At 41.7% G+C, this 284617-nt stretch overlaps 2 protein-coding genes across 6 annotated transcripts; both read right to left on the bottom strand.

Annotated features, from left to right (window-relative positions):
• Positions 1-62788: 62788 nt before the first annotated feature.
• SATB2 (SATB homeobox 2) lies at positions 62789-191391 on the bottom strand. Of its 5 annotated transcripts, XM_027725718.2 has the most exons (11): positions 190660-191391; positions 189960-190178; positions 170080-170256; positions 133584-133710; positions 131341-131464; positions 126396-126498; positions 113596-114068; positions 102185-102397; positions 97482-97637; positions 85483-85680; positions 62789-63891 (listed from the first exon to the last, which is right to left on the bottom strand). In XM_027725718.2, exons 2-11 carry the CDS (start codon positions 190126-190128, stop codon positions 63436-63438), a joined length of 2196 nt encoding a protein of 731 aa, XP_027581519.2. In that variant the 5' UTR covers positions 190129-190178; positions 190660-191391; the 3' UTR covers positions 62789-63435. The 5 variants fall into 5 exon arrangements, with proteins under 5 accessions (XP_027581519.2, XP_027581521.2, XP_039234785.1 ...); XM_027725720.2 differs by lacking the exon at positions 190660-191391 and having other exon boundaries at positions 189960-190282; XM_039378851.1 differs by lacking the exons at positions 189960-190178; positions 190660-191391 and adding an exon at positions 189852-189868.
• LOC120322741 (collagen alpha-2(I) chain-like) lies at positions 190754-195877 on the bottom strand. Its single transcript, XM_039378846.1, has 5 exons — positions 194911-195877; positions 194735-194837; positions 192857-193477; positions 191820-192119; positions 190754-190997 (listed from the first exon to the last, which is right to left on the bottom strand). Exons 1-5 carry the CDS (start codon positions 195875-195877, stop codon positions 190754-190756), a joined length of 2235 nt encoding a protein of 744 aa, XP_039234780.1.
• Positions 195878-284617: the final 88740 nt, after the last annotated feature.

Here is a 284617-nt window from a genome sequence, read left to right as displayed (position 1 = left end):
TCCAGTCATTTAATCACTTAATCAGAGCTAAACCCACACCAGTGACCCAGGACAGGAAAGAAGGGCAGGGGTAAGATTCTGCCAACAGATTCTTAATGAGTAGCTAAATATGACCTCATTCCTTTCAAAGTCTCCTTTACCACCAAATTTTGTATGCTTTGGAATGACAATCCCACCTCAAAGAAGAGGTGTTATATTCATTGCTTTTTAAGGATCACATCAGACTTTTGAAAGTAAAATATCTCCAATATAATCCTATCAGATCTCCACTGAAACCCAAATCTAACATAATTACTTCCCTACAAACCTTGTAGCAAGACACTCCGGGGACTGTTTATACACATCAGTGTTGGCTGTCCTTTACCACCAGCGATAATCCTTGAGCTGTGCTCATATGAAATGTTATAAAAGGCACAGCAAAGTTACCTATCCTCTGTCTCTGCTGACCTCACCACCTGTACAAAAGGCACTGTCCCAGTGAACACAACAGCAAACAAAGGAAAGATATGAAGCTGACTGAGTAGCTTAGGAGGGAAATTAAAAATGTTATTTGTAACCCGTAACAAGCTCATAGCAACCAGATGACATACTAATTTACTGGCTGCTTTACATTGTGCAGTCCCCAAAACTAGTGTAAACAGTGCATCGCAGGAATGATACTTGGCTATGCATTTTCTCACCAAACAGTTCTGAGTTACAAATGTAGAGGTTGGTTTGGTTTGTTTTTTTAAATTACATTCCCCGAAGAAATACCAGCAATAATGAAACAAGAAAAAAAAAATTGCCATTTCCCAACTTTTAGTAGACCCAAAGGTTGGCTAAAACATTTGATTTGGCACCTATGCCCCAATGCCACCTGACTTCTTCAGTTTTCCCCCCTGCCCCAACTTCCTTTATACCTTTTCAATCATGCAGCACCTTCCTCTTGAAAGCTGGGGACCCCATGAAGCCAGAATTGATGCCACTATCATCCACTCCATATTCAAAGACACTTCCAGCTTTACGTTTATTTGTTACCACTACATTTTATGCTAAATATCCTTCTTCCAGAATTCACTTACTTATTAGACTTTGGGAAAAGCATCGCAGAGAGTTGGTGTCACTTTGTTTAAACTTACAGATCATAACATTGCAGAGGCTTTGCTACTTTGCAGTTCAAGAGAGAAGGTTTCCCAATTTCCACAGTTTTCTGAAAATAAAATACCTGAATCTGTTTTAAGCACTGAATTTTCCTCAAGTCCCCAGAAACAAACTAAATACTTGCTTCCCATCTTACACTTAAGTGCCTTCACACAGATGCATGGATCACATTCCCCCTCTATCTGCTTAGTCACTCCATACAAAGCTGTCTTTCAACCTTCTGGAGAGAGTCCTCCCTCTCCAAACATCACTGCAATTCTCACCACCGCTGAGAGACAGAGAAGCAGCAGATTCATGTCCATCAATTTGGACACATTCACTGCAGTGCTGAATAGAGCAGAGTTGTTGCCTCGTAGAGACTTGCACTGGCTAGTTCTCATGCCCTGTCCACTACACAGCCTCCCCAAGTTCGCTCTCCGTACTTCATCAGCAGCAGCTTCTTCCATCATCTGACCATCTCCCAAAATACATCCAGCTTTTCCATTTCCAAGCTGACAACCTTTGGACCCTCTTGTTCTCTCTCTCAGCTCTTCATGCTAGGCCTCCCTTTGCCATCTGCAGAACTCCAGCTCTCACACACAGACCCTTCTCCTCCTCCAGGCACCTGTGTGAGCCATAGGAGGACTTCAGATCTATTTTTTAACAGAGAGCATTTGGGGGCTTGCCTTTTACAACCAAAAGCCAGCCTCCTGGCAGAAAAGAGAGCTTGAATTAGACAGGAGAAAGAACATCTTTTTTAAAAGCCCTGTTTTGGTGTCATCTTGCTATAGCTCTCATCATCAATAAACCTCTCAGGCTTCTCAAAACACAGCTCTGGGCTGCCTTGAAACAAGAAATAAGTACATCCTTGTTTTCACACAGCTGCAGCAAGCCCACAACAACCACATACGAACAGCAGCAATGCCCAGGAGCCTGCAAACCTGTTGGCAGAGAGCAGCAAGCCAGCCCTGCTTCTACCAGGTCTCCTCATACTTCTGACTACGTTACTCAAAGGCCAAATAAATTTTAAGTTTAAAATATCCAGGTTTTGTTGAGCCATTTCTTGGTTTTGAGAGGAACTGGTAAAAAATAGACTTATCTACAGTAGTTTGCTGAGGAATTTAAATTACATCCGGCCCTTAGACAAGTTCAGCCATTAAGAGATCTCTACACTTCCTTGTCTGTGTGTATCAGGAAGAGAAAAGCCGAGAGGACAGGCACTATGTAGGAACTCTCTGAACCTGTGTTTTCCCAGTGAGCCTCAAAGGCGTTCCCCCATCCCAGCAGGGTAATGGTAGATAGCTTGAAAATAAATAGAATAAACCTACACGTACACCTCCTCTACCCAGCATACAAAACCCTGGAACACCGCAACGGAAGAAGGAGCTCTGACTCTGGCAGAGATCAAACCAGACATCTCGTGCACAGCTTCTCTGGTTCATACATGGTTTCATCTCTTCCATGGACATACAGAAGAAGGGCTGCGAGGAGGCAGCACAAAACCCAGCTTGCATCTACTCTACACAAGACTCAAGCCTCTTACTACATGCAATGAAGCACTTTGATGTCCAAATCACTACGCTCGTTTTTCTGCAAAAGGACTCCTTTTCACATCACACGTGTAAAGCTGTTATCATACAGTTTCTCCTCCAATACAGTGCAGCATTCCAGGTTCTCCAACCTCATCCAGAGCACAAAAAACTCAGTAGTTCTCCTCTCTTTCCCAAAGAGCCACTACTGGCATCCAGGATATACAACGAAAGAATAAACAAATAAATAAAATACACAAACAAACAAACCAAAATAGAAGGCATTTCCCGACTAAGGCAAAAGGTCTTACCTCAGGAAGAAAAACGTGCATTACTACGCTGTGCTCCAAACAGGCTGTTCCTCCCCTGCCTAACTCCCATCAGGCTCCAGGCAGCCCATTAGCAGCCAATTTAAAAGCTCACAGGTGTTAACATGATAAGTAGCAGATATGTTGCATATCTTGATGTGGCAAAACCCTGCAGTGAGGATATGGTTCCCTTCACACAGAGGAGGTGAAATGCTTTCCTCAAAGTAAGTTTAATAAAACATCTTCCTAGCTCAAAAATCTTTATTTTTCTTGTGCAAACTTTTGGAAATTTGAAACCACTTGTAGTTTGTTTGCATTCTCCCCCTCAGCTGATCAGTATCTTCTGGGCATTTCTGTACTTGACCTTTATTTTCCCTAAGTTGTCACTTACCAGCCATGCAGCTTGATATAATTGTGTTCTCACCGATCTTCCTTTCCACCCCCCCCATATATACAGCACGAGTGCTGGTTATGCAGAGTGGGGTGGGGAAAACGTTTGCTTTTGCTTCATATTGAAATTTACCTTCTCTAATAATGCCAGATGATGGATGCAAGTCAGAGACAAAACCTAATATAAACGTTAATTTCTACCTTGATCACCTTTGCCTGGACAAAGCTGCACTCTTCAAAGAAAAGAGGGATTTTGCTTAAAAAGTTATTCCACCTGCTTTGGTTTCCCAGGCTGGTGCTGTGAATTTGAATTGCTGAAAAGATGTGGGAAGAATATGCTTCGTGAAACAAGGTATGATAACAAGGAAAATAAACTGCTGGGTTACAAATGCAAGTGGTGTTGACAGTTGGTGTAATAAAGCCTTTCTCAAAACTTCTATTGCCTTGTTCTGGCTGCACAGGGCAGGACAAATGAAGAATGCACAGAGAGGCTTTTGGCCTTTAACTTTCACCCAGGAAGTGTTGGATTGTGCTAGTGAAGGCTTTGGGCTAAGCTGTGTCCCAGGGCTTCTCCGCAGGATAGGCTGGGAGGAATAATGATTCAGCAGGCCCAATTTTAAATGTGGTTTGCATTGTCATTTCCAGGCAAATCACTCACCTCTTTTGAGCTCAAATCCAGGCTGCAGATGTATTTTGTGCCTCAGAAAAGAATATCTAGCAGCATATTTTCTGGCCTTTACCTAGTTCTCAGGGTGAGATGGCAGGGGAACAGCCCCCAGCACATCCTCCTCAACATCCTGGGAGCATCTCAGAGGTGGAAGGAGAGACCTAACCCAATGAGGTTCACTGAACAACAGCCAGATTTCATATGGGTTATTGCATCCTCTACCTATCCCATCTACCCATAAAATGAACTCTGGTTTAGTAGCAGCATAAGCCCAGACCCAAATGTTTTAGATCACCCATATGGAAATAGAGTAATAATGCCCTCACTTTTTACTTTTGCATTCACACAAGCATTTTTCACCAGGAGCTCTCAAAAGTCAGTGGGTCCCCTTGTGTATATTCCATAGAAACAGCCCTGCTCTTATTACCCCAGAAACTGTGTACAATTGTTTCTTATGTAGTACAGAGTAGTTTCAGCTACACAGTTCACAAATTTGACAAATCACGATATGAAAACAGATAGGAAAGGTGAAACCTCTTGCCCAAGATCAATGATGATACAAAACCAGTCCCATTCTCACACCCAACTGCTCTTTGCTGGATCACACTCTCTTGCGCTGCTTTAGTTGCTCCTGACAGTTTTAAAGAAGCCTCATTGAACTAGAAAATGATAATTCCATTGGGCCCTTCACATTAATATTAGCAGACCTTATGGCCTTTTGAAATAGTTTTGTTTGCTTCTTAGGTTTAAAACCAGCAGAAGTGGATCTTCAAAGGTGAAACCCACTGCTGTCAAGAGATATGGGTATGTTTGCCATTAGAGGACTACTTCTTTCACATTGTCTTATAACATTAGTAGACTCACAAAATTACTTGCTCCCTCAGACATCTCTACGTCTTTACCCTTTTTGTTTAGATCTTGGTGTCAACACTTAGGGCTTAATCAGATTCTGAAATTGAGGAACACAGTTTCCCAGTCTGCTACTTCAGTTCAGTTCAACTTGTCACAGGGGGTGAGAAAGGCCAGAACCTCATTTTCCACATCACAGCACCATGTTGAGCCACACAATACGCACAAGACCTGAACTGAATTACGCTGTATCCTGCATCTATTTTTATCAGAGTGCAGTGTGACATCCCCCTTGATGCCAGGTAGTTGTTATTTGAATTCATACCGATGAGCAATAGTTTGAAAAGCATAATAGCAAATTATTCATATAACAGAAATTGACCAAAGGGACTAACAGACAAAAATGCAACAAAATTCTAGAACAGTGGGCATGGAAGACTTCTTGAACTGAAGCATCTGAGCCGGATCTGCAGAACTGGAGCCCAAAATAAAAAAATCTACTGTGAGCCTCCCAGGATAGTTAGCAGTCCACCCAATACAGCAGGATGGTTGGGTCAGGCTCACATGCTGTTGAATCACTCTCTGTTGCACACAGAGGATGGATGCCTATTTTCCCTGAGGTCCACAGCTGCCACAGCTCTCCCACAGCTCTGAGTGCCCATCTCAGAGGCAGGGCAGTTCCTGCTGGGAGAAGAAACATAACTTTTTCCTTGCCAGACCAGCCTCTTCCTGAAATGGTCTGAGACCTTTTTATCTGCCTTTGTGGCAGAAGGACACAGCTGCAGGTCCAAGAGCTAAACTGGAAAAGCTGTCAGATTCCTCAGTGTCCTTGCTCTCCTGGTCACAACCTGGCTGAGCAAGGAGAGCCCCCCATGGGTGCTGATGGACCATGGGCCAGGCTGAGGCCAGACAAAGCAACTTGCCTTTCTCTCCAGGCACTTAAGCAGCAAGAGGCAAATGCAAGTGGGAATCCACATTTTGTTTGGTAAAAGATTATAAAAACCCTCCTCAAAATCAAGGCAAGAACTATTGGAAGATGACTGTCATGTTGCGAGTGTGTGCGTGTCCCAACCCCAGCAGAGGAAATATGGGGGGGAAAAGGCTGAAATATGTTTTATTTTAAGGGATCCCAAATGAATCTTTCAGTTTGTCACATGGGCTGCCAGTCTCTCCAGGCTGCCTGTGTTCCCAGGCCAGAGTGAACAGACTTCCAGGGGCTATGGACAGAGGCAGAGAAAGAGCCACTTGCAACCTCATTCCCCAAAACCTTGGCAAAAAATGCAAGGGTCTGAAGAGGAGGCCAGTCATGCAGGTTGCCAGCAACAGATCTGTCTACCAGTAAGGCTCATTCCTTCCAAGAACAGGCAAAAATTATGAAATCCCACAAACTGTTTAGGATCTGTCTAATCAGCCTGTACCAATGAAAAAAAAAGATATTGTGCTGGGTTATTTTTCACCAAATGTAGCTGCGTGATACTGATAATCAGATGGTGGGATGGTCATTATTAGCATGGGCACTTATTTCTGTGGTATTACACAGGAAATACAGTACTGACTAGTAGGACAAGTGCTGGAGACTGTCCCACAGAGTGTTGTACACCTGGGGTGCTAACACATGAATACTTCAGCAGTAGGATAACACCAATTCCTGCAGAGAGAATGTGGGCAGAGATCCCATAAGTTAAGCTTGAAGAAGAGCTGATTAGGGATGCCAAGTTTTGTCCGTGTGTAAATTTACAGTTGGTGGCATTTCCACTGTAAGTGCCATTGTCAAGATTTTAGGATTTGATTGCAAAAAAAAAAAAAAAAGCATTTGACTGAAACTTGCCATTCAACTTCTCATCATCAGAGTAAAATACCATACTGTACCAAGAATGAAAAGAGAGAGAGAGAGAGAGAGAGAAAACAACAACATTTAGCAGGTTTTAAAATTATGCAGATATTTTTAATGGCTTTGGAGTATTCAGACACTCACTCATATGTCAGAAAACAGATTTGATTTATAGGAATGACATTTGGCAGAGCAATTAATCCATACTATGTTCTAATCATGTTTGGTATAGGGAGAGGAAAAAAAAAGTCAAACTTAGGTTTAAAGCTGATTGTGCCAGGAATTATTTTCAAAGAAGGCTCATAAGGGTTTTCAGTAAGCCCAAGGACAAAATCTGGGTTTTTATGCCTTCCCCACTCCAACACCCAACACAAGAATGAAACTGCATCCGATTTGCTAGTTGAAACTCAATAATTAAATCTTCTTGCCTCTACTGGTGGTGAAATGGGAACATGGGCCTCTGGTTTCTATGCAGATAGACCCTCCTTCCCACATTATTCCTCAGCCCCAATAAGACTGTCTAACAGGAATCTTGAAAGGAAAACTATGGACAGTTCATCAAAAAATGTCAAGGTTTCATGCAGCAGAACAGAAATTTGTCTTTGCATGAGTGCTCTTTGGTCTGATTTGTCCTTTCCAGAATGAAACTTTCATTGGTCTCTGTTACGTCCATTTCAGAAACATTTCTTGAGACAGAAAGTTCCAGCTCCCCACCTGGCACTGCTTATTTCTGCATTGGCAGAGCATTTACACTTGGCTATGGGGGCTCTTGTGCCACTGACAGCAGTGCTACTGCTCAGACACCTGCGGCAACTTCCATTAGAGCACAGCCCCAGCCCAAGGGGTGCCCACTATGCAGCTTCCCTCCTGGGTGCAGAGTGGCACCTTCTTGTCTGAGGGCCTGGGACCCTGTGCCTCCAAAAGGGCAGGTCTGCTGAGACCCAGCAGTTTCACCAGGGAGGGCAGGGCTGGATGGCCTCACGTGTCCAGCAGCTGTCCTGCTTCCTTGAGGTGTACCCGTGGCTGCTCCTGTCCTCCTCGAGCTGTGCTGGTTTTATGTAAGCACAAGCCTCTGTTTCTTTTATTCCCATTTGAATCCCTGATGTTGAATTCTGCAGAGAGGAAAAACCACCCTGTGTTTCACATCCAGCGTGACAGACACGACCATTAAGAAAAGCTTCTCTGACAAATCCATTATGGAATACAAGAGCAAGCACTACATGGTAGTTTTCACTTACGGACTTCACAGAAGCTAAGAGTTATTTCATGCAGTAACTGCACCATGTCTAACACAGAACTAGTGCCAGTTTGCTGGAAGAAGTCTTTTTTAAAGCCTATTCTGTTTCAGATCTATCAGAATTAAATCTAACAGCTTTTCCACAACATATCACCACTGTATCTGTATTTGAGCTGGTACCAGGGACTGCTCTCCACCTGTGGTTGGGCATTCACCAACAAACAAACAAACAAAAATTGAACACGTCAATTGATTTTCCTGTTGCTGGTTTTTTTTTAATTATAATTTTTAAAACCAGACTTTCTCCCTTCACTAACTCTACTAACTCTCCTTCACACCCCATCTCCAGAAACTCCTTAATTTATTCACAGATGAAAACATATTCCTCTATACTCCTTCCAGAATAGCTTTAAAAATCTGAGGTTACACTTTTAAGACAAATATATAATTATTTTAGCATAATGGTTTTAACACCTGCTACGAAGATTGCAAAACCATGCCCATTCTACCTATAACTCAGTTTTTCTGACACCCATAACTCAGAAAAATTTGCCTCTGGGTTTAATATCTTCCATATTCTTTTCTGTCTGAAGATGTATCATTAAATATTATTACTACAGGAGGTATGTTTGGGCAATATCTTTCAGACGTACTTGAATTAAAGGGAAAAAGAAGAAAAATTCTGACCAGATGCACTATTTTTGGAAGATGAGTACAAAAAACCAGCTGGCCTGAGCTAGCTTCTACAGAAAATTATACTTCTTAAAAAGAGTGAGGTGGGAGAGGAAAGTTCAAAAGACCTTGCTTGAGGTGTGCCTTTTGGGCCTGATGTAAGAGCCACTGATTCTGTCTCTTGCAGACAAACAAGGATTGACTTCTTTGCAGGTTTGTGCCAGCACACACACACACATATGAGCTTCCCCACTGCCATACCTGAGCAACTCTTACACTTTGCTTTGATTAACCTGCCCTCAAAACCCTCCTGTGCTGCCTCATGCCTGAGAGAGAGGTAAGGTGGCGTTGGGCAGGTGCTGACATTTGCTCCTCAGTCCTTTCAGGCTCTGCCCCACTCCAGCTGGGGGGCAAGAGCATCCACATAAGTGCCCCAAGGCTACTAGCCTTGGGCCACCAGCCAGCCTGGAGTGGAGCTGCTGCCTCCACAGAGTAGAGACCAATAGTTGCGTCCAGTCTTTCTATTGCCTTTCTGTTAGAAAAATTCCTGCCTCTTCAGATGTTGCTCTCCAAGTGTCAAGGGCAGTCCTGCATTCTCTTTGCCCCCTTCTCAGCAGCCGGACTTTGTTCAAGCACTGACTTTGAGCTCAGCATGTGCTGTGAGCTGCTTTCACTATGTGAAGTCAGCTGGAGGATGGGTTACCAAAAGCATGAATTCACAGGTGACTTTTAGCATAAATAGTCTGACACAAAAAAACCCCACTATATCAAATTATGAAATAACAACTAAATGTAGCATTTCAAGTCCCCTGCCTTTTCCAGAGGAGAATCTCAGGCTGTTACACTCCCACACAAGTTACTCAGATAAAATTGGAACAGATAAAGATCCCAAACCAAGCAATATTTCATGTGCAATCATGAGGCCTAATCTGCTGCTCACCTGAGTCAAAAGACACCTATTTGTTTCCCTAGGCCACAGTAAGCATGCTTTTGCCTGAACATGGGGTCTGATTTACATATTTTCACGTATAACCTGATATTTTACCATGAAAACTTTCCATTATACTTGCCTGAAGGTTTATCACCTAGATTTACTACTAATCAGTGCTTTTTCCCTGAACTGACAGTGTCTGAGGAGTCATTATTTCTCATACAAGTACACAAAACTGGTAAGTGTTTTAGGTTTGATGTTACAACTGCTCACTGTCACCTTGGTATCTGCTGCTGACAGTTATTCCCTCCACAAACTCTTTGTCAGAGTGCTTACGTTCTTGCTGGAAGGCTTTCAAGTTCTCTTTGAGAGCTGAAATCCACATCACACGCAGGCATACAGGCATGCACACACACTATTTTAAATATCGTAACAAATGATACCATAAGCCTTTCCAAAGCATCTTAAAGAGCTCTTCTCTTTCATAGGATAACATACGTAGATTTTTCTGAGGATGCTTTACACATTGTTTTTCAGGTGGTTGTTTTCTTGTTGGTATGAGTTTTGGGGGGGTTTTGTGGTTTCGGGGGTTTTTTTTGTTTATTTGGGGGGGGTTGTTTGTTTGTTTTTGATTTTAATAATAGGAAATAGGTGTTTCCTCAGTGCCTGAATTTTGAAATCTGGAGTGTGGGTTCTTCAGTAGATGTGGCAGCATGTGGGTATTCTCTCCTGTTTTTAGAACTCAAGTTGCTATAACAACCCACGGCATCTGTTCAACCCATTACCTAAGCGGCCTTTTTTTCTTGCTTGCTTTTTTTTTTTTCTTTTTTTTCCTTTTGGGTCTCCTATTCTTCTGAAGTCAAATGCTTTGCTTTGATTTTTATTTAAGGAGCTAGCTTATGCTCCAATGTGTATATGCAGAATGAGCTGAAAGAAGCCAAAATCTGTGCTGTAAAGATCACAACTTTTGGAGAGTATCTGGCTGAGTGGGATGAGTTCAGGGCTGGGCCCTGTTCCCGCTGAAGTGAAGATACATCAGTTCCTGCTGTGAGCCTGAAATTCACTGCTACATCTCATGAGAGTGGGGGCTACTCTCTTGAGTGACAGACAAGTGATGGACACTACCAGGGAGCCACTGACGGAGCAAGAGCCGACAGATGAACAATATGTATAGCTGGCTCAGTATAATTATTATGTTTCCTCTTTATCAACTGCTTTCTTCTCTTCCGGAGAAAATCTTGATTTTTATTGAAACGTATTTTTTCCAGATTGATTGGGGGGGGGGGCAAGAAAGAAAAAGAAAAAAAAAGAGATATTTTTTTAATTCATACCAGAGCAGCAGTGCCGTATCGGTACTGGGGTTTGGGTATCCCACCTCCTCTGTGGGTTAGCTGCCCATATTTCATGCTTCATCATAGAGCGCTGCCTGTGAAAAAGAGGAGCTTGTCACTCCTAGAGTCCCTGGCTGCAGTTCATTGAGGAAGGTGTAGACCAATTACAGTCCTACGCATGGAAGAGAATGGGAACATAGCTACAATTCCCAAGAGGAAGACAGACACTGGCTTCAATGGGAATATATCTGATTTAGGATGAAACATTTTGTCTGTGAGTTTTTAAAAATGCTTGGGATTTTCTATCCATATAAATCACTTTCATTAAAAGTTTTCCACAAAAAAAAAAAAAAAAAAGGCTTTTCACAAAAGCATTTGCATTTTCTCATCAGTCCAGCTCCAAAATGCTGCTACTGTCAATCAACAGATAAGCAACTTTGGGCATTCACAGGTCTGCCCAGCCCCCATACTCACAGCTTGTTAGAAATTGGGAAAGGAGATGGCATTTCTTAGGGGCTTCAATGTCTTATGTTGAGTGTCTTAGGAGTGAAGGAGCAGTGTTCACAATAATCTGCTGAGCAACTGATTCTCCCATATGTAGTTCCACATACAGGTAGCTTCTAAATGACCTGAGGTATAAGCCGCCTTGTGCTGCCCCAAACACACCTCTGACTTTGTTTCCAAATAAAGGCACAGCCAAGTTACATGCTGAGAGCTATAGACAAGGAGACAAAGCTTGTGGGGAGGATTTGCAAGCTTTTGGCTGCTACATGACCTCTGCAGGAAGGTGGCACAGGGATGCCAAAATCCTTGTCATCTCATGCAGCTGTCCCTGTCTACAAGGAAGCTCTTCAGCAAAAGCGGATCATACAGTTAGTGAGAGGCTCAGTGTGCTGGAGTGATGGAGAGCTAGAGAGCCTTGATCACTCCCCGCCCCTTGTACACCACATATTGAAGGCAAGAGCTCACAGGGACTTGTAGGCTCAGCAGCAAGCGGGATTGAGCCACACAGGGAGAAGATGGTGGCTTTTGGATCAGAAGAAGCAGTCCTGTGGGGCAGGAGATGACTCAGGGCCATCCCAGGGACTGGGAGCATGGAAAGCCTCCAGAGAGCTCTGTCATGACAGTCTTGCCTTTCATCTGTCCTACCATTAAATCCAACCCTAATCTTCACTTGCACCCAGTTACAAAGCAATATCCATATCTCCTAAGGAAAGCCAGACACAGGCAAGGTGTCTTCACCTCACATAAGGACTTTCAGAGCTAACTGTAAGTACCCCAGCGCCATGAACTCCCATGAGGGCCAAGGAACCTGGTTTCCAATTTGTCTTAGGAATCATGAGATAATATTCTCTGAAATCACACCTTTCTCCTTCAAAGCTTCTGTGTATATTTGGTAACTTGTACATATGTCATTTCTGTACGACAGCCACAGCTCCCACCTGGAGTTTTGCAACATTGTCCACATGTTACCTTTCCTGCAGGATATAAATGTGTTACTGATACTATTTTTGCACTACAGAGAGAAAAATGAGAAAAAAAAAGCAAAAGCAGAAGGAATGAAGTTGCATGCCAACTACCAAACTGGGGCTCACCTTGAGCTGTAGAAAAGAGACAAAGAGGAGCCACCTTGCCTCTTTATCTTGAAAACATGTAGGGATAGGGTCTCTTTTTGAGTACAGGGATGAACACCATTTTGAGCTCCACAGAAATGCTGTTGCTGGTCAGGCTCCTGAGGAAACATGTCTGAACTGCCACACCTCTCATTCAGCAGGTAGCACTGGCCTCTGAGGCTCAGCAGCCTTGGTGCTGTGGCACTTGGGCCAGCCCAGGGAGAGGTGCCCTGCAAGGCTGAGGCACTACTGAGGTGGGAGCATGAAAACCAGCTCAGGAACAGGCACTGAGAGAGGACCTTCATTCCTCAACAGTCGTCCACAGCCTTGGCACTGGCAGTGCCCCTTGGTTCTTTCCCATAGTTTGAAGGTAAAAACCATGTGAGCATCCTCACTGTGATTCCAGCAGAATTTCCATAGAAGTGGTTGGAAAGAAGTGGAGAAGCACACAAGCAATTGTAACTATTTTAGAGATCATGTAACCCAAAGTGAAAGCAGAAAGTTCGTCCCCAGGGAAGATTTCAGTGTTCAGGCAGGAGCCAGTTAAGAATTTATACAGGGCCAGCTCCAGATCAAGAGCCAACGAGTGACTGCAGATGAATTTATCCTGCAAATACTTCCTAGTGACACCAGGTTTCACAGCACAGCACATGGATCCTCACCCTTGGAAACACCCATGCACATGTATTCCTGAGCAGAACAACAAAACTGAGCTAAAAATTAAAATAATTTCCAACATGCATATGTTTGATTCTACTCTATAGGAAAATTGCTCCCTTTTAATCTCCTTCAGTCTTACCAGGGATTGCAATAAATCAACATAGGTTATCTTTGCTGTGCTAGTTTACATCAGCTGAGGACCTGGTGTTCAGTATAAAAGACACGTGACAAACCATTTCACTGTTCCCAAAGACTGATTATTGGAAAGGCAGAAATCTCAAGATCAGTCTAGTGGAAAACACAGAAACACATAAATTTGACTTGCACTAGGGTAACCAAAAGATAACATCTGAATATTTTAAATGGACAAATTTATTTTTATTCTACTTTACCAAGAGCTTTTCTTACTGATTTGGGCAGGAAAGAGGCCATGTGGGCATGTGCTCATTCATCAACTTTCTCTAAATCCCAGGACTAATAGACTACTGCTATTATGAAGCATGAGCAGGAGATAATATAGCTAGATTCAGACTTTATTGTAACTTAATGCTCCAATCACAGAAACACTACCAGACCCAGAGCCTTCATTCCCGAGTGTACATTATAAACAAATAAAATAAAGGTTTGTTTCATTGTAGTCATGGTAGTTTTGTTCATAAATGAATAAAGTTCCTTATGAAAAGTTAACTAAACAGTGTTTTGAAATCTCACTTTTTAAGCTTTATTTCAAACTTTAATACTAGATTTTCATCCTTATTCTGCCAGAGTTTGAATCCAGACAGGTCTACCAATCTTCTTGTCATATCTATGCATTGATACGTAGAAATCATAGATCTAAAATAACAGATCTCTACCTGTTACTGTGCTGAACTAAAATCCTGATGACAAATATCCTGATCAGTATGGCTGTTCTCTAAATTAGGACCCAGAACTGGGTCCCAAATTTGCTGGGTTTCTCTCACTGGGGGAGGTCACACTGGCTGCAGGAGAAGGTATTCCACACTGATGATCAGACAAAATTACAAATCCCTCTGAATATCTTGAGTGTTTGGTACTTTGGTACCAATGCTGCTCCTTGCAGTACGGTTCGGTGGAATTAAAATCTGGACTCTTTCCTATGTGTAATCAGTACTGACCACTTGTTAAGTAATTTTTCTTCAACACAGCAAGGTGAAAATAAAGAGGTTGCCTGTGGTCCTTGGGCAGGTTGTGACCAAATACAGACTAAGAGATGTCTAAAAGTACTTCCATTAGGCAGCATTTCCACCTGTACTACTAACACTGTTCAAAATGGAAAGCAATTCTCTTCCTGGCACCGTTTCAGAAGATTTAAAATGCATCATTCTAATTACTGCCTGACAAATAATCCCAGAATGCTAGCTGGGAAGTTTGCAGATATATTATCATCACACTGGTATATTGAACTTTTTATGATGTCTAATATCTCTAGGTTATAAATGAGTGAAAGCATCCTTTGCCACTGGCAGAGTACAGCCCTCTAGCACACAAACTGAAGGTTCAAACATTAGTGTGACACAGCTATAAACCCAAGGTCATTTTGTGGTAAAACAGCCTAGAAGAGTTGCCAAATCTGTCTTTGGACTAATCTTGATCATTTTGGACAGTGATTCCATTCAGTGCCTCCAGAAATTCATGAAATTCCTCCACATTACATTAACTCTTTGCAGTTCTGTTTTTGTTACAGAGTGACTGCCTAATCTCAGGAAGAGTTTCCTTTATCAAGTCCACACATAGATCTTTATCTCTTTCTAGAAGCAGAGCTCAATTCAAACTTCTTCAAAGGTCTGAGTAATTCATTCTTTTCCCCTTCCCCAGGTTTCTGGCAGCAGCTGGGACCTCCAGGTTCCAAAATACCAACAGGAACTTTGTCCTCTTCACACACTTTTCATTCAGGCTAGCAATGTGGACTGATTTAATGGTATTCAATTAATTTAAGCTCCCCTTTCTCTCTCTTTTTTTTTTTTCCTTCTCAGAAATAACTATTTGACATAAACATCTTTGTTTGGCATATCACTAGATCTGCTGCTAATTATAATGCTGAACCCAGATGCTTGGTGGAGGAAATTAATCTACGTCCTGCGTAGTTTGTTGGGCTTGTTTTAGTAGGTTTGCCAAATTTTTAGTGAAACCCTCATATGACTTTTATTATCTGGAGATAGATATTAAAGGGCCAAATACTGTTCTTATTCTCACTGGTATAAACCTAAACAGCTCCATGGAGGGAAATAAAAATAGTTACATTACTATGGATTTACATGACGTTACTCTAGATTTACAGTACTGTAAATCCTCAATAGTGAAACCAGGAAGCTAAACCACAAATACTCCATCATCTAAACCTGGGCTCTTCTCTTAGTTAAAAAGCACAGTTTTAAGCCTAAGAAAAATGACAGTATTCATAATTTATTTTGCTAAATTGGCATACAAAAATCACATTTTTTTTTTTTGGCAAGTTGGCCTACAGAAAACACCTGTGGAATAATTGGCATCAAAATTACTCTGTTCGGAAAAGCAAAAATGTTTCATTATGAAACAGTTCAAGCTATGAGCTGCTGCAGGAGCCAAAGAACTTCATTTGCCTGCTTGTATCAGCTGAGTTTCCCACAAAATCCTGTAACACATCACCAGCTGCTGGTGGAAGCTTTTTGTGAAGACAGGGCAACCCCAGGGTTAGCTCCGGCCTTGGACACGTGGTCTAAAGACCTGAAGTCTCAGGGGGCACCAAGAGCTCACTTGAGCCCAAGGGAAGCTCATACTGACCCAAAGGAAAATATCTCAGTTCCACTAGAAAAAAAAAGTCCAACCATAGAAGAAACACATTTCAGCTGCAGAAAATCTGGCTATTTCTCTGTAGAAAACACTGGGGTTTAATAATCTCCCTTTTCTTCTCCCCCCCATTTTCACAATATAATATTTGCAAAAATGTGAGCCATCTCCTTAAGTGGTATTTCCCACACAGAAAACAAACATAATCTTTTGGCTCTAAGCTTTAAGCTAAATAAAAACAAACAAACAAACAGAACCCCCCCCACAACCTTTAAACCAACCCCCCCCCCAAAACAGAGGCAAATGTATGTTGTGAAAATATATTTTCCATCAGAAACAAGACTGACAGAAAGTTTCCCACCCTGCTCGCAGACAAAACTGAGTAAGCCAGAAGAGCTTCCCTGTGTGCCAGCTGATACTTGAAGAATAGTATCATTTAAGCAGTACAGACCTAAAGACAGGAAATTTCCTAGAGAAAAAATAAAACCCCTGCTCAGAGATGATAACCTGTGGTACAAGGAATGGCTGTTAACACCAGCTGGTCATCGTTTGTGGGAAATGCCATAGACCTCAAATGGGGTGATGATTTTAGAAAGAAAATAGATATTTAAAAAGTAATAATATAACTTTTTAATTTAAATAGATTATTTGGTTTCATCTATGGCATTTACTGTGCACAGTTAATTGTAGTTACCCCGTTGGAAAGTAACATTTCAGAGAAGCACCAGGTCCTATGATTAGGAGTGTGAAAAAGGCTGCTGTTATCAGAAGGGGCAGCAAGACCCCCATCAGTAAGACACGATTTCCCATTTCATGAAACAGGCCAAGGAGCCCAACTCACAAGTTAAGAGATCCTCAGGGATCCATGTAGATCAAAGTAATTTGCAGGAGCCTGAGGCTAGCTGTACAAACTGAGCAAAGTCCAGTTCTCAGCCTGACAGTAATTGAATGGGACAGATTTTAGGCAAAACAAGTTCCTGCTTTGTGCAGTACTTGGAAGGCCTCCATGGTTTGCTCCTACACAGGTACAGTGAGCAGCAGCAGAGCAAGTTCCCTGTTGAGCAGATCCTCTTTTATTGCAGATTCGAAGACACTGGCACCAGCAAGTAACATTGAACATTTATTGTCTCTCTTACATCCTTTTGCTCTGATATTCTCCATGGAGCTGTTTGCCACATGAGTTTGTTCTGCATTTTGCCCAGACTACACAGGTTTAATTTTCAAGTGTCTTTTCCAAGCCAAGAGGGGCAGAAGTAATTTGCTACATTAGCAGGCTAAGTATCTTTCCATGCCGTGGCAAATGGTTATCCTTTTTGACAGACGTGTCTGGAGCAGTGGAGGGTATGTTCACCTTTGATGTGGGTTCGGAGAGCTCCAGTGCTTTGTGTATTCTTTTGGGCTAAAGCAAACGTGAAATAATTTGCCTTTCTGCAGCATGGTTTCAACTCAAGCTAGAATTTGGCGAAGCAAAACGATGCTAATAAATCAAGTGTGAAGGAAATCCGAATATTCGTGATTTGCATGGCAATATCTTCTACACTCCTTTGGACACTGGAGTAAAAATGGGACCTTAGACTCCCATTATTTTGCTAGAAGCCCAGCTACGTGTCACAGCTCCCCCCTCAGCACTAACCCAGAAACCAGAGTTCAACTTTGTTTTCCAGAGGCAGGCCTCCAACTAACACCTCAGGCTGCTGCTGCTGACAAGACAAACCTTTCTCCCTGCACAGGGATCTGAGGGACAGAGGTTCTGACCATAACACCTCTGAGAACAGTGGTAAGAGCACAGAAGCCCCAGACTATTCCACTGTACATCCCATACACTCACGAATGGAGTTAGGGAATAGAGGATGCAGTTCACAAAACAATCCAATTACCAGTCTAAACGAAAGAGTTAGTTCAAAAACCAATCCGGTTATGAGTCTAAAGAGCTGGAGACAGCACTATTTCTCCCTTTTAAACTGCAACTGGGTTTCTAGGGTCCCAGAAGTCACAGCAGAGATGTGGTTGCCATACATTTAAGAGACTGACTTCAGGTGGGCAACCTGCTCTGACAGATTTTGCCTTAGCACACCAAACTGTACTTGCTAACGCTTCACATCAGAAAGCAGGTGCACACATATATGCACAAGCAGCAAACTAGGACTCCAAGCCGTGATCCAGTTGGAGCTCAATCCAAGCAAGCATGGGACATTGCCAGGGTTCGAACATGAGGCTTGGCTCCAGAAAGGATGGGAACCACTAGACGACACACTCTTTGGCACAGGTAGAGCCCAACCCCAGAGATCTGGAAGGCAATCAAGCACAGGCAAGCCACTGCAGCCAGCATTCAATACAGCTTCACACAAGCGTCCTCCTGTAACCTTCCATCTTTACAATCATTTGCACAGTGAAATGGCGGCAGCAAACTGCGATATAAAGAAGAGCAATACTTTCAGAAATCTGCACTGTAGAATAATTCTTTGCACAGCTAAAGGTTGTCCAGTTATTCTTGTGATATGCTTCTGACTGTCATTCAGTCCACAATGAATGCTATCAGTGTAGTAAGCTAATAGAACTGAAATGTTAGCTAAGATTATTGATAGCGTCCTGTATCTAGTCCGTTATAATCTCTCTGTAGAGATTGTGGAGTTCATAATGGCTAGCAATAAAATATTTTTTTCACAAAGAAGGCAGGCAAACAGTGCACAGATATTTTGCTTAAAAGTATGCAATGGCCTAAAAATTATAAATATACAGTGCTTGTTCCATCTAAAATGGCATTATTGTTTCATAAAGAGTACATTGCGCTGTCCTTTTAGTTATAAATTCTGGTTTTTTCAAGGACAATCTAATACAAAGTCATTTAAATTGCTGGCATTTATGTCTCTAATAAACTATACCCTGATAATCAGGGACAATAAAGGATTATTTTTTTCTCTTAAATTATCATCACAGAGCAGCCGTAAAAGTACAAAATCCACAGAACAATGTTTGTCCAGTCCTAATGACAAACACGGGGCTTCATCCTTCTGGCCTGAGCAAAACCCAATAGATCGGGCCCCTGAATGAGAAGACTAAAACGGTTGTTCCCCACAAATATTTACTCATACTTGCTCCTTCCTCAAAACAGATGCCAAGCTCTTGCTGCCTCTTCACTTTCAAGAGTATCTGCCTCTTTATTTTAACTCTTCTGGTGCTCTGTGTGAGCAGAAACGCCCAGATTGTACCCACTGTCACGTTCACACCAGGAAGGGACTGGGAGAAGAGCTGCTGCTTCTGTTTTACAAGGGAGTTTTGGGTGTGGGCATGTACATACACAAAGTGGCTCTTTTACTTCCTCTTGAAGACAGATTTTATTGACTTAATTATTATGCCTTCATTTTACTTAGGGTGGACAGAAACACCCTGTTTAGACTCTTATACAGAAATCCAGCAACAGTGGGAGAACTATGGTTCCTTGTGCTAATATGATGAGAACACAAGGATGGCCTCACAGGGTAAACCTGTGCCCCAGCCAGACCTAGGATCCTTCTCCAAACATTAAATGCCACAAATTCTGCATCAGCCTGATGAAAACTTACTTGTAGGATTTGCTTTGTTCACCTCATTTCCCTTTACCCTGAATGCCAGTCATGAACACTGTTCTCCCCACACCTCTATAAGCTTCTCCTTTCTCCCTTTTTTTGGATGCCCTTTTCCCCTTCCCTTTCTGTTGACTAAATTTAAGCTACAGGGTAAATTTATGAGAAGAGAAAAATACATCATGGGCTAAAATGAAGCCAGGACAGGTCTGACAGAAAATAAGGGTCTTCCTTGCCTTGGACCGGGCACATATTCCTGCTAATATGGAGGGAATGGCATTGCTGGCAGGGTATCTGTGGGGAGCACAGATGAGCTCCCAGAGACAGAGACAGCCTGACTCTGCTACCAGATTCTCCTGGCCTTTCCCTTTTTTAAAGGGCAGGAAAAAGAGAGGGCTGTGTACAAGCAGTATAAATAAGTCCGAATAGAGACATAATTAGACTGTCTTTGCAACAATACAAAGAACAGCAAAAACACAAGCCTTTAGTAATAAATGACATTTTTGGTCTTGAACAGATTATAAGTGCTATGGAACTGAAAGTCAACATTTTCCTTCCATTCACTAGCTCACATTTCTCTTACAATGGAGCCCCTTTTAATAGCTAATCACAGTCACCACATTGAAGGAAGGGAACAAGCAGACTGGCCCACAAGTCTTCAGCTCTGTGAGGCAGCAGCTGCAAGCAAGATTTCAGGGAGAGAGTGAACCCAGTCGAGGCACATCAGGACCACCGGGGACAGCTGCAGTCCTGGGTACTTTTGCTACTAAACTCTTTCCAGAGCCAAGCACTCTGAGATCCACAGCCATCTATGAAGCCAATAGCTAAATCCTCTTTCACTGCAGTTTTTGTTACTAATGATTTTGTTGTTTCTCCACAGCAATGCCAACAAGCATTAATTCTGCTTCCTCTTTGTATCCTTTGGTGCTGATATTTCTCTTCTCAGTTGTGATTTTCTCTGGCACCCAGAAAAGTATGCCAAGCTTAGCTTCACAGGCTACATGCAGTCATTTATACCAGTGCAAAGAAGATGAAAATCATTTCAGGATCAGGATAGCATTCTCTACCTGCTTGCTGCACTGCAGGCAACCAAACCTCTTCAACCAGATGCACTGCAATGGCGATTCCAGCCTCAGGCCTTTAAAGGCTGCAGCTCTGCTCTGTCCCACTCCCTTGCCAATGGGAGTGTCTATAAAGTTCTCAGCAAGACACATTTATTGAAACTTCGAGTGAACCAAGGATTCATTAAATGCCCTGTCAGATGTAAAATACATTTTGCATGGTCCTGGAAAGGAAATTTCTGCAATAAGGCTAAAAGGAGTCACTGCCAAATATTTCAGAGAAATAATGTTTATAGATTGAGACTGATTCCCTCCTCTCTGATGGAGCTATAGCCATGCAGAGTCAGTGTAACCAAAGCAGAATCGGGTCCTGGCTAATTTTAAACTGCTGCATTGCTGAACCTCTAACTAGGTGGGGCAAGTGGGTGGAAAAGCTATTAGTAGCAAACAGATAATTTTGGCTACCTGGAAGCTTGAAACTCAGGAAAGAGAAAAGACATCAAGCACAACCAATCACCTTAAATGGGTCAGGATTTAGGAATGCAAAAGCTTGTCATATCCTTTTAATTATAAGGGTGAGTTTAAGAATAAAAGACACAATTACAGCTGAAAAAACAGCTCACTTAAAGACCAAGGGAATAGTTATACATCCTTCTAAAAGAAACATTTATAAGGTGGAATACATAAATAAAATACCATTAGGAACTCGGGAATAATTCTTTTAAAACTTCTGACCCATAAAGCAATCCCTTCCTAAGAAGGTACTCTAGGTTTGAAGAGTCACTTTGTGATTTTAGAAAGGCTGTGTGTTGCAGCAGAATTGTTCTCCAGTCAAGTGAAAGAACAAAACCAATCCCTAAAGTTCCCCAAGTCATCCTGTCCATAGCATCTCTCCATAGGTCTTCAGAGATAGATTAAACAACATGGCACAATAATATCAGGCCCATAATATCCACTAATATTAGGCCCATTGTTTAGCCTTCACCTTTCCAAGTTCTGGATCCCGTTTCTGCTCACTCTGGTATCAATAGATATTAACAAAAAGCCCCTTCTCCTCAACTTTACTCCCTTGTTTCCTGGGTCACCCAGGCAGATACAATGCACCAGGGTAACATGGGAGTCACAAGCCCTTCCACTACGAACTACAGCTTTGGGTCTTCAATGTGGTTCTGAAGTTTCTTTTAAATCTCAGAATTTTGTAATTTTAAAGTCCGGCCTCAAGGGGGAGATGCCAGAGTTAAGGATCCTCATTGATCAGCATGTGCACATTGAAATAGTCTTAAAATTCTGGTCGTTTCAAATTGCATTGCCAAGATAATCCTTCTACAATTTCCCTTAGCCTTTGAGCTGTGCTTCCAGTGACAACTCACACTGACCTCCTGCCAGCTGGAACCTGACCACTGCTTCTGAAATACAAATTCATATCAGTGAGTTTGTCCCAGTCAGTTCTACAAGCCAAGCCTGAAACCCATCCCTGTCAATAGGAGCCCAGGACTGATCCTATTGGCTGGATCAGATTTTTGCATCAAGCATACATTCATTATAGGAATGCCAAATGTGTTGCAGGATGGTATCCTTGGTTTCCATTAATTTGCAGTACACAGCTTTCTAGACTCACCTAAAGTAGTAATCTTCTGCTCAGTTTTCCAGTTTGGATAAAAATACATCTTTTTGTGTCCTGTTCTCAGCAGCATGGACATCAACCCAAACCTGTCTCAGTTAAATTGACCTAAATTCTCAGCTTCTCCTTGCATCTGGTTCCCCATGGCACATTTAGCTTTCTCATCAGGGTAAACCTGATGCCATGCCCTTCATGTCATGTATCACAGAGGGCAACATATTTACAATGTTTACAAAACATAAAATATTTACTGTATTTATTTAACCAGGGTGTTCACAGACTCTGCATTTCTAATGACAGATTTGGCACGACCAGGCTGCTTTAAGGAGCCTGAGATAATATGGAAGAGCCTTGGCTCAAGCTGAGGTAAAAAAACCTACAAATAGTTTTTGGATAAATTCACCAAAGTAGGATGCATTAGGTCAGCAATACGCTGATAATATTAATGCAAGTAATTTTGTAACTGAATGTGAGGAGTACAGACACTTACAGTTTCTGGGCATTCAGGAAGGCAGACGTGCAGGTGATTAACTGAAGTGCATCAGTGGATAACAAGTAAAGCCTTACACATATTCAGGACCTCTGCATCATGAGAGTACATTCAAGACTCAAAGTAGACACTGGTGGGTCAATCAGCAAAGTATCTCAGAACTCATGGCACTTAGGTGATGCTCAGGGACAGAAAATTCTGAGTAGAAGCTGAGTTTAGTTCAAGCCCGACATCATCATTTATCAGAAGCTGGACTTTGTCCTGTTCATTTACTATGGCAAAGACATGCACCTTCCCTTCAAACTATGGCCACACAGAAAGACCAGCTTTCAAATGTCCTTTCCAAGAGAAAAGAGGGTTCCTTTCAAGCATCATAAGGTTATGGGCAAATGCATTGATTCCTCTATATTTCTTTGAAGTTCCTTTCCCTTAGATGTAAATCTGTCCATGACTCATTCTTACTCAGCTTTTCTCAGGTTTCCATAAGCAAATACTTGAAGCATTTGTATATTTGTGCTCTGAACCTAGTCTGACTTGCCTAGGTTTAGCGTCATATAATAAGCTCAGTATTGCATCTAGCTCTGGCCTAACACTCAGATTTGCTGGGGAGGAGATTGGCAGGTAAATCAGGGAGTTAATATTCTGGTGCTTTTCCAGCAGCCCCCTGCAGAACAGGCAGGCTTTCTCTAAACAAAACCAGAAGGGAAGCAGTTCTTGCTGCTGGCAGCAAGACACCACTTGAGGTGTCCTCCTCCTGCAGACAGTGATGGTGGGGAGCTGTGCCCCAGCAAGGAAAGGCCAGCACTGGTGGGAAGGTGGCATCTGCCCAGCCAGTCCCATGCTGCTCCCAGCCAGCCCGTGCAGTCACACTCTGCATCCATGGCAAACTCCCATGTGTGCTGCAACTCTTGGTGCCCAATGCACATGGTGAGGACTGGTAATGCAGCTGAGTGAAGCCTCAGTACAGTATCACATGTCCATTCAAGCTCTCCACAGATATTAAAGGGACAGATGGAATAAGTGACTGGGTTCTAAGTGGTCCAGCTCCTACTGGCTCAAACTGGAACTTGAAGATAACATGTACAGACAATAAAACCTCTAAAGGAGGTTCACAAAGCAACAGATAATTTGGTTGAACAAAGCTAAATTATAAGACATTTGCAAAGCCCTAAGCTCACCTAAAGGCACAAAGAACTCAAGAAAGTATCAAAAAAGTTATACAAGGAAAGAGAGAGAATAAAATAAATTCCCCTAATGTACCACAAATATCAACCACCACACACTACCTACAAACCATATGTTTTGCCCATCTGTTCTGTTATCTTCAACTAAATTTATAGTATTTGGGCTATCGGAAGAATTGTCAAGCCTGAGCTGGGCAGGATTATAAAACCTAGGTGTTATTACACTTTAAAATACATTTTCCCCTCCCCCTACCACACCAGGCACAAGATTATATATTTCTCTTGCAGCCTTCTGGCTCTGGTTCTACAGAGGATGCTCTCAGCTTGTTCTCAGCTACAGTAAGTGGTAGAGCATCCCAGCCCCCAACAAAAGAATAGTTCCTCTACCTTTCTGGTTTTGTTCTCTTCTCCATCCCTCTCTGTAGGTAGGTCAAAGAGAGAGTGCCAAGGCTGAGGCTGCAGAGCTGCTTCCTTTGGTGCTTTGAACCACTGAATCCCACGTAAGTCAGCAAGGGCCAGCTCTCCAGGGTAGTGCTCTAGAAACAGCACTTAAATTCTCCAGCTGCTGAGACCGAGTTACAAATTTGAACCATCAGGGGTTGCATATCAGGGCTGTGATAGTGGCAATGCGGGCAAAGGACTGGGGCAGGAGAGCAATCATTTGCTTAAAAAACATGGATAGTGGAGGTCTCCTTGGGAAGGAAACAATGAGGTCCCACAAGTGATCCCTTTCCATCTGTCCAGCTGCATCATAAGCCATAGAGCACTGTGCTCTTAACACAGAGCCTCCTTCTACAGAATGCCACTGAGGAAGCCAAGAGCTTTTAAGTTGGTCTAAGAAAAAGCACTTTTAAACACAGCCCAAATGGCTCAGTCTACCCCTTCACTGCTAATCCTACAGTCAGTCATTTAGGAAGAGCTCAGCATACTTGATATTTAAGATCCTTTAAAACAGAGCCTTGGTCTTGGCAGGGGGAGGGGGCTGCATTTCTAAGAGGTGTTCTCCATTGCATGTTTCCATCTGTGGAATGTTAACTCTCTTCTGCATGTGCAGCAACAGTGCTTTTCAGAGAGTGTACGCACAGAGGGAAACTGCTTGGAAAAACCCAACCATGACTGTCAAGTCAAATAACAGCCATTAATGCTGAACCCACCCCTCTTTGTGCATAAGACTCTCCAGTTTGTGCATTGCCAGCAGTAGCTGGCTGTCTCTCAGCACCTCCTTCCTGAAAGCAATGTAACTGACACAGCTCTAGAAGCCTCCTAGGAAGTCCATAACTAAGTACAGTGGGGAAGATTCCAGTTAGTTTTTTCACTTGCAAAGGATTACGGTAAATGTAACGATTTTCCGCACAGAAGGTCTTTAAAGAGTGTGCAGAATTCCAATAGGTGTCTCATTAATGCCAAGTCGTGGAGCAAATGGTGCTGCACTCCTGCTGTCTGGTCCACCTGCCCGTTGCCAAGTGGTTGTCTCCAGTGTTGCTTCAACCTGCCGACTGCCAGGTGATGGTCTCCTGCTGCCCCGACTCCTGCTGGGGAACCAGTGCTGCCCTCAGGATGTTCTCTCATTTGCTTAAAGAGCTGATGTCTGGAAGGTGCTAAAGCTCAGTGTCGATCCCTGGGAGAGTCCAGCTCCCCTTTTGCCCTTAAACGGAGTGTACAGAGGACGTGCTGGCAGAGCACCACCTCCCTTCTGGTTTCCAGGATGGATGGCAGATTGCGATGCAATTTTCCTCCCAGTCCCTCTGTATTCGTGACTTCACCTGTCGTAATCAGCAGTCATTTCCAAGCCTGTCACTGTCACAGAAGAGGCAGATGAGTTCAGAAACGAGTGAGAGGTGCCGTTTCATTCTTACAAATGTTGCTGCACAAAACAGGATTGCGGTATCAATTCAAACTGCACAAAGTTGGTTGGTTTTTTTCTTTTGATTTATTTTTGTTGTTGGTTTTTGACAGATCTTTTCAGTAAAGGGAAGGACTTGCACCATGGACTCCCATGTACTAGAAAGGAGGGGCAGGCTACAGAGTCCCCTTCCCTTTCTGTTTTCTAATATACAAGCAAGTCTAGCCAGGTGCAGCATCAAGCACCCCAGAGCGCCCTGGAGAGGGGTAATCAGGACAAGCAGGCAGTGTGGGAGCAAACCCCACTTCTAGGCAGTAATTTTCCTGGCTTTTACTACAAATAGAGTTGTGCTCACTGCTAAAAAATTAAATTTTACAATAAACAGGAGAACCCTTATGATGTTCTGCTCTTGATGAAAAAATGTTTATGTTTTTCTATCCCTTTCAGAAAAATCACCTAGGTTTAAAAGAAAAAAAAAAAAAGGAAACACTCTTTCAAAATATTCTGTCCTTTTTCTTTAGACATTAGGAAAAAATACATCAATCCATAAATCTGAGTTTGTAAATTTGAATTGTCACTGCAGAAAAAGAGTTTATTTTTACTTTACAAATGCCCCAAACTGAAATGCTTTCAAAAGTGCAAAGCAGGTTTTTTGATAAAGGTATAGCTACGTGGATATAATACAAAACATTCCAACACTTATAGCCAAAACTATTCATTTGATTTGGTCCAAAGTAATAGTTGCCTTTGATTGCTTCAAAATTGCATTTGGGGCAAATGAAACTGATTAGGTAAAAATAATCAATTTTTTTAGCCAAGTTGTTTGTCTTTTCATAGCTTTGAATTCAATACTGCATTCAGTGCTGTGTTGCAAACATACTAAGTTTACAAAAGCTGGTCCATTCTTCAAATCTTGCTAAAATCTTGTTAGCAGGGCTGAGTCCTTTTTCCCTAGACATATGCCCTGTAATAACTGTAAATATGAGTCCAAACTCCGTCCCTCATAATATCTATATATGGCTGATGAAAGGCAATCACATGGGCAACATAAGAGATTCCTGAGAAAGGAAGAACTCCACTCATCTTGATCCAGGGAAGAGGGCAGAGGGTTACCAAAATCTTCAGTTTTGTAAAGTAAAGAAATCCAACCTAGAACTGACAAATGTGAATCCAGGAGTCCTCTGCAATGCCATTTGGACAGAGTCACTTTTAGAGTAGGACAGGCCATGGAAACCAGACATGTTTGAAGGAAATCAAAACTTTATTCCAAAGTTAATCCCGGATTTCAGAAGTTCTTTTGTATATATGACATGAAAGAGATCATTGTACAGGATAAGTAAAGATAAAATCTTGCACAAGGGCACAAAAGCAGGCCTTGCCACACCAGGATTTAGAAGGAGGGCTATGCTACGTTAATTCACCTGCATGTCCAGGAGTGCACACACATCCAGGTGAGCTGCACTCCTGCAGGTGAGATCGCTCCCTCAGTCACTACCTTCACCCAAAATCTGCTCCATCTCACCACTACTGCTCCTAAGTAATGCAACGTGCTGCTGATGTCGCAAGGCAGGACAGTTGGTCTGTGATCAACCAGCCAGCCAGAAAGAACAACACCACTGGGGATGTACAGTTTTGCCTTTTCCCACATTGAATGGGGCATTAACTCCAAAGTCTATGATCCTTTAAATCTTTAACAATAATTAATAGGAGAACGATGACTAATATTTGTGTTTGCCCTTAAACCTGCTCTTGGGAGAGAAAATAAAAGCTCAAAGAAAGTGACATTTTGTGCAAGCAAAGTCAACAATATTAGTTATTCCTGAATTAGTTTGTCTTAACTCTAGTGTTAATGCTTTACTTGGCCTTGTGCTCCCAAGTGGATTGCATTTAGCACTTCAGTTCTTACAGCATGAAATATTTCACTTAATAGATCTCCCTGTGCTAACTAGAGCAACCTGAGGGCTGCAGCAATGTCTGACAGTTGCCATGGGCTACTGCAGCCCTAAGAAACTGTCACAGCCCAAGGAAAATCAGCTCACACTGTCCAGTCCTGGATCCCAAGCCTTGTGATTGTGACCTCCACAGTGCCCTCAGAGCTGGGGAATCCTCTGTGAGGAATCAACATACCAAGTGGGCTGACGCTTTCCTAGCCCAGAGGAAGATTCACATTATCATCTCTAAGTATTGGCTTCAACATTGTCCACAGTGAGTCAATATTTCACTTCAGAAGGTTTGTTTTCTTCAGATATATTTGTATGATAGATTTTCTGTTTTTGTCCATCAAGACTGATGTATGCTTCTACTCTAAAAAGTGAATTTACAGTAAGAGTGTGTATGTTCATACCGTCTCCAGTGTGCCACCTCAGGGAAAACTGTAAAAAATTAGAAAGCCATTCTTTTACACCAACCAGAGGTCTGATAGGCAAAGCAAGGTTTCTTCCACTCTGTATGTAAAAGCTCTACCAAGAGAGGCTGCACAAATAGAGAGTTCAGAGACTAAACCAAGAAAAGACAAACTCTCCAGTTTTTCCTGTGCCAGCTTTAAACAATCCACAGAAAGAGAAGTGTTAAAGGTGTCAATTTTTTTCCTAAGCTTTCACTGCAGACGCACACAAGGCCATTTTGAGACTGCCATGCTCACCGGATCCTGACGTGGTGTTTTGTATTCCAGTGTGCTAAGCCAGGTCAGCAAATCCCTACTACTGCTCACTCTGGAGCCAGGTAAGGCAGGCAGTGGGATTTTCCCATATCCAACTGCTAAGGGCTCTGCAGCAACAGCACAAACATAGCAAAACAAGGGGAGCCTGGGCCAGAAAACGTGGAGCCAGCAATTCATTCCACGCTCCCTCTGTCCCCTGTTCAGGCAAACTTGCTACCACGTTCAAGAGCTGGATGAGCCACAGGATCCAGAAAATGGCCAGATTACTAGCTCTGAATTCCAGCCCATGTTTCAAAGATCTCTATTTTGTTTGGAATTTTGAAGTCCACAAATGTCTTGTTATTTTTGCCTTGTTTTAGACATCACTTTATGCCAGACTGTCATTTAAAAAATATTTAAATTAATGTAGGAAAAGAAAATGTTAATTAGATTTTGTCTGACCATTTCAGATACCAATCAATAATGAAGCAAAACTGAGATGGAAAATGAATGTCCCTTGTTTCAGGACAACTCATTGCAAGGGCCTGATACAAAAGCCACTAGACTAAATGGCAGTTCATGGATTAGGTTCTTAACAAGTTTCAGATGATCAGTCATTTCCATCAGTCATTTCTAGAGATGGGAATGAACTTCAAAGGGTTTGATGCTGAACTGAACTTCCAAAGCTTTCTATCTGAACATCCTGGGACTTGTAGGTATGTTTCCAATCATCTGCAGATGCAGCCTGCAATGAAAGGAAACAGAACTCTGAAGGTTCTGTATTTTGCAGACAGAGAGGTCAAAAAAAGTGTTTTGTTTGCAGGAGATGGTCAGTTCATTCTCCCACTGATTCTTATCAAACACTCACACAAGGCAGCTGTGAACCACAAAAACAGGAGCCAAACTACTGGAATTTAATAGCTCATTCTCCAAAAAGTATTGGCTTATAAACATACACTGTGTTCTCATTCAGTGCTAATTTACTTTAACAATAAACTTATTGTGACTTGTGTTCCCACTTCAAAGAGAGTTTTTATGTGGCAAATGGGAGGGGCATAAGTGGGAGTTTTCCTCTGGTGAATAAAACAAAGATACAGTAAGGTGAAGAAAAAAGCTCAGTAATTATCCTCCATAGGGTGTAAGGCTATATAATAGCAGTGCCTCAAATTATTTGCAGACGTGTCCACATTTGAGAGAAATAAAATCTCTCAGAGGATAACACACCTGTGCCATGGGTAATTGCCCTCACTTGCAAATTAGAACTGCCCAACAGATGTTTATTCCACCCCACACAGACAGCAGGAACGGTAGGAAAGGCTTTGCCTCTTTGCAGAAGTGGAAAATTATTAAGCCCACCATAAACTGGTACAAATTAGCTTTGCCTGCACCTCCTCCTACAGTGCCTGCTTCAGCACAGAGAGCTGATCATCCCTTGACAGGATAAGCCCAGATGTTAGCTACCTCAGAGGCTGCCTGGGAGGTGGGAACGACTCAGAGGGAACAAGAAAGGAAACCTGCATCTATGGGAGGGTGCCAATAGCCAGGGACACGCAGGGAGAACAGATATGAGGTGCACAGGGAAGAGGCAGGCAGGTGCAAGAGGGCTCCAGCATTCCTGCAGGACTCCATCAAGTCCCTCACAGAATCCTGGCAGCAAAGCTGCTCAGTGATTGCTGAGGGATGACCAGCCCAGCCCATCAGAACAACTGATGGACCCATCAGCCTGAGTTTATGACAAACTGGCACTTGGGCATTTTTGAACCGTTGTCCAGGGTTTTCCAGCATGGTTTACAACCCATCCCAGAATGTCTGGCTGGGCTAGCCCTGCCACAGCCCTGCAAGACTCCATCACACTGAGGGATGGATCCCTAAAGGCACCGGGGCCTCACTCCCATGGATTTAGCTCAAAAACCCCAATGTGAATGTCTGTGAGGAGCTGGCTCTAGCATCAACCCTTTCTGTTATTACGTCTTTAGCAAAAGCATATTCCTTTCCTTTCTCTTCCTAAGCAGTCCCAGATTCCGTTCACGGCACTACTTGATTTAATTCAAGTACCCCTTGAGTACAATGACTCCCCAACATTATCAAAGACTCTGCTCTGGAAGAGCAACCCAACAGGAGAGCTGTTTGCAGGACGGTGGAAAGGACAAGGTCAGCCTGACTTCCACCCTGTATGCCACAGCTGCCTGGAAAAATGCTGACTAAAACAGTTTTTCTTGAAAAAGATCAATATCCTTTTGTTCAAACCAAAATGTTTGGGGAAACATGTCAATTATGATAAAACTGTAATGGGGAAAATAGTCCAAACATTCTATTGCAATCATATCATATAGTTAATGCTACAGTAAATATTTACTTTGACCCTTCCTAGCCATGTGTTCAATATTTAATATAACTATTACATTTAACATTAAATCTAATAGAACAATTTCTAGGGAAATAATCAACATTTTCCTGAATTTGCTTCACATGAGATGCTGAGATTTTCATTTTTCACTTTGATTACGAGGGAATTTTAATTTTTAAACACTTGGACTTCTTGCCAGCCAGGAACTTTGGCTCCTCACCACCAACAGTCCAAGGTCAGAGTAGTTCACTAGAATTGCTGGTACACCTCCAGGCTCTTGCTCCTGCAGGAGTGGCTGGGAGGTAGAGCACCAAACAGGTTATCACAGGACAAAGCTGGCTGCTTCAGCATGGAGGTGACACGCTCAGCGCACCAGAAGTAAACAGTCAAAGACAGCAGCGCTGGCCAGAGCCTATTCTCAGAATACCTTTCCCAAATGGTCTGCCAAATGGCCTCTCATCATATATAGGCATGGAGACTTGTGTTTGACCACCTCAATTTTTTCCTCTTTTGTCCCAGTTTGTCAGTCTGTCCCTGAAGATATCACAATTTCCTTCTAACTGCTGAACAACCAGTGATCTCCAACTTGCATGTGTAACATACATTTACATATTATTAAACACAACTCCATTTTACCCAAGAAAACTCCATTTTAAGACCAAGAAAAGGTCTTAAAATTTTTTTCACAGTTGCAATCTACATTTCTTAAGTATGGCATTCATTTAAGTGTATCCCTAGCTATATAAAGTATAACAACTATATATACAGACATCTCCGTTGCCATCATTTAGCCCAGCAAAATACTTCTGGGATTTTATATCTGTTTCTTTCCTTAATGGTGGACCTGTAAAGGTGTTTGATCAGAGGCACTCAAAACATGTTTAGAGTAAACACTTGAAGAGTAGTCATTAAAGCCAGCCACATTTTCTTTCTACAGAGCCCATCATGCTTTTTTCCTCTTCCTTGCCTTCCAGTTGACTTCAAGCACTTAATTTTCTGAAATTCCAAGTGCATTTTCCTCCATCATTCAAACCCACACACACTGCCTGGTATAACCAGCCTCATTTTTCATCAGATATGCTCTAACTGATCCTGCTTTGCACATGGAGGTTGGACTAGATGGTCTTGAGGGCCCTTCCAGCCTCCACTGACTCCCATCACAACAAAACCAAACAAACGTGGGAGAAAAATTTGAACAATAAAATATAGCTGTTCCTGAAGGAAATAACAGTTCTTACTTCATTCACAACCTGCTACAGAACCTTTTTCAGAATACCTCCCTATACTTCATACAGTCAAAAACCGCTGCATATCTATCAGCTGGATGCATCTGGGGAACCTTGCCAAAATACTTAACAGGAATCTTGCAGTATTTGTCAAGCATCTTACAGCATCACCTGTGAGTCAGGTAAATCTGGGAGAATTGTAACTTGCATTTGTTTAAACCACACTCTGGTAAGCCATCCCAGTTACTGGAGCGGGGTGTGTGTGCTTAAAACAGAAGCACAGTCCACTTGAAAAACCAGAAATTGGAAGGCATTTGAGGGGCTTTTACTCTGAAGTCTCACAATTCTTAGGATTATTTGGTATGCCTGAGTTTACCAATAGCTGAGCTTGATGATATTGATATTATCAACTGAGAATATTTTTGAACATCATAATATAAAAAAACAAGCTTCGCCTCAGAACTGTAATTTTTGTGAATTGCTTGCAGTACACATTATAAAATCCTTCAACTGGGTTAGGAAACCAAAGACTCAAAATGGGCTGAAGAAGATGTAGGTAGTTTCCTGGGGTTTGCAGGATAATTTGAGCAGCTTCTTTTCTCTCTTCTCTCACTTCACCAAAGGACTGTGACTATGCCAAGACCCCACAAATTTAATATCATAATGGATATTCCTGGCCAAACTGCATATATACAATGGTTTGAGGAACACCAAATCTGCTTTGGCATGGTAAAGGCTAACAACTTCCAGATTTTTCCAAATGCTACTTTTTTTGTCTCTACTGACATTTTATTTGGGGGAGGAATGAAAATGATGCCTTTTGGTTTACCTGTCTTACTGTGCAAACACCCCCATGCTACCACAGACACTTTTGAAAACAAGTCACCCACGAGCAGTATAGATGCCTTCCTCAGCATCCCTATCACTTGACAGTTTATCAAGAGAATTTGTCTGCAGTGCTCTACACTGACCACGAAAAGATATTGCACCTTATTTTCCTTTCCATCTGCGCTTCCTACTAATCATGACAATCTACAAGGAAGTAAAGCTTAACGCTTATAATGCATCTTGCCTGACAGCTCTGTTGCTTGAATACAGTCTGTACTTATTACCTGGTCGCAGCCAGTCCACTCTCCCTGCTGGCACACAGCCTGTCACTCTGCTCTGCTCCCTGCCAGCACCCATGGGCAGTGATGACTGCAGCCATGAGGTGCAATGGCAGGGATTTGAGGCACTGAGTTACCACAGATGGTAGAAGGAGCACCTTAGGGTGCAACTCAGGTGCTGACACGGCTTCACCCAGCACTCACTGGGTGAATGGAGCTGCACTGCGCTTGGGCTTTTTCTTGTTCTTGTTCACCCCACAAAACAGCGCTTACTTTTGTTTTCCCCCGGGAAGGTGCATGCCACTGTTTGTGTAAGATGGGACAAAGGCTTTTGCACGCTGGCCCAACATGGTTATGAACTCCACACATCTGTTGTTACTGGTGCTCTATGGCTTTGACCTTATGGTTATACCTGTGCCATTGCAGTGAGCTGGCCTGAGCACAGGAGCAGAAAGAGTTCCTTAATATGGCAAATGAAAAAGGGAAGACTAAAAGGAGATGCTACTGATACTTCTACCAGCTCTCTGGACTGAAGATAGCAGAGCAAGCCATCAAGGGGCTTTGCACAGTTTGCAAGAGCTTCTCTCTAGGAGCTCCAGTGCAGAGGGCTCAGTTTTCCAAAAGAAAAAAAAAAGGACAGGCAATGGCTGTATTCAGGTTAACCTGCTGCTGTCTGTGCTCCCACATGCTACCACTGTGTTAAGGGTCCTAAAACGCTACTGATGATGAGGGTTTGTACATCTATGCTCTTTCCTTCATCTGCAGCATAGAAACACCCTAAGATGTCCTGCACCTCAGTTTATCGGTAAATATAACCTATTTGTAATAATTCTTCCCTGCACTTTACTTACAACTGAAAGATGCTGAGATAGCAGAAAATGGAGGAGGGGGTGGATAGTAGTACAGCAGTGACATGTTCTACACCTGACTCAGGAGCTCCAGAGTAAAGGTATGAACCACCACTGATTGACAGAATAGCTTATATGTTCAAACCTAATGATTTAGAGTTAAAAAAAAAAAAAAGAGGGAGAGAGAAAATAGAACAATCCGACTTATAGAACAACCCTATTTTCTTGCACGTTTTCCACTTCTACAGAAAGCTTTATCTAGCATTAATGTCAGCGATAGGGGAAACAGGTGTTCTTTCTAGGAAAGGCCCAGCAGCAAAGGCAAATTGTGCCTCTGACATTTAAATGACATGCCGTCTGTAGGAGAAGAGATGAGAGCTATCAGATGAACATTTATCTGCTGCATTTTTAAACTCTGGCACACTGCATCAGAAGACACCTCAGCCTACCTGGGCTGTTGTGTCAAGTACGCGGCCTCCTAGTTAATGAGTTACTTAATAGCTCATAAAGTATCCCCTAGGCTCCCCTCAAACTGTAACCATTCCCATGCAGCAAACCAAGCATTGATCACACACTTAGAGGCATTTTCCATATCAGATGTCAGAAAGCAGAAGAAAGGCAGTGCTAAGACCCAGTAAATTCCTTATACTTTTTGTTGAGGGGTTAGAAAATGGGCATTTGTTCACATGGTAGGGGACAGGCCCTTCCAGACTGCTATTTCATTTGGTCACTAAAATGTGGAGAGACAATTAAACTGTGTGATCAGCCCATAACACTTCAGCCTAAGCTTTATATCAGGATCCTAATACTGAGCTAAATCAAGACAGAGTTTCTATTGTCCTGGACATTGGGCACAGCCATTGGTGACTCGCACAGACCACAGCAGGAGGCGAGTGTGGCAGAAGCAAAGCTTGGTTTCCTTGGGATCAAAGGGTACAATCCATTGGCACAATAACCCCAGCTAAAGTGTCTGGATGGACTTTGAAATATGCCAGAAAACGTGAAAGTTTGCAAATTAACTTTTATGTTCCATCCCATTCGGCTTGTGTAGAGTGCATTAAATGCTACCACGGAGTGTGTGCAAGAGGGTACTGAACAGAGGACATTTAATGTTAACAGTGGTACTTACAGGGTCACTGGCAATAACAAGTGGTTATCTAAGTGACTGACAACCCAAGCCTCTAGCTCAAAGGTTGCTATTTCCTTTGTATTTGTGCTATTTCCTTTGTATTTGTGCTATTTCCTTTGTATTTGTCCTGCTACTAATACATGTGTTTCTTGCATCATACACAAATCCTTGTTAAGAAATCTATTAAGATCAGAGCATCTGATCAATAGTAGAATATAGTGCAGTTATAAACTATAAAAAAAAGTGAATAAGAATTTGAAACTATCTAGCATGTGCTCTTAGAGGACCCTAAAGGGTTTTATTTCAGAAGAGGTCTGGTCTAAATGAATATTCCACATGTAGTGACTTAGGGATATGCAATGCATGGCTAAGCTAGTATACCAAATAATGAATGCAATCTTAGCAGAAATCATAGTGCTTATTGGAAGAAAGTTTTTCCAGACAACTGTGATTTCAACAGTTACATTAGATTTATAAAATACTTCAAGAGTCAACTGTTCCTCACAGTGCATCCTTGCTACACTTCATAGGCTCAACACTGCATGCAAAGCTTACACCACACGAGCAAGGAGCTTATATGTAAACATATGTTCTCTGAACACATGCACTATACCTGTGCTTGCGGGCACAGTTTGCTGTATTCAATGTTCCTTAACTTTCTGAGAATCCGTGGGCTGTTTTAACAAGAGAATGAAATACCTTTTTCAGTAATAATCTCTCTTTGCCCACAGCCTTCTGGAGAATTTTGTTGATATTTTTTGATTAATTTTTCTGCCAAGTCATAAAATGCACACAATTAAAGCAGTATTGAGAGAGCTTTGGTCTTCTTCCTTTACTTCCACAGAAACAAGCTTCATTGACCCAAAACCATTCAAAGCAGTATCACTTCACCCGTGTAAGTATGCATGGCTGTGCTGCTGGAGTTGCACAGAAGGCCTCCAGGGCTAGGCATTTCAGCATGATGCCAGCAATGACATCATCCCTCAGTGATCCCTTGGAAGAACCTCATAAGTTTGGATTGGGCTGAGCAGATCTGGACAAGTGCTGGTGTGTGGTCAGGCAGAGCTTTCCAAGAGCAAGCCAGAGTACTGTCCCACCGTCGGCTCACAGAGTACAGTGTCCCACGCCCCTGCAAATGTGGCCCTGGAGCCTGAGTGCACCCACTTGGAGAAGAACGTGGCTCTGGTACAGCCCCCAGGAGCCACTTTTTGCTTCCTATGCAGGAGGTAGAGGATTGTTTTAACAGTCACATTTGTAAGTTCCTTTTACTCTTGTGTTGACAAGGATTGCCCGGAGGGAACTGGTTACTTACTGACCTCTGATCCCACACCTATAACCCCGGCCAAGCTGTGGCTGTGCAGGTCCATGGGAGGCCCCATTCCCAGTCCTGCGTGGCTGCAGAGTGAAAGGGATAACTAAGCTGCAGGAGGTCTGCAGAACCTCACTGTGCAGGGGAGCATTTGCCAAGGAAAGAAACAGGTTGACTTTAAAAGCATCGTGATGTATTTAACCAAGCTGACAGAACAGGAAGAAAGAACAAGAAAACAAACTCAAGGCAATTTACATTTTATCTGGAAATTATTAATATTTGAGACAATAAAGACTGAATACTATTTGCATAGAATCCCTCCTCAGAGCCAAACCACACTTTAAAGGACTTCATCTTGAAAGAGCACTGCCCAATTGAAACAGAAGTAGTACCATGACTAGAGGGTTTTGGTGCCAAAAGATGTCAGATTGAACACGAAACAGAATTTTCATTCTTTTGTGTCCTCCATAAATATTAACAACTTGACACCCTATAATGAAAGCAAAAAGCACTTAAGCACGGGCAGAAAAACCAAACTAGCCAACCATTCTTCTTTTAGGATTACAATTGGAAATTAGTTGTAGAGGTCAGAGTTTTCCAGCACCACTGTAGGTTGCTATTAACTCCATGGATATTGAGTGCACAAGAGGAGAATTTGGCCTTGAGTGGGACAAGAGGCTTGCAAACTCCATGAAACAGCCATCCCATCCTTCCAGCCCTTTGCTGGATGGAACCAGCTGCCAAATCCTTGTCAACCAAGTGGTCTCAGCCCACACTCATGCCCAGGAAGCAGAGAAGTGCAGCACAGGGCTACAGCACCTCGCTGGCTGCTGAGGAACCCTCCCAAACTGACCGAACACCCACTGTGGTCAACAGGCACAGCATCACCCCCTTGCATCCACTGGATATACTGACAGGGAGTGAGTCTCACAACAAAAAAACTTCAGTGTCTGGGAAAGAAGTGACAGGGAGAGCTCCTCTTAAAAATCGAACAAACATAAAATAAATTTCAGAAACCAAAGTGAGAATTAAAGGGGCAATGATGCATCAGGCAATAAGAATACTCCCCAACCAATCACAGATATTTCAACTTTTCACTCTTTCAGGTTTTTCAAGTCTCCAGAGAGCCTTTTGAAAGCCTGCCCCGCTTACCACTTGCTGTGTTCGGGGCAGGAGCAAGCCAACCTCACTGAAGGCTCTGGACACCAAAACTAATAACAGCATTGCTCAAGGAAAGCTCCTTTTTGATAGTGAGGGTATTCATGAATGCTTTACCTTCAAAGTCGAGTTGCAGGGACTGGGGCCTGCCTAAGCTCCAAGTTGTAATGTTTCCACATCCTCCAGTATAAGAGGAAGGCACTGCAAAGTCTGTAACTTAAACAGCTTCTTCATGATTTATTACTGTGTGGAACAGGGTAGCCTTAGGTACATTTCTGAGTCTCAAACTGTATGTTAGAAAGACAGTCTCAACCTTGAAGAAACACAGAAGACAAAGAATCCTGTTGTTTCAAGCATGAAATGGAGTCTGTTTAAAGTCTCGGGAACCCAGCAAGCAGCTCTGCGGGGAGATATTTCTGCAGAGAGTTCCCTAAAAATTATCTGGGATACCAGTTACTGCCATTGTCCCGGTTCTTTCTTTAGCATAACTTTGGAAACACTGACTTCGCCCATAAAACACCTCCTGTACAAATCTCAGACCCTCCTGAAGGGAACCCAGCCCCACCTGGAAAGTCCTACCATCTCCTACTGAGACAAATTGTATTTTCATGCTGCAGTAAATACAAACTGTGGGCGTACTTCCCTCAAGGAAGGGTTACAGCTCTGCAGTGTTCCTAATCTCTAAATTGTTTGGGAAATTTCATTTGACTTTGCTGATAGATCAGGAATGTATTTTGCAGAATCATTTACTGATTGCCCATTTCATTCCTTTTGAAGTATTTCCAGAAAGGTAAGGAAAGGACAGGGACATTTTCTATATTGTCATTCCCACACATGCAACCATTACAATATTTGGCTTTAGGTGTTGTTCAAATATCCTCTCCAAGGAAAGATTACTCTCGCTCTCTGCCTCTTTCTGCCCACCACTGCCTTTCCTACTCCCCAGGCAGCTGCAGAACATGCAGGAGCAGCTGCTGTAGGAGCACACAGGGGAACCATCACCTCTGGCAGAGGTAACTCACACCAATGCTTCTAGAAAGGGCCACAAGCCAACTCTTACACCACCACCTTTTAAAAACTCCTGCCACAAAGATGCTCTGAGTTCCCTCTGTTGCCTGTACAACATAATTCCAGTGTTTGACCAATTCCAGAAAAGGCTTCACCAGGTCAACCTACACTTAAGAGCATTTTGATGAGGTTGTGCAGGTACTTTACTGCCCAGTCAACTACATGTTTAGGTTAGGAGCTTCTACCTTTAAACACGGCCACTGGATCCCAGTAGCCCATCCTATGCAGCAGATGCTAGTACCCTTCCCAGGGCTCAGGATGATTTCATATAGCTTTTATGCAAAAGTAAACAAGAGCAATATAAACACATTTATATAAGAGACAAATGTATGTTTTTAAATTAGTTCATTTCACAAACACAGGCTATTGAACAGCCCCATCTGCACAGGGGGAAGGCAACAACAGCCAGGTGCATGCGTAGGAGAAAGGAAGGATGAAGCAAGGAGGAAAAAACAGGAACAAGAGCTGAGTGCAATGTGAGTATGTACAGAGGAGGAAAGAAGACAGACCCTCTTAACATGGCTCAGCTACAGATGGGTCTGACCTGTGTCACTACCGCTAAATCTAGTGTGAAGTGGAAAGGCAATTCCGGTGCTGTGGGTTTGGATCCTCCAACCCCACCACCACCAAACTCCACTCCTCAAGGGCTTTCTGCAAGCTGCTGGGCCTGTAGCCTTGAATGCTGCAAGTCTGGCATTCACCTGAGTCTGTGTGGGATTGTTAAATCTGCTGTTTGCTTAGGTGCAGACACTAAGGCACAGACTGGTCGAGCACTCCCTTGGAAAACCTACGGCATTACATACCCAAATATTTGAAATTTAATGGGCATTGGTCACTTAAGTACCATGAGGCTCATCTCAAGAGCTTATGCCCAATTTCTATGCATCTCCACCCTTACTCATGTACTTAAAATGACTAAATAACAGTGGGTTGCATTATGAGTGTCACTGAAAATGACATGTTAAATATGCTTCCCTTGAACTGGCCTTAGTCAGTCCCAGCTTTTTACCAGAGAAAAGTTGAGTAAATCAAATTTTTTAAAAATTACAAAACCTTTAAAACAGATATAGTCAGATTATTCTGTTAAAGTTTTTGACACGTATTAAAACCACCATATTAAAAAGAAAATCACAGTTTTGCTAATTTAATTTAAACCAGCCGTGAAAACAAAGGATTAAACTCTAGTGCAGTTAATGATTCCAATAAAAAAATCCCTAGCTGTTTACATGTTTTAAACAAAGACTTTTCCTGGGCCTTTTTCGCTGTCCATACAATATGTTGTTAAGTTAACACTTAATAACACCAGTTTAATATATAACAGAGGGAAGGTGTACTGCAGCCTCATTTGCTCTACTTAGCAAGTTCTATTAAATTCTGTTTTTCTCCCTTAGAAGATTGTAAATATACCAACGTTCACCTTTGAGAATGAAAGTCTAAAGTGCAACTTAATATGGCCAAATTGCTTGACAAGTAATTTGTGACCCTCAATTTGAAACCACATTAAAAATACCTATTCTGCTAAATGGGAGATCTGAGGCCAATGGGAGCATGAAGGAGACGAGCATGTTAGTTGCACACTTCCCCTCTCTCCACAAATCTGTGAACCTCGCTGTGTGAACCCACACAATATTGCTGACCATGAAGAAACACTACCTGCGAGCCCTGGCTTTCAGGTAAATATTGCTGTGCTGGCTGGCACTTTGGGGAATTTGTCTCTGGACAGCTAGTGGTTATGTCTGGCGGTGTTACAAAATTTCTGCACCAAGAAGCACTTCCTCTGACGCTCTGAAACTGCTGTGAGTTCCTAAGGGCTACAGCACACAGATGCCAGACAATGGGCAACTCTAGCATGGACGAACATAGTAACAAATTCCTCCTTTTCCACGTGGGAAGTGGACAACAGAAAACTCCAAAACAGAGTTTGAAGCACGGATTTTGGAAAAGATCTGTAAAGGAGACCACAGCTCAGGCTTCTGGGGACTACAAGAACCCTCAACACAGAAGGGAGGGACTTGCCTTGGTAACAGAACTGTCTTAGTTAAATAGTAGTCCAAAGGTCTGTGCAGGGACCAGGCACCCAGTGGGGGTTCTTACAGAGTGACTTGGGGGTATGTGTGCTGGAGAGGGCAGGGGCACATCCATCATCCACACAGCCACATAGGCCACATCAGCAAGTCAGATATGGGGTTGTAGATGGGACCTCACCAAACTTTCCATTGTTTGTCACTGTCCTCTTAAACATCATCTCAGGCTGTGTTGACTTCTCACGTCCACTCCCCAGACCAGGAAGGCCGAGGGGCTGAATACTGCCAGACCTGCATTGAGGGCTGCAGTGCTGCAGGTAGAGGCTGCGTCCTCCAGCCACTGTGCTTGCCCAGAAATATCACTGCAGTCCATTGGGACCCCCCTGCAAGTGGAGCTGCATCCCTGGCTCAGTGCAAGATGTTTGCTAGAGAAACTTGAGAGCAGCTATGAATTCAGGTTCACAGCTTTGCAGGGGTCTGCAGGGGGAAGAGTAGTTTATGCTTTAGTACAGCCTAACTATTCGTTCTCCTGGCGACTCACTGATGTATTCAGTCCTCAAGATTTAAAGCCTGCGTTGCAGGAATAGGAAAACCAAATCCCCAAAGAAACAAGTGTAGGAGTAGAAAATACACTCTGACTAGGACTTCAGCAGAGATATGGTTCTCTTGTCAATAGTTGGTAAAACACCCTCAAAAATATGAAAGAATTATAAGCAAAGTTACAAATACATCTAGGTTTGAGTAGCAATAAGAAGGCAGAAGTCCTGCTAGTGCATTTCTGACAGCACTGACTGACACTCAGTCTTTGGTTTTGTGGGGGTCTTTTTGGAGGGTGGTGGTGATGCATATTAGCTCCTTTGCTGGAGCCCAAACTCATTCAAAGGACTTTTTATTGCAAAGTACTTAGTGTCTCAAAGTCTTACCTGAACCACCATAGAACACAGGCACCCTCAGTCACGAAGTTTCAGGTCCAGCTCTAACATGTATACATTTTTACCAGTTGTTCAAGGTATAATGTAATTAATTATAGCAATTCAGCAGCAATTGAGCATGCATTTTTATACAGTATTATAATAAACACAAATGAAGAGATAATTTCTAGACACATCTTTTCTTTCTAAACCACACTTATTTGTGATACATTCTAAGTGAGGTGAATTGATACAGCTGCAACATTACCAGAGCTCTCCTGCCTCTTACTGAGATTTAGAGAGAAGAACCTGAAACTTCCCTGTGTTGGGAAGGGCATGGAAAGCCTCTGTGCCCTTTACTTCAAGGTAAATGCAAAGCAGAATCTACAGCTACCCCAAACAGAGAAATACAGAACATTTCTGGGTCTGATTATCCACCATCAAGTTGCACCTGGCAAAGATGGTGAATGCCTGAATTGTGCAATTCAGTTTAGGGTAGATACCCAAGATCACTGGGGACCTAAAGTGGTGCTGCCACACCAGCAGGGTGCTCTGCCCAGGCTAATTAATTGGTGTAGAAAGCACTAAGCTCAGCTGCTGTCCCACTCACAGCTTGCTCCAGCTTGCTGCTCCACGCATCTGTTCAAATGCCAGGCCCCCAGCTTGCCTGCAGGTCATCTGAACTGTAACTAGCACACACAAAGTAAAGCACAGAAAAGCCAAGCTTTTCATGACAACTGCAAGTTGTCCCTTCAGAGGGTTATACTGGTTTTGGCTGGGATAGGGTTAATTTTCTTCATCGTAGCTTTAGCATGCTATGTTTGAGACTTGTGATGAAAACACTGTTTCACTGCACCCATGACATCCCTGGTTACTCACTCCTCCTAAATACAGGCCTGCTGCAGATGAGCTGTCCCAGCTAGAACATCTCGAAGGATTTGTTTGCCTGAGAGATTCCCTTGTGTCCTCTGGTGAGGTTTAATCATTCCTCCCCTTTGTAGGAGCTACCAGTAGAAGTCACCTCCACTTCCCCATATGTGCAGCACATACACTGTGATCCAGCTCTCTAGAAACGATTGCACACAGCATATAATTTAACAGGGATGCCATGGATTTAATAAGACTGATTACACACAATTACAGAAGACATCCAACTGTAATATTGATATGGGGTGGATCACAGGGCTGAAAATTTGCAGAGACATTTCATAATCAATTGGCATCTAACATTACAACTTGCTGGCCTATAGAATCTCTGTCAAATGCATAATTGTGAGCTTTAATTAAAGGACTACCCACAGCTTTGTGAAGAGCTAAATACCAAGAGCCTGCGACAACTGAAAAGAGATGATGTCTGTCACGTTCTTATTACTCTCAGATATGCTACCAGCAGTGGTCACGTGCTAATTACAGGTCTCTTGCAGCAGCACACTGGGCAGTTTTCCAGACTGATATCTCCACTGCAATCAGAATCAAACTGCAGCTTATCAGACTCTGACTGTTAACTTTGTCCCTGCCGGAGATGTTTCAACACCTCACCCTTGGTTCTTGGGAATTATAATATTTTATATGTCAGGCACTTAACTTCTATAATGGGTAAATTGATGAAGTTGTTGATCCTTCTAGAGGTTCGTGTTGAGGCACCACACCCAGAGCAAAACTTACCTTGTATAGGTTAGATTAGAGAACCCACTTTGGGCATGGAAAGAGTTTGTGGCGAAGGGTCTGAAAGGCAGCAAAAGCTGGTACACCTGCAGAGTCTGGATACTGGATCATTTCCCATGTAGGTGGAAAACAAAGGAATCTCTTCTTTAGCCCTGAGCTCTGTCCCCTTCTTGGTTGACAGTCCCATGAAAGAGCTCATTGCCAGCCACAGCATTAACTACTTGAAATACACACCTTGCTTGTATATTATTTGTCCCAACTAATTTGTTCTTCTGCAGTTATTCCCTGTTCCATTGCCTAGGTACCCACTAAGGTCATGTAAGAAAAGGAAGGTAGATATTTATCCTATAAGAGTTTAGTGGATTTTTCCCTACCTCTCTGCTAATTCTTCTCTCCATATGTTCCCAAGGCTGGAAATGCTCTGTTATGCCTAGGCTCTGTCCCTGATCTGTTCAGTCACCTCTGCTGTTCAACCCTGCCAATTAATTACCAGTTGCATTACAGGATGAATGACAAGGAGGGATTTCTTAGGCTTGTGCTGGGGTAAACACGGACTGCAGTACACCACTCGCTGGTAAGCAGCCCACAAAACACCCAATAGCAGCACAAGGGCATTGGACAAGGCACACAATTTGAGCTGAGCCCGGCTCAGGGGTAGCCAAAACACACTTCATGCCACAGCACCTTCAGGTTGGTGGCCAGCTGCAACAGCCCTGGATTGTGTTTCCCTTTCCTTAATTCTAAGGTGGCAGCACTGCTGGCACTGGGTACAAAAAGGTCTTTCTGTGACAACAGAAAGCTTGCTGCATTTTGCAAGTTAGCTTGATGTCACACAAGGGAATGTGCAAAAGTCCCTTGTAATGGCTGCTGAGCCTTCAGAACTTACACAAAGTAAAGGTTTTCAGGCTGCTTATTGCTCTCTGATACCCCAAAATATGTCTGGCTTTTGCTAACAGTCATAACTTACATTTAGAGAGGTGTTGGCACTTACTGTATTATTTCATATAAGCTTCAGGTGCTGTTTGCTGTGGACTCAGAAGGGGTGTCTGAAAACATTTTTGTTCAGCTGCCTTTCCAGATAGCAGAAATCCTAAATTTTCTGCATTTGGCACTGCACAATGTGTCAAAGAGACTGAATCCTAATGTACAAAGCAATGATTATACATTTATTTACCAGTGGAAATTACATATTAACAGCTGTTAATACACAAATATAGCTGAATAGCTAATCCTGAAGCTTCTCTATGTTTCCTTGATTTTCAGCTTGGTCCACAAAACCCTGCATCTTCACAAGCTGCTTCAGAAAGGATCCACAAGAGATTCTCTCAGAAAAACAAAAACATGTCAAATTTCAGTCAGGATCCACAGCTCTCCAGAAGAAAAAAAGAGAAAAGCCATTGCTCCACATTAATAAAGAAGAGTGTCGAGTCTGTGTAATCAGGGTTCATATCATATATTACTATGCTAAACCTACTGTCTATAATATAGATTTATTGAGAGCCTGTAGTTCTGGCCACTGCATGTTTGCAGATACATGGGTTTAGAATTTAAGCATTTATAGAAAAAGATTAATCTCCCTTTGGAGCTAAAAAATTAATATAAGCAAAAGTCTTTCATATCAGAAATCCTTCACGTGTTTATTATTATGTGAATGCTCCAGAATATTTTCTAGTAGAAATACTTCGCACGGTTAGAAAGTTCCAATGTATTTGTTGAGTTTAAAAAAAAAAAAAAAAAATCAAGTTAAGATTGTAAGGCTGGTGATGCAGTCATACCCCTGAATATAACCTGAGACTCAGACAAACCAGTAGTGGGAGGACCATTTATACTTAGTGACTAGGTTGTCAGCATGAAAACCACAAGTGGGTTGTAAGTGTAGGGTTGACTGTCTTTGGCTTTTTTATATTTGCTGATTCAGCTCTGACAATCAAGGGGTGGTGTTGTTCAATTCAACTAAGCAGACTAGTTCAACTGATTTCATTTTTATTTCAGTTTTGTTTGCCTTATCTCAATCCATTTGGCTGACACCTAGGCCTGGCAAGAAGCACTGGCATTTTCTTTAGAGATTCTCTTCTCCAAATATGATCTTTCTTGTCTTCACCACCCTTGAAACCAGACACGCACAAAAACAGACACATGCGAAAAAAAGACTCCAACTACGTCCATTAAAAGTTAAAAATGCTCTGTATGCCACACAAAGCCAGGACTAAAGACACTTGGTCCACAGGAGGGACTCGTATGCTAGGGTAAATTACCAAATGCACTGTCAAATGGATCAATAATTTGGGGGTTTGTTTTGGAAGTTTTTTAAAGTGTTCATTAAATGCCAAAACACTTTACACCATGTTTTCCTTCAAGCCTGGCTATATATCACATGTTGACCTTGCCCACAGTTACTGATCACTATCAATCAGAAACAGCTTCCCTCTTCCTATTCCTCTTCCTTAAGGAACCCTTGCTCTTAAGCAGTTTTGGTGCCATTTTCAGAGAGCCAGTTCAAAAAACTAAGGACTAGAATTTTTTTTTTTTTTCAAGGTCTAATGCTATGTTGAAAGTTTATAAGCCGTCAAAAGTGACATCACTTTTCTAACATATATTCTTATGCATAAGTGGTGGGAATTTCAAAGCACATTCAGCATGGGTCTTTTTTATTTTCTGATTGAATCAATAGTCAAAGGTTTATTGACCTTAATGGGACCTGAATTTGGCAAGTACTGTGAAAGCCTCACTCAAAAGTAAAGCAATTAAGGAGTTCGATAAAACCAGCAATCCTGGATTTCAGGATTAAAAGCAACACAGGACTCTTCATGTTGTCCTTCTTTCCCCATTCATGGCCAGCATCAGCTGGTCTTCTCAGACAGTGTGCACCTCTGCACAGCAAACAGATACAGTCAGGGGCTACAGAAGTCAGATTGCCTGCCTGAGCCCTCCTGCTTTCCAAAGGCTCTCTCACCTTCCTACACAGTATGAAAAAATAATAATAATAAGGCACTGTTTTGATAGAGACAAAATGGTTGTTCAAATATTTCTGCTAATTTCACAAAGACCCACGATAATGTTTCACATATGGCTCCATGCCTTTTAATAACAGAAATTGAACACACATTTCAAGATACAAGTTTTGTTGATATGCTGCTGATAGTCCAGAGTAACTGTTTGCCTTGTGGTTTTAATTATTCTAAAGACAGCCCAGGGATCATTTACCCAGAGCTAATGGGTTTACGGGCTCTTTAAGAAGCATGATAAGCCCACAGATGTGGCAGGGAATGGCATGGGGGTCAGAGCTACCATGGGGGCCTATACTCTGGAGGATGAGAAGGTCGTAGGGGAGGGTTTATCCAGCAGCCTCAGGCCTCTTAATTATCACATGGCCGTTAGGATAGCTGTGTTCTATGTAAACATCCCTGTTTTCTCTGGAGAGGACTCTGATCTTGAGAGCACAGTCCACAGCCTCAAGAGCCAGTTCCTGGCTTTGCAGCAGCATACCCAAGGATAGGGCTGGACCACTCATGCCAAAAAGCAGGCCCTGAGGTCAATTTCCCTGTTCCTTCCCAAAGAGTCTGGCATTTATCCACAGCAGTCACCCTCATCTGTGCTTGCCGGTCTCCCATACAGCCAAAGTACATCAGGAGACCGGAGCTGTTCTGCTGTCCTCATGCAAGTGCCTACCTTGCCAGCACCTCATGCCAGTCCTGGGCCAGTTTGAGCTGGAGTGGAAGCCGAGCAGCTCGAAAAGGACAGGCTGCAACTAGTTACACCAGCTAAAATGAAAAATTTTGGCTGCATAAAGAGTTTTGGTTGCCATTAAGTTCCGCACCAACAAGGCACAGTGTTCTCACCATCTTGGTCATCAACTGCATTAGGGCATACAGGGAAAAGGATCTGTAGCTCACAGGGAACATGCCTGAGCCTCTCCACAGAAGGAGGACCACCTCTCCCATGGCTGCAACTTGCTAGTTGCTGTGCTTTTACCTGGGTAGCAAATTTAGAGGGTTTGAAAGTGCATCAGGGTATTTTAGGCACAACTCTCACTTAACACTGATCTAGCACAAAGTCACTGGTGCTATTCCTGGATCACATCAGCAAAAGGTGGGTAGGAATTTGGCCCCTTCTATAAAAAGTTGTGTTACATGATGTTAAGCATAATGTCTTTTAGAACACAACCTGTTAATCATTCTAGACAATGACTTGTATTTTAGGGATTAAACATAACAAACAAACTCATTGTATAAACTCTGGAAACATCTTGCAGGCAAAAGATTATATTATCCAGAATATGGAAAGTCCAGACACAGAATGCAGGAAGCCCTAGGAGGTAGAACCCAAGAGTATCTTAGGATTCATTGTTAACAGTAGATGTAAAGTGCCTGAAAATGCAACAGGTTGATTCCCCCTGAACTGAGAGAAAGTAGGAGGCCAGCAGCTTCACAGACACCAACACAACCACTCCTGTCAGGGGTAGAAGAACAGCCAGACGTGCCAGCTGCAAAGAAACCTTTGCAGTTCATGTGGATCTTAAGAAAGGGATCGGGCCTGCCACATTATAAGTTTCTCCTTCTTTGCAAGAGACCCTATCAATTTTGCAGAGGTTTTCAGCCCATTATCACATTACAGGTAGACAGTTGTCATAAAGCATTAGATCTAAGCAAGGCTGACAGCATAACTGCAGGCTAGCTCCGGGCTTGGCAGTCTGTGCAGCACCTGCAGGCGCAGGACCAGAGTGTGCTCCATCAAGAGACAGGCTGGCATAATCTGCTGTGAATCACTTTGAATTGCTGCCCTTAACTGACAGTGCAGTCAAGACCTGGCCCCTATGTAGACAAAACTCTAAGTACTACTACACACATACTCTTGCCAGAAACCTGTTTGCCATCAGGTGAGCAATGGCTAGAGACCCACTTTTTTCACCAGAGCAAGAGCTGTGTTTCACTCTGCTCCTTCATTACTGCAGGCTCATCATCATCATCATCACAAGAATAAGCAAGAACAGTGTTTCTCCTGAGAATTGTCTGGGGTTTGTGGAGGAAGTGGGGAGTGGGGGTTGAGCCTTCAACATGCTGCTATCCTGGGGAAAGGGAGAAGACACACATACTTCAGATAAGACCAGACTTTGGAGAGATGCACAACCAGTATGAGAGTGCTATGTGACAAGGTTCTTGGGGTCAGATGGGAACTTCCTCTCTCTCTAGCATCCCAATGCATCATTCAGGTTTCTTGGCATCTTTTCTTATAGACCACGTAGGGGAAAACACATCCAGATGATATAGACAGCAGAAGACAGAATTTAGGATTGTCATCCTTGCACTCCACCATAAGCCTATTCCTGCTCCCTACGAGCCAGCAAGCATTTGCTAGAGATTTAAATAGGCAGGTGCTGAAACTTCCTTGGCCAGGTGAGGAGGATTCCTCTTTTATTACTGCTGTCTCAAGTCACCTCCTAAATAAACTCTCATCTCCTTATGTCCCAGTTTAGGCTGTAAGCTGGACACCTCCTTTGACTTCAAGGTTTGTTGTTCTTATTGATGTCAGAATTTTAATGGACTTTTAAACCCAAATTCTTATTTATGCTGTCCTGGAAGCATAAAAACACTGAAATTGAAAGTGCTTAAATGCCGAAGTCTCCATGCTGCCAATAGAGGATGTAGAGAGACCAGAAAACAAAAGGGGATTCAGGCCTTAGAGGCCTCTTAGCAGTCCCATTTTTTAAATTAAAGTTCCAAAAACATTTGCTGAAAAGATTAGGGGGCAACATTGAGAACATGTTTGGGGGGACATTCTGGTTGTTGAGCCGAGTCTCTTCTCTGCCACAGATGCAGTTGTTTGCTTCCTGGTGAAAAGCCAGCTGAAAGAAAAGCCATGAAGAGATCACATGGCTGAAGGATCAGTTTCTATGACCAGACAAACCCTTTCCTTATTATTTTAAAGTCTGCAGGGCCCAGACTACAGTACCCAACAAGACCAGCAGCAGCTTGCTCAGAGCTGCGTGGTCTACTCAGGGCTGCATCCTGCACAGGCTCTGCCTCCCTCAGCATCCACAGGGACCAGTCCCATCTCCTTGGCGTTTGTTTAACCCCACATGTTCATTTCAAGGGCTGATTTGTAAGAGGGACCACCAGCAACAAACATCAGATCTGGTTTAGGACTTGGTTTGAAGGCATTTAGATAGAAGAATAATTGCACAGGGATGTGGTTTACTCTGGAGAAATAAAGGCTGTGTTTAAATGTCTGAAATTCCTGGTGACTCTAATAATTGCAACCTCTGCCTCAATAAAATGCACAAATAATGTTATTGAAACATTTCCAATCAAAAGGTATTATTTTTGGTTTAAAACAGATGCAGAAGTCAGTATTTAAAAGGAAGACGTCTGGGCGGGCTCACCTCTATTTCAGGGGAAGAGAAAACTACTGGAACGTTGGTTTAGTCTCTCTTTCTCTGTTTTTATAGCCTTCTTATTACAACATTATAGCCTCCATACAGTTCCTCTGTAGCTTTTTCTTACCAACCAGAGAGTAGCTCTACTGTCTTGCACTGAAGAGGTTTCTTTACGTGAAGGTACATTTCTTTACATTAAGGTTTCTTTACATTAAGGTACATTTCAGAGCTTGACCTGGTAAGCCATCACATCCTTGAAGCACTAGCTGAGCATTCTCAGTACAACACAGCCCAACAGCAGTGCTCCAAGCCTGGCTGTTGTGCCAGTCTAGCAGGCACCAACTGAATGTAGGACCTTAAGAGCCCCCTGCCAATTTTGACTTGGACAATCGCAGAGCTACATAACAATGGCTTGTACAATCAAGATTTTATTTTCAGTGGCATCTTGACACTTCAAGATGCATCCAGGCACCTACAAATAAGTCACTGAAGGTATAAGGCTGGTAAAGTGCCCACCTGCAACTTTAAGTGCTTAAATATCAAGCGCCTGTGTTTCTTCTGAAAAGAGACCTCAGGATCCCCAGCACTCTTGGAATTTTGCCTTGAGCTCTCTGCTGACCTGCATTGCTCACATGAACAAAGTCAGATGCATCTCTCAGAAGCTGGCAGAAATTGGGCCAGTGTTTCATGATTCATGTGCCTATAGGATTAGCTATAATTAGCATCTTCAAGTAAGACAATAACCGTATCATGCTATTGCACTCCATGGATGCAGTATCAGCACATATGGAAGACATTTATTACTATAAATATTCGGGCACTTGATAGTTATCCAAAAATATAAAATCAGGTTAATCATTCTATCCTACAATCCCTGGCAAGAGATTTGAACTCAGGTTTTTCTGGCTCAGCTTAAGGTTTTACATATATGATCACTTCTGCCAGCTGGCAGCACTAAAATCTTCGGCTGAAATCGTCCTCCAGCAGCCAAATCTATCTGCACAGTAACATTACAGAGCTTAGCTTTTTGCATGCCATACACTACCTAAACATATCTTGCTGTTGCATAGAGCTATGAAAGTTTATGTAGGACAGAAGAATTACTTTTCTTTTCGGAGTTAATCATTAACATCTCTCAGGGAAAATAAACAACTGAGGCTATTGTCTTATTTCCAAAGGTTGCCCTGGGGCAAATGAAATACTAAACTAATTTGCCCCATAATACAAGGGTAGCTGTACTGTCCCTCCATCCATACATGTAAAATTGTTTCCAAAAATAAGCTAGAGGAGGAAAACTCTGAAGAATGCATAGCTACCCATCAGAGCAAAGGCATGGGAGAATAAACAAATTTCCCTTTTAAAAAAACACTCAGCAACAGCAGCATCAGTGGTTATTTGACTTCCAGTAACACAGCATGCCACCTGTGGATTCATCAAGTCTCCCACAAATGCAATAAAATTCAGTGGCCATTTTACAATCTATTAGGTGTCATAAAAGCTACAAGACCCACGTATTCCTCTCCAGTCCTGCTCTTCAAGAGAAACTGCTGGGGTTTCGGTGCACTTGGGTCCGTGATTTGCAAAGTTACAGAAAACACAGGCCCACCCTCAGTACCCAGACCTGTCTGAGCCCACCTGCACCACCGCCCATGTGTATAAAATCAAGACAGTTCTCAGATACCAAATATCCAGAGGCCTGGCTATGGCTCATGAGCCCAGAGCACACAGGTCTGGGGTCAGGACAGCTACTTTCACAGGACACAGAGTTAGAGCCAAAATAAGGCACTGATGGATCAGTGCCAGCCCAGCACAGAGGCACCCCTGCAGAGAGCTTCTTGAACTGGGAGGCTGGCACAGAGCCAACAGGACCCACACACAGCTAAAGCTGCCAGCAGGAGCCAAGCTGGCTCTTTGCAGAGGCTCTGTGACACATCTGTGCCCTATCCTTCAGCGCGTCCCAGAGTGGACGTACTACCTAGATTATTGCGTCACCCATCAGCTCCTGGCCAACTGACAGGCACCAGAAAAGCTGTTGGGATCGTATTACAAAAGATTACAAAAAGCAAATGACAACTAGCAGCTGAACACAGAGATGCTGGTGTCTCTCTAAGATGGGGATTCCTCCCAGTCACATATAGCTGCTCAAGTGTTTGCCTTTAAAACAATTTTTGTTCTTAATGAGTGGTGTCAACCTAATGCCCCTGAAGAACAAAACTTTCCTGTACCACCACAGTAACAAGATGCCAAGTAGATAAAACACCTCCTCTTTGAGCCATGTGCAAGAAGGTTGAAACAGGTAAAACACATACAAACTTTTTGCAGTACATAACATAGGACCTTATGTTCTCTCCCTTCACTGGGAAACCTCAAGTAACTCAAATAATCTGTTCAAAAAGTTTCAAGTTTCTCTTTCCCAGCCTTCATCTACTTTAGAGCTTAGGGACTTACCACCAGTATCTCACATGCTTGCTCAGGAAGCACCCAGGCTCCTCCTCTTTACCCTGTCTGCTTCCAGGATTTTCCTCTTCTGTAGCCATTCCTGCTCCTCCATTAGAGGGCTGTAGATAGCCCACGCTCCCCTGCTTGCTGTGCCAGGTCAGCACATACCCACAGCCTGCAGAGTTCCTTGCCCACCTCTTTCTCTTGCCTTGCGTGACTGTCCCCCACAGCCCTTCACCACCTGCTAATTAGAGGTGAGCCGCCTCACCCCCTGGCAGCAAGGCAGTGGCTGAGCCAGCCAAGCCCCCTCACAAGCACACCTGGGGGCATTTAAGTAAGTGGCCCCATCCCACACACCCACCTGGGTCAGGTCCTAGAGCTGAGTAAAGCCCAACCTAGCTGATGGCTGCTGCTCTAAAACACCTCCACCTCACAGTTCCAGTAATGTGCCTCTCCCTGCACACCACTGTGCTTTGGGCAGCAGGGACAAAATAACCAGGGCAGCACATAGCAAGTGTCTTCGCTCAGTTTGGAAGACTGGATCACCAGATGGATATTGCAGTGATTGATATATTCATTTACACCGTCATATGTGTAGTATATACTACATTTTACCCCATATATGTGTTTGCCAGATAATGCATTCTATTTATCCATAGATCCTTAGCTCACATTGCATCATAAAAAAAAGGAAAAATTTGCAGAGGGTGAATGCCTGTTAATCATAAGCTAAAGGGGAAAGGAAAAATTTTAAGTGATATATAAAGGGAGGAAGTGACTCAGTGGGTGGGAGGGAGGGGACAAGCATTCCAGACAGATGGGACATGAATAACTTTTTCTCTCTTCTCTCCCAAGTCCTGCAGGAACTGCTGTGTTGAAATAGTCAGTCATTAACTATTTGATGAGGTTTTAAAATCTGAACTGAATTCTCTGGATGTAACCAACTATTATTACAGGGTCTGCATCGTAGCAATGCAAGTGTTGGAGCCCTTTGACAAGCCATAGTGGTGAGGGCAGGACTGAGCACTCTGTAGGAAAAGCCACTAAATGGCGTCAGCTGTTCAGCTCTGCACAGCCCCAGTAATGCTGAGGGAATCAGAGCAGTAGTGATTAGTGAGTTTGCAGACCAACTGTGACCAAGCAACAGGGCTTCCATCCGCACAGCCAGCAAAAAAGCTGATATGCAGGCTCTGCTGGCATCGCTCATCCTGCAGGAGAGTCGGGCCCTTGTACACACTGGGTGAAGGTCACACTGCAGAAAATTACTGTGGCCCTCCCAAAATCCCCTGGCTTTTGCTGTCCTCTTGAATGCAGTCCCTGGGGCAAATTCTTCCACTTAACAGCATCCACCTTTTCAGAGGGCTGGGGTACAGGCAAAAATGCCCTTTTCGTGCCAGTTCAAGAGCAGGATTCATGAGTGCTAATAAGTTCCCCTGGTGCCCATGGGAAACCTCTCCTACTCAGTCCACCTTCTGCTTCACAAACAGGCTCTGAGAAAACCTGAATGAAGCATTTCCCTTCCTGGATGCCAAAGGCTAATTGACCAGCATGAGACCTGCTGAACTTGGTGGAACCAGGGTGGATATAATCACTCAAGAGAGCCAATAACCAATTAACTGAATGGCTTCAGCAGTTTCAAGGTTTGCCTATTCATTCAAGAGAAAATCAAAGATCAATTTCCTAATAAGCTTTGTAATATCTGCTATTCCTTCTCATTATTATTATTAGTATTGCAGCAGTGTTTTGTGCATATAATGAAAGAGTAAGATGAGTTGGGAGGGCCTGAGTGGTAGGAAAGGAGTGGGCAAAGTGTGAAGCCAAAAACCCATATATACATACACACAAATATATAAACCAGGAATGCTGTACAAGCCTTCCATAGCACAGACCAAGCCTTCCATGGCGCAGGTCATGATTGGATTCTGACCACGAAGTAAGTGCCTACTCCTGCTGATCACTTTTACGATTCATCAGAGTTTTTGCCATAAGGAAAAGCAAAAAACTTGATTACAGTCACCAAGTTCCAGTGTTGTGGCTTAGCCTGGCCTTCCCAGCACTGCCACGTTGGCCAGTTGCTGACAGTGGGCAGAAACCAGTGGGAGCCAGTTGGCAATTGCATGGCAGCCCAGAGCCCAGCTGCTCCTGGCCTTGCTGTGGTGACAGCATGTGGCAGGCAGGTCACAAGCACACACTTTCTTCTGCCACTGAGGACACAGACCTCTGGCAGAGGGCTGGGGCAGGTAATACCTTCATCTGCCACCGTTCCATCCACCAGAGCCCCAAGAGAGGTGCTCCTCAAAACCCATCATTGCTTTGCCCTGCAGTTCCTCTATGTGTTTTGCTTTTGAAATTGCAGGTTCCTGCTCTCTCTGCAGCTGAAATGATGTGCCCTTTGTCAGTAAGCCTCCAGCACTCCTTGCAGTCTTCTCTCTTGCAGTAAGGCAAGAAACAGCAGTGCAACGTACAAATTCCTCCCTGCCTCCCAATCTCTCCTTTTCTCCTCCCCTGAAATCAGGAACCCTTAGAGATAATGATCTCACCCATGAAGATACAAACAGCATCGTCTATATTTTTCAGCATCTCCCTCATATCACGTGTTACCAGGCAGCCTTCTGATGAGAGTGCAGGTTTCCCTTTCTGGTGCTTGGCTCCGTGTGGCCTTGGCAAAGTCCCCTCCACAACAGCAGAGCAAGACTGCTTTCATTTCTCTCGTGCATTTTAGCTGAGAGTGTTTTACTAGAATGCACAACAAGCAAAACATTGCAAAAGAAGTCTCTAAAGGAGAAACTGAGAACTCAGAGGAAGGGGAAGATGCTGAAGCCCTTTTCTAGAGGAGCTATAGCTGAATAATTGTCCAAGACAGACTGGCTTGTTGACTTTCTCACAGCAAAAGGCATGGGGCTGTTTAATTGATTTTAGCCTGTAACTAAACATATACTTCTTTCAATATAATGAACAACAGTGCTACAATACTGCTCTCCTAATGTAAATTGATCCATTACAGATGAGTGTTTAGATCAATGTGTGATGTCCTGATTGGAAATAAAACTGTTTGCTCAAGATCGCTATAAAGACAATGGGCACTGATAGATGATATTTATGTGACAAGGAATGGCTCTTAAAAAGGAGATTGCCAAGACCACGTCCATCAATTATGAAACCAGCATTCACCCAGCAGCAACACAAGCATTTTTAAAGACAACAAGAAAGAGGAAAAGATCCCAGTTACCTCTCTCAGCCCCACAGTCCTACTCACTTTCCAGTATGGAAGCTCCTTAGCTCCAGGCTCACTGGTGTGTGGGACAGAACTGCCTGGGCAGGGCACCCAGTGCCCGTGGTCGTGGAGGGCTGAGTGATGCTGTTTATCTGCCCTCATTATACTGGAGCTCATTTCCTGCACAGAGCAGCTGGCTTCCACTGGGAAAGTATACCAAGGTCTGTGTTCTGAATGCTCATGTTTTGCCATCTCCCCCTATTTAGAAAGAAGCTAATGGCTCCAGCTACTTTCCCTGTCCATTGTGACCAATATGTGCGCCTCTTTTGCTGGTAGGTGTTTGCTGTGGTCTTTCATTACCTCACTTGCATGGGACATTTGTGTTTTCTCCCCTGTGTACCAAGGGGGTTGCTGGAGTATGGGCTTGCCTGGACTGTGTCCCAGCCATTCATTACTGGGGCAGCTGCAAGCACTTCCCTTTCTACTGGGGCTGAGCGTCACCTTCAAAGGGCACTGCCAGTGCCCACCAGGGTGCTTGGTGGGATGGGACTGTGCCTGCACCATGGCATGGAGCCTGGCAGCCTCCTGCCATGGTGATCCCCGGCTCCACAGGCAGGAAATCTGGGCAGGATGGACCCAAGCCCCCCCTGGTACCCTGCATGGCAGGCGCTGGGTAGCCCAGCACCCAGCCCTCCCCGGGCACTGGCACCACTAAAATGGCCACCGAAGGGGGTAAAATGGCCACCCCAGGCACCACCATAACACCTCAGCATGAGCTTTCCCGAGCAGCTGCTGCTGCCCAGGGGGCAGCGCTGGGAGCACCAGGCGTGCCTGGCACTGTGGAACCAGGCAGCCACAGATGTCCATGCTGGGACAGAGCTGAGCTGGCTCGGCACAGGGACACCCAGCTCGCAGGGGGTGCAGTGGCTGTCTGTGAATAAATTGGGTGGTGGGTGGCCAGAGGTCAGGAAGGGACGCTGGGTGGGGGAGATTTAATGAAAGGACAATGTTGACACAGAACAAATGATGCTAAATGGCTTGTGAAAATAGATCCATTAAGGGAATGATATTCTGCAACAGCCTTTAAATACAAATAGAAGAGACAAATAGCCTTTAAATACAAACAGAGGGGACTTGGTCGGTTTGAGAAACCGATGGCTGGGCCCTGTGGTGAAGGACTGCATTTGCAGGTCATGTCCTGCTCCACTTTCCTTGCAAGAGTGCCCTTCATGTTCATGAGACCCATCTGCTGCATTTTGTCCTCCTGAGGGCTAATACATTCCAAACACTTCTCTGGTCATCTCTGACGATAAATAGCTGAGACTGTGATGAGTCTCAGCATATACTTTCATCACACAGTAAAGATGCACTGAGGCTGTGCAGCAGGGAACATGTTGTTAAGGCAAGAAAGAGTGGTTCTCTCCTCTCAAAGCCAAGGGTGTGTGCTCCTACTGACCTGGTCTAACTTGGGATATGGAGGGGCCACCTCTCAAGTGTATTTGTAAGGAAGGTGTTAGGGGACATCATGGTGGTTGTTGCTACTCAGGTACCACTGCTCATGCTCATGTATTCAATCATTTCAACCCAGGAGCAGATATATCAAGGCCGTGACAGAGGAGCTCTGTTGCTCTCAGCATCATTCTGGCTCATGCAAGGTTCAGTGGTGTCCTTCCAGCAGCCTCTTTCTCCCTTTTTCATCCTTCTAAAGAAAAGCACGGTATCAAAGTAGGACAGAGGAGCTGCAGTCTCTCCACCACTGTGGACAAAATGGCTCAGCTGACTTTTGGGTGTTTGAGGAGGGTTCAGCATAACCTCCAACACTGTTTCATGCTACCTTAATAGCCCTGCAGTGCACAGAGAACTGTGATATGAAACAGATGAGAACTGCAACAGAAAATAGCTTTTCTGTGAGTGGTTGTCCTTTGGGGTAGTGCCAGCATTTAACTTTGTACTTCACAGTCCTATCGTGTCATGAAGCACATCCATTTAAACATGAGATATAGAGACATGCAGCACATGGGTTAAGAAACAGGCAGGCACAGCCTGCTGACAACACCTCAATGAGGTTGAGACTAGTGTCTGTCTCTGGAGGGGTCCACATGGGTGTCATTATCTTTCTATCCTAGAAGGGTTGTGGTCCATATATGCGCACTTTGTGTTTGGCTGGCACTTTCTACCATGAAAGAAGTCAGTCACTCAGAAAGCCCCAGGTTGAAAGTTGTGCCCAGAGTCACTCAGTGAGGAGACATTGGCACATCTAGTCTGGTGCTGCAACAAAAGCAGGTCTGGAAACTTCCACATGCCTACAGCATGGGCCCTCCAAGCCACCTGCCATGGTCTTCCACAGGTGCACCCATTCCTCATGGTAGTTCAGTTCAGGTTTATTCTCACTGGCTATTGCTCATTTCACCAAAGCTTTTGCCAGCAAATGACTTGAGACCAGCAAAGGTCTCAGCCAGGTAGGTTCCTAGGAGGATGCACACCAGGCACTGGCAGCACCAGAAGGCATGAAGCACATTGCCTTCTTCTGTTATAACAGTGACAGATACCATCTGCGAACATTCCAGGTTCACAAGCAGCAAATAGCCTCTTTCTGTCATTATACTGATGGACTCTCGAAAGGAGTACAAGAGGGAACTCTGTCACTAGCCAAAGTAGATTTTTCCTTGAAACAGCCTCAGCTGAACACTAAGACCTCAATTCAAGAAAATTCATTTGATCATAACAGCTACTTCTAATTAAAAAAAATTTCCTTAATTACCTGGAACTTTCACTCAGATGAGAAAAGCCTAAGAAAAGACAAAATCAGGAAGGGAAAGCCAAATTCCCCTTAGAATATGGTACAGATTTAGTAGGGAGAGAAACCACCATTCAAACAAACTACTGAGGGCAACAGTGATTTTCCAGCTCCTGAGGTCTTCAAATCAAGACCAGATCCCTTCCAAAGGGTAAACTACACCACTCCTCTTAGGAGGAACCAGCTGTAGCTCCTGAAACACTATCATGGGACAGAAGGGATGGTTTTCTTGAGCAAGTGCTGCCTTGCAGACAGAGCCAGCAGTTGCAGGGCTGGATGGCGAATGGTGTGCCAGGTATGTGTGGGACCCCTGGCAGGGTCGAGCTGCTCAGCAGCAGGAAAGCCTTCCACACAGCCAAACTTTCTGGGGAACAGCAGCCACAAGTCACCAGCTCAGCAGGTGAGCCTCACTTTGTCTCCCACCACCTTTATTCCCTCTGGCTATAGCAAACCACACCTGCCAGTCGAGCAAGACCAGCATTTGGCCATCAACAACCAAAAATTTTAGAAGGAGGGGAAAACCTGCAGAAATCTGCACTTGAACTGCTGCTGTCTCTCTCTCACCACTATCATCGTTTCGCCTGAGGTAGGGCTGACTCACCCTCAGCACGCTCCCCAGCTGGCAAAGCTCCCCACTGCCTGCACCACAGCCCACAGGTTTCCTGCCATCACAGAGAGATGGGGCTTTCACACTCCTGAGCTGTCTGTGTGTGAGCAAAAATGAAAGGGGTCTTGGCAGGGATGCCAGAGCCACCTCTTTCCACCCTTGCTTCTGTGAACTTTTCCAAAGGTTTCAAGGGAGGCCTGCATTTGCTGTTCCCTGTTGGCTTTGTCATATTGCCTGCTCCTCAAGTCTCAGGCTGCCAGTGTCTCTCCCCTGGATGACTTGGCTTGTGTTATTTTGTGTTAAAACCAGTATGTTTTTTTAATGGTTATAAATAAGTTAAAAGTGCATCTTTAATTAATCACTGCACTTTATATTGTAAGTAGAGATTTTTTGTAATTACTCGTTTATGATTTTAAGATGCCATTTGCTCACTGTCAAATGTATCCAGCCTTTATCCCTCCATGTTTAACGGGTTCAGGATAGAAATAAAATTTCATCAGTGAGGATTCTAATCCCTTTAGTCTAAAACAAATAATTGGTTACTAAGTAAATGGGAAGAGATTGATGGATACTTTTATCAAAGCAATAATGAACTTGAGGCAATAGTCAATATGTTCATAATCTTAAAACATTTTAAACTAATCTTAACATGTTTATTTTTCACTCACACAGGTTTGAAATTGGAAATACATATGTCTGGATGACTAAAACATGAACAACAAATAGGAGCAGCAGCATGTAAAGTATAGAGAAGTAGAAGCATTAATAGAAATATTTCTGCTTTAGCAGCTATTAAATGTTGGGGGTTTTTTACGGTTTGGAAGAAGAACCCATATGTTTATAGGATTTTTACCCCCCAATTAAAATATGTGTGTGTGTGTGTGTCTTTTTTTAAATCTTATTTAGCTTCACACACACAGAGTGCATGTATAAAATTCTCTACCAGTGAAGTTGAGAGCTGCTTCTCCTTTTGTTTCTTGCCCTACTGGCAGGCAGAAAGGACACCCTGTGCAACACCATCAGCACCTCCACAGCATCTGCCTGGAGTGCAGGTGTGGTTTTGAAGGCCAGTTCATGCCCTCTGTCACCTCCCACGCCCATGAAGACCAGTGGACCCCCAGGCTGACCGGCCTGCCTCGTGCATCAGAACTGTGCCCACCGGTCAGAGCAGAGGCAGCACCACAGCCAGGCACCAGATGTGCCCGTGCCAGCTGACTGTCCCCATGGAAGGGGCACAGGCAGCCCAGGACCCTCTCAGAGGTGAGCATAGGGAGAGCAGTTGTGCATCCCAGCAAACAGCACTCGACTAAATGCTGTTGTGCACAGCTTCCAGGTGCCCTGAGCAGACAGAAAGATGCTTGGTTTTATGTGGTCTCAAATCAAATACAAGTGGCAAGCAGGTGGCTGGGTACCCAAAGATGTGGTTATTCCCCCCTCTTCCTTATTTTTTTCTCAAGAGAGCACATAGATATTTTATATAGGATATAAATAAGCCACAAAAAAGGGAGGAACTATTGCATTGGAACTATAGAAAAAATAATAAATGCTTTTAAAAATTGCTCTACCTCAATTCCTAGACAACTCAAGTCTGATGTGCAGTATATGATTTGTCTGCTAGGATTGAATCCAGACACTTACCACTTTGTTAGCTTAAGAATTTTGAGCAATTTTTTCCATTTATCTGTATTCTCCCCAAAAACATTTCACACATTTCTCAGATACATCAATCCTTCCGGCATTCCTCTACACACTCAGTAGGATGCCCTGCTATAAATATAATAAAGCCTTTTATTATGTCCATTAACCATGGACATGTGTGCTCCAAAAGTTTCCTGACACGCAGTCATTTGTGGCTTTTTAATTATAAACAGAAAAAAAATCTACGAGCAAAAGAAGACAGCAGACTGGAAGTGGATCTTTGTGTGTGTGTTTTGAGTATATTCTCCTAAGGGCTGATGGCACCCACACCCTCCTCCTGATCCCATCACAGACTCCCTATGTGTGCACATACATGTACACAGAAAGCCAGTAACACAACAGATCAGTCCTGGGGGGTACAGATTTGTCAGCTGTGCTGACCCCAGGGGCCTTATGCAGGTTTTCAAACCCCAATAACACCGGTCAATAAACTCTTATTTCAACAGGCAAATACGCCCCCTCCATTTTGCAGACCTTGCTCCCCTTGAACTCGGCAGAAAAGAAAAAAGGCCCAGTAAATTACTTGACAAATTAAGTCATATTTATTGAATGCGTTTTATTTCAACAACCAAAAAATTCTAACAGCCTAACAATGCACATAAGTTAAAAATTAATTATCACTTAGTGATAACGAAGATAAAGTTGATTTACATGGAAAAAAGAACATTTACAATATGTTAATCCTTATTCACATTGTTGATACCGCAATAAAACACAATTTGTTTTTTTTATTTTTTATTTCACAAAAAAGGCGGAAAATTGTGCTTTGTTAAGAGGCACTACAAGAAAATTTTCTTTCTCCAAATAGATATTATATGATGGATATTGAATAAATAGACATATATGCATTGTAATTCGCAAAGTTCTGGCAAGACCACAGGCTAAAATGCCCACAGATTCACTTAGAACCACTGCAAAATTGGCAGTGAAATTAAAAATAAAAAGGCAAGACTCAGCATTGAAAAAATACCTAATAAAATTTTTGGTTGAAGTGTAAAAGATACCAAATGTTGATGCCATCATCAGATGAACAACCTTACTTAGCTTGGCAAAATTCAGTTTCCTTTCAAATGCATGGAGTGATTTCAGCTACAGGATAAGAAGACAGTTTTGAAAGCGTAGCTCTGAGAGAAACATAAAGCAGCAACCACTGAAATTCTGATTAAAGCTGCAGCATACTACAGAACTAAAGGATGAAGAGCAAAAGGGGCATTAAGTAAGCAACCCACCATAATTTGCAAAGGTATATGAAATTTATGCAGAGATACTCATGTTTCAAACATTAGCTCTGAAAAAATCTCATAAAAACTCCAGAGGTTACTGAGCAGCTAGAATTAGCTTGTATTGCAACGTCTTCTCCCTGTATATTGTCTGTTCTGAGTAAATATCTACACGTAGAGGTTTGTTTTTCGTTTTTAACTCCTACCTTTTATACCTTTCAAATATATAAATAGTATTAACAGTTATATTACATTGCCTGGTGTAGTAAACAGAAAGTAACTTTCAAAGGTATATTGCATGAGGTCTTTGTCAAGGTTACGTGAAAAGCCCATGTGAAAAAAAAAGGAAGAAAAAAGCCAGAAGCCTCGTTTGTAGTGTTACGGCTGCAGTTTGAACAGGCGTCTGAAATCAATCCAGCTGCAAGGTGAGGTCTCTGTCTCGGAAATCATTGCACAGAAGTGAAAAGTAAATGCTACTTGGTGTCTCTTTCGACATGATGCCTCAGAGCGGGTGGATGCTATAGTAGATTGCAGCTTTAGTGCTCACGCCACTGGAGAGTCAGTCAGTGTTAGCTCTGCTTTATGTAACGTGGCTGCTACCGGGTCACCGCGGGACCCTCGGCCCGGGAGGTGGGCGGGGGGGTGTGCAGGGCCTGGCGGGAGGCTGGGAAGTGCCCGTGCCTCGGGAGGCTGGGAAGTGCCCGTGCCGTGGGGAGGTGGGACCTGCGGCTGAAAACACTTCATTTCACTGGCACAAAACACGTGACAGAGAGGAAGCCCAGCTAAAACAGAAACACGGGGGAGGCTGGCGAGGAGGGCGAATGGGGTGTCAGCAACAGGGTGTCAGCGCTGTAAACCCTCGGTCTGTCTGCAATTTACCTGGACAGGATTCTCAGGATTGTGGCATTTTGTGTCGCAATGCAACTTAACGTGTGTGTTTTTCACTTCAGTATAAACAAAAAGCATTGACAAGAAGGAAGCTTATAAATTTCAAGATCTGAAACAGAGAACAGGTAAATAAAATCCGCTGTAAAATGTGGTTGATAGTATGAATTCCATACATGAAATCTCAACACATTTATCTCTTTTCTCTTTCTATAAAGACTTTGTTAACGGACAAGTCTTCTATGCACTGAATTTCAGTTTCAGCTATTCTGAATCCCATGAAAACTCATCTGTTCACTACAGAAAGGACTATCTGGAGAGTGGAACATGCTGTATCCTTTTAAGTGTGCATTGTGTTCAAAGTACTTTTAACTTACTAGTTTTCTTTTTAAGGTGCCCTGATTTGTTTTTCCATTTTCTCTCTTTTTTTTCCTCTTTTCTTTTTTTGGCAGTGTTGATTTACGTCTTTAAATACCTCAAAAATTACCCATCAAGTTGCCAGATAGGAAGCCATATAATAATGAAAAAAAAAATCAGGGATAAACATAGAAAATAAATAGGAATTCAAAAATAGTCACCACACCCTGAGAGCAGGCGGCAGTTTATCAAAAAGCCAAAGCAACTCATTGTGAAGTGGTTTTAATACATAAACAAGTCTCATCTTTAAAGAACTCATTTCACAGTCTATACTTTTAGGTTGTAAAGTTCCGTCCCATGCAATTTTAATATATATATATTTTATGTAAATATATATATACACACACAAAGTTGTAAATTTTCCTTCATTAATTTCATAGGACTTTTTCTTCCCATTTACTTGCTAGATGTCCCTTTCATAAGTGCAAGATTGATGAAGGCATAATCCTATGTGACTACAACAATTGCTTCAGTCAAATGTAGGAAGTGTAACACTCGAGTGTCTGTGTCAAGGCAATGTCTGATCGGGCAATGCTGAATTCATTCGGTTTGCACATGGATCATGCGCAACGGAAACAAACAAACAAAAGGTAAAAAGAGAAAAAAAAATCAAAAATAAACCCAGAAAATCCTTGGATCAATGTATTGCTTTCTGCGCCCCTGTCTCACATTATCTCTGGTCGATGTCCGCTGGAGCCGCCTTGCTTTTGTCGGGGTTCTCCTCCTCAGGCTCTACTTTGTACATTTCCTCAGAGCCTTCCTCGCTGTCGTTCTCCTCTGACTCTGTCAGCAGCTCCTCATCCTTGTACTCTGCCACGTCAACCACTGTTCCCAAATGCTCTTTTAGCTTCCCGTGGTGCTTTACGTGGTAACGTTGGTTCTGGAAGAATTTGATGATGGTGTGTTTGGGGAGATCCAGCTGAGCAGAGAGGGTGTGGATGGCTTCCTGATCAGGGTAGAGACCCACGTCATGAATAAAGCTTTGAAGGATACCTAGAGCTTCCAAGGAGATCTTGGTGCGGGATCTTGGCTTTTTGGCACAACTGTCCTCGGCAGGTGGAGGAGGAGCCTCTTCTCTAGGTGGGGAATTCTCCTTTGCAGGCTGGGACTGCTGTCTGTGCAGCACCTATAAGATCAAACAGACACAGACTTCACGTACATGCTGACCCCCTTGGTGCTCGAGATAAGGACACTTGTACAGGCCTTTACACAGGGTCTATTTTGTTTTGGTGAGGAAAAGCACAATTAATATCCTTTCTCCACTACCTTTCTACCTTTGAAGACAGCTGCACCGGTAACTATAGACTGAAAGGAGAAAGCAATATAAAAGGCAAAAGATATCAAATAAATATAAAGCCACAAAATAAGTAAGAAATACAAAATGCAAGTAATAAAAAGAAATATAAAATAGCCAGAATAAAAGTTAAGTCAAAAGGTGTTACAGTCTCATGGTCAGGATGACTGGCCAGTTGTCCCATCTCAGACAAGTCATTCTCCTGCTTTGTTCCTCTTCTCCCCCTCCTTGATTCCTCTTGTCTTTTTAGGCTAGAAACTCTCATCATTTCTTCAAAATGCCAAGTACCACAAAGGCCTAGACATACATGGGATTGTCAGGTGCTACTTTATCATGAATAATGATTTGGCATTAAAATCCATCACAGCTGCTTTATGGAAAAAAAAATAATGGAAGTGCAGAGATTTGTTAACATTTCCCATCTATGAAGAGTGACAGCATAGTAGCTTCACATAGGTGGCTTTAATGTGTCTCCTGAACAGATTTCTCTGTATTACATCTGTAGCAATTTCACCAGTTGAGGAGTTCTGAGTTCAAATAATTATAGCCCTCCATTCTGAGAAACCCTCTGGGCAAACACGCTTTGCAGTCTTGTAACAGATTTTCACCAGCAGTATCTCCTTTTCGGCAAGTTTAAAGAAAGCATATGTAGCTCTTAATCTTCCTAACAGCCACTTAAAATGACTAAAAAGGTCCTTGTGCAGCCCTTATTCCAAGGAAAAAAAATACCTGCTCTGAATTGTGCAAAACACAGAGGAGTTCCACATGCTTTCTTTAAAACCAAATCTATACAAGAGAGATTAACGGAAAAAATCCCCTACAGGATTGAGGGCTGGATTTGCCCAGAGGTTTTTTCAGATGCGGGGAAATAATTATTAGAACTCAACACTCAGAGCTAACAAAATCAATATGGATAACTATTTTCTTCCACAAATAAGAGGGAATTCTGGCTCTTCAACCAAGAAGAAAATGTCTTTGCTGCAAAGTGTACCATCCAGAAAATCAACCCTACATTAAAGCTCTCTAAAGGGAAAAAATAAGGATAAACAATGGAAACGTGCTGAGAACTTGCACTGAATTTTACACACGTACTGAGCCACCAGTAAAATGCTACACTAGTCAAGTTATTACTGCAAGTGGGAAGTCCGCTGTGGAATATCAGCCCGTTATGCAAATAAATAAAAAGGCTCTATGGCAAAGAGCCCCTGATTAATTTCCTTCATCAAACGTTGGTGCCACAGTAATTTGTAACATCAGCGACCTCCAGGCATGGCTTCTGAAGAGCAGCTCGCAGTCCCCAGCCACTGCCCACCGCACATGTGGCCAGGGAGCTGAGCCTGGAGGAGAGGCTGTGACAGCCTGGCCAGGGCACTGCCCTTCCCCTGCTGCACCTGGTGGCACTCGGCCAGCCCTGGGGGGCTGCAGCTCCACCGAGCACAGAGGCAGGACACAGCACCACGTCCCTCATTGGTGCCTCAATGAGCAGCTAAGAGCAGGTGTCCCACTGGTGACAGGCAGAGCTTGCCACACTGCGGGCAAGAGCCGCTCGTGGGCAGAAACACTGCAAACCTGTTTCAGTGCCAATACATACATTTTCCTCCCAAGCACGTAAATGCTCAGGGTGTCGTAGAAATGGGGCTAACCAAGGAGCAGGGGAAAGGAGAAACTCAAATGGAAATGACAGATAATCTGGTTTATGTTTTATTACATCTCTTGTAATAAAAGAGCATAATGTTCCAATGCATGGAATCACTCAGCTGGCTCTTGGAGGATTTCTTTTTTGTCTATGGATTGTTTTCAAAGAGAAGGACTGACGTTCCCAAATAGAGAGGTTACAGACAAGGGTGAGATCCATACCTACGTCAGCAGGGAGCACTGAAAGCAGCGCAGCCAGGATTGCTGACACTAGCCAAGGACCCAGCCTCATAAATTTGTCACACAGACCCTACCTACTTATCTCCCCTGTAGTGCCTTCTGGCCCTGGCTCCTGACACTGTAAGACCCAGAGCAGCCAAAATCAAAAGGATTTAGCACTACAAATAAACTGCCAGGGAACTTACAGACAGCGTCACACAAAAAGCTGCAAAGGAGCATTGCTAATCAGAAGCTGGATTCAAGTAGCAGTAACAGAGATAGAAACACATCCAGAAAGGGTGAGAATTACTCAGTTCGTTCTTGTTGGACTTGGAAGGGGGCTTTTTTCTCTTTTCAGTTGACAAATAGCATGAGAAACAATCCAGCTTGAAAAATGTTACAAGACTTCCAATCAAATATAATGATGAAAAAATCCAACAATACAGGATCAGCAGCAGTAAAATGTTTAATTTGAAGGAGATGAAGAGATGCCTACAGCATCTATAAAGCAATCAACCAAAGAGAGGGCTGAGAGCGGGAGGAAAAGAATTATTTCAATTAACCCTTCCTTTTCTGGAGTGACCTCTCTACCCTCTCCAGAAGAGAAAACACGTAACCCAGGGGTTATCAGTGCAAAATATTAGAAAAAGGTTGGATTTTATTTCGCTTACTGTTATCCTAAGTAATGAAAAAGCCTAAAGATGCTCGATGTTCTTGTAACAGATAAATCTCATTATTTTGCTAGCTTCTGGGGGCTTTGCTCTGGATTGCCAGTGGCATTAACAAAGGATTTCAGCCACGCTACATTTTTCAGTGACACAAGTTTACCCATATACAGAGAGGTGGATAAATGCACAGAATTTCCTTCAGGTTTAGGCTGTGGTCAGTTTTGCAATTCCTTCTGACAATATGGACTATTTAACACAAAAGAGAATGCTTTTCTATGCAAACCAGATCAACTGCTGGGGCACACAGTACAATATGAAATCTAAATTACCTTTTTGTTAAATATTTGTTTTAAACTACATTTGTAAAGCATGCTGATCAGTTTGGGTGATTTGCTTACTTCATGTCTGGTTCTGCACGTCACAGCCTCACTGAGGAAATGGACCATTTTTGGCAGTTCCAGATTTTCAGATCTTGGGTCATTATTAAGCTCTTAAACCCACGGGTAAAATTTCAACTGGCTTCACGCACTGCTGTGCACACCCTGCCGTAACACCTTGGTGTTAGGGTTGGTGCTGCTCTGAAGAAGGAACCATCACTGATCTTCTGTGACAAAGTACAGGGTGCAGCGCATTTTCCAGTGCAGGTAAACCCCCAACAGTGGTCTGACCTACCACCATGTATATGCTGGGCTTCTGAGAGAAGGGACAAAAACAATGGCCATGCTCAGCTTTCCTTTTCCCAGGAAAGGAAATCCCCCATGCCCTTCCCCACCTCTCCCCAGCCACAAGTGGGGCAGCCTCCTCCTCCTCCACATCCACTACCATCTGGAGCTGACTTCCCTTCCCCATCTACTTTCAAATCAAATGTGAAGATACAGATTTCCTTCCATGCCCACAGGACTTATTTTTTCCACCCCTTCAACAGATTTGATTTTTAAACTCTATAGGTGCGTCTGCCAACTCAGCATTTCAGAACAGAGCAGCTTTGGAAGATGCTGCTTCATGAAGGTTCATTCAGGTAGACTTTCACCTCACACACAAACCCATTTTTTTCTAACAAATTAACCTGTCCTGGTAAAAAACTTGTAAGAAAATGACTGTGATGGAAGTTGACTTTAAATGATAAAGTGACTGGTCTTAGATCGCACTGCACTGAAATATGATTTGAAGGCCACAATGAAAACCAGCTGGAAGCCATGTGTAAAATATAATAGTACATGCCTACAGGGAAGGAAGTGAGATATTGAATGATTAAATTTAGGAGAGTATATAATGTAGTGTATCATTACGGGAGTGATCAGGATTATTTGTAATAAGCTAAGGGTTTGTGGTCTATCTAAAATCCAAAGCCAAGAATTATTTGGGGGAAGAGATCGCTGAACTGTTTTACACGAATCCATTCCCCATGTCTCAAGGATGCTTCTGCAGGAGAAACCTGACTTCAGCGTTCCCACAGAAAAGAGAGGTGAGCAAACCCAAACTGAAAGATGAATGTCATGCAATTGCAGTCTGTGTCTGTACTGCATTTAATTTTGGCTGGATTCACTATGCCACTGATGTTTGTTTCCATTTCCACCCACTTTCTGGCTAGAACTAGACATGTAAAATTGGTGAGTTGCTAAGGGGAGCCAAGCAGGATATGCTTGAGCGGGGTACGCACACGCACTCGGGCAACAACAGCAGCAAGGCACCAGCTGGCAACACTCACTCCACGACAGGCCACCTTCCATTGCCTGAGCAGCCTTTGCAGCACATCGGAATCAGGAACTGCATTTCTATGGGAAAAACCCTCGCTCTTCTGTTTCGTAGTGTGGTTCTGCCCCTCCTTTTGCAGATAGGATTACTCATGTGAGCTCCTTTCTGCTAGGATTTGCTGAGATGATGAGCTGCCCCCTTACTAAGAGAACCACCAAAAATGTCACTCTTGAAACACTGCATTTGCAACAGAGACTGCCCTTGTTGAACAGACACCACCTTCCTCTGTGCACAGAGTGAGCACCAACAGGTACCTCAAGTGGCATGTGTTGGCCAATATAAATTTTCATAACCCAAACCCACAAGGAGCAAAGTTGAATGGATTTGCCTTCTCTTTGCCAGAGGAAGTTTAAATAGGATGTTGGAAAAGATTTCTTCACTGAAAGGGTTGTCAAGCACTGGAACAGGCTACCAAGGGAAGTGGTGGAGTCACCATGCCTGGAGGCATTTAAAAGATGTATAGATGTGGCACTTAGGGACCTGGTTTAGTGGTGGGCTTGGCAGTGCTGGGTTAATGGTTGGACTCGATCTTAAAGGTCTTTGCCAAGTGAAATGGTTCTATGAATCTATTCTGCATGGTGCGAAGGGGTCTTGCCTTTTAGCTTTCCTTCACGTTTACGCTGCTCTCATAGCCAGCCATAACACTGTATCACGCCAAGGATTTTTATGCCAAAGATGGCAAATTTTTAGCCTGCTTAAGGAGCCCCAAATAAAAGCCAGAGAGAACATGCACATGTTACAAACGTAGGTCCAGTACTTGCACTTGGTACACCCAACACCAGTCCTCTATTACATCCCTTAAAGCATTCACAGCTAGTCAGCGGGAGTCGCCACCAATTTGACTCCACACAAAAACAAGTCACTACATACGTCATGTAAAGGAGCCTGTTGGAAAAGTTCATTCCGAAAAGACAGCTGAAGTCAAAGGGAGGGTGGAGGACAGGCCTAAACAAGGTGTTCAGCTGCACTTTACTGAGCAACATGTGACTTCTGCAAGCCGAGAGCCCACAGGCAGTGCCTAGCTATCATGTTAGGAGTTTACTTAAGAGATAAACTTTATCACCTTGCAACAAAATCTTATACCTAGAAGGAGGCACTGTCCTTCTTAGCAGATCTTACAGGAATAATCTGGAGAAGATAATCCATTCAAATAAACAGCCTTACACTCCTTAGCCATGGTCTCACTTTCTTCACATATAGAAATGTGCAAGAAGAGAACAGAGCAAGCTGCTACCATAAACAGGCTTGCACCCTGACAGCCTCCCAGGCCAGGGCTCACAGGGGTAAGAACATTAATTAGACACAATCACTGTGCCAAGACTCTTTATAGGTTTTTAGGAATGTCTGTCCAAGAAACTGTAGCAGAAGTTACAATTTGCACCTGTGTTCATTTCTTTCCTATTCAAAATGTGGCTCTTAGACTACTCTTTTTTTTTGTCCCCTTGCAAAAATACATTCATTTGGGTAAACACTGCAGTACTAGTTGCAGTTCCAAAGGAAGTATTTTCTCTGGACTCATTCTCAGAGTGATTTCACACCTTGACACCATAAAGCTGTGTTAAAGACTGTGGTTTAGTTTCCTTGCTTTTCTTGGATTATACAGTATCCTAAGGTCAAAACTCAGGGAAATCCAAAACTGTTATTAAAAAAGAAAAAGTATCTATGAAGTGATGACAAATTGCAGACTACAGGTGTTAGATTACATTTTGACTCCAGGCAGGTTTAATATACTTTAGTTTCCTTTTACAATTGCCCTTAGCAGGTACTGTTATCGGTAAGGGATTTAAAAAAATATATGGTACTCAATAAAAGAAGACCGTGTCAAAAGAAATCAATATGAGCGTGCAAAATGGTAGGAAGTCTGACATGGATAAATATGTTCACTTTCATCTAACTTCAATCTGAGCTTCTTTTAATTTTGTAGCTCAAATGCTGGTGCACATCTTGTGCATTTTCCAATGCACCTTAGTAATTGCTTCACAAGAGTAAACACCCTTATTAGAGATAATTATAATATATGTCTGTGATATGATGTGCCCCGTCTCGTGCAAGCCAGACCAAACCAGCCAATCAGAACCGGTGGCTACAACAGCTTTTAAGCCAGCAGCCCTGGGTCCCATTCAGCTGCAAAGACAAAGCAGTCACACAGTAAAAAAATCCTCCAAATATTCAGGCCTTTCCTATCAGCCTTCATCTGCTCCTGACCACCACTGGAGCCAGAATATTGGATCAGACAAGCCATGTGTCCTAATCTCTCAGCTCTGAGGTACAAGTCACTCTCTGAGCCACACAAAAGGGGACTGAGAGAGAACTCTGAAGAGAGAAATGTGTCCCATGAGGAACCTGAAGTCAAAGGCAAGTTTGGTTTTGAGGCCGGAATGCACGCTGGTTGAAGTAATACATTTCAACATCTTTGGAGCACACTTGCCACATGCTTCCCTTTGCTTTACGGTGGTTGCCTTGCTTAAGGGCAGGAAACAGGCAGTGATCTGAAAGCATGGCAAGACACTGAACAAACACTCAACCTCTGAAATAGTAGCCCCATCCTGCAGTTCTTGTCTAGAACAAAACTGTCAGAAATGGTCAAAAAGGTGACAAAAAAGACAACAAGAATTAAAAAAAATCAAAACAACCAAACAAAAAACAAAAAAACACCCCCAAATCAACAAAACTTTCAGTTGTACATTGCTTTTGCCATCCCATGCAAAGTGATAAGTATAAGCAAAACACAATTAATCTTGACTTGAAGGCAGGGGGAAGGTGTCTCCCCCCCTCCCTGGCACACACTGCTCCCATTAATGCTAACAGGAGCTTAGCATGCATCAAAGAGCAAATACACCACAAAACATTTTTAAGAGCTATCATCACTGAAGATAAAATATAAATTACAGCCTGATTACACTGCGCTGCAAAGAGGCCACATGTGCAGCATAGCTCGCAATGACAACTGCAGATGACCAGATAACTTTGGGACAGGTCTAAGGTTACTGTAAAACATCTGTGCAGTGGAATCTTTCCTTGTCTTTGCTTTCCTTTCAAGAAGCTGTGGCACTGCTGTCTGCACAGTTTGAAGAATGTTTACAAATCAGCTTGACAAAGAGAAAAAAAATTTCTGCCATCACTTGACCACAATCATGATCTTATTCTTCAGTAATGCGTGGTTTATTTCCCTTTCCTGATCTCTGTTAATAGACAGCACGTGCCTGCACAATAGCCACTATTTTGTCTGTATAATGTTAAAAAAATAAATCACAAAACTCTGACAATGCAGAACAGTGTCCCGGTGTTTCCTGGGGTAACTGCTCCCCCTCGAATGCTAACTCAACTCTTCCCACAAAAGCACAGGCACAACTTTCATTGCTGTGCAAGTGCCTGAGAACTAGCTGATTTTATGGGGCAGCATAAATGAGCTCATGCTGACGAGCATTCATGTATTAGCTCTGAATTTCCCATCTTGGGCTGGTTTAAGCCAGATCCTTAGGTTTACTGCAGAGTAACTGTGGCCAGCAGTGGGCATCTCTCGAATACCTGGCTGCAGCCTGGGAGGGTTGTCAACAACTAGTCTTCAGCCCACAGGTGGAGCTGGCACATACCTACTGTGTAAATACACAACAGGCCAGATTCATTCCGGCTTCTGCTGGCACAAACCAGGGTGCTGGTGACAGAGCAGCCGATGCAGTCAGGAAGTGTTGCACAATGTCACTGCAGACTCTCTCCTGAAGGCATCGGTGATGGATGGCTCCATTGTCTGGGGATGGGGCACAGCCAGCACAGCTGGCACGGGGGCCAGTTTGCTGCATCCCTGGCAGGCAGGCAGGACTCTGCCGCCCTTGAAGAAGCCAAGCAAGCCTCTCTTGCTTGTAACCTGCGGTGGCAAGGCAGCCTTCCCCACGAGGGAAAAAACGACAGCCCTTCTGCATGGTGATGCTAACTGCAGTCCCACTCAAGTGGGGCTTTCAGCATCTGTGTATGCACTGAGGGCCACAAACCTTCTAGTTAAAATTTACCTTCTTCAAAACAAGACCATGAGCTTTGTGGGCCTCTGACTTTTCTCTTCAGTGCTTTCTCTCACAGCCCTAGCAAGGCTCTCCAGGGTGCTATGGCATGCAGGCTCTGCTTAGCAGTTCCCAAATAGAGCCTGAACTTGGTTGTGGCTGGATGGAGGGTTTGTCAAAGATTTCAGGTCGATTCTGAGTTTCCCCATTCCAACTCTGTTATTCCTAATGAGGAGCTGGCAGAATACCACAAGAACTAAGGAAGCAACAAAAGGCTTTTTTATTTGCTTTTCTGCAGACAAAATACTTCTGGTATCCTCTACACTTTTTTGTTTAATTAACACTACACATGTTCTCTGTTTCTTTTGCAAATCAGAAGAGTATTTGTGGGCAGTGTGAGCAAGATCTTCCCTGACAAGCCCCAACCTAGAGGTCAAGCTCTAAACCCCTAACTATGGTGGCACAAATGGCGCCACTATAATCATGTTGTTTTCCCGTTACTCAGACCAGGAGTAGGCACTGCATTATTTCAGGAAGAATATGTTTGGATTAGACACTGGATTCTGGTGGGGGGTAATTATTTGTCCCATCAAACTGTTTTAGGTCCCTACAGTTGGCTATTTGGGGTTTCAGGAATACCCAACTGTACTGCTAATTTTTACAATGGGAGCAGTTAGAAGTCAGGAGAACCTGACTGTTATGGTTAGTGAAAATAGCAGATTTGTGCTGATAAAACACTACTCAGCATGTTTTATGGCTTTCAAGATGTAACCACCAATGCACTTAATAACAGGACTTGTGCAAACTATACTGTGTGAATCAAACACATAAAAGTATAAATATTCCCTTTTTTAGAAAGCAAGTCTTAAAAAGTGCATTATAATCAACTACCATGGTAAAAGCAAAATATCCAGCATTACCACACATGCAACTGGCATAATGTGCTTTATTATACCCTTAGCTAGAAGCTGGGTAAATAAAAATCGAATGACCAAAGTACAGTCTCCTGCACAGATTAGGTCACTGAAGACAAGATGCCGTAGAGAATTAGATCTGAAATCCTTTATCTTCCTGATTAAGCTCTAGAAAAGGTGGCCATGTCCAGAAGAGAGAGGACGAAGCTAGACTGGCCTCTCACTCTCACGCTGTTGAGCTCCATGTCTCACTACTCTGATCTGTATCTATTTTACAGATTCTGGATACTGGAAGAAAATGGCTTTATGGAAAGTAAACAGCATGTGCAGTTTATACTCAGAGGTTTTTGTTCATTTTTAATAAAATGGTTTAATATATGGCTAGTGAGGCAGCATTAGGACAAAGCAGAAGATGACACTGTTATGGCCCTGGGATCCATCCCTGGCTTTGCTGCTGGCTGCTGTGGGGAGCTCTGTGGACTGCTCAGCCCATGGCTGGCTACACACACATAATTGCTGGAGAAAAGCTCACTCTTAACACTAGCCTGCAACTACTGTAGGTCTGTGTGCAAGAAGCCTCAGGGTTTTGCTAGAAATGCAAAACACCATTCTTTGTTTCCGTAAGATTAGGATTGTGTGGCATTTTTCAGTCAAAAACGTCAACTGAGTGACATCAAAGTATTGCCTAAGTGAAGTCTATCTACTTTGCCAAGCTGTTTGCCTGGGGTGGCAGGGGGGTGGTGGTGAATATTCTGACAAAGTTCAAGCAGTTGTTTAGGCATTTTTCATGAAACAGCATATTCTGGTTGCTTTTATTCAGAGCAACTTTTGCTCTTCAAATTCTTCCTGTTTTCCTTCAAAGCATTATGTTGCTTGTTGCTCTAAACTGCCACAAACCTTTATTTTTTTTTAATTTGAGCTGCAAATAATAATTTAGAAAGGACCAACATATTTTTTCTTTCAGTATTTCAGAAATGTCAGCAACCCCTTAAACTCAGCTCCAGCATTTCTATAGCTCTAGGCTGTACCACCCAAGGAGCAGCAACTCATAGCCATCTCTCTACCCACCTACCTCCTTCACCGTTGTATTTACAAAGGGTTGTACTGATGGAAGCTCTGAAAGCATGAAATGTAATGTGGTTTATAAAACAAGATAGATGTGAATCTTTTCTATCTCAAAATCCAATAAAGCTTATGATTTTTATTGCATGTGGGAGTCCTTTGGTCAATGTAATACTGATTAGCAGCTTGGCCAGTAAGTCTGATAAAACCAGAAAGTACTTTCGAATATATTCTGGCCAGAGACACCTGGGAGTGAAGCATATGTGTTGCCGCTGATGGCCCCAGGCTTACATACATACCTTGGGATTTCTTCCTTGGTTCTGTTCTGTCTCGACATGGTTTTGTTCTATTCCCTCCAGAAAGAACTACTCCAAGACTCTCTTACCCTCAAATCTTCACAGAAAGGGGGCATCATGTTAAAGCTATTCCCCCTCATCTTTCCAGCATGCATGAAGCCAAAAAATTTACAACCCGATTCAGCCAGGGCTCTGGGTTGGACTTTAATGGATCCCAAACAGAGTAATGCAGCATTCTTACTCCTGATCCAATTTGAACAAGGAAACATCAGGAATAACATTACTCCAAGTCAGCAATGCTTCCCTGGTGCTAATCAGGCCATTAAAAAGGCATAAGCAGTTTGTGTGATGCAAAGGGACAAAGAGAACCACAGAAATGAATCAAAACCAGGGAAAAATTAGAGATTAAAAGTAATAATACTCCTTTCAGCAAACCACAGTCTGAATGCATGATAAGTGGCTAAAAGACATAATCACTGCAAGATCTAGAGACAAAAAAATGTCTCCTGACTGCATGAAATGTAAATTAAACTCGCCCTGGTACAGAAGCATTTCCTTCACAGAGCAGTTACTCACTTACTGGGTTTGCCGTTGGGAAATCCAGAGCTGGTGCTGCAAACGAGAGCTGCAACAGCTCACCCTCCCTGATCTCACCTATGGAAAACACACATGCTCAAAGTCAACAGCTGGAGGGAAAGGAAGAGAAACCCAAATGCAGCACACTTGTTAGAAGAGATTTCCATGGAGGTTCCCTCCCCAGATAAGCAGATGGCTTTCAGTTAGTCAGGGTTAGGGACTGCCCATGTGGTTTCCTGCCTGCTTGCCTTTTTAGCTTATCTAGACCTCATCAAGATATTCAGTCCAAAAAAATTAGAATGGCTAAGTACAGGAATTAGGGAAACTAAATAGAAATGAGCCCTGGTCTGCCCTTGTGCAGAGGAGTAGGGGAATCTGTGCCTATGGGTGGGATGGAGGCAGCAGTGTCGACCCTTCTGCCAGGGCAGCCACGTTGGGCTGTGGCACATCACATCTGCAAAGGCTGGGTCAGGTCTCCTTAATGCCACAGTGCCTTCTCCAGGCACCAAAGCCATGCCTAACTCCATCCAACACACTCTAGGCAACAGCCCATCTGCTTTGAAAATCTCCCCTGATGTCAGTTTACAACCCTGCCTGCTTTATCCGTGGTGCTGGTGCCCGCCAGCAGCCCAGCTCTGTGGCATATTCCCAGCCCCACTGGCAGCCCAGCGTACGGCTACAAGATTTGAAAGCTCTGGGCAGACACTGGCTTCTGCAATGCTGTGCATGGGAGCAAAGCAAAAATCCACCAGGAACGTATGCACAAGCCGCCATATGGAAAGGGCATTCTCAAATTAAACCCTGAAACCCAGATGAGATCTGAGCGAAGGACAGTTTCACTTAAAGGAAATGTCTGAGGTCAACCAGCAATTAACTGAAAGGTTCTGATTGAATACGCTATTGACTGCGCTCACATCAGACAGCTTCCTGTTTATTATACCTTATGGGCTGTCTAGGTGCCAAGACATTAAGCTGTCAATAATCTATTAATACTAAACAGCTCCTCCCTCCTTACTCCCCCCATGCAAATACTCTTAGGCTAAGAAACTGCACTAAAAAGATGGAAATTTTTGAAGTGAGATGGAAATGAGCTTTTTAGGGTATTTCTTTGCTTGCTTCCAGCTGCAAGTACAGCAACATTCTTAAACAATATAACACGCAGCCTATAACTACATGGAAAAAATTGTGTTAAAAAAAAAATCAGCCATGATTGAGACCATATCCTGAAATCTGGCTTTCTTTTCCAAGCCATCTTTAAACAGTCTAAGTTAAATTTAATTAACAATTTACAACAAGGAGAGAGAAGTTATTTAAAGAGAGGCCTACAGGTCCTTAACATTCAGTGTCTGGGAAACAGTTGTATATAAAAAAAAAGTTTTAATGAATTTAATAGAGAAAAGCACTTTAATTAAATGCTGTCAAAGAGGATTGTATTAATGACTGCACACAAAGGAATTTAAAGCAAGCCAAGTATATTTAGCAAATAGGAAGTAGGCTTTCAGAGGCTGCAACTATTTATGTTTCTGCCATTGCAATGCATCTAGGAGATCGCGTTGCCAATTGAAAGCAGTTATGTTATTAGATATGATTTTATTTATTATGGATTATTAAAATTTCAAATGCTGCAGGGAATACATTTATTTCACTTCTAAAATGAAAGAACAAAGATATTTCCTGCTTGTTCGGTAAGAGGAAAAATAGAAGAGGAAATAAATAATAAATAATAATAATAACTTAGCACTTAACTAGTGAAGCGCTGTCCAGACAGATCTTTTTATGGGGCTCGTTGAGTCCTGGAATTTTAGTGTGTCTCTTTCTTTCTGCTACAACTGGATGGATTCGCAGTTGCTACCCAGCTTCCCTCAACAGAGCATGGAAAGAGGAGGCAGCTCTTACTCCTTGAGGATACAAGGGACTTCTGTGATACTCTGCATGTTTCAACTCTAAAAACTACCAAAATCTCACAAAAAGAAATCTTGGTTGCCAAGCGTTTTGCAAGCAAGATTGAGAACACCCAGGTTTTCCAGATCTAGCCATGAGACTTAGCCACAGAACTCTCTTAAAAGCCCAGAACAATTTTAGGTCTGCATTAAGCCTTTTTGCAGAATGTGCTCACCTTCTTCAATATCCATATGATAGGACTTGTACCAGGAAGGAAGGAGGCTCTTCACAACTCTCTCTGCTCACGTGCCTTGGATTCAAGTGTGGCACATTAAATGAGCATGGCCTAATAAGTGCATAATGTAGAGGTCCAAACCATAAATTTGAGAAAAAGCAACTAGAAAATTCAAGGGTGTCAACATTGTCTTGTACTACGATGGCACAAATAGCATAAAACTAAATTTAGCCCCAACTGGAAACCAAGGAATGTTTTTTGACACAAAGTTAATGAGATGGCTGGGTCTGTAATATCCAGGATGCGTTCTGTGATTTACCACATCCTTTTTGCCATATGCAACGCTAAGTGGTTAATAATGATTTTAGATGTTTCAAAGTTCTGAATGTTCCACCAGGGGCACCTTAGGCATGCTTGTATTCCTTGGTTTCTGAACACCAAGTCTTTTTTAAGTTAGGGACCACAATGGGAGTTAGTCCCAAATTATTGGGTTTAAAATGTTTTTGTTTGTACTGAAGATTTTCACCTTCTAATTTAAAACATGAAGAAGTGAGTAGAAATGGGGAAAAAAATCATTGGAAAAGAGGCACAAGGGGATACCTACTTCCTTTCACAATGTGAGTAGCATTGTAAATGGCGAAGTTCAATTTTCTAAATACATTATCTGATTTTTGTTTAAGACTTTAATAAAAGTCATGTGTGATGTGTGTTGAGAATGTAGCCTTTGTTGTTCCACAGCTAGGGATCTTGCAAACAGCTTCGCTTTGTCTGTGCCAAGATATTTTGGAATATTCTTTGAAACACTGTAAGCATAGATGACTGTGAGAAAAAATATGTGCTACTGTACTTCTGGATACTTGATGCGTGAGAATAGTGCATACACACAAAAACACTTCCCCTTTCAATCTGCAGTGCCTGTAGAAGTCCATACAAACATGGAAAAACATGCTAATCCTGAAAAAAACCCCATATCCCCACACATGTTACAGTCTCTGAGTATTTCCAGCTATTCGAGGGGGGGGGGGAAGAAAAAATAGAAAAAAAAGGAAAAGAAAAGAAAAAATAAAAAAGAGCAAAAAAGGAAACTGCACACCAAAGAATCTCAAAAAACAAAGACTGGCTCTGGGCAAGGAGACTGACCATCTACATCCTGCTTTGTCATAGCCTAACTCCCAGCACTGCCCAGAAGCTGCACCATTTCCTTGGGGGACACTGTGCAACATGGGAGGAAGAACAGCACACTTGGTCTCATAGATCTTTAGGGGAAAAACAGTGCAATGTGCTCTGGTAGCACAATACACAATGGTTTTCCTCCCCATGTAATTTTTACAATTGTCTGTCTGCAGAGAAAGGCCAGCTGCAATGATCCAGGGCTCTGACTTTATCCTAAGATTTCTGTAAGGAGCCTGAGAATAAAATGCTGCATACAACCAATAGCCTATAAACATTTACACATCTCTAAAGCCTGATATTATAATTTATGAACAAGTGTGAGGGACACAGAGTATTTAGGGAGCATTAAAATGAAATTAAAAAGAGCAATATTTTTAACTGCAAAAATTCTCAAGCATAAATGGAACTCATCTAGTGGTGTTTCAGTCTTCAAGGTTTGCCTGCTGCTGGCAAGCTTCAAAGGTTATGTGAATTTAAAGAGCTTTATTTAGTGATCTTGCTCTAGATGTTTGCTCATCCTCAACCTACTATGACTTCTTACAACACTGGCAGCTTAGCATTTACAACAGGGCCAGGGCTGTAAGAAATGTGGGCTAAATCTGGTCAAATTGTGTGTGAAAGGCAAAAGGGTGAGACAACAGGGGCCAGAGCTACAGTGATGTCATTTGCTAAAATGACAACTTGTCAGAGCAACACCAACACAAACCACCACCCTGCTGCTTATTGCCAAGTCTTCACAGGGCTAAATCTACACATTCAGATTTTAAGAGAAGTTTCTGCCTGGAGCATCCTGCCATGAGAGCCACAGCAGCCCAAACAGAGCTGCTCTGGGGCAGCCTCACACAAGATGTAGCCTCAGAGACATCTTTGTTGTAAGAAGCTGCAGAAGAAAAACATCAGCCATGCTCGCAGGGCTCCCTCACTTCAGTCCCACCTCATCCCTGCCCTGTCCTCACTTGATCCTGGATCAAAGGAAATCTGTCCAGGAGCAGGTGGCACTGAGGTGGCCTCACAGTTTCAGGAGTCTGAACAAATACAGAAAGGGTATTCTACTCTGAAAAGACTAAACTTGCCACGACAGAAAAACCCAAAACTATGCAGTTTACTCGATCTCCCATTTCTAGGGTTAAATGGAACAATACTAAGCCTAAACTAATTTCAGAACAGAAGTAATTTGGTTTTAATTGCAAGTACACTCCCCACTATCATTCAAGGGGAATAGCAGGCCTAATGCTAAAAAAAATCAGCAGCACTTTTCAGCCACATTAGATATCCACACTAAACAGAAACAGCTGAGATGGCACAGTCACAGGTTTGGCTATAGCAGTCACAGCTCAGTGGCTTTCCACTGCAATTGTGGTAGCTATCAATCAGCAGAAGATCTATTGGACACCTCAGAGTCAAATGTAAGGGGTTCATTGTCTGAGATGTGCTTCTATTTCCTTTGTCAAACTTGTGCAAGGCTCCTGAGCTACTGTGATGCATCAGAAAAATGGTGTGTACTAAAAGGATGGAAAACCAGAGCACACAGACACAGCTTGTGTTTCAAAATGCAGCTTCTCTGACTACAGGGCACAGGTACTGGAGCAACATGAGAAAGCAGCTCAGAAGCAGAAGCTTTCTGAGGATTTTGCCTGTACTACTTGCTTTGAAGAGAGTCCCTTACTGTCACCCAAAAGCAGTCACACACACAATAGAGATAAATGCAGAGTAAGTGGCATTTGTAATACATATTGCCTTAAGCTTTCATGCTGCACAGAAATAGCAGTTTCATAGTTTGAGATTTTTTTCAGTGGTTTTTCAAGTTTAGACTGAAAGGAGATACCGAACTTGACTGTTATTATCTAATTTTAATAAGAGAGAATGAAACTCCAGATAACATAGCAACTAGGAAGACAGATATTCTCCACTTACAAAATTCATAGACCTCGTTCTGACATGCATTTCCCTCTGTAGTTCTAAATCAAAGAAAAAAAAATACTCCAGCTGCAGCCCTCTCAAACCAAAGCACTGAGATTTTGAGTGGAATGAATAAATCTGCAATACAAATCTCTCTTAAAGTCCATCTGGGTTTGCTGAGTACAAATTGTCTCACCAGTCTTGACCATCCCTGTTTGAGCGGACACCACACTCAGCCACGGATTAAGGAGCTCAGAAAGTCAAAAAGAAGTGGATATCCATCTACAATCTGTCTGTTGGGTGCAAAGAAATGATCAAAAAGCAAAACTATCAGGGTGTAGCCATTAAGAATGAATCACAGGGCACACCATCCCCACAAAAAATTGCCTCAATAAAACAGTAAGCACCACCGTCAGAGAGCTAGCATAGTTTGGGAAAGTAATTTTTGCCCAGTCTCACAGACAACTCAGTCCTAATTTCCAGTATGCAAAATCCTCAGCTGTAACTCACACAAACATGGCAAAACCTCACTCTGCACATCATCCTATAGATCATTAAGCACATCGTGTACCCCTATGGAATAACACAGTTTTGCTTCACTCATCATCTATGATTTCCTAAATATTATTAATTAATATTATTTTTTAAGAAAAGAAAATTTAAGTCTCACTGTTTTTTCCATCTGCGTGCTATGCATTGTGTGACCCATGAACTCCAAGACATTGTTTAGAATCAGATATTTCATTAGAAAGCACTACTGTGGTGTTCATTCCCCTTTTATTACTTCTAGAAAGAGAATATGAAATTAGTTTCATTGGACTGCCATCGCCACTTGCCTTGACCCATTTTTATGAGGGCTCCATGTTCTGCTCTTTTGTATTTCATTGTCATTTCTAAAATACTTGTTTCCTTCCATCTTTCACAAAATGACAAAATTAGTATTTAATTTACTTCTGTGGTATGTTATTTTCTGCATATTTAAAGAGAGACCACAATGTTTGCAGTGAACTCCAATACAAAAGAGCTTTCCTAGAGCTTTCTACTGTGCCTTCTTTTATTTACTAATGTTCCCCTATGATTTATGATCTGAACTATTATAAATTGCCAGATTTGTCTAAATCAAAGCTTCTGACAAAAAAAAAGGGTGGGTGAAGGGATGTTATTTTAAAAAAGTGACAAAAGTAACAGTGTATCAGAAAGCAACATTTGATTGATCTTAAAACAATATGTAGCTACCAGCTTCAGCAGACCTATCTGTCAACTCATGCAGGAAATGCAAGGTGAGGTTTCCCTGTTCTCTGAAAAGTAGGTACTTTGCTGCAGTGGTGGCTCATTACTCCAAAGAACTGGCTTATACACCCCGACACTCCAGAGACAACTGTCTGATTCATACTCTTCCCAACGGAGTCAGGTTTCTCTGCCCCAGCAATTAACAATGAATTAGCACTACATTAAAGTGCCAGGCAAGATGGTTACTCTCTGGAGTGGTCACCTTGGACACAGCAGACGAATAGTGGGAGAAGGAGAGAAAATAGATTTACTGTGTCCCAGCATGTCTGTAACAAACACGGAATCCCTGGTTGGCAACGGGAAGCAGCTGTAGGCACTTGTCAGCATTAACACCCCAGAAAGGTCCAATGCCAGCAAACAGCCCAGGATTGGTGGGATTTAGCAAGGGATAGAAAGTAAGACAGGGTACCCTCACCTCCGCAGAGCAGGGAGCTAAACACAGAAGCAGAGGACTGCTTGCTGCAAAGAGAGTACTTTGCACACAGTTATAAGCCAGGCCAAGCCAGATCAAAGGTCCAGCCAGGATCCCACACCTGGTGGTGAGGGAAGAGGATAAGAACAGGGCAAAAATACAGTAATGCTTTCCAGCGTGCCCTCCCACTCTCCAGGAAATTGTGGCTCAGGCACTCCATAAATGAGAGGTGGTGTCCTTGTGGTAGCCCAGCTAGCACAACCTCACAGGTCTTCTCCTTGGTCCTACCGCAGCACTTTGCAGTTACACCGCATTGAAACGGAGGGAGAGCCACTCAGCACACCTGAATTTCCTTAAAGACCAAGTGAGAGACTGTGGTGAGCTCAGCCTGCATGCACAGCAACATGTAGGTGTAGCATGAATGCTCTGCAACCAGCATGTGAAGGAAAATCCACACTCTGACACATCCATATGGTCCCGCCCAGTGCTGCCAGAGAACACAGCCATGTCACAGAGCTCCACAGGGCTCACATTTTATGACTCCTCAGCACAATAACAAATAAATCAAGTGTGCAGGCAGGAATTTCTTGTGCACTAAGCTTCCATTGTAGACGTTTTGCATTTTAGAAACAGGAAAATAATTGATTAAATGGATTAATATATGGCTGATGGGAAAAATCCAATGGAAGAGAGAAAAAATAAAAATGTTTCTTTTTTAAAACCCTGAACTTAAAGCTAAACAGTGAGGTGCAGGCTAGTAATACCAAACAGAGGGCAAGAACCTCTCACACAAAAAACAGCTATCCCTTAAACATCAAGAGCCAACTTGCATGCAGCTGATTTTCTAGAGCACTACAACAACTGCCCCACTGTGCACACCCCGCCTTTAGAGGACAGAAACCACACTGGGCCTTGGGGTGATTCCCTCACTGAACTGTCCTTAACCCTGTAATCAGCAAGTGAACTACACAAAACCCATCACAATGAAATCTTCACCATTTCCAAGAAGCCATACCAAGGAAAAGGCTGAAATTTATCCATTATCTTTTGCCTAGTCATGTCTCTTGTGATGATAGCAAGGATCTTCTTCCAAGTCTGACAGAGGGACACGCCCAGAATGTCTGAGTCCAGAGAGGGCTCACAGTGGCAGGGAGCTCTGTCAGCAGTGTGGGGCAGCTCGTTTTCAGGCTTTCCCAGTCTCACAGCTGCAGGAGCAGGAGGCTCAAGCACCAGACAGAAGTTACCGTACGCAAGTCAAATCCATCAGAGCAAAGAGAAAGATGGGGTGGACAGAGAGAGAGCAGAGGTAAGAGCATCCTGCCTGCTTCAGTGCTACAGTACTGCACCTGCTGTTATCCACAGTGCTGCTGTTGTCTCTTCTTCAAAGGACTGTTGTTTTGACATCAAGGTTGCAGGTAAGGGCTCAACTTACAGCACACTTTTCACTAGCAAAGCCTGCAAAGCAAAGTAGGTCGGTGACTGCAGCTCTTGGATGTTTCCACCTGCTGCTAGAGCGTAGCCAGGCACTGAGGCAGACATTCTGCACCCGCCACTGCTTTGAGAAGGAAATGAGGGTTGCTTTCCCACTTGACTCTACAGGGGGAATTTCAGATAGGCAGAATGTAATTACTTGGCCTGGACTTCGGCCAGGAGCGGGGCCCAAGACCCCTACCCTTATGCAAAGTGTCACAAAATCTCCAGTGACTGCAAGTGCGAGGACCTCAGCTTTACATCTCTGGCCGCTGTCATTGATTCTTCATGGCTAATTACCTAATAGTGACCCTTGCAGCAAAGCCAAAAAAACAAACCTTGCTGCTTGAAACAATTCAAGTCCCAGAGACCGAAAACTACGCAAAAAAATTGCTTGATGCTGGGTATCTTTTGAGTAGGGAGCAGGTGGGCAGCAAGCCTCCTGTGCCTGGCACTGCTAGTGTGTCACTCAGAAACCTACGGGGGTTTTTGGATGGGCAAGCATAACTTTAAAATGCAGCACCCCCAAAACACAAGCCTACTGTATCAACTGCCTACCAGGGTCTCCAGAGTTTTGTTGTATGTAGTTGCCAGCTGGTTCCATTTATTTTTCTTCATTTTTCATATTTTGACTGTAATAAAAAATTAATCCATGGCTTTGTAACTTGCTGACAAATACAAATGCACAGCATTCCAACACAGTGTAACATGTCACTCACAAGAGCTGACCTGCTCGATGCAGAAAAGTGATGTGCAGAAGGTTTTAGAAAGTAGGCTAATCATCAAGGTCACCCACGAGAGCCCAGGGAAACTTTTTCTTCTAACTTCCCTTAGAGGATATTCCCACTTGCTGTGAGCATCAGAACTGAGCTAATATGTTCAAATCTACGCAGGTCTAGTTGTCTTCCCACCTTAGTTCGGCTCTTTACCCTTTTGTAGCTCCTTACCTCCAAGATCCCACAAACATTTTGCAACGTTAATTACCTAGAACGCTTCCCCTACTTTATAGCTCTGAGAATCCAAACCCCAGGACACAGATTTTTTTCTTCCAGGCAAAGACCAAAAGGAAAGCAAGGAGGAAGTTGTTAGCAGAAGAGACAAAGCACTAACTAGGCAATAATTAATCTGAGTGAGACCTACATGTTTCAGGTGGGGCAGGACAACAGGACAGAAAAACCTCTTGCCTTGAAAAAGAGGTGACTAGATGGCTGGCAGCAGTGATAGCAGCAGCAGCACATGAGCAACAACAAAGAATAGAGGCTCAATGCCAAGGTTCACAGCAAGAGTAGTGAAGCAGTGCAATCCACCATCAAACAACACTGAGGAGAGTGAAGGTGGGAGGAGGAACTGAGATGATCAGAGAAGAGCAGTACGGATGATACTCAGAGTGGTCACACAATGGGATCAGGTGAATGGGACCAAGCATCAGTGGCAATTCAAAGTGGAAGGTCTGATGTGGGAGGTGTCACCTCAGCTTTTTAGACTGAAAAAAAACATCTCCTGAGCCTCCCTTGACCATCTGCAGATGTTTGGTTTTGTAGCATGTGTTACTAGCTATTAGGAATACACATAAGACTGATTTTCTCTTCTGACTGAAGCTGGAACTGCAAAGACGAGAAGTCTTGCAGTATTTTCATTTTATTTTCTCTATGCATATTTGTATCTATTTATTTCTCATTCTATTAACACTTGAGACAAAGATAGGACAAGGGTGTACCAACCAAAAATTCATACTAGTCACAAATATTGTATAGAGGAGCACAACGATCCTAAGAAGGCTGTGAAATGAAGGCCCATTTCCCACAAAATGCTCACCATGGTCATTTTGGAAGTACTTTTAAGTTTCAGTCAATACATAAAAAGCACTTCTCCATGTTACACTCTTCAAACCCCCTGTGTTACCTCCCACACAGACACCCTGAGGAGGCAGTTGTTGCTCTGACCTGCACGGGCTCAGGAGTGAGCTGGACAACATGCTGCATACGCTCGCTGTGGTGATGTCTGGATTCTTCCTCATAGATCACATCCCTCTCGTGTTGGGGGAGGTTCAGGAAGCGGCGAATGGTGCAGAGGTTCTCCCAAAGGGTGCGGTTTTCCGGACTTGGGTTTTCTTTCCAGCGAAGCAGCTCACACAGCCAGCCCTGCAATGGTAGGGTCAGCGCAGTCAATTCACTGAACACCAAGGAACCAGGTGTGAGTGGAAGGTCAGCTACATTCTACCACTCTGTGGTGCAAGTTTTACTGGTCTCATCTCACACACAGAATCCCCCCCCCAGTCCTCAGCTGCCCTTTGGTCTTGACAAATCCTTGACATATTCTATTTCCTGCAGGTTGGAGAAACTGAAACAAGTAGCAGTGCTTAGCAGGAGCCAGGCAGCACAGCATCTTGTGCCCATTGTATTCACACCATGTTTAAAATGCTCGGATATAAATATTTTTCCTATAGAAACCAGAGTTGAAACATTTGGTTTCAGAGCCCCTTTATTCCTTCATTTAAGCAAGAGAAAAGGAGATATATCTCCTGAGACTTGCTAACAGCCCTCAATGCAACCTGCAGCTGCAGAACCAGAAATTCAACCACTACAGAAAATGTTTAGTAGAAGATACTATCAAGTAAAGACTTCTGATTTGCTGTCACTGTTGCATTGCCTACCCCAGCTCTGAACCCCACTGAAATTTGAAAGCTTTAAATAATCAAATCTTAGAGAAGACATAGCCTCACAGAAAGGGAATCCTCTGATATTTAGCACAAAAGCAGCAAACAGAGTCCTGCAGAAGTTACTAGAGAAATGAAGATACTAGGCAGAGGTAATTCTAAACCCAACTACAGATCATCATAATAGCAGATTTTAATCCTGCTCAATTGTTTTAAGGTTAGTTTGAAATGCCCTTAAAACGTTCCTGCTGTGCGTAAGGAGCTGTAGGACCTCTCCACAGGGACTGACTGCTCAGACCCCTGAGGGGAAAGCACCAGTGCTCCAGGAAGAAGAAACCACCCTGAATGCCAAAGGCAAGGAGACAGCCCAATGGCAAGAGCTGTTCAGGTGAGAGCAGCGGTGACCCGGTGTCTCCAGAAGCTTACCCAGGGCTGGTGGCTGCTGCTGCACCTGCCCAGAGTGGGGGCACAGCCAGCCTGTCCTGCCTGCCAGCAGCCAGCCCACTTGGGGCTGGAGACAGTGACTTCCCTCCTGTGCCTGTGCAGGAGATGTGATGCAAACGACAGAAGATGAGAAGATAATGCTGAGGATGCTGTCAACGCGCCTTACTGACTCCTGTCAAAATATTTTACCTAGTAGCTTTATAACCCATCATTTTCGAGCTACAGCTCAGCATATTGACACCATTTTGACAGGCACCTTACAGTACCTACAAGATAGCTTGATCAATGTTAAAAATGTTTGGTACAGGAAGTAGCCAAAACTGTGTTTTTCTGAACAGCGACCGGAGCAAGCTGAACAGCCAGGTTCATTACCAGCCCACGGGGGGGCTTTTTGGTATTGCTTTTTTGTGTAACAACTTGTAAGCCATTGAAAACTTCTACCGTGCACTCTAAACCCCGCGTATAATATCATAAGCCCTTGTTTGTCTTACTCTCCACTGTGTCTTCTGCCTTCACCCCCCCAAAAAAGGCAAGATTTGATTATCTCCGCTGCATCAGCCAAGACAGCAACACCAGCTGTTCTCATTGTGCAGCCTCTTCCTCACGGCCTACATGTTAATAACCTGATCATTCCATTTTCTCCTTCAACTGCCGGCTGCAGCACAGCGAAGAGACAAAAACCCAGGCCCATCTGCAGCAGCTGTAGGCACTGAACTGTGAAGCCACCAGGGATTTATAAACTAATCTGTAACACAACACTGCCTTGTTTTTACAAGTGAGAGGCCACATTTGTGCAGACCTGATCTTTTCTTGCAATAAACTAGGAGGGCTGGGGGGGGGGCAAGGATGAAAACAAGATATCTAGTCATTTACTTAGGGAAAGAAAACCTGTATTATATTTTCAAAGTGTTTTGATTGGTATTTGGGCAATCTTTTGGCCAGGTGAAGTCTGCATTTTAATGTGGTATGACCATAACCCCTACCCTCAGTTCTTCTCTGTCCCCTTCCACTGCTCAAAAATCCATCAAAAACTTTCTCTCTTTTAGAGAAAAGATGGGAACAAAATCTCCCAACTCCACAGTGGTTTCTCAGGGGTTCCTCCATACAAAGGAAATGATTGTTGAAATGGAAAATAAACCATCTGTGGAAAAAAATAAGCTCCCGTTTCTCCCTGTTTTCAGTGAGCTGAATAAGTCTCCAACTGAATTCTTTCAAATGTCTCAAGCAGGTATGTTTAACATCTCCTGGGGGATGCTGCAGCATGAAGACCCATTGTGTAACAGAAAATACACACCAAACCCTGCACCTGGTGGAGCTGGAGCGAATGCCAGGCAGGCCCTGGGGAAGGACAGCTCCTGGGGCTCCCCGAGGGCTGCAAGGCACTGCACAGTGCCTGGCTCTGGCAGAGCCCAGGGACGGCTCAGCAGGGCCACCTCCCCTTCCCGAGGCTGGACCGGGTAGCCCGATGGCAACTGCTGCACTTTGATTTATCTGTCCCGTTATAATCAGCACTCATTACAATCACTTAGAGCAACACTACAGGCCTCATTATGGACTAGGCACTCTCTGCCATTAGTCTTTAAGAAGGATAGCGCTCAATTTGCCTGGCAACATTTGAGGTCCTGACCTTGGAGCTATTAGGGAAAAGATTAGACCGCAGTGTGACCATGTGTGCAGACATGAGCAAACCAAATTAATTTCTGGCAAAGGGAGGCACCAGGCAAAGACCCCGCCATCCTGAGGACACCTGAGAACTTCTCCATTCCCCAAAGGAGATAAGCTAATGGCACGTTTAAAGGAGCCTGGTTCTGAAGGTGAAGCACATCCGTGGTATTTAGAGAGATATTAATCCAGTTTCCCCACAAAGTATTTGCTTGGCTGATCAGATTAAGGGATCTAGCCTTCAACAGCACACCCCCACCACAGCAGGCCCCAAGAAATCTGTGATACTTCACAGCCTCAGACATATTGCACCATGTGTACCCAGCTGCTACAATAATTAGCTTATGAATGTATCAGCTGGTTCTGTGATTTTTATAAATAATAACTAACCTACAGAGCAGAAAGATTTCCATGAGCCTAATATTAGCAAGAAATTGCAAGGTGCACCTAACTGAATTGTCATTGTGCTAAATGCCCTGTCTTCTCTCACGTTGTGTGGGACTGGATCTCCCCCAACACCCATTTATAAATATTTATTTTTGCACCAGCGGCGGCGATGTATTTGTGGCAGCTTTCTTCACAACAGCCATTATTCGCTCACCCCCGCACATACACACGCGTACCCGCTGCGTGCATGCGTACACTTATCTGCATCAAATCTGGCCTTTCACTGCTCTTTTTCTACCCTTCCCTTTCTTTATTCGGGCACTCATTCAAGACCCTATCTATCCATCTATGGGGCTGTTTATTAGGCAATAGCTTTGACTAATAAGTGAGAAAACACAGCGCCGCAGCTTACTCGCACGTTCCTTATGATTGCAAGTAACCGCCTTCCCCATGCACAGATGAAAAGTCTGCATGGGCTTTTTTTAATTATTTATTTAAATAATCTTAGCACGCCATCCAAGAAAGTTTTGCAGTACCAGGCAAAAAAAAAAAAAAAAAAAGTGTAAATGTCAAATAAAACAGTGACAGATGACAGTATTCTCTATTGAATAGCACCGTTTCTTCGTGCATGTTCAATGAGAACTCATGAATTATTAATACACAAAATCTCCTTTTACTGTTAAAAATCTCAACTTGGGGTTTTTTGGTTACAATTTTTTTATTTTCTTTTATTTATTTCTTTGGGGTCTGTGTATGTTACACAGAGCTTTCCAGGAGAATTATTTCATTTAAGAAATGCTAACATACAGAAGTTCTTGGCGCTACAGCCATTCACAGTGAATTTTCATCTATAGCTACATTTATTGGCATGAAGAATGAAAAGTGAAGGAGACACTATCTCACCACCTTTTCCCCCACTCATCCACAGTATCTGACTCACTGCATTACAAGTAAATACAACTTCTGTGAACGTATTCTGAAAATCTAAGAAATAACACACCCTTCCTCAGACCCATAATATGCCGTGGTTTTGATCCTGCCTCCCCTGCACATCACAGGTCTTGCTCCACCGCACAAACAGCCCCCTTGGCTGTCACAGCATTACCAGGAGAGTTTGATACACACTGGTGTCAATATGGGTGGCAGAATCCAGCCCTTAATGTCAGCTTCTAAGGTTCTCAAATGGGAATGTCTTCCATTAAAAATAAGAGGAGAAAAACCAGCACAATTAAAGGATGCTTTTGGCTCTACATTCAGGCACACCCAGTGCTTGTGGTTACAAGGAATTCTGCTCAGAAATTCCTTCATTTCACCCCAAAACTTCTAGAGGCATCGAGAATGCAGCCCAATTTAGCTCATTAAAGAGAGCTGCAGAGAAGTGCTGGCCTCTATTTTTGTTGTTCTCATGAGACAAGATAAACATTTTCTAAGCATTTTATTTGATAAAACAAATAATATCATATTAATGTCCTATTTTTAACCTCTCTCTCTGTCTTCTAATCAAATACATTTCCACATAGCTAAGCAAACAACAACAAAAATCTGCAGGAAGCCAGTCATTCACATTGTGCTTTTATGCTGTTAAAGAAACAGCATGCTTACTACACCAAAGCATGAGCCTTGGCGCACTCAAACCCCCCCGAGGACAGCTAGCTGGTGCAGCAACCCTGAACCATATTCTCTGCCACTTATTCCTGAGCCCTTTCTAGCAGCTTGACTCTTTCACTTCAGCTAGGCTTACTCTGGAGCAGGGGAGGCTGCTCCGGCAGCCGGAGGTACCAGGCTTCTATAAGGTCAGTTTTTCCAGCACTCAGTGAAGGTATGCACAAATATACCGGCCCCAAAAACTGCCTCCTGCAGATCTGCTGACCTGCAGTCTGCCAAGGACCACATTTCTGATTAAGGACAAGAAGGCACATGGGAAGGGTTGAGGCTCACAGCTGTGCTGGGGTGCAGGCCAGTGCTTGAGCTTTGAGCAGCATCTCTGCCAAAAGCCACCGCAGGAGGCGGCAGTTGGGTGTCCACAGTGAGTTAGTCACAGGCAGCCGTTCTGCTTTGAGCATGGATAACACTGCAGCTAAACTGACCTTGTGCTTCCCTGCATTTACATTAAAATTAATAGCACTATTAATAATAGTAATAATACAGTTAGTTTTCTGTGTTGACATTTTCTAGGGTCTCCAGTGAAAGCATGAGTAGGCAAATGAAGAGTTTTTAGTAAGAGTGATTCAGGAATAAATCTCAAAAATAAATGTAAAAGGCCATTTCCTCACCCACATCATCAGTGCAGAAAATGTCAACATATGTGACAAAAGGAAAAAAAGCAGCAATGATTGACGCAAGTCTTGAAAGATTAGTAAAGTAATGCTGCATTCCCTAGAGAAGTCTCCCTTTCTACATGGGATCACAGGAGTCCTCTGGACAAACTTCCTCAGCCTCTCTTCCCTCTGCTCAGTTTGGGACTCTGCAGTGCAAAATGAGCCAGATAATATTCAGCTCTTGTTTCTCAGTCGCCAAACTCTCTTTCCATGAATCCAATAAGTGTCTATTAAAATAAATAAACCCCCTAATGATTCAAGATAACCTAATCAAGAAAGCTGGAATGGATAAAAGACTAACTGTAATGGAGAGTTCTGTCATGGCTTCAATGAATTCTTGATGAGGGCCGGGGGAGGGGGACTGAACCTGAGAAGCTTTACTTGGAGCATTTTGATACAGTTCAAGGTTAATCACTCAATAGCCTGGATTTTTGAAACACTTGGTACTTTTCCTCCCCCAAAAATTCAAGGCAAAACGCGAAGCTCTTTCATGAGGGCCAGTTTCTCACTAGCTTTATAAAACATGAATATACCAAAGAAAAGAATGAGATACATGAGCCCTGGTGTACCTTAGATTCATGGGAACACCAAGTTTGCTTACAGCTCTTGGCCTCAGAGGGAAGGATGCTGTGCACTGAGGGTATTTCCAGCATGCCAAGTTCAAACTAGCTTCTCCCCACGCTAGAGAGGAAGTGTGGGTTTGTGGTTAGGGCAAGCATCCCACCATCAGCTCCCAGGTCTGCCAAGGACTTCCTGAGCAAAGCCCCAGATCCACAACTGTCCCTTATTCACTCAGCTGCAGAGGCAAATGCACTGCTGCAGATGCTGTCACAAAATCACAGAATAGTTTAGATTGGAAGACACCTTTAAAGGTCTCTCGTCCAACCCCTCTTCAATAAGCAGGGACATTTCCAATAGATGAGGCTGCTCAGAGCCCCGTCCAACTTGACCTTTAATGTTTCAAGGGATGGGGCATCTGCCCTCTCTGTGGGCTGCCTGTTCCAGTGTTTCACCAACAGTGTTTCTTCCTTATATCTTGTCTGAATCTACCCTATTTTAGTTTAAAACCATTACCTCTTGCCCTATCACAAGAGGCCCTGCTAAAAAGTTTGTTCCCATCTTTCTTATAAGCCCTATTTTAAAGTACTGAAAGACTGCAATGAGGTCTCCCTGGAGCCTGCTCTTCTCCAGGATGAATAGCCCTAATTCTCTCTTCCTGTCTTCACAGGAAAGGTGCTCCAGCCCTCTGATCATTTTTGTGGGCCTCTTCTGGACCCACTCCATCAGGTCCATAAGTGTTGGGGACCCCAGAGCTGGATGCAGTACTCCAGGTGGGGTCTCACTACAGTGAAGCAGAGGGTCAGAATCACCTCCCTCGACCTGCTGCCCATGCTGCTGCTTTTGATGCAGCTCAGGATAGAGTTGGCCTTTTGGGCTGTGAGCACACTTTCATCACTTTTGTCCAGCTTTTCATCCACCAGCACCCCCAAGTCCTTCTTAGCATGGTTGCTCTCAATCCCTTCATCCCACAGCCTGAGCTGACAGTGGGGGTGGCCCTGACTCAGATACTAGACCCTTCACTTGGCCTTGTTGAACCTCATGAGGTTCACAGGAGCCCAATTCTCAAGCTTGTCATGGATGAGAGTCACACTGTGACTTCATATAGAAGTCTGTACAGGAGAAGCTCAAGTCTAAAGGTACTTCAAAGAAATTCCAAGTTCAGTCAAGGAGAGGAATGTCTTTCTGTATTTCCTCAATATGTAACAAGAACATCAAAATATCAGCACAACAGATATGTCCCAGCTGTAGAGATTCACAGCATCATAAAGGCAGTGAGATGCTACAGCAGTAAGAAGTGCCCTATACACACACACTAGGTACACTACACATCTTCATCACCAGCTGCTTTTTCTAGCTGCTATTCATCATCACTAGAAGCTAATTAGTTTAAGGGCACAGAAAATACCCATTATAACCTAGAAAAAGGAGAGAAGGCATCCCATCACATCAAATGAATACAAGGGAATCTAAGTTGGGAAGGAAGGAGAGGGAAGGATGAAATGAAGGGTTTCTAGAGTTAACACTTCTTCCAAGTGACGCTGCTCATTCCTCTCACAGTACCTGCACTTTCTTCTTGTAGGACTGGTGGGAGGTAAGGGCATGGGAAGGTGGCTATGGTGCTGAGTCCCATCTAGCATGGGGCCCTACTGTGGGCTAACACCCTCCTAGGCCAGAGAAGTGGCTCCCAGGTAATCCTGGCAATGAGGCAGGGATCTCAGCATGAAAAGGCGAGGAACTGTCACAGCGGTTTCCATCCATAGGCCTAGGTTTCTCTTTACCTGAAGGGCCTCAAATGAAGGGCTTTTCTACTCCCAGCTTCCAACCCTCAGTCAAGTTTATTCTGTGTTTGCCCACATTTAAACAGGGCAAAGATACAAACCAGAGACTGAGCTTTGCCAGCTTAATGTTTTTTCAAATGTTGCTCCATAGGGTCTCTCTTGCTTTACTGGGGTATAACTAGAACAAATTCCAGTCCCTTGCGAAAAATTTCAGTTTCAAGGCTATAGTTTTTGTTTCACCGGACTGGTGAAGGTTCCATTTGCCCTGCCCAGGGTAGATACCCAGCAGCATGCACCCCACTTCCCCATGATGCCCCAGCCTGATTAAGAAGAGTCTCTTGCCGTGGTAGAACTGTGGGGAGTTTGGTCTCCACGTTCATACCAGCTCTTCCCTCACTCAGACTGTCAACAAGCACTCCAGCCAGCTGTGCCCACTATTTATTTTGATAGTGACTGTTTATTACGAACAGAACTACATTCCTAAACTCATTTTGCACATACTAAGAAACAAAGGTCTGCTGAGCAAAACACAGTCTCTGATGTAGCCTCTCACTAGCAGAAGTCAAAGGGGTGATGCTGCTGCACAGTATTACAGAAGGGCTGGCACATGGTCATGGGGGAAATGGTTTTCCTGAGGTTGTGCTATCGAGCAGTTGCAGAGCCGAATGCAGAAGCCAGCTTTGACAACCAACAGTCCAAATGTGCAGCAATTCAAGTCTCTGACTGTCCCACTGAACAGCTCTGCAGACACACAGGCCACCCAAACCTCTCTGAAATGGCACACCAAAAACCCATCTTCTTGTGAATTAAATATAACCAGGAGAGCCCAAAGTGTAGACTGGAAACCAAATCCTGTTGTTCCGGCCACACTCAGAAACACTCCCAATGTGCTGATACAGGTTCCAGGTTTAGCCACTAAAAGGACAAAGGGCACAAGTAGGCAGCAACCCCAGAGAAGCATGCTGTCCAGCGAGTACCTCCTAACAGCTGGCAACTATAATAGCAGGACAGCTTTGGAGGTTGTCCTGTGGCACTGAGCTCTCAGCTCCTGCTGGTTTCAAGAATACAAAGGGATGCACATCACTTCACAAACAAGGCTAAAAATGTCTACATGTAAGTTGTAAGGAATAAAATGCATATTAAGGTAAATATGTGATGATTGAATAAGTCAACGTCTAAAATAAATGGCTTGAAATCTTTATGAAGGTGGATTCCCTTAAAGAATTCTCCCTGTACTACCTTGGTACCTCCATGAGGCCCTGACATGTTGACTTGCGAGCTCTGTGATTTGCAACCTCGGTTTGTAGAAGCTGCCCTTCTCTTTAGTTGCTAGACTGAGACTCCACCATGACTTAAGAATGAAGATGGTTGCTTGTTAAATTAGAGGTCAATTAACTCCACCAGTAGATGATGCCACTTGCAATAACTGCTCTCAGTGGGTACCACTCTTCCTGTATGGAGACAGAAGACGAAATGAGGCCTCCATTGCCTCTGGATGTTCTCTGGGGTACATGACATACAGCCCTGTATATAAAATGTCAAAACAGCCCTGCTGGAGCCTCACTGCCTGCTAAAACTGTGAAGATCTCACAGCACCGTGGATTGTTGTTGACAGAACAGCAGCGCCCAACATAACACATGCCTTGTTAGCAAACTGGAAGCCTCTCAGTAGTCTGGGGTGAGGGAATAATAGAGGAAGCCAATGCAACACAAGCCAGGCCTGTGGAGAATAGCAAGTGAACGAACCTTGGCGGAGAGTCCAAGCAAAGCCTCAGACTCGCTCTTTTTTTCCCTCTCTTTCAAACTTTCTCTTCTGCAAACATGGGCAGTTTTCAATGAGTGCTTCCCACCATGTAACGCAGCTGCTGAAATCAGCAGCATCTTCACCAGCAGTAGTCATGACTGGCACAACTGGACTGTGCAAACACTGGGAACAACCAACTGCTATTTTTCAGACAAGCTAGACCTAAAGAGACATGCTGACCATGACACCATGGCTCTGCCCTACACAAGCAGATGAGTCCTTGCTTTTGGCATTTCTGTGGGCCACAGAGCACCCTATTCTGCAGCAGGGACACCAAGCCACCCAGAGAAGACACATAGGTGGGCTTTGGGGCAGGGGGAGGCCCCACACCACCATGGTTCTTGGCTATGGCTTCCCTTCCCTGCCTTCCAGTGCCCCCATAAACCACTTTCATGCTCCAGCAGAGTGCTATGACATCTCAGCATGGCAAATGCTGGGTCATCCCAGGGAGCCAGTATTGCTTTGGCAGGGCTGTGAAACAAAAGAAACATCAGCCCCAAAAACACTTCTTTATTTGCTGCTGCTGAAGAAACAAAACCTTTATGTGCAGTAACTTTGCTTTAAACAATAACATTTGTGGATCCTGTTCTTAACCTTTTGCATCTGGTGTTCAAAATCTGCCCTGTTCTTTTTCCATGTGAAAGACTACGGATCTTATTTTTGTTTTGGCGCTGGTGTGCAATGCTGCCAGAGAAGTGCACTCAAGCTGGCACAGACCAAAGCTGGTGAGCCACCCAAATTATTGTTGGGTGGTTCAGTCCCTCTCTATTTCAAGAAGCCTCTGGGTATAATGACAGGAAGCTTGCAGGCAATTTTAAGCCAAACCTCAGAGAGGCTGGGATTCGGTCTGTGTTAAACACTCCTTATTAAAAGCTGTCCAGTCCGGATTCTGGGTGGAACTTTGATATCTGCATGGAGTAAAGAATAAGGGGCACGTTTGCAAAATCAATTGTGCAGTTTTTATATTTACTGCACGTTTACCACATATGTCATTTATTACACAGTGGAAAACCGTTAAATGCACAGTAGTTGTGCCAAGTGGCATTATGCTTTTAACAGCTTTATTCGTTTAACAGCTCCAGTTCTCATTATATTTTGCCATGTGGTACATGAGATTTTTATGCATTTAACAGTTTAAGAGGGTTCCATGGTATTTTCCTTTTATGTATTTCATACTGAGCCCAGGATTTGGTTGGAGGGTACAGGGATTGTAACCCCTGTACCCTGACAAGAGAAAGCAAAAGGCAAAGAAAATTAATGATTAAATGAGGAAAGAAAAATTAATCAGATCTCCATGTGTCAGGGCACAAATACCTGTAACAAGGACAAAGCTCCACCACGTGCTTTGATAGCCCTTGATGCTTTGTTTATAAGCCCTTCAACCACTTATTTTATATCTACTTTAATGACTTACAATGTTGTTTTCCTGCACAGAGGAAAAGAATGTATCTTTCAGAGTGCATGCACCTAGATACTTCTATCCCACTCTCTCATTGTCATATACACATTTGTGCATTTCTGTGTGCATATTGATGCCCTCTCCTCAACTGAGTAATTTCATCCAGGATCAGAAGCAGCTCTTTTCACTGAGTAAACAATTCCTTCCAACAATCTCCAATCCACTTGCTGCCCTTCAAAAAAATCTGTCTGCCCGCCTTTCCATAAAATCCCTTCTGGTACATTATATTTTTTTAAAGAGTTGGATGAAATTTTTAAATTAATGGATTCTCTTCAAGAATTTCACCCAGACCTAGGTTTGCCCGCATGTATTTTTTACACCCAAGGTAGAAATTAATCCAGGAGAACTTACTGCAGTGTCTCCTCATGCCTTTTCGTAAAAATGATTGGATCTGATGTGAATTATTCACATGGCAATACTGTATGCAGCACATACAACATGCAAAAAAGGAAACACCTGCCTAATATGCCATTTCCCATTGCCTTCCCTCAGTTAATAACTTGAGAAAACAATTTCATTACCCACCAAATGAGTAGGATACCAGCATTTTAAAAGTTCCTTGTCCTACTAGCAGAGGTGTAAGTTATATACCACACATGGGAAAAGACATACATGTTTGTACCAAAAGGGAGAAAAAGCTCAGTTGTGAGCTGACCCTTCCCTCAGCCTCTTTTAAAAGGGAAAAGGAAACCACTTAAGCAGGCAAAAGCCAAACACGACAGGTTCCCCAGAGATGAAGATTATTATTATTGTAGGAACAGATGTAATTTTATTGGTGGGAGGAGGAGGTGGGCCTAGTCCCAACCCCAGAGTTTGCTTTAAAAACAAAACCCCAAAAAGCCCCGCGACAATGAAATCCTCTATACCACTCACCTGACTTTTATTGGCAGCCACTTTGGCAAACAGAGCTTGAGATACCTTGGCCCTTTTCATCTCCTGTTGGATCTCGTCATAAATGGCAGCTGTGATGTTGACGTTGGCACTGTCCGCCTTAATGGGGAGGTCTGTTGTTGGTGTCGAGGTTTTGGCCTACCAAGAGACCATGAAAATAATAATTAAAAAAGTGCTGCTTTCAGCCCAGCCATCTGTGCAGAAATTATCAAAGGATTTCAGTCAGCTGATGCCAAACTGCATTAGCTACAGAGGGACACTTCCTGTCCATTATTCTAATCAGGTTAATTGTGATTGGAAATAATTGCAGTGCATTCCTATAGGAAATGCAAGGCCCTGTCAACTCTCCCCCTCTCCCTCTCCCAGCGTGTTTATTGAGCAGCTCAACAACAGGATAGGTAGCCAGGGCACTCGGCTGCAGGCAGTCGCTGAAGTTGGCTTTGCCAGTGAGCTACTGCGGCCCAGCCGCCAGGCTCTACCTTCTCCCCCCTCTCTAAAAGTGGCCTACACCTTGGAGGAAGAGCCAATTCTCCCAGAAAAAATGAGTAAATGGGTAGAGGTCTCTAAATAATAAATTATTACTCAATTTAATGCACTCCCTCAAGTCTCCCTCATCCTTTATTAAAACTATATGTATGTCACTTGAGTATGTATGGTTTCCCAGCCTTATCATCATTATGCTAGCCAGACAGTCACCTAATTTCACCTAGGAAATCAGTGAAAATGAAAAAAAAATCATTTCATAAAGCTGGGCTTTGGCATGCCTTTGATGTGCTGCCCTCATTCTCCTAAACTCATATTGAGATTTTGCGTATTCCGCTGCACTCCTTTTAATTGAATGATTTCCCATCAGCTTCTGTGACAAATGAAGGACAATAACGGACACTGCCAGAACTTTCCCTGGGCTGGACTACCCCTGCAAGGCTTCTATCAACACAGTTCAGCAGACTGCTACAAGACATTGATTTTAAAGCCCCTCGGCAGTGGGGGTCCCCAGAATGCACTGGCAGGTGAGGCAGCGAGGGCAGCGCGATGCTCACTGAGAGCTCCTGGCACCAGCAGCCCCATGGAGACAGATCTCATTTGCTTTCCTGAGCTCAAAGAGGAGAGATACCAGGGCTGATCACTGTACCCCTTACGCATTTTAAAGGAAACGTGATTTACTGATGTAAAATCTCTGTTTTCTCCTGAGATGTAAAGGTCTTAAGAAACAACACAACCTATGTGGCAAAGCTCACACTTCCCATTAGATCCAACCCACACGTACACCCTGGTGACACTCATATTTGGGCCCATTATGAACATTTTCACCTGGTTCCTGTTTCTTTGTCACAGTTGAAGCCTACTAGAGTACATCCAATGTTCATTTTTAACTAAGCAGACATGCCCAAATACTGGGAAGGTTAACTAGGAAAAACCAAACCTTCTGAACTTCTCTTTCTGTTTTATTGTCCTCCAAATCTTCCTCTCCCTAACATCTTTTTTTACCAAAGGCCACATAAATAATAGAGCCAAAATTCAATCAAGGCAACAAGCTAGACTAATCATTCCTCCTTACTGCTTCCAGATAAAGCTTTAACGAACCTGTATCTTCTCCCTGTCCTACTCCCCAGGCTCAGTAGGCACTGCTCTGGGCTTGTTCCCTGCCTGTCGTAGGCAGGGCACACGTAGAAAGGGCGTAAGAACTTCCTGCTCCTGCTAAGTCCACCCCCCTGTGTTCGGGCAGGGGCAGCTGGGGCAGCCCACCGGTGCCCGGGGAGCCCAGAGCTAAACTCAGTGCCATCCACAGGCCATAAGCACATGCCGGATACAGACCAATGGATGGACTGACAGGGACACCACACTCTGAAATTCAATGTTTACAGATACATGAGAGTTAGGGCAATTGTGGGAAACATAAGAAAACAACAAAGGGATCATGGGAAGGAAGAGGACTGTCCAAGTCTGTCAGGACTCATTTAATGGAGCTTTGTTGGGTATAAAAAAATCCTTCCCAGGCGCTGGAGCCTTTGGCTAGCGCAGCAGCCGAGGTCACCACGGCCTCAAAGGCCATTACAGAGGTCTGAGATCCTGAGAAGAACAAAATTAGCATGTAAAAGAAAGATTTAAAATATAGCTCCATCTTGCATGGGTCTCCTAAGCTTCTAGCTCCACATCTGAAAAACACGATCTCCCTGCACACCCTGAAAGCTGCACCGTTTTTTATTTAACCACTGAAGTAGGCAGGGCAAGTACCAAACCAAAGTATCACAGTCACTAAAATAAAGTATTTTATGTTAGAGGTCTAGATTCAAAATTGGCCTTGATATTAATAAGGAGTTTGTCACTATTGAAACATCTTGTTGCAAACAGCTGGGGAAAAAGAAAGAGAAGTGTTTGCAGCCACAGCACCAGAGCACCGAAATTCAGCCCTCAGTGCTGGTGTTCCACATGGACACAACAACCCCTAACAGCTTGGAGCCTCTTCCCCATGGCACTCGTACCCATTTGCTGGATCAATCTGCTGTTCTCACCTTGAGGCAGGTCCTGAGCCAGGGACATCCCATGAGGGTGGCCTGGGGCTGGCTCAGAGTCAGGGAGAGCTGAGCCAGGTTACTCTGTGTGCCCTTACACCTTCTGCATGACTTCCCCAGTACCAGCACTTCCACAGGTATCTGCCATTGCTCTCCTCCTACCCAGCACACTCAATCCCAAAAGCACTGCTGCAGGAGATCAGTATCTATGGAAACCATGTTTCCAAATGCCATTCCATCACCTTCTCCAGCTCCCTAACACAGTTCCTGAAAGGATGGTACTGCTCCAGGGTAGCTTCCTGGGGAGGTGACGCTGCCGGGAATCGCTGTGCTGCCGGCGAGGATGGCATTTGTACCACAGAACTAATATCGGGCATATGGGGAAGCACAGTAGCCGTGCTGCCTGCCCGGGATCTGGGAAGCAGCCTCATTTGCAGAGGTGTCCAAATTGTCAAAACAGCACCTGTGCTGATGGGTGCTGGCCCTCTGAGGGGTGGGGAAATGTTATCCAGCGGGCACAAGGCGATCATTGGGTACGCAAACCTTTGTGTGTTGCTTCTGCTGATTAAAAACCTCACAATATTCTGTGGGATTCTTCAAGCCGAAATAAGGCAAGGGTGGGCTGTTTTATACATCTAGAGTATGGTTTCTTGCAAAACTTAGCTCTTACAAATGCAGGCAAGATTTCCATTATTTTAAATTACATTCTAGCTGTACCTACAGCATGAGAAAATGGCATATTTCAACACAAGGATGAGATGGGGCAACAGAACCAATTTTTTATTCTCACTGGATTGCATCTAAACGCTGAATTTTGTTTCAGTACTTGATTCTAGTTGCAAAACCTATTGCGATAAATATAAGTAAGCTAATTCTTAATTGAATAAACACATGCAGAAAATGGGTACATTATTTAAATAATAAAATAGTTCCCTGTATATTTTTATTTTCACTTAAAGGTAATTAAAAAAGATAAGGAGCATGCAATGAGTTTCCCATGTAATAAAAATTCAGTGTCAAATTTGGGTTGGCAGGATACACTTGCTTTCAGTGAGAACAGTTCTTTACATCATGTACTGATGATGTACTACTGATGGTGGTGAAGTGCACGCAAATGCCTGGGTTAAAATGAACAAGTTCAACAGTTTCTACAGAATCAACACATCTTTCTTAGGGATGATCAATTTGCATGTGAAACCTGGCTCTCTCCACATTGCTTACTTCTAGCAGCTGTGGCTACAGAATTCAAGCCCTCAGTGATACTATTTATAAGGGTTATACGGGCCCATTTACTAAAGAACAGAGAAGTGCTAGAACTGACCCGTCATGTCTGCACTGTTAGAAAGTTCAAACTCAAGTTAGGCAAAATGTCATGACAGGGATTAATCATCACCCTTGTGCAACCACTCTCACTTTCCAGAGTATATGTCTGGGACCACAAGCAGCCTGGTACAAGGGGGGATGACTATTACAGCGTTGTATGTGGATGCTCTTTCTTAGTGCAAAGGAATAACCTACCCAGGGAAGAGTGGGCGGCAACAGCACGTTAATAAACATGTGCAATGAGATGACAGCTGCTTTGGAGCTCTAAAGCATCATCTTCCTTGCCAGCACCCTGCCCATCTCCACTTTCTGTACTTCAAATAATTACTCATGAAAACCTCTAACTCAAAGACTGTGACTTCCTATGCAGAATACGGAGCGCTCTGATTTCTAACAATTTCTATCTAATCCACTATCGACCTCTGTTCCCTACACAGTTTTTATTGCAACATACATGAATCCCTCCACAAGCCCAGAAATTTTCTATATATTCTGAAAAATGTAAAAGACACGGGTAAAAAGCTACATACACTGTTTTTCTATAATATATTCTATAATAGCCATTTAATGGACATATATCAAGAGCCTGTATGTAATGCTCATATGTACTCTTTCAGGCATTAATGTTACATACTCTTTTGCATTTATGGCATTGATTAAAGTTTGAATGATTATCACAGTCTCTTGCTGCAATCCACTAAATGTCTCTTAACAGCCACTCCAAAACCTTACAAAAATTTTCCACAACTCATCTGGGCGAGGGGAATGACAGACAGGGGAAGGGTGGAGAGAAACTCCTTCCCTGGAGTAATCCACACAACAAACAGGTAACAAGGGATTGCATCTTACCTGGGGGGTTCTGGAGGAGCTTGGGCTGCTGGCAGCTGAAGACACCATGCTCACATTTGGGTTCATACTTCTCTCTCTCTCATCCTGATAGATACGATCCCGCTCCGAGTCAGGTAAGTTGAGGAAATTCTGCATTGCCCTCAAGTTTACCAGAAGGGACTGGGAAGCTGTCCTAGGGTCTTCTTCTTTACGCAGGATCTCTGACAACAAGCCCTGTTTTAAAAAAAAAAAAAAAAAAAAGCCAGTCATGTGTTGGTGGGTTTCTTTGGTTTTTTTTAAAATTTGTTTAGTGTAACCAGCTGGGTTGCAATACTGAGAACCTACATCAGAATCTCATGGGCTCTCCCTGAGGGGATATTTTGTAGGAAAATGTTTGTCTTCTGGGGGCTGAGGTTTATTTTGGGACTGTCCTATTCTGGCACTGTAATAAGCTTCTGAGTATGGAGATGCTGGATAAGAAGGTAGGTGCATTGGGTAGAAGAAATTGCAGTTATCACCAGGTGCTTGCTGCAAATATTTTAGGAGCTGTTAGATATCTCTCTTTTTACTTGAAGCTGGGAACACTTGGCAATCCTGTTCATCTTTGACAAATCTGCCAAGGTTGGTAAATTTAGTTTCGACATTTAAACAGTACAGGAGGTTTATAAAGAAAAACGTTCGGCTGGGTTTTGATGTTACAGTCCGTTCATTTCTGTTTGGACAGTCATTTCTGAAAGGAGAAAAATGGAGCAATAATAAAACCTTAGAATCTAACTTTAGGGATTTAACCCATTCTTTCATTCCTCATTTTAAAATACCACAGGCTTCACACTGCAATCATGAATGAACATATTAATCTAGTTTTTACAAAAGCCATTACACAACATTTCCAAAAAATAAGGAGAAAAAAAAAAAGAGTTGGAGAGATGAAAATATCATTAAATGAGGCTTAAATATAATGATAGGATTAAATTTATGCATAACTGTATGCACTCAACAGTCCCACAGATTACCTAGACATTAAAGGCACGGCACACAAGTCTGAATCAGAAAGTATCAGAAAGGGCCTACAGAAAGTAGGGGGGGACAGAGTGTGTGCCACCAGCTTCCCCCAGGCACCCCCTCGTGTCAGGCTATTCTGTCAATATGTTTCCCGAGCAATCCCACACCCTTCCTGGTTCCCTCCTGTCACAACCCAAAGGCTGTCTGCACCACAGCTCCCAGGAATGCCGGCCACAGAAGCCCTGTGAAATGCCAGTGAGAGCTTGGAGGGCTCACCCTGCCCTGCTGCTGGGAGAGGAGCAGCGTTCAGCAGCCGTGTGCACAGGGACCCCGCAGTACCCCGGACACGACTTCGCTGTCGCTGTTGACATGAGCATTTTGCAGTTACTTTACAGCCTCAACCAAGGCAAGCTGCCTCGCAAGTAAAGTCAAGGCTTACTCCTCTCTTGTAAGAAAAATGTTGCTAGAAAACAACCATGCACTCAGAGCCCTGTAACATTAGTTTATTTTCTTAGTTTATTTTCTTCCATGTCAGAGAGTCTCCTCCAAAAACCCTTATTAAAACACTTTCACTGCAGTTAGCCCATTAAACAAATGCCAACATGTTTAGTATATATTGATCTTATTTACCAGGCTTCCTGACAAAACCATCTGACCAGCAAATGATATATCTGTATCTGCATTTATCTGTTTTCTGCTATTAAACACCTACACTAAAATACATACATGAAAGCTCTACCTCAGCAGCGTTTACACCAGCAGTGCTCAAAACAAGCTCCATACACAACTTGAAGATAGGCTGCACACAGCTCCATTTTTTCAGCTCCTAATCTACATAATCAAGCTAAGACACTCCCAATTACATTCTTCTGCAATTATCAGAGTGGGCACCAGAAGGACTGGAGCTGGGAACAGAACCATGGTGAGCTCCATTCAGAAATGGGATGGGAGAGAGAAGCTGGCTGTTAAAAAAGGTCTGCACTGGGAAAAAGTCTGAAGAAATTGCAGTGCTGGGCTGCTCTCTGGTATTCTGTGTGACCTCAACACAACTGCATGTTCATACTTGGCTTCTTCCTCAGGGTTTACCAGCCCTCAGAAAAGCTAAGGACATTTTGAAAACCTTTCTAGCATTTGACAGGCTTACAGGCTGAGGGAAATTAAGCAAAATAAGGACATACAGGAGATTGAAGCCACGACCTGCATGATTCCAAGATCGATACAGCAAGTCCCTATTAAAATTTTCCCTTAAAGGCATTGAAAAGTTCTCCAAATGGAGTAAATAAATGAAACATCGGTCCAACCAATTCTCTAAATTCCTAATTCCCTGTGTCTTTTAAAGGATATATATCTTTTTTTTTTTTTAAGATAATATCAACTTCAAAAAATCATGAGTTCAGGTTGAAAGAAAGGGTCCTGAAAGTTACTGGAGCTGACTCTAAGACAGCTTTTTCTCCCTCCCATCTTAGCCTGGCTAAATTTATGGTCCAATTTCAAAAATGGAGAGCAGAAACATATGTGAAAGCATGCCAGCAATTACTTTTCTGTGCAGTCATTGACTCTGTATGTAAATCAGAGGCTCACAGGTACAAGAGGCTTGGTCATGGCACTAAGAGGTATCTCACTGCCTGAGACACCAACTCTTATGCTTGAAGGCTCTGATTCATCACCAGAAACATCTTATCATGGAGTTCACTTGGTGCCTGTGCCTCTTGCTTCTATGAGGGTCTCATCTTGACCTGCTACAAGGATGTAGCAACATTTTGCAGTGCTGCTGTTCAACCAGCAGGCTGAGGGAGCCTCATGTCCTAATGCAGGCACCTGCTCCAGGGACAGGGACTCGCTGCTCGCTCCAGTTCCCCATGCCCTGCTCGCTATGCCCTGCTCCAGGCAGGAAAACCTGCTTGCAAAGAGGGTTTTTCTGCAGCTCCTCTAAGTGCTTTGGCAGCTTAGGAACCATGTAAACAGCAGGAGAGCTAATAAGAAAACTGAATCACAGGGGAAAAATCTCATGTCCTCCTGCAACTGGAGAAAAACAACGCCAGTAAACAGAAGCAGCTAGATAGCTAAGTGATAGGGTAGGACGATAAAATAAAGTATCTTGAGAGCCATAACGTTTACAATAATATAATTCTGAGCTACTGAAGTATATGCAAACTAACCAGTGAGCAACATTATAAAAAATAAAGTGATATTAAATAATCTGTTCAGCCTTTTTGTCACCTGCAACAAATTAGGCTTTCAATATGCAAAACATCTTCCTTCCAGAAAAACAAATGATCATGATTTCATTTAATTGTAATTTAATGAGGCATAATGTATTTTTTAAAGTGATATACTCCAGGTGTGTGGTGAGGAAACTGGCCCAGCCAGACAAACTCTACTGTTTCTATTTTTGAGAAAACCCTAAAGCCAGCCAGAGACTGTTTTCATTTCTGCAAATTATGTTTCTGCTGGAGGGGGTGAGGGAGGGAAACCCGCAGCATTCATACATTTGTTATAAAATTCCATTGGCTAAATTAGCTCATTCTGACTTACTTACATCTTGCATATTAAAAAATAAAAATAAAAAATTGGCAGTTTGCAGCGTAACCAACTCTGCAAACCTAAAAGAAGATCTTCAGGGACTAGAAAGTCTCAATATGATTTTAAATAGCCAAACAGATCTTCTACACCGAACACAGCTCCCAGGATACATTTTAGGACATGTAGCTTGATAATATCTTTGCTTTTCCACTCCTCTGAATCATTTTTAAACAGGCTGCTGAAGAGGCAACTGATGAAGCTTAATGTTCACACAGGCTGTGCTTGCAAACGAGGTGTGTGCTCACCCCGAGACAAGGGCTCTGCACAGTCTGGTTTACCCTTGGAACTTGCACAATTTTTAAAATTACACACTGGATCCATAATTGACTTTAAGAAAATAATACCTGTGGTGGAGAAAGAAGCACATGTCCAATCAAAATAAAAAAGTTACTGAATCTATTTAAGGTAGGAGTAATTTTGACAGTGTTTTTTCAAACTAGCTGAAATGTAGTCCCTTCAAGACAGCAAAGTCACAGTCATGGGGGTTTGCTTTGCATTAATTCTATGAAACCCCATTTGTGAACTTCTTTTATTTTTATTAACTACAGGATTTCCAGGACAAACAACCCACACCTCATTAGTAAAAAAAAAAAAAAAAAAAAATTAAGCAAATTCTGAAAGATGATGCAGTACAACATAGAGAGAATGTTATTCAAACTAACTCCGACATCCAGTGGACCAACTGACCAGCCCTTGAGGCAAACAAAGGCTTGACCAAAGCCCACAGAAGGTGAGTGAAGCCTTTCTGCCCTTCTCCCAAAGCGCTCCTGCTCAGGCCTGGAAAGGGTGTAAACGAGATCTCAGGGGGGCAGCAGACTGCACTACCAGAGACTGAACACAGGACAATTTTGCAACCAGAACTTTTGAAAAGCAATCTGGATGGAGGCGAGGCAGTGATGCTGGAGTGCAGCCCAGACACCAGTGTCATGGGGACAGAGGAGGATGAGGGCCATCAGGCAGCAGGAGACTCCCAAGCACGGCCAAGATCTCACACACATCATGTCCAACAACTTGGATAGGAGCTGTGCTCCCTCTTGTACAGACCTAAGCCATTTGACTACAAAAGCAGGCACTGGGGTTAAAGAGGTTCAGAACAGACTATGGACAACCAAAACACTGGCCAAGACAAAAACTTAAATAAACCCAGCTAATGCGCTAAACCTCAGTTTTTATGTTCTGTATAAGGAGATTATATATACGAAGGACTAAAAAAGCATAAACACTTTTTTCAGACTTTTGGTTTGTTTGTGCCTCTCCATACTTCAGCTATGGCCAAAAGCAACAGAGAAAATGCTGAAATACTAGAAAAATGTTGTTTCTGTAGTACTTAAAGTTCCAAGTATTTCCAAGTACTGTACTTGTAACTGACAGTCTCAATAGAAAAGCTATTCTGCTTTCTATCCGGGATAGATGCTACTCTGAGCAGGATCAGAAAATGTAGGGATTTATTCAAATTCAACATCTGAATCTTAAAGGTCAGTAATGTCAAACTGTCAGGACACAAACCCCCTCAGCACACAAGGCCTATTTCCAGCATGGAAGGAACCACTCAGGGAATCCTTTGGTGGCTACTCATTGCTACTGAACTACACTGTACCTTCAGCATACAACAGCAAACTTGATTTTGCCCAGCTAAAACGACCACTTATATTTACAGTTGTCTGCTACTTGCAACTGGAAGCTGGAGGCAGCAGGTCAGCCCAGGAAGCTCTACAGCAGAAACACCAACTTCTCATAACCCTTCAAGGAATAAAGCACCTGCTGTGTTTTTCTCACATCAAGAAAGGCTTTTACCATGACATCTCTTTGACTCTCTGCATTTACTCCAGGTCCCACCTTCAATATTGTCCCAGGTCCCAGCTTCAATATCTGGGCTGAACAAGATACATTTAACAACCCTGAAAATACTTCTCTTTGCCTTTAAGTATACAGCATTCAACAAGAAGCTCTATATGAAGTACTTCAGTAGGCTTTTTAGGACTCAAGCTCATTTTCAAATGCTCACTGCTTTGTTTCCATTCCCTTGCATCTCTTTCTAATTCCAACTAGGATATGAAGCAGAAGTGCTGGAAGTCTCTCAGAAATGCTTATCCTGGCAATGTGTCCAGTCCAATTTTGCTGAGCAAAATTGCTTTAGATAATCAGTGGAAATTTTCAAGTGGTTAGCCAAACCAAGCACCTTCATATCCATTCTGTCACAGTTTCCATCAGGCAAAACTGTGTTTATACCCTGTTCCCTGACCAACTCTTCTGTCTCAATGGGTAAAATGTGTGGTGCCACATTTGTGTCAGTTCATATGAACTTCAGAACTTAAAAGACTCTGACTGACTCCACAAATGGGAGACCAGCAGTCTCCCAGTACCCTTCAGTGTAGCTGAACACATCATATCAGTCCTTCATTTAGAAGAAATCTCCTGATCTCTAGATTCACTGCCTACAGCCTGAGTATGAGCCTTGTTCTTAAACTCATTTAACTAATGCTAAAATACATACATCTCAGGAGAGAGCTGCTTAGGCACAAAGCATTTAGAGCCTGATTTGAATAAAACTTATACAGGGTGCAACAATGACAATTTGATTTTTATTATTAAAAATGAAGTGTTTAAATCCTCAAAGAAAACGCCTTTATTGCATTAGTTTAATAAAGCCTCTTTTTTATTATGGTATCTCTTTTTATGAGGGAAGACAGGATGTGCATGTGGAGCTGAATAGGGATGCATGGGGAAAAGGAGGCAGAGAAAGACCGACCAACTGCAGCCACAAAGTGCCACCGTTTATATGACACACATGTCAGACCTTTATACTGAAATATGCTGGAAAATGAGCAAAGACACACAGCTCGTGCACACTCTGTATATCCGTGCCTTTGCTTCCAAGGCTCAGGACTCCTGTGCATCAGCTGAGCAGGCAGCAGCCCTCTCCTACAAGCACACATTCTGAAAGCCTGACTCACATGCTACTTAAGATTTTTCATTCAGCCTATTGAATACAATTAAGTTAATTGAAACTGAAATTTTGGGCAGTGCAAAACCCACTGTTGGAACAAATATCCCATGTACCAAAAATCTGCAATTTATTAAATTAAGCACTTCCCTTAGAGACTGCCTTCTTTCCTGTGAGTACAACAGAACACTGCTTGTGCCACATTACACCCAAGAATAAAACAAGCAGGAAGCATGAAAGGGTTTCATGCAGTAAGAGAGAGTTCTCTACGAGGGTAAAAACCAACAAAAAATTCCCTCCCAAAACCAAACCAGAAGCCTTGCTAATTGAAAATCTGTGCACAATGGGGCAGACACCATAGCGATGAATGCAGCATGACTGTCTCACTAGATACCAGGCAGAGAATTAAAGCTGCTTGTGTTCCTCTCGTGTGAGTTAAAGAGAAAATTATTTGCAAAAGGAATTCTGTCCAGGATTTGGCTCACAAGCAAATAGAGGTGGAAGAGTTAACTATTTCAACAAACCATATTTCTGATCTTAATGCCTCTTAGAGAACTCTTTTCTGAACCCACTTCAGTTTGGGGAATTTTGCCAAAGAAAGCAGAATTAGACATAAATGAGGAGTCACCGCCCACCTCCCTCCTTGCCTGCCTCCATAGCCTTTATTTGGAGCTTCCTTACTAGCCACATTCCTGCTCTGAGAGTCCTCAACCCTTCTTTAGGTGACTGCTGACACCTTTGCATGCCACAGAAGTGTTATTTCCCTCTTTCTTATTGCAGAATCCTGGACTTGCTTGCAGTTGCACCAGAAGTTGGGGCCTCATCCAGCATCAATCCTATGTTTCCCTATGCTTCAACTCACTTCTGCAGCCAAGGGGCAACCAAATCCCTTGAAAAAGAAGGATCAGTTTAGTTCATTTCTTCATAAATTTCACTACCTCTGAGGCTGGTGGAGTTTTCTCCTCCGTGGGCTGTTACTTCCTTTAATCCAAAAAGACGCAGTTGGCACCAGCTGAGCTGGGTAAGCGCTGCTTTCCCATCTGTGGGCTGGGAAGCCAATGCTCTCACACAGAGCTACTCAGGGCAGCAGGAAGGGAGCAGTGCTCTTTGGGAAGAAAGTTACAAGCAGCCTGAACATGCCGGGTGTTTTTACCCAGCTCTCTTTGTATCTGGCACCACAATGGTTTCATTTACAACGCCTCAGGTTCAGGGATATTTTCAGTTTTGGAGGCTGTTCAGGGAAACAAGCACTGGCCACTCGCCCAAACATTTTACTGGTTTTGGCTATTATGTCAAAACATTGGCAAAAAAGGATACTTAAAAAAAAAAGAGGAAGATATAAACAGAAATACTCCTTCAGTCTATAGGGCTTGCAGTCCACTGGGCACTCCCAAGGAGGGAAGTGCCCATTGATCCAGTGATTGAGACTGTCTGGACTCTTACAAAGAGCCTCATAAACTGTCCTGACTGCAACTCCATGAGCCTGCAGCAAAGAGGGATGCTGAACAAATGGAGAGAGGAGGAAGAGTATGTTAATTTTCCTTATGCAGAACAGGATTCAAATGACCTATTTTTCAGCTTGGATTTTTGAAAAGCACAGATCACTTCAGCAACTCCAGATTTGCTAAAAAAACTTTTCAGAGGAGTACAAGGTAAATCCAAGAGAGCATTTTCATGCATTTCCTTTAAAATACTTTTCTTAGTCCTATTTTTTCTGTAACCACCCCTACCTAACCATTTATCAAAACACTACAACCTGTAATAAGTAAGCTCTGGTTCTTACAAATTTTTGTTTGCAATCTGAATGCTGTATTAGTAGACATCATACTGCAAGAGGGATATAGTACAAGGACACTGCCCTGCAGAGAGCCTAAGAGGGTGTTATTCCAACAGACACCATTCTTATCATCGCTGAGCAGGTTGTAGGCAACACCACCTCAGACAAACATGGTAGTGTGCACCACCATTTCAAATATTTTGAAGGTTGTGCAGGAATTTCTTACTCATTGGAAAGTGTCATTAAAACCACCTTCAATAACTATATTGTCTCTGTGGGTGTGCTTCTACCTGTCCCCTATGCTAAATAAATAGGCATTTAGATTCCACAGTAGCATGAGTCAAAATTACGACACTGAATCTCTAAAGATAAAATAAGAAGAGGCAGAGATTAGCCCTGGACACTTACTAAAAATCAGGTGTATACACTTTGAGGGTCCTTCACACCCAGTTTCAAATAAATAGGAAAATGTTCACTTTGGAACTTTCTGTTTGAAAGAAACCCTCTTCATGGCTAACACGGCCTGGGCCAGCTCCTAGTCAAGCACCCCATGCAGCTCTCCTGTGCACACAGCAGGTACTAAACTGCCTGATGTTCAGTCCCCATCTCAGAGTGGGACCTCAGTGGGAGCACTGTGCCCCAGGAAATGCACAGAACTTGTCACAGAGCCTGAAGAGCTTTGTTTCCTTGTGTGCAGAGCACCTGGCCACAGGTATAAGCTGATATGTGGTGTAGTCTTCAGTTATATATTTCCATCTTGAAGAGAAAGATTCGGATGTTTCACGAACCATACAATTGGCTCTCTCTTTCTTCTGATCCTCCTCACGTTCTCCTTCCCACACACACGTGCATACATACAAGTGTCAGCCATTTGTTCCGATGGATTTAGCCTAGTTTGGATCAAAGCGTCCTCTACTTCATTTAACAGATTTGCTCAGATGGAAGGTCTCAGGGGAGAAATAATGTTAGTAAGAGGGGGCTTTTCAGCATTGAGTATGTAGGTCATTGGACTTTAAAATAAATTAGAGAATAGTTTATCTATTAAACAAGCCTCACAGTACATATTTCATGAAGCTATACTTAATTATAGGCTAATGTGCACCACAGAGCTACCACGAAGAGAGATTAAGCAGTGGCCCATAATGTGGTGATTAATACAATTATTAGCTGGCTGGCATACAGCATCTATTATTTGGTACCATCACGAGAAACAACAGACCTCCAGTTCCTAATGCTGGCACTTCTGTGAAATGCAACAAACCCAAACATTTCCAGGGAGAAACACACACCTCCCTGTACCTCGCAGGCAGCAGGAGGGATGCAGGAAGGTGAGAGCAGACTTGAACTTCCACTTCAAGTGCATTTTACAGAGTTTGCTTCTCCACCATGGATGCGTGGGAATATCCCACACCTTCTATGCTGCAGTGCAACACTGATTGTCTGAGCACCTCTTCTTAATACCCTGAACAGCCCCTGATGTGAGGGGAGCTTGTTCTGAGTTGGAATTAAAAACTGTGGACAAGGAAACATAAGCTAGTATGTTTCTTGCTACAGTGGTGGCTGCTAAGGACATGATGAACTCACTGTATGTAAGATCATTGGTCTTCTATATTAAAGCCCTGTAGACTAACGAAACACAGTTGTGAGATGAGCAAATCTTTTATGATGCTGTAAGACTTGCCTACTCTGGAATCAGTGTCGTGAACCGTTCAGTACATCATATTACTTACGACTGAGGGCTAAGAAGCAGGTAATTTCTTTCTTGTTGGGGAATGAGCTTTTGGTTTAATAGCAGACTTGGGCATTACCAACCTGGCTCTCCCAGTCTGAGTGAAGGAGAGCTTCATGTTCAGTGACAGTGGCAAAACCCTCAACGGCAATGTTACTGTTGACCTCTCACTCAAGTTCAGAATATGTCATTCTGTCAATACCATCTACCTTGATTATACCAGGCTTTATATACAATGGGTTATGATCCCAGAGGGATGAAAAGCTTTTCCAAATTAAAAGCAGCATTTTAAAGAGGAAATACTCATACATTCCTATGTAGTTTTCATTTGATATCCTCAAGGCTAACCCCAGAACTCAAAGTCACGTTGATTGGAAGTGAATGTTTTTTCTGACTGCAGCCATCTTATGAATTTAATGGAAGAAGGGAAGTCATAAAATGTGCTCCATACTTTAATTAGTTCCCTCATAACATGGCATTTCCAAAATGGCAGTGCCAAAGAAAATCATTAATCTAGCAGAACAGACAAAGGCACTGTATGGGGCAAGGGACAGACCTCCAAGAGACACACACACAACACTTTTTTTTTCTTGCTGGTAATTCTTACCTCAAAGAACAACTCCAACTAAACAAAAGAAATTTGTACCAACATTAAATATTAAGCCACTTTCCATTTCTTAAGCCTTGCTACAGAGTATCACAACTGAGAGATCATGTGTTGTATGCCTTGAACAGCAGCAGGATAAATGTAAATGGCCTGTCTTTCTGAACACACACCCTGGGTACTCCAGATGCCAGGCTTAAGCTCATGTTATCATGCAATCACTTCAGCATCTGCATTTCACTAGGCAAGTGAGAAAACCTGTGTCAGATGCATGGAAGCAAACACAATCCGCTACAAATGGCAGATACCTTTCCCAGCAGTCAGTCTTTAGGCCTGTGCACACTTGCCTTACACGCTTCTTACGGGAGCAGCCTCTGGCACTAGTTGTGGCATCAGTTGTACCACAGGAAGGAATCGAGGAAGTGACAGAAGCCCAAAGACACCTCTGACTCTCAGAGTCTCTTGTTACCTCTTCCTGACCATCAGGTAGGGGCAGATGTGGAAGTTTATAACCGCAGAGAGGAACTCGGGGAAGAACTCACATGAGCGGAATGACTGCTAGAGAACAAAGCTCAGGTAACAGCACAGGAGTGGCCAAACGCAAACAAACAGCTGTTCCAGGAAGAAACAGCCTTGTTCGATACCGACAAAGAGACTGGGGGAAAAAAAGGAGAGTGGTTTGATCTGTTTCTACGGCACAACCCCTGCCTTGATCTGCAACAACCATACAGCCCCACAAGAGCCACAATTTTGCCCCTTCAGCACTTCTTGGTTATAGAATAGAAATTGATACCTGTGTGCGGTTGAATGCTACTCTTGCAAAGACAGCTTGAGACACACTGGCTCTCTTCAGCTCATCTCTGACTTGCTGGTAAATATCTGGAGAGACTTCCACCGATGAATTTGATGGCTCTGGTTTGACAGCTCTAGGGATGGGCGGATGATTCAAGAACTGCTGGTTGATAGCCTGTGGGTGCTGGTGAGCCAACAGCCGGCTGACAGCAATCTGTTGGTTTATCAGATGGGCCATTGCTATCTGCTGCCTCACCAGTTGTGGACTGAGCTGAGGAGACAGGAGCCCAGGATTTATCATTGTTTGCATCGTTGGCACTTGGTTTCGTATTGGAGTACTGTGGTGAATTTGGCCATGAGGAGACTGTTCGTTAGTTTTTCCCAAAGTTGCCAGCTGGTTGATATTTGGTAAGTGCATGGGACGTTGACCAAGAACACAATAGTCTGAAAGGTTTTCTCTTTCCACTCTTTCCACTGTTAAAAGAGAAAAATTTGCTTGCTGTCATTTCAGTTTGCACTTAGGGCAAGGATTATTGCAGGTGACTACACAACAGCACCTGCTTTACTTTGTAAGTCTACACTTGCATAGAAGTTTCACAGAAACATAAGCAAAAGCAACACAAAGTAAAAGTCACAACATTAATTAACATTCTTTTGGACTTCTCAGGCTTCATCCACTCCTCAGGAAGCCTCCTTTTAAATCAGTAGCAGGTATCCTCTCCAGCCTCATTTCCTAAAGAAGCAAGCTTGGACGCTTCCACGGATACTGTCACTAACATTTGAATCTGTCACAGAAAATTGAGTAACTTTTAAAAGTGATCAATGTTTCAGAATCACTGGCATCTAGGTAAAGGAAAGAAACTCAAATTAGCATCCACTCACACAAACCCCATGGAAACTGGACCATTCCCTGAGCAGACCATGGAACAGCTTCTCATTATAAACTCTGCAACTATTATCTTTTCCAACAAAAACTTGACGTTGCACTGTGTGTGGATAAAGCTATCTGGTAGCCTCAGTTCACCCAGGTGCACTACATCAGACTCATGTTGATTAGGTGAAAGCATATTACAAAACCATGCAATTCACACATGAGAAATATCTAAAGCAATGGTTCCTAGAGCCAAAGCTTCATCACTGTGAGTCTGTCCAGAAACCTTAAAGCACCTCTGCATGAATGCCCACTTAAGAGGAAGTGGCTTCACTCTCTTCAAAAAAACTTTGTTTAGCACAACAGAGACCTGCGATCCCTAAGTGGCACAATGATAAAAAAAATGAAACAGTACACACAAAATGCATATACTGTAATTTTATATACTGATATGTATTGTCTCTGCTAAATGTGTTATGTCCACAATATCACAGTATCTTTTCATGTTACTGCAAAACTAAATGCGCATATTACAAACACAAATTTCCTCTAGAAGTACTATTTTTGTAAAGTACATAACTCCTACTTAGAAAATTTTAAGTAATCAGAAGTCATTTTACAGTTGGTTGCAGATTCCATGAGCCTTACTGCATGCAATTGGATAGGCACTTACATATTGATATGATATAAAAGTGTTCAGGGATGTATATCATACAACTAGAAAACAGCTACCTCATCTCTGTATTGCTCTCAGCAAATAATAAGATAGGATTTTCTTCCATAAATGCCATAATACTATTATGACTTGTGTAATTATTAACAACTGTACCAAGCTTTGAACCCTTTTAAAAAACTTAATCTATATAAAGCTTTGAAGCTTTACACAGGTAATACTGAGAACAACAGTTTACTGATGACTTGCTCTGTTTCCTTCTAAATAGAAAGACAGCTCTTTTCACGATCCAGAGTTAATCTGAGACAGAGAGGGAGTAATGCCTTGAACACACACAAACACACAGTTACTATCTTTAGAACTGTCACTCCGGAACATCACAAGTACTGAATTTTACAACTAGGTGAATTATGCCCAGGATTTCCTTGTAAGAAATTTTAGCTCACTCGTCTCATTCTGTTAAAGGAAAACCCCATAACATCTTTAATCTTCTATAAAATAATTGCTTTTAAAAAACTTCTAAAATAAAAATTAATTTGCAAGAAAACTATTAATTCAATTTTTTCACAAAAGCCAATGCTTCAAGCTGACTAAATTTCTAAGTGCGTGTTTACTTGTGCAGTGTATTTCAACTATGAAATGCAATGCAATACGTGTGATACACAAACACTATAGTCAGCAAATGACTATTTTGCTGTGTTACTCACAGGCTGTCAGATACATAATGCAGTATTTCAGTTTGCTGAAAATACTGAAAATCCCTATTCAGAAACTGCTCCTCTCGATATTCTGTAGGCATCCCTGCAATCAGGTACAGAAAGCTCTACACCTCTAGTCTCTGGCATCAGGAACAGACATGAACTCAATGTCAAGTATGAAATACAAGCAGTGCTAATTCCTGGGATCGTCATTGACCCGGCGTCGATACAGAGATGTCACGTGTGGGCAGGGGAGTGGGGAAGAGGGCTGCTTTTTCACAGCCCCACACCACGTTCTGTGACATGGACAACTCAGAACCCACATGGCCATACTATTGCCTCCTCAGCCTGTAGTAAGCCTGCACCTGAGTAATGCCATTACATACACACAGTTGCCAGCAAAACCAAATGTAACTATTCCAAAGGTGTACTTGGCAGGTGTAAGTACAATAAAGATGTTGCTCAGTGTACATGAAATAGTTGGAGCACCATGCTATATCACTTACACCTCTAGAAATCTAGAGTCCTTCCGCTAGGAGTTTTAGAAGAGCTGAAATAAATTCTGAACTATTTGTAGTTGAAGAAGCACACAGAGGACAAGTTACCGAAACCAACAAATTACTACTTGTTAGAACACAAAAACAGTAACCAAGTGTTTTTGAAAACTTGGTGAGAAATAAATATAAATAACATTCACTTTCTGGGCTGAACCATATTTGCCAAGTTTCCACCCACTCCTGACTTCAGTGCCAAGTTATAAACCCCTAAAAAATAAAGTTTAAGATGAAAAGGCTGCCAGGCTGTTAATCTCTGAAGTGCTACTTGGAATTACACAGAGACATCACCTGACTTGCTTCCATTTTTCCCTTATTATCAGTTTCCTTTTTCGATCACATTAGACTATGCAGCCATGCATGTACTCCCTATAAACAAACCAGATTCTAGTCACTCCAACCACTTCAATAATAAAAGGTTACCATTAGCAGTTACGCTGGATGGAAAAAATGTGCATTACTCAATTCCTCAAGACTCTTTCCTTCTCTAACGCATTGCCCATATCTGATTCCCTGTTGTTCTTTGGTAACTATGGATTGGTAGGGTTCTACAGAGCTGAACAGGAGCAAGACTGAGACAACCTCAAGATGGAGACTGGCACTGTCCTGTGAGACAGGCCAGCTTGACAGCAATGCTCTAAGAAAAACGGGATGTAGGAGCCGCAAAGCTGCTGTGACACCAACATTCTGCCTCAGATCTTCGTGAGACAGGACTTTTCCATTTGCATCCTCCATTTTCCAATTCATACCTGATTAGAGCCTTTTCCTTCCCTTGTTTACTATTGTTCCACTTAAACTAGGGATATATTTATAGCTCTTGTAGTCCTGCATGAACTGGCTGGTACTTGAATATATTGATTGGAATATAAAGCAGTGAGAACAGACCAGAAGGACCTTAAACTGGGAAGGAAGGGGTTCCATGGATGTCTACATTCAAGTACTGCTGATAAACTACTTCTGCTAGTGATGCCTGTGCTAGTTAAACAAAAGCTGGTTCAGGAGGCTGTTACCTACCTCCATCTGTGGTGTGACCACAGCAAAAGACATTGCAGTGTTTTCTCATTGCATCGCATGCTTGGTATACAGTTCTGCAGTTCTTTGCTTGAAGAGCTCATGTACACCAAGTACAACAGTACTGTCATATTGCAGTGCTCCCCACCCTTCTGAAGCAAATCATTGGGTAGGCAGAGACCTGTGTCTGAATAACAGGTACTGTGCTAAGCCCAGCAATCAGCTCCCAGAGCACCCCAGGATAGCATCTGCCCTTCATTTTTCTATACCTCCCTGCAACGTCACTACCTCTACAAGACAGTCAGAAACCAACATAATCCCCAGAATGGGAGCAGCAAATTGTTGTATTTCAATGTTCCGTTCTGGTCCTGTAATGATTACCATGTGCGTCAATGTATTTCAACTCCATACTGAGTTAAAACTTCCTGAATACAGCACAAAAGGAATTCAGTGCACCCTTCCCCTGTGTGATGCTCTTAACCTCTACCCCAATCTTCCTTGCATAGTCAAGCAGCTGACGCAGTCCACAGCACAATAGCTTGGGGTGGTCTGCATGCAACTTTCCATTTAAAATAAAACCAGCTCAAAAGATTTAAAATAAGATTTATTTCTCCACCTTCCCTTCCCCTCACACTTTATTTGCACTGAGTTGTTAATAGGAACATTCTGACAAACAGCCCGTGGGGCATTTAGGGCTTAAGAGTGGCACTGAATTGACTGACAGCACTGGAAACCAAATTCCTGTGCACAATAAGGGATGCAGCAGGGAGAGCAAGAGCGTAACGTGTCTCCCAGCACCGCACTGCAGCGGGGACACAGAGGACCCGCCAGCGTTCATGACCCAGCACGGCCGGAACTTTTCAGTCCTGCAGGCATACAGGCACTTTGCCCCAGAGTAGGAAGAAGCTGGTAAAGAAACGTTTTGTAATAAGTTACTAGCCGGCAGAATTGCCATGCCTCAATTGTGACAGAATGTCACCACCCAGGGCTGTTCTCCAGTGCTTCAGAGTTTGCTTCTTTGTTTTATTTATTATTTAAAACCTGGTGATCATAAAAGCCATTTCTAGCAGTGGTCATGGCTGAGCTGGGAGAGCTCTGTGAACTCTGGTATACCCTACCAAGTCTGAGACAAAAAGGTTCTCACAATTTCTTCTGGCTTAGCATCATCCTGCTCACTGGAGCAAGACCTGGACTTTGGAGCCGTGCTTGGGGGGCGAAGCGTTCTCCAGCACAGTACCACCCTCTGCCTTGGAGAGACAGGGCTGTGCACTATACCCAGAGGGTGCCCTCTTGCTTATGCTACACAATAATGAACTACCACTTTGTAAATAACAGAAACACTCCAGAGCACAGGAGGTGCTTTTAAAGTCGTAATTCTGTATCTTTTCATCTATAATTAGGATAATTACTTATTTCTTTTAATCACAGCTCACTTAACCACTTCAGTGCAGAGGGCTGGTCTGAGGAGTCTCATTTTCATTCAACATCTAATCTTCATATTTAGCCGAAGTCATTCACTGACTTCACTGCCTGATCCCTGCCCGGGCCATTTGTTCCTGCAGTCAAAACTGGAGAAAAAGCAGGTTGACGGGAGAGGCAGACTTGACAAGAAGTTGTAACTTTTAAAACCTTTCCCTTCCTCTGCTCCTGAGGGATAGCACATAACCTCAAAATAGCTATAGAGCACATACAGAAATTGTTTGGTTGCTGGCTGTGGGTAGCAAAGGCCTTTATCCAAGCCTAATGGAAAACAGACAGGAAAGGCCATTGTCTGTTCTTTGTTCTGTTGCAAATTGTTCAGTTCCCACCAAAGCGCAAATCACTATTTTTTTACTTAGAACTATCATTAAAAGTGGGCCTTTAACTAGCACCAGTCTCAGGTGAATGGAGCAGAGCATGCTAACATTGCTGACTCTCTCTTTGCAGCTGACTTTCTCATTCCTTTATCCTCAAGACTAGATCCAAGTCACCCTTTGGGACATAGAGATGCTAAGATGTCTTCTGTCACTTATGCTTAAACATAATAAGTCACACTCTTCCCATGGGCTGTCCCTGGACTGCACTGCTTCCAAAGATGCTTGTCAGAAGACAAGCATCATCATCTTATTTTTAGATTTATTTTGGGGTTACTGTGCAGGCTCAAGAGGGCACACAGAAGTATGAACTTCTTCGTAATTCTTCATACTCGTGTTAACATTGTTTGTCAATAGGACATGCCAGATCCATCTAGCAGAGAAAAGCATTACATTGAAGGTGCTTTAGTGACCACCGAGTCTAATGCAGGAATATTGGTGAAATGGAAAATGAGAAGCAGGGAAAACATTACTTAGAGCTGTCTGACAGAAACACAGGCAGTACTGGTTTACATGGATTGAAGTTCTCATCTGATATAAAAATATCTCCTTTCCTGTTAAACTACTGCAACAGAAGTACTCACCTTTTGTGGGCACCCCAAAAGGGGGGTGCAAACCTCCTAGAATACCCAGTCATTTGTGCAATCCCTATGGGAAATATATATACATGTCTTCCTGACTCATAATATCAGCGATAGTGAAAGGAAGGAGACAGAAAGCAAATGTCACTAAGGCAGAGATATAAACTCTTCAGATACTTCAAGTGAAGAGAATGCAATTCTGCTCTCAGTAATATATACTCTATGAAGTCCATGGGAACATAGCCACACTGCAGCTTTCCCACAAGGAAAGCTTATGCCTGTACCTAAACTTCAAGTTATCTTCCTGTTTCAAACTAATCTCCACTAAAGCTTACTTTGTAAAAATTTCTTTACCTTTGAGCTACCATGTCACTGTTTGGAAGCACACAAATAATTTTTTTTAAATACGAAATAAAATGAATTTTGAGATTCTGCAGATTAAAACCAAAACATGTTTGCTTTTAGAAAATGAAGGTGACCATTCTTTACTAAGCTGTGGGCAGAAGTCCCAGGCTCTGCACACAACTGGTCCTCACTGAGAAAATCATTGTACTGGCAACAGGAGACATTTTAAAAACATAAAGTTGAGTGACATTTTTTGACCAGGTTTGGTCAGCATGGTATGGACAAGACACAGGACAAGTGGCTAGGCAGTTTCTCCACAGAAGGGTTTCCAACCTTTATTGTCTCACCTATGTTCCCTAAAGCAGCACTGGCTGAGGCTCCAGTGACACACAGGCAAGGGAGAAGGCATTCAGCTAACTGCACATATCCCTCTGCCACAGCACAGACACTGCTCCAAAACAGCCAGAAGCCATGAAAGACATTCTGCAAAGTTGAAATTCATATATGCATTTACTTCAGATAAAAGTTATGCCTAAGTAAAAAAAAAAATAAACCTGAAGGGTGTGTTTTAATTCTCTTTACAGAGACGAATAGCCAAGAGGGCCACAACTCATACACCCCTGGAATGCACGGCAGCGGGTAAATTGTTTCTTAACAATGTACATGCACAAATCCCCCAAACTGGCACTTAACATCAGGGACACTGCTGAAATCCAAAATGCTCATGTGGGTGGGAAAAACAGCAGTCAAGGGGTCTGTAATTCTTGCTGAATCTTGACACTGTTAACTTATATTTAAAGACAGATGCCACTTTTTCCTCATCCTCAGTGCTAACTGATGAACTATTCTCCTTATAAAATAGCACAGCAGGCCACAGACTAAGAGGATGTCTCTGAGTCAGAAATGATCCTCAGGTCATGTGTGTTACCTAGATGCTGACAACCTTGCCTGGGATTGATGTTATTTTCCTCCTTTTCATTTAAGAAAGTGTGGAAAGTCGTATTTTTAGTGAAATGAATACACAGACAGAAGTGTAAAAGCAAGCAAAGGAAAAATTACAGTAATGTCAAGAGCCCCACAGCTGATCTGAATGACCCTAACAGGTTTAGTGCCAGAGCCACAGCTAATATCCAAACAAGTCATGAAATGTATTCTCTTAAAAAATTCAACATTTTTCCAAAAGGTCAAGATCTATATATGCATGCATATATATATCTATATATATATCTATATATATAGATATCTATATCTCATACATATAAACCACTCTGTATACACACAGACAGAGAAATAAATGCACATGTATCAATAAAGAGGATCTTTTTAAAAGTCAAAAACACTGTTTGGGAAAGATCTGGTGTGCCTTTTCATGAAGCTTCCACAACATCTGCTTCAGAGGAACAATTAAAAACTATTCCTCAAAGCATATAATGACAGTTTTCCCCAGACTCGCACTGGCACTACCACTGTGTCACAATCCTCAGTTCCTTCAGCCCAGAAATAAGAAAGCTGGGAGCCCTTCTGAATCCTGTTTCTAACCTCTCTCAACCTACAATGGCCTCTAGGAACACATTAAAAGAGAAACAGATTGCTCTGTCTATCCATTATGGGAAGTAAGCAAACATACTTTCAAGAATAAAACAGCACACAAACAACAAATCAGTATTGGAAAAATCAAAGAGCAGCCAAAGCAGATTCTCAATTTAAGGAAGCTATGAAAGCTTTTTCTTAAGTTCTTGGTCTGTTGGATAGAAATAATTGAGCCCTCCTCCCTCAAACTGAAAAGCCTCATCATTCCACAAAAATTTTGAGACATCCACAGTCTCAAAACTCACATCCACAGAAAGCTATATTTTGACAGACATTGATGGCAGGAGCAAAGATGAAATGTTCTTCAAATGCAGACAAAAAAAATATGTCTTTTTATTTTTAAGTTCACAATGTATTTATTTCTTCTCGCTGCCTTCCTAACTTCCTCCCACCAAGCTAAGTTGTGTCATCAGGCAAAAACAAAATATTCACACCAGCTAAGATTTTCAGTTGTGAAAAAATTCTGATACAGTGATAGTCCTTCTGATAAAAATAGAAAGCATGACACTTAAAAGTGAAATATCTATGGAGAAATACAGCTAAAAAATATTCTAAATGCTACAGACCCAAAACACTGGGCAACAAGTAGGGTAACTGGTACAAGTTTGACCCCTTGACAACTATCTGAATTGCACAGCTAAGTTCTGAAAATCTTCTTTTCATACATACATATATATACATGTATATAGCTACTTATAAAGTGTTATTTTTATTTCTGTATCTATCTGTTAATCAAACTTAGAAGCAATGCAAGCCTTTTAAGCAGTTATTAAAATCGTGCATTTCTAGGTTTAAACATACTTAAAACCTGTCATGTATGCACAACTCTGTACTAAAAGGCCTTGTATTCCACAAAAAGAAGAATTAAATAAAAAGAGTTTTAAAAAGGCTTCACATAGTAATATTAAATTAATACACGGTGCATATTCTGAACAAGATTACAATACAAACTAGATAGCTTAATTACCACCTCAAGTGATTACAGACATCCATGAGGGAAAGAGAAAATCCACAGAAGCTTTTTGATTCCTACCTACTGTCCATGTTCCATTAGAACCGTGTTAATATAAGCTCTCCTTCAAATATATATGTGTATCCCAAGGAGACTAGAAAGAGTGGACATCCTGTTATAAACTCCAGCATGTCCTCACACATATCCCAAGTGGTAGACTCAGAGCCAGGAGGAGACAAAAAGCCTCCATCCTCACACCAGCCAATTCCCAAGTGTGTCTGTGCACTAACCCTCGTGCTGCTGAGTAAACTGTGAATGTCTTAAAACCTTAAGGGGCTGGGGCAGGGTGGGAGAAAAATATTCCAGCAGAATTTTGTTCTAGCGTCATCCTGACACAAGACAAAATTGCCATGCTGAGCTGAACTAAATGAAAACTTTTTTAAAATTACAAGCATAAATAGTTTAGCTGTCTTTTTGGTGAGTTCAATGGAATGCACACTGAGAATGTTTACTTGAGATTTGATACAATTACATTTGTGTACAGCTTTTACATCTGTTGCTAATGATATCAAATTATTGATTATTCACTTTCTTATATTTATTTAAACATTAACTATACACTCAGCAACTTGATGCTTTTCTTTTTTTTCTTTTTTTTTTCTTATTTTCCAGAGAACTTTTTATTTTTGCCTGGCTTCGGTTGTAATTACTTTGATCTTCCAGAGAGTATAATTAATTTACTGTTTATTTATTTCTATGAGAAAGGAAAAAAGTTTGACCTAGGAGATCTATATGTGGCAATTTGTAACAGAATCACATAGCTTATGTTTAGGAAATCATGGTTTTGATTAAGAAGCAACCATTTAGTTCCCACTGTTTTATTAAAACAGACATTAGCAGATAATAGGAAACACATTTAACACTGTAGGCTGCATTTAGTTTGCAACGTCAATAACGTTATTTTGAAGCCCCTTCCTATTTGGTATTTACCACAGCTCATGTGAATTGTTTTTTGTTTTTACTTTCTAATAACCAGCTCTAGAGTTACACAAGGATATGGGTGCTGGTTCCAAAGACACCAAATTATAGTTTTACCCAATCTATCCAGATACAACCCAAAAAACAGACTGCTGCATCATCCATTCACCTTCATGGAAGTCCTTTTTAAAAATTATTATTAAAGGAATATATGATGACTGAAGCATGTCAACTCAAGTCACTGATTTTGCACACTTACTGAGCTGTCCTGCAGGAATATCTGGCTACAGAAAAGAAACAAAACATCATGAAAACAGAGATTATGAGAAATTGAAACCACCCGAAGAAGTGCAAAAGTCTTCCTGTTTGCAAGGTGTTTAGATTACTGCTCTGAAGTTGCATGACTGTTTATTCTCCATGCACCACTGTACCTGCCACAGACTCTTTGTTTTCTCTCCCACTCATATGGTTGATGAATCAACACTACTTGAACTGCTTTATAGCAGCTTGTGTTTACTTCACACATACCTTAACCTTCCTTTTTCTCCTCCTACTAACACACACATACACTTCCAAACAGCAACGCCTGGCTGTGTCTCTGAATAGCACAGATACAGAGTTATCTCGAAAACTCTTCAGGTTTGGATCCTTGACCTTTTGATTGAGGTTTCATTCTGCTTTTACTGCACTTAACAATTTAACTGTGCACTTACTAAGTAAAAAAAAAGTAAGAGCATAAAGAATTCAATGCTCTAAGAATGAAAGAAAGTGGAAGACAGCACTGTGCTAGAAACACTCAGAAGCTGTAGTAGCATCTCCGCAGTTAAGAACACTACAGTTAAGGGCTTCCAGTGCCTCTGCAACTGGCACCCTTGCCCAGTTTTGAAAAAAAAAAAAAAAAAGAAAAAAGGGAAAGAAAAGCCCATTTCTGTTCTTCCAGCACAGCAAGTAAAAGTGAATGGTGATGACCTCGAAGTTGTTTGATTCCTTTGACTGTTTTTTAACCAAGAGGATATGTTAAAACACTTGGAATAAATTCTTTTATTAAGAGACACCATTTAGAGAAAAGAAACACTTCTGAGTCACACAATGGCAATTTAGAGAGAAAAGAAACTATCCAGTTTATTTGGCATGAGGGTAACCACACACTAAAATATCCAATCAACATTTTTACTTCTAGTCTAAACCTTTTAGGAGGTGAAAAACAACATCTCCATTTCCTTGCCTGCATTGTTACTCCACTTCTGCCTGAACAAACTTCCTTCTAGACACAAATAATTTTTCCACAGAACATTCCTTTTTTGTTCCCCCTAGTGAAAATCTAATCACTGCACAGCCCAGGCATGAGCATCTTACAGGTATGCTCTGCACAAGCCAGATGTGCAGAGGAAAACCAGATGCCTCAGAACTTGTTCTGATGTTTTATGCAATTTTGTTTCATGTGTTCCTAACTCAAGCAGCAGACTCTTTATGGTATTATTATGCAGATTTCTAGTCTGTCCTAAGGAAACTAAACAAGTAACCCTTCATAGCTCATGTATGTCAGCCTTTTAAGAGAAAAGACAGCAGACTCTTTTTGAAAGATGCTGATCTTCACGCAACTAAAAATACAATGGTTTCTCAAGAAGGACATGACATTACCCCATTTCTGCATAATGTTTGTGAATTCTGTTATGATTTTCCTGGCTACTGAAAGCATCACAGACAGAAACAACAACAACTGTCTATGCCTTCTTTCAGACAATGAATCTTCCCTTCAGCGGTGTAACAGAGAGAAAAACTGTGAAAAAACCTATCACAAGATATAGCTAATTTCCAAGGCTGATGGACACTTAGGGAGAGAGGAGCCAGTTGGAATTATGGAAAAGCTTCTGACTATCCTCAAACTCCTGTTCAAAGCACATGAGTGTTTAGAAAAAATCCTACTAAAATAAATAGTCCAGTGCACACCTAAGTCCCTTCCCAAAGGAAAGAAAGAATAAAAGAACAAACTACACATGACAGAAACTTGTCACATCATTTCGTACACTATTAGAAGGTGATCAGAGAGTTCAGTGGTGAGAATGGGATGAACTTAGAACAATTTTGCTGCCCAGGCATTTGCTATTAAACAACTAATACAATCTCACTGTAGAAAAAAAAACAAACAATGGGCCATTTTTATCTTAACTTCAGTGGGTGCAGCACCTTGTTATTTAGAGGTGTCTCCTAACAATCAGGTATTAAACTCTCCACTGGTAATCCAGATTCCACATGATAAAACATGGCAGGAAGGCCAGTACACTTTGCAGTGTTGAAAACAGAGAACAAGGGCACACGTACCTTAGAAAGTCAGTTTTTTAACTTTCAGGAATCACACGCAATTAAGGTAACTTACATCCCAATTTAACTTTTAAATCCTGAGATACTAGAACTTTTTTTTTTGCCAAAATGTTTTAGCTTAATTCAAAACACAGTTTGTCTTTCAGCACAGCTAAATAGGATATTTTAAGCACGTTTTAAGTGGCCTGTGTTTTCATGCCAGGCTTGTTTGTAAACTATCAGATTTAATTTCAAATGTGCTGTGACTGTGCCCGCTTTGTAGACAAATTCACTAATATTATTATAGCTTATTATCACTTTCACTTAAAGCACATAATCTCAAACAGTCAGAAGAAGTTCAAGAACTTGGAGAGTAACAAAAAATTCAATTTACCTTTAATCTTCTTGTACTTTTTGTACCATCTTCCAAACTCCTGGCACTTGGTTGCTGACACATTGGCATAGTATGTACTATTTACAATGGATGAAATCATACTCTGGAAGTACAGAAAAAAAAAACAAAAAGTGATTTAAAATATCTTCCACAATTAGAAATCTTTTCCAGGGAAAGTGAATGACATGAAAGTGCACAATGATTACCCATTTGTGACTTCAAAACCAAAATAACAGTTTGGTAAGTAAAAAAAAAATTGGTTTTATTCTCTGTTCTATATTCCAAGCCATAAATAAAATTACAAAATAATAGTTATTATTTTGCATTATGTAAAAATTATGGGAAAATTAGTACGGACCTAGACTGAGACCTGCAGCTCAGGCTGGGGGAGGGAAGTTCTATTTTACTTTGTACTTGTGATATTAGAATATCTAAACTTTAGTTGCATAATAACAGGCAGTGCCATGCTGGGGAACACATGCTCACTGCACCCGGGTGAGAACAAGCGTGATTTAGGAACCAGATCCTAAAGGTAAGATTAGATGCTCCAGCATGCATAATCCCAATAATGCTTTTCAGATGTCTCTGTTCTGCTTCCAAATGCAGCAAGACCACATAGCCAAGAACTGGAGAACATCCGTGCTACTCGCTGCAGAACAACAGTTAGGCAAATAAGTTAAATTAATATAATTTATAGAAACGTGTGATTAGCCCTCATGTGAAAAATCACCCAGAAGAGAAATTAGCAGTGCCATTCAGAGTGAAGGGAACTACACATATTACAACATAGAGTAGTCAAAATCCACAAAGAAGTTCAACAAAAATGAAGTATCACTTGCCTAACCAGCACTCCTCCCTCCTCTGCAAATTCCCCTAAGCGACTCAGTACAAGCAACTGAAGCAGAGAGGTGCAGACTGGTTTTGCAGAACCCAGTGCCAATAAAAAGCATATTTTATATCTGGGATGCTTCTGCCCATCAGTGGCAAACAGCCTGATGACTAGTAATTCTTCCTTTCTCTTTTTTCCCTCCCTTCATCCATGCTATAGAGGAGGCATCTTTTTGACAACATTTTGCTCTCCTTTTCCCCCCCTCTGAACTCTTCCAGGGTTAAATCATTCCCAGCACAAGTATGCTGCCAGCAAGGAAATGCAATCTAACACCACTAACACATAGCAGCCAATGCACCTTCCCCAGAAAACACATTTTCCTTATGCCCTCCTTCCTCACGTCAAAGCTCAGAAAAAGCCCTGGCACATTGCATGACCTTTCTGCTTGGAGATGAAAGAGCAAGGATGATCTCACAGCTCCAACAAGCTATTTACCATAGGTTCAACCTCTGGCCCATGGGCTGCTGGAGGCTCCTGTGCAAAATGGGATCTTGGCCATCTCTGGAAAGCTACAAGGCTTACACATTGGCTTACAATTTTAACAATGCTCTAAAAGCAAAAACATCCCTGCCCTCTTCCAGATTTATCCAGCCTTCTGCCCAATTCAGTGCAATATCACAGGACTCTGGCTCTTCCTAACTCCTGAGTTTTAAAGACTTAAAAATGTAAACAAACTGAGAGACTGTAGATAACTGGATAGTACATTTTACTTTCAGTCTTCAACAGGTAATTTCGCTTTCAGTAAAGAGGCTCTTTCGGCTTTTCACTTTTAACTTTTCCACTCAAAGAGTGCTATGGTGCACTACAGTAAAGTCTGAAGGCTATGAAGTAAGAGCCTTGTTAAGTAGCAGCTTCAATTTCTAAAACTGAGGCTCAATTTTCTAATTAAAATCAATATTTTGAGACATAAACCTAGCATTGTGGCAGTCAGCAGCAATTCCCTGCCCATAAATCCTCCCTTGCTCTACAGCATTTTAACAAGCAGTAGAATTCTGAAAGCCTGACATGGTGATAGCCTCTGCTGAGGAAGGATTTTGAACAAAGTAGAGCTTGAGATAATGTGGGTTTTTTTAACAACACTTTAGTTAGACTTCCAGTCACTAAGGAAGGGTGAGGAAATTGTTTAACTCTGTCTACATATCAGTTTGGGGTTTCCTGGGTTTTTTTCTTTCCCTCAAATCCTCTGGTTCTACAAGAAATCAACATTCCTGACATAGTGGGCCTATTAAATATCACAGATTATATTAACCCATTAACCTTTATTTGAGAAAGCAAAGCTTAAACTAAATAGTAAAATCAAACAGTAAATCAACCATTGGTGAAAAATCCCAGAACAGATTCTCTTCAACTACTTGAAAGCGGAGCAGCAAAAGAACCATAACAACTTTCAAACCACATATCCTCACTATTAAAGGCAAAGCAACCCTAGGGGTATTTCTGCTAGAAATCTTGATAAGTCTGCATAAAGGAAATATCCATTTAGAAGAGAATGGCAAAAAACACCACTGACTAATTGCAAATTTCTAAATAATGCACATTATACCTGGGAAAATCCTTAAGGAAGAAACCGATTCTATTAAACAGCAGATACACTAGGTATGTGTGTGGCCATGACAGCCATGTGGAATGAAAACTGCTTAGACCAGGAGCTAAGAAATATCCACACAAAGAAAATCCAGTGCAGTAAGTTCAAGGAGAAAAACACGGGACGTGCTCACATCCCAAGAAAGCTTGCTCCAGCAGAGACAAAATGCATGGTCAGCGCTGAAATGAGTTATATGATACACAGGAAAGACAGAAATCTCCATGAAAAGATGGAAATGCTGAAATAATTGGATTTCTTTCTGCCACACGCACTCCCCCCACTGAACCCTCCTTCCCCCCAGCTTGGTTAACTGGGATTTATTTGTTTGAACAGGAGCTGTATGCTACGGGTAGCTAAACTGCAGACATGTAATACACCTATCAGAAAAAAACAGAACAATTTTAAATCAAAGTGAATGATTACATTTCCCATTAGCAGCAATCAGAATCCTCATCTGGGCTTCATGGAGAGCTTGGGCACCGAGAACCAGAGACAGAGCACCATCACTGGTGGGAGTGGGGGCTCCCCATGCTGCCCCTCTCCACTTCTGTACCTGAGACACTGTGAACACATTAATAAACAGCAGCATTTACTCTGCAGTTTGACTCCTAAGAGACCACTCTGCAATTTGCTGCTGTCAATAATATATTAACCACAAGGGGGTTGTAATGACATTTCACATTTGGCACGATATTTTTTTAAAACTGATTTGGGAGAAGTAATTGTATTAGAGGCATATTCAGATGATGGTAATAGACAGATCCTATACAACCTTCCATTGTATATTCCGCATTTTGTGAGCCAAACCAAAAGAGACTGAAACTTCTTATGGCAATAATAATAATAATAATAATAGTAATAATATTAGCTGCATTCTGCAGTCTCAGTTCAAGGGTTAGTCACTACCCAAGGTCACTTAGATCTGTGCTTAAAAGAAAGCAAGCTCAATTTTCTACAGAAGGATCTCCTTTTAGTTTTGTCCGCTAAATAAATAATTGGGCAAGGATTTTTTGCTGCTACAGTTCTGCCATCAGTAATTTTGTAAATACCTTTCAGACTGAGGCTATAGAAGGAGTAAATCAACTGCAGCATTTCCACCTGGTAGGTTTTGAAACTGAAGTGGGAGGAAAAGGACCGAGACAACAAATGAATTCTGCATATGAAATGATGCATAGTTTAGTTATATGGGATACTCAGGAAGACTGGGCAGAGACAACCATATGCTGCAATCATCATTAGCTCACCAGATTCCACAGATAATTCTATTTCAAGAAATTAAACTTAAACTATGTGAAAAAAAACACAAACCTTTCATATTCAATGCGTATTCAATGGTCTGTGCATATCTGGAGTCGGTTAACTCCTTTGGTAAATAAGGCAAGTTACATGGCTTTTCCTTATACAGCCTTTCCATCCCTGTTAGTTCTGCAGATCCCACATGGCTAAGGAAGATGAGGAACGTAATTCCTGTCAATTGCAGAGATCTAAATTCTGCTCTCTATCTCACCTCTACACTTTCCCCGGAGTTGTAACCATAACACAGCAAGGCAAATTTGTGGTGAATAAAAGGAATTCTCTTGGTTCATGCAGACTTTGAATCATGAATCACAGGATGAACACAGAGTGCAGTGAAAGACAGGCAACCACGGGAGGAAAAACGTTGGATGCAGTTTAGCAAAGCAACAGATTTTTAGCAAGCAGGGATTACTGATGTTTTGACTTTTGAAAGATACAATCAACAGATCAACCTATGATTCTAATACAGGTTTTTGAAGGCAATGTATTTTTCACACCTAGCAAAGTTACCTGGTCTGGGTGCTGAAGTGTTATTCTGTTTTTTCTGAGAGGCAAGGAGGACTCGGTCATGAAAATTTTATGAATCTCTCATTATGACAATCTGAAGTACAAATAGAGCTCATGACATCTGTAAGAACCTGTGTCTTAGTGTCTTAGACATGACATCACTGCTGATTATAAAGCAGTCATGGAGAATGAGACTGAGTTTTTGTTCTTTTTTTAACAGAATTACATATACATTTTTTTGTTGCTGTTTCCTAGAAATTGGGGCACAACTGTTAAAACTGCATACTTTTTGTCGTGGTTGGAGGCTGATGAGAGCTACCTATGGGTTAGTGGGGAAGGCAAGCCTCTGCTAGTGGGAAGAAGCCACTCAAATCTTGCACTTGAGGATCATTAGCCCTATTACAAAAGGTTCAGATAAAAATCTAAATAAAGAATTTACATCTCTCTGAAAACCAACCAATTCATTCACGATTTTCACCTGGCAACCCACTGAGAAAACATGGTATAAAGATACTCTTTATCATATTAATTAGAATTTCTCCTTTCTAAAAAACACAAGGAATTTATTTGGTACTTATGAAACTGTTTAGTCTAGGCTCTTTACTGAACAAATATGAGCTTCAGTTCTTGCAAGTTTTTCTTTTCCTAAGCCTGTTAAAAGCACTGACCTGTGAGAGAGGGCATTCTTTGGCTAATGTGCTCTGATTCATCTCTTTGAGCAGTTCCTTTAAGGCATTGCGAACTGTGGCATGGTTCCACTGCTCTGCTGGCAAGTCTTCCAACTTTGAACAACTGTTAAAACAGAAAGCAAAAGTAGATAGAGACATCACCTTCACAGATGCTTACTTTTTGCATACAAGCGCTATGGAACTTTAAGCAACAAACACAACCTTGGAATTTCCTGCTTGGCCAACCCATCAAGGTGTTTCTCCCCTCTATCACCTTCCCATCAAGCATGGCTACCCGAAGATGTGCAGTTCAACATACAGCTAATCTTCCTATGGTATTATATGTGTGTATAAGCATTCCCTCTGGGGCCTGACGGAGAGCAAAGAAACTGCATAAAGCAAGCCCCAGAAATGGCTGGATAAAGCCATACTGTCCAGACAAAGGTACTCCTGCTGGGATAGAAAAATAAACATATATGCTGCACTGCCACTAACAAAATCCCTAAACAGTAAGGGCCCTCACTGTATGGAAGCGAGACTTCGAAAAATTAGTTTAATTTCATACAGGTTCTTATACTGCCCTTATCACTGAAGTATCCAAGAGCCTTTCAGGAACACATAAACCATATGTCCAACATCTGTCACGTGTAGTTGATTCTCACTTTCATTCTACAAGAACTGCATATGTAGTGAAGCTTTTGTCTTTGTGAGACTTGTGCCTCTTTTAATTTAACAAGCTTATGGTTTGTGTCTACATGCACAGGGACAGACCCGAGAAGCACATCAAAAAGCTGGGAGAAGGTTGTCACTGCCATTTCTACCAAAGAGAATTAATAGATGTTCTCCAATCAACCTCTGAGGGGGTTTTGCCTTCTGCCCTTACAGCCTGGTTTGTCCCTCAGAGCTGGATGTTCAGTTGTGCTTGAGGAGTTCAAGTAGTCAGTGATCATCTTTATCTCAAAGTCATGGGCTATCTTTTACTTACATTGCATCCAGGCATTCAGGCATTTTGAAGAAAAAGAATGAGACCCTAATCTTGGATTGATACCCTTTGCTAATACAGATGTGACAATAGGCTAGATGAACTGCTGGTAGCTCACACTTCTGACAAAATGCTTTACTGCAGTCCAGTTTCATAGCAGCTATAGAGTCTAGATGCTCTTTTACAACTATGTAGCAGAGATGCAGTCTAGCTGAAAAATGACAACGGTATATAAAACTGAGGAAAGACCTGTTCATGGGAATTGAAAACCTCAAGCACCATCAGAGATATAACAGGAAAGAAATGTTCTTGTCTGGGAGTTTAATGTCAGTGAGGCACCAACTGCTTGCAAATTCTAAATTGAATTGAACAGTTGGAGGGCATGTACCTGCCACCAAAAGGACACACACATGTCCCTGTGGACCCCTCTTCTGTTCAAGCCAGACCTTCAAAGAACTGTTGGCAATTTATTCCAGACTTATTTTTTACTCTTTCCTCTGGCATGTCCTGGCCATACAGCTCCAGCAGGCTGTACAATGTAGGCTTACCAGCATGACCAGAGTATGCCATGCACTGTAAGGGACCTGTCACACCTCCTTACATCAGTAACTATTTGAGAACTCTTCTGAAGGCCAACAGAAAGAAAGGAGAAGAAGAAAGGGGGGGTGGGGGGAAAGCAGGAGGAAGGGAGGGCAAATAAGTGTAAAAGTGGAGTGAGCTTTTGCTTTGCTAATCAGCACTAGTATTCAGGGAAGGAAAATATTTGCCAAATGCCAAATGCAGCTGCAGTGACATTTTCTGTCCTTGTCTTCTTTTTGCTGGGAAGACCACTGGAGAAAAAAAAGAAAAGTTCAAAAAAGCTCCCCTCCTCCCCATCTCAGCAACTGGCAGTAGAAGACTTGGATTCTCACAAAGTAGCCCCTAGAAAAAGGCAAGGAGTTTATTATTTGATACAATTAGACCTTAAGAATCCATTAAATTAGGGACTGTCGAAAGGTCTGCCTTTAAAAGCCCCATAAACTTGATTGAGTTTCTGCCCTTCCCCTCTCTGCTACCATATTGCTACTTCAGAACACATACAATATCAGTTGGAACATGCACCAAAAAGCTGCCAGGTGACCCACCCTTCTCTTCATTTTCTTTTCATTTCATCAAAAGACCCGAAATTAATGAAGACAGGATGTGCTAATCTCTGTAGTAATGCTGTAACCGACAGAGCAGCTCAGAGAATAGAGAAGGACAGATGTTCAGAAACACCCACCTTTGTAATTGGATTTTCAATGTCACAACATGATAGACATCTTGTAGCATGTCGGCTACTGTCGCATCTGGTGCATCAGTCACATAACTGAGAGGCAGGGGATTCCACCTCCCAAGCTTGATTATTCCTGAAAAGAAAACGAAAAATTCATACTTTATATTTTACCAGCCATTTGCTAAACCCTTTGATAACATTGCTTGTTCCCAAGATTCAAGATCTGCCTTGAGGTTTATTGCACTCTTGCCCAGAAAGATGTGTTCTGCTGAATCCTGAAACAAACAATGGAGAAGAGCAAGAATAGATTTTAAATTCTTAACAGACAGTGGCTGACATGGTCCTGGCTCTTAAATTACTTCAAGGAAGCACAGGAGACTTCCTCCCTTCATATCTTCCATCATCCCACTAGAGCCTAGTTCTCTAATTTAGAATAAGCTTTAAATACTCTCTAGCCCTGATTTTTCAGTCTAGAAAAACCTTTCAGTAAATAAATGCATTACTTCTGACTTGGACAGGAAAATTCCTATGTGTGGGCTTTCAGCACACAGTTACAATCTAAGCATGGTACAATTCCCAGTGGATGGATGCCACTGCAAACCCACCAAGTAGGAAGAGTTCACTCCCAGATACAAGTTGCACTGTGCAGACAGTTGCTTTTCTTTGTGAAAAAAAAACCCACCCAAAACCAAATGACTGTGAGCTGCTGACCGCAGATCTAAAATAGAATTTTGGAGGCGAGGGAGAATGCTGTAAGTTCTATTTCTACTTCTGCTCATTCTTTAATAGGGATCATCACCTCTTTTGGATGAGCTTGTCACAAAGACTGTAAACTTGGATGGTAAACCATTCGGTGCAGAGGTATTATTTCTGTTTAGACAATTGCAGAGGGCCCACCCACACCAAAAACAATGACTAACACCCAGGAATGACTTCCAGGAAGACACCAAACAAAGAAAGCCACAGTGCCATTTTACATGACAGCGAAGCAGTTCAACCTTGTTCTGCACTATTGCCACTACTGCTTTTATTCCCTCCTTCATCATGTTCCCATTGCCCTGCCGTTCTGCTCACTTAATTTTCCTCAGCTCAGCCCTACAAGACACCATTCTCCCACTTAAACTGATGCCTTTTGAGGTTTCCTTATATACTGTTGGATTTTGGAAAAGACATACATAAACTCAACTGCCAGAAAGACACTAACACACTAATACAGGAGAAAACTACTTCTTCTGCAATAACAGGTGCACCAAGAGCTCTTCTTGAGTATCTGGAAGGATGCTGTGATGCCAAGAAACTTCAGCTTTCTCCTCCTCACTTTCTACTCCCAGTTCTGCACCATCTCTGGAACTATCAAACCGAAATAAATGACAACAGCTTTTTATCCTGATCTCCCAAACACGATCATAAAATAAATACCACACTGAAACAATGAAACAAAGCTTCTTGCACAGAGACAATAACAGAACAAAATGAGCCCGTGAAGTACCTGCAGTGGAATATTTTTTCCCCATTCCTACGCAGATCGAAGAGGAAATAATTTTAGTACAACTCCTTTTCCATAGCACTTAAATCTTTGCATTTACCACTGATGTACTGCTTTGCAAGGCATTCTGTCAGCACATACTGAAAGAAGCTGGAAGTGACCTAGTTCATCCTCAGTGGTACAAAGTTTCACTGTAACATATTGGTACAGACAGGCTAATATTTCGAGAGCAGATTAGAAAGCTTTTGTCAAGGAGAGATATTGTCCAAATGAAACAAAAAGTTACTAAGTGTTGCTTGATATCCAATGCTTGAAAATGGGACATAAACAGAACAAAAACATTTAAATGATGCACTGTTTCAGTATTAAGATTTAACAATCTGGTGCTGAATATGCTGCAGTATAAATAGTGCCTGGACTCAGATCCAGTAGAGTAACACACAGCACTCATTCACAGCACCGTATGTCTCCATTGCTGGTTCCTTGAGTCATATTCCACTTGCCAAGAAAAGCTGTTTTTCTTAAGGGGATAGTTTACTTAATGTTATCTCTGGTGACAACAAGAAATGCATATAGTACAGCATATATTAGTCATGAAATGAGCATCAAGGGTCCACTGAGTGAAATACATGCTGGGAAAACACAGTTTAGCTGCTGACTTCCTTCACCCCCTTCTGCTATATAATAATTTAAAGCAAAATCACCTAAAAATCCAGAAATCTATACCGGTTTCACAGAACACTTGGCTTCCTATGTTTAACCACGCCAAGTTTTCATGTAATTGAAAAAATAAGCATCATATGTGCCCCATAAGTCACATCTAAATTGTTAATATTTTACAAGAGGCTTTATTTTTCATTCAATTAAGGAAAGCACTCAGAGAGCACACCATCTGCAACTGCTCAGGCCTGGCAACGCTGGCAAGGGACAAAGAGATGGCTGGGGGGGCACTGAAGCAACTAAAGGTGTCCCCAGACTAAAAAAGTTTAAAGAGAAAAACCCCAGCGCATCCAGAGCGCACCACGGGAAATACTACGCAAATTGCTTTACAGGAATGTCTGCTACTACTGGAAGGTAGGTAGTTTTGTTTTGTTTTTTTTTTTTTTCTTAATCCTCCTCTACAACTGGAGAGGAAATTGTTTTGGCTGGATTTAAGCAAACACAGGTGTTACCATAATGCTCGGTGCCTCTGCACGTTAACACCTGCTGCGAGTCCTTTACTCTGTGTTACAGCGCTGCTGATGTGCACTGTTTTTTCAGCCGGTGTGATGTGACGTGTGAAATATTTTTTCCAGAGCACATTAAGCTGGTCCAAACCATAGCCAGAAGCCATGGTTTCCATTCAGCTCCTCAGCAGACTTCACAGGTGCATATTTCATGGCACCAACACTGTACTTAAGGAAACTCTTGGGCTGTGATTGGGAAGATGATGCCAGCTTGTTGAGTAAATGTCTTCTCTGCATGCTAGAACACATCTCTGAATGACTCCTCAGCAAAAACTGAGTGGACCAAAATTTGCTCCCTAAAAAGGTCTCTTCTCATCCAGGTCTGAGTGTTTTCAGTATAACAGCAACTCCAGAATGAAAACAGCCTGGTAGAAAGAGGTTACTTTGACATATACATTTTTTATTGTTCCTCACATTGACTCCAAACAGTACAGCTCAGGACTTTAAAGAAACCACTTTAACTGGCCTGGTTGAGCTTTTGTCCTACCACAACTGAGACTTGGGAGTGGGGACAGGAACGAGCAAAGATCACTGTGTTATTAATGAATATACTACTGCTCTGGGAGTATCACTCTTCTGTCAGCTCCAGACCTTCTCAAAATTATGTGTGGATAATGCAGAGCAGATCAGACTGCTCAGGAAATCCAAAAACACATCTTCCCTGAGTTTCCAAAACTTGTCTGTTAATGAATTTCATTCTCTTTCCTGTATCAGTAGGGACTTTTTCCTGTGAGAGTTTTTTGAAGGGAAAGTTCAACAAATTTCAATGCTTGCACACACTCAAAAAATGGCCATACACTAGAACAGCTCCCAAGAACTCATCTAGAAGTGGCTCAATGCAGCCCAGGCCAGTTAGGCAATTAGAGACAATAAAGAGACCAGTTTTTTCAATAGATTTTTTTTTCAGAACTATTTTAGAAGAAATTTTTTATTGACACTGGCTGTTGGTTCTTGAACAGCATGTACTTCTGTAGTTAGGTCTTTTATTAAGTTTAAGCCTCAGTTTCATTAAAATGGAGGCAGGAAAAAAGGGTAGAGTAACTTAGTTTGAAATTTGCATAAGTCCCTTTACCCGCAAGAAGAGCAGTGGGCAAACTTCTACAAGTTCGAGTGTCAGGTTTGCATGTAACAACCACTGCAATTCACTGCTGTCATTCCACTTAGGCCAGTGATGTGGCACCCTGACAGGATGCTTTTAATTTAGTTTCATTCAAAATGCAGCTCCTTTGGAGAAGAAAGTGATAACTATGCAAGTGAGAGCAGAACAACACACTGAACAGAAGCCTTGACCTGCCTACAACATGGCTGATCTCTCTACTGAGTAGAACTCAGAGCTTTTTTACAGTATCACCTGAAAGAGTGATGCATCTAAAGCACTGGGATTATTCCTGGAACTTCATCCTAATGAGATGGGAACTGAATGGATGCAAGGCTGAGGCTAAAGAAGACTTCCAGAATAACTACTTTCATCAGGAGCATAAACATCAAAAGACAAAAAGCTGCTTTCTAGAAAAATACAGCTAAGCTGGCAATCCCTTTTCATTATTATGTAGCTTATACTGTCCCACAAAAATTATTTATCTATCTGGGCTAGAAGCCTCATTTGTCTTTGCAAACAGAAAGATAGCCACGCAGTACACTCATTCTAAGAATGCCACATCTGGAGTTTAGAACATATCATAATCTAGCTATGACACTTGGTCATAAACACAATGGGGGCTGGGTCCTGCATCTCCCAGTCACCTGCACAGGTAACTTTTAATCTGATAGCCCCATAGTAATTACTGAGGCACCTCAGGTATCCTTCAATGCATCACTGCTGTAAAATCAAACTGTTAAAATGGGGCATTTTCCAAATTCCTTTTTGCGGCTATAAAGAGCAAACAGGACGAGAACGTGCCTTATCCTGTCACTGGCTCCCTTCAAACTATTCCCTGCTCCCACCATGATTATACTCCTGATTTCACCTTTCACAAGTTATAAGCCTACCTGAGTTACATCTTAAATGGATACTTGTAGTATTAATGCAAATGCATACACAGGATTAATGCAATTTATTTAAAATGCTAATCTGCCAGGGTTAAAATTAAGTCATGGGATCAAATGAAGGACATTTTGGAAGTTCCTATTAGCATCACCACGCCCTCCTCAACATTTTTTCTGGAGACAGAAAATGAATCATGAGTAATACATGCTCAAATACATATAGAGAGGGAAAGAGAAGGAATTTTGTGTTCTTTGGCTAAAGGGGAAAAAAGAAGGATAGCAGAGAATACTGATTCCTTACCAAATATTGTTAAGAAAAACACTTATTAACACTGAACAGACAGACTATTTGAATCCCTGATGCACCACACCAAAATCTCCCATTTTCTACAGCCTAAGCCAATATAACCTGCTGAGACTCATATAGGGTGAGGTGTTCAAGCAGGTGATTGCTCTCCTTGTGGACTGACGGACACAGTCAGGCTGGAAACTGGGGAAGTGCAAATCCTGTTTCTTACATTACAGCTCCACGTTCACTAACGTTGCAGACTGTAACAGAACTGCTACACCCAGCTCAGACAAGAACATGTGCCTGTACAGCCAGACTCGGCACAGCCCGGCGTCTGTGTGATCTTCGGAAAGGCAGAGGGAGTAGGCAGTGCCCAACCCAGCATGAGATCTCCTGGGCTATATTTACTACTCCAAAATATACTGAGCAAGTTTGAATCTCAAGTGTTATACCAGACCACAGCCATGGTTCACGTTGCTGTGGTGTTCCAGAGCTGTACTAGGTATCCTAGAATTTGCTTCCTTGCATTCCAGGGACTCCAGGATCACAGCCCAAGAGTGCTGGACTGCAAACACAGGGCTGGATGAAGAACACAACCAACATTTGCTGCTGCCTTGTGAATTCAATCAAGTAGTTTGGATCACATCTTACTTTTTAACAGCTCTTATCAAATCAACACAACAGACATTCAAAAGAAACTGCAGATTAACATTAGCACCCAAATACTTTTGATTCCTTTTACAGCTCCAAATGAAAGACCTCAATGAGACATGCAATAAAAGCTCCACTTCTGGGACCATCAAGCCATTTCTCTATCAGCCAATACTGCAGGGCTTCCTACGAGATGGGAAGGCTCTTGTGACATTGATTGCATCTGGTTATCCTCTTCAGAGACATCTTGTCCCTATGCTTTAGCATGTAATTTTCCTTTGTTCAGCTGTGCTTTGTTACAGAAATTAAAAACTGGCTGTCCTATGTAATAAGTACATAGAATTATTTATCCATAAATCAGTTTGCAGGAAATCACTACCCTGCAGTACATAATAACTCAGCCTGTGTTTCTAACCTCTACCCTGGCTGTAGTATATCATCAAGCTGTAACAACATAAAGCCATAATTTGTAGTTATTATTGTTAATCCCGCAAAGGGAATGACTTTTCAAGAAGAAAGGATAAAAAAGCAACAGGAAAAATTAAAAAAAAAACCCTGACCATATTAATTTTTGTATTATATTATTGAACTGCCTTTTCCATCTCTTTGGGAAATTTAAAAAAATATTATGCTGCCTTTGCCCATCATTAGAAGGGTGCCCATATTATCGTACTGAATTTCAGTCAGTGATATATGGGGGCAATAGATGGGAAAAATAATCAGCATAACCCTCCCCTGTACTTCTAAAGCGCCTCACATCAAAGGGTCCCAACACACTTTAAAAACATTAATTAATTGAACTTTGCACATCCCTGTGAGGTAGACTGTATTATGTCAATTGACATATCGGTGATTTAGTGATTGAAAGCACACAATGCACATAATCCTATGTTTACATCAATACAAAAGAATCCCCCTCCTTCCTCGTTTCAGTCCATAATAAATAATTCAGTGAGAGAACAGGAATAAACTATGTGATTACACTGTGATGTACACATCCACAAATCAACAGGAACACCCACACTCCCTGAATGACGAACACTCCACCCCAGCTCATGAGGCTTGTGCAACTTCAGGGCTCTGCACAAAAGGGTGACTTTCACCCAAGGGGAACGCAGAGCCCAGCTACTCGAAGCTCTGGTAGCACAAAGCCCCTTGTACTGTTGTTGCTGGAAGTCTTCACTTTTGCTGTTTTAAAATGCTGTCACAAACCCTGTGTACCATAGTTTACAGAACGAAATTTTGTGCTGCAACAACACGTCCAAGAGCTGGGCAATTTAAACACTCATATCTAGCCTTTTTGGCTTGCACAGCTGTATCAATACACAGACTTGAACACAGACATTTTCATTATTATGTATGATATTTGTATGATTATATATCAAAATGTTTATAGAAACATGGGTGTGACTATCAAGAGAAAGACTGTTAGTGTTACAAGGTTTATGTATTTCAGACTACATTCACAGATGAAAATCTCTTTGATACATGAAGCATGGTTTGAGTTTTCAATTTTTTGAATGCTGGTATTGCCCATTCCTTTGCTCCAGCATGACTGTACTCAAGTATTTGACTTAAATAACATACACTAAACAGTTTGATGCCTTGTAATTCTACATATCAAGTTTACATTTTACAGTGAAAAGATTGTGCCTCATGTAATAGATGCTGCTTCACATTTGGGAAACGTTATGTGAGGACCCTGACTTTTATTAGATTAATTTAATATAAGCACTAAGTTACTAGACTAAATTAATAAAGACCTTCTTAAAAAAAAAAAAGAGGGGAAGAGAGCGAGAGCGAACAGAATGAACCCACAAATTAAATAAAATTTTCTGGAGCTTGTTATTTTGGAAGTCTTTATTTAATTTTCCAACCCCCTATTCTGTTTGAAAAAAAAAAGTAAATAATTAGTAAGGAAACAGGAAAAAAAAAGGTTGATGTTATTTACTTCAGGGGATTATTTTTAAAATATGATAGAACAGGAATACCACAAATAAATAGAAGGGTGAGGAAGCAAAGGAAGTACTAACTATTAAAAAAAACAAAACAACAGGTCATTCATTTCAGGGTTGGACTCGATGATCCTTGCGAGTCCCTTCCAACTAAGAAAATATCCTGTGATTCTGAAGGTTTTTTTACATTTTCTGTGTTACTTTTAAAACTATTGCCTCCATTGAAGAAAACCACATTTAGTCCGGCATCACATCTCTCTTTTGTCATTTTTGGGATAAGTCTGCACTTACCTTGGACAGTAAGAATATGAATAAAGAGAAAAAAGTCCTCTTCTTCTTTCTTTTGTCTGAGAAAGAGAACCACTCCCCTGAACATCACTTCCATGGCACGAATACAAAGTCTTTTCAGTCATGACAACTCATGACAGAAAGGCTACTGGATCCAGGATATTAAGCAGCTCTTAGGAGGTGTCTTTCATAACTCTGTAAGTTTGGACCTCAGCCTCACCCTCCACCAGGCTGCCCTCTCCTGAGAGGCACTGTCACAACGGGGTTACTGTTCTCAGCAGTATTATTCAGTAGCCCCAGCACCCATAGGATTGCAGCACCTGCTCCGTCACTAACATCAGCCCCACATAACACCCAAAGCGTGGCACTCTCACAGTTTTGCATGAAATTACTGTCTTTTGGGCAACCTGTACTCTTATATTAAGATCATTCCCAGCTCAGTGCTGGGGCACCTGAGCTTGCTCAGCTGCACAGGAGCACAGGCTGTGTCTCCTCCCAGGGAGCAGTGGCTGCTGAATGCCTTTGAAATCCAGACCAGGAGTGTCACGACTCAGCTTATTCCCTGATCAAAGAGTTTCCTTAGCTGCTACCATGCCTGGATGTTTGCTTTGCTATCTTAAAACCATGAATGTTCCTTTTCCTTTGGACAACAGCTGTCTCTCCTCCAGTCTCAGGCTCCCTGTCAAAACATGCGGCTTCTCTGCCATCCCAGCCTGGTACCAGGACCTGTCCATAATTTAGTGCCTCCCAGAGGGCCGACATAGGCAGATACTCCTAGTGGAGACCTGTAACGTGCTTCCACCTCAGCCTTACAGGCTGAGAAGTCTGTAGGGACTTCAGTGTATTTGCCTCAGTTGCTAAGGAACATGAATGCAAGTGTACTCAACGAGTGGTGCTTTTCTCCACTGCACATGCTCTTCAACAGCCACAAACAATGCCTGAATCAGCTTGTCCCAAATTTTGGACCCAGTGACCATATTGCCACCTCACTACTTACAAGGGGCTGCACAGGAGTAAGAGGACCAGAACTTTACACCAACATTTGCTGTCCAATCTTTTTTGTCAGCTTTCTGCCAGCCCAGTGTCACCAACACAACCTGCTCCACAACACCTCCAGCAAGAAAAGGGCATTTGGGCAGACAGCCTTTGGTCCCCACCCTCCAGAAGCCTTTATCAGATTTTATAAGATGTTTTTGAATGGATAAGAGGAAAGGTAGAAGATGTTTTCCTTCTTTGGGGAAAAACCTGCATCTGTTTTTACAAAGATGCCAGTGCCCCAAACTCCTTCAATTCACCCAGCTTCAGTGCTTGCCTATAAGCTTCACATGGAAAGACAGTCCACTGAGCAGGAAAAACAGCACAATAACATGGAATTGCAGATGAATACATAAAACACATTTTAAAGGTTATAAAAGAGCACTGCTAACAGGACATTGTGGAGGATAATAGGCTTAGAATTAAGCCTACAGACATTGTTTGGCCTTGTATGAATCTGAATATCCTGCCTACTCACAGCAACAGTTACAGAGAGCACAGAAAGTCTGGCTCAGACTGCAGACATACAGTAGCCAACTATCTTTGTGTTGAGTCAACTACAAGTAGATTTGAAAATTCATGGGTCTCAAGTCCAAAGAAAAATAAGGGCACGCAGCATGCTGTGCTGCACAAACAAACCCCTAAACTGAATGCAGATTCAGATTCTGGCCTATGTAGTTTAACAGCTTAATCTCTTTAGTTTAAGATTTGTGTCTTGGGGCTTTCCTTATGCTGTATAAAGACTAGCAGAATGTTTTTTTCACTAAATTACTACTTTTGGCTTGCCTTCTGTCTTTTCTTTCCTCCCACCAGACATTCAGTTCTTGACTTCCATGAGAAAAAAACAACATGAACAACTGAAAAACTAGTAGGACAGGATCTAACTAGCAGGACAGAAAAGCATGTATTGCTAAAGAAACAGAGAGATTGAAGACTTTGCTGGTAACCTCGAACAACTGCTTCCACTAATTCAACATGAATACAGCATGTGAAGATCCAGTTGCTGTTACCTTTGCAATTTGACTCAGTAGTCCTCTGCTCTCTGTAGCTGCATTACTATAAGAATATGTCCAGATCCCTACAATATCCATAGGCTTGATCACAGTATCTTTAATTACATTCAGTTAAGAACTAGATTCACCATGAAGCAGTGAACAAGGGAGGTAACACTTGCATTCTAGCATTTTTATATTAAAAAATTTTATGGAAGTAAAATTATCCTTGTAAATGTGTATGCACACATATATTTAAGAATATACAACAGACCTAAGATTGAGGGTTTGTTGATATTTAGGCTCAGGTCTCACTCATAGCTCACAAACAGGTAAAAGGTAACTTTAACCTTCCCTTACAAATTGATAGACTCAAGAGAGACAGAGAATAGTATCTTTAAGGTTTCAGAATTTCTTTTTGAAATACATTTTAATAACCCTAGTTCCTAATTTGGACAGCATTGCAAATTCAGATACATTCAATTAAATTAAATGAGAAATTCTCCTTTGCTGACACTTATTTCAGTTGATAATCTGTTCTCAAATTCCCCATCTCCCTCTTTTCTTCCCAGGAAGAGCAAAAAAATTCTGCATTTCTGACAAGTCTAAATAAAGCTTTGCTGGTTACTGAACTATGCTACATTTCCTATCAAGAGAAAACAAAAGCGGGAAAAAAAAAAGACTAGTTCACCACTAGAGGAGATGACTCAGAGCAAGCAGGAACTGTTACCAGATTCAGAAAAAATAGTTTTCCCTTTTACTGTTGAGCCCACACTAATGCTGAGATGAACCTAGATTTGCTTTCTTAGCCCACATCTTCCTAGAACTGTACCTATTTTCTTATGAAGCCACCAGATCCTTTTTGGATCCTACCAGCATTTTCAACTTCACGTTAGTCACTTTGTGAACAAGAGATCAAAAGACAGAAAGAACTATTTTTTTAATTTAAATGATAAATTTCTGTGAACATGGCAAAGACTGGAAAGAGTTATTTGTGTTTTGGATCTGGAGGTTTGCAGATAATGCTTTGAAACCTTTCCAGTTTACCGCTTCTTTAGTAGCAACTAAAAGATTCTCATGTAATCACAGCATATAGAAATTGTGGAGCTGCTACAAAGGAAAAGAAATCTATCCCAGCCAAAACCAGCAAGAGAGTTTAAGGGACACCCTCAGAGACTACAAGATTCAATAGCCTTAAGCACTGGTGGCACTGCAAACACCCTTGTGAGATGGGGGAGAGCTCTAGGACCTCCTGAGATTCATCCTCCAGAAAGCAGCTCACACTGCTTCACCACCCACCAAGCTGGAAGACAGCACACCAGCACCCTCAGGACTCTTTTCTTTTTTTTTTTTTTGGTTGTGGCACTGCAGATACCTTAAGAGATAGGTTATCCCAACAGTCCCAGTGATGGGTCTTCTGGTGAAAGAACCTGTTGTTTAATACTAGTAATTGCGTACTAAACCAATTTCTGTACCAGCACTCTATTCCTCCAGAGCTCAGTGCTCTCACCACTTCTTTCTCTTTCCTAAACTCTACCTCATGTTCAAATCAAAGAGATCAAAAATGCTCTATGGTGGTATTTCAAGAAAAAAAGGGAGGACAGACTGTCATTTCTAATCATCTCTCAAGCCCTGGGTGTCTTGGGCCCACTAGTGCATGGCTTCTACATGTGTGTAAGCAGAAAAGGAAGCCAGAGGTCAATTCACAGTTCTGGGAAATATAATTAAATAAAGATACACTGGGATGATGCCTTACTCAGAACATGGCACCAATATTGGAAAATCTCTGGAATCTACCAGAGATGCCATTTCATCGTAAGGTACAACCTATACTGCTGCCAGCATTCTCTTCAGTATCACAAATATATAATACCTGACTGGGGATTTCAACTAATAATACTGTGATAAAGGAGAAAATAAGATATAAATAACTACTTCACAAAGTGTTATGTTAGGAAGACAAAGATCCTGCATGCATGTGTATTCCTGAAAGAATAGGCCAAATGACTACCCAATAAATCCAGATGTATTTTCTCATCCTTACTTGCACAGTGAACCAGAGCAGACCTCAACACTGAGAGAGCATTACTAGCACAACACAGCAAGGCAGCTTTGGGAAGTTTATCGTTTTCACAATCTGATTGATTTCAAAGGTCACCCTGGAGGAAAAGCCTCAATCTGGTTTCTGCCGACACAGTCAGTTCCCACAGCCAATAACTATTCTCTGCTCTTGGCACTCACTCAGGTGGTGGGACGTGGGTTGCACTGTGGGTATCTGCATCTTAATGAAAGTCTATTTTACTCCCCCAAAGTCTATTGTTCATTTGGAAACATGGAGTATTATTGGTTGTTTCATACGGCAGGTCTTAAGACAGGTATAAACTGCAAAGAAATATAAAGCCTTCCTGAGTAAGTAAAAACTTTATAACTAAAGTATTATCCTAAAAGTCTGAGATGCCTAAAGTAATAAAATAATTCAGACTTTAAACCGTTTTAAATTTCTTCTTTTTCTAATCAGCAAAAAAAACCACAACACCCTCCTCTCTTCATTTGACACCTGAGTGTATGATGGATGAAACTCCAATCAGGGGAGCCTATCAGCACTAAAACAGCTCTTATCTTCCCCAGGTGATGGCCCTGGTTTACAGTTTACTGCAGAACAACTCATTTGAAAAGCTCACGCAACAAAGGTCCCAGTCAGAGTGACCTGTCCTCACTATAGTGCAGATGAAAAAGGTCAAAGCCACAACATTAAAATTGTAGTCTAGGAGAATAAAAATAAATATTAAATAAAATGGATAAATTATAGATTTATCTAAAAGTTTTTGTGAGAAATGGCTTCCTCTAGATACACTATTCTAGACTAAACATGTCATTCTCATAAAATTTGAGAAGTTGTTCAATCAAGACATGCTTAAAATTAAGTTCTACCCAATCTTCCCAATCAGGAACAATTTTATTGCTGGAGGCTCAAAATAGTGGCTTCTGTTACCTCCTTTACCTACTCTGAGGTGAAATGTTTTTCATTGCATATTCAAAGAAGAGAACTGAAGATTTGGAGGCCTCTCATCTGGAGATGTCTAAAGAACACTGTTAATTTAGAGAAACTAAGATAACAGTTTGAAATGAAAATACTCTGTCTTTAGCCTAAGCTAACAAGTTCTTTACAAATTAAATGGAGGTATCAATTTCAAGACATTAAGGCCTTAAGCCAGCTTTCATCCTGGTATGTAGTGCACAAAAGGTTTCATATTCCATTAGCAATGTCGTGTGCCTGCATGTGCCCTATATAAATAAAAGGAATGTCATCCCTGAAGCATCTTCAGAGTAATTTTTACCTTGAAGGAAAATATTCGCAAATGTAACTAAATATCACAACCAAAACGTTAGAGCCATCTTGGCAGAACTACAGAATTATGCCATTATCATGGCTGAGGAGTTTTCTGCCAGTAGGGGAAAGGGAATTGGCAGTACCATATCTCACGAGAGACAGGAAGACTTGACAGGTTGATGGGCAAGAGTGATGCAGACTCTCCCTCAGCCTGAGTGAGACAGCAGAGTCCTCCAACAACAACTGCCCCCAGCCAGAAAATGATCTCAACCTTGTTGCCAGCCCTTTAGGCCCTCCTTGTGTACAAAGAAAATAGTTTTGATTTTTAGCTTGCAAATCAATGAATAGGTTTTATTTCCTGCTAAAAGAGAGCTCAGATTCATCACAGCCAGCAAAATGCTTTCAGCCCTGGCTGAGTATCTCTCATGGCAAGCAGCTCTGCTGGTCAGTGCCTTCTCACCCACCCACCCAGGGCCACATCACTGTCACCTTCCTCCTCCCGCTCACGCCTCACTGCTCCCATCTCTGAATGACGGCCAGCACCTTTCAGCTCTACAGGAATAAATCTCCAGACCGCAAACCTCTAATATCCCTTCCTCCTCCTACCCCCAAGGCAACGAATTACACTCTATTTAGCTTGAGTCATGACTTTTCTTCCCATTTATAAACCATAAGAAGGGAGCACTAGAGGTGTCGTGAATCTAATCTGCTGCGATGAGCAAGGGATGCCTGCTCCACAAGAGCCATGCCCAAGGGTACCCACCACCAGGCACGCTCACTCAGCCCAGGAAACACAAAGGTGCAGGGTCCCAGGGCAGGCCAAAGCTACCATTGTAGATAAGAAAGGGACATGTTAGGTGGGCGTGACAATCACTGCCAGTCACATTCACACCTCAGCATCAGCTTTCCTCACTGTGCACATATGGGCTGCCCGTCGCGCCGGCCGGCTGCACAGACCCACCTCTCACCGCAGCCAAGGAGAGAAAAAGGTTTCATTTCTCCACTAAAATGACCCACTGTACTGCCAGAACAAATCTTTTTTCATATACTCTCTTCTGGATCGGTTTTCATGTATACATTATTATTCAATGAAATAACTGCTTCTAAACAACATGTGTGACACCTATTAAATGGCTGCAAATACTATGTGCATAGCCACATAAAGGGAGAGGGCAGAGCAGTCAGCTTAAATCCTGCTTACCTTACTGATTTTCATGGTAAAAGTAAAATGTATTTGTAAGGAACTGATACAATAAAGGCAAAGTCAATTTAAATTATAAGGAAAAAAATAAAAAAACTACTTAAGGGACTAACACTTTTCCTCCTTCCTGCATATAAAGATATGTGTATCTATACTAATTCTGGACACTACACATTTGATATGTATGTGTGTAAATTTAGACACAGGTACACAGCATGTTGTTATAACTCAGAAATAAAAGCCAGAAGAAGTAAAAAAAAAAAATTGAAAAAAAAAAAATCAGCCAATTTTGTTCAGCTACTTTCTCCTAGTAATTGACAGAAAATTCTTTGTATTTCGTCTTGGGGTATTAACACTAGTCATCATTCTCTGACGATATTTATATGAGAAAACTTCAAGTTACACAAAGTTGGTAAAGTCATTATTTCTATTGCAGAAAAGTATCTTCCGTCCTTTTCTTCACTAAATAACTGCCCAAAGATGACATTATTCCAGAATATTCCCCGTGTAACACAGTTCAGCAGACTGTGGACGTAACAAATATTTTGCTTTGGTGGAATAAAAATCAGGGGAGAAAAAGAGAGAGAATCAGTTCATAAAACCACAACTTGCGTAACTGGTTTTGCTTAAATGAAAAACAAATCAACTGATCATTTCCTGGCAGATGAAGTACTACATTCAAACAGAATTTAAGAATTTTATTCTTTAATTATTTAGCCATATCCTTACTCCCTATCACTCTATTCTCTTTTTATTTAAAAACTTCTTTTTAAAGCAGATGTATTTTGAGGGAGAAACTTCGTCTCAAACTAGTACAAGTTTAAAAGGGAAAACATCAAAACCGGGTACAAATTTTTAAAACTTATGTCCATGCCTCCTCTGCTGCTTAACTTTCTCTTTTGGCAAAACTATTCAAAGAATTTGATAAAACTACTAATATATTTGCTTAATCCCGCAGTCCCAGCCCTCCACAGATGGCTTTTATGTGGATTTGTTAATAAATTGTTAATAATTTGTTAATAGGCAGCGGCGCAGCCCTGGCAAGAGAGTTTCCTAGGTGAGAGCTGAGCCCTCATGAATCCAAGTTCATCACTCGCCACATTGCTAATGAGACAAGTGCAGCCCAACACGAGGTTAATTGTCAGAAGCAATAATCTAAATTAAACTGGCCAACATTCAAGTAAAAAGGTACCATTTAAAATGTCCTTTTCCAATGAAAGCAATCTCAGGAGTTTATTTGCCTACTCAATATAGAATTCCAGGTTTTAAAAAAACCCTTCTTCTCCCCCTCTAAGGAACCAAAGTAATTATTTTTAATACAGTGACATATGTTAGACAAAAGTACTAAGGAGGGGGTTTCATTCCACTCCAAGTCTCCACGGAATTTTCCCTTATGTGATCACACATCTGAGCTCAGATTTTAACCAACCAACGAAGATTTTTTGTTACACAATCACTATTAGCTGATGAGAAATCTTTTCACAAACAATCCCAAAACATGGAAGATCTGCTGTGATGTTCCCAGCACTGAGAAATATAATCAAAACAACATGGGGAATTAAAGAAAAAAGCGAGAGTTCACAAAAACATTTGAGAAATGGCTCAAGTCAACTCAAAGCTCACTTGGTTTTGGCTGGGAATCCGGGCTCACAACAGCTTCAGCCTGCCAAAACAAATACAGCCACCCGTTTCTTCCCGATGCTTTCACCCAGGGAGGAACCTGCTCCTTTGCTTTCCCCTGCTACGATAATGACATGCCTGCTAGGATTTGATTGGGTTTCATATCCCTGCCTGCTTTTGAAACAATTATTATTTTGTTAATCATGAGAAGAAAAGGACTTAAGTGGCACCTCAGACTGACATAATAACCAATACCTTCCAGATAATTATTATGTGATGTAATTAAAATAATGCACATCATTTAGGCGAAAAGTTTAAAAATACCTTGGGGGAAAGTAGTTTGGGATATAATTTCACACAGGGAATCTGTTTAATTTTGGTTGTAACCATAGAGGAAAAATGTAGAATTTAACATAGATACTATTCACTTACCATACAGAGTTAGTATAAAAAAGCATATTCATTTAATAAAAATGAATGTTGTGGGTGCAGCTACAATGTTTTATACATATGTTTACCCATAAGAAATGACTGCAAGATGTATGGTAAAGTAGTTTTCAACTACTCTTTTTTGTATTTTTAAAATTATTTAATTCTTCATTTTTATTAAAAAAAGCTGATAAGTGGATACAAAACTCCTTTTCAAAGCACTCAGTCATCAATACCTAATCTCTGCCCTAGTGACAATCAGAATAACTCGGTTTTCAAAACTTCTTAATTTTAGCTTTGAACGTGAGATCATTTTAAGGCGGGTAAAGCAGTGAAAAACCTCTCAACTGAATAATGATAAATGCGACAAAAAAGAATAATGCCACACAAAATACTAGGCAAAACAGTGGATTCAAGTAAGTAGTATTAAACAAATTAAAAAAAAATGGATCAGCTTTTAATGATATTGCACAAATGCCTTTCTTTTTCTAATACAGAGTTGAACTCTTGAATCACTACAAATGCCTTAGCCTAAGAGGTAGCTGGCAAACATGGCATGAAAAGCATCTTGCATTAGACTTGGCCAGTTCCAGATGAGGATGCTGACATGATCTATTTATAAACATTTTTACATTTCTCCTTTTTTAAATTCCCATTTGGGAAGCTGCTGATCCCTCTTCCAAACATATAAAATTCAATCTGCAACACAGAAGCTTTGTTACATTCCATTCCTTGGATGCATTGAACAGTCTACTTGCCTACTCAGGAACCCAAAGGGGACATACAAAATGATGCTCTCAGTGTACTAAAATGAACTCTGGAAGTTTGACACGAACACGTATTTACCTTTGTTAACCAGCACGACCAACTGCAGCAAGCTGTACCAGTAGCACAGCTAAAGATGGCTTTTTGAAGACAAAGAGGCAGTGGCAAAACTGAGAAGACTCAAGGGCTCCTGAACTTTGATGTAGGTACTAATACCAGCCTACTGCCATGTTCTTCCTGCCTGATTCTTAAGTGCCCACAAAAGCAAACAGCAGATGGTCAATTCATAAGACCGGCAATATTGGCATAATCAAAGCAGACTCACTGACCTGTGCCCACATTCAGCCAACCAAAGGCTGATTGATCAACTGAGATCAACTGAGCAAAGACCAGAGATGCTTGAAGAGCACCTAAAGAAAGGACTTCACACACAAGGTCCCCTTAACTAAGGCTCTTCATGGTCCAAGGTAACATACGTACAAGAAAGATTTTCATTTCTCTTCCTATGGAAGAGTTTGTTCTCTTTCTCCTTTTACCTCTGAATTTCCTCTTTCAGGTGTGAGGAGTGAGCATTTTAGTCTTCATTTCTCCTCAAATATTATCAAATAACACAGTCCCACTTGAAAATGTCAGAAAATACTTTAATGAATAACTATCATAGATATAAAGAGATAGAACTGTTTGTTTTCAGCATTTAAAGAAAAAAAAAGTCCAAGCAGCTTTTCTAATTGCACTAAAAAGGTGCTAGGCAGCATTCAGTTTATCAGTTCTGTTTCTGAAGCTTACTCTTCATTCTTTCATTGGAGATTTGAAGAAAGACACAACTACAGTAAGGTCGGACTGTTAAGTAGTCAGGAGAGTCGAATAAGACAAGCAACATAGAACAGCCTTGGCTTTTTCCTTTTTATCTCAAATGAAGAAGTGTACCATAAAAGTCTCCTACCTGCCTGACACTTTGCACCACCAGCAGCCAAGGAGCAAAAGGCCCATTAGACAGCTGTAGAACTCTTGTCTGGAAGAAGTGTCACATTTCCTGCCCAAACCCAAAGACGCTGATCTCAAGCCAGCAAGCTATCCAGCAGTTACATGGGCCAGATTTGTGAGGTTATAATTATTTATTTCTGTCAATTTAAAGCTTCAACTGCAAATGCTTATTCAGTCTTATTACAGCGTTAAAAACTCAACTACACTGGATTATGACCACCTTTGCAAGGCTAGGCTGCTATTTATCACTAGTTAGAATTAAAGAAAAGCACAAAAACAGATTTTGAAAACCTAAAGCACGTTCAAAAAATTACACTCTGCTTCAAGACCTAACACAGTAATAGACTCTCACAGGAATAGCTATTTCCCTGGCAAGATAGTGCAATAATGCAATTACTGCCATTTAATTAATTTATATTCTCAAAATCTGTCTCCTTACACTTTTTAAGTATTTTGCTTTAACATCAAGACAGGATTTTCTGCTCTGGTTTGCCATAGCAACCCCTGCAACAAATGGCAGTTGTCTATAAAAAGGGGGGACTCTTTGAGCATGCATGCATGGTTTAATATGGTTTGTTTTAAAGCAGGTCAGAGTACAATGGACCTTTTCTACCGTGTGGGATTGAACACCAACAAATCTCACTTCAAGGGCTGCCACGCTCCTCTGCAAAATGAAATGACACTGCTGCTAAATCTGGATGTAATTACAGATATGAAAGGATGGCTGTGAAAGTTGCTTGTATCTTCCTCTCCCTCCTCTACTATGGATGTATTTGCCATACAGCTGTTAACATCCTGAATGAGTAACATGCAGCAGGCTTAATATTTCCTTTCATTTTGTTTTAAGTGTTAGTCTACAGCGGCGGCTGTTAAAGCACATTTACCACTAAAGAATGAGACCTTTGTCTGTCTATTGCAGGCAGAGCTCTCCCCTGCCTGCCTGTGCAGCCCAGGGCAAGAGCTATACCGGGAAGCCTTGACCTCCGGCCTAACAAGGACACTTAGTAGGGCTAAGGGTAATCCTGACTCCTCCTTGCTCATTCAGTTCCTTGAGCTGTTTGAAGCAATCATTACCAACGCAGCTACATTTTGCGGTCGTATTATAAAATGAATCATTGTTCAACAGTCCAAGACTGCTAAACTTATTTTATGTGTGGTTTAGAGTCGAGTCACTGGTCGCTCATATCCCTCCGAGTTGTACTCCCTCCAGTCCAGTCGCAGTGGGGAAAGCGCTCGTCTTTGGCGCTAGTCCAAACGTAGGATGGTGTAACAGAGCAGCACTTGGCCTCTAGTACTTGTTCTCACAAGCTCCCCATGAGCTAGCCAAGATTTTTTTTCAGCCACTTCCATCTGAAGAGCCTTTACCTCAGAGAATCTCTAGCTTTTGTGCAGTTTTAACACGACGACTTCTGGGAGTTGAAATATCTACCACTCCTTTTGAGGTACTCCAATTACACCCTCACAAACGTCACTTCTCACTACATGTTCCTACAGGCACAATTTCTGTTTTAAGAGTGCCTGTGGAACATTTGATGTTGGGATTTGGTAGGAGCGAATGAATGCTCCATTATTCACCCTGGTGGTGCAGCAGTGGTTGCTCTGAAGTTTTACAATACAGCATATTGCTGTAATGACATCATATGACATCATAAATCTCCTACAATATCTAAAGTTTCTGATGAATGTTCCTACATAAGCACCTTGTTAATAAATGAAGAAAAAGGAGTTAATCAAATAAAAATCTTTTGCATTTGTACACTATTTAGAAGTTTACAGACAAGTACTAACCGCTTTATGCTTTACAATTAAGACTCTTTGCCTTTAAGTTCCACAGGAAAGAAGGCACCATCTTGATTAATGGATGCAGTTAGACAGGTTACCGTGCTTTTCACCCTATGTGAAAACCTCACAAAGGAAGCTTCTCTGCAAAATATATGAATCTTAACTTGAATTAGTATTTCTAAAAAGTCCTCTGGAAACAAAAAGTTACTGTATTTCTCTTATTACACCCAAGTGTTTATGATATTTCGACCACAAGTAGTCTAAATTAACAAATATTTTCCCCTTCTTTTAAAACCTTCCTACATACACACACATATTAGTCAAGTTAAACACCAGCTTCTCAGCCCTTGCCAAAAAGGTGGATATTTGCCATCTCTACCTTCAATTAAACACACACACACACAACTAAAGCAACACCATAGCCTACTGTAAGGCTCTTAACCCCAGGCTTCATGTCTTCCTACTCTCTACAGCTTTCTCCTTCCTCCAGCCTTAAGAAAATTACTTGAAAACAGGTCAAATCTTTTATATATTAAAATAAATGTGCCTCCCTACTTTCAGTCTTAGAGCTCCCATACTTCTGTCCTCTGAGGACATCGGTTGTCTTTCTCCATGATTCTGCAGAGGTAGGAGGATTCCTACAGGTAATTCCTCTTTTGTTTTCCCAGTCTAAGTCACTGTGTCTCAGGTATTTGCACAAGCAAGCAAGAACCTAAACCCAAGCTTCTATGATATATTATAAATAACAATGAAATTACTCTGAAGATCATTAAACAAAAAATATCCTGCAAATGGATGCTTTCATATAAGGAAAAATATTCTGTAGTGAAATGGCTTTGGCCTGTCCCTCCTGTAGCTAAACAACTCACTCTAGAATACCTGTATTGAGTTTGGCCTTCTGTATCAGGACATAGTTGAAAAATTATATGGATGAAACACCCCAAACAAGCTCTTTGCAAAGATTCAAGTATAGGATCAGGAACCACAGACATATATAAATTTACCTGAACCTATGTTACCTATGCTCCTAAAATGCCTCCCAACATACTACTTCTTCATACAAATTTAAAATATAGCTTGAGATACATCTGGAAAAAAAAAATCACATTTCAAACTCTGCCCTCAGTTGCATCAGTGGAAATCAAAAACTCCACTGACTTCAGAAGCATTTGACTTTATTTACAGTGCTGTAACTGAAAACATGACTTAATTTTCTTGCAAAGAATTCCTTATTGAAACTACAGCACAAGCAATTATGAACACTAAGAGCATTCTATGAGCTGATTTTGGACCCTACATCACAGCACTGGATGCCTGTCTAATTTTTCTATTTCATTTAGCCTTCGCACCAAGACAAACCTTTCTAGTTCCATTTTTGGCCTTACTACAGCAGTACCAGAACATTGCATTTCAGTTTCCACCATTGCAACGAATATTTGACTCTGAGATATGCACCATGTTAAAGTTTTAAGATTCAGGACATTTCTCTACTACTACCAGCTTTTTCATTTCTGTCCATAACTCTTCCTACTGGGGATGCAAAGTCCCAAATGAAAATTGTCAGCTTGGACTTTTCCTGTCTGAAAAAAATTGTGTTCACGGTGAGGAGTTCTCACTTTGGGTCCTTTCCCATCTCTTTCTTTATAGGACACCTGATGGAAAGCACTGCTTTTCATAACCTTTGCTAAGCTCCATTAGCTCCCTTAAGTCACTTCCAGCCCCAGTCTCTCTCAATCCCTACATTGTTCTGCCAGAACATCAGTAAGATGCTAAATAGTACATGTAGTTTCAGGGAAATATCTAATCTCCTATTTTTGAAAGTTCAAATTGCCGTGCTGCCAACAGTAGGAATAGGCTAACAAGGTATTATTCAGTACTGAAATCCTCTTTTTTTCTGGGAAGAATTAGAAAATGTATGAACTGTCCTATAATATTCAGTGATTTGCTGAGTGTGACTATGGTCCAGCCACACACCATAGTGTACTACAGCCTTACGAGTTTGTAACGTACTTAATTTAAATCTGCTACTGAACTCTAATGTCTACTCTCATTTCCCCATCTCCACACATCCCCCACCGGCACTCAGTGCCAAAGGCTGAGAAATAACAAAAGGGCCAGGGGAGGCCCCGGGCGTGTTTGAAACCAACACAGACCCACGTACGGTCACAATGTCGCGTGACTGCGCGCCCGCCAAGCAGTGTGCCTCAGAGAGCAGCGCTGCATCCCAAAGTTACCAACCAGCTTCTTTTTGTTCCCAGCAAATTAAAATGCTTGGATTCTGTTCTATTCCGTGTTCTCGTGCCAACGACAGGATCATGCTAACAAGCTCGTGATGGAACCCTCTAAGAATTTTTTTTATCTCTACGAATTAAATTTTTATAGAGAAGTTGAAGCTCTTCTCGTCAAGAGCCTCAGAAGTATGGGAAACAAAATGTCAAGAATTAATGTTAGATACTACACTCCCACATAGGGTTAATTTTTTTTCCAAACAGCACGCAGAAATCTGTCCCACCCATCAGATGAGCTACTATACTTCTATTAGTGTTCTGGCACCTCCTTCTGTACAAACATAGCCCTTTTTCTATAAAGCATGTTATATAAAAGACTTAATCCGGCAAGCACGGAAATAAGGGATTTTTTTTGCTTCCAGACTTGAACTGATTACTCCTTGCATCAGACAGCATCTTCTTTCTCCTAAATACTACATCACACAACTAGCTGGATCTAAAAAGACATTTAGTAGGTGTATGAGATAGGGGAAACCAGGACCAGCCTTTCTTTATAAAGAAATTGCTACAACACAAGATCTGACTCAATGGGCCAGTGATCCACAACAAAATTAGAACATATTCTATCTTTCTTCCTTTTTATCTACAAACTGCACCTTGCAACTGCTCTGGGAAAATAACTGCACGTTTTGTAAAAGACAAATGCTATGCTGATATAAGAAGTTATTTTGTCCTAAACTGATTAAGTTTTGTATCTGAAAATACCTAGACTAGGGGCTGCCCACCTACTACAGGACACACATACTGTGGCTACATTACTGCAAATGCAAATTTAGATACATGTCTTGCCATACTGCACATACCATGGTTTACATAGTTCTAAATACAGTTCAATTAACAGCAGCTTGCATCCATTCCCAGTTCCTGGATACGTGGCCAGATAAAATCTTGACAAAATGCTAAGCAAAGGAAAACAAAGTACACACTGTCTATTAATTGCACTGGAGTTAGCACTGCCATCATGTAATCCTTGCTGAAAACATGATTTTTTTTAATTTATTTTTTTAATTTATTGCGATCTGTTAAAAGCCATTCCGTTTAAACAGCGTTGCACAATTTCCAGACAACCGAATCTGTGAAAAAAGCCTTATGGCTTTGTCAGGACTTGCCATATTATTATGGAGCAAAGGCTACATAAATTTATCTCCTTCTAATTCTGTAATTTTTTACATATGAAGACACTGGGGGTTTTTTCCATCTGCAGCTAAGATTTCTCCATCTCCCTTACATTTATGTGCAAAACAAGAGCTTATGCACAGGAGACACATATAAAAAAAAGAAAAGGATTCAGGAGAATCCTTGAAGATGTGTGATGGTAATTTTGTTCTGTAACAGCCACTCCTTCTGCAAAATCCACATTGTGACCATGGGGCATCACAGTGCCACATCAGTACTACAGCTGTACCTGCAAATACATCCCAACCTTGTTCAACAAGTAGGAGGACAGGAGGTGACAAGGGATTTGCTGTACCTCAATGAGACAGTGTAGGTGCTTACTAGACTACCAAAAATCACACTGCTGTTCCTCACAAAGTCATGACATTGCTATTGTAAACGGCATAGAAATGCTTGGCTGACTCTCTTCTCTTTTGCTTTCCCTCTCCCTACTTTCCTGTACAGACACACACTCAAAATTGTGAAGCATAAGAAACAGAGCTACAGAAAGCTGAGGGAAAACAAATCTCATGTTTTTATAGTAACAAAAGTATTCCTTAACCTTGTTATTGAAATGACTTTGGATTATTAGGCATATTATTTTTTAAAAGGGTAATCCACATTTTACCATAAATGCTGAAATTTTTGTCTCATATCACTCAAACCAGACCATGGAAGCTCTGTAGCTAAAAATCATTACTTTTCTTTCCTACTTCCCTTTGTGAAGTGCCATACTACCTTTTGGTCCCCTTCTAGAAAAATTCATAAATGCATACAATACATTGAGATTTAAACAATTTGGCATTGGTATTTTAGTATCTGGAAATAACAATCAGCTTTACCAGAAGCAGCTTTGTATCAGTGAACTTCATAATAAAAGTACTTCTGGATAAATAAATAAAAGAACATCTCTATTATACAATACCAAATTAATCCTTGCGATAAATTTATTAATTCAACCCTCCAAAGGTCAATAGAATATTAATTTGTTCCTTGCACTATATAATGTATTAGGGTTTAATCTAATCTGGTTAAGTAGATGTTCAGCAACATTCAAACAGCCTTGGCACCAACACTGACACAGTTCAGCACAAAGTGGTAAATTTACTATAAAATATTTTAAACTTTCAATGCCAGCGTACAATTCCTTAAGGAGTTACAAAATACAAATTTTTAATAATTGCCAGTTTCTACTGAATTCTGCCATAAAGTCAATATTCAATTCTCAGATTACTATGTCACTTTGCAGTGACAAACACCCAGTTGTTTCTGAAGGAGAATGCCTACTGGTTGTGCTGTCAGGATAGGGAGGCAGATTTGTTCAAGATTCCACCAGAAGTCCCCAGGAGGGAAGGAACCCCTAACTCTGCAGCAGCATGGCATCCCCTTGGGTTATGCAGCACTAATTGGGCCACAGCAGGACCTACATTTCCCTTTACCTGAGGGAAATGCCCACATCCAGTACACTGTGCTATACATCATCCCCGACAGAAAGCAGCCCTGAAATCCCTTGCTGTGTGCTCCAGTCTGTACTGCAGCACCTCTTACCTAGCTGGAAACTACCATTTTACATGCAGCAAGTCACCTTTCTTCTGAGCTAAAGCACACTTCTGGAATCAACAGGTCTTTCCTCTATGAATAAAAGAAAAGTTGCATGTTTGATCCAAGAGGCAGCTCCTGCTGCTTCTATGAATGCACATAAAGCATATTTCCCTTGGAACAGATTTATCCCATTCTGCATAAGGTTTTATTTGATGGGTGGGGCTGGTTTTTGTTGATCTGGGTTTCTTCGTTTCATGGCAATTAGTTGCAAAACACCTTAAGATGCATTGCTAGAATGACTGCTCCACAAAGAGCACTTTGTATCTTATTGTAAAATATTCAGACACTCAACTCAAACAAATGGTGTCTGTAATAAAAATACTGCCATATATCTTCATTTGTACTAGAACAAATCAGTTTTATTTGTTCATTCTGTGTTTTAGTGTCACAGGTCTCTTAGAAAAGATAATTTATAATTCCTTATGCAATTAGATATGAAATTAAGTTGTCTTTACTCTGGAGAAGAATTTATAATAAAGAGACCAGGTTCAACCAGTTCCATGGAAAATATTTTGATAGCATCAAAAAAGACAGCATAAAGATCTTTAGGGTTTTAACAAATTAACACATGCCTTTTGGGTAAATTACTGTACATGCTGTTAATCCTTTAATTAGGTTCTCAATTTCACATACACATTTGTGGTGGGGGAGATTTTTAGTGATCAGAAAATGCAAATGTATGGTGTTGCTATGCTCTTTGTTAAAAGAGATTTCAGAAAAGTTTAAAAAAAACAAAGCCCTCCCCCCCCCAAAAAATTATGTGTGATCCTTTATTTAAAAGCTCCACAATAAAATATTAATAAATCTTTATAACTATTACTAACAAAATAGCACTCTCCATTTTTTTATTCAAACAAATACAGTTTTCAAACTGAGAAAAATAAGACTTGTTCTCCACAGTTAAGCCACAGCAAAGGAAACTTTTATGTTCGTAATGCATGTAGTTTTTAGACCCATCATGTCAACATTTAAAAATATGTAATTGATGCTATCTATACAAATGGATACATAAATAGTGATGTTTGAAACACATTCTACGGTAGCATTTCACAAAATGACAGTTTTCTCATGCTGACTGCCGCACAATACTGCTTAAACATCTCCTTCCAGGATCTTGAAAAGATGCAGTATTATCTATAGCTCATTATTTGATACTTTTTTTTTTTCCCCTCAAGCATTTGGTGCATCCTCAGTTTCAACACAATATAAACACTTTTTCCCCCCACAGACTATTTCATAGATTCTATAGCTGGTGCCGAAGAAAAACCTACTCAGAAAGGCAGACAAATTGCCATCAGTTAACGATCCCTATGCCAAGGGACATTTTTAGCATGGAGTTGTCGCTGCGAAAGTAGGAACTATCTACTAGCTATCCCACATAATGATTTTTGTTAGAAAAAGGAAAAAGGCCAAAATGTGGCTAAGCAGCAAATATATTGTAAAAACAAAGTATGAAAGCAATTTAGCTAAGAATCCTGACTGGCACACACATCCTCCTCCCAGCCTGCTTGTATAAATTTAACTCTTTGTTGGTAACATGGAAATAGCTAGGTGAAGACAAAGATGCTGCACCTACAAAACTGGCGAATGAAAACAGAGCAAAATACAGACCCCCACATCTCAGGACTACTTTAGCTTTATTGTTTAATTGACAGTTACTTCATTCTAGAAGAATTATTTTTCAGTTGGAATAAAGTTGAAAGCAAAATTGCCTATAAATACACTTAAAATGCCCCGACCTCATGTCATTCAGTCTGATGAAATGCCTTTTTTTAATCACACCTGTATAAACATATATTATTTTAAGTTGTCTGGATAAATCAAAGGTATTCACTGGCTGAAAGGAAGACAGAGTATGAGCAATTCTGCACAAGCCCTCCACCAGTACGGAGAGGAAGAGAGAGACACCCAGCCAGAATAACCAAGTAGCTCAGTGGATGGGAGCAGGACACTGCTTCCATAGACCCACTTCTCTCAGACACAGTTTGAATTTAAACCTTCACTGGTACTCTCTGAGTGGGTTTCCAGTGAGCAGGATAGTAGGTAAAAGGAGGTCACTAATAGCACTGTCTTTTGCTCATCCTTTTCCATTCCATTTCATTAAATGTAGCCATTTAATCTGCTGCAGACCCCCGATGACAAACAATGCAGGAGGGCAGATTGCCCTTGTAAAATTCAACCAGTAGGAAAGGACGCAAACATCAAATGCAGTTGCTGATTGACAGCTTCATTTTTATTCCAATAAGGACCAGGAGAATTAAAGCCAGGTCCCTTCTAAAATGCTCACATACAGCACTGAAAAACCCTCTGAACTGATCCTTTGCTGTCACTGCCAGAAGGATCTTACCTGAAGAGATGATCAGACACAGAACAGGGATCAGTGTGTTTGCCTCTCTCTTTTGTTTTTTAAAACCAGGGAACACTTTCTGTTTAGCCCCTTTAGATTTTCTACCTTTACTTTGTTAGGTTCTCAGTTTAAAAACAAACTGGTTTTCATGCTTCGCTTGTCTACGTGGTTAAAGGGGACTGAGAACTACTGCCTTACACCATGAGCCTGCAAGAGTTCCTGCAGCCAGCACCTTTGCTCTCCACATGCTCAAACCAATTCCCGGTCCAGACCGGGGCCCTGAAGATAAACAGATTTCAGGCAGATCGACCATCAGAAAGAGCTCTGCTTTCTCCCCAGCAGCACATCCATTATAAATGCTGCATAGGGAACCTACACTCAAGGCAAAACACAGATTCTAAAGGTTGTGCTTCATAAGAAACAGAAGCTAATCTGAGGGATGTGCCCTACCTCTGTCAGGTTAAAGAAAGAAGCAGCTGGGGGTGGGCTCAGCTTTGTGCCCCAGTGGGGAACACAGATGGAGCAAAGCAATTTGCAGCTGGAACACAAAGCCAAGCTCCTTATGCCACTGGGTTCAAACGTAGCTTCCCTTATCTAGAGTAGGGAATGGAAAAAAAAAAAATTCAGCAGACAAGAATGTCTAAAAAACTTAAAAAAAAAAAAAGGAAAAAAAATGGGAAAAAAAAAGCTATGCTAACATGTTTACCAGCACCAGGTTTCTCTCTGCTCATACTACTGAATGCTTAAATATTAGCTTGTTAGTTAACAGACTGTTACCTGCACCTCTTTTTCCTTCTCTGGACAAGGAAGACCTACTCTAATCTAATTTATTCCCATTTTAAAATACTGCACTGCTTCATTATCAGATTCATTAAAAAAAAAAAAAAGACAACAAATTTTTATTTTTAATTAAACTAATAAATAATCATTTCTCAATTTTCCTTCAAGAATACCAGTAGTTCTTGGGCTTGTGAGTTTACATGAAAAGTTGGGAAGGGAGACAAGAAACATCTGAATTTATCATATGCTGATGCTGGTCTGCATTTTTAATTGAGTACACACAGGCCTTTCAGAGTGAACTTGTTTTTTACTTTACCCCAAACTGCTGTAACGGTTGCAGTGACATAAAAGAGCCTGTGGCTCCATTTCCCCAGCATTTTTTCATTAGTTTATACAACTGGCAGAATATATGAAAATCTTTCCCTGAAGAGTGCAAAGCTTCAAGAAACTTCTGTCCTGCGGTGTTACCTTTCTGCACACAGCCTGCGACATAAAGTGCATGGACGGCACTAAAGAACGTGGCCCTCATCAAACTAAAGCACAGATCTGCTGTTACAGCCTGAGCAATACTGCTCAGCAACAAAGAGGGAGACGGGAACAAAAGATTCAATGATTTCTACCCATAGCACAGTCCGAGTGTGATCCATTATGACCGAGGAACAAGCAAATGACACACACGCCACTGCAACAAGTTCATTGGAGCCCGCGGAGCTGTCACCAAAACATAAAACACCTTAAAGCACTTGACTTCGAAGTCCCATTGCAGGTATGTGGGGTCTCACAGAGGGAAGGACAACAAGGTGCCTCACTGGGACAGCCAAAGCCTGCTCTGTCCACTCTGCTCCCCCCTTTCCCCTCTGCCTCCTCTCCTGCTTACAAGCCGTGCTCAGTCACACACCACAAATGAGACGGAAAGCGGCTGTCAGAAGTGCTGAGCTGTTCGGGACTACCTTTACTTACCCTCCTTTAAGCTGTTCAAACACTAATAAATTACCCATTTACTTATACTACCCAGATGTTTGCCATCTAGAAAAATAGATTATTATTTGTAGTAGGTTTTCTCCCATCACAAGAATCCTGTAAATAATATATTGGGATCAGAACGTCAATACCACATGCTAACTTTTACGCGCCAGCACGGGGAGGTGGCAAGGAAGATAAGGAAAGAGACACTTCCTGACCACTGGTCAGAAGTTAAGAACTTTCACAGTGAGCTTATCAAAATATAAAGTATTTGCTAGAGTTCATGTTGTTGGGCTAACGAGGCTACTTAAAATAACAGCACAAATGGAGAACTGGGATGACAAATAACGTGAAAGATTAATCTCTTAACTGAATTTTGAGATTTTGTTTCCATATATATATACTTTTATATAAATATATATTTGTATGCATGTATATGTATAATATGTGTGTTTCTATACTAAACTATAAATATATTTCATATATATAAACCAAAGTAAAACTTAAAATATATTCAATTTATATATATATAAATATGACTTTCTAACATTTCTTTACATGCCACATTTGCCATAAAAAAAGCCACACTAATTTTAGCAAACCCTACAAATATAAGGAGCCTCATTCTCTGCTTCTTCTTTTATTTTTTTATGTAAGATTTCTTAAGAGTTCTAAGGAACGCTTAAAGAGAACTCTAGGGCTTTAATTGAAATGGCATGAGATGCTGAACCTTTAACAACAGTGTCTTTCAAACCCTGTGTCCATTATGCACTGAAATGTGTGTGTGTACACACTCACAAAGAACGAAGAGGTTTTCAATATTCTCATTAAATTCTGACTTTCTCTCATGGTTCCTGTTAATTGAATTTCATTTACAGTTGTCATGAAGTTTTGTAGGGTAGACAAAACAGTGATTTGCTGGTAAATGTCTGTAAACAGGGAGGGAAATAAATATTTGAGAAGTACTCAGTCCTCTTTCTTGAAACATGAGGGAGAAAGACAAAGAATACAACTCAAGCAACGAACAGTTCAAGAAGGAGCAGATTTTACAAGGAGAACTTTGATCTGGATGGCTGAGGATCGCTGCAAGAAATCCAGCCTGCTTAGCAATCCCAGACAAGTTGTCATGGAATTGCATGTCAGAGTTTACTGTAAGATGTCGGTTTTAGTCGTACCCCTCACACTTATTACTGTTAAATGATTTGATTTGGGCCATTTACAATGGTACCCGCGAGAAGAAAGTCTAATTTACCCATTTAAAGTGTCCCCAGTAGAAGCAAGGGGGATAAAGGGGATTATTACTCAAGGTAAGGAGATGTTAATTAGAGATGGAGTAAGACCAAACTGCTGAAAAGAGGTGCGAAGAGGGCTGGGTGAGTTTCTTTCATTTGTTTTGGGGTGTTTTGTTTTAAGAGGCATTGGTTTAGCAGGCTGAGAATACTCCTGGCAAAGGAGTTTGAACACAGAGAAATACAGCAGCTTTACGTGGATTGACAACTCTGTTAGGTGAGACCACTACACTGCCTCTGTGAAAATGAAAAAAGTAGCAGCAAAGAGTGACAGAGTCAGGAAGTGACCCAACATTTAGCTTGTTGATCGCTGCATTGTCTTGTTATTTAAATCATTATATTACTAGTGCCTCTCCTATTCATTAAAGTCACTATAATACTTACTAGGAGGCCTTTGATCACATAAAAAGGGAGCCATGACTCAGGCATACAAATGACACTGGCACTTGGCTGAGGGGTCAGATGAACCCAGATTATAGCACCCTTGTAATTTATTGTATATTATTCACAGGAAAAACCTGATCTTAGGTTTCCTCTCATTTTTTCCATACTGCTACCTTGCACTTGAGTTGAAAATAGCATACCTGATCTTCCCAGCTAGAGTAAACGTGACTGTATACATCAAGCACAGTTCAGCAGGGTTTCACCACACTTTTACTGTACCTTTCTTGTACACAAATATAAAACCAGCTTGTGCGTGTGTGTTCAATACAGCCCCCAGCTGGTATGTTCTGCCTTTACCTTCAGTTGGAAGCTATTGTGGTTCTAGAGACAGCACAGATGGGAATATTTCACAGGATCTTTCCCTACTAATCATCTGCTCAGGTCCTTCCAGTTGTCCCAGAGCCCTACCCTCTTGTACCAGCTTAGGCAAATCCATTCCCTCATCGGTATTTACACCCTTCAAATATTTGTACACATGGTTATAATCCCCTAAGGGGCAAGATGGCCATGCTGCTCTCACGAAGGCTAGTCTGAGTGGAGCCCAGCATTCCAGCTGCTGCATTCTTACACACAGCAGCCTGGAGTTCGGACTGATTTGCTAAACAGCATCATATCACACAGATCTGGTCCATGCTTTGAAATAACACTAAAACTCAGGCTACAAGTCCAAGGAGCCTCCAGTTAACAGCAGAGAGCTGGGCTGAGCTCACATATTTAAGCCCTTGAAGAAAATGAACACACTTGCAGTCTGGGTTGCTTCCTGCCCCAGCCATGTGCACTATGGATCCAAAGCTCTTATGTGTCTGTGCTTTGGTTTCCTTCCTCTACAGTCAGGAGAGCCACCTTTCTCTCTTGCTGCAGCTCACTGCAAGGACACCTCCACCACTGCTGCAGAACACAATGCTCTGCAGAAGCACCAAAACCAAGCTGTCCCCTGACTGCAAGCAATATCAGAGCTTCACAAGCAAGGTAGCTGAAGTAGGACCATTAGTCCTGAGATACATTTCTGGGTGTCATGAAATTTGGGCAGAGGTACCCCCTCAGCTACTCTGGCCAGGCACCGACCAGCAGCAACAAAATTCTCCTCTTTCCCACTCCAGTGATGCAAGGCTGACGGGGCTGAGCTGTCTGATCTGAGCTTACTAAACCACAATCCCCACAGAGTATGACTCTCGTCCCTGTGCACTATCGCAATTCCACATGGCAAGGCAAGATACTTAAACTTTTGTCATTTCTTGTTCTTCTACACCTTCCCCACCAACCGCTGCCAGCCTCTCCTTCCAGCCCTCCACTCTGACCCACAGCTGTTTGCAGCCACAAGTCTTCCCTCTCTGTAGTCCATACGCAGCACTAGAAGAAACTGGGCACATGAAGAGAGGCCTCCAAGACGCTGCCTTGGAGCAGTGACAATAACAGACACTGCCTCTTGCAATGGCTCTGCTCAAGGCAATACATTGCTTAAGAACCCTGGCTTGGCAATCTCTACAGTGGCAGGGATGGGAAAGATCTAATGTTTCCCTTGCTCTGTGTTAACTTCCCTTCGCTGTTTTCTCCTTCCTTCTGCTCCACTTGGCATCTGAGCACCATTTCACTCTCCTCTAGGCCCCTTTCCTTGTTGTGGCTACACACAGCAACTAACCCAAGCAACTATCTTGTCAGTACCCCACTAAAGCTGCCCCCAGGCAGCAGCCAGGGCAGGCACCCCACGCTGCCCTGCCAACACATCCAGCTGAAGGACCTGGGGGAAGGTAATCCACATTTCAACGGTCCATTCACCTTGGATAACTTCTGCAGACAACGCATACCAGTCTGTGTACACACTCACAACAGCTAACAAGGAACTGGTCAAAAGAAAAAACATGTATCCACAAGAAAGCACACTATTTTCTTTGTCATGTGGGTTTTAAGAAAGTAGACACTAAAAGCATCAAACTAGCTCTGCCCTTCTTCCACCCGGCACTGAGGAGGGAATCAGCTTTCACAGCAGGTCCCAAAGCTGCAGGACTGTACACAGGGTACACTAGATTTTGGTTACTTTCATACTACTTTTGTCCTAGCACTCAGCACTCTGTACCTCCTACGAGTTCCCTTCTCTTGCACAGACCAGTTAGAATAGCTCACTCATGGAAAAAAAAAAAATTTCATCCAGGCATGGAAATTTTAATAAACTACATATAGAACAGGTGCCCCTTTAAAGCATGACTCTTTTCCTCTCTGAAAGGCACATGTAGCAGGTTCCCTACTGTCAGGTGTAGACTCAAGTGATGAAAGAAAAATACATAAATGTTTATTAAACCTTTGTTGCCATTCACACCACCAACTTTCACACCCCAGTGCCAAGCTGTTAACAAATTCCCATGCTGTTCCACAAGATATTTCACAGCTCCTGTCAGAAAAGGGAAGTTTCACGAGGGCAGCACTCGCTGGAAAAGTCTCTGCTCCCACCACCATCAACAAAAAACATTCACAACCAGCTGTTTGTGGAATAAATGTGTCTTGGCCAAACTGTGTGGGAATAAAGAGCTTCTTACAGTGAGGCACAGGCCACCTTCATGTAAACCTCGTGATACATATTTGTCTCAAGATTGTTTATGCTAAAGCTTATGTATTTACCTAATGACCAGGAATAAAAATTATCCATGGTCAGCCAAGTGACCACAAGCCAGTACATGATGCTCAGGCCAGGTGGCAGCTGTGTGTGCGCAGATTACAGCTCATATGTTCAGACACAGCGTCACCTCCTTGGAGAACTCTGCAGCTCCAGGCTGCAGCCCTGGCCAGCAGCCCCATGGCAGTGCCCCTTTGGGCACACAGACCTCTCAGGGAGGCAACATGCCACCTACCACTCCGTGCCATGTTCCCTTTCTAGCAGCCAGGCTCTGCCGTGCAGCCAGGCATCGCGAGGCAGGGCCCTGCACGCCGGGCACGCACCGCCTGCTCGAGCCTCGGTAGCTCTGCAGGACTGCCATGGTGAACCACAGCAAAGGCAGCGTGAAGTTGTACAGCAGTTCTCTCTACTGCCACAGCTCCTCTTTCCCCCCAGCCTGGAAGACTCTGTTCTAAAAAGAACAGGTGAAAGCACGCTGTTTCACACAAGATGAAATGCAATTGCTGCTCCTCTCAGAGTCATCCAAAAGAAGAGGGGGGCGAAATGAAACACTTTCCCAACCCAAAAGGTGATAATTACGACATACTATGTTACAGCTTTTACAATACCAAAGCTTTGATAAACTCATTTACTTTGTCTCTGGAGGACATGGGGACACCTACTCACGTCACCATTTTGCACAGCATGTTGCTCAAAGCTTTGAAAAATGCACCTGAGGATCTTCAGCTTCTCATGCAGATCCTGTAATTCAACTGATCATGAAGAAGAACTAAGTGACCGTTTATTAATGTGTATTGCTAATGGAAATCAATCCCAAGCACTAGAATAGAAGCAGACTTTTCTTCCTACAGCCAGAATGAATAAAGCAAACAGCTTTATTTTTCTTCCGTTTTTAATATCAGAAAATTGTGTTCCCTTAATAAGTCCTTATAGCAGCAATTTAGCAGCATGCTTCTGTCAACTCTAGTTAACAGATTAGAACCCAATTTTCTATTAATTTTCAAATTAAACAAAACAATCTCAGAAATCTATTGGCACTCTGTCTCTGTCTGTACCTCATCTCTCAGCTTACAGACTGCTAGCAAAGAGGCAAGATGCTACAGAACATGCTGTATACTTCAGCTTCATATAATAAAATCAGCATGGCCAGCAGTATTTGCTCAGGATGTCTAAAAGACTTTGGTGGATTGGTCCTTCCGTGTGAAGGTAAATAACCTGACCAAGAGATTTGTTAGCTATGGATCTTTAAGACATTTATATATATATGTATACATATATGCCATCTGATATTGTCTAGTGGAAGGTAATTGCTGCCTCAAAGATGAAAATATTGAAGTATTTTCTTTTAGACTAATTACAACAATTAGATATTTTATTTTCTAGTCAAGTTATTTGAGCAATACGTCAAGCGAGAGATCAGTAGCTGAACCTGCTCGTTGTCAAAGCCTGTAGTTCAAAAACGCAGTGGCCATTTCCTCCCTGCACAGTGACTAATTTCCTTCGTGAGTCAATCTGTCTCTCCTCCTCACTATTCTCACAACAGAGAGATGCTGCAAAAGCAAGGTTCCCCCCAGTGAGATGCTGAGCCAGTGTGGATCACTGCACTGCATGGCATGCCTCCGTGGAGCAGGTTTTCTGCAATGCCCATTCCCCTCCGTAAGTGCCAAGAATCAAATTTTGGCCACCTAATGCAGCATGTTCCACATGTTAGCTCGCAACATGTTGAGCAACTGTGTTAACTGAGATGGATAGTGCTGTCAAACAGAAAGCTGGCTCACCAGGATGGAAACAGTGGGATACGTTGACCTTTTACATTCAGAAAAAAAAGAGTTCCTAAGATGACACGAAACATTTAATATTAAAACCCAAAACAACTACCTTCTTGCAGAGCTTTTATTACCATATTATGTAAATAAACACATGTTCATGAGCTTTGCCTGTATAAAGAACCTGAGCCTCTCTCACAGAGCAGAGTCTGACAGAGGAAATGAATCACTATCACCCCGTTTGGAAAGAAGTTTGTACAAGGAGTCCATGCTATTAACCACTGCCTGGAACTCCTGGATTCAACACCACCAATGTTCCCTCTGTTCCCACATTCAAATACCCAGCTATACAAAATAACTAAAACCAACAGACAAAATCCAAATCCCCAGGCAAAGTTGCTATTAAACTACTCTAAATGTGCACAGGTTTTATTGGTGATATGGAGATGAAACAAACCTAAAGGCTTCTCATCCAAAAGAATAAGCACTGAAATAACCTGTTTAGTATAAAAAAGCCTCTTGAAATGCAAGGTTCATTCTGGAAAGATTTCTCCCAGCCCACCACCTCCTGCCCATCTCCCTCAAGATTAGGATTTTCAGTTTGTTTTTCTTCAAGCTGATATTTTGGGTAGGGAAGGAAAGCTTTGTTTATTTTAGGATTTTGCTGCTAACAGAGAATCATCTCTAAGTGGAAGGAACTGTAGAGCTTTACACAGAGCTTTGTAGCAATATAGTAGGTAAGTGAAAAAAGAGAAATTAGCCTGCACATTTAGCCCTACAACTATTTGCCATAAAGAAAGCATGTATATATATGTAACCATTCTCTACAATGTATAATTTAAAAAATGAAAGGCTACAATACTCTGTTCAAAATAGCCCTGCGACAAAGAAGAAGACTAGATACCATCTAGCTGTACACCTACAGGTTCTACCCAGTTCTTCTGGGCTGACTTCCTGGGAGCAGCGACCTGCCTTGTGGTACAGAACAAGTGTGTCATGAATATGCTGACTGATCATTGTGACCATATTGCACGCTTCAGCAAGATCTACCTAGTGCTTTCTAGGCAGGTTAACAAGGAAGGGCTTGTTGTACACCTAGTTTAAGATTAAACAATTAACACACTGATATAACCACTTCCAAGATTTGCCACTAATTTTCTTGCTTTCTCCTTACATTGAACAACCTCAGGTGCTGTCTTCTGCAGTGCAGAGAAGGGGGGAAAAGAACTTTACTGAATACCTTGTGCCTGAGCTGCAGAACTGTGGGAATACCCCAGAGCCAGGAGCGCTGTCTCCACCAGCTGGCTAAAGAGCACATCTTTGCGAACCAGAACGAACTCAGCATGCTCTTCTCGATTATCGTATTCAAGAGAGGCGTCCGAGTGCTCCACCACACAAAAGACGGGAATCATCAAACCTGGATGGGAAAAAAACCCCAAAAACAACAAAGCATCAATAAGAGAGGAACAAGAAGTGTGTCATACATCTCTGATTAAAGCTGTAAATTAAAACACCTCCTAGAAGGCTCATCATAAGTGGAAATCTGCCTTTCTTCCCTGTGGAATAGCTTTTGTTTTCTTTCCAAGGGAAATACTGAAGTCTCATCACTTGACTCATTTAAAAACCACACTAAAAGCTCAAGAGAATACAGTTCAGGAACAGAATCAGAGTCAGCATTAGGATGAACACGATTTCCTAATAAGATTTTTTCAACATAGCAGAAGTTTTCTACAGTTCCATGGATGTCTCTATTCTTTCAGGTCAGAGCTTCTCCACTTTCAGCCATACAAAAACCCAACACACAAATGCCACTTCTGCTTCTCTCTACACAGCGAACGCATGGAGGAATCAGCAGAGGCAGGTCCCCTTGGGGGACACTAAGGTCTATGTGCATTTTTAGACCATGGCCAGTCTTCTCACTGTACATGGAAAATATTCTTCCACTTATTTTGCTGAAAATTATAACCTTGTGTTGGCAGCTGATGGTTACACAGACCTGGAGAGACCCGTGGTTGTCCTCTTGCTGCATGCATGAAGAGAGTGAGAACGGCTCTCTTCGAAAGAGCATCAAGGATGAGGAGGAACCACAGAAGTGGAAAACTCAGGGGGTGGTCTGGATTTAATTTTGTTCTGGTTTATTGTAAATTTACTTTTGTGGTTACAGGATCAAGTCATCTATGGCAATAAATCGTGGGGCACAAACTTAAAGGGATTCAATACAACAGGCAGTAGAGAAACATGCCAATTTGCAGGGAACAACCCTACCGTGCATGCACAGAGGGAAGAGGGAACAGACAGAAAACCTACAGAACTGCACAACCATTTCCATCACCTGCTACAGGCCTGGCTGTAGTCAGGGTGCCAAAGGAAAAACCATTACCTGCAGTCACAGAAATTTATTAATCGGTTACAACTTCTTAGTCCCTAGATAAACTAGGAAATACTGGGGCAGAGACCAACCTCAGCCTATAGCAGTTTTCCAGATGTGTCGCCCAAGGCTCATAATACCACCAGAAAGCTCTCCTCTAAATCTTATTTTTCAGAATGAAACATACCCACTTCCAGTAGAAAATAACTACAAAAAAAGATATCTCTATATGTTTATGAAAGACCAGACACAAATCACTGCATTCTTGGACCAGGTATTTCTTTAAGGGAAAAAGAAGAGAAAGCCACATTTCAGGTCTCCTGCATGAAGTCCATTAAATATCTTCGAGATATTCTACTATCTGTAGCATCAGTATCTACAAACCAATAGTTACATATCCCTTCAGAGGAGTCATCCTGCCCTGAAATAAATACAGTCACACCAACAACTGCTAAGGGAATTAAATACTCCTTGTCTTGAATTTCCAGAGACTAAATTACTTTAAAAGATATTTTAGATACACAATTCTCACTTTGTGAGAGGCCCACAACAGGAGTTACAGGCTACGATATCCAGTTGATGTGTTTTAGTTATTTGTTTTGAAACACATCCTGAAGTAATTTGCAAGAAGGTTACAGCATCACACAGATACTGCTCCCTCTTCACTGCTTGATTCTGGGTTAAATTGATGCATTTTGCAAGTTCAAGCAGCCAAATTCTAACACACCGTGCTAAAAAAAGTCTCAGTGAAAAATATCTCCAGGTGCTTTCCTGAAAAGACAGCACATGGCTGATCACGTTCCACTGAAATCAGTAACAAAATTTCTCTTCCTATCAAAGGTTAAAACTTGAATTCTATTTGTTCATAAACCATTTAACTAGCTAAAACGAAACTAAGTCTCTTTAAGTGACAAACTTCCAGTCCTGTCGAACATACAGGCTGTCACAGCACTTTTGATGGGGCTATTAATGTCTTGGCAAAAGATTAGGATAATTGGCCAAATGCTGAGGCTGTAATATCAGTTGTGTAAATTACAATTTGGCAAGACAGGAAAAGTGATGAAGCAAACTGATGAGAGGGAGGCCATAGTGTTTTTTATCCTCCTGCTGGATGCTTTCCTTGTCAAACAACAGTCTCTCCTTTTCAGCACAGAAGTTGCACCTGTTCTCCGCTCTCGTCCCTTGCTGTCTGAGTACAAACAGGATCTCAAAAGCTAGAAGTGATGCCATTCACGATATCACTTTATGGATGGCACAAAGGACCCTCAGGACCCCTGCCCATGATGATTTTCCTGCCCCATCCTGCTGTCCGTGCTTGCAGGGACCCTGCTACAGAAACAGCTTATGAAAAAAAAATCTCTGAACTCAGGGACTCAGTGACCCAGTGTAACTGATGATAAACTGCTATTAGTATCTTAAAAGCAGAGAGCAAAGGGCAGGTTACCACATCTGTCATTGCTAACCCATTCTCATGCCTCTCACTAGGGCATCTGGAATCTTAATACCAATTTTATTTTAGTAAAAAACAACAGTAATCCAACCTATTTCCAAGTAAATATTACTCCAAGGAAGTTTCAACCGCTTTGCCCTCTATTTTGCATTGGAGAGTTAAACTGTCATATCTCCAATGGATTTTTTACCCCAAGCTTCTCGGTTACCTGACGTTATCTGAAAATAAATTAACATACTTTCAGTATGTTGGAATCAGAAGGAAAAATACCTGCAGTCAGAGGCCAACATGCTCTTTACACACTGATACACGCCATGCCTCACTCCTACATGCATATGTTACACCTCCAGCTCACTACAGGGCCCTTAGAGAAGAGCTATACAAGTTAGTCATTGCTCGCTGTCATTCCAGTTGAAGAACCTAGAGCAATACTCAGAGAGCAGGAGACCGAGCATCCATAATGAAGTCTCACATGCAGCGTTACTGCAGTGCAAGCCAGCCTTACTCATAAATCCTGAAACTCCTCAGCTCTTTCCCTAACGACCGATCAGCCAGAGCTCCTGTCATGCTCTCTTGCCCATGCACATGCACGGAAAGGGCTGAGGTTCCCTCGGCACTGAAACTCTGTGCACTCGCTCTCCCAGCTCCACAAAGATGCTGCAGTGAGTGATGCTGCACAGCTCATGGTGGATGACACACGGCATGGATTTTCACACACGGAGAAAAACGGGGGTAATCTGAGGGCTAAAAAAGGAAACAGTTTGTTTCCTTAAAGGATGAACACAACGTTGGTATGCACACAAAACATTAACAGCAATCTCAAATCATAAAAAAGACTTTTTCTCCTTGATTTTGATTCACTTAACTGACTTAGAAGCAGCTCTTTCATACTTCTCACAGAGCTTTGACCCCATATAGATGGCATCTGCATAAAATGTCAGGGGAGCGTAAACTAAGACCTACATAAAGGTTTTTATAAGGACATCCATACACAGTAAGAATTACATATAATCCATGAAAGAAACCCCTGAAAAACTGTTCCCACTATTACCCAGAAGATCAGAATGGTTAGTAGTGACCAGTACATTTATATAACATATATATTTAAAACAAATCAGAGATGAAATTTAAGCTCCACTGCTGCTTTCATGGAAAAGCTGCAATGTACAGAAAAGTCTTTGTAAACACAGTTGCATTTTTTTGCTGATACTCTTCTAAGGGTCAGAGAAAACAAGAAGAAATTAAATATGTATCAGAGACCAGCGTCCAAATACACATTTTCTCCTCCTTGCCCATTTTAATCTATAGTTTTATTTCACTGGGGAGCAATCAATTCTTTAAAATGAAGGAAAGAGAAACAGATATTTCATTCAAGAAGTGAAAACCTGGGAGACTCTGCTGCATAAAGCATTCATTTTTCCAAAAACAACCTTAAAGCCGGTTAAAAGTATTATCAAACTGCAGTCATACAGCTCCCTGGAAAACATTTTCATTTTTAAGACTTCCAAGTAAAAGTTGCGAATTTCTAATGACCAACTAGAAGGATGAGAGAGAACAAATATTAAGAAGTCCTGCACTGTTTCTTTTGTTCATTTGCAAATCATACTTTGTGTAGTACATGCTTTAAACAAGTAATAAATGTGATATTATTGGCACTAAACTTCTATGTATTGTCCACTTCCACATAACCATCATAGACTTGGCAATCACAACAAAGAAGAAAAGGACACAGAAAGCTGAGGAGCAGGTTGCTCTTTCAGCCACCCTCCTCTCCAGGCATTAAACAGAGAGCAGTGCTTGCATGTCCTAATAAGTATAAAATTAAGATCAACCAACAAGAAGAGACACCAATAAAATTTGTCTTTTTAGATTAAAATCTCTTTCCATCAGCACAGTTTTGAGGCCCATCTAGGTGTTATTTAATTTAATATAATTTGAACAATTTCCAAACATCAGTTTGATTAATTTCAACAGCATGGTGTTACAGTAAGATTTACTGTACAGGGGTTGTCTAGCAGGGAATTAATAAAGAAGCCAGTTCTTTGCCCTGAGTAACAGGAGGTTTTAAGACTTCCCAGCTTTCTAGTGGGAATACTTCACAGCACAAGCATGTTTTCTTCTGGGAGTAAAACCCACCAAAATTATTAAAAACTGAGATCAAATGGTGGTGTCAAACCCAAAGGAAATCATTCTACAGTGGAGAGATTTTTATCAAATGAAGAAAGTGGAAAATAAAGTTTTTGTTGTTGCTGTTGTGCTTTGGATTTTTAGATTTTGTTTGTTGGCTGGGTTTTTGTTGTTTTGGTTTTTTTTTTTTTTAAACAGAACACAGACACACACACACAGAGTAATCTCCCATGAAGACAAAGCAAATTTCTATGGCTTGTCATTCAGAAAACAGGACATCTTCTTTAAAATTCATAAACTACTGAAAACTCTTCATTAGGGTATGCAGAAAACATTTTCCCTAACAGAGATTGTAACATGGGCCGTTCTCTAAGCTGGTCTTCCCAATACAGAGAAGAGAAGAGAAAAGAAAAAAGAAGAAATCTAGACAACAGCAAGAGCAGAATTCACAAATATTTATTCCCATGCACATCTCAAAACACTGAATTACAAGCAACTTCAGCTGGACTTCTAAGATCAGACCCTTACCCTGTGACAGAGACAAGGAAGCCCAAATAGCAAAGCATGGATTGTCTTGAGGAAATTATCTAGATAAAGATCCCATATATTTAACAATAAAGCATGCTTTCACAACTGGCAGTAACCACAGGAAGGAATCACACTACAAGCATTTCCTAAACCTGCTTCTGTTTTTTTCTTTAGGAGAGAGACCTTTATCCAGCAAAGGCAGCGAAGGGAAAGCAGCCCACTTATTTATTTCTCTTTGCATTGCAATAGAGCTGACCTTACATAAACCAGTCTGGTATTTAACTGTCTTTCCCTTTCTTTTAAACAAATTCGAAAAATGAACCTAAACTGAGAAAACTGCTTTAAAAGGCAGGAATCGGCATCCATGAGGCACAGGAGAGGTTTGCCAGTTCTCCTTTTCACATACTACAGCTCTAATTGAAAAGGCAGAAACCAATTAAGTTTGAGAGCTTTCAGTTACAGAAATACCTGAATTTCTGCAGCAGAGACGCCATCCTGCATCCTAGTGCAACATAAATCCATAATTTCCTTTCTGAAAAACTTAACACTACCACCAAGTTAAAAAAAAAAAAAAAAAAAAAAAAAAAAAAAAAAAAAAAAAAAAAAAAAAAAAAAAAAAAAAAAAAAAAAAAAAGGAAAGGAAATTAAAAGGGAAGCTTTAAAGCTTCAGTGTGTCACTTCAGAACGGTGTAAACTGCAAATACTGAAGTGATCAGAAGTTAAAACCTAGTGCTCATGCTAATAACCAGGAGTTTTCTATTCAAGACTCAACTAGCTGAACAAACATTGAATCACAGAATCATTGTAGTTGGAAAAGATCTTTGAGATCACATGTAACAAGAGAAGATAAATTCATAATTGGAAAAGATCAACTGCATTCTAAAATGAGTTTTTTTGTTCAGTTGGTTGGGTTTTTTTCTGAGGAAAGGCATCAAATAGTATTGGAAAAAAAGGGGGTTGTTCTGGTCTCACCACCACTTTTACTTAAATCACAGCGTAGCTGTAGCTGGTGGTGATGTGAGATCTTCCCCAGAAAATCCTGCAGAGTCCAGCTGAGGGCTGCAGATGCAGGAGACAGGCTGAACAGGCACAACCGTACCATTTCCACAGTGCCACACGCATTCACACTCAGGAAGGATCCGGCTTGAAGTAGATCCCGGGTTCAGCCCGTGCCGGTGCAATTCAGTGATGAGGTGGAAAAGACAGAGCTCACACATTTCAGCAAGTGTTAGGAATGTCCATTAAGGCTCACTTTCAAGTTACCCCATAAATTATGAATATAATTAAATCGGACAGAATATAAGCTGTTGGCACTTAACTTATTTACAATAAATGCTTGGTTTGGGTAAATGGACTGTGTTTCAGCCTTTTATGCATCAAGCACCAGCTTACAACAGTCTCATTATGAGGCTGAGAATTCTCTCACTGTAAATCTTTTTTAATGGGGACTGGAGGAATGACTTTGCAGTTGTTTGTCACTAACCACTCGGAACCACGTGAAGAAAGCTGTGTGCACACACTGACAGGCGGCCAGCAGGAAATCTCTGTCACATACAGGAGATCGTATCAGGATCTTTGCAACTGTACAATCCTATGCGAAACAAAAGCGCCAAATATCTCCTTACAGCAAAAGGTTTTGTTTCAAAACTTTCTGCTAATCCTCTGCTCTCCAGTGTGTTCCAGACAAAATGAGAGATATCTGATTTTGCATATAACCGGTAACGCGATGCTGTTAAACTCCTACTCTTCATGGGTTTATAAGCCCGCTGCAAATAATTTGTTCCAGGATGCAATTTGGTAAAGAAAAGCTCAGTCCACAGATGATTTTAATACAATGTTTGCCAAAGAAACAAAATCACGTTAAATAACATTACATTGTAGAATTTTTCTTCTTAGGAGGGCCAGAGGAAGTAAAACTAAGGACAATATCTTTCTCCTTGTCCTCAGTTATTTTTTCTGGCTTTACATATTCAATAAATCTGCAGGCAGGAAATGCATTTCTACATAATATATTTTAGCCAATGGCGAATGCAAACCACAAGATATTATTTACATCCTTCTTCAGCTTCCAGACCTTTCTGTGGCTTCCGTCTCCCAGCCATCACAGCTATCCCAAATCTCAGGAAGTCTTATAAATAAGTCACTACTGTCTCTGCAGATGTCCCCTGTTTCTGACAGCTTAACTAGCCAGACAACCCTTCTCCTAGCTGAAATAACAGCCTTACTTGTTTAACACAAAATATTTCAGGCCACTATCCCACCACAGAAACATATTATGAAACTCATAACTTGATTTGATAATACTTGAGTTTCTCAAAAGACAAAATAAAAGAAAAGCCGTATTCAGAGCATGAGAAAGAGAAGGATACAAAGCATTTACCTCTAGCACAGCCTCTCCTGCTGCGTGCCTGGGACAGAAATGTTACTCATGGGAGATGAGGCCTTTTGTTAGTTCAAGTGGATCAGCTGCTTCTGGTAAGTAACCCCCCTTACTAAACTAGTTGCACTAACTCAACCCAACCTTCAAATCTGTGGCACTGGTTGGGTTCAAAGGGCAAGAACGAGAGCAGCCCCACTGGGGTTAGCCCAGGGACAGCCACGGATGGGCAGCCAGGAGGCTGGAGGAATTAAACAGCACAACAAAGCACTTCCACCTCTCCACCTAAGTGAGCGAAACATGAGAGCGATGATAAGCCAGACCTCAAAACACGGTTTTGAGGGAGGCTGAGTCAGAAGGCAGCACAAACAGCTCAGCTCCCCGGAGCCAGCCAGCACCCCCCAGCATGCCTGAATGCCTGTGGGGTACCACCAGTGCCACACACTCCACCAGAACCACACACAGGCCTTCCAACACATAGAACAGAATCATAGAATCAGTTAGATTGGAAAAAAACCTTAAAATCATCAAGTCCAACATCAAAAGGCAGAGGTGAAGACACTGTAGTTACGCTTTTCCTAAATAAAACGGCTCAGTTTTTTCAACTTGTTTCCCAGTTAAAAAAGAAGAAAAAATACCCCACAGCCATACATCATAATATGAACTCATGGAAAATATACTCATTTCACACAAAACCAGTGGAGTAAACACTTCTAAATCAAACTCACTTTAAAAAAAAAAAAAAAAATTCATCTTCAGTCATTAGTTTCCCATAAAGTTTTAGGTTTTGGTTTCTGTAAGTTAAAAATGAGTTTAGGGTTTGTGAGGGGTTTTCAGTTTGGGGGACTACTTTCTGTTGTTTTTCTCTTGACAACATAGCAAAATTCGCCTAAGGGGCTAAGACTCTCTATGCCAAGTTCCACCCAAAATTAATTTTAATGACTGACATTTTTAAACACTGAAAACTGGAACCGTTAATAAGCCCTTAAATTTGGTGGTGCTAGCAGATGCCACCATACTATGTAATTTTTAAAGCAAAAAAACATCTTCTAGCAAAAGCATTTTAATGAAGGTTGTATTAACTAGTCTGCTGGTAATGGGGTAAATCCCCTGGAATGCAACAGAAAAGCTTTCGTAGCTGGTTTGAGGTTTTATTTCTGAAAAAGTGCTGCATACTGCACTCGGGTCTATTTTGGGGTCTCCACTGGGACCCACCAGCAAGTTCTTTTCTCCTTCACGTCCAACCCTCTGTGAACTATCCCCCACCAAGAAGAAATTGTATCACCCCTCCTTCATGTTACCAGATAATTGTCTGACAGAGAATCTAATGTAACTACTGCACCTACACCTCTGCCTTCAAACCCAACTGCAGGCTCCAGCAGGGGGACGAGCTGAATCGATCTGCAACTGCTGTAATCACTGCCTCCTTCCCTCGTGTCTAATAGATACTGGCAGCATTATAAAACCTCATTTCTAAGTGACAATTTCAACAGATATGGCAGAACTGGTTATGGGCAAAAGTCACAAGTACACATGCAAGAGGATGAGCCTCATTAAACTCTCTCTCTGAATAAATACCATCAAACTCATGGTTACTGACGGAGTTATTCATCCTGCTGCACTTTCAGCAAGGGTAAGGTTACTGCTGCAGCAATATCATTACTAGACGGTATTTTTCTGGTAGAAGGAGACCACAGAAATCTTCATCAGATCTTCAACAGGAAATTCAACAGAGGTGATAGTCACCATCAAGAAAGAGCAGAAGCCGCTCCACCATTCTGTTCTCTAGAAAGCAGCCAACTTCCCCCTGTGCCTCCCTTTTCACCAGGCAACAACACAGAGTCTTCAGCCAGCCTGCACCTACTGCCCATTCCAGGTCAGGAACCAGCATCTGGGGCTTGGCCTTTAATTACAACTCCAATCTTTCACACCCCAACTTACAACCCACACTTACAACCACCCACACTTACAACTCCAATCTTTGCCCTGCGGAGAGAGGGCAACTTCTGAGTGGCATTCTCTTGTTTTCTTTCTTTTTCAAGAACGGAAGACCAAGAGTTGCAGGGGGAACAGTCTACATTTCACAAAGATGAGATCACACATTTGACAACTATGGGTTTGAATACTGCTCTTTTAGGAATATTTACTTTTATCAGCCAGAAGGTCACATTAATCTAACAGTTTTTAATAACTACCAGATCTTTATCAAACAGGTCATGAGGTCAAGGAACAAGAGTTAACAGGTACATTCTCCTCCTCAGGTGTGCCCAGTACAATTCATCCAGTTAGTGATATTTTCAGGCAAGGGTGGAAAAGACCTACCTAGAGGCTGACATACTGTGTATGGATTCAGTCAGCAACCCATGCTTTTGGGGCTCAACAAGCTGAATTGCTACATTATTAAGCACAGAGAGGTACAGCGGAGAATCAGATACTTCTGTTAGTGCAAATGCATGTGCTCACCGAGAGGTGTTAGCCAAAGAAAGCAGATTACATCTGCACTCCAAAGGTTGAACTGGCTCCTAGTTCACTTTCGGATGCCATTCCAAATGTTGATTTATAAACCTGTATGATACAAGGCTAGAGCCAAGGCTACTGTAGAGAGGATAACTCTTTCCATGTATGGTACAGCAGAAAGGACATGTCTGCTCAACAGCTCTAGGACTCGCCTTCAGAGAAAATGGAGAGTCAGGATCCCTCAGTCTCAGGCCTTCAGCCACAGTCAAACCCCTCTGCCAGAGGCACAAAGGTGCACGGTCACCCAGCAAGGGGCCTTTCTGCCTGTTGGGTTTTAGTCTGAAGGCTGAGGTGGTGAGGTAACTAAAGGACCATAGAAGAGCCGGTCCCAGGTGGCAATGGCCTAAGAGACCAAGTACTCTCAGGGGCATTCATGTCCACAAAAACAATATGAAAAAAGAGAGAGGTAAAAACAATATGAAAAAAACCCCACCAACTCCCCCCTCAACCCACAAAACAAACAAACAAGAGAAAACCATTATAAAGTAGTACAGCTTTTTATTTTGAAAGACAAAGAAGTAATTTTTACTGCTTTCTACCTGTCCATGACATTCTCCAAGCTCATCTAAATGGCAGGTCAGTACGACACTGTGATCATATTTATGTAATCAGGAAGGCTCAATACATTCATCACTATGCCAGATCCAGATACTCAGATAATGCCTAACTGTCAAGCAATACACCTACTTACTGCATACTTGCTCATAGGAGCCTGTATGAAATCTACTACCCAGACTTCTAGCTTGAGCAACAAACTCTACTTAAAAAAAAAGGAAAATAAAAAAGAAACCATACTTCTGTTACTCTGCATTTTCTCTAAGTCTAAAAATTGGTAGAGTGTATGACAGGTCCACCTCATTTTTCTTAATGATGTTTTTATTATTCTTTCACTCAATTAAAACAGAAATGGATATTGCATCTTCTGACTGTATAATTGTTATTGTAATCTGTTTTCGATCACTGCTTGGGAAATGGGTCCAAAACAACATAAACTACCCACAGCTTCAGAATACAAGCCATTTTCTTTTACTACGATACTTAAAGACACATCTATCATGTTGCTCTGCTAACATGTTTGCGTTATGGCAAAGAAGTTATTTGTAAGTTGGGAAAAGACATTATGAAAATCACCTTTTACTCCAAAGTATTGTATAACTCATATTTTATAACTACATTTCTTAATAACCATTCAAAATAATAAGGCTGGAAATTGTGCACATCTAATTTTAATATATAAATAATGGAAATGCATATAAACTAAAATATGCTCAAAATATGAATATATATTACTCTCAAAAAATAGTCTGGTTATAGTTTTGAAAATGACATGCTTCATTTCCAATATATGCCTGTCAGTTAAATTTATGACAAAATACTCTTTGTGAGTTTAGATTACCAGAATGGTAAATACTTCTATATGTGAGTTTCCTCACTTATTTGAAGTTTCTGTCCAAACGCTGACAGTGTCAGCAACTTCTCAAGAATGAAGTGGTATTGGTGATACACAAGACAGACTAATCCAGTCGCTTCTCAACATTATACAAATAGAATGATACAACTGAGAAAGAGAAAAAGTAACCTTGTGGCTATATGCAGCAATACAAATCATGCTTCTGATATAAGAAACTCCCCTTGCAACATTTCTTGCCAGATTTAGTATCTTTGAAAAGATTTGCTGTCAATAGCGTGCCTTTTCATCTCTGTGTGTCTTTGGGGAACAAATAAGGAGGGAGCATATTTAAGTGGGAGACATTTCTACTGCACTCTGAAAATGGTTATCTCAAAATATGCTGCAGCTTCATATAAAATATAGTCTGATGGATTATTTTTATTAAGCTTTTTCTTAGCTTCTTTACCTTGCTGACGTTGCTATTAACAAGGTACCGTTGTGCTCAAATTTTTTAATATTGCATGTCCCTCTGATACAAGGACATCAGTTAGAGCAAAATGCCTGAACGTTTTTACTATTAGCCAGATAATTTTCTATTTAGAACACAAGTCATATGCTTAAACTCTTATCTAGAGCTACCTGTCTCTTTTCTTCAAATTCTTTCTGTTCCCTTCATACAGCTTCTACAAATAGTGACAATCTTCTCTTTTTCCTAACATTGCTGCATGAAACACCAATAATCATTTGATAGGAAATTTAAAATATATCTTGAGTTCAGGCAGTATTTCTGCCCTAGCATCCAGTTTAGGATAACAGCAATGCAGGGTTCATTTTTTAATCAATCTGTAAATTATTTGTGTAGCTTTATTGCAAGTAGAAGTGCCTCCTGAAAGGAGGTTTTATGTAAGTCCTCAGATACTAGCAAAATCGGCGTTCACATCTTTAAAAACCAGACTAAGACTTACACTTTAAAAAAAACCAAAGCAAAACAAAAACTAACCAAACAAACAATCCCCCCCACCTCTGAAATATTTTTATAAGGGTTTCTCAATGTCAGCAACCTTAAATTGCTAGTAGACAAATGCCAACATCTTGTCTATTTGTAAATCTCCAGGGGATACCAGCAGAGCTACTACATATGTTTAAAAAGAAAAAAAAAACAACTAAAAATACCATTTCAAGTTTTTTTAAAAGTTCTCTAAAATAATGGAAATAGCACTGGAAATATGAAATATTTTTCCCCTTACCAATATCTGGATCAATGCAAACGAATACGGGGACAAAGTACACTCAACAGCTGCAGTACATGCTTTTCGTATGAAGCACATGAACTCTGGATTAAAAAAAAAATTCCTAACTACACAACTGTGGCAATATTGACAACATGACTTGATGGCTGCAAACGCACCACACATTAAAGGAGCCAACACTCGTGAATGGCCACGAGAGCCTCAGCTAGACGGGCTAACAACTGCCCCCAAATTAAACGGCAGAGCATATTTTCTGTCTTCCATACCACTAATCAATGTAAACTCATTTGTGTGGAGCCCCGCAGCAGAGAAGCTGCCGCGGAACATTCTGCAACAAGTACAAAGCTTGTTGGAGGGCAATTTTTTTTTTAGTATGGCTAGAGGCTAGAAAACATTTCTCAAAAGCTATCACTCAGCTGCCTTTTGTCTGCCGTGAGTATTTCTTACATCTGCATTAGTGACACATGCCACCGTGGGGACCAGTGCATCTGACCCAGGACATTTCGTACAGTAGGAACCAATTACAACAAGGCAATTTTTTTTCCAAAGCTAGAGAGGGCATCGGTTCCCTGTTCAACACAGCGGGCTTGTTTCAAAACCACTTTGAGCTTCAAAAGGAGAGCACACTTGTTCAGTAGTTACAGAGCCTGAATCAAGCACAGGTTATCTTGAACAAATCCCCAGCATATCAATTCAAAGGGACTTGGTAATACTTTATACCTTGAAAAACTGGGCCTTTAATCCTAAAAACACAGCAGTAGTTACTAATTTAACTAAATTATGAGGGGCAGTAATTAAAGGCCTAACTTAGCTATGCCTTCCAATTTGGGATTCAAAAGAAAGTCTTCTCAAGTTTTACAGATTTTCAGTTATTTTGAAAAGTTTAAAAATAAGATCTAAAAGCAGGTTGGGGACTGCTCAACCACAGAAATAAGAATTTTCCTAAACAGGTCACACAGATGTTTGGTAAATATAAATACATGACTGCAATAACTCTCTTCATTTTACAACATCATAGATGCCATATTGTATTACCATGTTCTGTGTCAATGGGAGTGACAAAAATCGTACCGGTTCAAGTATTTTTCTTAAGCTCCAAATGACTGTTGTGACCCTTTTTCTCCCCATTCCAAACAGACAGCTTTAAAGAAAACAGCAGTAATAGAAAGTAACTGCAAAAATAAATATTTAGGCTAGCATCTCCATCAAGAGTACTAAATTCAAATACTTTTAAAGAAATTTTAAAGTAAATTATATCATCTGAATGTCTATGCTACAAACTAGAAAGTTTCAATATAACGTAGCTGTCTGTTGAAATGATGACCTCATAACAATTACATTATGCCAGATTTTTTCTACTTTTAAATCTAGATAAAATATTCAGCTCAGTAAAAGTATTTAAATAGAACACAAAGACTCCACAAAATTAATTATTTGGGAAAGGAGTCTTCAAACTTCACCTTTACATGTTTATTCATAACAATGAAAGTCTAATACTGTTTGTCTTCCTTCAATGTCCGAATTCTTCATTTAAATTCTGAGTGGGAAATACGTCGCTATTTAATTTCTTGAGAATATGTTTCCTGATTGGCATCTTTATAGTTTTTAATATGATTTTGTCATCTTCTTTAGGCATAAGAATAATTCTGGGGAGCAACTGACAAACTCACCTTAGCAGGAGTTTTCAAAGGATTGCCCTATCAATAAATGACAATAAATATACTATGTTCTATACCAGTGAAACTAAGAAAAGGTAGGACTCAACTTATAAAGGGAGGGAGAAACAGAGAATTAACATGGACTATTTCAAAGATGTTGGTTTCTTTTCCTTTCCTTTGGTTCATGATAAGAATAACAGCATGCAGTTAACTAACATGGCCATGGGTGTGGGGCGGGGAGGAAGTGGGGAGATGACTTGAAACATTTAGGAACTGTTGCAGAGCAAAAAAAAAGGTTTACTACCACTAATCTTAAATCTTGAATTCAAAATTGTCAGTGGCTTTCTGCAGATGCAACTTAAGAGTTCCAAAATTACTCTAAACATCAAATTATGTCTAGGTCACTGAATGGGTGGATACCCTATATTCTGTTTAATGCATATGTTCAATTGCACATATTTTAACCAACTGTGTCTTTATTTTAATAACAGACCAAGTACTGAAAACACATAAAGAAAGACTATTTTTCTACCTCAGCAAAAAATACAGCTGATACACTGCATGACCCTTCAGGAGTGACTGCTCTGTTTATTCTATTTACATGACATGATCTGATTGGAAAAGGGAGAGAGGGATGGAAATCAGCAAAAAAAACAGAAATTCATTTTTAACTATCATTCCTGAAAAAAAATCACCATCTTGCTTCTCTTGTTGTTCCTATTAAATTAGAGGTCTCTTCATCATTATGTATCAGAAACATGTAAAATCCAAGATTTCGCATTTCTTCCTAATCTCTACTGAACCATATCAAAATACAAAGCAACGTTTTCCAACTATTCTGCCACGGATAAAACAAAATGTATACACACACTGCTGGTTCCTGAACTAACAAGGATTTGCGGCTTTCAAGCTTCCGTATCCCAGTGCGCTTAATTCTTTCAAATAGCTACGTACTTCTTTCAGGCAGCAGGAAGATATTCTTCATCTAGGATCTGGGCAGGAATCTAAAACTTAACCTTTCACTTCACTCAGTTCCTAAGGACAAGAGAAACATGCTTCCTTACTCTGTTCAGGGTGCCATTTAGAGCTCAATGTCAACTAACCATTTAGAACAGAGGAGCAAATTTGATCAAGCTGTACTCTTCTGTTGGCACAGAAGTGGATTTTCTCTCTAGTAAAGTACTTTAAATCCTTGTAAAAAACATAAAAGGTAGCACGAACCCTACGATATTTTTGCAGAAATATGCAGAATGGATTTTGACAAACAGCTCTTTAGCCATTCTCAGTCGGTGTTTCTGTCACTCCAGAGATATATTAAAACTGATTTCTGACTCCACCTAAGCACACACGACCATGATATATCACAACTTCAGGGGGCTTACAGCAATTAGTAGCAGCGCTCCGAAGAGTCACTGCATCCACATTTCTGGTACATCTGACTTTGTACAAGCACAGCAACCACAGCTACTGATTAACAACCCAATCATACACTTTGGTTTGAATTGCCTGAAAGCTTTCCCCTCATTAATATTCTGTAAATTGAATCACAGTTTTTAACAGTTAAATGAATAAGAATATATTACTATCAGACTGCGTCAAACTAATTTAACCAGAAAATGTTTTGCAATCATTTCCTGCTCCAAATTTGAACATGCTCCCTTGGCTGTATTTTGGTTCTACATTTCTATTTCAGCAAAACCAAACTTCAGAAAAGCTCATTCTGCATACTGGCATTTTAAGTTGCATTCAGAGGCTTTTGATGCTTATTTTCTACACTCTTCAAAATCAGCACATACGTATATACATGCACATCCACTCTTACACAAACAGGTTCATGAACTGCAATCAACAATTTTGTAAATATAAGTTTCCTCGTCATTAATCATCCCTTTTTTTTTTTAATCCTTATGGAGTGAATTACCAACTGAGAGGAGACGCCAATTCTAGTAAGTGAATGTTACCCAACAGGGATATAAAGCTGTCAACACCATAGTGCTCTTGCTTGCTCTAAACTCTCTCCCAGACTTCATATGTTTTTTAAAGCGATATTAGCCTTTTTTCCCGGGGACCTTTCTAAAACCTGCCTCTCCTGAAAATTGGAGCACTTGTGCTTTATTACACACAGCTTTTAAAACAGACAGGTTAGGTAACTGTTGAAACATTTTAGAAAGCACTGGGTTAGTCAAGCAAACCAAAACCGGACTCTAACACATTGGACTGACGCTAACAACATTGTAAACAGCACCAAAACTTTTAAACCCTCAATTAAACACAACCTTTAAGACCTCGTTTATCTTTTTAGTGACCTTCACCAGTTTATTATAGCTGCTGTAATGGCCCTTGGAATTAAGTACATTCATGTTAGGAATAAAAAAAAAAAAAACAAACCAGGAGAGTCATAAGGCAAAATTTCTCATGAGAACAATTGATTTTCTGTCTGCACTACAAAAGCTTATTTGAAAACACATTTTCACTCATAAAACCAGAGAGAAAGCTAAAAACACCTACAGCACTATAGTATTTCTCTATTTCTCAGGGAAGTCACTAGAAAAATAATTGCAGCAAATACTACGATTATAAAACTGGTTACCAAAGGTCATCAGGCTCATCTTAGCACCAGTTAGTTTAGAGCTTATTGCTCTGCTCTCAGGAATTAACTTCAGAAACAGATATTATTACACCAAAAAGCCACCTGACAAATAAGAAGGAATTTCAGCATTTACAAATCTAAGGCCCAAAATGAGATGAAAAACAGAATTGCTAGCATTTGTCTTTGCTTTCAAAACCTTTAGATACACTTTATAGAATCAAAAATAAAACAAAAACTAAAGTGGTCTCTAGTTTTCAGTAAAGTATTTCCACTTTTGTCCCAAGCGAAATTCACATTCAATAAATATTAGCACTTTTTAAAGCTTGAGAAATAAGAATAAACTGAAAGTCTGACAATTGAAGCCTTAGACATCATTTCACTATGACTTTCAGTAGTTTCCTTTTAGTCAAATTCTACACACAATACTAGGAGAGCCTTCATTAATATTTATTTGAAAGAAGTTTTATACTAATTTGCCGGTATATTAAAAGTAAGCCTTCCCACAAACGTCTACAGCTGCATTTTACAACTCAAGTGAAAAAATTACTAACACCACAGCGATCACTGCAAAGATACAGACTTCCAAAAATACCCAAAACAGGTGAGATCTGCATTCAGGAAAAGATCACTTGGTCACACCAGTTCTTAAACATCAAACTTGAAAAACAGCAGAAGACAAAATATCTGGAAATTAGCTATGTTGATTTATTGTGAGAGTATTTCCAGGAGAAAAAAAAAATTAAATCAATTTTAAACAGCACCATTATCTTATTAAAAAAGTCTGCCTTAACTAATTTAGTATTGAGTATTATAGAACCTAGATAGGTATTCAGACAAGAATAATTTTCTTCTTGCTTTCAGTATCAATAAAGACTAATGAATAACCTTTATTATGAACAGCCTAAATGCAAAGAGATTGAGACCGTTTAAAGAACACCGGTTAAGAAAAAGAAAATATATTACTCCTGCATTTCTTAATCCCCCAGACTGTTACACTCCAGTCTATAACATCTTTACAAATGAGCTGAAGACTAATGAATGAAAACTTAAGCTCTTAAAAGTTTGCTTTCAGAAATGAAAGTCTCTTTCTGGAGTGGAAGAAATCTTCCATACCTTAACAGGCCAGATTCATGCTGAGCCACCGATATAACTATAAAATTTCTCTTGGGTAACACAGCTGCAACTAGAAAGCAACATATATGTTCCAAAACATTTAAAAACATTCTTTAAAAGTATATTTCTATAAATGCCCCAAGGAAAATAATTTCATCTTTCGTTCTAACATTTTCTTTAAGATCAAGCAGCTGTAATGCCTGAGTCTCAAGAAAGGCATCCAAAACTACACATATTACTTTTTATATGATTATCTAGTTCATTTTTACAATTATTCAACAAATTATTTCTCCATCAATTTGTAAGTGGAATAGTACTACAAGTCTTTCACTGTAAAGCTGTTTCTTCATTTTCCATACATTGGAAGAACACAGAGAAGAGATTTAAAAAATAGATATATAGTCATCCAAGAAACAGAAAAAAATGGTGAGCTCTCTTACCCTTCATTAGGTATATAAATGAATCCTACGTTTTTAAAATAAAATATGCAGCTCCTTAGCAAACTTCAGCAATTAGGAAGCCTATTGAGCCAAAGAGGTCTAAAACAGGCATCTAATGGTAAAATCGCTAAATAAACCTTCACGTAATAGAGAGTCATGTGACAACTGTATCAAAGTATCTCTTGAAACGCCATTTACACAAACTCTTTATGTATAAACAACTACAATTGTGTGTTACCACTCTGCTCATTTTAAAACATGAATACAGAGTTTTTTTGGGGGGTTGTGGGGTTTTTTTGAGGTAAAGGTAAAATTTGTGGCCTTTCCTGCAGTATTCTGCTCACAACATCTGACTAATTTCAAGATTTTTAAATATATTTTTCCTAACACGAGGTTGCACTGTGTTAAACACGACAGCATCAGAGTTAAGAGGAAAAAAGAGGGCATTTAGGAAAGGTGACTGTAAAGTTTATCCTGCCTGGAACAAAACGGGGGAAAAAACAACCATGAGTGTCGCTTAAAACATGCTTTAAACACAAAACTGAGCAGCAACTTAGAAGCAAATTATGAAAGATTAAGTATTCTAAAGAATTGCGGGAAAGCTGAAAAACTAATTTCAGTATATTTGCTGAATATATTCAGCACATGAATATATGTGCTGAACCTCGCACATGCTTTGCCCTGTCCTCTTTTACAACAATTGCTACAAAATGCTACTTACCGAAAGAAAAATAAAATCCCTAAATGCAAACATAAACGCTGCCGTTTTTCCCACCCTGGAGACCCCATTCTCAGCGTTGTGACGGTGGGTGTAACACACCTAACTCGTGTCACCCGCACCCGTGAAGGCAGCCGGGCTGCCCGCACCTAACCCGGGGGCGATGCCCTCTCCCCGCCGTGCCCTCCGGGAACGCCGGCGGGGCAAGGGGATGCCGGCGGCTGCCCCGGGGCAATCCGCACGAAGGAAACGCCGAGCGCAGGACACGCTCCCAGCCCGTCACCCTCCGACAGGATCAGGCCTGGCCCTTTGTGAGCCGCCCGGCCCGGGGTGGCCTCTTTCGGCAGGCGGCCTCCTAACGCGGGAGGGTTGCGCGCCGCACACCCGGTCCGAGCCCTCCCGCGGACCCTCGCCACCGCAGCAGTGCCGAGCAGCCAAACGCTTTCCCGGGAAAGGGGGCAACGGCCCTCCAGCTGCCGCACGGACCTGCCGGTCCCTCCGGCCCTGCCGACCCGCCCGCCACACGGTGCCCCGGGCCCGCCGCCCCGCGCGCCCCGGCCGGCGGGGCCGCCGTGAGCGCGGCCGCACGGTTACCTCCCACGGGCTTGGTGACGGCGCCGTTGGGCCTCCCGCGGGTGCCCATGGGGCTGCCGTTCTGCTCCAGCCTGGCCACCTTCCCGGGGGGGGGCCCTTTGACATCGGGGCTGCCGCTGCCTCTGTCGGGGCTGTCCCGCAGGCAGGGGCTCTCGCTCCTCCGCTCCATGCTCGGAGACGCGGCTCCCGCTGGCAGGTCGCAGTAGAAGGAGCACGGACCTAGGGGTGAGAGAAACAAGGGGCGCTTCAGTGGCCGCCGGCTCGCGCCGCCGCCCGGCACCGGGCCCCGCTCGCCTGCCCGGGCCCCCGCAGCGCGTCCCCCGGGCGGCCCAGCTCAGCCAAGCCGGGCGCAGTGCCGCCCCGCTCCCGCCGCCGGAGCCGGCCCCGCTGGAAGCGAGCGGTTCGCCTCACCCGCCCGGCCCCAACCTGCCGCGGGCGAGGGCAGCGCTGCGCCACGGTGCCCATCGCGCCCGACAGGCCGGCGGGCAGGAGCACCCCCGCCCGCCGCAGCCAGGTGCTGCGCCCCGGGTCCGGCCGCGGCCCTGGCCCGCCCCCGGGGGCCGCGGGGAAGAGGCTGCCAGTCCAGGCGGCCCCGCTGGCACGGCCCCCCCGCGCCAGCCAGCTGTGCAGCCACAGAGTAGCCGGCTGCTGGCGAGGAAGCCTCTAGCGAGCGGCTCCCGCGAGCTGCCGCTGTACTTACTGCTTATAGCCTGTCTGTAAGTTGGCTGAGTTGGGCTCTGTCCATGGATCAGAAGTAGAGAATCCAGGGTGGAAAGTTTTCTTGTTTCCTCCTCTTACGCCGCGTTCTTCCCTTCTACTCCTTCCCCCACCCCCAGCCCCCTCCTCGCCCTCCTCCGGGGGTGCCGGGGCGGCGGGGCCGGGGCGGCTGCCCGCGGGGCGGCAGGGGCAGAGCCCCTTCCCGGAGGGTCCCGGGTGGCGAGCGGAGCGGAGCGGGGAGGTCGGGACGAGGGGGCGGGGAGCCGCGGGGACGCTGGCTGCGGCGCGGAGGAGAGGGGAGAGGGAGACGACTTCTCACACCTTCAGCGGAGAAAATCAATACCGGGGGAGACGGGGGGAGGAGAAGAGGGAGCGCCGCTCTCCCGGGCTCCGCGGCGGCGGCGGGTGCCTGGCGGTGCGGGGAAGCGGCGGCGGCGGCCCCCGGTGTGTCACTTTCAATCGCTCCCTCCTCTGCCAGCCACAGCAGCGGCAGGAGGGACTCGCCACAGAGAGCGGAGAAACGATTATTAGTTGCGTTGAGTCATCAAGGCAAAGTGAGTCCTTTTTGGGGTTGTCCTTGGTTTCGGGTTTGGTGTGTGTGCACGCCTGTGTGTGTGTGTCTGCCTGTCTGTCTGCGCGGCGTTCCCGTCCCAGGGCTGTGCATCCCAAACATCGCCACCCCTCCTCGCCTTCGACACCCCTCCCCCTCCCCGCCCCCCCCGCAAAAATCAAGTCTCGGTGCTATCTCCGGATCGGGCGCAGACGGGCGCGCAGCAGCCCACCTCCTCCCGGCCCGGCCCGCCCCGCGGAGCCCCAGCCCCGGCCCCGCTGCGCGCAGGGGTGGGAGGCAGAGACCCACCTGGCAGGAAATTAAACACCAATAAATAAATAATACATCTCGCACGCGAAAAGGGAGCGCGGTGCCGCGCGAAGGGAGGGCGTGGGGCGGGCTGGGTGGGGAAGGGGAAGCGTGGCAGGACGAGGCATTGGTGACAGGAGAGATCCAGGGCAGAAAGGCGCAAGGACAGGGGCAGTCGGGCTGGGGGAGGGCCGAGGGGAAAGGAGAGGAGGAGGAGCCGGGAGAAGAAGGGGAAGGGAGGGGGGGGATAGTGGGGAAGCCGGAGTTGGGGACACCGGACCGACCGAGGAGGAGCAAAGCTGCCACCGACATTCAGTCCCGGCGCCCGGGTCGGTCCGACGCAGCCGGTGCGGCCTCGCAACCTCCTGCCACCCTCCCTCGTCCCCCCGGGAGGCGAGCGGCGGAGGGGACCCTCCCGCAGCCGCTCCTCGCCGGGCCAAGGCGACAGTAACTTTTCGCGGTGCGGCGGGTCCTGCCGCCCCGCGGGCCGGTCGCGCTTCCTCCGGGCCGCCGGGCGGCCCCAGGTAGGGCCGCGCCGCCGCCCTGCTCTCCGCGCCCGGCTCCAGGCAGTTACCGGGGTGGTCCTGAATAATTGATGGCGGGGACCGGGAGGAAGTGACAAGCGGGCAGGGAAGCGCTGCTGCTGCCGCCGCTAAATTATTTAATAGCTGAGCTCCGGGTAGGGCATGACAGCGCTACCGAAGTGCAGCCAGCGGGGCGGGCAGAGCTCTGGCCGGGAAGTCGCATGGGGCGGGATCGAGCCCCTCACCGGTGCCGAGAGGCGAGCGGTCGCCCGGCAGGCAGGCAGGCAGGCAGGCAGTCCCCTCTGTCTCCGATGCAAGGTGCACCGCGCCGCTCCCCGGGGCCGGCGGCGGCGCGGGCGCGTCCTCGGGCGGGGGCCATGCCCGGCGGGCGCCCCGAGGGCCCGCAGCGCCCCCTGCCCGGCCCGGGGGGCGCGGGGGAATGAGCGGCGGCCCCGCGCCGCCGAGCCCTCCCCGCCCGCCCGGCGGCGGAGCGAGACCCGCGTTAAGGTGGACCGAGGGAATCCCTTCTGGTGCGGGGGGCGGGCGGCGGACGGGCGGCGGAGTAGGAGGGGGGGGCGGCGGGCACCCGGAGTGCCCCGACACCCCCCTACTCCGCCTCCCCCGCCGCCCGTCCGCCGCTGGCTCCCGGCGGGGCGCCGCCCTCCCCGCCGTGCCCCCTTAAGAGCTCTGCTTTTTACGGTGGCGCCGGAGGGTCAAAAAAAAGGGGGCTTCGGGGGGGGGGGGTTGATGGGGACCGGAGCCCCCCCGCCCTGGGCACGGCGGGAGCGGGGACCGACGGGAGCATCACGGCCACTGGACAGCCCTGGAGACAGGGTTTCGTTCGCCCCACAAACGCCTGGGGAGGGTCGGGTGGGCAGCAGCGGCTGTCCTGAGCCCGCACGCAGCCGTCCCGGTGCTGCCCCGGGACTAGGAGGAGGGTCAGGTCCCCGCGGGAGAGCGGCCGCCGCCGACCCCGCAGCGCCCCTCCTTCCCTACGGGCGGCACTGACAGCCCGCCGAGCGCTCTGATGTCCCGGTGGGCTCCAGGCCGCCCCCGAAAGCGCTGCCGGGAGAAGCAGAGGATCCCAGGGCAGGGTAAGAGAAATCATCCCTTCGTCCCACACCCGACCTCCGGCCCGGCCCCGAAAAGCAGTCCTGCGGTTTCCCTCGCCTCGGCCGAAGGACTCGTGTCTCTCCCCGCCTCGGCAGGGGCAGGGGGACCCGCCGCCAAAGTGCCAGCCTTGCCCCGGGACAGCAAGCCTTGAACGCGGGTGGGAGCTGGGTCCCACCGCCGGCTGAAGTCTGGGGATCAGGAGAAGATGCGGGGGCCAGCGAAGGCCGGGGGCGGGGGGGCCGCCGCCAGGGCTAGGGCTCCGGGAGCGCTCGGAGGAGCGAGCGCCGGTGCCGGGAACACTCAGGCTGCGGAGCAGAGAGCCAGCGGCTGCCGCCAGCCGCGTCTCCCGCCGTTCCTCTCAGAAAGGAGCCTCAAAGTTTGGAGAACTCTCGGTTTTCTTTTTAAATAACTCCATCTAACTTTTCTCCTTTTTTTTCCCCCCGTCTAAATCTGATAAAGCTCAGCAGCAGCTCTTACATGGAAGTTAGCGTTTTCCACCAGCTATCGAATAATTGAATAATGTTTTGTTCTTACCTTTGATGCTGAACTACGAATTCCCGCGGATCAATGGCCAGAAAGTTAGAAGAATTGGTGATTTAGGACTTCAGTACTTCTGGAAAAAAAAATGCCAATGGTTTAGCCAGGATCTTCCCTGTCTGATTCGTTACTATTATTATATCTGATGATGTGGATGGATGGATGGAGAGATTCAATCCAAGCCCATTAATGAGCTATTTTATAAACACCACCGTCTGAAGATCTTCATTTACATTTTGTCAGTGATCCTTTCCTTAACAGCGGAGACGTGTGGCGACAGCGCGATTACAGGACTTTAGTAAAGCTCCTATAAGAGTACGACTGGTTTGTTAATCGATTAATATTTTATTAAGTGTAAATATTTTATAAAGTTTTTAGGAAAGCTATCGATTCTAAATTATTAAACTAGTCAGAAGGGCATTTGAATAATGCATACAATTAAATACATTTAAATATATATGTAGCGATTGCTTCATTTGCAATGAATCCCCTACACCTTTCTCTTGCTTTCGTTTTTTTCCTCCACGGACAGCTGGTTTCTCATTTGCGCGTTCACTGGAGTATCAGGATGGTCATATATATGTTTATTCCGTATTTATAAACTGAATGTTTACATAAAATACTCTTTGAAAAAATAACATTGAGATCGGGAGCGGTAATAATTTGAAAATTTTGACGCAGAAGCAAAGGGGGTTGTTAGTGAAACAAGGAAACTGAACCGAGTTTGTATAAATTTTGCTGGTTGGTAACTTCTGTTTTGTAAACATCACTTAATTTAGACAGATTTTATGAAGCACGATGCTTATTTTTCTTTTACATATTTTTCCCAATAAAAGCCTTTTCTTTCTGTTTTAAATTACAAACACTTTTTTTCCCTCGTTGCATGATTTTCACATGTTGTCCTTATTTCCACTGGAAAAAAAAGGGCGATTATTTCCCATCGCTTTCCTCATCCGTCTTCAATGTCGCAATTTAAAAAAAAAAGGATTTTTTTACTATTATTAATAACCTGGTTTTTTCCTTACACGAACTCCACTACGAGAATTTTTTGCTCTCGCACTCTGTTGAGAGAAGGAGTGGATGCGTTCCGAGCACCCAGCTCTCCTTGTTGCTGAAGTTCATGGACGCCTTAAGTGGTTGATTGCCAAAAAAAATTTGAACAAAAACACCTCCTTGGAAAGGTTTGGTTTTCATTAACTACGGCTTTTAAAGCCAGAACGCATGGAAGCGATCGCAGCTCCGTGCCCGCACAGGCTCCAGTGGCGGGCGGCTACAGCCGGGGCTGCCGCGGGCCCCCGGGCCGGGGCGGCCCTCGCCCCACGCAGCCGGCCCGAGAGCTGCCCGCCGTGTCTGGCAGGATCCGACGGGCCCCCGGGCGCTCTTTCTCGCCTCCTACTTTGTCTCCCTCCTGCCCAGTGACTTCCCGGGGCCACGGCGCCCGCGGGACGGCAGCCTTCCCACGGGGCACTTCGCCCGGGCCGAACACTACAGTCCTGGGGGACGCCGGCCCGCCGCCCGCCGGCACCGCCTCGGAGCGCGGAGATCCCGGGGTGCTGCGACGGCACAGTGGCCGGTGGGATCGGAGCGGGGCGGCCCCGCAGCACCGGCGGGGCAGCGCAGGATCCCCCCGCGGGGGCGGCGGCCGCAGCAGGCACCGCCAGGGCACCGGGGCAGGCGGAAAGGGGCAGGCGGCTCCCGCAGGCGAGGGCTCCCGTCTTGCCCCTCGGGCCAGGCTTCATCGCGGCGGGACCAGAGCCCGCGGCCGCTCCTGGGGGCCGGGACCACCCGCCTGACCCGTCCCGGCGCCTTCGCCTTCGCACAGCGCCATCGCGCGGGCACCGGCGCCGGCGCAGCCCGAGGCGCCGCTGCTCTCGCCCGCCCGCGGCCCCGGCGGTGCGGGAAGGGCGCAGCACCTGCCGCGGGACCGGGCGGGCCCTGCCGCCACCCTCCACTGCACCCTCAGCCCCGCTGCGGCGCTCCGCCCTGCCCGCCACGTGCCGTCGAGGCTCCGGCACCTGGACGGGGCAGAGCGGTGGCACGGGCAAACCCGCGGCGGGCAGCGCCTGGGGACCGACCTCCTGCCCGGCAGCGTTTTTTTCGCGCTCTCCTCGCGGGCTGGGAAAGGCGCTGGGCAGCCGAGGAGCTGAGCTCCTCTGCGCCTCTGGCATCAAGCTCTCCCTGTCGGGGACGAGCCGTCTAACCTTGCTGCCGTAGGAGGGATTCCCACCCCTCTATACTACCGCGATCCCTCGCTCAGCGCCAGGTTCAGGAGGTGAAGCCAAAACGAAACGAAAATGTCCCTGAGCCCAAGGGCTGGAGGAGCCTGGCCCTGCCCGCAGCACTTAGAGGGGGGAGCTCTGCCTCCAGCCGACAGTGCCGGCGGGACCACGGCGCCGGCCATCGTCCTTTCCCAGCCGCAAGCCACTGCTTTCCCCCGGCAGCCCAAGACTAAACGGGCGGCTGTCCGGAGGGGAGCGCGGTGGCTGCCGGGGTGCCTGGCGAGTCTCCCGGCTCGGCGGCACAGCGCCTCGGCCCCGCGGGAGCCCGCTCTGCCTCCCCTGCGCACCGTCGCCTGCCTCCAGCCCCATCGGGGTCCACGCGTCTCGTTCGTGCTGTGCCAATGGAATAAGTAAAATTAAAAACAACAAACCAAAAGCGTCTTTACGGCGCCTGAGCTCCGACCAAAGCTTTTCGGGACAGCAGTATCCCTGCAGACCTACCCTCGCCTCTATCCTTCCCCTCACTGGTTTTATTAGTAAGTCTTTTGCCGCTAACGCTGGTCGTACGGAGAAAGAGCTGCGGACAATAGAGAGACAATCTCTACAGCCAGACGTATACAGGGAAGGGAACGAGTCGGCCGGAGCTGTTATTGCAACGTATTTCGATGCCCAGAAGGCAGCGCAGCGCCGGCCGAGGCGGGCGCAGGGAGCGGGGCTCACCGGCAGGCCAGGCCGGCTGGGTGCCTGGTGAGGGGCTGAGCTGGCCGCTGCCGGGGTCCTGTTAGGCTCTTTCCTGCCCTCCGGCTCCCCATTGAGTTCTGCCGCTTCCCCGTGTTCCTCACGCAAGTCTCTAGATCTTGGCTTTCCCCCTAGCCACGGGTTGCCTTTCCCCGCAATCACACGCTGCAGTGCTAAACGCAAGGGATTTCCTCCGTGAGATACCATGCTCATCGATCCGCCTCACCTTAACAGATCTGCGAGACTCTTCGGTATTGTATGGCTTCTCTAAAACAGTTCCGTTTAGATTTGTAAACTCTCAGGAGCAGGGAGCACAGACCGAAGCGCCTGTGCCCTGTGACTCTTTTCCTTCGAATTAACAGCTTATGGCTGGAAATGAAGGAAGAGTTTTGCCACCTTCGTTGCAACTAAGGAAAATTCCCTAAATCCGAGGAAGAAGTGACTAACAAGTCCCGAGGTGAAACCCACCACCCGAGAACCAGCTGCAGCTGCTCCTTCACCTCAGCCCACGGCCACTCCAGCGCCGTTTGCCCCGGTCCGGGAGGCGCCCCCCGCTTCCACCTCGAGGTGGCCGCGCCGAGTGGGAAACGAGCGTCCTGCCTGCCGCGCACTGCCTGAGTTGCGGCGTGAACGAATGCGGGAGGGGGTTGCAGCAGCGAGTCGCCCCCCTCGGCCCGGGAGCCAGCCCAGCGCCTGCCTTTACATCCCAAACGTGTCTACGGGGCGCGGGATGCCGGGGCAGCCCGCTCTTCCTTTCCAACCGCGCTCTCGCCTAGGGTGAGAGCGAGTGACGGCGGAGCTCAGCAGGACATGCCGAGCATGTAAGGCTGAGGACTCATACCCCGAGGCATGGATCGTTTTAATTACAACGATTTATGTAAATTAGCAAGATATCAGCCCTTCTGCCTGCCAGGCTCCGACCTGGAAGCACAGCATCACCCGCCCACGTTGGACACCATCCCCTCCCAAGCGCTCTCCAAGTTCCTATGGTCGGCGGAGGCCAGATGGGAGTAAAGACCCCAACAGAACGGGGAGGACAGAGTCTATTCCGAGCGCCCGCCCCGTGAGCTTCCCAACGAGCAGCTCTCAACCTCAGCTCCCCCGCGCTCATTGCCCAGGGTGGCAGTGCTCATTAGGGAGCACTGTGCCACGAAAGTGCCATTTTCGTCCTAAATCCAAACTTTGCCTCTTAACACACACTCTCATCTTCGTACGCAAACCGCCCGTGTTAATTAAACCTCCAGTAAATGTGTAGGGAGAACCCTCCGCTCTGCCACACAAGGCAGCAGATGCCGCCGGCTCCTGCCACGCGAAATGGTGCTCAGGGAGCAGAGCCGTGGCAGGATCTCATGGGGGCCCAGTGCCGGCCCCCACCTCCCGCCCTCGCTGAAGGCAGAGGCAGGTCAGCCTGTGACAGAACTGAGCCCGGTCGGCAGCTGAGGGTGCCCGGCTGGGGATCTATAGTTTTCGTTGCAAATAACCGAAGGCTGCTGATCTGCCCAGAGAAAAGGGACAGATAGCGCAGGGGATTTCGAGTGAAGATAAACAAGAGGAGTTTTATTAAACTGTGAAGGCTGAAAACGCCGTTGAACAGAACGAGGAAACGCACCCTAATACACATGAGTCACAAACATCCCACAGCCCGACTCCAGCAAGCAGAGGCAGCTCAGAGCCTCCTGGCCGCGCCACGAACAGGGCTTGTCCCTGGCGAAATCATCGCAGTTGGAAAGCTGCGAGAAGCTGACCGGGTAACGCTCAGGGTTTTTAGGCTTTCGCAAACCCTGTACTGGTACCGAAGGGGCTCAGCAGGGAGCTTTTTGCAGAGGGGTCACACATGGAGCCGTAGGGCAGGAAAAGGCCAAATCCTATCGCTTTTCCTCCTGCAAACAATCCTATCGTCTTTTTCCCGCGATTTCCAAACTTTGACAGCCGATATGCACAAACACAAAGAGTTTCGGAGCTTGAGTTGGTACTTGGCCCGCGAAAGGGCCCCTGCCGGGTCCAGGTCTGCCTGCCCGCTCTCAGCACCTTCAAGAGTGGCCAAAAGGTGACCCGCTGCCCGAGGCAGCCCCGGTAGCCTTGCGGAGGCGGCATCCTTCAACCTGGACGTGGCTTGACCGAACTAGGCAGATGCCTACCCGGGAGATGCCGGGGCACTGGGGACCTGGGGGCACTGCCCTGAGCCTGCTCGCCCTCTGCTCGCTGGGCTCCGCAGAGTTGGCCCCCCTCTGCTTCCACAGCCTCCGACGACGCTGTCTCCGTACCACCCCCGCCCCGCTCCCAAGCGGCAAGCAGGGCGCGGAGCGGGCCGGCAGCAAGTGCCCGGTCGCCGGCGGGGCTGCCACCTCCCAGCCCCGTAGTGCGGGCGCAGCCGCCGCCGCCGCGGCCCCGGTGGCTGCGCGGCCGCCGTGCCCGTGAACCGCTGCACTTCTGCCCCGGGAAGAACCCTTCAGCCACACCGCCCCTGCGGTGTGACACGGTTAGTTCCTGCTGGCCAGCGTTTCGCTGGGAGCCAGAGGCACTCCCGTCTCTCAGCCGAACGGGCCCGGACCGCTACCCCACGCCCCCGCAGCCTCCCCACCCCACGAAAGACGAAACGCTCGAAGATCTCTGCTCTTCGTCAACGCAACGGAGTATCTGACAGTCACAATTACCTGTAAATATTCTGACCGTTTTTGTATACGGGACACTTTTAGCCTTAAGCCTGGCAAGCCTCACACGAGCAGAACTGCACCACTACCGCGACTTCATCGCGGCAGACGGCAAAAATCCGCGCTCCGCTTTCGGCACTAAGTGCGATCCTCCCCAGCACCACAGAGCCCAGGAGTGGGAGAGATAGCTACCGCTTCCTTCTCTCGGCACTCTGAAGAGCAACATCTAAACACTCGATTTAAACATTTAGGCAAGAATTCAAATCAGTCACGGAAAAAAAGGGTTATCTGTTAACAAGTTACCCTTTCGGTTCACACACGGGCAGATAAGGTGCCAGATTTTCTAAAATATTTGCAGCAGCAGTTTAAGAAATAATCACGAGATCTGAGATGGTCACTACTAGATAAAACTCCACGATTTCATAATCGGTCTTCCCATTTTTTTACGTCAACCTCTCCCTGCCCGACCCATCACATCACAAAAATTAGTGGAATTACCTGTCTGCTTCTTTGTGCCTCCTTCAAGTAAAGAAGGTAAAAGTCACTTCACCTATTAGCTCGTATAAGTAATAAAGAGGTGGCAACTTGGAGCTACCACATTTTGAAGATTGTGTCACATGCTTTAGCATAAGTAAGGGTGTTAGAGCCCTAGCGAGCACAGGATCAATTCGTTTGTGCAACAACTTGTGGCGCGTTTGGTTCTTAGCAGGTATTTTTTCTGTCCCTGGGAACAGCTCTGTACATCCTACCTCGCTAAGACGGACATACAACAGCCTCTCAGTTTCTGCGCGCGTTTACCGAGAGGAAAAGCAGTTTGTCAGCGCCTTGACTCTGTATCAACCTATTATGAACCAGATACGACAGGATTTCTCGGGCTGCAGCATCTTCCTCGGCAGCGAGGATAAGTCGGAGGTGCAGCGGCTCCCGTGAGTGCGCTCACTCAGGAGGGGGTCGAGGCATGCGGCTTCAGTCTTCCCTACACAACAGGGAGGAATTTGCCCCACTTTCTCAAAGTTTCTGAGCCCTGGACTTTTTCTAAGCCTCTTGTAAGAGAGGGGCTGTTCAAGAGCCCGACCACCCTGCCGGCCAGCTCACAGAGCTGCCTCGATCCCACTGAGGGGCCGCGAGCGGAGCGCACGCCTCGGAGGGGTGAGCTGACGGCTCCCCGCACCCCGGCGGCTCCAGCCTCCACCCCTGCTTGATCCGCTCCCAGGAGCTCTGGCACTCGGTCGGGCGAGTCCCAAGCCCAACGGGCTCCTTGCCAGCCCGGCGGCGAGACAGGCAGCGGTACCTCTCCGGGCAGTCACTGATGCCCGTGCTGGTGGTAGCCCACAGCCCTGCTGGCTTGCCGCACTGAAAAGGGAGGGGACACTGAGCTTCCTCAGTCGCTGACAGGGAAGCCCCCATGCAGGTGGAGCCGAGCTCCAACTTCTACGGGATGGGGAGAGAACGGACCTGCTCCTGCTACCCCGGGAGGGAAGTGTCAGCAACATCCAGGCTTTGAGACTTTTGGTCTCAGCGACTCTCGGCGCCACTGCCGCGACACGACTGTCCGCGGGAGGCCGGCGAGGGCAGGGCGGCAGGTGCTGCGGGCCAGCACGACGGGGCACAGGGCTGGAGGTGACTCCCGTCCCCTCGGTGCCGGCGCTGACCCTCCGCCTCGCTCGCTCTTCGGCAGGACTAGAGAGTCAGGTGCGGCCCAAGGATGCGGGCGGGGGCGCGGACAGCAGGAGACCCCTTCCCGGCCCGCTGAACGCCGCCTGTCCCCTCCGTCGTTTCCCTTGGATGTCACGAAGGCCAGCCGGCCCTCCCGCCCCCTTCCCCTCGCAACACCGCCACAGGGCAGGGCGATAGGAGAGAGTTCGATCCCAGGCCCCGCAGATAGGCAACCCCCGCACCGCCTGTGCTTGGCCAGAGGGCTGAGCCCGGAGACCAAGGCAGCATCTCCCTGGAACTCCTCAGATCACGACTACCGAGCTGCAACACCATGAGGCCGGCGGCACGACCTAGCAAGTGTCCAGGGCACGGGGCCTTCCCACTCTTCCGGTGTGCTCTCCCTGGAGTGGACTCTTCCTGGCCTCCCCAAACGCTGCCGCCGCTATCACAGCGTGTCGGCTCTCCCTGCAGAGGCCGGTCCTTGTAAACTGGATGGGAGAGCGTGAGCAGCATCGCTAACTCCGTTAATTACCCTCGGCCTCCTCAGGGTGCCTCTGGCAGGTTATGGTAGCATCTGCACCCCACTTCCTAACCTTGGAAGTGGTTATCCAAGGTTTTCACCAATGGGGGTTTTCCTCCGATCTGCAGCACATGCAGCTGTGCTAGCTGGAGAAAGGGGTGCAAGGTCCAGGGGGACCGCACTGCCAGCCTACCTTTAGGATGGAGGCATGGATGTCTCTGCTACACCGCCCTGGCCCACCATTTCTCGCCGACTTGTGCTCTCCCTGCCCACACCGGAGCTCGCCGGGCCCCAGCCCATGCCTGTGGCAGGCAGTTGTCAGCAGCCCGAGAGCTGGCACCGGGGCATGCCAGGCCTCCACTCTCACTGCCCCCGGTGCACAGCAGGGCTCCGCGTCGGAGGGGAGCTCTGTGGCTCACAGGCTGCCCACCACCCACCAGGGCTGAGAACTGAGAGCCCTGGCAGCACCTCCTGGCACATCTGCCTCTGAGGCGACCACAAACAATTATTTGCAGACTACTTCGAAGCCTATGAACCAAATTAGACCTCCGGCTGTCCCTGAAGGCCGGTAGAAGCCCGTCTTGCTGCCCACCAGTCCCGCAGCAGCACAGAGGCTGCCGCCCCAGCTACTGCCGGGAGAAGGCAAGAGCCGGACGGCAGGAGGACGAGAACCAAATAAACCACTTTCTCAATTTTCACCTTGCTTGTATGGTCCTGCTTTTATAGGCCTGCCCGGCAGCCTGTGCACACACATTTACACCTCTTTCGAAAGCTTCGACAGTAAAATCCCAACGAATTCCCAGCGCCTGTCCACTCCCACAAAGCAAACAGGGGAGTGCAGCGCTGGACCAGGCCAGCCCGACCCCACGGGGCTGCGCCCTGAACACCACCAGGTGTTCAGCCTGGAAAAAGATAGAGGAGAGGAAGTCTGAGGTCTATTTATATTAATATATTTTCGATTAAGTCATTTAAGCAACCTGCACAATGCAGCAGATTGTGTGGCATTTTTAACATTTTCATCATTTCTGCCAAGACAATTTGCTCACTGCGGCTAAAACAAGCTTCCTGATCCCTTCACAAAAATTAGAAGCAACAGCTAATAAAGAAGCAAAATATGACGTAAGCTTCATGGGAAACCAGGCACGTAAAGTAACTGTACAACTGCCAGGCTGGATTTCTCTGTCATGTATTCATGACTGATGGACAATACACAGCTCACTTCCCCAGGTTCTTAAAGATTAGGCCTGGGTTGCAGCTGGCCATCTGAGTGAATAAACATAGCAGGATAAAGCAGTCAAGTGGCAGTGGGGTCACTTTTCTCTTGGAAGTGGCAGTGGGAACCACAAGTCAGTCCCTGCCTCCCAGTTCTGTACAACCAAGGATTTCCTAGGAAGACAATAAAGGATCTGAAGAGATCTGGGCTGTGTGCCTTCTCAGGGGCCTCCTTGGAATAAGACTCCTACATTTTTTAATCTCCAAGTATAAAAATGGTAGAATATACAAAGAAACATATTTGTTTTGAAACCTTTGGTGATTCACATCGCAACTAAGAAAAACGATGTTAGTGCCCACGAATTAACACATTTCCTTTTGAGATAATCTCCACCAATGCCTGCAAACAGTGCCAGTGATTTTTTCCACCCCCTCAGTTTCCTGTAAATCAAATCATACACAGTCATGATACATTCACAACTTCCTCTAAAAACTTGTAAATGATGGTTGAAACAAGCCATTGTTTAAAAGTTACAAGGAGGACCTGAAGTATAGAGGTGAGAGAGATCAGTAAGTTCCTGCCAGCACTGAACAATTGGGAGAAGGGTAGAGGAGGGCAGTCCTGTCATTTCTCCCGGGTATGATCTGCCTTAAGAAAAGTTGGAAGACAAACTGCCTTATTAGACAAGAAAGAATCAACTGAGGAGGAAAGCAGATATAAATGGGCTACCTGTGGCAAAAAAACTCTGTCATGACTCAGTCAGACACCAGACACAAAGCCAGGAGAAACTTGGCTATTGCTGGTGTTCATGAACCTCAGTGTTTGAGATGCAGAAGGTGATTATTTGTGATTATAAGTGATATCAGGGGATACTTGAGATACCCTAATTTAACTGTATTCAGGATCCTATCTCAATACTACTAACTTATGTCCTCCATAATTTGGTTCCTCATAAGAGATGGATTTTTGTTTTTTTGTTTGGTTTGTTGTGGGTTTTTTTGGGGGTTTTGTTTTTTTTATTTTCCTGCCTTAAGCAACAGCTAACAAAGACAATATTAGGTAGTTTGCTCTCTTTTCTTTCAGTAGCTCCTGTTCAGCACAAGCTGAAGTGACCACAGTGAATAATTTGTCTTTGGGTGAAGGTCATGACCCTGTGTCAGCCTGAACACAGCACTGCCTGAACGATGCCTTTGAAGCCAACAGGAGTCTCACACAGGCACAGCTAAGGGATCATGCCACTAGTTTGTAATGCAATCTGGAATGTTTTAAAATGAGAAATCATTATAAGATCTGAAGTGATTGTCCTGATACAGCCTATTTGTAAGTGGCAAATGTGAGTGGTACCATGCATGCTGTTCTCTCTGTAGTCTCATGAGACCTCTGTTCTAGAAATAGTGCCAGGATTTCCTAAAAGTTCTGGGTAATGACTGCTTTTATGCAGTTTCTATTGTGCTCACTGTTGCTCCTAGAAAAGTAGAGTTGCTCAGATATGCATTTGGTTTTCCTTACTGCTTTGTAAAAGGCTTTTGTTTGGTTGTTGGTTTTTTTCATAAACAATTAAAAATAGCTTGTTCTCTAAAAAGATGTCTTTTCAAAGCACTAGAATGAGCATAAGCGGGGGAAACAGCCTTTGAAAGAAAAATTACTTCGGACAAGTTTTGAATTTCAAACATAGTCTTTGTTTATATTTCACTGACAAAATGCCTCTCAAATATTCTTTGAAAGGTGATTACATTAGGCAGGGGCTATTTTAGCAATTTCACATCTCATAGCACTGTTGTATACAGGGATCTGTCCACCCACTTCCCTCACTGCAGTCGCAGCTCTTTGAGCCTTTACTCAGCTATCTTTCACCACTTCTAAAATCACACAGACTTTTTCTTTTCTTGCAAATTAAAGTCAACCTTTTCTGTACCACCAGGTCTCTTCTCTAGGAATTCTGGTGGGCTGCAGAATCACTTTTGACCTGTTAGTGAGGTTTGTTGCAATACTTTGCTTAGAGTTGGGCAGAAAAGGTTTTCCTGGTTTAACAAAATTGTAGGACAACAAAACCCAATTCCCACTTCAAATTACAACAGAAAGTTGAGATTTTGAGTGATTCATAATTTAAAGAGAAAAAAAGAAATAGGTGGCACTGTGAGTCCTTTCCAAATTATGTATCCTTCCTTCTCCATTTTATTTTTCCTGTAATTTAGGTAAAGAGCACAAAGCCCCTCCTGCAAAGTACTGCACAGCCATGAAAAAGCAGCACATCTAGTTACTCCTATCACCAACTCAGCTGGTGAAAGCTTCAATACCCATTCAAGTTCTTGGAGTGCCAGGAAAACTCTCACTGTTTTTACTTTCTGCATAATCTCAATACCATCCTATTTAGATGTCCTTGTTACACTTATGCACCTCCACTGCAATAAAAACTACATTTGTTCACACCTTTAAATTTTTTTTAATACTCTTTAAATATTTTTAATAGACATTTATCAAAACAATTTCTGTACCAGCTTTGGATCCATTAATACTAGGAAATATCTTGCACTTTTAGGAATGTTCCTGGGCCCCAGAGCATAATGGCCTGTGTCACCAGACTTTGAGGCTGATTCTTACCATGGGTTTGGCCTAAGCCAACTAGCACTGTCTGAAGCAGCTCTTGGGCATCTCTCAGGAATTAGCCCAGGCAGACTGCAACACCTAAAGACAATTCACATTAGACTTCCTTGTTTTGGTGGGCAAGACAGTGGAACAGTGTCAGTGGAGGCTGTTGCAGGCAAGAGAGCCTCAGTGACAGAACCCTTCTGACACACCAGTACACACAGTGCTTCTGTCAGTCCTGCATGAGAAAGGTGGAGTAGCATGAGGCAAACATCAGTGCAGGCTCTGGAACTCCAGGCTCCTGCATAGTGCCATAAAAATGCACAGGACAGTGCAATGCACATAAACTGGCTGAAGATGAACAAAAAACGCTCTCAGTGTTGCTGTGATGTGCCTCTGTACAGTTGCACCAAAGCAAATGAAGTCTGAATTCTGTTGTGTTGTGCTATCGATATTTAATTCTTTATGTCATTACAACATCTGTCCTTTCTCAGGTACAGCAGACTTATACATTTAGTGAAAACATACTACATTCCTATGTTAGTAGTTTTGTGAATACAGGTAAAACCCCAAAACTTTTTTCTATCAAACAGACAAGAACACCTCATTGTTCTTTACTCCTTAGTCAATGCTCTTCTCATGCAGCTAAACACTGGGTACCACTTACATAATTAGATATTTTTAATAAACTGATTAATTCTAAAATTATCTCAGACTTATGATCTGTTATTTCTCCTGTCATATGAGACAAGACAGATTAGTGTGGCTTTTTGGGGCCTGATTGCAAAGGCTGCAGAAACTTTGCTAAGGGTCCTCCCCACATTCAATTCATTCTCTATTCCATTTTACGGTTCATTAGAAAGATTTCAGAGTTTGATGGAAGAGGAGGGAGTTGGAAATAGAGGTGTTAGATAATTCTTAGATTCTTAAAAGCACATAAAGCAAGATTTGCTAAGAATTATGAACAGTACATATGACACATTTCAATGTTATAAAAGCAGATGAAATGCACTCTGCACATCCAAGTTTGGACCTATGTTTCCCCTCTACAGCACAAGCCACCGAGGATAGCAAAGTTCCTACCAGCTGAAATCTGGCATTAAGTTATCAAGAATGACCCAGACTCAGCAGTGATATGAAGGGTTATATATGCCCCACACAACAAGAGGCAGAGTGGCCTGGGAACAGTTTGCCAGATATAGGTTAAGGCTTAGTAGGGATGAAGCCACAAAACAAGTAACAGAACTTATCCTCTGCGATGTAGTAGTGTTATTTGACAACTTTCACATGAGCACTTACTTATTACTATCTGGTGGAGCTCAAATGTCATTAGCTCCCGTATTAAGAGATGGTCTAAAGGTTAGTGCACTCAGAGGCTTGGGCTACAGATGTACTTTTGCTCCAGTTCTCTTTCTACAGAGATTTCTTGGGTGGGGTTCTCCAAAGGAGAACTTTATTGACCCAGGAGAACAAGTCTGACAGTCTGCCAGACTCATCCTGCTACATCACGAAAGCACAATTGAGAACCTCTCAAGTCACCTCTTACTTCCTACATTTGTAAAAGGAAACAAATGCGACCCACTTGGCAATCAGAGAGATCTGGTAAAGATCTGGTTGCTGCAGTTGTAAAGTTTTAACACTGAACTTGCCAAGGCAGCTCTTGCTCTTTCTGTGGCTCAGGAGGAGCCAAGTGCCTGCAAAGAGTTCCATTTCTGTTCTGCATGAAGGTAGACTTGAGAAAGACAATAAGGATCCTGCCCTGCTGCTTCCCAGCTTCTTACCCTCCACACGCACTGAGGGTCAATTAGTGCAAGAAGGAAAAGAGACAAGGAGCTGAACGATTGCCCAAGGCTACACAGCCGGTCATGGCAGGTTCCCCAGTCATTCCTGATTCCCTGTTCTGTGCATTCTTCCAGACCAGTCTGCTTCCCAATTTGGAAAAACATTTCCAAAACGCAAGGCAGAATCCAGACTCTCAGAACATTTTGAAAGATCTGCAAACTTATTGTCTTTTCTTTCACACATTTAAAACATTTGAAAAACCTCTTTTGGCCCATCACCTGGTCTGAATCAGTGATCAACTCAACATGGCAAAGAAGCTTCAGAAACAGAATCTTAGGCATACCAATGGGAAAAGTCCCATTTCTACAGTGGCATCAGGAATAGCTTCTGCACTATTACACAAGTAACTAAGCTAAACATTGCCTTTCAATAATTATAAGGACCAATTTACTGAAGGTTTATGTACAGTAAATACAGTCATGTTTCCTTTTCTATGCTGACAGTTGTTGCTGTAGAAAACATTCAAATATTGAATAAGCCTTCAGATGATTCCCTTTTCATCTATTCTGTTTCCGAAATATGGGATTTTTTTCAGCCTTATACAAATTGAAACAAACTTGTTGATAAAGTCAACTAGAATTTAGAGTAACACTATAAAGTAAGTTTTGCCCAGTCCTTCTGCCTTCTGTTGTTCTTCAGGCTACTCCATCAGGCCTCCTTTTCTCACACTAAGTCATTTCTGTCTCATAGAAACTACTTATACTGTTACTAAATCAAAGCAGTTAATGAGCTGTAGGTATCACTGTATCAATAAAATAATGCAGCCCCTTCTGCACAGGGAAAATCAGTAGCCAATATCAAAGATTTTAAGCAAACTTTGCCCAGCAGGCACATTTATTGCTGCGTTCCTTCCTTCCCTCAGGTCATAAACTCCAAAACCACCAAACAAAGATTATCACTGATGAATAAAAAAGAAATCAGATAACCCTGACTAATACAAAGTATCTTCAAAACACCAACAAAAGGTGCTTTACATACAGTAAAGAAACTTCAACTTGTTTACCAGTATCTACGGCAGGATGAATAATGTTCAGCCATTAATAAATTCAGAAAGCCTGGAAAAACATAGGAGCCTAGCCTGGGATCCAAGAATTCCAAAGGGTGGCTCTTTGACAGACATGCAGAGTTTTATTCCCCTGGAACATTCAGTAGGGTAATAAATGAAGCCACTCAGCTACCATTCAGACAGCACCGCACCGCTGAGGTACCTGCCTTGAAAACATCATCAGTTTTCATTTCTGTGCCACTGGCCAAAGTATTGGATAAACTCCTCAGCATTTGCTAGTTTCCAGCTAATGTTCACCTTGACTTTAGATGGATACTACTGTTTTTGGTGAATTATTCTCTTGCAGATCCTGCTGCCTTAGGGTCTTGAGACATTCAGTTAAGCAGGTGGCTATAATTAATTATTCAAAATGATTTTTAGGAATTCGGATTTTTTTTTACTGACAGTGCATTAGTTATAAGCATTTTACAAAAATAAGGCAATTGCATGCTGTTTGGGGTATTTGTGATTAAAAAAACATGTTCTAGCTCATTGTAATGTTTCTGTAGACTGGCATTCTTTGTGAGAAATTTATTTCTTGTAGCTGCTCTGGGTTTATATTAGTTGTATATTTTAAGAACAACATCCGCTAAAATGGTTTCATGTGAAAAATGGAAATACACTTACTTCAAGAAAGTATTTCTACTCTTATCTTCCTTTCATTCTCAGTGGGTCTTTAGCAAACACTTGGTTGCTAATGAAAAAAGTTCAGAACCGTCAGCTTAGGAAATTATTAAAAAACAACCAGGGAGGCAGCAGATGAGGATGCTGCAAAGTACTGTTCTGAAAAGCAACAGTATGAAGAAATTGGAAGAATACCAGAAGCTAAAACACACACACACAGACACCATTATTCAGAATGTACCATACACTGTATTCTTGAACTTGTAAAGAAGTAGAGTGAATCTAGCCTTCAGTTAAAAAAATACTTGAAGAGCTGACAGTGACCTGCAGAGTGCAGGTCAGGAGCCATCAAGTTTCCATAGAGCTCCTGCTGTAGGTAGGAACAACGGGGAAGGTAAAGAGATCTTGGCACTACCAGCCTCTTCCCCATATTCCCCCAGCAGATGAGGTATTTGGAGACAAATACCATTCTTGACACAATCGTTTCTTCACAGCATTTTCTAGACATCATGATTTTTTTCAGTTAAAATGTAAACAAATTAAAAACCAAATTGTTTAAAGGTGAGGCCCATAGCTCCAAACAAATAAGGAAACAAACAAAAAAGAAAGGAAAAAAAAGCACCAAAAACAAACAAACAAACAAAATCCAGAAATATTTACTCTTTGATTTATATATATATATATGTATATTTGGAATATATTAGGTTAACCTTCTCCATAATTTAATTCTATTTCTTTAACCACAAGAATCTTTTAATCTGACCTTAAGTCCTTCTTTCCCACGTGGATTGTTTGTTTCCTGATTCACAAAATCTATTATTTTCAAGAAGCAACCTGGGCTAGCCAGGGCTGAGCTTAAATAGAACTCCTGGGCCTATGCTATGCCTCTATGACTTTATGGGCAGGGCATGTAGGGGAAGCCTCAGGTGAAGCTGATCAGGGCCATTAAGGCCTCAGCACTCAGAGGCCTTACAATTGTTAATCTAGCTTTAAACTGTGGAAAGAAATTGAACAGATTTTGGTGTTAAAAGAGAGGTTTTGATGTTCTGGAAGCAATGTGTACTTTCCTGCTCATCCAATTCTTAGATCAGGTGAGATGTGGAGCACTCGTGCATATGCATGTTCCGCTTGAGTGGAAAGGCACCAACTGATTGGTTTTTAGCCTCAACGTTAATAAACCAAATGGAAGGATTTTCTTTGGTAGTGAGAGCACTGGAACTTCAACCCAATAGATAACAATTGTAAAGACTATGGAGGCTGAGACAGACTTTGGTCAGCGGTGCATGATGCCCACTGTAATACTGAAAATCTGAGATGAAATCCTGTGTCACTACACTCATGCAAGATTTTCCACTGCTTTCTTGCAGGAGCCAGGATCTTGCTTCAGGCAAAAGCAAAACTGCAGAGGTTACAATATATGCTCTTCCACTCCAGCTCCCAGGAACAAGACCTGAAACGGCAGATGTATTATTATTTATTGATATGCAAACTTGCACAAACCTTATAATCTCAAATGATAGCTGAGTGCTTTCCTGGTTGATAAACTATATTTGAAGAGCTCTTTCAAATAAAGCTTAAACTCTTTTTTTCCCCCCCTGAGTAAGATGGGATGTCAAAGTATTAACTCTAAGTAGCAAGAACTGCTCTTTTCAGATATACTGGACACACACAACTTTAAGTTGGCGAAATCTGGTCATTGTTACAAAGCAAACTTTACCTGGACTTGTACAATGAGTTTGGATTTTCCACCCAAATAGATGTGTTTATTGGTTTCTTTATATAGAAAAACAAGATATATGAAAGAATTATCCAAAAGAGAGTATTAAGGATCTGTTGTGGCACAGGAGACAGGGTTACATAACATAAGAACTGTCGGATAATTAAAAGAAGAATCAAATATGTCAGTAGAAACAGATTTCATTCACTGACGAAACTGCCAGTAAAACATAATTCTACCTTCTGTTCTTCCATTCTGAAAGATAGAAAATCAATTTATACCTTGCCTTGGCTAGCACCTGACAACAGTTTTACCAAGGGGAAGATGAGGCTTTTGCCCCTGCTGAGAACTGGCCAGCCTGGGACATGCCTCTGTGTTATGCAATGCAGTCAGGACAGTCTTGTCCTGCTCTCCCCACCCTCAGTTGGACTGATTTGTGTTCGTCCTAGAAGTGCTGGTCAATTGTTAATCGTAATGCTGCCTCTTGCTATGTTTGAAAGACCATGATTAAACCTGACAGTAGTCTCTCATGCACTTACATTTTGCAGAAAAGAAAAAGTAGATCTTACCAATGCTCTGGGAAACCAACATTCCTGTCACAAACAGGAACTGGGGGAACTGAGGCAACTAACAATTTCAAGGAGGAGATGAATGTCCTCATCTCATGGTGACACACCTACTTCAGATCAGAGATGTAAATGCCACTGACAGCAATGTCCTCTGGAGAACCAGTACAGCAGAATTAGAAGGTCATTGAAACAGATGACTTTTCCCATCCTTTTTCACAGCTTTTTTTTTTTTTTTTTTAACCTGGCATCTGTTCTCCCATGTGTGCATACATATAAAGGCCACTAACTCCAGCAGTCTCTCTAGGTCCATTTCTATGATGGGGATGAAGAAGACTCTTTCTTTAGAGAAAAGGAAAACAAGATCTGAAGCACCAAACCTTCTCTTGCTTTCAAATGCCTTGACCTGGTGCAGTTATGTGACACAGCCAGACACTGGCTTAGCTGACTCGTCACACTCCTTCACAAGTGAAAGGGTAATAGCTTAAAAGAGAGAATCAAGTTCACAACTTGCAAAGCACCTCTGGGCCCTTTCAATATACTGTGTACATCATTTGTACACATGTGTTGGTGAGATGGGGGAGGCAGGCCTGGGAGAGGTATAGAACAAGTAGGAATATAATTAAACCTAAAAACTAATAAGAAAAAAGATCTATAGGAAGCTAATATCACCTTGTGGTTTTGCAGGTTATTTTTAAGTACTATATAAAATCAGCGAGAATTTGATTGTGGCATTCACAGTTGTGATACTAATCACTGGGCTCAGCAGCAACACATATCTGGCCTCAGGTTTATATTGATTGGACATTTTTCAATCAATAAAAAGCATAACCCATTCCTTTATTTCATCTAGTCTCAGAGTGCTGTCCCACACATTACATCTGAATTGAAGCACTGCAGTACATGTTGTTCGCAGCAGGAACGGCTCAATGCACAAAGAATCATGTAGTGCTACTACCTTTTTCACACTGAGAGCTGAGGCACTGCTCCTGCTGTACTAACCAGCAGGGACAGATGCCAAATGAGAAATTCTTCTGATAGAGTTTCTGACAGCATTTTGCACCTGGTCAAAACTTGCAATGAAAGGGGGTGGGGGGAAACAAAGGATCAAGGAGGAGTATTTGCATAGCAGCAAGCACTCACAGTCTGTGGCTTTTGGACCTTGGGACCAGGAATTTACCACCTGGGCTGCTTTTGGATTGCATGATGAGGGTGTGAGTTTGGATCTAGTCCTAGCAGGCTAATCAGACATGGATGATAATCCCAACAGATATGGAAAAGAGACTTCATCGAATTAGGCGAACAGAGTATTCATTCTTTTAACCTTCACTTCAACTCACATAAGTGGCCAAAGAGCTTGTTCTCTTATAAAACTAACACAGAAAAAAGCAGAGAATGCTTTTACAAAAAAATACTTGATCTGAACAAAATGAATGAAGATACAAAGTGAAAGAAGATACAAAGGACAGAAAAACAGAATTAAAGGCTGCTATTCCTCCTTCTCTTTTGTGAATATAGCTCATAGTTTATTATCCAAGTCAGTCTTGTGCACCTCATGAAATTAAAATAAAATTGGTAGAATATAGGGAATGAAGAACATAATAGCTTCACTTTCCTGTGGAGGCACATGCACACACACGCACATGTGTGCATTCCCACACACAGGAACCCTCACAGTGAAGGAGCAGAAGCAAGGGCTGGGAGCAGGACTGCTGCTGGGCAGGGCCCACCCTTGTCCCCGTCTTACCAAAATTCAAGGATTTATTTACAGGCTGATTCTTTGAGACACCCTTCTTTAATGCTACAATAGAGTTCACAAGCTTGAAGTTTTTATACCCAAAGAAATGACACACAGAGAACAGGGGCAGGTTTCAATTGAAAGATCAGGTTCAATCAGAATGCAAGAATGTTCTTTTCTAACTGCCAGGAGTTTGGTCAGCTTAGCAAATATTTTAAGGCGCTATTACTAAAAGCAAGTGAAAAATACCTTCAGTTCAGGAAAATACAATAGGGCAAACAACCCAGACAATCTGGATTTCCTTTCAGAACTAAGATACACAGGGTATCTCCCTACAGAAACAAACAAATAATGGATACGTATTTTTATGGGTGCACTGCCTATATAGCACTGATGAAGCCCTACATTTTACATCTCAATAACAAGGATGCATTCTGGAGGAAGGTAGTTTAGAGACTGCTGTTGACTCTGCCCTGGAATGTCTGCGTGTAGCAAAGCAAATGATTGCCCTGAGGGGATTTTCCCACTGCTCATAAAAAATGTCACAGCCTAGCCTTGCCCCATCTGTACTGTGCTTTCTCAGGGCAACATCAATGCAACTCATTTGGAGAAGCCTATGCTGTAAATAGTGATGTTTCAAATGTTACACAGAACAGTGGCAATTTTTTTTTTCATTTAAACACTGAGCATATTAAAAAACTCCATATTACCAATGCAGCTTTGTAATTTGTGGTGGTACGTACACAACAAACCAAACATGCCCACAGCTATCAGAGGAACAGCTCACTAGAGCCCAATCACTATTCTAATATTTACTATTAAATACTTGCTATAACTGCATGGTGGCTGCCAGGAGGCTTTGAGAGGTGGCAAGAGCAAGGCAATAGTCATAAGTCAAAATATCTGTAGGGGAGATAATGAGGGATTCTTTGTTTTATACCCTTGAACTTATATCCTTTCACTCCCTCTTTCCCATACAACATAACGCTGCCCATGAATCTCCCCATAGACATCTTGTCAGAGATTTCCACTGCACTTCTACCAACATTTCTTTGTTGTGGTATGTCTATTTAGATATGAAATTGGTTAAGTGGAATGTGACATACAAAATGGGCTTGTGCTTTTGACAAACTAGAGGTAAGCCTGTACCTTTTGCCCAAATTCACTCTTTCAACAAGCTTCTTGTTAGTAGGCAAATCAATCTGGATTTGCCAGACTCGGTCATTGCAGATGTGAGTCTTTTACCTTCAAGGTAAAAATTCTTGATTCAGCAATCTAAAACCTCAGGGAACAGAGAGACCATTATACACAATCTCTGATTCTTGGGGTCCTTTTTGCCTGGTCTGAAATCTGTGTTTGCCTCTTACTGTCCGCATAAGACGATGAAACTCCCTGTAGAAATAGAAAATGGGCGGGACTGGAAACAATGGATGCCGACAAGCACACTATCATTATAGGTATTTATGTGCTGAGTATCAAATTGATAGTACCTTCATTTGTAACTTTTGCTCATCTGTTCACTATTATTAAATGAGCTCAGAAACCAGAGGAGATTTGAGAGTGACAGAGGGTAATTATATACTTTAGAATAAGATATTTTTCATTGTGGTTTTAGAACATAATAACCTATTAAAAAAAAAAGCAGAAGAATGTGAGTATTTCAATTCAGCTATATTGCTCTTCTCAGAGAGCAGACTCATTAAAAAATCTGCTTTTCACTTTAGTTCTAACTAAATGTATAAACGAAGGCTACAAAAAGCTTTTCCTTAAATACTAAATTCTGCTTAATGTATAATTTTGAAAATCCTGTATTTAAATAGTGAATTTTTGTTGTTGATCAACAATCTTAATATTTTTAATTTTGTTAAGCGATTTATCTGTTTACTTTCATAACATCCATCTGTACAAGAATTTGTCTAGTCTAGCTGTAAAGTAGCTGTGGTTTATTTTTTTATTTGATCTAGCATCAAAAAGCTAAATATTTTATAACATCGAAATCAGCACTGAAAAATGGGTATATTGAGGAGGAGGATCAGCAACAATGGATAAGAAAAGTTGTGGGGGAAAACTAGTGACTTGTCCTGTCCATATTACTACATGAAATTACGAGCTCCAGCTTAAAGAGGAAGGTGTCAGAAACTCCACTTCTTTAGGAAAAATGTAGCATATTGTTATTCTTGGTTTGGTACTGTGAGGTCCTCCAGTGGCAGCTCACCTTTAGTTTGACATTTCCCTGTCATATGCTGAGCAAGGTTTTACTCTTTAAAGGGATCTTGCAGTTCCATTCTGCAACAGAGAGCCAGTATCATCTGGGTACTGCTTTTCCATACAGAGGTTCAAGTCATTGAGCTGTTCCTCCACACACCATGCTTGCAGTCTATCCAAAACTCACAAGAAAATATGTGTCATTCTGCCTGAAAAAAAGCCACCCAGAAAGCAGAAAAGTCCCTGGCCAAGGGGAATTTCACTTAATGTTTTTTGCCACCCTTATCAAAAGCTTACTGCTTTCATCTCAGTGTAGGATGTGTCAGCAAAAGCAACATAGTACAGAACCACAGTCTGAAAAATATTAACATTTCCCTCACACCATAAGGAAAAAAAAAGAAAGCAGCCTCAACAGCAACATGGACTTCCTAAACTGATTCAACCAGCACATAAGTATCCCGAGGTGATGGTCATTTGTACACAAGTATGCTCCTGTTTCAAAGTGAGGCCAAAAGGACTATGTTTTTGGTCTTTTCTTGGTTATTGCTAATCCACTGCAAATGGAATAGTTCATCTTTTTCTATCTCCTCATCTTCTGAACTCTCTAACCCAACCTGATACTGGTGGCAAAATAACTTAATAAGATGGCGTATATGTGTTTCTGGATCAAGATAAAGTAAAATGTTAAAAGCATTTACTGTGTTGAAATTTTCTGTGCCAATTTTCTGCTAAGAAGGAGAGATTCAAAAGGTCAGGGCTCTTGCAGTACAGAGTTAGTGGTATATTAGTTACAGTAATTCAGCCTGAAAATTCCAGGAGAAACAAACACAATGGAATGCCATGAATTACAGGAGGAGACCACAGCTTTAATCAGCTCTTGGGAAAAGAGAAACATGCGTTTGGTTATTGACAGTTGATAAACTCGATTATGAGGTTTGAAGAAACTAGGAGTTCTAGGATTTTTTTTCTTTAAGTAAATAACCTTTTGTTTTCTTAGGGTTTTTTTTTCCTGATTACAGAGACTTTTTTTCCCCCTGTTTATTGTACTCATACACTTTAAAAACTGGTACCACTGTTCCTGGCATTCAGGATTTTCAGACCCTAACTGGATTGTAAAGGCCTGGAAGAGCATGTCTCTAAGTGATGTCTTGAAATAAAACCCAGGAAGCAGAGGAGATTCTGAGGTGCTTGATTCTGTGAAGTGAAACTGTACTGATTACACAAAGGTCTTAAAATCCAAAGTCTGACTGAAGTTTTCAAAAGACAATTCAGTCAAGGCTGCCAAGCTTACCACATCTCTTTTCAGGAGACACTGGTTTCCACAATTCTGTCACTGAGGAACTTGACATGGAATTTTACTCTTTGTAAAAAATTTCTGCCTCAAAATTTAAATCTTTATTGAGAACTGAAGATCAGCCATGACAGTGTGTGCCCATTCCTCCTCTTTCTCCACACCATCATTATTATCAACATATTAAGTAAATACAAAATAATCACCAAAAACACAAGCAATACCTTAATTGATGTAGTATTTGAGTTTGCATAGAGCCTGAAACATGAGCTTGGAGAGGCATAAAATGCCCCATTCATTTCCAAGGTTCGATTACTCTGCAACTTTAAAGTTAGCATGTTGACATTACATTAAATTGCTGCTAATTATATCAGGGAATTTCGCAATGTTCAACAACCTCCTATGACTGTCCAGAGTAAAATATGAGAGGTCTAAACAGAGAGAGCAGGCAAAACCAACTTATTTATAGGTGGTTTTTTTAAAAATCTCATTATTTTCAAGCCAATATAGTAATATTTTTTTCCATTTGCTATTGACTAGTATTTCCAAACATTTCATCAACATTTTCTGCCTTGGCCTGAAGCATTAGAAACTCACACACAACACCAGAAAAATGTGTGAATGCCAGAAAATTAAGCAAATAAAAATTCAGGAACATCACAAAGAGATGAAATGAGGAAAACAAGTCAGTTTGACCATCTTTCTTTTTCGGTATCATCTTATGGCAATTAATTCCACAGGACAGGTATTTTTGTTTTGAATAATGGTTTTTTACATTGCCTTGCAAAATACCAGCTTCTGACAGCTGTCAGGTTTTCTCCTCTTTAAGCAACACTGCCACAATTTCATATCAAGTAATTGCCCTCACAAGCAGGTAACATGGGACAGAGTTTTGCTGTGTTCCTTTGAAAGACATTTGAGTCAGAGGTTAAAGAAATCACTGCTCCAGAGGCTCTTAAACATGTCATTGTCATAATATAAAAACTGACTTACTAACTTAGATTATTTGGAGAGTTAAGTGCTTGTGTTATTGCAAATTAAACTAATTAGTATCATTTCCTGACAGCTGCAGTGAGCGATAGCAATTCCATGATTTTTTCTTCAGCTGCTCATGTGGGATGGGGAGAAGAGTGGAGACAGCTTTGTGATTTAATGGAATGGGATCAGTTTATCATTGTACGGGCACATTGTTCCATTCTTAGCACAACTCTGCTGCTTCCTCTGCTCCCTCCCCGTTCATCAGCCATTATTGCACTATTATCTTATTACATGGAAGCCAGGGTAGACAGATGGAAGTTGCTGGGAACTTCACAAATAACCAGATAAAGAACTGCGCTGGAATTTGCTTGCAGTACTTCCCCCTTTTGGAACTGTTGTAGATTATATTCACCGTCCTTTTAACCAAAATTGTAGCTGCCAGTAGAAGATACAAGAACTCATTTCAATACCACAACTGGTTTAATTGTTATAAAGGCAGAATCATGAACTAGCACTGATTGGAGTCTCCAGCGTATGAATAATTGCGTAAAAAGGGAAAGTTACAGTATGTAATTGGCAGGCATTTAGCAAATCACTTGCATTTATCATGTGTAGAAAATGTGTACCAATCGTGGTGGTAAAACCATTGTGCTTACTGCTACCCAGAATTTCCATAAGATTACGTGAGGAACAATAGCAGACAGTCCCAACAAACTCTTATAAAATGTTATACAGAAAACTAAGTGTAATCTGATCAGTAAGGAAAAGTCTAAGATTTCTTTAGATGAGCCAGAATGAAATAAAACTCTTGTCCATCTCCCACTTCACAGAAGCCCACACAAATGGATGAAATTACTCTGAATTCAATTATTCTGGAATTCTAACTTTCTAGAGACCATTGGGTTGTGCTTGAACTTTTTCATTAGATCGCTTTGGTCAGATTTATGCTCTACTTATATTACTAAACTGGCTCCAAAGGTTTGCTCTATCTTGGAGCCGTTGGAATAGACTGTAGCTTTGTGGTTCACAGACTGGATTAATGTTTTCAGCTACTAATTAATTGCTAATCACCAGCATGGAAATTGAATTATCTATAATCATATTAAAATATGGGGTTTTCTTCCCCTCCTCCATGAATCATTTAGCGTAGAAAATCTTGACGGAAAGAAATGCATATTTTTGAGACAATACAATACTTAAGTAAAAAGCTAAAAGGGTTGGAGAAATAAATCCTCTTAGTCATTGTTGAGCAGAAATTAATGCATAATGCCATCTATCTAATGTCTCGGTATGGTCACTGTTACCACAGGGTCTGAGTGCCTTCCACTTTTTATGAATTTATTTTGAGAACCCTCCACAAATTGGGAATTTTTATGGTTCCTAATGACCATTTGTCAACAGAAGAAGCAAAGAGCAAAGGACTGGGAAGTTCTCAAGGCAGCACTGGAAATATGTGAGGAAAGAGGGAGTTAAAACTGCTTCTTCCATGTGCCAGATTTGTATCTGTAACTACATAGTTTTTCATATCTATAATCAAGATGTCAATAACAAAGACCATCGAGAGAGAATTAGCTGTGGATCCAGTTTCCATTCCCTGGTTTGTAGTTTTAGGGACCTTACACATTCTGAACCAGCAAGTATCTTCCATGGGCACATAGGAAACCCTTCTTCCTCAGCATCTTAATGCTTCCAGTCATTATTTTTCCTTTAGGATTGATTTCTATCACCTATTTTTCCCTTACGTTTTACCAGGGTAAAGGACTACATTAAAGCTGAGCCAATCTAGCTGCTCTGCATCACTGAGAAGAAAATATACTGCTTGTCCTACATCCACCTGACTCCTTTCTGCCACTGCTCTTGACCACACAGCCTTTTCTCCTTCTTGGCCAAGGACACCTTGTTGGACTCCTTGGTGAGCTAATTCATCTTTCTAACTTGGTAGAAAACTATTTCCCTATTTTCTTTTTCATCACAGAATGCATTCCCAATCACTGTCACACAATCCAACCCTTCACTTGAGACATTATGTTCAATGTCATGAGATCTGATGGCTTGGATTCTTCGAAAAAGTTAAATGGTTGGTGAATACCTTTGAGCTTCTCTGGAAACTGTGCTTTGAATCCTTCCCTGCTGACCTCTGAAATGGTGTAAGAGCAAATTAGAGAGCAGATTTAGCAAAACTGGCCAGCACACAGATGAACCACAAAGAAAGCAAAATCACTTACAACTCTGTTCAGAAGAGAGCGTGAGGGGAGTCCGACAACTGTTTCTGGATTCAGTTCTTTTCTCTCAGTGAAAATTCTCACCACAGCATGCAAAACACATCACATCTTTTAGAAACCTTGCATGGTTTTGAGTTCACTTTCGAATTGGCAGTCCAAATAAAGTTTATCAGAGGCCGTTTGGAAATAGGTCAGTTTGGGTCCGAAAAATGTGAATGGGCCTGGGATAGTTATCAGTTGAACAAATGTTTGTGTGTAATAAAATACAAAAAACACATTCAAAAGCCAAACTCCCACTACTGTTGTCTAATTGCCCAGATCTAAACAAGAACTTGAGGCAGCAGATGAGAAGGAAAGAACTAATCTTTTGACATTTACACTTTGCCCCCTGTCCTGGCACTAGACATCCCTTCCAGAATGGTGCAATCACTTTTTCCATACTGTCAGCATCAAACTAAACTGTTTTCTTTAATTTTAGTATTAGAAACCATTTAATTTCTTTTCCAAATATATTACACCTGCATTAACAATACAGCAATCTTATGAGCTACTTCACACTGTTCTTTCCCTTTCTTCTCACGTACACAACACAAAGGTTTGTGCATTTCATCTTCCATGCTCTCTCACTTCCCACTTTTCCACTTCCACCAGCAGCCAGGTTTGTGCAGATGCACAGCTGGAATAGCACCAGCCATCTCCACACCTTTGATGCTTCTCTCCAAGTCCAAATATAACTGAATTTCTAGAACTTGATACCAATTATTACTAAGGGTCCCTCTCAGTTTGGGTTCCTCTGACTATTCAGGAGGCAAGTCCTCCTCAGTCTCTGTTACGCCCAAGTAATTCAAGTATCTGTCTGAATCCAAAATACACATGAACAACTTGTACCAGAATAAAATAGAAAATAAAAATCCTTCTTCTGAAGTCAGATTTCACAGTGTCATCAGCTAGGCCACTCTAGTGTGTGAGGGAAAACCCCCCACTCTCACTAATTTTCTTAGTCATTCATTAAAGGGTATGATACAAAGCAAGAAACCAAATAGGTCTTTCAGGGAAATTCCCTTTAAAAGACTAGAAGCTTTTGCTGTGACATCAGATCTCAATATATACATGGCACCACTAAAACTTTTCTTGGGCAATAGAAACATTTGTGGGGCCTTAGTGATATTACTGATTAAAAACATCAATTATTTTCAAGGGAAGAGCTTATTAGGATTAAAAAAAGCAATAAACAGTAATAGTAATTTTTTCTAAGGTAGTACAGTTCTTCTCTCTACATAAATTGCTACAGGGTTGCTTGAAAAACAGCTGTTTCTTTCCTTCATGAATTAAATGATTGGTTCAATTAAAGCAAAAGCATTTTAGATAAAACAGCTACACCTACCATGAAGGCCTTCAGGATGAGTATCAAAAATGAGGGAACCTCCTCAAAATGTTTCTTAATACTTATCTGATGATATTTCATAATCTCTGTTGCTTTATAAGAGGCATGTGAATACACAGGCTGTAGCTATTGCTACTAGTATGTACACTTTTCAGATATATCAAATGGGAGAGGTTACACGCTTTCTAATCTGCATTCATTTAACTGAGTGGTCCAGCTATGAACAGGGTAGAAATACTCAGTACATTCTAGACATATTTCAAATAAATTATTTTAACTGAATATTCAAGGTCTTTAGCCAACTCTTTCTTAAGAAAAATAGTATGTCTCAAAAATAGAGGATATAAAACGTGCAGTGTTAGGATGGGTTGTGTATTGCCATCTAGTAAAGCTCTCTGTAAGCTCAATTTGTCAGCCAGGACACAAGCAACCAGAAACAATACTCAGCTTTGGACAAACCAGCTTTAATATTAGAGACAGGTGAACCTCTCAAAGTCTGTGATTTCAGGAAATTCTTATTACTCATTTTGCAGAGCTGATCCAATTATATGGCAGTGTGATTTTCTCCTTCTGTATTTTAAAAGTCATGCACTGCAGGGGTTTTTTTCTCCTTAAAACCATACTGAAATACCTACATCAAAACTTTCCTCTGTTAGACACACCATGAAAGCAGAAATGAGAGTACCTTATATCCAGTAGAACAATACCCATTAGGGACAATCTTTCATACTGGCTTCTTTTCCCACTCCAGTTTTCCTGTTCTGGCACTTCTCTGCCCACATATCTCCATAGTGTCAACTTCTCACTATGCTTTCCTTCCATTCTCTACTTCACTGTTCTTAATGTACCATTTTTCCTTTTTCCCCAGTAAGTGTGTCTTAAGAAGTAAACCTATAGGTTTGGGTTTACTAGAACAAAAAAGTTTGTTCTAGTTTTTTACTAGAACAAAAAGGTTTTGGCTGTTCTAGAACAAAAAAGTTCTAGAATCAGCCATCTGCAAGCAAGTCTGGATTTTAACTGGAGGCGTTTGCCCTCATTGTCTCCAGCAATGTGATTTTAACTTTCTATTTTTATTTCTATTTTAACTTTATTGTCATCAAACTTTACTTAAAGTGCAGAAATTACTGAGGCACTGTCAGTAATGGGGACTTTGCCCCACACATTTTCTCCTGAATGAAACAGTGACAATGTCTGTGAAGCTTGAGCAAGATCTTCGTGCTGTAGGCAGAGCTTACCCAACTCTGGCATTTTGCTTTCTGTCTCAGAAAGCAAAACAGGTCCTCAGAACTCTGCCTGTGTGCCCATTTGTTTAAGAAACCTACTACCTTGTTAGAAGTTTGCTACTGGAACCAATCAAAGTGTTTTTTAATGGGAATATTAAACACACCTTAGTGTTTCCAGACTGCAAATAGGAAGTTAACATCAAAATCAACTGAGTCATTTACTCATACATTGGTATATTTGGTATAATACTTTTAAAATGTATCCAGAAGCAAGAGTAGTCTGATATTAATTTAAATTTAACTTTTAAAAATACATTTTTATGAACTATAGCTGATATAATTCTAGATGTCTTAAATTACTGTGAACTTTAGAAAACAAGTAACATTTCAACATGATACACCATGGAAAAGCAGTCAGTGAGGGTCTCTGCCTTTCAAAACTGACTAGTGATTTCGAGTATCTGACATGATATATCAGAAAAGACACTGATTTTGGTAAGTTCTACTATCTATCATCAGAGAGGCAAATTTGCTTAAGATGTTTCAAGAGAGTCTTTTGCAATATAATTTCCAAAATTCTCGAAGATTAGTGAATTGATATCCTAGATGGAGACAAGCACTAAAAACATACAATAACTACTTTGAGATCATGTGAATATTTAGACAGAGCAACCCTTATAGGATTTTTGAGGGGCACAATCTCAAGACTGTAGTCTCAAAATTATTGCAGAAGCAAGATTTGGTGAGCACAATGTTTCTTTACGGACTGGAAAAAAATAAACAGAATTGGGTTTCTTTACCAGAAGCACATTGCCATTTCTGTATTATAAGATAAATTAAACTAAAAAAGTCAGCTATTGACTTCTTAGGTTACAAGGGTTACCACAATAACAAAACAAAGCTCACACTGCTGATCTATTCCAGGGGTTATGGCCAGTCCTGTCTGGAACAATAGCCACAACAGAACCCACACAGTGTAGCAGGGATGTGCTACTTAAAAAAAATATTACTTTGCAGAACTTGTCATGATTCAGTGGCAGACATCCCTGAGACATATAGTTCCCTCATGACAAATATTGTCCATTACTCAATTAACACATCTTTAAACTGAGAAGACAGGCTTTTGGCAAGAGGCACTTGCATTGTGCAGTTAAACAGATAAAATAGTTGCTTGCCTCGTTACAGAAAAATACTCAGTGGTGGAAGCTTGCACGCCTCCCAGCTGACAGCATCTCTACTCCAGGGTGCTACTCCAGCACCTATAGCACCAAATGCTCCACACCAATATGGAACATGCCTTGCAGTGGCCTTACACAACTGAGTACAAGTTTGCCCTGTTGCACTAGTGCACTGCAAGAGCCATAAAGCTACACTCTTATCGGCTGTAGTAAAGGCCATCTACTTTCCCTCCACTGTCCTACCAGCAGCCAACACTGCACCTTCAGAGAGTTACACAGCACATTGCCACAGACCCTTCCTCTGCCCTGAGCAACGAGTGTGCCAAAAGCTCATCCAACACAGTTGGCTTGGCACCCCTGGCTTTTACTTTCAAGATCAGAGCTTCACAACATCACAACAGTGCTTTAAGCTGCACACACTAAAAGTGCATGTCAGCATTCAAGAAAGGAAGAAAGGAAAACCAAGGAAGTAACAGTAGTGAAGCTACTGCCTGTTAGTCATCCCAGTCAGTAATTTAGAAACAATAGGAAAACACTTGACCAAAGAATTACAGTGTGGTTGTCTGATCCTTAGTGAGCATCCCAGTGCCAAAGGCTTCCTTACCATCAGAGAGAGTCTTCAGAATCCCTTCTAGGGAAGTGTACTTCTGTTAGGTCCCACACAAATCCTTCTGGAAGTCCTTCATTTAACATCCTTGGCTCCAGTCAAGAATAAGTCTTCCTCATTTGCTTCTTATTCCTTACATCTTCCCTTATAAGCACTGGAGCAAACAGAATCTGCATGTTACTGCTTTGATGGTGAACACTGTGAAGCAGACAAGCCTCAGCCCAAACACAGTTTGTGGCCTCCATGAAATGCCTTTTGTGGCTCCCAGGGAGGTTGTTCCCATCAAGTCAGTTTGGCAGTAACGGTCTGATTTTATTTTGACACTGCAGGTGTGTGGACTAGTTGCCAAACTCCACAAGCTTAGATTCAGCATCTTATACATGTTTTTTAGTCTTGGGCTAAGAAGCCAGTCCTGCAGACATCCTTTCAAACCCACAGTCACACGCTCTCTCTATTCTCCAACTCATTCTCTCCTCCTCTCTCAGGAAGGAGATATTGATGTACCAGAGCAAATCCCACAGTGCTCTGTTCCTGGTCACTCCCTTTTTAACCTCTTCCCATCAGCACCAGATATTAGCAGCCAACAGCCTTTCTGACTAGGCTGGAATGGGGTCTTGAACACCTCTCTACTTGAACGGTCAAACAGGCCAAGGCAATTGCCATGAATGTAGAACTACAACACAGAACTACCATGTGAATATGCTCTTTGATGCATCACACTTTTTCTCATGCTCATTTGCAGATTTTCAATTGCTTCCTATTTTAACCTAATATCCTGGAGCTTCTAAATAATTTTGCTGTTAGCTAACTTGCATATTTTTTAATATAAACAAAGTAGTAATACACTCTCCTCTAACACAGTGGATTGGAAGTGTGATCGTGTATAAGGACTAAAGACTACAAATATAAAGCCTCCAGACTTGACAACAGTGCCTCCTTCTCCTGAAATAGCAGACATGGGGGTTTTTGAAGGCAGGATATCAAGTGCTAGTTACCAGCATTATCAGTGAATACATGTCTATTTCTAAAAATGTTAGCCCTTTGTTTAGGCACACAGATCCAGAAAGGGCTACTACTCATAGGCAAATAAGTCTTCTGTACTGTTTGCCACAGGAAATGTTTTCTATGTCATTAACTCAGGTGTCTCTTTGTCTTAACTAGCCACTATCCAGCCAAATGCAAAATTTTCTGTAGTTACTTCACAATGCAGTCTTCTGTTCAAAAATTCAAAAAAATTACATCTGTTACTTTATTAAGAAAATTTAGGTTTGCATACATAATACTATACATGGCTATTTTTGAAATGAGAATCCTTCTGCACAGAAGCTATTTTTCTATGCTACAGTTGGTCAAAAATCCAGAGAATAAAATTCCTGATGTTTCAACAAACTAAATCAAGCAGAATAATTTTAAATTCTATTCCAATTCTGAAAAATTCTCTAAACAATCTTCAGTCTGGAGAAAAGATAAACTTCTACTAATATCTTTCTTCTAAGGATCTATAATCTTACATATTGGAGTTAAAAGAATCAGAAAAGAACAGATTTCTTCTAGATTTCTATGACTCATTTTCTATCTGCTAGCTACTGAATTTCCATATTTAAAGAGTTCAAGGTTTTCAAATCAGGTGGCTGGTCTGTTCTCTTCCTTTCAGTGCTCTTTACTTACATATAATTCTACCATTTTAAAAGAGAGAGAAAGTGATGAGAAGGTCAGGTATTTATTAATCTCTGGATTGTGATCTTCATCAGCCATTCAACTGGCTTTCATATCAGTTACATTCTGCTTACAGGACCTCAATTTGCTATTTTAACGATTTAAGTAAGAGTAAATGCTCTGAGAAGAGAAATGGACTAAAAGGTAATGGTAGGGTTATTTTCTGCTCCTATTCCTACTGCTGATCAGATAAGATTCAGTAACCATTTGTTCCAGCAGAAGTGGCAGCTAATATAGGAGAAATGCAATGTATTCTCAAAGTGTACTCCACTAATGTTCAAGTAGCCAACGTGGGAAATGCCATGTTATTTTTAGAACAACAACAACAACAATAATAACAACTATACAGAATATGCAGTCATGCAACCTGAATAAAACAATGCTAGCCTTGAATTAGTGAGGCTTGACTCCTGTTAAGTTTGCTCTTTGTTGTGGCAGAAAGCACTTCTTTTTATATCTTATCCCTTCAGCATGGCACGCCTTAGGCAGACACAGCTCAGGTCAGGAAGGAGGGTTTGCAGCTGCTGCAGAACTCTGCAGTTTGGTAGCATGGCAGCTCAATGCATGTAAAGCAGATTACTGTGATTTGCCACTGTGCAATTCACAGATATGATTGCATCTCATTTCAGAACTAAGTAGAACCGTCTGCCCCTTTGTATTCAATCAAAAGCCACGCAGCCACTCTCAAATTACATCTGCATTTACCACCTAAAACGTGAAAGGAAGCCAGCTTGTGTCCCAGCAGTAACTTCACTCTTTGTGCACCGAATTCAGCAACCCACCTGCTCTGGTGTGCACAGCAGTTCCCTTCTCCCACAGACAAGATGAGCACTGATGGAATTTGTTTCAATACAAGAGTCATTCTCCCCTTTTCCCTGTTGGGCAGTTCCAGGTTCTCAGTCTTTGCCTCTGGCCAGTTCTGTAACAATACAGGTTTCTGGCCTGTGTAAGAAATCCCCTGGCAATGTGAAAAGCCTTCCTTTAATCCTAAATAATAGGGCATTTGTATTTCACAGGTACCATTATCAGCTGTGTAACAGCAAAAGAGGACTGTAATGCTCAACTGAAATGAGATTCCCTCCTACCGAATACCTTGTATCCCTGTAGGGTGAGGCAATCCCTGCTGCCAAACCTTACAAGTGAAAACTTAAATAAAAAGAGTCTTATCACTGTGCTTTTTTAGATGGGAACAGAGCTTAAAGAATTTGCTCAGGTCGTCTAGGAATTCTGCAGCAGAACACACTGAACAGATCCTCTGAGTTCTAACTCAGCAAATTAACTACAAAGCTTTTCTTCTGTTTAAGGGATCAGAAGCAATTCAACCAGCATGACTTGTTACCCTCTCATGGACTAACCAAAGTGCTTATTTAAGACAATATATTTTCTGGTGGATGAAATGCCATTTCTGGGGATCTCTCTGCCACATTGTTTTGTAGAGTTTTAATCAGTTTGATGCCAGAAGTGATAGGACAGAACAGCACAGGGCTCAATCCCAAGAATCCATGGATCTGTGACTGATGTTTGAAAGATTGTAGTCAGGATTCTTTACTCCTAGCACCATCAACCAGAGCCCTGCAGGAGTCTGTGGCTTCCCTGGATTGACAGCTAACTGCTGCCAAGGGGAACAAACGCTGTGTATAGATTTGCCTATTTCCTCATGCAAGTCTCTCACCAAGACAAGGCTCCTTAGGAAGTGGGAGGGAAGGGAGGGAGGGTGATAAAGAAGATAAAAACAGCAGCACAATACCACTAATCACATGTCTGAAGGCAACATTGTTTGAAACAATGAAAACAGACAGGACAACAACCACCACTACTTATTTCCCTTTCCCGGAACATCTTTCCCTGGGAATACATGAGTGACCTGGAATAAGTGTCAGGTCTGCATTGCTGTTACAGGTAGTGCTGGAACACATACAGTAGTAGAATCATAGAATCATAAAATGGCCTGGGCTGGAAAGGACCCTAAAGATCATCTAGTTCCAATGCCTCTGCCATGGGCAGGGACACTTTTTACTAGACCAGGTAGCTCCAAGCCCCATCCAACCTGGCCTTGAACACTTTCAGGGATGAGGCATTCACAGCTTTTCAGGGCAACCTGTTCCAGTGCCTCATCACCCTCATAGTAAAGAATTTCACCCTAATATCTAATATAAACCTACCTAATATCTAACATAAACCTAATATCTAATATAAGACTACTTTCTTTCAGTTTGAAGCCATTCCCCCTTGTCCTGTCACTACATGATCTTGTAAATAGTCCCTTTCCATCTTTCTTGTAGGCTCCCTTCAGGTACTGGAAGGCTTCAATTTGGTCACCCCAAAGCCTTCTCTTTTCCAGGCTCTCAGCCTTTCCTCATAGCAGAGATTCTCCACCCCTCTAATCAACTTGGTGGTCTCCTCTGGACTCGCTCCAACAGGTCCATGTCCTTTCGGTGCTGGGGACCCCAGAGCTGGATGCAGTGCTCTAGGTGGGGTCTCACGAGTAGCTACTACGATAGATAATTCCTTAAGAGTTTACAACAAATAAAAAGTACTCATCTTAAAACTGAGCAAAGCGGGCCAAAATTTCCAAGACCGGAGTTTCTTGTGCCATTGCCCAACTAGTTTCAAACCTTCCTGGTGACATGTCAGTCACAAAGAATCCTCGTAGCTTAGCATACTGAAAAAGACCTTGCGGCTGCTTATTAAAAACCTACAGTCTGGGCAATCTAATCAAGGAACTGGCATGTCCTTCAGTCAGCCCCAGCTTCCACCTTCCTGCCAGCCCTGCACACATGGCAGTTTGTGAGTCAGACACGGAGTGCACATACAACAACAAGCAATGTTCAAAGCAGCACATGCTCATTTGTGAATGGTGCATGTCTGAGACCTCCATCCCAGCAGACTGACTGCTACAGTTTTCATTACTTTTTTTTCATCATCATGAAGCAACAACCTCCAGTGTTTCAGCCCAAGAAATAGTGCAGTCTCCTCTCCACATCAAAGAGCCTTCTAATATTAGTGCTTTGCAAAACAGGACATCAACTGCTATCCCAGAACTGCTTAAAAAACAAACCAAAAACAAAAGCCAAAGCCTCCTCATCCTTATACAACTGCAAATATTTTGGTCCCGCATGTCAAACAAACTTAGTTTTGACACAGACTTCTAAAGTTTCTGCTGACTTGGCAATCAACACCCCTGTCTCTCAAGCTTCTTAATATCCTAAAATTCCACAGCCGAGCAACAAGAAATGATTTGATGAGGAAGGATGGATTAATTCGTCTCACATATCTGTTTAAGGGAATGACAGGAATGGAATAATTTAAAGCTAGAAGTCTTTGCATGTCTTTCTTCTGAAAGACTCTTTGTATCAAATGCTATGAATTCATGCTACTCGGCCACCAATGAGGCTTTTGCAACATAGCAGTGGCAGCAAATAACATATAATAACTTGTGGGGAACTGTCATGAACATTTAATTTGATACTAAACACATTTCCAAGGAACAGACAAAGATGTTTTCTAGGTGTTAAAGTGCTTTTGTATCACTGAATTGATATCAGAAGTGTCTCACGCCTTCCAGCAGGAGGCTGTAGTATCTGCCACAAAGGGATCTTTCTTTTTTTAATCATGGGTTTTGGCACTTCCTAGAGGCCTCATATTCAGCTATGGCTCTAGCACAAGTTTACAAACCCAGAGGCAGGCTGGATGCTAGGAGAACCATGCCATTCCTCCCAGGGAGTGATTAGAGGTCTGTCAGACCAGCTAGGGGCAATGCAGACAACCTTCCAGGAATCCACAGAAGTTTGTCTTTTTCTGTAGGCTTTTAACTGTCTGGCAAGGATTGGAAATTCCAGCTTGCATCAGTCCTAAAGAGGGCTGGCCCATTCTACTGCCCTGTGAGAATGCTCTGAGGTCCCAAGAGCTTTGCATGAAGGCCGTGTGCCCTGGTGGCAGCAGCCTCCACTCCACACAGATGTTTTCATTTGCCACTCTCAAAGTATATGTGTCAGTACTAGCAAACTCGGAGGGGGACACACTTATCCCCCTGAGGGACCAACTGCAGAAGGAATTTAATGACTCAACTCATGCTTCTGCTATTACAACTGAGAGCATGGCAGAGATGCTTCCTTGCCTCCTCACGGGGGCTGTAACCAGCACTGTTTTGGGCAGCCAGTACTTGCTCCTGCTCATCTTAGTAATGTGATTAGAAGTGCAAAGATTTTGTCTAACACAGTCAGGAAGCCACACACATAGGTTCTACATCAAGACATTTGAGAACTCTGTTCATTATAATTCATATAATAAGAGAAATAATCCTTTTCTGAAACATTTGTTTCTATCTACAATAAACTGATGTAACACTTATCAAAAGAACAGTTCTTACAGCACAGGCAAGTGATGTGTATTTGCATTCACAGAACATGCTGAGATCCTTGGGTATTAAAAATACTATAACTTTTTTTTCCAAATATCATCTATTGCCTCCTTGAAATAGAGAGACTCCCGCAGAAATTTATATACTTATTTCTGTGCAGAAGTACAATTTTTCATGTAATTAAAAAGAATATTTACCATACTTTCAGATGTATAACTGTACCTCAAATAATCTATGAAAAGTCAGAGGATAGATGGAAATCTGATGGAACTTCCACAGACATGGAGGCCATGTGACCACTAAGAGAAAATACACTGCATTGTCCCAGGAAAGAGAGAAGATATAGAAATGCATTTTATTTTAACATCATGATCAGCTTGCATTGTTTAAAGGTGTCATGATCCTTAAATGCCACACATACGAAAAGCAGAAATTTTGATTTCAGATATCTAAACCTCAGCTTGGTTAAAGCAAGAAAATTATTTCAAATATTCAAAACTTAAAAAGTAACATTCATACTGACATAACAAGCTGAAGAGTCAGTCACAGAAGTCAGCCTGTGACAACAGACCAACAACAGTAGGAAAACACCAGCCCCAACATGACTACAGCCAGACATCCTAAACACAGTTTTGGCTGGCAGTCTGGAAAATGCTAGGTTTAAATGCCAATATTTGCACTTGACAGTACACTAAATGCATAAATCCTTTAACATGATACTTTGCTTGAGTCAGAATTCTATGTGTATAAAGCTATTAGCACTAAACCACAAATGTTTAAGAGATGGAAACTGAGTTACTGACATGGTTTTGGGGTTTTATGGAAGCAGGTACATTATGGAAAACTGTTCAAAGTTTCATTTTTAAAATGTTGTTTTGTGAATACCATCCAGATATAAAAACTATTTATCATTTGCTTGTAACTTTGGTTATCACACATGTGGTTGTTGATGATTTTTATGATGAGACAAAGACTTGCTCTCAGCACAGAGTAACAAGAAAAGCTCAAATATGGAAAATAACTTTCATGTTACTTGAAGAATCAGTTTTCTCATGATTTTCACTAGACCAAAGTCCCCAATTTATTTCCCTTTTTTTCCCATGAATAGGTTTTGATATTCTGTACTCACTTGTTTTAGAAAAACATGTTTGTTTGGTTTTTTTCCTTAAAACCACATCTCTTTGTTAAAAAAATAGATGTTTAACAGCCACTGAAAATTCTTGTTAAGAAAAAATAGACCATGCTAGGTTTAAAAATCTTTTGACAGGATACTGTTGGCCAACTCTACTCTTAGAAGCTTGTTGATCCTTTATTGGTGAAGAATTTGCTGTCTGAGAGCTGTGAGTGGTTTGTAGCGTGCTCTGTTGTATAAAGAGTATCAGTAATTTCTGCCTTGAGTTTAACATTTCAGAAGTGAGAGATTGTTTTGGTGCTTCTGATTCTATCTTCCCTTAGAACAAGGAGACACCCCTGCAAGTGTCCATGCTTCTGCAAATGAAAACAAGCTTACCTCATAAGGGATATAGGGTATAGGAAAAAAAACTCTATTAGTTTTGTATGAATATTTCCACTACCCCATGACTATGTGCCAAACTGAGTCTCTTTCTCCCTAAAACCAAATTAAAGCCTCCTTGCTGGATGACATGACTTCTTGGTGGTTTCTGTAGCTAGCCACAGAAAAATTAAGTTATATGAATTTCAGTCAGAAAGTCTTGTTTCAGGTTCAGCAAAACTGGGAAGTGATTAATCCTCTTCTAAAATACTCCAGATGAGATGTGACACTTAAAAAAACACCAAACCTCAAATGGTTACCCTCCAGAAAGGCAGCTCCTTGTCTAATGGCTGAAACTGCACACAGGTCAGCAAATAAAGCAGCTAGATTTCTCAGTTCCAATAGAACAGTGTGTTAATAAAAGATAAAGAGATTTAAACATGCATGTTTCCTAAAGATAAGACAGAAGCAGACACTGTTTGAAACACATCGTATTTTACAAAACTTTGCAGTTAGCTTAAGAGGTAATGAAATAAAAATTAATTAAATAGGCAGGCCAATTCCTAGAGGCCAGAGCTACAAATAGTAACCTTGAGGAGCAAAGGCCATGAATCCAGAGAATCCTCTTCTTCAGCACTGTATCATATAACCTTCTGAAGAACTCCTTCCAGTGCATGTCCAGCATTAGTGTTTACATTTAGTGTGGAAATAACATGTGTGTGTATCTTCTATTTTCTCTGACTGCAAACATTGCAGTATGCCTGCCTGCAGCTTCCTTGCCACCAGCCTGTGTTCCTGGGCTTCCCCTGCTGCACAGCATCAGGGGCACATTTGCAGCTCACAAGGCCACACTTCTGGTCCTCAGACCCTGCATTATGTCATGTAGACATAACTCAGATGTCTTGTAATGCAACCTCAGCCCTAGATGGAGGAGCTGTGATGATTACATTTCATCAACCGTGCTGCTCACAACAATCTAATTATGAAGAAGAAACCTAACAAGGCTCCAAAAATCACTAAGACTGAAACACACCTCAGATGTACAGCTGTAATACATGTTCTCAGTCAACCACCATTGCTTCAGCACTGTGAATTAGCTGCTTTCATGCGTGATCCAGTCACTACTAATCAGTAAGAAAGTTCAGCCAGGGCAGTCAGGCAAAGTGGAATTGGAAAGCAGATTGCCATCTGTATGCTGAAAATATTCTTTACCTCTCAAAAGGTCTCATATACACATTCCACAGGAAAGAACAGATCTTTTGGAAAGATCTTATTGAAAGAAATCCTTGGCATCTTCATTTTTATATGTGTGTAGAATATATTGTTTTGTAATCTGAATCTGTTAAAAATGTGTAATTGAAAGAAACCTCTCAATTTTTTTCCAAAGGAAGGAAGCAGGAAAGGAAACATTAATAGTTTGCATTCAAAGATTTGACATTCACTTGGCATTCTGCTGTACTTAATGATAGCTCTACAAAGAAACACAGTTACTGTCTTTTGTGGGAAAGCATATTTGTGGCTGAGAAAGTGCTGCAAAAATTGCAGAGAGCTTTGATAATTTTATACCATATTTTCACCCCTGTTTTTACAGCCAATTCATTTAGTCAAAAGTCATGTTTTCTGCTTCTTATTTTTTCATTTTGTATCTCCTGATTTAATGTTTTAGTTCTGGGCTGAATATCATTTTGTGTGATGAAAGGTACCAAGACACAACTAAGGCTGTAATGCTTTGTGAAGTTTAATTCCTTCAGCTCGTTCCATGCAAGGGTTCTTGAATCAAAACAGGGGTTCCATTGCATTGGTTTTATATTCTCAGCTCTCTCCTAACCCAGCCGGGCCTCCTTCACTATGTAGATGCCTTTATCATTGTCACACTATCTAACAAATCGGTTTTCTGCCAGCACATCAAAGTTCCCTTGGGATCCAAAAGGGGGTGTGTTGTCTGGCTGAAGTTCAGACACAGCTTGTTCTATTGTGTTTCATTCCACTTCACTGCAGACTTTTTCCTTGCAGAAGCTAACAAAAAGGCAAGATTCCAGCTCCTAAATTTTGGGAAGAAAGACCCTAAGTGATTTTGCATCTGATTCAAGACACTGCAGATTCTGGATTTTTTTTGTCTTGATTTCAGAAGGTTTTCCACTGAGTTCTAAATCTATTTCTAGAAAAAGCCAACGGATTGTGAATTATAATATCCTCCGTTGTTTCAGCACTTGAGATTTCCTCATAGAAAACAGATAGTAAAGGCCAAACCCTTGAATAATAACAAACCTTTTAATAGGGACAGTTAAAAGTTGGTCATAAGCGTTTTGATTTTTGTTGTGTTTCAAATGTCATTGCTTTGTTGCTATGGCTGTCATGTTTTCTATGAGAATGATTTTTAATGTTAAACATGTTACGGTTTAATCCATATTTCCTAGGATTCCCTATTTCCTTGGATTTCCTCAGAACGTGCAGAATGAGAGCTTTTACAACTTAGCTCAACAGATATGGCTCTCCATTCTCTACCAAGGGCTTCTGTCTTCCACTGTGCTACCTACTGAATTTAAATAAATATTCAAAAACCAAACAAAACATTTGAAGGGTTCATTTTTTTTCTCTTAGATTATAGGTAATTATTTTATTCATCTATTCATTTCACAATTATAGCCTTGCCTTTCAGGCTGGGTAAAACTTTTTTTTTTTTAATATAATGAACAAACTAAGTCCTTCTGCTTTCTTTATTTTCACATCTAGCCTTTCTACAGGTCAAAATATCTATATGGGAGAATAAATACTGCCTGGACTACGGGTATGGGGAAACTGGATCTTGCTCTCTCTTCTGTTATATGTAAGGACCTGTTAAAGATAACTGGTTACATTTTTTGGCTTAAACCCTAACCACATTTCTTGCCTCAGGTCAGTAGAGACTGACAAGAGAAATCCAGTTGGAAGAACCTACCAAAACCCTTCAGCTGTGTACCCCTTTTGCTGTGCTAGTGTGAAGGGTATCGACTCCCTGTCCAGCAAGTGGACAAGAGTAGTGCTGAGAACTGCTGATGTTTAAGTTACTTTGTCTTCTTTGGATAACAGCAATTGGCTCCCTCACCCCCTTTCTTTATCATCAAGAGCTGCTATTGAGTTCCAGACTTTAAACATAAAGAGCTGATGCAGGGATTCCCTCTCCCTCACGATTTAATCCCTGCATCAGCTCTGTGCAGCCTCCAAACTAAGGAGCCCACAAACTGCTGGTGCATCTTCAGCCAATCTGTCAGGCTGGAAGGAGTCCCACATATATGCTTTCATAAGGAGTCCCACATATATGCTTTCATGAGCAAAGCCCATATCATCTTGTCTTAACTCTTCATGTCTGCTGGAGTGTACGTCCAGGAGCTGGGATTGCAGTAAGACATATTTTAATACAGAATTACTTCAGTATGATCCTCAATGTGATTAGCACAGCTCAGCCTTCGTTGGGATACTATGGCTTGGATTATTCCCATTAGTTTCCAACTGATTTTGGAAAGCAAGTATTACATCTGATTTTAATGAAACTTAAGACTTCGTTGTTTTCAGCCAGCTAATGAAACAGTTGAACCTTCTCATGACTTGCTGTAATAATACCAAAGGCTGTGCATTATCATGAACAATGCAAACCTCTTTACAAGATGTAAGGTTAATCCTCCAGTACTTGTGTACTGATATGTTTGGAAATGTAAACTGAGGAGTGAAAAGAAATCAATGCTACTCCAGTGAAATGTGAACCTACCTGGCACCGAAGCTTTCACACAGTACACTCTGGCACAGCCTCTTGGTTACATGTAACTTTATGTTAACAGGAAAAGTCACTTTAAAATCTGTTTTGTTCATGAACGCCTCAAGCACATATACAAGTTAATCACATTTTAGAAGATCATGTTAAAGTAATTGTAAAAAAACAGAAGTTCATTACGAGGAAAAAAAAATTCAAGGTGGAGACATTACCAAGGCCTTGAAAGGAATTTCTTGCTTTCAACAGCTTTTCCAAAGACTCTGGCAGAAGGCTGTACTTTCAAGACTGAAAACCATTTCCATTGGGTGGCTTGTTTGCTGGCTTCTGTAAAACAGCTTGGTGGTCCGGGACAGCTCTTACTGGACTAATGTTCTTCACACAAAAGCCACGACTCTAATTGGCATTAACTGTTCCCTGCTTTGGCAGCCTCATCTGAGAAACCAAAAATCAAATCCACAATATGGACTGAATCACCCTTAATGGCCCCTCCACACCAGGGCTAAGGGCATAGCAAGAGTAAAGAAATGCTTTAGTTTGTGGAGGCAGGTAGAGAACTGCATTTTTGTCTTCTGTTCAATCTGCAGAGATTAAAGGGCTACTGAGTGATCAATCAAGAGACAGACCACTATCAGATCCTCTTTGGAGAAATGAGGCATTTTATTGACAAGCACTAGGAAACCTCTCTCTGCCATTTGGCCATATCGATCTCTGTGCTTTCTGGCACACATACACCTGTTTTAAAATGTCATCTCTCTGGTAAAGCATCCACAGTTGGCAAACTAGATAACCCTGGTACAGGGTTTCTCAAAATTTAGAAATACCTTATAATTCCTGGGACAGGGGTGTGGGATTAACAAGCATCATCCTGTGCAAAGTTACCCTTTACAAAGCAATACAAATTTGAAGGGGTTTACTCCTTTGCCTCTCTTTTCCCCTGTTCTTTTTTTTTTTTTTTTTTTTTGCTTATGGGCAAATCTAGGTCTTTTTCCTAGATTTAAAGACCCCCAAAGGCCCAGTGAGAACAAAGAGGTTGTACTCTCAGTCCTCTTCCCACCCAGATAAACAGTTATATACCAGTATTTAGTAAGATTTTAACCAAAACATCATAACTATTTCGTTTCCTTAAAAGAAAACCCTACATTTTTTAACAACAGGACAGCTAAGAATACTCTTTCAAATGAATTAAGAACATTTGCAGATGGAAAATAAAATACTATTATATACAAAAAGTATAGGCAAGTTTCATGTATTGTTGCACCAGAAGTTTGAATATATGGCTTTGCTCAGTCCACTTACACCTTCATAGCCAAGATCATTCAAATACTATTTGCAAATGCAGTATGAACACCTTTCTGTGTTGGCTGCCCTGTATTTTTGCACAAACATACGTACTAACTCCCCAGGCACTCAGTCTGAACTAGTAATTTCAAATGCAAGCAAACCAGCCGTTGTCAGCTGTTCATTGGCACGGCCACGTCCCCGAGGATCCCAAAGTGTGGGATCACTGTTGTGCCAGGCTTTGCACAGGTACAGAAGAAAATAATAACCTGCTTCAATGAATTTCAAGGGCATAGCTACAAACTTCCAAAACTTGACAAGCTCTAAGGTTCACAAGAAACAGAAACAATTACTCATAAGCCAAGAGTGTTTAACACAGACTCCTTAAGCTTCCACAGGTGTAACCTTGTGGCTATTTTTTAAGGTCAGTTAACCAACTCCTATTTAAATCAAAATCACCACCACAACTCTATATGCCAAGCTGGATACCCTTTCACTACCTGCCATCTATATGTTTCCTGCTGTGTCATTCCATTTGGAACAAGAAAGGTAGTTAGATCATGTCCCTCTAGTATTAGAGTGTTTGGGTGTAAAACAGATAATTACGAAGGAATTCAGTACAGTGAGGACAGGACTATAGACAGAAGGAAACTTGTAAATATTGTTGATCTATCAGCACTTAGGATTGCACTCCTCACTATCAAGTTCATATTTCCCCTTCTCTGGAAATGAGGATATCGTGTTCCTGTAAATTAGCTAAAGTATTCCAGTCATTTCTGTCTTATGCAATATATTCATTTTCTCTCTTCACAAATGTGGTGGAAGTATTTTTATTCCATAGATTTTCCATAGTCACATTTGTGCTGAGGTCTGCTATGGAAGAACATGAAACCTTCAAGGTAGAATGCTCTCAAAATCTGAAGTCCCTAAAAAATGTCCCTAAACAAATAAGTAGCTGATGACTTAGCCTTTCATAAACCATAATTATTTTCCTTTTGGGATCAAGATCTTTGCTTCTTTTTCCTCCCCTGACCTATTTTATTGTACTTTTTTTTTTCTGATTAATACACTGTAGAAATAAAAACATAGACTTAGAATAAAAGGACGCACATTTAGTTTGTAAAACTAATAAAAAAAATTTTTAAAAATCCTCTCATGATACCCTGCAGACTCTGGTCTACATAATTACAGCTGTTTAGTTGGAGCTTTCTGCGGCAACAAGTGCCAAGCACAAAAGGTGCTGGCTCACTCTTCCACATAGCTTCTACTGTACAAGGCACCATAAATAATAATTATTATTTATGGCTGTCAGTGATGGTAGACAAGAGTTTCTGCTTTTGACTTCTAGTGCTCATGTGGCCATGAAGTTCAAGTTTTGCAAGCGTTATCTTCCCATAGAGAAAACAAAGCAACCTAAGATTGCTGTTCCTTTGGGGCTCACTTTTCTCTAGCTAACTTGATATAGGCCACTTCAAATTTAATTTAAATTTATCATTTTAAATGAGCTTCTGGCACTTCGCAGTATAAACTGAATTAAAACACCTTGCACCAGAAAACTGGTAACAGAGAGTGGAAGAACAGCAGCATTTCTGTGTGAAGAAAGGTTTCCAGTTGCATTAACTGGCAATGCTGAAGGCTGCAGGCAGTAAACTAGTGTATTTGACCATATTTCTCAAGAGCCTGACAAGTGCTTGTTTGAAGAAGTTCTTGTTCTTGACTGATCAGTCCTACTCCCCGGTAAGGAATGACAGAATGGGTGAGGTTGGAAGGCATCTCAGCATATCACCTAGTCCAACAGTGCTTCTCAAAGCAGGGCCAACAGAGCAGGTTGCATAGGGGGACCTTCTCCTGAGACAGAAATACCACCTCTTCTTCTGTCACTAGTGTAAGAATCACCAGGATTCCAGAAGAAAGGAAGAAAGTCTTTGTGAGTCTTAACTTTAACCTAAGGTCTCTTTATGAGTCTGTAAGGTGGAGGAGTGACTATCCTTTTCCACTCAATCTGCTGCAGACAAATACTTTGATGTCCACTCCAAACACAGCAAGCACTACTGATAACACAAACTGTGTCAAAGTTGTTAGCAAGAAATCAATAAGCCTCCTTATGCTTAAGACCATGAGAGATACAGAAGTCAAGTGGATGAAGCAGAGCACTCAGAAGCCTGTTGATTAATGTTTTCTTCCCAGTTCATATCAGGTTACTTCAAAAAATGTGCTGCACTGTAGAGTGTTTTGAGATCCTGTGGATACAACAGTCCTCAGTCCCATTCAGACACACAGGAATTCACAGTAGGTCAAGAAGTGCTGTTAAAACTGCCTTGCACCCCTGAAAACATGATGCATGTGCCAATTTTTTTAACTGTGCTTATTATCAGATTATACAAAATTACATGCAGAGAAAATTACACTTCATTAGTTAATTCAGCATAAATGATGCCAAAATGCTCAGGAAGATAATTCCTAAAGAATGCTACAGTTGTTATAGTCTGGAAAACTAATCCAGTCCATCTCAAGCAGATATTAGAATAAACTTAGAAAAGTCCTCTTTTCGTGAATGTTGATACTTTTTACATCCAATTTATTTTCTTGTGTCTTATATATTAGGTTGTTTCACCTCAGACTTATTATAGCGCCAAATACCAACATTTAATGATCCCTAAGAGAATTGTAACTGACTGGTGACACCCTCATGCAGCATCTGCTGATAGAACTGATTTCTACATGAATAGCTGGTCTACTTTAAAAGAAACACTATAGCCAAAAATCTACTACCAACAGCTATAAACACTGAAATTACCATGAATAAGACAAGAAGTTTAGGAAATTAACATAACAATGAGTGGAGACATTTGTAATGGTTACGCTAATCAAATGATGCTGGCTTTCTAAAACAACTTGTAAGGAACCTCCATTCCTCACATTTTCATTAAATGCCAGATGGATGACTCTATACAGCTAAGCTGTGTCCTGAGCAAGCAGTTGAGGGAAGGATCTGGCTAGGTCACTTAAAGTAGGGTAGCTAGGATTTTTTCCCTCTAGTTTTTAGGCATTTCCTTGAGTACTAAGAAAACACAGCAGCTGCTCCTGAAAGAAAGACTGAGAGGTCCTATGCCTGTCAGTGGATTTTGAAGAAACAGAGATGTTTGACTTTTTTTTAAGGACAAAAAAAATGAAGAGGCTGATTTTAGAATTCAAGTCAGCAGCCTACAAAAATATGTTGTGATAGGTACTGAACAGTAAACTTATCACATTTCATAAGGTACAGAGTGCTTCCACATGAATTCCTCCTGCTTTCTTGGGAAATGGGGAGAGATGGAAAGTTACTTCCAACTTCCATCTAACCCATCAGCTGTTCTAAACATGCTTATGCACAGCCTCGAACTAGAGCTTACAAAACAGTTTTGAAAATTGTTTGAACTTTGGTGCCTGAGAAATGTAGCTGAGTGACAAGCAGACAGTTTTCCAGAGATCCTACTTTAATTAAGAATGGTCAGATTAAAAAATAGAATTATTAAAGTTCCCTCAGTGTCTTTTCTTCTGACAGGCAAATCCACACGGTGATACAGAATCATCCTCATGCCGAGAAAGAATGGGAGGCCATAATATTGCATGTTTGACAACAAAGCAGAGGATTAAATCTTTGCCTGTATTATGTGTAATATTTCAATATAAATAAATATGCTAGTTGTGAAACAAGAGTGCATGAGACAAGTTTGCAGGGTTCTCTGACTGGTTGGGAACTCATCTAAATTGAAATTAAAGCAGATGATCCTTTTTTCATTAGTTTGTACAGATTCATTTACACAGCACTGGTCTTCATTATACCATCCACTACATATATTAGCAATGACACAGCACATCTTCTCAAGATCAAATATTTGGAAAATAGAAGTAAAATTATTTATTTGTGAAATGAATCAGTCATAAAGGTATGAAAAAGCATCTGATGGCCTGCTTGGTCCTTTGCTTCATAAGATTTTATTTTTTTTCTGATTTAGGATAATTTTCCATGCCAAGTGATGCATAGCCTTGTCGGACAATCACAAAATTGTCTTAATTGCAGTTATTTGTATTATCATATACTTAGAGAAGCTCAAGCTAGTCATCAGTTTCAGCCAAGAAATGTTAGTGTTTGGTTGTACTTTTAAAATAGGTAACTTCATAAGGTTAAGAATCTGTTGTGAAGTGCATTTTACCACCTCCAGGGTCACCATACAAGTTCCACGTGCTAGAAAGTGTTTAAATACTCACATATGACAAATGTTCATTGTGGTTGGCAAACAAGGGCACATGGATCATAAAGTTCACTCGGGAGGTGGATACAAGAGGTCAGGATATGCTGTCTTAAGGACCTTACTCAACTAATTGTTTAAAGCATTGAGCCCAGAAATGGCTCAGGTTCATTTATTTAAAAGTTTGAATAAGAAATTTCAGGTGACTGAGGTCTGATCCTGAAATGAAGTTTGTATTGGCACAGTGCATACCCTTTCCTCAAGACTGTGGTTTTGCAGCATATTTTCCAAGGATTGCAACACAGAAAAAAACACAGCAGAAATGCTGTGGCTGGATTAGAAAGAAGCAGAGGGAGCTAACTACCAGTCAAGACTTAGCAGATGAAACATTTTCTCTTTTCTTACGGGAGAGACTATAAAATCTGGGTGACTTGAATCTACTGCGACAATTTTAAAATTGAGGCATTCTCTAAGGAAGAATGTAACTCTTTCAAAAGAGCAGAGGAAGCTTTTAACAAAGGGAAAATGACAGGAAAGAGACTGGTTTATTTGGTCTCTGGGGATTTAACGTATCTTTCATAAAAAGCTGATCTGCCATTACTATCCTCTGAGCAAGAAAGCTCATTGTACTTTAATAATGACACAAATAGTGTGTTTGAATATTGTGTGTTTCCACAATTGATTGCTGACAATGTATTATTGAATTCTGTAGCTACAAAGGGTTGCTCTGGATTACTGCTTGTAAAAACAGCACAGTGTGTGAAGCAAAAGACGGAATGACAACACTGCAACCACAAGGACATCACACATTGAAGGCCAAATCCTACAGATGCTCACTACTGTGAGAGTGTCCCTCACCACAATAAATACTGCCCGATGCCAAGCAGTCACAGAATTAGGTTATGCAGAGTCAAAGGAAGGACCAGTGATGGAGGGCAATAAAAATGAGTGCTGAAAAATGGCATGTCACTCATAAAATCCCAGTATTGAAAAAGCTTCTCTTAGCCTAGGCCATTTCCCTGCTCTTCAAAGGCAGAGAATAAAACCACTTGTGGCAACCATAAGATCATCCAGAAACACCAAATGTTGACAAGTAAGTGAGTTAGGCAGACAAATGTTATCCCAGCAGTATATGGGAAGGTGAACAAGTTATATAATATCTTGTCGGGTCTTCCTGAAGCAAGGTAAGGTAGACAAACCAAATGGCTATCACTAGAAGATCTTCTTAGAGCTTTTGATCCAGTATCATTGTAGAAACATAATAGTTCAGGACTAATAGAACAGCAGGTATGACACCAAAAGCAGAGGTGGTTTTCGCTTAAGCAGTATACATTTGAGGGGTGTCTAAATTAGAGAGAGAAATGGGGTTTGCACTTTGCACAGCCTTAAAAGTGCCAGACCACTAGTGGTCTAAGCTGAGGGGGTAAATTCTGCACCAGGAAATACCTTGAGTAGCCTACCTAGTAGAAACTTTCTGTTAACTACTCCTTTTTGTTTACAGCAAGTAGGCTGCAGCCACATGTTTTGGAAGATTTCAATTACAACACACCGAAAGCCTCAAAAGTGGGTTGCAGGTTCTTCCATTAACATCCTCCTGCGCTGTTTTTCATTATGTACTATCAGGAGGGTGCTCCCAAAAGAACAAACCAAGGGGTAATTTTTAAAATTTAATCCCATAACTTAAACTACACTGCTTTCTGATATTATGTTTTCTGTCTCCTTTCTCATAGCATCTTTAAAAGATTTGTAGACTTGTCTCCCCAACACACTTAATTGTTGCCTAGAAAGTTTATTATATAGTTGTTAACTTCCAATGTTTCTAGTAGTCAGTTGGAATTTAATTATAGTAACTATCCAAATAAATCTGACTGTAGATTAAATAACAGCTACTCTTAAGTAAATAACATTTGAATATCCTCCCCCTTTCTCTGTCAAACACAAGCATTACTTGGAATACTAACAGCCTTGCAGAACATGCCATTTTCTAGCTGTTTGGTCTCATTAGATATTGCTCTAGCAGTAATTTGTTTTATTAGAACCCTGGGAACATTTGGGAGGGAAAGGACCTCAGGAGGTTCCTGGTCCAACTGCCTGCTCAAAGCAGGCCTAGATATGACGAAATCAGATCTAGTTGGAATAGATACACAATCACCCCCTTTTTAAATCATGATGCCTGGAGCCTTGATACAGGGCAGGAACAGGGTGATTAATGGCTGGTGGCAGTGAGCATTGTGCCTTTAAGCAGAGTGGGTGTTCTAACTCTGACCACCGTGGACTAAGGAAACTGGTGTTATAGAACGATCATTTGGGGTTAACGCATGATATTTGGAACATCTGAAACCTGTTATTTTCCCTAGCTGAGGTTTATCCTGAAGCTTCATAAACTTTCCATTTTAAATTACAGAGCTTCCTTTTTTAACTATAATAAACTTTTATCTTAAAATGGTGTATGCCTTTTAATCATTCCAAAGTATTTACTTTAATTAGGTTTTAAAAACCCTGCAGAAGACAGCACTGTTCTTAATTTTGGCTGTGAGACTTTGCTCTGCATTCAGCTAGCAGCAGTTCCTAATACCCCTGCTGAACTTCAGCCAAATAGAGCATTTGAGGCAAAGCAAGATGGCGTGAATTCAAAAAAGACAACTTGTTTTCATGAAAACATTGGTCCAGTTTCATGGCATTATCTATAATCCACTGGTTTAGCAGAATAAAAGAGTTTTCATCTTTCTTTCTCTACAGACATGCAGCATGTGGCATTCTTGGAGTGTCAATGTTTTCCTTGGTTTTTCCATGCATCATTAAAGATTTGAAGTTCAGAAATCCTGAGCATCCCCAACCCAGCAAAAACCCTTGAGAGCTGCAAACACTTACCCCTTAGCAAATCTGGTTCAAATGAATGTCTGACCAGAGGCTGGGGGAGTGGGTGGAAGGGGTTCTTATCTGGAGTTGCTGAAACTTCCTGCCTGAGGCTACAATAGCTTCCTACCTGAGACTATAACAGCAGCAAAACCAAGACCACCAAAATTTTAATGAGGTTATCAGTTAAAGTAACAGATAATGGAGGATCTCATAGCAAGTGCTATCACCAGGTAAAGTCCAAGATGCCTTTTTTCTCTAGGATTTTCAAATCAAGGTAGTTAACTTGGCTTAGCCAGTCAGAGCTAACAAAGGCTACAGCAAATTTTACCAGAGAGTAAGTCTTTGCTATCTGAGCACCACAATTCTGGTGTGGGGTTTTGCAAACAAGACCTGAGATGGGAGAAAGACTATGGGCTGAGCTAATTTCTGTATCACTTCCTTATTTATGGTACCTCAAGTTTTCGCATACCAGACTAAGTGCTGGCCACAGAGTGAGGTGCCGAGATTGGCATGAAGAGGTGTGGGATTAATGTTCTCCCGTCTATTGTGAAGTGACATTCTAGCAAATTAAAACTGCTACTGCTTTTTTTTAGGACACCTTTCAGTGGGCCAGAATAACTGGAAATCATTAACTCCTGCAGAGCCATTTTGTAAGAACTTTCTATTACTCCAGCTGTACAAAAGTCTCTCCAGTTACAGACACCCTCTGATATGAACAAAAGAGAAAGTTGTTTCCTCAAGTTCTTTCTGTGAACATTGTAAAAAAAGGATACCAGGGCAGTGAGACCTACTGGCACTTACCCTTCTCCCACTCAATACATCTGAAACTTCACAGGCTTTTGAAACAGATTTCTTGTAAACTGGACTGAGGAACAGAGTTATGGGTGCTCATGCACATGGAGAAGTGAATGGTTGCTTTGGCTGGGTTATAGACCTTGGCCCTTAAAAGGAGAAAATGGGAATGAAAATACCTTAATTTAAGGATCAACTTAGTATAAGGGTCACGGAGTAATTGCATTTCCCTGGAGTGCTAGTGCTTGAAAAATAAAGATGCTTGTAATATAGGTTCCTGGGTTTTAGATTGCCCTATATTCAATGGAACATAGGCTTTCTGCATTAGCATTAGTCTTTTTTTCAGCTAGTCTTTGTTCCTGTTTGTGCTCTTAGATGTCAGTTCTGCACAGGAATAATGAGGCTAATAAGCCTCACAGATGTATGCTTGCCTAGTGACATTTAAGAATTCTGGAAAGTGAATCATATTATTTATTAATCTGGCCCCTAGTCCTAATTTAGTCTCAGAACAATAGACTCTGGTTTCTCACCTAAAAAGAGATAATGCAGCCCTTAGATGATATGGCTTAAAGAAGACTTGTAACTGAAGGGTAAGAAACAACCGAGTAAATCGCACATTCTGAAAATGCCAACCTGATTATTTTTTTTTAATTTTGCTGAGTTGGTGACATTGGGGCTAAAGATGCTCTCACTTCCACTAGTGCAAAGCCCCAGTTTGCACTAGCCTAAGCAATATAAGGACACCCTGAATTTTAAATACACCACTTTCTCCAGTATGTCTGCGTGGAACCACTGAAATACATAACACTTGTTATGTACTTAAGGATTTTGCCAGTGAAAGACCCAAAACAAAGCTTCATGGCAGTAAGGTCATTGCAGACTTTTAAATATATTAAATCTGATAAGTTGCAAAGTCAATTCATGGGTTCTGATTGCTTTTTATACTATGTGAATATGGGTTTCTCCGGCCATGTGACAACACCTGAAACTAAATGTCTTACCAATGAGGTTATTTATAACAATTCCTTTTCAAACTGGTACAGCACATGGAGAGCACAGATGAGGAAGACTTTTTTTGCCAATGACCACTACCTCCTAAGTAAGTTAATTCATGTCAACCATGCAAAGCTTGAGACAACCAATGAAAGAATATGGTCATCATGTTTTCTTCTGTGGTAGTTTGTTTTTTTTTTTTAAACTCAAAATTTGGACCAGTCCTGAGTTACTCAACAGAAGGAAAACAAAGAGGAGACGCTGACAACATAGTGGAAAGAGGCTGAGAGGACAGTACTGGAGGGTCCTTTGGTTTTGTTCTATGCCTCTGACTGTTTTCAACAGAAGATTCTCAGCTGCAGAAATTAATTCCTTTTTCCTCTTTATTATCTAAACAATCTTGGATTGACCTTCAGAGTACTCTTTTAGTTCTTTTTTTCTTTTTTTTCTACTGATCTTTCCTGTAGGAAGCAACTGAAACCAGAATTGGGTCCTCACTACAAAAAGAATGCACAGATTTTTGCCTGACAAAAGTGATGGTTTACTGGCATTACAGCACCTTTCACTTTTATCTTGCAAACATTTATAAGAATAAAACTGTGTTCATGAGAACACATAGATAGGAGCAGGACTGGGAATGCTGTCATGGAAGTGTCAGGGTTCAGCAGGTAGACTGTCAGGAAGAGGGAACCTTGCCACATGACTTAAGTTGTGAGGTACAGCATGAAAATCAACTACTTTTAGCAGTAGCCATCACAGGAAAATCACAAGTGATTCACAGGTTGAAACAATTGAAAAACATCAGAGAAGTTCAAGTAATTAAAATAGAAAAATCTGCTCTTGGAAACTTCATGGCTGAAGTTTCAGTGACTGATGTTTCATTTGTTCCAATGGAAAATTCAAAGGGTGAAATGTCATCTGCAGAATCCTTTTGGAGGATTCTTAACAACTAGAAATTTTCTTAGCCCCAGTGGCTTCAGGGAACTCACAGACTTGTCTCAGCTTCCATAGAACCACACTGATTCAGTCCAGCTAATCACCTGGTCTTATGTAGTAGTTGATTCACTGCCAATTTTTGTTGTGCTTTTATGAATTATGTATAAGCACCTTGAATTGCAAGTAGGCACTATTTTTTACACAAAAATAAATAGAAATAATAAGAGCAATTTGGCACTTGTTCTTTTACTACCAAGTACTATATAATTGTAAGTCATTGAGAAATTCCAAGAGAAGCAATTTGGAACAAATGTTGCTTATACTAATGTTTAATATTTAGACTGCTGGGTCAACAGAAAGAGTTACAAGAGTCATCTATGGTGGCTAATTGAAGCCTATGAAAAATATATTTTTACTCAGTGGGCTCCCCTTTTTCATCTAATGGGTTTACTGATCTATAGATTCACTATTTGATCAGTGCATCTGGCCCCACAGGCTTCATGGTTTGCAAACCACAACCTACTAATAAGCACCCTGCTGCCTGTTTGCTAAACAGATCAGTGCTGGCAGGCACCCAAAACTCTAGCCTTTGAAACTTGGAGCTTTTTTAACTTGCCCAGCCTATTGTGTGGCAAGAAAGACAATAAACTAGGAACCTCATAAGTGCTGAGCAATTAAACATAAGTTAGCAATACAGTTGTGGTAATAGAGGCTGCTTACCTCAATCCAATATATGTCTCATTTGTTCTTTGTGTCATCCCTGCTAAGAGCCGGCCATAAGCAGTTTGCACAAACCCTAATGGTCGAGATTTCCTTGTAAACAAGATGGTGTCTGCCTACTGAGGGAAATCCCTCATCCAAGTAGCAATGTGATTTTGCTTTCACGTTCAACAACAAAAGCATCCACTCAAGCTCCTAGCCCTTATGATTTAGCACACTGAGAGAACTTCCACTGTAGATGGAAGTTCGACTCTGTGATCTGAACACCTCCCTTTGCTTCTCTAGAGAAAAAGGGATTTACTTTTGGAAACGTGTTTTCAGAAGCAGCAGTTTTCCTTTAAGACTGAAGAACATCGAATCAGCTTGGTTAATGACCCATTCCAAGTTTGTTTTTTGAAAGAACCTTTGTTTTGCTTATGCCTCTATTTTGTTCCTAGATATTCTAAACTAGGCAATTCTGGTAGCACGTGAAACAGGACTTTAGTAGTTAGGTCCTACAGCCTGAGAAGAACTTGAAGAAGGTTAGTTACCCATGAGAGCAAGGAGTCGGGAACAGCCATAAGAGTTTGGGAAAAAAATGCCATTTCTCTGAGTGCATCTAAAAATGCAAATGATCAGAAGTTCATTTCCTTCCAGTAGAGGAAGAAAAACTTATATGGAAAGGAAATGACATAACGGGCACAGTACTTGCCCTTCATCTGCAGAATCCATGCATTACATAGGGCCCTTTCAGTCATATTCTCAGCACCTGGATATACTGATACCTGCTTGAGAACTGATCATACACAAATCAGATTCTGGTTTCATGACTAGGCACTGCCCTAGCACCGAGGAGTGAAATATTTATTTCTACATGAGTCAATTCTGCCTTGGTCTGGCCATTGTACAACCTAGTTAAAAAGTAATGCAAAAAATTATCCACAGGTACTTCAAGGAGTGCAAAGCTGCTTAGGGAAAAGCACTCATGGAAAAATTTAACTCATCCTTCATACTTTCCAGAATTTCCAACTGAGCAATAATTGTGACCCATAAAGTAAATTCAGCATACACATTTCGGAGGAACTGCTAGAGGACAGAAAAAGGTAGGAAAAATTTCCTGAACTGCTATCTTTCCAAATGCACTTTGTGCTTGACAGAAACAAGAATTGAAGAATGGAATATACAAGACAGAGGAAAGTCTCCCATACCTAACAGCTCCATTTCTAAGTGTCGAAGTGATTAGTTTTCATCTGGATACTGGGTCACATGATTTTCATATACTTATAAATATTTGGTGCCCAGGGAACACCTTTGGAAGGAGAAGTGAGATGTAATTTGTGCTAGTCTTACTTTCTAAAATGAAACCAGTTGAAAATTCTGCTTTCTTCAGACAGTGCCAATACAACATGATCTTTGCAAAAAAGCAATTATTCTTCTTCCAGTGCAAAGTCTCCTTTTGAAGCTAAATGACTACCTTTGTAAAGTACAAAGGCAATCTAAATTCTTATTTATAACCATTTGAATCATTAGGTTGATTTTTCTAACTGAATTACTAAAATATTTTCAGTGACTGTTTATTAGAGTGTGGCTAAAGGAGAGACCTCTATCACAAGAGACCTTTATTTAATATGTTCTCTGCCCTGGGTTTGTAGGTCCTTGTATACAACATACATGTCTGTTACTGTACACAGCAAACCTGTCACTCCAGGTCAAGTGGCTGTTTTGTTTCAGAATGGTCCTCTATGGGAAAGTAAGGGGCACAGGTACTTTCTGATGGCTTAGATTGAAAATCCTGCTAGCTGAAAAGTTACAAGGAGTCGATGATTTATATACATCCCCAAAGTACACATCATCTGGGGAGCTCCTGGACTGGAATAGGAAGGATGATCATGCCTGTGTGCATGGGCAGAACAACAGCTTATCACTTAAGCTTACAGCTCCACAGAGATCATTCCTTCCACCACTTTATTTCAAATGCTAACCCAGAGAGGCCCCTGCAGGGATGGGGAGGCTGGTGCACATCCCAAATCACTATCTGCCTGTATTAGAAAGGTCAACAGTGCCATTTGTAAGGAGGTTTTAGGAGTATATACATGACTGCTAAAAACCAGACAGAAGCTATCCAACAACAAGTAGCTAACAAGCAGTTCTAGCTAGTACTAAGTGTGGTTGGAACCAAAGCTGTAATTTACAGGGGAAAGTCACACTACGCAATATCAACCTCCAGAGTCTTCAGACCTTCTCTGAAATCTCTCAGTTTGGATATTGCTGATTTAAGTTTTCTCCACAGTACTAGTATCCTTGTTTTGATAGAAACCAAAATTATCTGTACTGCTTTCATATTTCACATGAAGCAATCTATCCATAATGCTAATTGCTTGGATTTTACTCTGCCAGCAGTCCAGTCACCAGAGAAAAACAAGTAATCAATTTCCTTATTTGAAAGCTAGAAGCACATAATGTTTATTAATAGAGAGCATGGTTTACATAGATTTTACTGTTATTGACCATAAAATGGTGTATACTATAAGCAAGGGTAAAATTTCTAACTAATTAGCCTGTGAAGATCATATTTAATGGAGAATATAAACTTAGGCTCTTCACAAATCTTTAGAGTCTAATTCATTAAGCACATGCACATGTAGTCTTTATGCTGAAACAGGATTTTGACACATAATTCAAGGTTAAATAACCCACCTTGAGATTCACAAAATAGAACAGCTCACATGTTCCAGTTCTTTTAGCCTGTAAGAAAGGAATTGAGGGAATTATGATACACCTTCTTCAGCCAAAGAAGTCTAAATACACCCAGGGAAAAAAGCTGTAATCACCCAGATACTTAAAAAATGTCACCAGCAGGAGAACAATAGTGTTTGCAATGTATACTTTTATCTCCTGGTGCCCTGATTCAGAATACAGTTTGTTAACTCTCACAAGAAGAGCTCCTACACTTGTTTTGCCTCAATCACCTATAGTCATTGTGCAGCCTGATAGTCTTGCTGTACTGAGGACCTAAGGATTTGGACCTCCTTTCATAGTTCTCCTCTCAGCAAAGCCCTTCAGCACACACATAATCATCACTGACATCAGTGGGACTTGTGCACAAATTTGCAGACATTTTGTTAAAGTTAAATCATGTAGTAAAATGTCTAAAAACTCACATGGGCCCATTCAATTGGAACAGAATTTAACTCAACATATGGAGCATTACTAGTCATGGGCAGCTAGGTGAGGAGTGGCTAACCTGATAACTCTGTGCTCAGTGCAATCCTTGTTCAGTCAAAACTTCAGGCAAATTCCCTTAAGCCTGTCACCATAATGTAATTTGGTGACATGTATTTGCCCGTTTTAGTCCAAATCTTGTGTCTGACTCAATCCCAGATCCACAGCCCAACCGATGTCCTTGAGAGTTTTCCTATCAACTGAGATCCTCAGGACCACTGTTACCACCTGTATTTATACACCTAGTTTGCATCAGCTGTGCCTGTGACTTCAGTAGCATTTCAGTCACAGAATGCTCAGAATTTTTGTCCTTTTTTTTCATTTTGTTCCATTTTTGTTTTGAAACACCTTTAAGTAGAAGGCTGTAGGTATCATAACTAAGGTGCAGTAACCACTATTCTGAGGAATGTGTTACTATTGGAAGACAACAAATAAGTCATTGCAGAGACACTATAATGCTCCTGTAATTCTGGATAATATTTGCTTTGTCATAATATCACAATATAAACTAAATTCTGATTTTAACAGACTTAACAATTGTATTTGTGTCACTTTTTGGAGCCTCTCCCGTTTAGATTGAAATCCTTAAATTAAACGTGTCCCCACTTGTTTAGGTTGATGCTGCCCTCTTCTGAATATACTGGATTATGACATTCACTACCCAGAAACTTCAGGACACTCAGAAAGCAGGCAATTAGTTATACAGCAATCACCAAATGAAAAAACAAATAATATTTTCTTTCTAATCTCACATAACTTTGATCAGCTTGTATTGGAAAGGACTTGGGTAAGAAACTATTTTTATTTCAAGAAATCAAACTGAAGCAGACTAGTATGAATGTGAATCATAATTCGAGTGGTAGGGGCCCCAAGCTTGATGCTATTTCTTCCTTAGTGGTCCTATTGACCACTCAAAGCAGATCATTACCTTTTTAAAAGTAATTGTTAATGTCTATCATTCTTCACTAAGATGCTGCTATGAAGGTTTTATTTCTGTGTTCACAGCCACCAAAGTTTGCTTTGAGTTTCACATGCAAACAAACTGATAATACAACAAAATCACCAAGGATCTTATGCCCTGGGCCACATTAGCATGGGAGCTATTCATAAAGCACACAAAGGTTTTCATTTTGTGTGCTCCCACACAATCCCAATGCTTACTGATCTCTTTGGAGCAGTTTCTTCACAGTGAGCACTTGGAGGAGCAGATCTCTAGATTGCCAGCATTGGAATACTGTATTTTTAGGGCAGGAAAACAGTGAAGTGCAGTTCACACGACCAAACACCTGCCCAGATCAGTAAGAAGTTGTACCTGTGGCAACAGCAGTTACTTCAATGTTCCCTCCTGGTAATCAAAGTAAAATGACAGTTTCAAGCCATGAAACATGTTCAAATAACCTAAAAATTATCATCATCTAGAAATATGCTGACATGATACAAATGCCTTTTAATACACAGCCTAGATTATCTTACAAGTTGTGTATCATCTGCAGCACTGAACTTTGAGGTTATTTGTAACAAGGAGTGTTTAAACCTGCATAGATGTGCAAACCTTACCACAGTCCTCCAAAGAGCACTTCTGTGTGTGCATCTGAAGCGGAACCTGAAGAGTTAGGGCAAATAAATGCTCCAAATACAATATCTCTGAAAAGGGAATGTAACAGCAGAGTGAGCAGGACAGTTTAGGGACACATTTGGTGCTGAGTTCCCTGGCACCTTCTGGCACTGCCGTGCAAAACTGGAGTGGATGCATGGAGTCATTTGAAGAAATAGACAACTAAAGAAGAAACTTAAATTAAGCCAGAACTTACCGTGTTCATTGAAAAGGAAACTGCTACACTAGCTAGCCCCTAACACTACAGGAAACATAAAAACATTCCTCAGGATGTTAATTTCTTTTTCCTCCCCCTCAGTTCAGAAAACTAAAGTCATCATTTTGAAGTCTGGAATTTGGTAGCTTGGTAACTAGGCACCTTCCACGTGCATTTTTGAGATTAATTTAGTTTACTTGGAGAACTAGACTCTCTTCTTAAGGAAAAATTAAATTCTCATGCAACTCTATGAGTAAAAATAATTAGGGGAAAATAGTCTTGCTAAAAAATGCTCTTACTTTACAAGTACTAAACTTTTATCATGTTAAACTACTACTAAGTTATCATGTTAAATGTTTTAATATCCCCTGTTTACCCCACATCACAAAATTGGTTCTTGAGCAATGCAGTCAAAAATGTCAGCAGTTTCTGCTGTTCTGCATTAATTTAAAAACTAAACTTTACCTCTAATTTTGTTTTCTATTTTTCCCAAGAAAATATTATTTTAAGAGAAGAGATTGTCTGCTTCATTCAGGATATAAATTCATTGTTATATATGTAGTGATAACTGATGTAATTCTTGTAATCCACTCCAGTGCTAACGGGCACTAAAACCACACAGTACAAAGTTGCTTGTGGGGATTTAAAAAAAAAAAAAGAAAATAAAGACAGAATGATCCCAATTGCTTTGATGCTAACAACAGGATTGTCTGTATGCAAATAGTTAACCATTTCTGGCCAGAAATCTCTTTCTTATTTGTTGAAATAAAGCAGAAGGGAACTGCTTAGCAAAAGCAATGGAGCGCAGATCTGGAAGATGTTTGTTCAGCTATCTGATAGCAGAAATAAATGAAGGTGACAGGAGTTTCTCTACTTCTATACCCACGGAGTCGAATGTGGGACCACACAGACTGCCATAATAAAAACCAGCTCATACCTGGCCTAAGGCACTGATTATTAATATATTAAAGCTCCTTGCCCAAGCAGTAACTTTGTAATAAAGACAGTACATCACTGGAAGACAAATAGGCTGACCCATTAGGCAGAGTACGTGGATGTGCCTGCAATTCTGCACATGTGTTTTGGCATAGCTTGTCTTAACAAAGATGCCAGACTTGGGTCAGAGCCCCTGTTTATTTCCTTTATACTTCATATTAGAAGTTTCAGTAGGACTGAAAGATCACTGTTAAAATTCAAGACTGATTTGCAAGCCACCTGCAGTGTTCGATGCCCAGCTTCTGTTCATCTCAGTGGGATTTGAATTCACAAATACTTCAAGTAGCACTGGAAATCTCAGCCCAAATCTCAGGCCTCATTTTGGGATCATTTGAAACTTGCCTTGTCTCCAAAGAGAGCTTGATTGGAACTTATAATTAATCCTACTATACATGTCAAATTACACTGGCAATGTCTCAGCCAATTCCCTATAGTTCCTCAAGTTCATCAAATCAGCTCTTTAATCTGACGGTGAATTATTTAACCACTGCACCAGAGTCAGAATATCACAGGGGCTTCAATAACTTCTATTTATGTTCTGAATATGTCCATAGCATCTATTAAAGTGTGAACAATGATTTCCATTGGGACCTTCTTTGCATTCCTGTACTAAGCAAAACTGGAAGAATTCAAACACGCTGGGTGTTCTGTGATTTACAAATCTCAAGATGAAGAGTGATAAGAGTCATCAACAGAACAATTGCTTCACCAGGAAAAGCCATGACCTTAAAATCCCTGTGAGGAACTACACCACCCATCTAAAAAGGTGTCAAACTAACCACCTTAGCACGCTACAGTGAACAGGATTTTCCATGAAAAGAGCAGTGTTGGTCAGCATTTTCAAGATAATTTTTAGTCAAACATATTTTAGTATCATAAAAATTGCTTGATGTAGAATCGTTATTTTTCATATATTACATGGAAACTGAATAAATTTGGTACAAAAATATTCATTCACTGCTAACAGAATTCAAGAACTGAAAAGTAGTTTTAAATAAATTTGAAATATATTCTAAATGCCTACTGTAGTTAAGGAATAACATATAAAAATAATAAACTTCAAAGTAATAAAAACATAAAATTAAAATAGTGCAAAATTTTAGCAAATGTATTTTAGAAGGTGTGAAGTCAACTTTGAAATACTTTAAAAACTTTGATTCATTTTTGCAACATACTGTGATGAACAGAGAGACTGAGGAAAAGAGTAGGTAATCTTGCGGTAATATAAAAATTCACTAATTTGATTAATGGTCCTTTTGAAGTTTGAGGAAAACTCCCCAGTGCAAACAATGTGACATCTTCAACCTACTGATTGCCGAGAATGTTGCAGCACAACTGTTTCCTGGGAACTACATACATACTGTTCCATTTTGCATGGGATGCAGGCAGAGATTAGGCAAATTGGCAAATGGTACAAACACTGCACGAACTAAAGATGAAGCCTTGGCTCTACAGAGATGAAGAGCCAGTTTCAACAATGATTGTACTAAAGCCAAAGTTTCCTCAAATTGATATATAATTCTCATGATCATCTCTGCTCCTATTGCCACACAGGCCTAGATCCAAAAATTAGCAGTGAAAAATACACGCTTTCTTCTCCCCTGCTCACTAAGAATAACTTTGTAAAAGTCATTTCACCAAGTCATAAAAAGGAAGCCTCCTGCAGCCCCCAAAGCTATTCCCCACTTTGCCAGTGTCTGCCAGTTCTTCTACCTCCTTGTTTTATGAAAGTGGACCTGCAGTGGGAGTCAATGGGAATTTATCACTTCCTTTCATGGAAGCAAAGTTCTGTCTCCAATCCTCTCATTGCCTGTCAGCTTTTGAAAGAAGTGTGGCTAGAGGCAGGAACACTTTGAAAAAGCCCAGCAGATTTCTCAAGTCAGTTTTAAAAGTGCCCTTTAAGAGCTTCCCTGAGGTGTTTATGGCTTATATTGCTCAATTAGCTACTTTACATTGCAGTATTTCCTTCAAAAGCAATCTTTGACTAATTGTAAATTCTTAGAAATATGCTTCATATTTTAAAAGTCCTCTTTTTACAGCTGCAATAAAGTCCTCTAGGGCACATATTAGAGGCAACAATGGCACATTTTGGTCATCAAATACCATGACTGGACTTCAACATTCACTCCGTCATCATAATGGGTGTCTCCGACTCATTAGCTGTACCCAGTAACAAGCTGATATTAGCACCTGTTCTCACAAAATGGATTTTAATAGAAACAGGGCCAAGCTGAATGAGTCTGGGGAAGTTCAGTTCTGAAGGCCGACTGAGTCCATCATAAACATGGAAAGGTTTTAAAAAATCTCAGTGTGCACAAATCCCAGGGTTTAGTGGTTTTGTCACTGGACTTCAACTCCTTGAATGACCAGCCCAAAGCATGTTTCATTCTCCATATACACTGGACAGCTAAACGTGAAAGCCATAAAACTGGGGGCAGATGAAGTTCTGAATCTTTAAAGGCAGTTAGCTCCAGCACCTAGGTCTTGGGATAAATATTTCCTGCTTGAGTTCAGTTTTGAAAGAATTCTGTTGATTTTCTATATGGTGTTTCTGCTTGACTCAAAGTAATTGTAATAGAACTAAAATTTTAAATGGTCTTAATTATAAAGTAACATTCTCCCCAGAGTCCAATGTTACAGTGATAGGTAAATATAATACATATTGCAGGAGACTTATGTTCATCTAAAAGAGTCTAATTTATTCTGCACTAAGAAAACTTTTCTACCTTCCTTTTTTCTACTCACATAAATAAGCATTACAGCAATGCTCATTGTGAGTTAATGAAAGATGTGCCTTCACTGAAACTACTTAAATGCTTGGGACATCACTATCAATTTTGTTATGGATTTTAGTAGCTTGAGATGATTCAGTAACTGATAGAATTCTCTTGTCTCCAAGAATATCTGTAAAAAAGCAACTTGAAATCACTATTCATAATTCTTTCCTTTAGAAAAAGATAAATGGCACTAGATAACTCAATATTTCACAGTAAGTGTGGGCCCTCTTCCTGAAGGAATAACAGTCCCGTTCCAAAGACACTTGGAAAGAAGCTCCCAAAGGAAACACATGTATGAAGAACATAAGCAGAGGTTGACAAATCTCTATGAGGAAGGTAATCTTTAATAGCTCTTTGTTTCAGACTGAACATGGAATCTGTCATCACAGCATTTTTTTGAGTGAATCTGACACCAGCCAGGAAACAGATCATCCTTACATAGGCAGCCCCAAAAAGCAACCTCGAGCGAATTTGGACATCAGAAAAGACCAGAGCAGGACTAGCAAGGCTGTGTCACACATGCACATGTTCCAATATCTGGTAAGCCTTTGTACTGGCTTTCAGCTCTGACTGCCTCATAGCTCTTCAAATAGAGCTAATCCTTCCAGCATGTGTCTCTTCAGAATAGGACATCCTAAGAATGAGTCCAGAAATGCTCACTTAGTGGCTGGGGAAGGCAGGTTTCACTGCTGTGCTGACTGGGCTCACATAAATGCTTAGGGGGCTAAACTCCCCTGGGTTTTTTATCCTTCTCTTCATTAGGAATGGTCATAACTTTGGAGTAACATTAGTATTTATCTGTTCAGTTTCAAGATTAACTTGGAGTACTGTAATGAGTTTGTGAATATGAGGCAATGATCTGTAATTCACGAAGTCTAGGATTCAGGGTAGCCCCAATAACCAGTGTATGAAAACCCAGACCACTGCAACTGAGCACTGAACACAGAACCTGAAATGTCCAGAGCTTTATGCTAGCTTAGCCTAGTTCTCCTCATAAAATCCCTCTTTTCATGAAATATAATGTGACTGACATTAAGAAAAATTGTGACTCACTCACCAAAAAATATACTAACCTCCCAGAATCAGGACTTCCAGAAAAGTTTAGTGCTGAAGAGTGTAATTAGCATTTCAAAGTTAAGTATACACATTTATGCAAGCCTCCCCACTAAGGTACTATGATGCTGTTTTCTGTAGCAGAGAAGACTGATTCCCACCACACCATGCACTGTGGTCTGGAAGATAGAATAAATAATCAAGATGCTTGGTCCTCCAGCTCTTGAAAACTCCCAAGTGCAGTGCTAGTGTTTCTGAATAACATGAACAGAGCAACACATAATCACCCAGTCACACACCCCCCAAGACAACAAAGTAATGCCTGGCTTCTCAGCTCATGTTAACTTGCATAGATCCAATACAGTAAGAAAAGCTGACATTGATTTTTGCCAGCTGAAAACCTGCCCTGAAACTTAAAGCAGCTGGAGAACATGGCTGAATATCAGATGCCTTCAATTTAAGGACAAACCTTTGCTAAACTCTTTATTAGAAAGTTATATTCCTTTTGTAACTGAACACTGCTTTATAAAGCTAATATATAAAGTGAGAGTCCAGAGCATAGGCTTTGTGTTTGGAGAAATCTAAATATACTAGCCAATTTAATATCAATGGTCAAAAGGCATGGACTCTCCCTGAAGGTAAAGAACATCCTCTTAATGAAAAAAACTAGCAATAATCTTAGATCCATCTTCAATTTAGACCTTGCATTTTCCCCTGTCGTCAGAGTTTCAATCGCCTTTGCTATGAGCTCTGGATTTCAATTTACAGAGCATTAGCCCTAGGCTGCTCATCAGCATCTTCAGGTCCACTGGGACATGCATTCCAAAATACTGAGCAGTTGGAAGAATGTCAACAAAATCCTGAGTTACAAACAAAACAGACCAGTTGCTCAAGGAAATGGAGGGTATCCCCAATATTTAAGAGCGCCAAGTAGACCCAAAATCATAGGGGCCAAAACAGCCTGAAGATGTTGACAGGAAACTGTCCCTAAGGAAGGATGTCTACCATTTCATGCAGATAAGCAACCTACAAGCCAAGGATGACTAAACAAACTGAAAAACAAAAGCATTCAAATGGAGACATCAAAATCATAGGTACATAGAGATTCCATGCATTTTTTTAGCTCTTATTACTACAACATACCACATAAAGTGCACATAATATGCACTACAATAGGAAACAGGAATCATGAGGGCCACTGCAAACAAAGGTGATCAGATCTCAGCTGGCTTCTCTCTGCAAGCAGCTGTCTTAAAGAAAGGCGTGTGCCCATATATAAGCCCTTACTTTCCCTGTTTGATGTCTCAGTCCTTGTTAATCTGTTTTCCAGCACAGCACAGCAGTGCAAGCACTCTGCTCCTCCTTGGCGCTGACTGCACGTAGCAGCTGCAAAGCTTGTAGCCAGTGAATTTTGCAGCTGGTCTGGTAGCAGTTGGCAAAAACCTAGTGTCCAGATGGACATTAAATTTGCATTATTTATAATACATCAAAAGTGAATAGACCTCTATGAAAGTGACTTATAAGGACATTTATTTAGGGACTTATTTCTGACAGTTCTGAAGCCACTTTTCATCCAAGCTCTGCTTAGATGCTGGATGTTTTACTCACCCGCAGGAAAACGTTCCTCAGCTCCTGATCACTGTTGACCCTTACATAACTCACACATGTGGAAGAACAGGCAAATCTTGTACTTTCTATAGATTATGACCTACAACTTAGTAGTAGACCTATTTACAACTATAGCACTTGTGTCCAAGAGCATAGACCGTGCAAGGATCTGACCTGCTGAAGTTTTCCTACTTGCAACATGAAAGAATGGCAAAGAAGCAGGTCACAAACTGAAGTTTTCAAATTAAAAAGGAAACAGTCACCAGAAAGGCAAGCCATTAGGAAAGGTGTCCTGGTTTTGTCTGGGAGAGAGTTAATTTTCTTCTTAGTAGCTGGCACAGTGTTGTGTTTTGGATTCAATACGAGAATAATGTTGATAACACACTGATGTTTTGGTTGTTGCTAGGTAGTGCTCACCCAAATCAAGGACACTTCTGTTCCCCATGCTCTGCCTGTGAGGAGCAGCACAAGAAGCTGGGAGGAAGCATGGCTGACTGGAATGGGCCAAAGGGATATTCCACACTGTAGAACATTGTGCCCAGTATATAAATTGCAGGGAGTTGGCAGGAAGGGTCTGATCACTTCTCGGGGATGGGCTGAGCACCAGTCAGCAGGTGGTGAGCAATTGTGTTGGGCATCACTTGTTTCTCTCTGGTTATATTCTTCTTCTCTCCCTTTCATTATGGTTATTATTTTCATTAGTATTATGATATTTTGTTTTGTTTCAGTTATTAAACTATCCTTATCTCAACCCACAAGTTGTACTATTTTCCTGATTCTCCTCCCCATGGTGGGTGGGGTGGCAGGGGGTGGGATGGGCAAGCAACTGTGTGGTACTTAGTTGCCAGTTGGGGTTAAAACACAACAAGAGGCCACTGCCTGATGAACTGTGCACAGGGAGTGCTGCACCACACCAGATAAAGCAAATAGCTTTCCTATAGTGTTCCCATCTCCCAGTGAACTCTGAAAATTCCCCTTTATCACACAGATGGTAAGACACCCAATGTCCATCACTCTTCAGAATTCATAGAAAACAGTGATTCTTTATATTGAAAGTCCTTCAGCTTGGCAAAACCCACACAAAATATCATAATGGAGAGCGATCAGGTGTCTTTTTTTTTTTAATAACCTGAATCAAGAAATAATATTTCTTGCTTTGAAAATGACAGCCTTTAAAAAGAAGGTCATATTCATTTATATCTTCAGGTCTTAGCACTTTGGGACTGCCATTATAAAACCCATTTTGCTAATATGGGCTTTCAAAAGCTTAACTAAAACTTTCTGAAAAGAAAACAGGTCACTGGAAGATTACTTCTGTTCCTACAGAATGAGAGAAATTGTGATTTCTTTAGGTCCAAGCAGTAGAACAACAGAGCACTTCATCACTTCCTGAAGCTACTGTCAGATCAGCCCACAATGCTTCAGTCCCTTCTCAATACCAGCTGTGAGTACACCATGATTTGTATCATTTTTATTCTCTCCTCACTCTGCTCTGGAGTTTAAGCATACTAATAAGACTTTCAAGTATGTGAACCAATCACCAGTACACCACCACCACAAAACTCCCTAGTATTTCAACAGCATAAGTGGACTGCACAGCCCGTGGTGTTTCAGCAATCCAAGGTCACTTGCCTTACAAATTATTCATTTCTTGATTCCACATCATTAAACACCTGATTCTGTTCACTGAAAACAGCACAAGCTTCACTGGGAGAAAAATTATTAAATCAGCTATGACAGCTTTGCTATGGATTTGCTAATCCAGTATAAATAGTCTGACAAAAGTCCAATAGGATATAGTTGAACAACATATCTCAAGCAGTGGCTGTTAATCACAGTCAAATAGCTATTCAATGGAAATGACAGTTTCAGTCTAACAATCAGGCACTTCAGAGGCACGTGGTGCTGAAAGCTTGCTGTCTGTACCCCACCACTGATTCTCCAGCTTGTTCCGTGCTGGGGGCAGCCATGGGAAAACACCCTGCGAGGCAGCACAGCATCCAGGGATAGCACAAAAGGAACAAACTGGCAACCAGGTATCAAGCTTTCATTTCCTTATTTAGATATCCCAGGTAATGAGAGAAAATAGTTATGAAGAATGAAACTAAAGTCACCGTGGAGCAGGGAAACTAATAGATTCCACTACTAAATCACCACAGTGTCAGATCTGCCATGTCACTGCTGCACTTGGGAACATTCAGAGCCAAAATGTTGTTAGATTCAAGTCAAGTCCTTTGCTGATGTCCTCACCATTTTCTTTTACAAATGTTTAAAATTTGAGGTGAGTCTGTTGCCAAAGTACTTTTGATCAATAAGAGCAAATGTGTGTGAGTGAGGGAATTTTCCTAAGTGATTTAACATCAGCTGGCCTTATTCTGCTGTATTTAGTGTGTATACAAGCCTGTGCCAAGTGAAGGAGTTCACAGTGCTTTGCTCCTCTATTCCTTCTTAACTCTCTTATTTCCCTCTCCACTATACCAGCAGAACTGCTATCAAAGTGCCCCTGTTACAAAGTTAGATGGCTTACCTTTGTTTCAAGTATAGATCTCTCTGAATGAGACTTTGTGGTGATATATTTGAATATGCTGCCTTCAGCAGCTTCGATGGCAAGGGTGGTCTTAAACACTGGGCTGGGAAGGCTGGTGGCAATGACCTCTAGCCAGCAAAGCAGGATATGGAAAGGGACATCAAACTAAAACAATGCTAAGGGTAGTCACGCTGAAGTTTGCAAAAACTAAATTAATCTGAAATGACACCCACTGTAGAATCAGTAAAACATCTGTGCTTAAATGGCTTGTCTAGTTTAACACAGATGAAACACAATCATGAACTAGGGAATCAGATGTCCAAAAGAATAGGCTCTAGTCTGCAAACAGAAATGATCTATTTAATTTTCTACATCTGAGTAGTCCCATGAAAGACTTAAGTGCATAATGGTCACACCACTCAATTTTGAGCTCCAGCTATATACAGCACTACAGTCTTATGGGCTGAGGTTTTCCACATCCTCCCCCCCCAAAAAAGGTTAAAAAAAAACCCCTTAAAGACAAAGTTTCTCTTCCAGTAAACAGTCAGATTTCTTTCCTTGTAATTAATATGGTATGGTTGATATAGATTTTAAAGAACAGAAGTTTCTGTTTCTCAGTAATTTAATTCTACTTAATTATTCTAATACCAAATACAAATCCCAGAAAATATTTAGCTTGCAATAAGTGTTTCTATCTTTATGTTACTGAACTGTTCAGTAACATCAAAAGAGCCTTAAAATGCTTAATAATTATGGTTATTGTGCATGGAAGAATGCAACTCTGGCTTGATGTTAAGCTTCCATTTGGAAAAACTATGCTATAAATATAAAATGGGCACTAAAAAGCCCAACTTAGTTACAGTAGCACAAAAGAAGGACCAAAGGAGATTTTAAGATGCCATTAAAACTAGATGTCCCAAATTGAGAATTTGCATCAGGTTTCTAACCCTTCCAAGATACTAAAGTGTGTGAGCCAAAGCATCTTGCAGAAAAGTGTTACTTCTTCAGCCTTTGGATCAGGCCTGAGATCACAAAACAACTCAAGAAGGCTTTCTCCTAAAGCACATCTTCACCTTCACACACAGAAGGGCATTGCAGTCTAATACGAGTAAAGGCAAATCCCTCAAAAATACCAAAACTCCCATTCTGTTGTCACACCATTACTGAGAAATTCCTGCAAAGATACACTGCCATTGTGGGTGATGTGCAATGGGTTAAGGCTGCTGCCCTCATGCTATGAAGTCATATTTCTTTGCAAAATGAAAATTGTTTTCAAACTTTTGTGTACGTAGCAATAGGCTTTTTTTGTTGGGTTTTGGTTTGGTTTGGTTTGGGGTTTGTTTGTTTGTTTGTTTTGGGGTTTTTGTTGTTGTTGTTGTTGGGTTTTTTTGCATTTTTCAAATTATTTTTTGTCTCTGTCCTATCCATGACAGAGTTATTTGGAAGTAGTTCAGTGTTCATGGTCACTTCCAAGACACTGAATATTGGTGTTCTCTGTACAGTGCAGAGAAGAGGGAAAGAGTAGCATATTATATCCAATTCCCTCTATAAACTATATAATTTGAAAACAAATAAAATAATGTAAGCTTAGCTCTGGATGCTTCCTGGTAATTCAAAAGAAAGTACATAAGATTATTACAGAACAGAAGATCATTACATTTGGGACATTTCTTGGAGCAAACAACCCAATCATTTGGCATGACATTGAACTGTTTGTTCTGAGACCATGAGACAAGGTCTTCAATCACTATAAAATGCTCCATCAGCTTCGTATTACAGTATCAGCTGCACTTTGACAGTTTGTATAAATAGACGAGAACATCTCATTTGGATGAAGAAAATGATACTGGACAACTAGAGATACATTGTCTTTTGCTTCAAAATTAAGCAGGAAGCAGAGTTTATGCATAAGAATGCCCTTACTGTAAATGCATAGATTGTCACTTGCTTAACACATGTTTTACATTTGGCACAGCAACAATACAAACGTTTACAAAATGGGTTGGAGCCAAGAGATGGCTCCTCCAAGCCATCAGTCTCAGAATCCTACCCAGTTCCCATTCCTTCCCAGAAAAACCTGGGAAAACAGATTGGGAAGATGCAGAAGTACACACAGATGTTTTATATCTGGTTTTGTATGTATGTGCATATATAGACACATGTTAAGTGTATGTATAAACATATACACATGCAGTATGTTCTACAAGTGCAATAGAAGTGCTCAGGTATCTGGGCTCTTCAGCTCTCTAAGATCCTCCCAAACCCAAACTTATTGCAAAGAACTTTTTCTGTGTTTGGTAGAGATATCCATTAAAAGACAAAGTTATTTTGGAGGACATCTTGTAACTAAATGTTCTGACTTCCGCTAACAGGGTATTCCACATTTACAGACCAGTTTCTCCGTTCCACATCCTGGCTGAAGACCTGTCACAGCAGGGACTGCAACACCAGCTACGCCTAGGTCAAGCTAGGGGTAGCTCTTAATCCCTTCTCTGAAAGAGTCAGGAGTAGGAATTTCAGAGATGCATGGCAAAAGCAGAGGCCACGTGATGCAATCACTGTTTTGGAGCTAGTGACTGCCACTTTCCACATTTCAGAAAGGAATTTCTCTCTGGCAATGCCATGGGCAAATTGCCTTATTTTGACAGAAAAGAGCAGCTTTTATTCTTCAAAAATTTCAGTAGCTGAATTGCCTCTTTTTTGTGCTGATCACCATCACTCTTAATGCCAAAAGAGAATTGTGTACCTGTAAGGCAAATATCGTAAGATGTGACTTGTTGAGATGACTACTCACATGCTTCCAGCTGGAGCTCATTTCTCTCCTAAATGCCATCCATAAGAACATAAGAACAATTCTATACGTGTGACTCTTGCTGAAGAAACGTACATATGGTTCTCTTGAAATTGTTCCTTGCCTACTTATTTCTATATCACTTTGATATTTACAACACTCGATATCTGTACTGCAATCCTCTAGAAAACAGAGTATGCACCACAGGTAACTCTTACAGGCAAAATTCATATTAACGCCAAAAAATCCCCAACAATATCCAAGTTTAGAAATAGGAGAATATGAAGGATTTCTATTCAAGATCAGTAATTTTTAACCTTACAAAGGTCTACCACATCTCACCAACAGACTTTTACTTCTATAGCTTAGTCTCCAAGAATCCCAGCTGGAGCTGAAGGCCTTGCAAGAAGGCCCTCCAAAGGCAATAACCTTGTGCCTTTCCCCATCTGTTTTCCCAGGCAGGGCAAGGGCATGATACTCTCTCTTTCTTAGGATTTGAGATTCGGACAAGTCACCCTTCCTCCTAAGGGCATCACCCAGGAAACAAACATTGGTTAGGACAACAGCTTCCTAGTCCATTGCCCTGTTGACACCACTGATCAGCAAAGGCCCACACCCAGAAGTATTTGTGCCAGAAACTACACAGCCACTCAGGTCAAGCTCCTGAGATTCATAACAGAAAAATAATTGAAAAAATATTATTTCTGACTGGCCCGGGAACACAGCAAAGCGCAGCCATTTTTCCAGAGCCAAAAAAGGGTCCACAGACACATTGGAATAACTAGGCTGATATCAGCCAGCAAGGAAATCAGAGGAAGTGCCATCTGACCCATTCCAAATATAGATGCAGATCTGACATATGACAAGCTGCTTCATCAGACAGGCTCTCGTTTCAATGGGAAGAAATATTTCTGAATCAAAATTCAAAACATGAAGTACTTTCTATTTTCCAGAAGAAAAACATCAACCTATGACTAACACATAGTAGCTTATTAGAAAACAAGATTAGAGCTCTGCTATCTATAGGGAAATAATCTTTCAACCAAAAACCTACAGAATAAAAAAATAAGAAGCTTTTGAGGAGCCATCATAGGTGACTGGTGAATGGAACCTAATATAAAGTAAATTACTGAAAAAAACTAATATTTGTTTTCCTACCACTTTCCTACCTTGTAAGATTGAGAAGGCTTTCTATTAAACATGGGTTTTCTAGCAAAGTTCATCACCAATCGCCTTACTAATACAAAAGGAAGCAGCTATTTACTCATCTCCTGCAGTTTGGGATCAGTCTTGTCAATAAGGCAAGGACTCCAAAAAGGCTTTCAGTTCTTAACCATGACAGAGACTTCTTAGATAGTCTTCAGGAAAAGTTCTAATTACAACTGGGAATTAATTATAGCTGGAAATGTTTTCATTGAATGGATTTTCATTGCAGAATACTGATTCATAAAAACAATTTCCCTCAAACATTACCGCACGTTCAACAAAGTTCTGCTGTAAAACTGGCAACTCTCCTGCCAGCTCCTCTGGCAAGAATGGGGTCTTCATATTCAGTTTTGCTATGAGGAGCTGTTTATGTAAGGAGGTTTCACAGGATGTCTCTCAGGAGTTGAGGGTAACTGTCTGCTCCAGTTCAGTAATAAGAGAAAAACAAATCACATTTTCAGGACTTTCAAGAAAGTTAATTTTCTAGACTTTACTTGCTGTGGGAAGCTTTAGAATTTCTATGTTTTTCTTCCAATCAGCATAACTTCCTGCAGCTTTCTGAAGTTCTTGTGGATTTTTCCATGGAACAAAAAGTCTGAATTCCCAATAACTCTGCCTTCAGTCTCCCCAGGCCCTGCTTAGTTGTAGCTTGTGTCCCCTTCACACCACAATAACTCTCTCCTTGTGAACACAGGGCTCCATATCTCCATGAACAAGGGTGTGATGACACAGGATAGAAGGCAGCTTGAACTGTCTAAGAAAGCTTTTCTCCACCTTGGTCACTACAGCAGAAACACCAAATACAGCCCGTGGGGTTTCAGCAAACCCTCTGTCACGTGGCGCTTATCACTCTTCTCCTTCCCTCAGTCTGTCTTGGATGATTTGAAAACACCCCAGGAGAGAAGTTATCTTTTATTGTGTGCTCATTTGTGGCCTCTGGGAGAAGCTACAGTAAGTGAAGATCTAAGCAGAGTCTTGTTAGTAAATTCTTCCTGAGTTTATAATTGCTAGGATCAACAGCAAGGCAGGGGAAAGAAAGACCTGTCAATTATTATTTTTAATTAGAAATATGTCCTAGTTAGAACAGCTGGGCCCAGTTCATCACTGGATGGGTGTAACCCAAAACTGTGTATTCTATAGCCTTCCATGCCATTTCACATAAACTGTTGTCAACAGACTATTAACACCCTCTGCCCAGAGCAGCCTGACTCATCAGGCTACAAACTAGGTGTTAAGAGGCCTTCGAGATAGAAGGGTGTTTTTGTCCTCACGCCCTGAGGGAAGTACTGAGCATTCCTGCCTGAACTGGAGAATATATAATCTTGGAGTCTTGGGACTTTTTTAACCACTCGTGGGATCCAGAGGAAGACTGCAGACCACCACTCTCAACCAGACTGCAACCACCACTCTCGACTGGACTGCAATCACCACTTTTGACCAGACTGCAACAGCACTCTCACCAACAGGTTTTCCCCCTCTCCCTTTACTTTAGACTCAGGGGGCCCAAAGAACACCACTCTGTTCATGCCCCAGGGTGCTGGGTTATACATTTGGGTTTTGTGGGTTAAAACCAATTGTTTGTCTGTATAATCGTACTTATTGTATTATTTTATTAAATTGTTATTCTGACTTATAATCTCTCTTTTGGGTTGAGTTCATTTTCCCCTGCTGGTTTTCCTTTAAACCAGCACAAAATACAGCTTAGAAATGTTGCCAAATGGAGCCACACTGAGGGACAATATTTAAAGCACAAGAACATCCCAAGGTCTCAGAGATCTTTTGAAATCATTGGCCCTGCCCTGTGCTGTTCATGATGTACATAAACAATATATGCAGACAGAAAGAATCCAAAGTATGGGTAAATTAAAACAGTTGATATATTTAAGCACATTTAGGGCAAGGAACATAAGAATTCAAAAATATCTGGATCTAATCTCTAACAAGCCAGAAAAATATGAATACAATGTGAAATATCGGTTTGTTGTTTTAAAAATCATAAACAGAATTAAGACACAAGAAAGGAACACCATGGAACTCTGATTTAATTGCTATGGCAACCTGCACAGCAGTTTTTCAAGAGTGGTTCTAGTAGTTCTCTCATACTAGCAAAACAAACGTGTTGAACAATAAAATGTAAAGAAAAATATTCATTTAAATATGTTGTATCAACACATATAAGAGCGATACCATATATAATTTGAATTTAATATTACATCCACATCATATTGAAGCACTTGTAGTTATTCATTTTGGGATATGGGACCAGGGGGAGGGCCTTCTAGGTTACAGGTCCAATCTACAGCTGATTCAATCTTATTTACTCAAATTTATCAAGTTCTGAATCAAAACTAGTAAGGTTTTCTTACTCCCGCTACTCTAACAACATCATTCTACAGCCTGACTCTAATGAGAGCTTGTTACCTTCTAGAAACTTCCTGACAGAACTTACTTGTGTCCCTATCATGTCTTTTTACTCTTTACCAACAGTTTTTTTCAGTTTAATCAACTTTTCCTCTTTGGTATTTATTCCACTTCTAGTTTCTTCATACAGAAAGCTAAAGCTACCACATTCTCTCTTCATTTTTCCTTTGCTATGCTAAACAAGCCAGAAATAAGCATATACATATACACATATACATAAAAATATATAGGCACTACAAACACACACAAATATATTAACAAATATAAGTGTATATTTATGCACATATGTACATAATTATGAAGGAATGGGATTGTGTCAGATCAGATTATATAACTAAAGAAAAATGTGAACTTTCAAATAAGAAAAATATGTTTATATATAATATACATATTTGTATCCCTCCCCATTGCAATGGAGCAATAATTCTTATGGCCACAAAACAGCCTCAAATTATTCAGACTCAAGTTGTTCAGTACCTTGTAACAGAATTCCCTGAGTTAATCAGGAATTTGCTCTTATACATTTCAAAAGCATCACTTAACACTAACTGGATTCTTCTACTCTACCTTCTCAATCTGTGCTAGTTATTATTTCTTTTCAGGCTGCCAAGGACTTTCTTATTCATCCACGTTTGAAACTAAACACAAAATTTTCAGTCTACTCTCCTGTGAAAAACTAAGTGGTTTCTAACTATTTTGTCTCCAAACCCACTAGTTTTCTCTTGCAAAACAGTAACCGGATCACAGCAATTCAAATAAATACAAGTCTTGGTTTTCTACAATGGCATTTTAAACTTCCCATGCTATTCTCCTTCTCTGTACGATCTAATGTCTTTATTCTTTGGGATACAGCTCAACAATGAGAAGCTCTCAGCTGCCTTTTCAAATTTATTCTAGGATACAGCTGGACTGACTTGCAAGAACGTTTCAGACATATTCAGAGCTGGAGGTTTGCTGCATTGTAAGCCATAAAAAGCACAATTAGCAGTTCATACTGGCACAAAAAAGTCAACATTCTTCAGCCAATCACAGTGAAAATCAACAACAGAGATATTCCCGTAAGTAACAGGTATTCAATTCCATTGAACTAGACAGTTTTGTCACTTGATTGGTATTAGATCAGAGTTTTCATTACTCAAAAGGATATTGGAAAAATACAGCCAATGAAAGTACAATGCACAGTGCTTGCAGTGTACCAGGTATGTTTGTTTTCACCCCACCCCAGCAAATAAGAGAAAACCAGAACTCCCATTTGCTTTTGTGCATTACAGAGGTCAAGAAAATTTAATTTTGCTAGAAAGGAGTAATTACATGATTAAGGTAACAGAGCTTAACACATGCCTTCAAGGGGCTCTGATCTGTCCTAGCAAAATTAAGAAGTTACAGTGTTAAATTGAATTGTCAGCTATCATATGCATTTTGTCTAATACATGTCTCCTTAAGAGCAGCATGGGTACAGTTTTATCATCATACCATGTTCTTAGGAGGTTGTTGATTACACAAAAGACTCAGTTTGGCCATATCACTATCTTCACATGATGATGAAATCAACTCATTCAGTTCTAATGTCTCCAGTTTCATTTATACTGGGATCAGCCAGTTCACTCTTTCTAAAGACAGTTCTCTCTGAACTGATTTACTATGTGCATAAACACCTGAGTAGGAATAGAGGAAGGGAGAGTGAAATGATTGGAATGACCAACTGGTTGGAATTATCTCTGAGCAGCAGCATTGCTTCCTTTCAGCTTAAGCAGTTTGTGGAATTACAAAGTTAGTTTGCAAGCTGAAGATATTTCTAGTACTTTGAGAAGCCACTGTAGCCTTGTACAAATAAATGTAACAGATTAACAGCCTGACTATGTGCTTTAGAAGAATGAATGTCCTTCTGGTAGTAATTGCTGGTAATTAGAAAAACCTATCTGATAATTGTTATCCAGTTATCTGATCTTGGACATAATAATTCTACAAAGCCAATGTCCAGGTTTCACCACACAACTGGGGATTCCAATTCATATACTCAGACTGATTAACTGGCATGAATCCCAGCAGCCCCACACCAAGGTTACCTCAGTGAAACCTACATTGTGAGTGGTTCACTGTGTTCCATTCAATAACTCAAATTATATCAGCATCTTCTTATTCAGAAACCAAACATTAAAAATTGAAAAGCTCTCAGGTCTACAGTTTAAATGGCCACCTTATTTAAACTGTCATGGGCTTTGAACCCTCAATGACTGCAAAATGTGCATGATCTGAAAAATAACACTAATGCAAACCTAATGTTGCCCTTGCATATTTCCTTGAGGAATTCAATGTGAAATGGTCCAAGAATAAAGAAAGCTACATTTTAATTTCATTAAAAATTAAGCATCATAACAGAACCAACAGCAAAACAGCATTAACTGAAGGCAGCATTTCTCAGTATATGATGAAGTAATAGTTTTTGCTGAAGGAGGTATGTTTGAATGTTTGTGTGCATACCTATATGCTTTACATTTATACATATGCATAAAAACAAAAGTTCAACTTGTATTACACTAAACATTTCATTATATTACAAATCTCAAAGAATACAGCCTTGCTTATGGGAAAATATCAAAAAGCTGTATCATGCTTTACTTTTAATTTGAATCAGATAAGTATATATTTACTACTGGTAGTCATTAACACATGTACTATAACTGCCTCAATAATGGCATCCTTAGGGAAGTGATAAGGCCTGTGTTAGTCAAATAGTATAGCAAAGAGATTATTAAAATAAAATACCTCATTTCCCTGTACAAACAGGAGCTAAAAATTACATCAAAGTAGGATCCCATAATAAGAAAAATCAGGAAAAAAACCCAAAGTAGCAAAATATTGCAAACATTAAGTTTTTAAATGTCACAAAAGTCACTGGAGCAGTTGTCCGACATTTACAGAATTCCTGTCTCAGTTGTATAGTAGCTTTTATTCATTAACTTTGAAGGCACTGATTCACTAGTACACTCTAAAGAACTGAAGGCTGCATTTAAAAGTAGTTTAGAAACGGTTATAAGAATTTAAAAATTGCAGTGGTTGCCATTAAAGAGGAACTCTGCAAACTCACCAGGTGCTATCCTACACACAAGCGCTGTTTTCTGTTTCAATCGGAGAAACTGTTTCAATGTGTTTCAGATGCTGAGGTGTGGTAACTGTTTAAAAAAATTAACAGAAAATATTTAATGTGACCACTTTACAACACAACATTGAAATTGTTAGAGGTAAACTTTGTATTTACTTCTAATACACACAAATTTAACGAAGCTGTAAATCAACATAAGTTTTACTGTTTATTTTAGCAAAAGGAGACTCACCCCTCAAAAATGAAGCACAAAATCATTTTAAGCTGGATATTGAGAAAAGAGCTAGGAAAGCTCTTTTTTTTGTCTTTCAAGCTGAATGTTTAGCACACCTGGACCCCTCTGAAAATTCTTGTGGTATTTTAAGCAAAGTGCTCCACTTCGAGACATAAAGAGCCCAGATTTGTTGGGAAACAGGTGGGACTCGGTCCACTGTGCACACTGAAAGCAGGAGAGAGTCTTTCCCTAAAAGCAGGAAGTCTGATTTCCACATACTGCAGCCTTGCACCTCTTGCCAGCAGGTGGCAAGATGACAGACAGCGAAAGGGATGATGCTAAGCCCGTATGAGTCACTCGAGGAGCCAGCTGCAGCCCCGTAATGTAACCATTTAAAAAAAGAGACAGCTCCGTAAATGCTGAGACCCCCGAATAACGACACCTGCATTTTCTGCATTTACTAAATGTCGAGAAGCTGAAAGTAAATACTGTTCCATGTAGCTCTACAAACTAACTTATAAAATGACCAACAAAGCAAGCAAGGGTTTTGTACTGCAGCCTGCATTGCAACTGAAGTTACATGCTACTCATCTTCCCACACACCTGTTAAGTACTCAGTGCTACTCAGTTCCAGAAAAAACACAACGGGTGAGCAGAATGAGAAGGAGTAGACCTTGATTTTTAGGATTTTAATTAAGTCTAGCATACATAAAAATAACCCAAAGTCTGACCCAACATTCATTTGCACAGACAAATGAGGAGGCATTGAAGTAAATTCAATTGCCCAAAAGAAACAAGGACAGGTAAATGGAAACACAGGTGATAAAACAGAAGCCAAAATTTGAGGTAAAGGAGAAAGTTATCAATGAGTCCTTGCTGAGTGTTTCTAAATGCCTACTCCTACAATGAGGAATTTGATATGAAACTCATGTCCATGGGGTGGGATGGACTCCTATTTTAAGTAAAATACAAGAAAGGATTCAATGTAATTGTAAAGGAAAGTGTCTTTTCTAAAACAAAACAAACAAAAAAGAATAAAAAATCAAACAAAAACCCCAAACAAAACCCCAAAAAAAACAAACCCCAAAAAAACTTCATGTTACTGAAAACTTGAAGATATTTCTCCTAAAGAATAATTTGGGGGAATTACTTCAATTAAAAATTCTGTAATACAAACTTTCTGCTCTGGAGGGCCACCTCCCCACCTATTATTCCACTTCCCAGAACCACACAGTGTATTGTACCAAAAGACTAACTCAAAGACCCCTGTTACCAGCATTGGTCTGTAAAATACAACTAACCGAGGTTACAAAACCAAAAACGCCTTTACAACAAGTAAATTCTATTATTTCTCAGATGTTTTCATCTAATCTTACCTGCAAGTAGAATGGAAGAACGAGGAGAGGGTGAATTGATGCACCTCCCTTCAAATTGATGCTAGAGGGCTACTGGCAGTATCTTGTTGTTTACTGAGTGACACAGCATAGTGAGAAACAACACTTGGAGAAGTGACCCAGGTTTGATCTCACTTTTCACACCCATAAGCAGAAGTCAGTTGAGTTGCACTACTGTAACACTGGAATCAGGTCTACAATGACATTTTCTGTCGCAGTGCAAAATGCATGGATAATGTTTAAACACCTAGAAAAGAAAAGAAAGAGGATTCAGCAGAGAAAATATGAAAAACCATTAAGCTGAATAACAATAAAAGGAGTATCTAAACACAAGATTTATTATAACCAAGTCTTCTCATTACAATTCAGAGTTAAAATGTTTAACCTGGGCGTATATTTTTCTTCTTCCACTGCTTCCTCTTTAGAAAAACTTTTCATTTTTGCATTTCAGGCTAGATGCACTACCCTCACAGGCTATAACATTCACAGTAACCAGCATATAGAATATGAACATGACTGGGAACTCCTAACGAGTACAAATTTAAGAGTCCTTTTCAGAGAGAGTGAAAGATGATGTCATAAAACTTTATGTTTGAGCCATACCATGCTGCAACAGACAGAAAGTAGTTTCTCCCATGATTATAACCTTGGTCTGTTCTCAAGGAGAGGCCCCATAGCAGTTCAATCTCATCTGAACTGTAGCTGCTGCTGCCCCACACATCTGTCCATCCCAAGCAATTTATTCTGTTCTAATAGAGAAGCACTTCAAAGAAAACTAACCACCAAAAGAGTGACTAATCTCAAGCAGAATCAGGCCCTAATCACATAACGGAGAGGACCATCCTCAGGAAAGGGTGAAACAATGGAAATAGGAGCACAGTACTATACCAGCTTTAACTGTTATATATTGCTAAGGAACCACACCCTGCAGCAGAAACTGCAAAAGTAGAAGCAATTTTTGGGGACTTGAACTCTGACAATGCAGCTTTAGAAAAAAACACACAGGCCAGGGTACAGGGAAAGGTCTTGGTGCAGTTAGCAGCATACACTTAGGTCTTCCTTTGTATAGTTGATTAAGCTAGGGAATAAGAGGGTAAAAGCCAGGCTCTGCTTCTCTTACCAAAGAGGTAGGAAAGCTCAAGTGTTCAGGAGATAACAGTAGCAAATTATGCTTCTGGTCAGGTTAGTTTTAGAAGGGGTTAATAACAAATAGAGATATCCATGCTGCAAGCATTAAACTGAAAGATGACAAACTAATATGACCTGCAAACAGGACAATTTTTATTCATGAAATAAAGCTTCAGAACACGCAGTACTATCAGAAGGTGCTAGCACTTTAACAAAGTGTATCACTAGAAATTTCAGTCATACATCACAAATTTAATAAACAGAAAAAAATCCTCTGCTCTACCCCCACTCACACTTTAATTTCATTTCTTCTGAGAAAAATGCAACTATGCTTTATGTTACTTCTAGAATAAGACTGCCTGACACAAAATGCATCCAGCCCTTGAAGTCAGGGTGATATAACTCTTGAGATCAGCTGAGTGGTAACAGCTATGATAACACGCAAAGCCTCCCTGTAAGCTGCTCATATGCATTATGCTGCTTTTCACTCACTTCATCCCAAGTTGTCAAAAAGCACATATCAGCCTTTGTTCATCTGTGTTAGCTTGTTAACTATTAAACACACGGAGATGAAAACCACGAAGTACATGAAGCTGCATAATATTGTTCAAGGCAACGCTTTTCTAAAAAGCATGATTTCACTAAGAGGTTTATTTGTCCTGAGAAGATTATGTTTGCCTCAATGAATTTTGAATTCTGAAGTAAAACTTAGATTCCATAACTCAGATCCATTTTAACAACCACACCTTTCCAATTTTTCTGATCCTTTCTCATGGATTAATTTTGGAGTGAACATATCATGTTATATGAAAAGTGCCTGAGTTGCCAGACAATACAGTAATATTTGGAAATCAGGCTCCTCAATTAATGCTAGTTAAGTACTCAAGATCCCTCCTGAAGTTTAAAATTGTTGGCCTAAGATTTTGCCATTAAACCCACATTTTTTGTGGCTTGTTCCAAAGTGACTATCCAAGTTTCCAGTGGAAAATATCTGAGTAATGACAACGCTTCAACAGAATGGACTTCAGGAAAAATACTTGTATCAGATCTGACAAAGCAACAACAAACTGCAAGACAAAATGAGGTCAGAAAACATGCCTCTTATTTTGGCCTTTATATGGTTCTTATTTCAAACAACCAGACAAGAAAAAAAAACCCATAGGAGTTAGTACCTGTGGCACACAAACAATACTAAAGCAGGTAAAATCAGCTGTTGTGAAACAGTAAGGAATTGGAGTGAACTACGTGAAGTGCCTCATCCCAGAGATCAGCATAATTAGGATCAATGAATTCTGTATGTTGGGAGGTTTAGTGTGTGGCTGTTAAAAGGACTAGTTTCCCTTGGTGTTTATTTGCACTGCTGAATGTTTGCTACAAAGCAGTTGAAAAGGAATGTGCTTAACAGCAAAAAACCATAACAAGTAAACAAAAATAAGTTAAGCATGCACAAACAAAAGAGACTAAACTAATCTATAGTAATAATACTAAAAGGTATAAGAGTAAGGTATTCAAAGGGAAAAGTCAGCAGAATTCCCAGCCATGCTGCATATTGTATTTTTGTCCTACTGGAATCAGTGGCAAAATTACCTATAAATGCAATGAGTTCAAAGTTTACTGTACAGATGAAAACAGAGTAATCTGTAACATTATATTTTCAACAGAAAATGTAATTTGGGTCATTGTATCCTTGCTAATACAGCATCCAGCTCATCTGACTAACTGTAATCCCTCTCTGGTTTAGAGGACTCCTAAACACCGGATTATTTATAATGAATTTTTATTCATTAGTACATTTTGTAACATCCCCTGCAATAGCTGAATGCCAGCAACACAGCATAGATTCTCCAAAGTAAACTATATTCTTACATGTAATTCTAGGCAAATAAGATTTTTTTGAAAGAACATACAAAGCCTACTTTCACAAATATTCATCCAGGATTCAAAGCTTAATTTTTAGACAGCAACCTGAATTTGCTGTGCAGCAGAGAAATCAGTACTGCTACATAAACTAAAACTAAAATGAGGTCAAAAATGTCTCCATAAAGCATGGACTGACAATCTTACATCCCACAAAGTAAATCATCAAATGAGTTATTTGAAGGAAGCGTAACATATGATCTCTTGCTTTACACACTCAGAAGAAATAATAAATTTCTTACAAATCTCTTACAAGAACTCTTCCTGGCCACTGACCCCAATTCCAAGACCTGTAACCAATTATTGTTAGTTAATGGCATTCTATTCAAGGCAAGAATAACAAAAACCTCCTTTTAATATACATACATTTCCATTTCATTAACTAACGGTGATGTCCATTTCCATCTGAAGTATCAATAAGAAATGTACAAGTTTTCTCTCAGATTTACCTTGCCTTCCTTTTTATCTACTTCATTCCTTTCTCTTCCTGTCATCTAAAAAACCAAACCAGAAAATCCTAAAAGGGGTAAATTACTTACAAGAAGAAAACTCATTGTAGGAAAAATAGATACACAGTATTTTGGTTCTGTTGAATGCCTCAGTCACGGGTGAGAGCACCATTCTGTAGACTGATCTGGAAAAAATTATTTAAAGGAGGGACACAGAGTCAGGAGTTTAAACACTGTATAAATATTGTATTTTTGTCCCACTGGAATCAGTGGCAAAATTACCTACAAATGCAACAAGTTCAAAGTTTACTGTACAGATGAAAACAGAGTAATCTGTAACATTATATTTTCAACAGAAAATATAATTTGGGTCATTGTATCCTTGCTAATACAGCATCCAGCTCATCTGATACTGACTGATACTGATCTGACTACTGATACACTTTTTTAATATATCTTGAGCAGATCAGTTAATTTCACTGTGTGTATTTCCAAACAGATATATTAATTTGATCCATTTTTGAATAAGATTTCCACCTCATGCCTTCAAAGCCATTCCGAAAAGGACTATGCTCTTATTTGTTACTAAAGCCAAAAGTCATCAGATAGGGGCAGGTAAATTGTGATATTCTATGGCAGTATGTGACACCATTTCCCAGTTAAACCATTGGAATAAAACACAGTAATTAACAGGAAATTATTCTAGATTCACTGTGTTCATTTGCGCTTCCATGAACGCAGCGCTTTAGGATTATTTATGTTCATATACTTCACCAATTCCATTAAGGAAAGTTTTTCAATGCCAAGACTTAAAATCTTTGTTTGAGATATATGATTATACATATATGCATCTTATCAAATAATATGGAAATTGCTTCCTCTCTTGCAAAATTATCTGGTGCCTTTCATCAATGCACACAATGCTTACAGTCCTCCAGAGTGATTCCAGCTACTGCCATCCAAGCCGTCTTCTTTCCATGGTCATGGGCCAATCCTTTGAAGCATTCCTCTGCTGGCTGAGGACAGACACCCAGGAAGTATTCTCTAGAACACAGCATTAAATATATTCAGTGTATATATTCATGCAAAGTCAGAGTATTGTCATTTTATCTTTAAAGTTTTTTCACATCATGGGGAAAAGTGATCATTCACATGTCCTTCCAACCACCTGTGCTGCCTTGGATAGCACTTGCTCTTTCTCTTTGTTGCAGTCAGTTCTTGAGTGTCCATAGCCATATTGCACCTCATTACATACAAGTTGGCTCCAATACCTATAATCATTAGAAAAACAGATTTGTCAGAACAAAATTTCTCACCACTTCTACATTCTCTTACATATCTATAAAATAAATTTAGATCAGGTTCTAGCTTTTCTAAAGCTATGCTGTTGGCAACACATCTGACTCATTTAAAAGTTTCTGGACTGATAATGCCTCCACTTGCCCCATTAGTATTTAAATTCAGTTTATATTTCTTTCTCAAATTTCCTAGTCTCCAGGTGACTTCTTAATCAAAATATCTAATATGTACCCACTTAATTTCCTTTAACATTGCTATTTTTTCTGTTCCTTTATTTCAGGGTGCTAAAAATAAAGGTCTTTGCATACACAAAGGTATTTACTGAAAACAGACTAGATGTGTTTCATTACTTGTGTTTCATCCCCTTTTATCCACCCACATCAGCTTCATTGTCCATACTATAAAGTAACACCTAAATAATAATTCATGTTCCAAAGATGGGCCTCTTGGCCTTCTTGCTGAGTGTTCTGCATGAAAGAGCAAGGAGAAAAATGAGCTGTTTTCATAAAGACTAAACTTCCTTCCACTACTCAAAAATGCTTTAGACTGACCAGCAATCCAAAGCCTGAAAGACCTATGTACATTTTTTAAGTTTTGAAGCTTATCACTAGAAATGTGCCTAAGAATGCCAGGAAGACAGTCCTACAGTGACAGACAAAAACTCAGTCCATGCTCCAAAGAGCTGACAAGCCACTTATCATCTTTCTGCTCAGAAACAGAAGCACAAGCAGAGGTTGTAGTGCAGGTCCCAGCAATGAAGACAGGACTGCCCAATTCTGATCTCTGCTCTAATGCTCAGCCTGCTCAATCATACTAAATCCAATAAAGAAACCCAAATCTGTTTGAAAACAGTCTACAAATAAATTATTTTCGTTAAGCATTCAATAAAAAAATCTCTCCTAGCAATTTTCTTATGGATAAAGGAATCCTAAAGCTTCAAGTTTCCCTGGCAATTCTGCCATTTAAAAACAACAAGCAAAAAATGGGACAAAAATGCCACCAAGGCAAATCATACAGCTGGTGATCCTGATAGATACAGACTACAGTTAACCAATAGTGATGTAAACTCCTTATGCCAGATTGTTTAAGCACAGAAGAAAGCACAAATGCACATAATTAAGATCTGATGTTTGCTTTTTCCTCCGAACACAAATGCAGTATTTGTGTTTGAGCACTGGCAGTAACAACTGTGAACTATGCTATTAATGTCTGATTTAAAAATGCTTGTGGCAGGATCCTGTCTGGAGGAACAAAAATAAAAATGTATGGAGACAAAACAACAGTGAAAATTGCACTAAGAAAATTAAAAGCAGTGATTACAGACAAAAAACATGTATTCTCCTCTCAGAAAGTTATTCATGTATAACTTTTCTTAAAATGGATCCAAACATTGCCATTCTCAATAAAAACTAAGTTTCTGAGTGGATGTATTTTTAAAGTACGTGCAAATCCTTGGTTTATTTAAGGGAGAAATATAGCTCGGTACCATTTTTGCTTATTTTCCTCAAACATTTTTCAGGTTAAATAAATTGGTACTAAATTGGCCAGGAGTCCAGTTGCAATAACGGCTTCATTTATTAACTTGAGTTTTTAAGAACTTATATCTTCAAAAGTATGTAACAAAACTGAGGTTTCTGGATTTCAGTAAGGGACGCAATGAAAACTGCCTGCAGTTTCAAGAAGCATTTCACACCAAATTAAGGCATTCATTTGCTAGACAGTCTCCTAAAATCATCTCTGGCTCTAAATCAGTATCTGAAGGTGCATCCGTTCACTGATTATCCATGAAATTTAGCTGTCCATCATAAGTGGCTAAAGTAGACACCAAATTATAAACATTAAATTGTTTCTTTGCCTGTTCCTATCTAAACATTCTGTAGTGTCTGCTAATGCTAAATAAAATCAGTCCTCTTCTGTGAGATATGCACTTGGAAATATCCTTGTGATTATTTTCTGATTTTTTAAGGACACACAAGACTGAACACAGCCAAAACAGAGGCTTTGGAAAACCATGATCCAGGTAAGCAGAAAACATCCATCCTGTCATCTTCTTGCTGTGTGTGGGTTTCTGGCAGCCACTTCAGCCAAAGCATCCTGCCAAAATTTGTCAATTCACATTGCTATCAGTCACATTGCTTCCACTGTTAGGTTTAACAAAAACAAAACTTCACAAGATGGCACCAAATTAAATCTTGAAAAGTAACAGCTCTGTCGAACCTGTAATCAATTACAGATTTTTGTTTAGTGTTTTGGGGGGTTTTTTGTAGGTTTCTTTGATTTGGGGCATTTGTTTTTTGGTTTTGGTTTTTTTTGGGTTTTTTTGTTGTTTTTTTTTTTTTTCCAGAAAAACATAAAGGGGCAAATCTATACCAGCTAGAAACACTGAATGTCACCAGGTATTCTGAAGATGGACTTTCATTATAAAAGCAGCTGAGTGAAGCCTGGTAACAAACCTCCTCACAGAACAAAACATCATTCTGCATGGCTTCTGGAGATGAATTAGGGAATCACAGAATGGCTAAAGTTGGAAGGGGTGTCCAGAGACATCTAGACCAACCCACCTGCTGAAAGCAGGATCAGCTTGGGCAGGTTACTCAGGACATCTGAATATTCCAAGTATGAAGACCCCACAACCTCTCTAGGGAACCTGTCCTGATGTTTCATCACCCTTATAGAAAAGAAGTTTTCCCTTATATTTAAAAGTACTTCAGTGTATCTCCACTACCTCTTGTCGTGTCACTGGGCACCTCCAAGAGGAGTTGGGTTTCACTGTCTTTAGTCACTTCAACAGGTGTTTATACACCTTGTTAACACCCCCCTGAGCTTTCTTTCTTCTAGGCTAAATACTCCCAGCTCTCTCAGCCTCAATTTGTATGAAAGATGCTCCTGCCCCTTAATCATACTGCCAGCTCTTGACCAGACTTGCTCTGGTGTGTTCATGTCCTGTGTAGTGGAAAGTGCTGAACTGGACATGGTTCTGCAAACGTGACCTCACCAGTGCCGATTAGAGGGGAAAGGACCACCTCCCTCAACCTGCTGGCAACACTTGTCCTTGCACAGCCAAAAGTATCAGTGCCCCCTGCCATAATGGTGCACTGCTGGAACATGGTCAGCTCAGTGCCCACAGAACCTTTTTGGCAAAGTTGCTTTCTGGCTGTCAGACTCCTCCTCCACAGGTGTAGACTTTGCTTACCCTTTTTCTGAAGTAAAATAAAACACAGTAGCTTCAAGTGAGTTGCATCTGGAGAATTGTCTTTCCTCCCAGCCCCTTTCCTCTAACCTCTTTCCTCACTCCTCCCCAAAATTTGTTTGTTTGGAAAAACCTTTAAATTCAAAGCAAATCTTGGAAGACAAACCAAAAGCTACTTAGGTTTGACAGGACTTTAGCTTTAAGTCTAGAGCAGAGCAGAATGACTGTCAACAGGCGTTTTCAACCCTCTGCAGGTGCACAAACCTGAACCAGAACTATCCTTTGGAATCCAGTGTGGTATCAAACATTACTGATAGAATTTCACTCACAATGAAGCTGTAACTCAAGTTTATAACAGAGCCTTATGAAGGGACTACTATGTCATCTTTGCTCATTGTTTATTCTCATGTATAACATTGCCCAGAGAAACTGTGGATGCTCTATCCCTGGAAGTGTTCAAGGCCAGGCTGAATGGGGCTTTGAGCAACCTGATCTAGTTAAAGGTGTCCCTGCTTATGGTGTGGGGATGGAAGGAAAGTCCCTTCCAATCCAAGCCATTCTAAGGTTCTACAACTTTTGGAATCAGACATGAAACCTATTTTCTGAATTTTCATCTTCAAATACAGTGATACAGCTCAACTTCTTATTGTCCTGCAGTGAATACAGCCTGTAAGAATTAGGTTGTCATTTCCTTAATTACTCAGATTCATGAAAAGCTTACTTGTGTTTGTTATTGAATGAAAGAAACTTACCTTCCTTCAAGTTCCTTTGCAAACATTAGACCTGCAGTATTAAAACATCAGTTTATCAGACCTTCACTGAATACTTCAAATCTGAAAATAAGGAGCACTGTTGATTTTACTTGTTTGCCCTAAAGCTCTAGTGATAGTTAATTAAATCTTTTCCAGATAAAAGTTTCCTTATTGCTACATTTTAACATTAAAAAAGAACCTTCTGCAGAATTTCTAAGTGGTATGCCTTTTAGAACAGATTTGTAGTGTATTTGGGAGAAAGCATATCTGCATTTTACTAAAAGTATTCAGGATGAAATTAAGAATGAGAAGTTTTGCATTGAAAATGAAAATAAAACCAAAGCCAACAGCAATGCTTCAGCCAGAATTCTTTGCATATTTATACATGACCATTGGGAAAATAAACGCCTAGAGAATCTTTTCTCTCAGTGCTTTCTTCTCAGGAGCTGCTGGCTGAGAAAATAATGATAAATGCCAATCTGGAACAAGAATTTTCAATTCTAAGCAGCCTTACTTGCAAAGCAGGGAATGATGCCTGCCTGCTCCCCTACAAAACACATGGAAGATTCAGTTCCTTTTCCATAATGGCCCAACTGCTACTAAAGAGTTATGAGAAATAACTCAGACCAGGCACCACCTTCCTCCCAGAAACATTTTTGTTTTACTTAAAAAAAAAAAACAAACAAAAAATACGAACCAAAAAACAAACCAAACAAAAAGCAACAACAAAATACCCACTCAAACAAGTCTTTCTCCTTGGTAGAGAGACTAAAATGTTGGTATGCTGCTCTTTTTTGTATTTAACAAAACTCAGTAACAGTTTATTTTATTTGGGTACTGAATATTAGAATGTTAATATTTGAAGGTTTGACATTCAAATATTGCTTTATTATCAATATCCCCCCGTTTGTGCATATCAAATATCAAAACAACGCCCTTTAATGAAAAAAATGCAAGTCTTATTTTTCTATCGAATAGAAGAATTTAAAAAGCAACTTTGAGCTGGTATGACAAAAAAAACCCACTTACAAGAGCTGCAAATCTCAAGTACTTCAACAAAAAGAAATTAATAGTAAATACAAAAGCTTTATAGTGCCTCCATAATAAAAACCTTCTCCACAAGGAGAAATCTGAATTCTACTGATTGGCTTTGTGTCGTTTTAATATTTGACCTAATTCAAAACTCACATGCATCTGAGAACAGCTATGTCACTGTCCTGCACGTGTTTATTTTAATATAAGGGAAAACGTTCTGTCTCTTTTTGCATAGAAGAGCTGTTCTGATGCTGGCACTGCAAAAACTCATATCAGTCTATTGGCTTTTTAAATAAATAATGCCTATACAATTGAAACTTCTTTTTATAATGTCTAGCTCTATGAAAGTACCACTCACAGACAATCCTGCTGGGATGTGAGCATTCTTAGATGTACTTCCACTATCTAAAGATACAGCTGTGTCTTTTTGGCAGAAAACTGTCTTTCACCTGACTGGCAATATTCAAACCCTCCATATGAATCAGTTTCTGCTGGTAGATGTACGAATGTCCCCATTCACATAAACACTTTCCTCCAAGTTTAATGTTATCATTAACTTGTATCCATTTAAATTAAAGCCCATGTGTTTAATACTTCTTGCAAAACTATCACAGGAAGGACTCCTAACTCCCAGTTTGTTCAGTAAATTTCTAGTTGGGATAATGTGAAATGTGTCCAAGGAAGATAAGAAAAAAATAAACCTATTATCAGTAGGTTTGAATTCAGTCTAGAACAGCTGGTATTTGCAATAGCAAAGCTCTGCAAACAGAAGAAGGAAAAAGCAATGGCAGATACATCAGACAAGTGGGAAATAAGCCTCATCTTTCTTCTGATCAGACAGAAGTTTCTTTTGGGAGAAGAGTTAAAAATGCTTTAGGAACATGAAAAACAAAATGCCTTCTTAAGTAACATACCAACAGGAGTTGCTTTAATTAAACGAGATTGTTATAGGCATAAGTATTTAGCATTGCTAGTTGACTATATTCATGCCCTAGGGGAGGACAAAAATTTGAGATTTCAAGTATGCAGTAAATAGCAAAAACCTCAATTCTCCATATCACACATATATATATAATTTTCTGCCTACACTTGAAGACAAGTCCTTTGATAAAGCTGAAGAGAAGTACACGCTTAAATACTTTGAATGGTAATAATTTAAGTTATTAGATATACTTTTATTTACAGTATCATATATATTACTTTGCTGAAATCTTCCAAATCTATCTACAAACAAAAGGGATATTCCCCATCCACATTATGCACCAACTGCAACAGGATTATTTGCATAGAGAACGAAGAATCACCTGATACTGTAAAGTGACAAACGTTGCCTGTTGCACACTTTCCACTGTCATTACCTATTGGAAAATATAACTGGAAGCTGAAGAATCCCTGTATCCACTAGAAGTCCTATAGTTAAATCTGTCCCTCATTTAACACTGCCATATTTGACTTGAATAATACTTTTTTAAAATCAGCGTCCCATAAACAAATGAACTGTGACAGTCCTGAGCTTTTGCAGTGCTCTACCCAAGAAAATACTGTTCTCTGACAAACAGCTTATTTCAAGTTGAGAACCTATTTGCCTTCTGTTTGTGTAATGTACCATGTAAGCAATGTCTCAAACCACTTTTGGAAAAAAAACTAGACCAGTCAATGTGGTATCAGTTCCAGAAACCCATGGTGCAAAGATACCATCTGAGGCCAAATTCTGACCTCATTTTTGTGGATGCAGCGATCAAAGTTAAAATATGGGATGGCAGAAGTTAATTGCATGCTCAGTACAGTGTGGTACCCATCCACAAAGTCAGAATATTCTAAGGAAGAGAATAAGAGAGAAGGGAAATTGAGATACAAGCACACAAGCCAGAATTTCATAATTTCACTGCCAAACCTCAGACTGCAGAAATAGTTAGGGGGCTGAGTTTTGTCCAGTTCTTTAAGCAAGAAAATCCCCTTTTGTTATACTTCTTGGGTCACTGTATGTTCTCTTAAATCCCAAATATATTTCCTAATTTATATTGACTTATACCAGACAGCATAAAGCTTCCATAAGCCACAAGATTTTCTTGTATGCTTAAACAAACTGCAAAGCACAGAAACTTTGTCATTTAACCATGTGCTCCATGAACAGCAGAACTACTAAAGCTTTTTTATGGACTTGTGTCTTTTGCTCTTAAATTTTCTATCAGAGTAATTCCAGCCCTTCCTACCCACCATGTTTTCTGTGCACTGGACCAGGACAAAGACAGCACACGCTGGTTCCAATGTGCATACCCAACACGTAGTGAATTTTCAGTGTATTGCTTTCAAACATGCAGTACAGAGGCTGAATTCCCCCCAGCTTTCCTCCAGCAGGGGTATTCATTTGAGTCATCCTAATCTATTAATTCAGCAGTTTTCCCAATATTCCCAGGTTATCTGCAACTCCTGCTCTCCACTTACAGCAGCCAATAGAGGCAATGGAAAGGACTGATAGAAAGATATTAGAAAGATAGACAGATGCGTGATTAAACAAAACCAATTTCCACAGGAAAACAGAACAAGAGAAAGAGGTGTTTTAAGCAGTAGCAGTGGTTCCAACTACTTTGTACATTCTTAATTTTTTCAGCATTGAAAAAACCCAGAAATAAGATCCAATATCCTGTTATTTTAGCAGCATCTCCACACAGCTGACATAAAAGGAACACGGATTTATTTTTCATGC

The sequence above is a fragment of the Pipra filicauda genome, unplaced genomic scaffold, assembly GCF_003945595.2.
Source record: "Pipra filicauda isolate LSUMZ 115617 unplaced genomic scaffold, ASM394559v2 scaffold149_size4050908_pilon, whole genome shotgun sequence".
NCBI lineage: Eukaryota > Metazoa > Chordata > Aves > Passeriformes > Pipridae > Pipra > Pipra filicauda.
Note: the sequence above shows the minus strand (reverse complement) of the source record. Positions and strands in the feature narration are given on the sequence as shown.

Excerpts from the sequence above, each read along its gene's own strand:
- LOC120322741 (XM_039378846.1), bottom strand. The coding sequence starts at position 195,877 with ATGCCAGAGGCGCAGAGGAGCTCAGCTCCTCGGCTGCCCAGCGCCTTT. Across the intron at positions 193,478-194,734 it reads ATTCTCGTAGTGGAGTTCGT|CCTGAGTGTTCCCGGCACCG; the intron begins GTAAGGAAAAAA and ends TCTGCTCCGCAG. Across the intron at positions 192,120-192,856 it reads CCAGTGGCCGTGATGCTCCC|GACCACCCCGGTAACTGCCT; the intron begins GTCGGTCCCCGC and ends TCAATTATTCAG.
- SATB2 (XM_027725718.2), bottom strand. The coding sequence starts at position 190,128 with ATGGAGCGGAGGAGCGAGAGCCCCTGCCTGCGGGACAGCCCCGACAGA. Across the intron at positions 133,711-170,079 it reads TTCTGCAGCTCAGGCACAAG|GAATAATCAAGCTTGGGAGG; the intron begins GTATTCAGTAAA and ends TTTTCTTTTCAG. Across the intron at positions 85,681-97,481 it reads TGGCTGCCAATAAAAGTCAG|GGCTGGCTGTGTGAGCTGCT; the intron begins GTGAGTGGTATA and ends CTACCATTGCAG.